The 226480-nt window shown below is 40.4% G+C and overlaps 2 protein-coding genes across 2 annotated transcripts; both read right to left on the bottom strand.

The window, feature by feature from the left end:
* Positions 1-6830: 6830 nt before the first annotated feature.
* Positions 6831-164547, bottom strand: LOC124711734 (clathrin heavy chain). Its single transcript, XM_047241945.1, has 32 exons — positions 164324-164547; positions 82794-83019; positions 66480-66629; positions 66245-66363; positions 66008-66169; positions 65775-65888; positions 65524-65697; positions 65152-65328; positions 64915-65040; positions 64443-64631; positions 63635-63817; positions 62827-62964; positions 62624-62735; positions 53753-53910; positions 40860-41006; positions 32059-32277; positions 31586-31851; positions 29169-29318; positions 27521-27605; positions 27297-27442; positions 27020-27203; positions 26750-26942; positions 26394-26551; positions 20072-20217; positions 19837-19963; positions 19583-19750; positions 19335-19484; positions 18825-18956; positions 17051-17332; positions 11656-11877; positions 11413-11488; positions 6831-8109 (listed from the first exon to the last, which is right to left on the bottom strand). The coding sequence occupies exons 1-32, from the start codon at positions 164363-164365 to the stop codon at positions 7997-7999; spliced, it is 5034 nt and encodes a 1677-aa protein (XP_047097901.1). The 5' UTR covers positions 164366-164547; the 3' UTR covers positions 6831-7996.
* Positions 164548-177287: 12740 nt separating this feature from the next.
* Positions 177288-183049, bottom strand: LOC124712037 (60S acidic ribosomal protein P2). Its single transcript, XM_047242328.1, has 5 exons — positions 182892-183049; positions 182426-182598; positions 177853-177957; positions 177590-177686; positions 177288-177411 (listed from the first exon to the last, which is right to left on the bottom strand). The coding sequence occupies exons 2-4, from the start codon at positions 182595-182597 to the stop codon at positions 177613-177615; spliced, it is 351 nt and encodes a 116-aa protein (XP_047098284.1). The 5' UTR covers position 182598; positions 182892-183049; the 3' UTR covers positions 177288-177411; positions 177590-177612.
* Positions 183050-226480: the final 43431 nt, after the last annotated feature.

The following is a 226480-nucleotide window of genomic DNA, read 5'->3' as shown; positions in this document are numbered from 1 at the left end:
ACAATCTTTAATCACTTCCCAACCCTCTTTGAAGTAGTAATAACATTCTTGAACACTGCTTCACTCCTAGTAGCTTCGCCAAAAGCCACAGCCAACATTTTCAATGCATTGCTGCTCTTTAATCCATTTTTCAAGCAAAATTTAATGCAAATTCTTTGATCCATCTTTTTCAAAAGCAAAAATTTACCTAGCACTGAAAACTATGTATCACCTTTTTGACTGTCAACAATAAACTAAATATTGAAAACACCTGAAAATGCCAACATACATTAGCAACATGTGTACCAACAAGATAAAAAAAAAATTAAATTATATGTATAAATCCTGCAAAATTAAAATTTCCTGTTATTTTTCATCACACATTTTATTATTGATTGACAATTCAGTATACTTCAAAACTCATGTGCAATGAGTAATGACTTCATTTATAGAAATTATACATTGTTGAAACGAATGTGTTTTTATTAAATTCATTGTTGAGATTGAATGTCTGAAATTCTGAAGAAAATACACTATGTGTATCCAAAACAATATCCAAGCACTTTGAGAGGTTGCAGAAAATGCCTTCAGGACCAAACTGAGTATAGGAACACTATCCACAAACTTCATCCAACAACATTACAATGTGCCCTAGTTACAGAGGTCAAAACCTGAAATTAAAGCTTCTGGCCAGTAAGGTCTCTCTCTCTCTCTCTCTCTCTCTCTCTCTCTCTCTCTCTCACACACACACACACACACACACACACACACACACACACACACACACACCACTGCAGTCTCAGGCAACTGAAGCCGCACTTCGAGGAGAGGGAGGGGGTTGGGTAGTGGAAAAGAAGAGAAGAAAAAAGACTGGGTGCAATGGTGGAATAAGGGATGTGTAGTGCTGGAATATGAACAGGAAAGAGGCTGGATGGGTGAGGACAATGACTAGCGAAGGTTGAGGCCAGGACTGTTACAGGAATGTAGGATATATTGCAGGGAAAGCTCCCACCTGCGCAGTTCAGAAAAGCTGGTGGTGGGAAGGATCCATATGGCACAGGCTGTGAAGCAGTCACTATTGAAGCCACCTCCCAATACACTAATGTCTCTAATGCCCATGGCCTTAGTGCTACTGAACACTACCTTTCCCAACGCCCAATGGATTCCAAACCAAGAACTTCTTTCCTAGTTCCCATGACCAACTACATCCTCACCCACAATTACTTCTCCTTTGAAGGCATTACCCATAAACAAATTTGAGGAATGGAAATTAGCACCCGCATGGTACCATCCTATGCCAACCTATTCATAGGCCGTCTAGAGGAATCCTTCCTAAACACCCTGAACTCTAAATCCCTCACCTGGTTGGGATTCACTGATGACATCTTTGCGATCTGTATCGAGGGTGAGGACACCCTATCCACATTCCTCCAAAACCTGAACAACTTTGCTTCACCTGACCCTACTCAACCCAACAAGTCACCTTCATAGATTTTGACCACCTTAAACATGGCTACACCAGACCTCCAGTCATATCGAACCTACTAAACACCTCCACTCCAACAGTTGCCACCTGTTCCATATCAGTAAATCTCTTCCATACAGCCTAGCCATACGTGGTCATTGCATCTGCAGTGGTGAGCAGTCCCTATCAAAATAGACTGAGGGTCTCACTGAAGCCTTCACTGACTGTAATTATCCTCCCAACCTTGTACAAAAACACACCTCCCGTGCCTTATCTTTCCAGTCTCCCAAAGTCCCACTACCTGGCTACAGAGGAGCATTCTCCTCCTAACTCACTACCACCCAGCACTGGAGTAATTGAATTATTTTCACTGCCAGGGTTTCGACTACCTCTTGTCGTGCCCTGAAATGAGAAATGTCTTGTCCACTATCCTTCCCACCCCTCCCATAGTGTTATTCCATCGTCCATTGAACCTACACAATATACTCGTCTATCCCTACACAACCCCTGCTTCCATCTCCTTACCTCATGGCTCATATCCCTGTAATAGACCTAGATGGAAGACCTGTCCCATACATACTCCCACCACCACCACCACCACCACCACCACCACCTACTCCAGCCCTGTCACAGTCATCACCTATCCCATCAAAGGCAGGGCTATCTGTGAAACCAGTCATGTGATCTACAAGCTAAGCTGCAACCACTGTGATGCATTCTATGTGAGCTTGACAGCCAACAAGCTGTCTGCATGAATGGCCACTGACAAACTGTGGCCAAGAAACAAGTGGACCACCCTGTTACTGGCACGCTGCTCAACACAACATCCTTCATTTCGAAGACAGCTTCACAGCCTGTGCCATATGGATCCTTCTCACCAACTCTAGCTTTTATGAAGTCTGCAGGTGGGAACTTTCCCTGCAATATATCCTACATTCCCGTAACCCTCCTGGCATCAACCTTCATTAGTCATTGTCCTCACCCATCCAGCCCCTTTCCTGTTTCTATTCCAGCACTCCTCATTCCACGATCACACCCAGTCTTTTTACTTCTACCCTTTCCTGGCAGCCTGACCCCCCCCTTTCCTAACTTGACAACTGCATATAGCTGCCCTACCCTCTCTCCACCTCATTCCTGTGCACTCCGCAGCAGCGATGCGCTGTCTGCCACCTCACCCTACTATCCCTCCCGCTCCCTGCCCTTCCTTTTCATATCGTTACATTTCATCCTGGATTTTCCATTGTTTGAACTTTATTAACTGACAGCTACAAGCAAAACACCTAGCACTGAAGGTGACAACATTCATAGTGTTGTGACAGGTGCGAACGTGGCATAAAAAACACCTGTCACAACACTAAACTGCTAAGAGCTCTGCCTACAGCATGCAAACTCACCTTTTTTGCTGAAGAGGTGGCCCACTCACACGCATTAAAGAGGCCAACTTTTACACACCGACATCTGATTTTTTCTGGGCATTAGCGCCCATTCTCAAAAACACCATCCACAACACACTTTTTGTCAGTATTGTTTTGTTACGTGCTGTATAGTAAAATACTGAATACACTGTATCGGCTGCTACTTAATGGATAATTCATAGTGCGAGCCCAAGATTTCCCTGTAAATTTTTTTTTAAATACTTTTTCATTGGTGTTGTTCTCTTTAGTTATACTCCAAGTTTCTCACTTAGACGTTAGGACTGGTCTGATTTGTAATATGCTTTCATAGTTTTCCTTGTCAGAAGTTTTTGTACAAAGCATTAGACTCCATTAGAATTTTGCCATCTCATTTTTGCTCCTATTTTGTTCATTTATCATTGCACTCAGATATTTGGACTGTTTAGCACATTCAAATTTTCATTTGCCGGTTAAATATGACTTGCCTTTGTTGATCTCTAGATCTTTGAATTATGTATTTTATTTTCTGATCCTTTACTTATGCTAATTTTGGATGCCGCTTCTATGAGCTCCCAAATAACGGCCTAATAGCGTGATTGTACCGAGCTTGTTATTATCGGTAACCTACATAAAGCAGTATCTTTACAGCATTCAATAGACTAGCTACAGTAAATGTGCAGAAAGATGGCTACCATTCCCTTAATACCGACTTGTGAGTTAGCACCACTCTAAACACTTCATGTCCATTGTTCTACATTTCATATTGCTGCCACCCTCAGTGACCCCAAAGTTGTAACAAAGGTGAACTGTTGTGCTGTCATGTATGATCAAACAATTGTTTAGTAACAGTTACTATATTTAGAAGCCTTATGCAACATGAGACTGCAAGTGATTACTATACTTTAGAATGCATTTTTCTTTTACTCCATGAACTGTCTAACAACAGTCTCAATTTAATTTCAAATTCACTAAAAATATATACTGCATTTGAAGATGACCATCTAATGCGCATTTACATATCCATGTTGAAGTTTATATCACAGCAGTTGACTGGTATGTTTGCACATGCTTGTGCATTGTCAATACTGGAAGAGAAATAACAAAACATTCCCCCTCACACCACCTCTCCTCACAGGAGCTGTGCTACTTATCCACCTATCCCGACTGAACTGTGTCTGCAACTGAATGAATCAATGTCAGTTAAACCTTATCACATCCCGAAATATTTCTCTCTTTTTAAGTATGTGTGTGTTACTGAGAATGGAAACTATGCTCTTAAGAAGATCTTTAGTTGATGTTTTGGATTTAGCTTTTCGTTGCTATATGCTGCTCATCATCCACAGCTGAGAACAACAGGCCACCCAAATACTGGATTCAGGCCGCATGTAGCCCACTGTTTGGTGACCACTGGTCTATGCTGAATGAACTATATTTCTATCAGTTTCCTTAAAACTCTGAGGCTACATTAAAGAGGATAAGGGACTGAGCAACTCATCTTATTGCAGCTTTTTTTTTTGACTGGTCAGATTTTACTCCATTTAGCAAAACACTTTCTTAAATCATCTATGCACGTTTACAAATTTAACAGGAAATCCTAAGTCTCATTACAATCCACAGGCTTTACCTGTAAAATGAGTTAATCTTTCAAATCAAATTAGTGTATTTTTGTTTTACATTCCCACCCTGTCACTCACTGCACTGATTACAAGTATGTCAGCAGGGGCTATTTACACAAAAGCCATTTTGGTAATACTGATTACATTTTCGATGTACTGTTTCATGGAGTTTAGCAAACAAAATCTCAGTGGCTGTGTTTACTGGCAATGTTCCCCTATAGTTTCTGAAGTCCTTTGTGTCTATGTTTCCGGACGTAATGATACCTTCCATTCTGTAGGTCTGGTCTCAGTTTTTGCCAATTACCTGTATCAGGGTGACAATGCAGTGCTTCTCCATATTAGTACCTCATCTGAAATTCCATCACATCCTGCTCTGTTTCTAATGTCCCTCATTTGCATGGAAGCTATGAAAGTTGTAGTGGAAGTGATTTTTAATGGTGTTTATTTTATTAAAGTTTAGGCAACTAATCATCACTGTATACCATACACAAATATGAATCTCTTATGGATATGTTGTAAAGTGATTTACAATCTTAGTCTGAAAGTTCCAGTCCCACACATTTTTAAAAATTACAAACCTAGAAACAAACACTTTAGAGCAGTGCAGTGAAATAAGTGTCTTCACTCACATCAAAGAGTATATTGCATTTAATATGTGAACATGCCCTACGGGGAAAATTATCTACAACACTGCTCCTTGTCCCATTTTATTGCAAGTCCCATTGAAAGAGTTTTTGGAATACAAACTGGTTTGCCACCAGTAACATCTATGAGCAAACCTGGTGAAGAGGAAAAAAATGGCAGCTACTGTTAAATAAGGAACATGATACCTATTTTCCTGTAGTATCCAAAGTTAAGGCAGAAAACTATAGATTAAGCGCCATGCAGAAAATATGGAGACAATCCCGTAGTTTCTTCTATTTAGCCCAACAGACATTTTATACAGCTAAGAAGTGACATGTATTTTTGTTTCACATTCTGGAAGAGAATGGCAGTAGCAGCCACTATGTAGTTAGCTATATACTACTAGTGGATGCAACAAAGGTAAGATTTACACGTTTGTACTGCCTAGTTACAAATTAGGACTGACAATGAAACTATACACAAATTTTGATTGGATATTACTTTTCTATCTAAAAATTTTACTGAGAGAAATAAAAGTTCTTTCCGGTTAGTAGAACATCAAGTATCTGTTACAATCATGAGAACAAAAAAGGTAGAACTGCAGAGACAATAGTTGCAAAATAGCTTTTTTACACTATTCAGTCGTTCTAAAAGGTATGTGTAAGGGCTACTGTAACCTCATGGGGCTGTCATTTGGTAAGTAATGTGGCACGAAATTTTCCAATATGGCTATTTTTTCCAATTGGAACTTCATTCTGATCATGTAAACATGCCACATACTATGAACACTGTCATTTTACTGAGGGCATAAAGCAACAGTACTTCAAAACAGGGCAAATCATTCATGTTTATAAGCAAGGGTGTGGTGCGAGTAGTGTAGGGAGGGGAACTTGCGCCACAGATTTGGGCTGGAGATCATGTGTGCATGAGGTGGGGTTCCCACAGCCATGTGTGCATGTGAAAAATGATTTAGCAGGGAGCTCATTCCTTTCATTGCACCTGTCTCCAACTCAACACACCTTTTTATAATATTGCTTTACCAGTATCAATCTCACTTTGCAATGGCTTGTGCACTGTTTTGACATAGAGAAACTGTGCCATAAGTGCTTTAACCCAAAATCCTGTCTTTTGAAGGCTATGTCCTAACCAACAACTCTCAACCCACACTCACAGCTTCACTTCTGCTGGTATCTAAATTATTGTGTGTGTGGTATTGGGAACCTCAAATATCCTGCAAACAGCCATACAACAAGAAGCATAGTAAAGCTTGGGAAAAATCAGTGAAGACAGCTGTAGATTAATAGTAGTGTGAAGGCTATACATATCTACTCAAACTAACATGTTCTGTTTTGTGATAACGCACAGCCAAATTCTGTTGCATTTGGAGATAGAATTATTACTCCGCGGAGTATGTGCTTTACTGATAGTGTATGACTAACTGTTCTGGACTGGGTTTAAACTAGGTGCCTGCCTCACAAATGTGATATGACTTATCATCCTCCCTGCAAGCTGGATATGACGATCAGTGACAAAGCTTCTCCCAGATGCATGTGGTTTGAAGTAGCAGTTTTAAGTGCACAACCACAGTGACAGGAAACACTCCCACGGATATTAGCAAGTGGCCTTCAACATAGGGAATGAGTGTAGTCAAAGTCTTTATTCTTGTTGTCAACTCAATTAAGATTTCATTTACTTGTGGTTACTACAAGGTAAAATTTCATTCTTATTTATGAAAAAAGAAAAAGAAACAAATGCCACAGTTAAATTATTTATTTATTATCTTTACAATGAACAGTCAGGAGTCGCTGCAGTAAATAAGTTCTTTTGCTGTTCCATATTATAACGACAATAAATGTAAATAGATGATCAACAAATACCAGTAATCAGAAAAATAAATACAGTATACAAAAGAGTTAAGTGAGTCAACATTTTTCTATATTGATTGCTCAATAATTTTTCACATCATCAACAATAAATAATTTTTTCATGCAACAATAGTCGTGAGGATGCAAAGCATACTGTAAAGAAACATTAAAACAGAGTTTCAACACAAAATACACCCTCTTAACTATTCACGCAGAGTAATGCGATATTCACCTCTTTATTCACACTGCTGAATGCGAAAGTAATGTATGAACACTGTATATGGAATGGACCACCACACCGAAGAATGGAATGAAGATGGAAAGGCACACCAACAAGCAGCATCACATGTAACACGCACACTCACCAGTTTAGTTTCACTTTCTTGCACACAACAACTTCACAGACAGCCACGGAATGAACTTTATACTTCAACTAATGTTTCTCACAATTTGAAATTAAATGAGATGGGAACACTATTGTCACTGGTCTACATTATTGCAGTACATTCACAAATATACAATACAGTATACCGTACAGTCAATGAACAAGGAAGAGATTAGAGAACAGTTTAACACAATTACGTGTGTCAACTCAATGTTATCTCTAGCATTCACTTCAATAACCCTCTGTCTATTTCTAACGCCTCACAGCAATACCAAAAATTCAAAATTTATCTATGATTTTTATACATTTGCACATTAATAAGCACAGGCAGATATAGTCCACAGAAAAATCTCAGCTATATCCACATCTTACACATTTCAGCTGATCACTCCATGTAAGCTATCTACAATAATTTGCTTCCATCTCTGTGATACTTCTAAAATGTTTTAACAGATGATTCAACACAGCTCATATTGCACCCACATCTGAACTTTCAGTCCCTATTCTAAATGGGACTCCTCACTGAAATAACAACAGATTAATCTCTTTACCAAAATCCTCTCTAAATGCTTTAACATTTAACAGTAACTAATCAGACATGGATGTTATAGACACCACTTTTTAAAATTCATTTCTTCTGATCTGTTTCATGGCAACACAGCAGCCATTTACATTCCATACCCTTGATAGGGCACTCCAGGCGCATAGGCATTGGTATACCCAGGAACATATCCAGGGCCAACCATTCCAGGACCAGCTGTCAGCATTAGCTGGGGTTCCGCTGTGAAGTAAACATATATTAGAATATTTATGCATTTAATAATATAGTGAGAAAGAGCTAAAATTAATTTTTCTATGACAGCCTAAACATATGAGGAAGAAACACACATTATTCAGCACTTCTGTTTAATCTTTGTGCTTTCATGGTAATATTTTTATTCACTGTGAGTGCATTTACCAAACATTTAAGTCAGTTACAAATAACTTTGAGGTTTCAACTTAGTATAAATTTATTAAGTTTAACAAGGTAAGCAGCTAAGCAGATCACGATTCATGTGCCACATTTCATTTTAAGAGCCACAAGGATCTTACTAACATTCATACTGTAGTGGAGGCACTCTGTGCAACAGAGAATTTGTTTGCTTCGAGACTATACCCACTCCAAAACCAATTTTAAGAATCAAGAACATTTTAAAATTTGTTAATGTAGGATTCTGTGGCCATTGTCACAGTCAAATGTTCTTCTGGGTTTGAGGTCACATTATCTGTGAAGTTCCGACGTTTTGGTGACTGTTGCAAGATGCCTTCCTCAGGGTGTATTGCAAACTGCTGAATGAGCACTAGTTTGGATACTTATATACCATGTAAGAGTGCTGTCATTGGATGTGAGAGTGAGGAGGAGGGGTATTAAAAGTTTATTTTACTGGTCTTTGCACTGCGTGTTGTCATTGGCAAAAATGGGCATTTTCCATTAGAGTTGGCTTTAATGCTTGCCATTTGTGGAAGTCGGCGAGTAGGAGACTTAGTGGCAACTACAATGTAGCGATGTTTACTAACTGCCTAGTGTCGACTAGGCCACATCAGCACTGTGTACCCTCCACCGCTGGGGCCTACCGCAAGCCTGTTGCTCTGCAAGAGCTGTCCTTCCGCAAAGCCGTCACAGCTGGCAGCTAAGACGCTGGAAGTCAGTACCCGTCTTCTCTGTTCATATTGTCAGGTCGCTTGGCTATTCCTATAGCATCTCTGATCTTCCCCCTCAAACTTAACGGCTATTTCGCCAGTACGCGGGCCTCTCAAAATTCAATCTTCATCCTGCACTGTTCCTGATGTTCAGCCACCGCTGATTTGTTGTATTGTTTGAAGCGGATATATCTCTCGTGTTCAGTTAAAACTTGTGCTTATTAAATGCCCAGTCTCACCTACACACACCAGTCCACATTCACACCCGATTTCACAAACTCCGGCAGCATGAAACTTGTTAATTTTATCTTTCGTTGAGCCCAGGATGTCTTATTTTGTTGTTGGTACAAAAAATGAGCTTAATGCTTGCCCGACGGAATTTTGCCCAGTTGTTCAGTAGCCCCTCGCACATATGGTAGCATGGCGGTGTTCTGTGCTTCGTTCTACATTTCCCTGTGGCCCCCCCTCCTTCGGCACCATGGTTTTGTGTATAATCCTTATGTTGTAACCATTAGCTCCAAAAATGGACCTAAGGTTTTTCAGTTCAGCTTGCAGGTTGTGTACATCACTGATCCTGTAGGCTCTCTTAGTTAAAGATGGCAGGGCTGAATTAATTTGTGTAGGATGGTGGTGGAAAGATGCATGCAGGTACCTGTCCGTGTTGGAGGGCTTCCTATAAACATCGTGTCCAAGAATCCTCTCTGGCTTACGGTAAACTTCCATATTGAGAAAAGGCAATACCCCGTTCTTTTCTATCTCCATGGTAAAGTGAGTTTTACTGTGCTGCTGGTTGAGATGTTTGTGGAAGTTCTGAATCTCTCTTCTCCGTGTGGCCAGATAAAGGTGCCAACATATTGTAGCCAGTATTCTGGGTGTAATGGTGCAGACTGGAGTCCTGTTTCTTCAAATGCTTTCATAAAAATGTCTGCTGCAGCCAGCAAAGATACAATTGACAAATTTCATGCCACTGGAATTTATGAAATCTGGTGTGAATGTGGACTGGTGTATGTAGGTGAGACTGTGTCCCATAAGTGCGAGGTTAACTGAACACGAGAGAGATATCCACCTCAAACAATACAACAAATCAGCGGTGGCTGAACATCAGGAACAGTGCAGGATGAAGACCTAATTTCGAGAGGCTCGCATACTGGCGAAACAGCCGTTTAGTTTGAGGAGGAAGATTTGAGAGGCTATAGAAATAGCCAAGTGACCCGACAATATGAATATATAAGATGGGTACCGACTTCCAGTGTCTTTACTGCCAGCTGTGACAGCTTTGCAGAAGGACAGCTCTTGCAGAGCAACAGGTGTGCGGTAGGTCACAGTGGTGGAGAGTACGCAGAGCAACAGGCGTGCGGTAGGTCACAGTGGTGGAGAGTACACAGAGCGCTGATGCGACCTAGTCGATACTAAGCAGTTAGTAAACAACGCTACACTGTAGTCTCCACTCAGTCTCCTATTCGCCGATTTCCACCAATGGCAAGCAGTATAGGAAAATGCCCATTTCCGCCAATGACAACACGCCTTACAAAGACCAATAAAATGAATCAATACCGTTCCTCCTCATCCTCACATCCAATGACAGCACTCTTCCATAGTATGGAAGTATCCAAACTGGTGCTCATTGAGCAGTTAGCTATGCACCCTGAGCAAGGCATCTTGCAACAGTCGCCAAAACGTCTGAATTTTATAGATGACAATGCGGCCTCAAACCCAGAAGGATTTTATTGATTTTGAAATTTCTTCAACACTATCTGCTCTTGCACTACATTTTAATTTTATTGCCAATTCTGATTTCTTTCATGTCTGAATTAAGTTTCTCATGCATGAGCCACTTCAAGCTACAAATGGAGAATCACATGAACTATCATTTGCACTTACTACACAGGTAAGTTTGTTACAATAAGCCTATTTTTTTATTTTTTATGCAATTACTTCTTTCCCATTTGGAATGTATCTCCTCAGCAGGACAAAAACTACTTTCAAGATAGCTGAATATTCATGCATAAAGGAAGACCAATTTATCTATTTAAGAACAACTCTTAAAAGCCAAAGTGAAAGCACTGTTATGTTCCTCTTATTAAATTGCAATGCTTTCTTTGATATTCATGCTACAGGCTTTATCCTTGTCTAATATGAATCAGGAGAAGAACGAATGAGGAATTTGGTAGCCATGAGACAAAATGTGACATTTTTGTTAAGCAGCAGAGGAAGGTCTTGCCTGGTAAGCAACCACAATTAAAACTGCTTTTTCCACTGTTTATTACAGTTTAATGCATTACGTATAAGATAGCAAATAGGTGTGGGCATATTTTTTTGTTTTTAAGCGAACGAGAGAGAGAACGTTTCGAAGTAGTTTAGTTATGTACTGACTGTCTTATTAAGTGACATTATGAAAACTCACGCATGATCATAGGTTTATGATCTTGCTGCGCAGTCTCTTCCAACCGCTGCGACTCTGCCTCTTCCAATTTATCGACCTGCAGAAAAATTAAGAATTGTAACTATAGTTCAGCATATGTATTTGGAAATTAATTTTAATTTTTCTAACCCCAACTTTATTTACAAAATCACACGACAACCAGACAAACTGATGTGGAAGGACAAAACAGAAGCAAAAGTGGTAGTCACTGTAATATGCATTCACCTTTGTTATATATTCTCTCACAACTTGAATCAGGTAAGGCATAGCAAAATCTAAAATGTTGTGCCTCCAAGCTAATTCCAGGATGACATCTGGATGAAGCAAGTCATAGCACTGGAATAAGCAAGCTGCAAAGCAATCATGATTTCCCTTTTCCAGAAACCACGCAAGTAACTCTTCCGCTACTTCTGCATTCTTCGATTCTGCTGCATACTCCATTGCGTCCTGAAAAAACAAATTTTATATAAATACTGCATTTGTTCGACACTAGTTTTTCATAAAAACTATTTTCTTCACCATAGTAGCACACCCAGTAACCCTGTCACGAACTCTATAATATTACGTGTCCAAGATTTTATATTACCTACAAATGCAGTATTTTGTGTGTCAATTATTGCACACATTTTTATTGAAAAAAGTAAGAAAAGACAGAAGAATTATCAAGAAATAGACAAACGATTTATGCAGCATTTAACTTCACACTATTTCTAATCGGAAAGGCTACTGATTTGCACTGTATCTAGAGTGTCTAAAAGTAATCTCTCTCTCACACACACACACACACACACACACACACACACACACACACGGGGAAGGGGGGGTGCTGGCAACTTTGTAATGAAGTATGAATTACAGGACAAAAATATGTGACCGAGCGAGGTGGCGCAGTGGTTAGACACTGGACTCGCATTCGGAAGGACGACGGTTCAATCCCGCGTCCGGCCATCCTGATTTAGGTTTTCCGTGATTTCCCTAAATCACTCCAGGCAAATGCCGGGATGGTTCCTCTGAAAGGGCACGGCCGACTTCCTTCCCCATCCTTCCCTAATCCGATGAGACCGATGACCACGCTGTCTGGTCTCCTTCCCCAAACCAACCAACCAACCAACCAACCAAAAATATGTACTGAACTTTGTAGTTTACTGCCTTCGTGGCAATACACTAACCATTCAGCAATTTCGACATCTGACACAATCAATACATCAACTGCAACATAGCAAGGTAATACTACCATCAGCAGTGCCATTAAACCAGAGTTATTAAACACAGTGTTCTGTAATTCTTTGAAAGGGGACAAGGTAAATACTCCCAAATTTGAACTGAAAACAGCTGTAAAGACTAACTTACAAGTAAAAATCCTTGATGCACCTGAGCGGTTTACATAACTTGAAAGCAAGCATTCCAGCCCACACTGTGTACCAATTAGGTTGCTTTTACAGTATGTTTTTTGAAGTAGCTCCCTTTTTAGATATTATATCCAATAACTCACTCAACAAAAAATCTGTACTCGAGGACTGGAAGGTCACGTGTCACCAGTATAGAACAAAGTAAATAGAAGTCTGCTGAATTAACAGACCCACATCAATGATTTGCAGTATGATTTAAGAGCACATTGAGTCTTAACAGAGGAAATACATCTAAATACACTCCTGGAAATTGAAATAACACCGTGAATTCATTGTCCCAGGAAGGGGAAACTTTATTGACACATTCCTGGGGTCAGATACATCACATGGTCACACTGACAGAACCACAGGCACATAGACACAGGCAACAGAGCATGCACAATGTCTGCACTAGTACAGTGTATATCCACCTTTCGCAGCAATGCAGGCTGCTGTTCTCCCATGGAGACGATCGTAGAGATGCTGGATGTAGTCCTGTGGAACGCAGACCGCGTGAGACGACGCTTCATCCAGTCCCAAACATGCTCAATGGGGGACAGATCCGGAGATCTTGCTGGCCAGGGTAGTTGACGTACACCTTCTAGAGCACGTTGGGTGGCACGGGATACATGCGGACGTGCTTTGTCCTGTTGGAACAGCAAGTTCCCTTGCCGGTCTAGGAATGGTAGAACGATGGGTTCGATGACGGTTTGGATGTACCGTGCACTATTCAGTGTCCCCTCGACAATCACCAGTGGTGTTCGGCCAGTGTAGGAGATCGCTCCCCACACCATGATGCCGGGTGTTGGCCCAGTGTGCCTCTGTCGTATGCAGTCCTGATTGTGGCGCTCACCTGCACGGCGCCAAACACGCATACGACCATCATTGGCACCAAGGCAGAAGCGACTCATCGCTGAAGACGACACGTCTCCATTCGTCCCTCCATTCACGCCTGTCGCGACACCACTGGAGGCAGGCTGCACGATGTTGGGGCGTAAGCGGAAGACGGCCTAATGGTGTGCGGAACCGTACCCCAGCTTCATGGAGACGGTTGCGAATGGTCCTCGCCGATACCCCAGGAGCAACAGTGTCCCTAATTTGCTGGGAAGTGGCGGTGCGGTCCCCTACGGCACTGCGTAGGATCCTACGGTCTTGGCGTGCATCCGTGCGTCGCTGCGGTCCGGTCCCAGGTCGACGGGCACGTGCACCTTCCGCTGACCACTGGCGACAACATCGATGTACTGTTGAGACCTCACGCCCCACGTGTTGAGCAATTCGGCGGTACGTCCACCCGGCCTCCCGCATGCCCACTATACGCCCTCGCTCAAAGTCCGTCAACTGCACGTACGGTTCACGTCCACACTGTCGCGGCATGCTACCAGTGTTAAAGACTGCGATGGAGCTCCGTATGCCACGGCAAACTGGCTGACACTGACGGCGGCGGTGCACAAATGCTGCGCAGCTAGCACCATTCGACGGCCAACACCGCGGTTCCTGGTGTGTCCGCTGTGCCGTGCGCGTGATCATTGCTTGTACAGCCCTCTCGCAGTGTCCGGAGCAAGTATGGTGGGTCTGACACACCGGTGTCAATGTGTTCTTTTTTCCATTTCCAGGAGTGTAGAAAAGCTAACTATTTACACAGTCGACACAGATTCAGAAAATACTGTTCTTGTGAAACAACTGGCACTTTATTCACATGAACAAATGGGTGATATCAACAGGCTATCTCAAATTTATACCTTGTTTCTAGATTTTTGGAAGCCTTTTGACACTGTTCCTCGCAAGTAGCTTCTAATCAAAGGCCTTTCTTTGAAACATCATCTCAGTTGCGTGAAAAGCCAGAGCTCATGTTAACCCACAGGAAGTGATCAACCAACAGAAGTGGTATCAGGGTTTTCCCAAGGAATTACTATAGCCCTCTACTGTTGTTAACCTACCCTACAAGTGTGCGGACTTATGTTTAAAATGTAACAACCACAAATAACATTGTCTTAGTATTCCACTGTTTTGAACTGCAAGCTCATATCTATTCCACCATTACTGTTTCAGCTAACACGGTAAGTTGTGTTGCTGTACCTCTAAGTGAGCAGCAGTATTATAAAATGAACAGTGAGCTAGGTGATAACTTTATGATCCTTGAAAGAAAATGACCCACATTTTAAACTAGCAGCACTATCTGTCACCTATGAGATAATTAGTAATCAAATAAGCGGCTGACAGGAACTGATGGAACTATGCTGTTTGATGCTTCAACTGGGTCATTAGTGTGGAGTAACTTTCACACGGCAATAGATTTGTCTGTGATTAGTCAGTCATTGTTTAATGAAACTAAGATTAAACTGTGATTTTGCTCAGGCATGTTTATCCTGGTAACAAAGACCGCTATGCTACACTTGGGTAAAAAGTTGCAGCATACCTGCTTGTGCTATGAAAAATGGCACACCCACTTGAGGGTTATTCTATAAACAATTTAGGAGCATCTGAGCCCCTCAAACTGTTAGCTGATAATGACACACAATATGTGCCGAACTGAATAAGTTAAATTTCAGTTACATGCCACATCACATGAATTTAAAGGTAGTAATTTTAAATAAATACTACAGGATTACAATTAGGAACAACAAATAGGAACAATCACACACAAAAAAAATGCTGTGGGGAAGGCAAACTAAAGCCTGTCTTAAAAGCAGAACACTTAGACACAACAACCCTGCCAAAGAGGCTGCTTGCACTACACTTCTCTCCTCTTCAGTAATATTCCTCCATGGTATGGGATCATTACCACATAGAACTGATGGAGAAACTCTAAACTGTTCAAAGAATGGCAGGATGCTTTGTATTACTGTTTATGTGGTAATCAAGTTTAGTTCACCTCGCCCCCCCCTCCCCCTTTTAACAAAGGCATTTTCCAATGTGACTATATCTTTTCACAGCATTTGAATCACTAACTTTCCCCTCTAAATATGAAAATGTTTTGACGGCTCACCTATGTAAGGAGAAATGGCCTCATAAAATAGGATAGAACAGCTAGCACATAAACATTTAGCTATTAACTTTCCCATGTGCTATTCAAGAGTGGGACAGAAGAGGAACAGTAAGTAGATAAATGACTTATGCCCAAGATGTCACTATTGAATGTTTGTTTAGATGTACATGCAGCTATAGCGATCCTCCTCATACTATTTCAGTCACAGAAGACTGGACTCTTCAGGAAAATAGTACCTTTTATTGTTATCAGACTAAAGGATCACCAACAACTGCCACAGATTCAACTTTAAAGTTATGCCCAAAGCTCAGTGAGGTGACAATACAATATTTAAAATCTGGACTAAGTGAAAAGTAACCATTACTACAACATTAGTTTCAAATCTGTGGTTTTTTGCATATTATTGCACAACTTAAGAACATTTCCAGTTTTGCCACAGAATGCTGTCCATCACACTGCCAGTCCGTCGATTTTGGATAATTTTTAGCTTGTCTTGTATGGAGTATTATCAAGTCACTGCAATGTTTCTTTGAGCTGATAGGAGAAACAGCACAAGAAGTCTCCAGTCATTTGCTACCTAATAACAGTAATGAGACATACTGTGGGGATAAAACTATATCTTTACGGATGTGCTTATGCCATCAGAATTTTTAATGCAATTAATGTTCCCAATATATTAGGCTGCACCTAAAGATTTAGCCTATGCTCTTTACTAGCATGTGCACACATATACCAAAGTTTTGCACTCAATGTATTGCAAGACATTTTTACATCTTATTACATGACTTAAAAATTTTTAAGCAGCCTACTGCACCATACACACACCAGCACCCAACTACTGTAGCATTCAACTGCACTGCGGGCCCACTGAACTGAGTGCCTGATGTCTACTGTAGTCAGGGAGTTTAACTAATTTTGTACAAATTGTGAAACAATGTTTAGATGTAACTGTAAAAATTACTTTTACCCCATTTTATAACACTACAAGACTTTCTGCTAGTTGCAAATGGCAGAAGTTTATTATGTAACTGAGAAATTGCTACACAAACCTGTGAAAATAATTCTGGTGCTTCTTTTTACCAAAGACTAGTTATTTTATATTTATGGAACAGCTATTGCAACAGTAATGTTACTGGCTAATTATTGCTACCAACACTAACTACAGCCATGATATCAAAATTCATATTACTGAGTGTAGAGATTTATAATTCTTAATAAGCTACAAATATTCATTGCGTGTTACTACCTTGAATAGTCTATCCTTTTTACATAGTTCCACAGACTGCTTCCAACGGTTGTTGCCCTTGTATAAGTATGCTGCTATGCGTCTGAATTCTATTAGTTCATGTTTTTCCAACTTCTGTGCAAGTGCAATATTATCAAAGTTATCAAATGCATCTATCGATGTCCGCAAACCCTGATAATCCTCCTCTTCTATTAGAAGATTATTTAGGGCTTCATTGATAGCTTTGTTGTTCAGACTCTGAACGGAACGAAGATATGGCTTCACTAATTGAAGGTGATTTACCTGCAACAACATTTTTACATTTTGGAAATAAGAGGGATAGTAAGCATAAAAGTGAAAGTGTTTCTCACATTTGTACTTTGTGAAACACTGTAGAGCATAAGCTGGAAGACTTATTACCACAATCTGTTACTTTTTGCCTAGTCATGGACAGTGCAAAATTATAAACACAACTCCATATGTGGGGCAAGGGGAGGGGAGGGGGGGGGGGGGGGGGGGGGAGGAGGAGGAGAAAGAAAATTTTAAATTTTTTAAATGCACACATTGAATTTTACTAGTAGTATACTGCATGAGTAACTATACTTCTGTTTTTAAGTTTTTCACAGTAGCTGGTTGGGCATTTCAATGATGCTCACACAATGGTCAAATACTGTAAAAATGAAATGCTCATGTAATCAAATTTTCTACCCCTCCCCAAGTGATACTGGTTGGTAAGGATCCCAAAGAATATTCCTTAGTGGGTGAATAACTGTTACAATTCTTTCGACTTTTCAGTTTGCCACTTGCTTTTGCTAGTAATTTTATATGGCTGTTCCATATGCCTACTGCTAAATATTTGAGATTTAGCTTTTCCCAGTGATCGGACTACCAATGACGTGCACAAACAGTAGTCATTTTGCTTATTTATTAGCAATGTATCATTCATAATCAAAATATCCACAGGTGTACTGCCGGTCTACAGTGTCCAACAACCTGGACACTGGACCGGCAGTACACCCGTGGATATTTGGATTATCAAATACGCTGGGAGAAACTCAAGAATCATATCATATATATTCATGTTTATCATCAGTTGCCAGTCCTACAGCAAAAATTTGTAGGTTGTACTGGAAGCTCTAAAAATTGTCTTGCATTGTAACTTTCATGTATGTGATATCTCCACCAACATAATGTAAGTTCACATGAATTATGGTGTTCTTTACAAGTATTTGGTGAGTATTTTTATTTAAACATAGTCAGAACCAAATTTAGCACCATCATCTGCTGTTGTGACCACCTGAAGCAGATTTTGTGCCATAGTAAAGTACTTTGTTTTATATCACATGCAGTGCAGTTCCCCATACTGTTCTAAGATTTACATGATTTCCAATATACTAGTGCAGTAAAGGCCATTTTTACTATTTATGTTGGCTCAATTAATCCACTTGTCTGGTCGAGTTATTTGTTTTTACCACTATCATTTAGCAATTTTTATCAAAAGGAAAATTCACTCTAGCAACCTCTAAAATTACGATAATTTCTAGCCAGTACTTTCCTTCATTGTGCAAGAAATTTAGTACATTTGACAGACACCAAAGTACACCACATTATTCTAGCTGTCAACATTTGTGGTTCTTTACTTGTGGGGGAGGGGGGGGGGAGGAGGGGGAGAGGGAGGAGTATAAGTTTGAAAAGGTTAAAAAGGAAGGGCCGGTCACTTAACCCAAGATGAGAGGACCAATCTATTTTCAATCTACTATATATGAAATGTGATATTATGAATGAACGTGTATACCTTTGTGAAGAAGTTGACTGAACGTGTGTGATCCATACGCGGCGCCAGCACCAACAACACATCATTCAGCAGAAGGGGTTTGTAATCTAGATAAAACTGAATGGCCTTGTAGTACAGCTCTATGTTTGCAACCTGCAACACAAAATGTAATCTAAACTATTTTAATAGATCTAGACAGTAGCAACACAGTTTATGAAAAAACATTTCCATCATATTTCTTTCTTTGTGAAACTACTATATTTGGTGCATACAGCAATGATTTTTTCATCCGTCTTGCTAGTCCTGATAAACTGAGCACAATCTTCCAAGTTTCTTGCAATCAACAGACCCTAATGGAATAATTACAGAAACAGCACACGTTACATAATTAATACATAGACTATATTTTACATTAATTTCTATGAGGTCTGTGACAATGCAATCATTTTGCATTAAATTTACGATGTTTATTTTCACATATTTTATTTTTACATATTCAGCAAACAAAGAATCAATGTCTACTATTATTACCTTTGTAATTATGTCTTTGAAATGTCCCTCACGCCAGGCCTCTGTTGGATGGTTCATCATTGCTATTACAGCATTATCATATTCCTCGTACTTATCATATAGGAACACTAGTTCCGCCCAAAGGTGAGCTTGCTCTGCTGCCCGCAAAACCTGAAAAGAAAGTGTACAATTGGGGTATACTGGTCTGCTTAGTTACACATTTATGCATCCAAAACCAGAACTTTTACAGTCTTTCCCAAATTTCTAACCTTTGGTATGTTTACACGAGACCAGAACAGTTCCAAGTGCTCACGCATTTTGGCAGGTTTGTACTTTGAATACAAAATTGCTAGTTCTGTAAACATTCCCATGTGTGCTCTTTCCAAGCCGAGAGCAGCTTCTAGCAAATTTATCAGTTCCTCAAAATAGCCTCTGTCCTGAAATGAAAACAGAAAAAAACTAATATTGGCATTCTTGCTACTGAAAATTTTTAACAAATTTCAGCATAATTTATGTAGCTTGCCTGGTAATAGTTTATGAGATCTTCCAATTCATCTGCATGAACAACAATGTGAAGCCCACACATCTGTGCTAATCTGAATTCTTCACTGTCCACACAGGCAAAACATACTTCTTTCCACGTTCTCGTGCTATTGAAAATTATTACCAAATTGTATAAGGAATGTACTTTTATGGACACACATTACTCAATAAATAGAGTACATACAGAAAAAATCCTTAAAAAAGAACAAAGATACCTGTTTGCTTTTCTTGCCCCATCGACAGCTCCTTGGAATTCTTTCAGATGTACTAAAGTAATGGCCAGCCGGGCAAAATTTGAAACATTGTTGTACAACAATTTTGCAGCTTCATACATCCCATCATCAAAACAACGATCACCAATCTGTGAAAATATGCATTTTTATATTTTACAGTGACTACTATTTAGAGTTGCTTATCACAAAAGTTGGTTTCCCAATAACAGGGTGGCTAGCACAGTCAGCTGAGGCACAAATTAAAATTAGAGGTTTTTCCAGGTTTTAAAGGTTCAATTTTACGTTTTTCAAGTTTCTTACTTTTGTTGTAGTATGTAAATGATACTACCTTCCAGTCTTATTATCTAAATGTGTTGATAAACATCCAAATTTTCTACAGTAAAAGGTGCCTGCGTCAATGTTTTATATCTAAACTGAAAATAAAGAGGACAATAATGCACTGTTTTCACCAAGTATCTGTAGCTTAACGCTCAGCATTTTTTGTTATACTGCACATGCAAAATTTTCATATGAGGTACTTAATACTCGTTTGATTTTGCTAAGCCGAGTCTCTCAATATATAGAAGTATTCTTACAAAACAGTTTGCCGAATCATTTCATGGCACTAAGATCACTCAAACAACTTCATCCAGTAAGACTCTTAAAATAGTAAAAGAAAGAAAGAAACATTTCTATCATGAAACATACTACTTGTTTTTTTAAAATTTTATTCCTGTTACGCATGCCAACAGAAGATTTTTAGGCCTACCAACAAATCAGCAGCAGAAATGCGTTGCAAAAGAAACTGAAAGTATTTTTCTAGATTCCAAAACCTTAAATTGATATCCCTCAGTGCTTTTTGTGGAACAGTGTTTAAACTTTCATCAAATTTACAACTATACCCTCAAAACACCTAAATAATGACCGTTATTCTTTGGTAAAATGGGGAGTAGTACCACTGATGTTTCAGCTTTCAATGACTTTGTAGATTTTAGATCTTTCGGACATTGAAGTATTTTCAGGGTCACATGCAATGATAAGTGCTTTCTGAAATAAAAGCTCTACATTAGCTTACTTCATGAAAGAAGCTTTGCATTTTAACAATTATAAAGATAGTAGCAGTGAGTGGTCAAGGAGTATGTTGCAGATGCTGAAGAGATTCCATAGTTGAAGTTATGCAACCAGAGAGAAAATTTTAGATTTCTTGCAATAAAAATTGTTTTCACTTTCTTAAACAATTGTGACATGCTCTTAATAGCCTATCAAGGCTATTTTCATGTCTTGCACGAAATACATTGTTTCTTTCATTACCTATATTGGTACCATTGAATTTGCTGAATCTATTGTTACGAGTGTTTGCATAGTACCTCATTTATTCAGTAAATTTTCATGAATTCAAAAGATTGCATCCCTACATTAGATGGAGAAACGCTGAATGAAATACGTTTGGCTGTCAAGAGAGAAATGCGTGAAGCCTTCCATGACCACTGCAGCAGAATATTGTCAAATGATCTTCCAAAAAACACAGACATTCTGGTGGTATGTAAAGGCTGTTAGTGGCACCAATGCTGGTGCTCAGTTATTTTCAAGTGAGACATTAACAAACTGAGGGTAGCAAAGCAAAAGCTGAAATGCATAACTCCATTTTTAATTGTTCCTTCACAAAGGAAAACACAGGAAAATTGCCCAAATTTAATCCTCATACCATGGAAAAAGTGAGCAAAAGAAGTATCATTAGTGCATAGAGTCTGCTGAAATCTTTAAAACAGAACAAAGCTCAAAGGCCCAATGGAATTCTTGTCAGATTCTATACTGAATTTGTGGCAGAGTTACCTCTCTTCTAACCATACTCTATCATGTATCCCTCAACAAAATGCCCAGTGGTTTGAAGAAAACAAGGTCACACCCATTTACAAGAACAGCAGTAGAAGTGATCCAAAAGACTGTCTTCTAATATCCTTGACATCAACAGGTTGTAGAATCTTAGAACATATTCCGAGTTCAAACATAATGAGGTAGTGCATGCCAACCAGCATGTATTCCAAAAACATCGATCACACAAAACTCTACTCTTTTCTCGGATGACACATTGGAAGCTTTGGATCAAGGCAGTCAGGTATATGCAATATTTCTTTATTTCTGAAAAGCAATTTGACTTAGTACCACGTTTACAATTATTGTCAGAAGTACAATCATATGGGATATCAAGTGAAATTTATGATTAGACTGAGGACATTTTGGTGGGGAGGACACATCGTATCTTGAAAGGAGAATTATCCTCAGATGTAGAAGACACTTTTGGTGTGGCTGTGCCCCAGGGAAGTGTATTGGGGCCCTTGCTGTTTATGTTGTTGTTGTTGTTGTTGTTGTTGTTTTCAGTCCTGAGACTGGTTTGCTGCAGCTCTCCATGCTACTCTATCCTGTGCAAGCTGCTTCATCTCCCACTACCTACTGCAACCTACATCCTTCTGAATCTGCTTGGTGTATTGATCTGTTTGTCTCCCTCTACGATTTCTATCCTCCACGCTGCCCTCCAATACTAAATTGGTGATCCCTTGATGCCTCAGAATATGTCCTATCAACCAATCCCTTCTTCTAGTCAAATTGTGCCACAAACTCCTCTTCTCCCCGATCCTGTTCAACACCTCCTCATTAGTTGTGTGATCTACCAATCTAATCTTTAGCATTCTTCTGTAGCACCACATTTCGAAAGCTTCTATTCTCTTCTTATCTAAACTATTTATCGTCCATGTTTCACTTCACTTCATACATGGCTACACTCCATACAAATACTTTCAGAAACGACTTCCTGACACTTAAACCTATACTCTACGTTAACAAATTTCTCTTCTTCGGAAACGCTTTCCTTCCCATTGCCAGTCTACATTTTGTATCCTCTCTACTTCGACCATCATCAGTTATTTTGCCTCCCAAATAGCAAAACTCCTTTGCTGTTCATGTTTTATGTTAATGGCATTGTGAACAATATTAGAAATAGCATCAGACTTTTAGCAGATGATACTGCTACCTAACATGAAGTACTGTCTGAAAGAAGCTGCGTAACTAGTCAGATCTTAAGATTTTAAAGTGATGCGAAGATTGGAAACTTGCTTTAAATGTTCATAAATGTAAAACTGTGCACTTGACAAAAAGAAAAAACTTGATAACCTGTGAGAATAATGTCAACAGGGATAAGAGGATGCCGAATGTGCACAGCAGGGCAAATGAATGGTCACAGACTTGTTTGATCTGTGGGAGGGTGTCGCAGAGATGCTTAAGGAACTGAACTAGGAAACTTTAAGACAGATTTAAACTATCCTGAGAAAGCCTATTCATGAAGTTTCAAGAACCAGCTTCAAGTGACAACTCAAGGAATATATTAACCTCCAATGTATTGCTCCCACAGAAATTTTAAGGGCAACATTAGGTTACAGCATGTACAGAGGCATTTAATCGATCATTCTTCTCATGCTCTACACGTGAATGGAATGGGAAGAAACCCTAATAACTGGTACAATGGGAAGTACCCCTTCACTGTGGTTTGTAGACTTGAGCCACAGCTAATTCTAGGATTTGTGTTTGTATAAATAAATGAATAAATAAAATGTTTCTACAATTGAAATAGACTGAAATAACAAAAATGATTTATATATTCAACAAATTACATTGTCTTAGGAACCTACATTTTTGGGCAATGGTTTTTTCCCTGTCACCTCCTATCTGCTTGAGTTTCTTTAAATGTGTGAGACTGGTAAGAGCTGCTTGCTCCATAAAAGAAATGTTTATTGTAGTACTGCAAAATGTACACATAGCATCTGTGTCAACATTTCCTCTCTTGACCCACAAAAACGTTCGTTCATTAGCAGCCCAATAGGCGGTTATGCCTTTTACTTTTCCCATGGTGGAATCACAAAAATTGTTCACATTTTATCAAATCTGAATGACGATGACGACGATGACAACTCTCATTGTATACCAACAATTTAACTTCACACTAACATTAAGTGGTACCAACGAGACAAACCCTGATGAAACAGCATAGAATGGAATAGCTTTTATACTCATTTCATTAGCTTACACAATGACAAAGCTTCTTTATAATATCTGTGTACATACAAATCAACAGCATGTATTGGGAGTGTGAAGACGCATGGGCAGTCAATTTACATGTGCCAGCCTTGCTGTATGCCCTGTTAACATCAGGGCCGGCCATATTTTGTCAACTTTCGAAGCCATGTTGGGAAGAGAAACAAAAACATGAAGGAAAACTTTTTCCTGCACACAATGTCAATTTTTGTCACTGTGACTTGTCTTTCTTGTACAGTCTTTGGGTATATATGGAGATATGCACATGTTATGACATCACAATCCGGTGACACTTTTCTGCCAACCCACGAATAAGCCCATAACAAGAATGTCATTGTATTGCTAGGATTTGATAGCCACACGTGGAGGATATCGCCACTTTCCGTGCATTCTCTACTCCCTATTTGGTTGCGTCAGCACAGTAGGTCATCTGAATAAAGTGAAGAATGCACTTTCTTCCGATTTTTTACAGAGCAAAAGAACATTAGAAAAATTAGTAACTGCTTGATCACAAACCCTGAGACCTGTTTCTCTGAACAAAACCACATAGGCGACAACTTTGTGAGGACTATGGCATGCCATATTTAACTGAAATCTCGTAATGGGAAACTAACAGTTGAGAAACTAAGTTTCTGTTCAGAGTAGATGAAAGTGTGATGGATTCTTAAGATTTCATTCACACTGGTTCACCTAACTTCAATATCGATAACGTTTCCTGCATGTCAGAAATTATGTAACATCAGAAAATGCATTTTCGTAAACTGTATATCATCTCAATAATTTATTGCTGCACATAAAACTAAAATCTAAACAGTTCAACTCTTCCAGAACACATGGATGCCAATTCAATAACTGTACATTGAGTTTGCCTTTTTGAGTGAATGAAATGTGTGTCAACAAGGTTAACATGTTAAGTAATTCATCAAAGCTTTCGACACTCATTCGAAAGTATGGAAAAAATTTCTTTGGATGCTGTCAAAATCCATGAAATGTTGTTTAACAGTTTCCGCTTATTAGCCTGCCACTCCAAAGAGTGCATCTAGTACATTTTTTACAATATTTTCTTTTCCATCTCACGAGTTCACAATAATGACTGTCTCTCCCTAATCCATACGCTGCTGGTTTCTTAGGTAGCTGCGGTTACCTGTGGACTTGCTGTAATATGTGATTTTTACGAATTTACAACTCGTGTATACATACGTGTTGTTGGAATTTCACATTTTTAGGTGTACTGAACTTTCTACTTTATAAATGTTTTGGTATCACTACTGTTAAACCTGACTACACAGACGGAACTTCAATTTAACAGTAATTATCACAAAAGTAGTTGAAAGCAAGTTTTAGTATTAAAATACATATGCAAACATACAATCTTTATGTTTCGTTTCCTTTACAGCACATTTACATCTACAGAATCATACAACACCCAAGACCAAAGCAAAATTTAGCATTTGTAGAGGAGTAGAGGGTTACACAAATTGAAACACAGACACACAGTCCAACTTCACATTCACTGGAATCATTCGCCAAGTCATTTCATGATTTACCTGCTGAGAATCTTTCAGAACAACACGATCTGTAAAAATAATTTAACAATGTATGCACTAACTCATCTTGAAGTCCAACTACTATTTTCAAATGACATGTAATATGAATCATCAAATGGTTTCCTTTCTATCATCAAATGGTTTCCTTTCTATCATCTGCAGACTAGTCAAGGACTTTGTAAATCATTTGCTCTCCACTTTTCTCCTCCGAACTGCACATTTTGAAACAAAATCAACTCAAAAACAGACGAACAGAATTTTAACATCAGCTAACACCCATGAAACAACATACTATAAGAAAGGTTTCAGAACAGCAGAGTTGTGTTGATATCGCTATTACCATCTAGCAATCACAGCGCAAACTATGAAGTGTGCAGACTTCACTGAAGTTTGTGAGAGCTGTAAATAAATGTTTTAAAACCACAGAAAATTGTAGTACCTGGCTGGATGTAACTATGTCCACATGCACATTCCCTTCTCCTGCAAGCACTGTAACAGTGCATCAGCCGCATGCTAAGTGTGCTTAAGAAAAGAAAATATTGACTTATTTATTATGTAACAGTAATAGTAGAAGAGTGTGTTTTAAATTCCACAACTTCATTTTAATTTCCCACATTTTTCCAGTTTTCAAGGATTGCTAGCCACCCTTTATCATAAATAACAGCAGAGTACTACAATTTGTGGTATTTTACCTTTTGAATGTCAGCATGGTTTGGTCCAGAAATAAACTCCTCCAAGTCAGCCAGTCTATTTGTGCGTGCATATGCATAAATTAGTTCAGATTCTATGTATGATTCTCTTGCCTTCTTACGAGCCATCTGTAGGTATCTTACAAGATCTTCCCAGCTTCCTGCAGCAAAGTTTCATTTTGTTTACTGATCTGTATGAAGAAGCTGAACACACATCAGTTATGCCAACATTTTTATACAGTTTTCTGTACTGAATCAAAAATCTAATGAGCAAGAAAGTTTTGAAATTCCTTCAATTAACCACTGACCTACTGAGTATTGTAAAAAACGCACACACACACCCCTCTTCATAGTCTTACCTGTTTTGTGAGCAGTTTCCACAACATCCATGTATGCCGATGGATCATCAGCTTTTATGAATGAGTCTATTGCTTCTTTAACCATTCCCTGCTGCAATTGAGCTTTTGCAAGCTGACTCCAAACAGCTGGTTCATTGCATCTTTCAGCAAATTCGTATGCCCGATCAAGATTTTGTACATTGTCAATCAATACCTACAAAGAAATTTAAATGAATGTATACAACTTTCACAATACTGACATTATACTGGATGCTTAGATGTGCACTCTACCTGGATTGCTGAAGTGTTCACATCAAATTTTTTGAAAATTGCAAATGCTTCTTCATACAACTGATTATTTATGGCAATATTTGCAATATCTGGTGCATCATAGTTATCCAAGCGGTTAATGTATTCCATTACACGGCTGCGATCAGCTTTTATGGCTGTCAGGATCAATAAATTTTGAAGGTTTCTGTAAAGAAGATAGTTTCACAGCACTAACAGTATATTCTCTGATCAGAATGGTGGTTATTTTCAATGTCACACTGGCAACACTAATACAAACCTATGGTCACTAAACACAGAATTGTCTAGGACAATTTTTTCTAGTAGCTCTATAAGTTCGTTCGGGAGATCAGCCGTCATGAAGGCCTTTACAGTTACTGATATATCCTCTGGATCCTGGGTCTCTGACAATGCAGTCTGCACCACCTAAAGACAAAAATAAATCAGTCTTACTTAAAGAATTCTTAAGAAATGGCCAATTGAAGTAATTGGTTTAATACGTACTTGGTCTATGAGAGGCCTTTTGTATGGGTTGTTTTCATTCAGCACTTCAGCCCAGAGTTCAGGATCCCTTCTTCGAACGAGATACCTGAAAATAAATTCATTGCGTTATGGAACTATGCTGTTTCATAGCCACACACACACACACACACACACACACACACACACACACACACACACACACACACACACACACACACCTTAATTAAATGCAATAATGATCATTAATTTCAAGACAACTAACAATCACCACAGCAATACTAAAAACAAAGTAATTTAAATAAAACTCATGTTTGTATCAATACTCCACTGATTATAGTGAAGTACTTCTGTACTACATTACTTGTTTCACACATTAACAAAGCTATCAAATTTTATGACCAATAGAAACGTGCCACAGTAAAATACCTTCCGAGACAGTATGCACTATTAACATGACAATTGCTTTCTGAAACATCTTAGACAGTGGCCGAACAAATTTATAACCATGCAATTAAGGTTTGATGTGGAACTTCTTTGTCTGCAACTCTGGTAAGTAATATATTGCTTTTACTATTCTTAACTATTATGAAGTAAAGATGTGACTGGTACAGTACAGGAAACCATCAACAGTAAGTCCAACAATTCTTCCCTTCAATGTCCACAAATTCTCTTAAGAATTTACACAATTTAAAGGGACTGCGGCATTGAATATCAGAATCTTTCTTTGTTGGGGAGGAGGAAACCACCACAGAGTTCTCAAAATTTTCCGAACTGCATCTGGAAGTTGATCACGTAGTAAAAAGCCATTTACTTTGCGAAGTACCTTTCAAGTGTTTTAATTTGCATGAAGTGACTTACACAATGCAATGCTTCTTTTAATTAAACACAAGCACTAATTTTAAGCTCGTGACCTGCAGTATGTTGCCAAATTCATGAGCTTTTAAGTCCCTTGCATCAAGCTACAGAATATAGTAATTTTGTTATGGAAAGGATAGTTGCTCCTCACCATATAGCAGAGATGCTGTGTCACAGATTGCACAACAAAAATACTGTCAGAAAATGAGCTTATCTGTGACTCAGCGTCTCCACTATATGGCGAGTCTTAAGAATCCTTTTCATAATATTGTGACAGCCCATCCTGCATTTTCCTTTGTAGAATATAATAATCCTCATCTGAAAACCTGCCTAGAAAAGTCATTGTGTATTTCGTGTAATAGTCTCTGCCCCTCTAAATTTCAAGTCAATGTACACATAATTTATGAGTTTCATAGGCACTTTTCATGAAATATTATGAAGGAACAGAGCTCAACCACATTAACAATAACAAGTAACATTAAGTTCCAAACCACATTGTGCAGAGTTTTTAAGAGTGTGTGTTTAATAATATTCAAGACAACAGATGCCTTTATTCCAAGTGTTCGGCTTCACAAAGCAGCTCATGCTCAGTATGCCGCCAAAGAAATTTACAAGAAGGGAATAAATAAGCAGCCAATCTGAACAAAGCAAAATAAAGTTTCATACACAATACACTAAAAACTGCAATAATGCACTACATAGCAAAAATCTTGACATTCCCAAGCATCATGAACAAAACCAACATGTAAACAACATTAAATCAAGAAAATTCTATGAAGTTTTCAAACTAATTACCTCTTTATTTGGTTCTTACCTGGCTTCTGACTTGAACAGAGAGTTCTCATTACAAACATTAATTAGCTCTCTGTCACACTGGCCCCGTTCGTATGCAACACAAGCTAGATGAGGATCTCTCTTCTCACAGTATTTTCCTACAACACGGCTATCATAGAACTGATTCTCCCTAGGAAAGAAAAAATTATAAAGTATGTACTAAATCCATTAAGTTAGCACTTTTGCATGCAAAGACAGTATTTTTGGCAGTTTTAGTGAAGAAAGTTTCATTCACTTGCATACTGGGCATTTACAAATATCTACCAAAAAATGTAGCAATCACTCAGGTGCAACAGCTCAAATGTTTAGTACAAAGGACAGCCAAACTTCTAACATTAATCTTTAAAACTAAAAAGGTACATAATTTTTTCATTTATTTGCACATATACTGCTGACAGTACACACAAATCTCTGCACCACAGTATTTCAGCTTGCCTCTAGAAATGCCAAACGAAAATACTGCCGTACCCCATTGAAGGAGTGTAGAGTGGCAATTCATTTTTAGTAGCAGCAGAAATGTTGCAGCTGTGTAGGACTAATCCAGATTACTTCTTTATTTGTTACAAATTTAAAAATATATGCCACTAGTGCAGTATCTGTCAACCCAACAATTTTATTGTGTGCTGCATTGTTCTTAGCCATTCAATAGTGAATGAAATATTCTGATGGACTGAACTTCAGTATTAGCCCAAACAGAAGAAAAGTTGGCATCAGTACCTAAGAGCTATGGTATCTTCCATTTCAGATACTACACACTCCAGCTGCAGAATATTTATGAACTACACAGGATTTGCCAGAATGTTATATAACAAAAAAATGCATTACCTTTAATTTGCCAGGAGAGAGCGAGTAATACAAAGTAATTTTCTTTTTTTAAAAAAAGAAAAAATCATTCATAGCCATTTCCAAGATGATTGTTAGGCCAAAAGTTAGTAGTACAGCTTAAATAGCTGCACATGAAACTGGTAGCAATGTTATTTTCAATAAACGTGTTTTCACTGGGCAGTTCTTTCCTAATGTGTCTCCAGTTCCGATATGCAGGATAGATTGGCATCGGACAGAACACCTAAAATTTAATTCCATATGCCCTCTACCATGCCCTATGAAGTTTTATTTCATTACACTTCCACATACATAATTTCAAGAAAATTACAGATGACTGAGGAATTGAAATTAAAGGTTAGTACAATTGGCAAAACTGCTTTTTGACATTTTGCAAAGAGAGTATATAACATTAATCTCACACAATTTGCAACATTTTTTAATTAACTTAAATTTCAGAAGAGGGGTTTGGCTCTATGGATCTGCGAAAGTTCACTACTCTTAAATTTATTGAAGTTCGTTAGTGTAAGCAAACTGCGTGAAATTCAAACTGCTTAGTGTTTATTTAAAACTTAGTATTTTTATCCTAGGTCAGCACAACTATTAAGTGTCAGAATATAGAGAAAGCAGTTCTAAGATGACCGAACAAATAACCAGACAGTTTTCTATTACAATATCATCTTGTGGGGTTAACAGAACTGTCAAAGTTGGTTGCCTGCTTTAATTTCACAGTATGTTCTTTTCTAATGTTTCACTAGTGTGAAGTACTATTTATAGGTACTTCTGACACTACAGGAACTTACACATGTTCTTTCTTTTGGTCTACTGCCATACACAATATTCTAAGGCACAGGTGGGCAAACAGCAGCCCACACCTGGCATAAAGAAAAACTTTCAGGTACACACAGAGTCAGTCTTCTCAAAAGATATGTTCTGAGGTATATTTTGTTGGCTTGGCATGCCACAGCAATGCAGTACCTATAAACATTAAGTCACACACACACTACAGCTTTGACTTCATGCACTATGAGAGTCACTGTCACACCTTGAGGCAGCTCACCAACTGAACTGTGTATCACACCTGTGGGTCCCCATGCCTGTTCTAAGGTTTCTCACCAAGATGTGAGGTCATGCACATTTATTACTTCTTACTCTTAATCTGCACCTGCATATTATGTTTTTAGTATAAAAAGGAATTTTATTTTAATACACAAATTTTCAAACTCTTGGCAACAATTGCACTCAACAAGCTTTCTATCATTTTAATTCATCACATGTTATGAAGCGTAAATACATGATGAAAATGAAAACATGTGACAGTGTGCACAATGCAGAACACAATTCAAAATGACAACTTATTTTTCTAATCTGACGTATCTGCAAAATAACCTGACCAAATTTCACGTAATTAAACTGAAATGTGACTCAATCTACATGGAATTGAAAATACTAAGCAAATGCTTCCAAAATGAAAAAGCTAATATGGCAAGATGGTGCTTTGACTGGGCCTGTAAAAATGCAAACCATTAAGCTCTGACAAGCTGTATTAGTGGTCTGACATCAAATGTATCTTACTTTAAGAATCTTTCAGGATTATTGTTGCTATCTATGTAGATCTTTGCCAGGGCATTGTGTGTAGCTGGTTCTACACAGCCCTCATGAACACGAGATTCAAGCCATGGCAGAAGCAATTTCAGTCTGTTCCGTTTTTCAACTTCTTCTACCAATTCATCTGTGGAAAACTGCCCACGGACAACCAATATCAAGTTCTTTATAATATCTTCTGAACAGTCCACATCTAAAAGCCCTCCAACAACAACTGGCAACCTTGATGGATTCACCTGGAAGTTTAAACATTGCCATAAAAAGCAAAATTTAATTTTGTCAGTGTATTGTAAGTTAAATACTGCCACTTTCCGTCTTTAAATATAGGTTATGAGAGAGACTTTACAACTGAACACATAAAATAATTAAGTAATTATAATAAGTACACTGAAACACTTTTGTACACTTTACACCACTATTAGAAAACAGATGTCTTTGTTTACCTTTTGCACATATATTTCGATGTACTTCTGTAAGTTGTTGCGATAAAGATATAGCACCAAATCGTGGACGAAATCAAATCTATCGCAAACAATGATCAATGGCAACTGGTCAGTAAGCTTTGCTTCTTTTAAGAAGTTTTTAACACGTTCTGCATTATAACAATTAGACTCTCTGCAGATGCGTTCCACTTCTTTTATTTGACCAGTCTTGCACGCAGCCTGCAAAACCAAGCAACAAATACAGTAATTACGTAATCTTTACATTTCTTGATAATTTTAGTCTTGACATCTTAATATTAACCTAACTATATATTTTACAGAGCACCATAAATCAAGGTATTTCAACCTGTAAAACTACACTGAGCTTTTCCTTCTTGCTTAATGCTTTACACGATGTTCTATAATTTTACTTTTATTAGATCAGTTTTAAAAACTGATGGAATTTGTATACTTTTCAATTTCCTCCTGGCTGATTTCTTTATTAATCCTATATTTACTAACTACTACTGAGTTGACAGCTGATAAGATTCTCTTACGAACATAGTTCTGCACATACTGTAATTCAGTACTTTGTGAATGACCAAATAAGCTTGGATGTTATATTACTGGCATAGCTGTTTTACAAAGTGATCAAAGATGTAAATCTGTGACGTCAAAGTACTTATAGATGGTAACCTTTTCAGGATCTGCTTTTATATATCTTGGTCCTTTTTGCCAGCAGTTATTTTAATTTTGTTCCTTTGAAGTTCCTCAGCTGTATATTATATGAAAATACATTCACATATTTGACCTCTTTCTATGAATAAGAAGACATGCTTCAGCTCTCTATGGTGTATACTAATTTTAGATAATTATACTGAAGAATTCTTTATGGATATTACACTCTGGCATTTATCAGAATCTAAATCATGTCGTAAAATCTAATGATTTATCTACTTCTCTGAAAGTCACCTTACAATGTGGAAGGTTATTTGTGTACCATCCTCACTCCCATCCCACATTCCCTGTTCATGTCACGAAACAGTTCATGGAAAGAATGAATGTTGGTATGCTTTCATGTGAACTTTAATACCTAATTTTATGTTCATGGTCTTTTCCCAAGATCTACATGGAGGAGAGAATATTATGAATTGTGTCCTATAGGAAGACAATCATGGGAGACATGTTTGGAGGCAACCCGGTCAGGTGTTATGTGGAGCCAAGACACAGACACAGAATTTTAACAGCAAACCACACCATTACATAGAATGCCTCTCTCAGCACCTGCACAACACTCTTGCATTTACTATATGAATTTTTATATAAAGGCATTGCTCTTGTTTAGATCCTCATTTTCTTTATCAGTCTTACCTAGCACAGATCCTGGACAGACAAGCAATATTTAAGTACTGAGTGAATGAGAATTTTTGTAAGCTACCTCTGTTTTAGTTTGACTACACTTCCTGAGCATTCTTCCAATGAATCTCCGTGTGGCATATGCTTTCCTGTTACTAGTTTTATTGGTCATTGCACTTTAAATTGCTCTGTACACATACTCATTAATATTTAATGGACGCGACTACTTCTAGTGGCTTCTGCAATCTTTTTATTATAGAACAATGGATCTTTCAGCTTGTTTATGTGCACTACTTTATATCTATTTCTGTTGAGATGTCAACTGCAAATTCTGGCACTAACAGTTCTAGATACAATCCTTGAAAAGTATCACGGAACTTCCACTGTAGTTAACTAGTTAATTTTTATGTATTGCAGAAACTAATTGCCTTTTAAACATTCCTTGTGGTACATTCAAGACATCTTAAGATTTCTCACCATTAAGAACATCATGGTGGTTTAATTTTCTTCATGTGGGGTACCACTGTTTCTGAACAGCAGGGATGGAAAACTTCAATTTGTCTCAACACTGTTGTGTTTGCTAGAAACTCTTCAGATGAATCACACAGCTTGTCTTATTCCATATGCTCATATTTTGTTCTTCGGCCGCAGTGTGGAGCTGTATCCAAGGCCTTAAGTCACAAAGCACAGCATATACCTGGGTGCTGCTATCTACTGCTTTCTGTGTCCCATGATTAAACAGCTGGGTTTCACATGATCAATTATGCTACCCATGTTGATGCCAAAAAAAAATGAAATTTTCGGTGTCCATAATTGTCTTAAGTGAGTGCGTATAGTTTTCGGCATCTGTTCTGACAGTTCTCGAGTATAGTTACAACACATTCCTTTTCAAATCACGACCAACAATTTGCTACAGTACACTGCTATTAGACATGGGCAGATTCTTTCACATGCTATATGTACAATCTTGGTATCCCATCTGGTCTACTGTCTGCACAAGGTTGACACTGTCCAACAGCTCACTAGAGACTCTAAAGACGTTTCCCATTTATGGTCACTCAAATCACTCACCGCACTGAGTGTCAAAAGTCTGTGGGGACAGTAATGGCTTTACCTCTTAAGAGATTATAGTTTCTTTTGATTCTGTGGTTACTTATATTGATGTTTTCGAGGAGGAACCACAGTACAATCTTCCTCTGTGAAACAGTTTTGGAAAACGGTTAGTAGTACTACAGCCTTCTCTGTGTTCATCCTATGTTTTGATACCATTATGATCACAGTGTGTGTACAGATGGCTTTGATCCATTTATTGATTTTGCTTTAGAACAAAACTTCTCAGGGGTTTTCTGTGGAGTCAGTAGATAGAACTTGCTTTCAAATTGCTTTAAAGCTTCAATGCATGGCTGGCTATATTTGTTTACATTTCTTTTTGGTTTTGTTCATGTATGTTACTATTTTGTTACATCTACATTGGCAGGGAAGCTCCAATTATGTACTAGCTTTCTCAAAATGGCTGACGAACAACGGCAGGTTTATTCCATTCCTTCCAACTCTGCTTGGCACATACCTGTCTAAGGCATATTGTGTAATGCTTTTAAGCTTTGTCCATTTATTCTTAACATTGGCAGTACTGGAGACAAAATTTTCATGTTGACCTCTCGAGTAATCTGTATTATATGCACATCAAAAAGAGTTTGGCATCACCCACGTACCCAGAACTCCTGAAGATAAACATTGACTGCAGATATTGTCTCATAGAGACAGCCCCTTTGACTGTTCTAAGGTGTCACTAAACTCACCTAAAGATGTAAACAACCATGCACAAGCAGCGTGTATTAAATGTGGGGGGGGGGGGGGGGGGGGGTCCAACAGCCGATCAGTTCCATTCATTTCATGAGGAAGGACGTATACTGCTTGTGTTGTCTGTAGTTCAACCAGGCCTGGATGGTCAATACCACGATTCGATCGCGGCCGCATTGGTACTTTGTGCCAGGAAGGGCTCTCAACAAGGGAAGTGTCCAGGCATCTCAGAGTGAACCAAAATGATGTTCGGACATGGAGGACATACAGAGAGACAGGAACTGTTGGTGACGTACTTCGCTCAGGCCGCCCAAGGATTACGACTGCAGTGGATGACCGCTACCTACGGATTGTGACTATGATGAACCCTGACAGCAACATCACCATGCTGAATAGTGATTTTCGCACAGCCACAGGACATCATGTTATGACTCAAACTGTGCACAATAGGCTGCATGATATGCAACTTCACTCCCGACATCCATCTTTGCAACCACGACACCATGCAGCATTTTACAGGGGGGACTCAACATGCTGAGTGGATCACTGAGGACTGCCATCACGTTCTCTTCAGCGATGAGTGTCACGTATATCTTGAACCAGACAATCATTGGAGACATGTTTGGAGGCAACCCGGTCAGGTGTTATGTGGAGCCAACACACACCATTAGTGTGCGATTAAGAAGTGAATAGCATCCCCCACCTATAGCGCAATCATATCAGCAGCATATTGGTGAGGCATTTGTGTTTATGGGCAACAATTTGCGCTCTAATTGTGCATATCTTGGTTGGCTGATTTAAAAGAGGGGGTGAGGGACCAAACTAGATTATCGGTCCCTTGTTCCTAAGGAAACAATGCCGCAAGTGTGAGAATAAAACAGACGAGACTTAACAAAACTGAAACAAAGGAAAGACAAGAACAAAGGAAAGACAAGAACAAAGGAAAGGCAACAAACACTAGAAGGAACAAAAGAGGAGAAGAAAACAGACACTACAAACACAAGAATAAAGAAGTAAGATTACAGTGGCTGGCTGACCACGAAAATGAGAAGGAAAAGCCAGCCAGCCAGCCAGCCAGCCAGCAACACAATAAAACCTCCACCCTAAAAGCACTCGGGTAGGGCACACAGAGGGACAAAGGACATGCACTAAAATTCAGATTGAATGATAAAACCGACCCTCACAGATGAGACGTGAAACCAAATCAGACAATTAGGCGTTGTCTGCTAAAATCAATGATAACGAGTGCGGCAACCGAAGATGAAGTTGCAGGGCAGCCAAACAAGGATAGAGCAGAATATGCCACTGTCAACCGGGCACCACACCGACACCGAGGTGGGTCTCCACGGAGCAGGAGGTAGCCGTGGGTCAGCCAAGCATGGCCAATGCAAAGCCGGCAGAGAACCAGAGTCCCTGCAAGAGGCCCTCGGCTTCCACACATTCGTGGTCCCTTAATGGCTAGCAGTTTGTTGTGTGCACTGAGATTTTGCCATTCAGTCTCCCAAAGCAGAAAAACCTTGAGGCGTAATAACTAACACAGGTCAGTTTCGGAGATGCTGATCTACGTAAGTGGTTTCCGTGTAGCCTGTTTCGCCAGCAAGTTCATTTCCTGTGATTCCAACATGACCAGGGGTCTATATGACCACGACTGAATGGCTGGATCATTCCAGGGCGCAGATGGGCTCCTGGATGGACACTACCAAAGGATGACGAGGGTAGCACTGGTCGATAATTTTTAGGCTGCTCAAGGAGTCAGAGCATAAAAGAAATGACACCCCACGGCATAACAGAGATACTGAAGTGCACAAGAAATGGCCACCACCTCTGCAGTGAATACACTGCAACCATCGGGTAATGAATGCTGTTCAATATGGCCACTGTTGAATGTAGACAAAGCCAACGTGACCATCAGCCATCAAGTCGGAGCCCCGGCACACATTAAGAATCTAGACGAAGTGACAGCAGAGAGCCGCAGGGTTAACAGAGTCCTTAGGACCATGTGAAAGGTTCGGACGAAGTAGCGGCTGAGGCGTACACTGTGGAGGTGTATGAACAGACCACAAGAAGAGGTGGTAAAGGGAAGGACTAGTTCGGAGAGAACTGACCGCATGCGAACCGCAATTGTTAGCCCTGATCTGGGCTGCCAATGGGGGAGATGGACTGCCACAGGCAGGAAAAGGAGACTGTAATTTGGATGCTCAGGAGAAGTACGAATGTGTGCAGCGTAACTGGCGAGCAGTTGTGCACATCTGATCTGGAATGGAGGAACCCTAGTCTCCAACAGTACGCTGGTCACCAGACTACTCCTAAAAGCCCCTGTCGCTAGTCTAACCCCACAGTGTTGCACAGGGCTGAGTAAATTCAATGCTGAGGGTGCTGCCGAACCATAAACCACACTTCCATAGTCAATTCAGGATTGGACAAGGGCTCTGTAGAGTCACAGCAATGTACAGCAATCTGCACCCCAACTGGTGTTGCTAGGCCGATGAAGGGCATTGAGATGATGCCAGTACTTTTGCTTAAGCTGACAGATGAAGCTCAGTCAATCGAGCGTCGGAAACCAGTCCTAATAATCAATATGTCTCCACTACAGTAAGTCAGTGGAGCGTAATGAAGGTAAAGTTACGAGTCCAGATGAATGGTACGACACTGACAGAAGTGCATAACACGCGACTTTGCGGCTGAAAACTGGAAACTGTGGGCTAGAGCCCATGATTGCGCCTTGTGGATGACTTCCTGTAGGTGCCGCTCAGCAACACCCGTACTGGAGCAGCAGTACAAAATGCAATAAAAGCGGGAAGACATATGGCTGAACTTCCAGCACTTAAAGCACCTAAGCGGGTTAGGGATATAGGGCTTTACATCACAGTGTTACATCATCAGCTTGACCTTCTCGGGCGATGTATCACCCTATAAGACCAAGATGAAGGCACCAGTGCTACCTGATTATCCGTCTGACCCAATGGACACGCTGGACAAAATTTACACATCGCCGCTCTAAATTGACGCACAGCTCATCGTCTGACTGAAAAAGAATGTCGCTGTGAAATATAATACCCTGGACCATATTTAAGCTCTCAGGGGGCGTGATGGTTACAGAAACATCCTCATCTTGTCTGAAGCAAGTAAAGTCTGTGACAAGGCAGATAATGCTGTTATGATCAAGACTGACCCAGATCTCATTTTGCACATGCTCTCCACCTCCCCAAATTTGCCCTCTAAGTGTTCGACTAAAAACAGAGGGTTCATCAGCGCTCTAACAAGGTACCGAGGCAAGTAAGAGCTGCTGCCATTCTTGGGCTGATGTTCCTCCCATGGTGTGGCCAGGAAAGGGAACGATTTTGGGTCTTACTTCTGCGTGTTGAATTGAGCTCTTGAATGCTTAGAGACTGCTGATGGTTCACCACCAGCAAGAGATGGACTGCTTCATCGCACATCATTCACCCTGATGTCACCCACTCCAACCAGGGCCCCTTCCCACAGGCGCCACCCAGCCACAGCAAAGGCCATCTGGCAGGACTGGCATTACGGGGAGTCCCAATGCCCCACGGGGATGGGCGTCTACTCCTTGGCATATGTGGGAAGTTAATAGCACAGGTATCAGCAGAGCGATCCGTGTGTGGTCAGGAGGCTACAACCAACAGGTACATGGTGCTATTCTGCTATTTTCTGTACAGGTTCTGGAACACACTGAACTGAGGTGATGCAAATCTTTTGATGTGTTTCTTGCCTCTCCTACTAAGCAGAACTATCTTCCTTTTATAATCTTGTTTGAAGTGATGTTTAGTGCTCTAATTTGGTCATAAGCCATAGCTCATGTACACTGATGTTTCTTTGAAGTATGTCCTAATTGTGTATTTGATGTATTATTACTAAGTTATGCTAAATGAAACTAAGATACTCAAATGTGTTAATAGCCATCAACATTTTTCTTAATCACGTGTTGGTTACGTAGTTTTTATTTCAAAAATCGTGTTTAGTCACAGCCTCTGCAGTGTTGGGCTGTTAATACGCAGTATGAAATTAGCTGAGGCTGCTTCCTGTTACAGAGAAACTAAATACTCTATTTGTAGTATGTCCATTGTTTTATACCACAGATGTAGATGTGCAGTAGAAACATGAAATCAATCTTTTTCACAGCACTATGCACGCCATACTAATACTGCAGTTTTACATCTGCCACTGTACCATTACAGTATCAACCCAACAGAACCAATCTGGAGCCAAGTTAAGGGATCTGGACCGTGAAATGAGACACTTAAGCTGCCACATGTACTGGAACTAACATACGCAGCTCTCTTCAAGTCACTGCCGCATATTTGTGGGATATAGAATGACGCTTCGTAAGAAAGAGGATAAAATGCGGTGCCTGGGTACATTCATGGATTCTATTGTCGATCAACTGGTTATCAATGCAGCAGATGACTGTTCCAGTACTGAAATTTATTTCCCGGATTCAGATATGGAAGTAGCCGAGAGATTACCAGACTGACTGCAATTAATACCTTCAGTGGCTTCAGTATTCAACAATACGGCGAAATCCCTGCAGTATGCTTTTCCGTCAGATATGGCTTGCTCAGAATAGTTACCGTGTAACTTAAGATCTTTTTATCGTTCTTGTCTAATCAGGATACTATGTTGGGCGAGAATATGATCATTTTATGCTTTCTATCTGGTCGCCTAAGAAGTGTGCGTTAGTGCTGGAGTTATTTGAAGCGGTATTGTTTCTTTGGCCATCTCTTTACGTACGAACTGCAACTGCTCACATCATTGCAGGCTAATTGGACCACTGGTTGGCCTGTGTTGTCCAAGCTTAAAGTGCCAGTAAAGCTGTTGTCCCACACATTATTGCTCAGTCTATGTGTGTGAAATGGCATGAAACATATCCTTATGATCATCCTTGATTGTAACAGTCACAACTTTGCTTCCGCTCCACATGAAACGAAATCTAGTGACATTCAAGCGAACGTGCAAGAATACAAGGTGTAAAATTTACATGAAGTTTATTCTTATGATGAACAGAATATATGTGCGCATTATTATTTGTAAGCAAGACAATGTAGGACTTTTCCATAGACACTACGTCAGTTAACTAATGTATCATCATCTATCTCTGATTATGAGGAATGCTACTCTAATGAGGGATAATAATATTCCGTCACCTAGTTTTGATTACATCTTATCAGGCCTGTGGAGGGATTTCTCTTACCAAAAAAACTGGCACTGCTACAGCAGACACTGCTTCCTGTGTAAAACACACCTGATGTAAGGGGGAGTCCTAGAATTCCTACTGATACTCAATATCCATTTATCATGTGTACAATGCAGCATTTTAAGTTTGCAAAATCAAATGCTTTTATGTTGATGTCCAATACATGCAGACTCAGGCAATCCCATGCCATGCTGTTAATACAATTATCAATGAGCTACTAACTCAAAATTAGTAGGAAATAGCCATGTCAGCAAAGGAAGCAATAAAAGTTAAAGATCATGATCTAGAGAAATATAAACAGAATAAGCAATGAAGGTCAGAAAAAAACAGCAGGTTTGTTATTAAAGCAAAGGTAGACTTCATCTCTGGTTAATTGCATCACAGACTGTTAGTCAAATATGCCATTTAATCATTAGTCAGTGAACAACAAGTAAGAGAACTGTAAAACAATTACCTGAATGTATTTGAAGTGCACTTCTTGGTCCTGGCTGAAGTTTACTATTGAGCCCAGGAAGTAAAAAAGACCTTCATAGCTCTTGAATGACTCAAACAAATCAATAAGAGCTTTTGTTGTTAGTTGTTCGTGGTATTTTGTGGCAATCTGGAAAAAAGCAATGAGCATGTAATGTGTATTCAATAATCATTAACTTTTCTTCTATGAGATAAAGGTTATATTTTAAACTTTGTACACAGTTTAACACTTGCCATGAGCTCCATATCATAACCAAAGCAGCAAATTCTTTAGATAAACTTAATTTGAAATAAAACACAAATGAGGTTCGGGATTCTAAGTTCAATTATCTTTTTCTAACTGTTTACATCAAAGGCAAAGACATTACAATAAATTTGAAGTTAAGCAAGTCTTTGCAACAGCTTATTATGCCAAATGTTACGCATAATATTTTTATATTTTATGTAAAAGTGGATGAGATGACAATTTTTCAATAATTAAATAATGGATCACCATCTATTAACCACTTAGTTATGGCCCACCCAGCCAAGAGCTACTTTGGCCACATTTCATAACTGACCTCTAACTATTGTTCTTTAAAGTGCAGATAGCTACTTTTATTTCAGATGTGAATACAGATGGGCTGAAAAACTTGTCAACGATCAAATATGAATATGTAAGTGAATGTGTGCTTTTCCAACCATTTTATAAAGCTATTGTTGGCTTAAGAATCGAAGATGTAAGACCATAGCAACAACTAGAGCACTATATCCACATGGCAAATCCATGCGAGTATCATTCCTTGATGTCAGTCATTTTAGGGATAGCAGTTATACTGGTTTCTTCCATGCACATTAAACTGGATTGTTTGAACAGATCAAATGTTTGGTTCTCTCTTATTTCCTGTAGGAATCTAATTAGGATTGGACAGTTTTGACTCAGTTTCCAGATACATAGAACCAAAATATTGAAGTTATTCTCCTACTGATTCTAATTCTCTGCAACTCTGTTCAAAAATTTTGTTGGGGATCACACCACTATTTTGTCACTATGAATAGCCAATACTGAAGGATGAAAACTGAAAATGAACTGTGTTTTCTACGTTAATTTTTCCATTTTCAAGCACTACAAGCAAATGTAGGCATATTATGTAGACAAAGTTACCAGATTAGCTACTTTATTTCAATACTGTGAACTGCTGTTAAGTTTTAACGTGTCACTGTTACCATAATTTACTCTCTCTTATTTCATAGAAATTAGAGACAAATTTGAAGCATTATACTTCATTGCTACTTCATAAAAATATTTCCGGACTGCAGTTGGTGCCAATATGTGAAACAACCGACATCCGGCAATGACCGCGAGAAACTACTGTACATATCAGGTGGGGCCAAGTCTTTCACACTGCACATTTACGTGCCTCTTATGGCGCCGCCAATGTTAACAACATTACATTGGCAACCCCTAATGAAATGGACGCATGACAATCGGCACTGGATGTTGGCACAGTGCCAGAAACTGTATGGTCTGATGCCTTCTTCGTGCCAATGGAGGACGTACTGTGGGACAAAGACAAGCTGGTGGCGACTCCCTTATGCTGTGTGGAACATTCACTTGGGCTTCCATGGCTCCCATTTAGCTCGTGCAAGGCACCATGATGCATGACACCCAAGAAGTATTTTACACTGGTTGCAGTCCATGTACACCACTTCAAGAAAATCACATTTCCCGATGGGAGTGGCATTTTTCAACAAGACAATGTGCCACACCACACGATCAGGAGAGTGATTGGAGTGGTTCAAGGAACAGTGGGAAGTTTTGATTGTTGTGCTGGTCTCCCATCTCACCAGATCTGAACCTGACTGAACACATCTGGTATGTGATTAAGCGTATCAGAAGTCATCGCCCCTCCTCGGAATTTATGGGATTTTGTGCATGTGCATGCAGATTTGGTACCAAGACTCCAGAAACCTACCAAGGCCTCACTGTTTATGCCACAATGCACTGCTGCTGTTATCCAAGCCAGAGGTGGACTACTGGCTATTAGGTAGGTAGTCATGTTCTAGCTGATCAGTGTACTTGCACTGTCTCATGTCTGTACCACTATAAAATGAGTGAACCAACAACTCTTGCCAGCAACTAAAAATGAACAAGCTTTAGATTTAAAGAACCCTGCAATAAGAGTTTTTTGATCCAACATCCAGTTACAGAGGAGCGAGAGAGCGAAGCAACTTATGGGCATTTAATGGCTAAGTTATCACCAACCTTACACTCAGAGCAAACCAATGTGACAAACCTAATTGTTTCACACTCTCACTCTGATCAACCACAAAATCAGTACCTCACACTAACACAGAGGAAAAGTAAAGGTAACTGTAGGTGAGATTAAAATGCAAGTAAAACAAGAAAGGAACAAAGAAATGCATAGTAAATGTCCCTGACTGATTACTTACAAAAATGTGTGAGAGCCTGTCATCCTGTTAACACATTAAGACATCTCCCTAAAAGCTTGTGAAAGATGTTTGACAATTCATGAAACTTAAACTCTGAACACATTCATTTGAACATTACTTAAAATAGATGACAAAAATCAGAAAATCCACCACAGCCCACTGGTTGGAAAATGAAAGTGAGCTGTACACCATAAGCACCACACACTGGAAGGTCCTGACGCCAGAGTCAGAAGCCATGAACCATATGACTGTGGCCTACGCAAAAACTCAGTAAAAAGGACCTCATCATTATGTGGCTGGAAGAAGGTACACCACAACCGAGTTGTCAGCTTTACTACACAGAGCTTACTGTGTCACTTCCCGCCACTCTTCTTCCCATCAACACACGACTTTGTACCTCAACAGCGAGGTAATGGCATGCAGGGGAAGGCACACTGAAATAACTGAGGAGCAGAATACACCACCCAGGCTGCTAGATCTACCATTTAGTTCCCCGCAAAACCCATGTGCCTCTCAGAAAAACACCTCCTTCCCCAGTTGTAGTCTGAGGGGAGCATCCTTTATTTTCAGGATTACTTGATCTGCTGGGTACCAATGGAGAGTGGGACAGCACTCATAGAATCTGAACAGACAATAAATTTAGCACTGGAAGGACGTCTTGTCAGGTCCAGTGCCCACAAGATTGCACACAATTCTGCACTGAAGACAGTAAATTCTTGAGGCAGTCTGACCTTGAGGACATGATCTGGGAAACTGTAGAACAGCCAAGAGTCCCCCTGCATTGACCTATCTGTAAAGACAGCTACACTACTGATGGAGTATTCAAACATTACGAGATTCTTTTTCCTATTCATGTATTATCTGCAATAATTTACTTTTATCTATATTTAGGGTTAGCTGCCATTCTTTACACCAATCACAAATCCTGTCCAAGTCATCTTGCATCCTCCCACAGTCACTCAACGACGACACCTTCCCATACACCACACCATCAGCAAACAGCCGCACATTGATACCCACCCTATCCAAAAGATCATTTATGTAGATGAAAACAACAGCGGACCTACCACACTTCCCTGGGGCACTCCAGTTGATACCCTCACCTCCGATGAACACACACCATCAAGGACAACATACTGGATTCTATTACTTAGGAAGTCTTCGAGCCACTCTCAAATTTGGGGACCAATCCCACATGCTCGTACCTTAGTTAGGAGTCTGCAGCGGGGCCTCAAGTCAAACACTTTCCGGCAGTCAAGGAATATGGCATCCGTCTGATACCCTTCATCATTGGTTCGCAAGATATCATGTAAAAAAAAGGGGGAGCTGCGTTTCGCAGGAGCGATGCTTTCTATAGCTGTGCTGATGCATGGACAGCAACTTCTGTCTCAAGGAAATTCATTACATTCGAACTGAGAATATGTTCAAGAATCCTGCAACAAACCAATAAGGATATTGGTCTGTATTTTTGAGGAGCCATCCTTCTACCCTTCTCATAAGTGGTGTCACCTGCACTTTTTTCCAGTCCCTCAGGACTTTACGTTGGGCAAGAGATTCGCAATCAATGCAAGCTAAGTAAGGAGCCAATGCAGTAGAGTACTCTCTGTAAAACCGAATTTGAATCCCATCAGGACCTGGCAATTTATTTATTTTCAACCCATTCAGCTGCTTCACAACCCCAGGGATGTCTATCACTATGTCCTCCATACAGGAATCTGTACGAGACTCAAACGGCAATACATTTGTACGATCCTCCTGCATGAAAGATTTCTCAAATGCTAAATTTCAAATTTCAGCTTTCATTTTGCATCTTCTGTTGCCAGGCCAGACTGATCAGTGAGTGACTGGATGGAAGCCTTCAACCCACTTACCGATTTTACGTAAGATCAGAATTTCCTTGGGTTTTCAGCAAGATCTTTTGCTAAGGTATGATGGTGGTAGTGGTTGAATGCTTCGCGCATCACTCTTTTTACAGCAGCACAAATCTCTACTAACTTTTGCCTGTCCTCATTCTTGCTATCTTTCTTGTAACGCAAGTGCAACTGCCTTTGCTTCCTGGGCATTCTCCGAATTGTGCTGTTAAACCACGGTGGGTCTTTTCCATCCGTAACCAACTTTTTCGGCACATACTAGACCAATGCGTGATTTACAATGTGTGTAAAATTTTCCCATAATTCTTCAACGACCATCATACCAGAAGTAAATGAGGTCGATTCATTTACTAAGTGGGATGCTGACAACCGCTGATCTGCTCTTTCTAGTAAGAATACTCTCGTAGCCTTCTTGACTAACTTTTTAACTTTCGTAACCATAGTCGTAATGACAACATCATGATCACTAATCCCTGTCTCAACAATGACACCGTCGATGAGGTCTGGTCTGTTCGTGGCTACCAGATCTAAAATATTTCCATTATGCGTTGGCTGTCGGTTTAGCTGCTCAGGACAGTTTTCAGATAATATGTTCAAAAGTAATTCACATGACGGCTTGTCTGTACCACCTGTAATGAATCCATAGACATCCCAGTCTATACTAGGTAGGTTGAAGTTGCCTCCGACTAATAAAGCACGATCCGGGTACTTCTGCGATACAGAATGTAGACTCCCTTTGAATGATTCTAGAACTGTCACGGTGGAACCTGGTGGCCAGCAGTAACACTGAACAATTAATTTTATTTCCCCTAGCCTTGTTAACCGTGTCCAGATAACTTCACAATCACACACTACTTCTACCTCAGCAGACAATATTTTTGTCAACTGCAATGAAGACACCATCTCCTACGGTGTCTAATCTGTCTTTCCAATACACGTTTCAAACCTCAAACCTCACTAAATGTTTCGTAACTTCCTAGCTCAGGTTTCACCCAGGTCTCAGTCCCGAGAATAATTTGTGCACCACACACTTCCTGGAGGGCAGTAAATTCAGGAACTTTATTCCGAACACTCTGAAAATTTACTGCTAGTATCTTGATAGCTGAAGTGTCTTTACACTGAGCGCGTCATGATTTCCCTGCCTGCACGTCGACTGGTGAGTGTTGATCAGGACACCTCGCACTACTGCCTAGCCTAAAAAAGGGCTATGCGAGAGGCGTTCAATGAATTCGAAAGTAAAGTTCTATGTACTGACTTGTCAGAAAATCCTAAGAAATTTTGGTCTTATGTCAAAGCGGTAGGTGGATCAAAACAAAATGTCCAGACACACTGTGACCAAAATGGTAATGAAAGAGGATGACAGACTAAAGGCCAAAATACTAAATGTCTTTTTCCAAAGCTGTTTCACAGAGTGCACTGTAGTTCCTTCTCTAGATAGTCGCACAGATGACAAAATGGTAGATATCGAAATAGACGACAGAGGGATAGAGAAACAATTAAAATCGCTCAAAAGAGGAAAGGCTGCTGGACCTGATGGGATACCAGTTCGATTTTACACAGAGTACGCGAAGGAACTTGCCCCCCTTCTTGCAGCGGTGTACCGTAGGTCTCTAGAAGAGCGTAGTGTTAAAAAAGGATTGGAGAAGGGCACAGGTCATCCCCGTTTTCAAGAAGGGACGTCTAACAGATGTGCAGAACTATAGACCTATACCTCTAACGTCGATCAGTTTTAGAATTTTGGAACACATATTATGTTCGAGTATAATGACTTTTCTGGAGACTAGAAACCTACTCTGTAGGAATCAGCATGGGTTTCGAAAAAGAGTCGTGTGAAACCCAGCTCGCGCTATTCGTCCACGAGACTCAGAGGGCCATAGACACGGGTTCACAGGTAGATGCCGCATTTCTTGAATTCCGCAAGGCGTTCGATACAGTTCCCCATAGTCGTTTGATGAACAAAGTAAGAGCATACGGACTATCGGACCAATTGTGTGATTGGATTGAAGAGTTTCTAGATAACAGAACGCAGCATGTCATTCTCAATGGAGAGAAGTTGTCCGAAGTAAGATTGATTTCAGGTGTGCTGCAGGGGAGTGTCATAGAACCGTTGCTATTCACAATATACATAAATGACCTGGTGGATGACATCGGAAGTTCACTGAGGCTTTTTGCGGCTGATGCTGTAGTATATCGAGAGGTTTTAACAATGGAAAATTGTACTGAAATGCAGGAGGATCTGCAGCAAATTGACGCATGGTGCAGGGAATGGCAATTGAATCTCAATGTAGACAAGTGTAATGTGCTGCGAACACGTAGAAAGAAAGATCCCTTATCATTTAGCTACAATATAGCAGGTCAGCAACTGGAAACAATTAATTCCATAAATTATCTGGAAGTGCGCATTGGGAGTGATTTAAAATGAACTAATCGTATAAAGTTGATTGTCGGTAAAGCAGATGCCAGACAGATTCATTGGAAGAATCCTAAGGAAATGCAATCCGAAAACAAAGGAAGTAGGTTACAGTATGCTTGTTCGCCCACTGCTTGAATACTGCTTAGCAGTGTGGGATCTGTTACAGATAGGGTTGACAGAAGAGATAGAGAAGATCCAACGGAGAGCAGTGCGCTTCATTACAGGATCATTTAGTAATCGCGAAAGCGTTATGGAGATGATAAAACTCCAGTGGAAGACTCTGCAGGAGAGATGCTCAGTAGCTCGGTACGGACTTTTGTTGAAGTTTCGAGAACATACCTTCACCGAAGAGTAAAGCAGTAAATCGCTCCCTCCTACGTATATCTCGCAAAGAGACCATGAGGATACAATCAGAGAGATTAGAGCCCACACAGAAGCATACTGACAATCCTCCTTTCCACGAACAATACGAGACTGGAATAGAAGGGAGAACCGATAGAGGTACTCCGGGTACCCTCCGCCACACACCGTCAGGTGGCTTGCGGAGTATGGATGTAGATGTAGATGGTGCCGACATGAGCAACTACTTGCAGACGACTGCAACCCGTATGCTCGATAGCCGCAGGCAAGGCTGCCTCCACATCTTGCATGACACCCCCCGCCCTGGCTTGCTGAATGGCATTCATCTGTCCAACAAGGTACAGGTCGCCTCCCAAGATGAGTTGAGGACTTTGGGATTTGCCAGAGTCGGTGGCCCCACAGGACATCGTTTGTGGAGGCTATCTTAGAGGATTTACGAACTTTTAATCATGACTAGTACACAGCCATTTTTTTGCCATGTGTCACCAATAAAAAAAAATCAGGAAATAATTGTCAGAATTGCTGGTCTTAATCATGGCAATGCCAGCTGTCTCATAGCATTTCAAACTACTGATTATGTGAAGGAGAAAAATCTTTCAGTCAATCTCACTTTGCACACATTCACCTGATTTATTACTTAATGACTGGTTTCTTATAAAGAAAAAATGTGTTGGTAGGATTTCATCACATCAAGAAGCTGCCAAATGTTGTCAAAATAATGTGAGATATCAACAGCTGAACAGAAAAAAATTCTATAATTAGTTTCAATGCATGCAACAATGTGTCCATAAAAAACTCAAAAATAAAAATGTTTATTAACTTTTAAGCCTAACCTCAGTTGCAAGGAGGGGAATTAGTGAAGCCCATAGCTGGAACACTACCAAACGTGCATAGTTTTAAGTATTACATAACACCAACAGAAGAAACTGCAGGTGCATCTGCCTTAACCACATAATGCAGTTCATTTAAGTTTCTATGGTAATGTGATAATGTCACCACAGTTTTAGGCTACCATAGCCTCCTGTAAATGTAGTGGCAACTTTCAGCACTGTGGTTCAAACATGTGTCACTGACGCCAGCTGTAGGTATCACATGATTTACCGGACAAAAAAGTTGTCTGACATCACTAGAATTCTTTATACTAATTCATTCTGTAGGCCTACATAATTTGTACGGCGAGTCAGTTCAAGCCATTGGACGTGCCCAGGAAAGTATACCGTATTTACTCGAATCTAAGCCGCACTTTTTTTCCGGTTTTTGTAATCCAAAAAACTGGCTGCGGCTTAGAATCGAGTGCAAAGTAAGCGGAAATTCTGAAAAATATTGGTAGGTGCCGCCACAACTAACTTCTGCGTCGAATATATGTAGCGCTACACAGGCACGCTTTGCAGCCACAAATCTCTGCGTCAGTAAATAAATTTTAAAAAATTAAGAAACGGTGGAAGACTAGCATTTTTCTCCACCCCGAGTTTCGACCACTGCATTTTCATACATTATCCAACGAAGTAAATACAAATTCCATATTGTTCATCTTTGAATGTAGCAGCATTTCGATGTATTACGAAAATCCAACTGGCAAGACTGTTTGGGATGTTCGTCAATATGGCCAACTCTACGTTCTGAATTTTTTCCTACCTTTGAGAAGAGATGGTTGCTAATAGGAACTTACGTGAATTGTGAATTATATGCAGTATTCTCTTCACCATAAGAATAATACGAATATAAACATTTTGCCACGTATTCTTTCGTGTTTGCTGCTATCTCATTTAAATCCTGTCTGCCTAATAAACTACAAAACTAGAGTGAGACAACAGCAAACGCGGAAGAATATACGTATCGTGTCATGAAACACTTATTCTTATGCCTAATAGTGATACAGTCAGAAATGAAGCACGGCAATTGACTAGATTTTAAATCTAAGATGACTAATTTCTGTGCAGAATGTAATGTACTAAAGAGGCGTCTGCAAAGATTTTCAAACGGAGAAAAATTTTCGCTAAGCTCTCATTCAGAGCATCTATCATACGCAGTTTATTATTTGGTTCATGTTGATCATTGTGAAAGAAGGCAGCAGTCTCTTGCCATTGTTTCGCTAATGAGACGATTCCTCTCTTTTTTTATTAATTGTAAGCGCGGTAGCATGCACAAAAGCAAGCCATGCCGCGAGCGGCGACAGGCCGTAAACACTCATCAGAATGCGACAAACAATGCATGACAGTACAGTAATGCATTTTCAGCTTAGAGTGTCGTTAACACACAACAAAGAGAACGGCACGTATCAGATCAAAGCAAAATAAGCAATCAATTCAAACCAGATGAACGTGAAAAAGGAAGGGTACCCGTATAAATACGGACAGAGCGCCTGACGCAAAGCAATGGCTACCTGGTAAAGCTTAACTGCTAAGCTTACGACTCGAACCAAACTACTATAGCTGTAACGGCATTCATTCGACCTAAAGTGTGTCTCATATTACAATGGACTAACTGTTTTGATTTGGAGGTGCAGCCTAAAACACCTCTCTCCCCTTGAATTTCGAGTCTCAAATTTCAGATGCGGCTTAGATTCGGGGAAACCTTTTTTTCCTTGATTTCGATTCATTTTTCAGGTGCGGCTTAGATTTGAGAAAATACGGTATTGCACATTTGGCTACTTCCATTTCTTTTTCAGGGTATATACATGGACAAGGAAAAAAATTCCCCAGATTTCCCGGTTAAAAGTACACTTTCTCCCGGGTGAAAACACACTTTTCTGTGTTAAGTGACACTATACTCTTACTTGGCACTGTAAAACTCAATCCTTTGAATGTTTATGGTTTTATATACCGGAGTAGAATTTCCCGGCACTTTAGAAAACGAAACTCAGGGGGGAAAAAAACATTTTGAAAGATCTTTGATGTGCAGCAACATGTACGCTGCATGTTTTCGTATTATGAAGGTATAAATTCGAATTCCACCAAACACTGCATGTCACTTTCCGAAGCATTGAAATCTAGATTGCGATGCGCATTTGTAAGCCAGCCATAGCTCATGTCACGTTATCTCGCCAGCTGATGACAGCATAGGACACATGATGTAGTCAGCCAATAGCAAGATCACGTAAGTAGCGCGAACACACAAATAAGAAAAGTTAATAGTTTAAATTAATATACATAGCATTGATATATAATATTGGTCTCTAAGATTAATAAGCTGGAAGAGAAGCTAAGCTTCCACATATAATGTTTATCTTTTTTGCGCTTGTTACACTTTAAGATACATCACACAAACGTGCCAGTAAAATTTTTAACAACAACGTAAATGTCTGATCTTCTGGGCTCGAAATTCTTCTAAATGGTCGTCCTCAAAGAGTCTATTTTTAAATAAGAGTCAAACGCTTTGTGATTTAAGAAATTCATCATACATTCTCACACACAGCTCATCTTATGTAAAAGGAAATCTGCTTTGAATGTAATGCTTTTCAAACAACCATTCGTAATGTTTTCCTCCGACCTGTTAGAAATAGGTTCGTTTCAACAGTTGCAAGAGAGTGCCAGATAACAAGCGTCACCGTGCTTGCGCAGCTACGATGATGCAGGAAGCCCATACCTTCGTACTTTTAAAACATTAAAAGATCTTACATTATGTCATAAAAGAAACAAGACATCAGAGGATACTTCAAGAGCGTCGGAATTTCATGAACCATACTAAAACGCATAATTCGGCTTAAAATGCACATTCGTATGGTAATTTTCTTGGAGTACCAGTACTGTATTATCTCATGTTTGGTTTTTTATTATGGCATAATGCTATACATGCACTTGAAATGCGGCGAACAGTTTAAACTAGCCAATAGTGTGAAACTAAATACTTCATTTCAAATAAATTGACTCCCTCAACAGAAAAGATAAAAGCCAAATCTCTTTAGCAAACTGGCAAAAATAGCTTCATTGTTCTGTAAGGTGATTAATGTTTGTCAGAAAGGTGGAAACAAATTCTAAAACTAATAACATATTTTAGCCTTCCGTAATTTTATTGTCATATACGGCGCATTTTGCTCTGTAACTAAAAGTTTTCTTTTCTTTTTTTCCTCTCGTTCATGTTTTGTTGCTGCAGTATTATTCTCCAGTAGCAGGATACAGTAATATCCTTTGTTAGAGTATTGGTTTTTACCGGTCAAAATCACAAAAATTTAATTGAAAACTAAAACATTGAAAAATTCCTGAAATTCTACACAATTCCTGGGTTTTTCCCAGTTTTCTCCCGGATGAAAAAATTCCCGGGTTTTTCCCGGATCTCCCGGGTGGTATACACCCTGTTTATCTTTAGTGCACCTCCCACAAATTTTTGGCTTCTTCACAAAATAAATTCACATGGGCTAATAGTTATCTATATATTAACAAGTGAACTATTTCTTAAATTTTTGTTCTTCCAGAACACAAAACAGCAATTTTTTCTGATTTAAGTTTTGTAACAATGTTCATATTTATGTGATACAGGATAAAGCGAAGGAATCTCTAGACCACACAAACTTTAATACAGTATGGACTAGTGCTGTCTGCATTCAGCAGAAATGTGGATATTGAACACAAACGTTTATATTGATTCAGGGAAGTGAATTACAAAATGAAAATTTGTATAAATTTTGCCATTGTCTATGGGAGTGGATCAAATGTGAACAAGACATTTTTAAATTCTTTATTTGCTGTTACAACATAACTAAGCCGCCTGTCATCCTAAAATCATTAGCCTCTTAGTACCTCCCTGGATGATCCAACAAGACTGAACTCAGAAAAATAGGTCTGCACTGTAAAGAGGCTGGGTGAGAGGTTTCTCCTTTCTTCCAGTTTCTGGCAAGGGAGCTGCAACATGGGGGCACAGATTGTCATGGTGGAGACAAACTTACTTGTCGACTGGGTTATTCGCTGTGGCAAGTAACCTCATTCTAAGGGTTCCAGTAACATGCTGCACTGATGGACCAACAGCACCATGGGGATGGGGGTGCGGAAGTGTGAAATACGCGAATTAAAGTTGGCAAGTCCACTTTCATTAAGATTGTCTCACCCTTCCTTTACCACCCTTTGCAGGTTAGTTTTGCTGTGTCAAGTAACCAAGCTTCACCGCAGGCAATAATGAGACAAAATACATCCCCTGTGACTGCCAACATAACTTTGTAAGACATCATTCTGGGTGTGTGGCTAAAACTCAGGGGGGAGGACTGAGAAGCAATAAGATATGATACGACAAATTAAAGAAACTATTAAAGGAATTTACTGGACTTTTCAGACAACATTGTCGTTCATATTCCTGAAGGAAAACTGCTGGGGAAGAAAAGGGGCAGTCTAGGAAAAGTATCAGGAAAACATTGATTAGACAATAGTATGTGGCATTTACATGGAACAATGTAATGGCCAATGAGAGGAGAGTGGTTGCATCAACAAGGCAGTAGCCTTTACAATACGAGAAGAGTATGGTTGAGCTGCCTGTTGTGAGTTCACAAATGGAAATGCTCTCACCCATAATGCTTCTCCATATACGACAATCTTAGCACATTTTTAATATGTTTATGGCCTCTTTTAGCCCCGTATACTTTTACATTTTGCAAACCTGATGATACATTGCATAGTGTTAAAATTATGTGCCTGTGAAGGCCAATCGCCCACTCTCACCACTCCTAACATTCCCACCCATACTGTGTAGAAGTTGGTGGTATCCCCTCCCCTTACCTTTTAGTCACGCACACAGAATGAAGTCTTACATTTGATGTTTGTTTGTGAATCCAAAATAATCTCATTTCTAATACTGTTGTGTTTAGCTACTAACCTGGACACATATCTGCAAATTCTGCCTAATGTTTGCAGTCAGCATAGCTTTTAAGCATTCAAGTGAATCCTCCACAGAAAGGGTACCAAAATATCCAACAAGCCACTCTGGGTTCAGCAAGTGTGTGTGGACAACAGCTCGTTTTATGTCGTACAGATCTGAAAAAAGAATATTAATTATAGGTATGACTTTCACATGAGCACATATTGACAAAGTTAAGAAAAACGCAGGAAAGTGGGTGTGCAAAATACACCTTCAAAAGGGCATATGAAATATACTATAGTCAAGATGTTTTAAGTCCCCAGACAGCTCACAGCAATGTTGCCAGTTTTAAACTTTCTTCACAGCAATGAAGTGTAGCCCTTCAGATATTTACAAAATTGTGTAATATTACTGGTCAAGGTAGGCATCCGGAGCTGCCATGTCCAGCCCACTTCAACTGTCGAGGATCTACTTACACCAACTCAACTATAAACCAAAGTCATTTTAAAATATATCTTTCACACCTGAATGTGCAGATTACCGTTTGCAACAAATCCACAAAACATGTGTAAAGCTTCATTAGAATGGTCATGGAATTTTTAGAAGTGAAAATTGTTAAACCTAGGGTTGTATGACATCCCTTTACAGCAAATTGTACCTTACAAAATATCAAAACTTCACTAACAGCAAGAAGTCACTTTGTAGCTATTAATGTAACTAGCTCAGATTTAAATGCATTTTGACAATATGCTAGTAGTATCAGCCCTCACACTTTCTTGGCCATTTAGTGGAGACACTGATGCAAAAGTGAGTAAATTAAGGAACAATTTTGTTATACATTAAATGAAAACATCTAGTGCCACTAAAATAAGCAGTGCACAGTTTAATAAATCTATAAAGAGTGCGATTACAAGACACTATTAAGGCAACAAGGAGGAAGCGAGGAAACTGACTCTTCCTGACATTTCATTTTTGTGACAGCATAGTCAGGAATTATTTTTCTGCCTGAGATTATGTTTATTGTTGGAGAAGATACTGTCAGAAGCACAGGCTATGGTTATGTCCACAATGTTCACCGTTTCAGAAAGTGAATATTTTCATGTTAATCACATACTGCCAGACAACTTGTCAAGCATAGCAGTTTTGTCTATGGGCTACTGCATAGTGTTATGATTAAAATACAGAGAAAATATACATCTACATTCTACAAACCACCTTGAAGTGGATGTCAGTGGCTACAACCCACTGTACCACACATTAGGGTTGCTTCCTGTTTTATTCACATACGGAACATGGGAAGGCTTACTGTTTAATATGCCACTGTCTACACTGATTAATCACCAACTTTAGGGTGTGCATTATGGAGGTAGTTGTATATTCCTCAAATCATCACTTAAAATCCCTTCTTTTAACATTACGTATGCTTTCTCAGTATAGTTTGTCTCTTATCTTAATTTGTGTGTAAGTGTCTGCCAGTTTAGTTTCTTCAGCATCTCTGACACACCCACTAATCAAACCACCCTGGGACTGGGGTGCTTGCTCTGTATCTGATCAATAATCCTTGTTAGTCTGATTTGGAACTTTTCCCACACACTAGCAATATTATAGGATGGAACACACAAGTGCTTTGTGGACAATCCTTTGTACGCTGACTGTATTTATTTATTTAGTGTTCTACAACTAAATCTAGGCCTGCCACCTGCTTTACCTACAACTGAACCTACGTGATTACTTTCCCATTCCTACAAAATTTTACACCCAGCTATGGGTTACCAGAGTCGATAACTGCATCATATGCTGAAAGTCTGACTGCAAGGTTATTGGTACATGACATGAAATATTGTCTATCACACTTCCCTAGGACACACCTGAAGTTATTTTGAACATCAGTCAATGACATGACATCTAAGGCAGCTTGCTGTATCCTCCTCACAAAGAAATTCTAAATCTAGTCACAAATTTCACTCGATACCCCATCCAACTGAACTTTTGATAACCATGTCATTTGAAGAAAGTAAGGTGATCATCATAAGAGCTGTGTTCTCTGAATCTTTACTGGTCAGCATGGAGGTAATTCTGTCCTAGACACTTCGTTACGTTGGAGTCCTGACTGTTGCTCGATTCTACAAAAAATGAATGTCAAGGATATTTGAGAGTAGTTCCGTGGATGTATCAGGTACTCTTCTCATACACAGGTGTGACTTGTCATTTCCTCTAACTTCTGTCAGTCCCCGTTAGCTGAGTGGTCAATGAGGCGGAATGCCACACCAATGGGCTCTGGTTAGATTCCCAGCTGGGACAGGTGATTTTCTCCACTCAGGGACTGGGTATTGTGTTATTTCATCTATAGCTCCGATGTGCAAGTCGCCAAATGTGGCATCTAATGCAAATAAGTACTTGGCCTCGGTGGCTCACTTCCTCGAATGAGGGGACTCCTGGCCCCACAATGACATATGCCCATTTCCATTTTTTTCCTTTAACTTCTGAACATAGTCTTGTTCAAGGGAGCTTCATAGATTGCAGTTAATGAAGAGAGAACTCAGTCGCCTATTTAGTGTAAAACCTGATCATGATTACTTCAGGCCCTGGAGCTTTGTTCAGTTTTAATGATTTCATTGTGTGTCAACACTGCTAACACACACTTCATCTTTACAGTGGTATGAACATTAAATTTGAGCAATACCCTGAGTCATCTTTTTTGAAAGGACATTTGAGAACTGAGTTAAGCTTTTCTGCTTTTGCTTTGCTACCCTAAATTTCACTTCCTGCCTCTTCCATTAGTGACTGGACACTCACTTGTGACCCACTAACAGCCTTTACAAACAAACAGAATTTCTCTGGGTTTTGTAGAAGATATCCTCACAAAATTTTGCTACAGCAGTCGTTTAATGATTCATGCATTGCTTTCTACAGCAAGGAGTGTTTCATTCACCACCTCCCTGAAGCCCAGTACTTTGTTTCATACCTATCATACACAGTAGCCCGTTTCTTTACAGCATTTGTGTATCATGGAGGGCTCTGATCATTAACAGTTTTATTTGGTATGTACTTATGCAGTGCAAGGTCAACTTTTTTTTTTAAACTAGCTACCATCCATCTATATGCTCCCTCCAGAGCTAAATATTTCTATTTCCTCACCGAGATGGCAAAGCTCTTTCATAAATAAGGGTGGTTTACTATGTCTGCTAAATTTCCATGAAAGTAAGGATAATTTTTGTTGCAGCTTTTGGTTGGTGAACTTTATTATTCCAAGCATCACAAAGAATTTCAACAATGTACAGCATACAGTTCATTGTTGACAGCTCTGAATTGGTCGGCGTATTGACTTATTGAAGATGTGAAGGGCTGGACTGCGACCCAAATCAGGACAGACCAGGATGAACATGTGGATACTGCAACATCAGTGACTACCACACTCAGTTAATGATTTTAAACGTGGTCCGACAACAATGAAGCACACTTCAGCAGTCCAACTGAGGTCACCACAAAGAAAACTATTGACAAAATCCATGCCAAAGTAATACATGACCACCGAATAATTTGTCCGACTGCCAAGACTAGGCATCTCAATTGAGCGAGTGCATAATACCATGCACAGAAAATTTGCTATGAAGAAGATGTGCGAGATGTGGGTGCCATGATTGCTCACCATCCACCAGAAGTGTATCCAGACCAGCATTTCAACACAATGCCTGGTGATATTTAATCACAGTCCGTGAGTGGCTGTTGCACTGATGTGCGACTTAGTGAAACCTGGTCCATCACTATACACCAGAGTCAAAACAACAGACAATGGCTGCTGATAGTGCACTGAAGATGGCAAAGATCATTTCATCACCTGTTAAAGTGATGGCCACTTTTGAAATTTCCATGGAATAATCTTCACATTATTGGAAAAGGTAAAACCAGAAAGCAACTACTATGCTTCATTACTGGATCATTTGGAACTTGCATTGGCTGAACAGACTGCTGCTGGCACATTAAAAATGTTTTCACCAGAATAATGCTCCATCCCACACAGCAGTGATGAGAATGTCAACACTGCATGGATTGGGATTTGAATTGGTTCCTTATCCACCCTATTCACCACACTTGGTCCCAAGTGAATTCCTCCTGTTCCCTAACTTTAAACTTTGGTTCACTGAGAAAAAATTTTAATCGTGCAGTTAATGTGTATTTCCCACAGTTTTTGACAGATTCATTTTTCCGGCAGAACATCTTCTAAGGAGACCGACGAGAAGTTATACGAGTTTTACGAAACATTTTTCCTTGCTTTTTACCAGACTTATCAAACCATCCTCTCAGTTTACTGAGCATGATACCAGTTTCAACGTAGAAATCCTCAAAGAATCAGGTCTATTTGTTGGTAACAGAAATAACAGACTTCCACAATTGGGGGAACTTCTGCACTACTGAACTTGGGACCTCTCAAACTTTTGGTTATAACATGGGACAGGTCTAACTGTTGACAGAAGGCCCCAATTTCAGCTTTATGCTTATCTTTGATAGTGCATCTTCCCCAAACAATTTCTCTCACAGTTCCAGTTTCTATTGCAGTGGATTTTTTTACTGTGACAAATGCACCATGCATTTCCCCACTAGCCATTCCTTTCGAAATATGCTGAATTTTTCCCCCAAAGAATCTCACTGTTGTCTGCTATGGGTTTACACCAGATCATTAGGTAAATGAATACCATTACTCTCACAAACGAAGGCCACACAAGTTAAGTGCTCAAGAGGCACTAATGTTTCTTGTGCTGTATTTAACTGGCACATGGAGTGACATCTCTTACCAGTGGTACCAGCTAGCTACCACACCACCCAATGTGTGGAACTGCAGCATGAGCTATGACACTTGCCACCTGCTTGACTGCAGCACCAATAAGGCATGCGGTACATTTTCTGCATGATCTTTTCCCACATTTCATCCCCCTTATGCAGTAACTATAATAAAAATGTCTATTAGCTTAATGTGTAATGCATCCTGCGTTGCAGGTTGTTTATGAGGTCTGCTTCATCTCAAACCAGCTGCCTCACAGCAGTAGCTCCTGCCAGTATGGCAGCCTTCTGCGTTATCTCCATGCCCAGAAACTTTCCTCCTGAAAGAGTTAGTGAAACCTGTATCAAAATCTGTAGAGTAGTTCTTGAGATCAGCACAAACATACGAACAGATACCACAGCTGGGGACTTTGTATGCGTATGGATGTAACCTAATATGGACATCATTTGGCACAGTCGATGCTCGTCTTTCGAACTAATACTTCGTTTATGGTGACATGCAGAAAATTGTTTTACCACAGTGACAATGATGAAAACCATTTATAATGTATTTCACACATTATTAGTCTGGTTTTTTTTGGGCACATCAAAGATGAGCCAACTCCAAACATATCAACACGTCAGTTTAATTTTGCATGGGCACAGTTCACTCATTCTTATTGTATTTATTTTTGTTGGAGTTTCATCTACATATGGTATTCTTTATCTGTAGTTTTTTATAAAAAACTATATGTAATGCAAGTACAATAAGTAAGTTCTGTTTAACAGCAGCATTTAAATGACTGGCCATAATTTGTCAAATTGTAGTCTATGATGCTGTACTTGCTCTATATAAAACCTTGAACTCATGATTAGCCACTACATTTTATTTTGTATTGACACCTCTTCACTGTGATAGGAAATTAAATTTTCCTTGAAAAGGAGAAGTATTAATGGCCGAGCTTATAATGACCAGTTACAGAAACTAATTCTTTGTAGATTTATATTACTACATGCTAATTTTCTAGTGAGCACAAAAGTGTCCAGAGAAGGTCTTCAGTCCCTCAATCTAAGAACGGTGCATGCCAAAGTACAGATGTCCACTGAGACCTAATTCTGACCTAGATGAGATATTCGTGACAGAAAAAGTGAGAAGGCTATCAACAAAATGGACTTTTGTATGGTCAATAATAAAAACCAGATGAGGCTTTTAAGGAAGTCAGCAGACTGCTCTACATGCAACAGGAAATTTACCACCCCTGATCCATTACTATCCTACAGAGTGCAACACCTAGAATAGAGAACTGGGTGCAGCAAAAAGGAGGCAAACCTAAGACGAAAGCGATTAAACAGAGCAAAATAAGGACGAGAGAATAGCCTGGTCATGCAGGTAGTGTCTGTGATCCCAGACAGTAAGAAATGTCGCATCCCCGTCACCCTACCACTGCTCTGCAAGTAAGTCAAAGCCTTATAACTGAAAACAAAATCCACCTTCACAAAGAAAACTGAGAACCAGGTAGACAATCCATGAATTGTCCACCAACATCAGAAGTCTGTACTCATCATGGAGGACTAACAGGACAGGGGCATTTCATCAAGGTATGAGCTACTGTCTTACAAGTGTCCACAATCAAAATGCGAGGATGGCTCATTACACAACAAAACTATGGAATAACCCAGTATGACAAATGTGGAGACAACATAGGACTGCTGATTCCTTCCAGAAGTGGAAGGGAGAGTGCCATGCTGCAGTAGTGTCCTTGATTATCTGTTATTAGAAGGGGCATTAACCCATCAGATGTCGTCCCACTTCTGAGTGATCAGAGCTCTCACGTGCACCAACAAATTGGTTACTGGTATCAGCAAGGTGAACAGGGAGTGGGTAAGTGCTCCTCTAGCTAGCCAGCCAGCCAGCCAGCCAGCCAGTTCATTCCCATGATACCCACATGACTTCACACAACATCTGAGCAGTCAGGACAACCAAGGTCTGCGAGGAGATTACGAATTTCCGACACTAAAATGTCGCAAGAAGGGCATCAGTCAATATTCTGGAAACAGCTCACCGAGCCAGTTGATACTCTCACACAGTCAATGGACTGCAGTTTAATAAAATGGAGGGCTCTGTTAAAGGCTGTCAGCTCTGCAGTAAATACACTACACATTACTGGCAGCAAATGGCACTCCTTACTGGCATGCAAGGTAAAAACATATCCAGTCATCCACAATTTTAAAGCCATTTGTGTGAAAGATGGCAGCACTCTGAAAATTTTTAACTGATGTAACAGATGCTAGGAGGTCACAAGGGCAGCCAAGACTTTCAAACCTTTGACGGAAATGTTCCTAATCCATGGCCTAGGCACTATCCATGGGCAAGTGCAGAAGAAAACTGAGGAAATACAATCCAGGGAGGGGAGATAGAGGTCTTGCCAGAAGGAACAAAGGCACATTCCAATTGCTAATCCCAGCCGAGGGCTAGAATCCTGAGTGACACCCCTCATGTGTAAAGAGAATGTGATACGTGGCTGGATTGGACAATAGTTTAATGGCAACTGCATAGGAAACCAAAAGCTGGTAAAGGAAACCAAGAGCTGGTAATGTGGAATCTGAAGAGGGGAAGATCCACTTGGGCAAGGAGATTCTACAGGAATAGTTTGAAAGACAGCAATGGACAGACACATCATGGGTTTAGCAGTTTCAAGGCTGAAGATGCCACTAGGTCATAAACCTGCAACCACAATCCCGTCTGGACAGTATCAGGACCTAGTGAACACAGATAAAAAGATACACAATCTACACTGCAAGTTGTGTGGAGTAGGAAGGAGAGAGCATTAAGTTTCCATATGCTGCTAGTCTTCAGCTGATGAAAATAGGCAGCTAGGTCAGCTTTCTTTCAAAAACAAGGCTACAACATCCAGATGCTAGGTATCTGAGTTCTAGGTCAGGCTGGACTGTGGCAGATAGTGCTAATGCATTACCATGTTTTGTAGGAGAGAACTGGAAACCATGGGAAGACCTTATGCAGATGCCTGCTGGATGGCACCTTCAAGCTGGCATCCAGGGGGGGGGGGGGGTAATACCACTGTGCACATGGTTTATTTTTGTCTAAAATTTATACCTGGTTGTCTACTTTTTAAGCCTGATGCAGTTTTTAAGCCTGATGCAGTTTTTACAGCAAGATGCATCTTTGGTGTATGTAGCTGAGATATTCATCACAGACCAAAATTGATTACCTGGTGTCAAATATTGTGGTCTGTTACTGGAACAAAAAGCCTTTCACACAACACTGAATTTTGATGCGACTTTCACATTTGGGCACGATTTAAGGTTCAGAGAAAGCCACAAAGACATTTAATGGAAGTAGTTGACAGTAATGTGGAAGGTATTAGCATTCACTTTTCTACTGAATGAGCTTTAACACCCACTTTTATGCTATCTCAGTTAACATGGAAAAATGTTTGCATAGCCATGATTAAATGGTTTACCTGTTTCAGCTATATCAGAAAGTGCACTACATTCATTTTTTAAGCACTGTCAGAATTCAACAAACTTTCTCCATGGAACCTGTTTATTGAACATTAAAACAGGATGATTTATCTCAAGGAAAAACATTAAGCTTGGAAGCCTGCACTGTATTTAATACTTTTGTTGACAGGAATTTTGAAATTTTTTACTTCTGGGACATTAAGTAATGCAGAAACTTGACAGTTTGGAAAATGTAGAAATTGTCACATAGAAGCACTGCAGCCAACAGCACTGTTATGTAATAATGGACATATATTTCGTATTGCAATATAGTATGAATAGCATGTTCAGATTACATGAAATGCCAGTGACAGTAGGTCAAAACTGCTCATCGGGCTATCTTGACAGTGGAGAAACTTTACCACAGAAAACTTTTTACATTTAAACGCAAGGAAAAACTTGCACTAGCAATGTATGGATCTTCCTACTCTGAGTGGTTATTTCTTGTAAAAACCTGTAATTACTAAATTAGACGCTGTACTTTTGGAGACATTTTTGTGTAATCTGACAATTTTTCAGTGTTATCAATGCACTGAACATAATTTACAGGAAAGAATTCGTCTGCCTTTTACTTGCACAAGTTATAGTAAAAAACTAAATGTTACATACCTGTATAATGCTCTAGTGCTCTTTGCAAAAGGCCAGCTTTCTCACAGAGCTGTGCTATATGGGCTCTGTCGTAATGCGTGAACATTTGATTGCTAAGTATTGCATCAGCAACCTGGGGAAGATTCCAATGCATACAACAACATTATTGTAAACTTTTATGCAACATATAATAGCATCTCTTATATACACCATGTTTCTTTTACCTGTGGTGCCGACATCAAATTCATTTCCAACAATCTTGTCTGTAATGGTCCTTCAGCAGGCCTATTATTTTTCAGAGCGTCCAATAAGAAGGCTGTGCACTGTGGTACCATGTTTTGCTCCATGAAGATGTCCACGATCTGTAAAATTCACATACTATACTATACTATCTTCCCTCTTATTCAGATTAGTGTTTCATACTTTATGCTGAATGAGTGCTCAACTGAAACCCAACCACAAAATAGTAAACACTGTTCATGTGGCTGGAAAAGTACATATTAACTGGTGGAGTAGGGATGAAATGCTTGTTTAGTTTAGTGTCCAGTAGTTAGAACAAGAAAATCCAATCTCATGCTAAATGAAGTCTGTGACTGAAGACTTCACATTCTCCAATTTGAAAAGCAAAATGCACACAATATTAAGTACATTTTAGATAAGCACAAAGTGAATGCATAGCCATGCATATCTTTTATCCTCTTATAAGGGAGCTCACAAATTTCCCCCTCACCCTACCACTAAATGTTAAAGATATTTAGTTTCTGAAAAAATTTTAAGTAGTAGGAAAAATAAACAATAACTAATGATCTTTTTCTTCCAATCTTAGTATTTATATTAAGATTGGTTCAACTATGCAAACTATGCAAACTATTTTAAGGTCTATTTTAAGCTGAAGCACAAGTGGTTTATACTCATACTGTTTAATTCATCACAACAATCAGTGTGTGAACAGCCAAATTATTAGTATAATCATTGCCAACACACTTGTTACTTCAAGATACATGCCACAGTACACAACAACAGGAGGTTTACCTGATTTATATCTGCAAGAGGTTCATCATCTTGGACTAACATTTGCGCAAAAGTAACTCCCTGGTCCGGATTTATGCGCATAACATTTCTCAGTAGGAATATGTAGTCTGGGGTGTAACCCACTTTTTTGGCATACAACACTATCTTCTGGAACTGTCCAGTCTCAGCAAAACATTGGATGACCTGCAAAAAATTTAAGGATAAATTATTATTTGCAAGCCAATCTCTGATAACTTTTGTTGACTGAAATTTATGCAATATCTTTGACAAATACAAGGCTGACTGGGGAAATGTAGAAAGCTATTAAACAAGGAATTACGCACACATTCGTAATCTTAATAGCTACCGAATGTGCAGTGAACCCTGGCAAATGCAACTAATTTTACTTGGATAAGGGTGACAATATTAAATAGTTTGACATTAATTTGAATGAAGTAACACAGGAAGTGCCAGGCAAGAGATCCCATTAGAATGGTGGTAATGTGTACAAATCAAGAAAATCTGTAAATTGCAACTATGAAATAAAACAATTGGGGGGGGGGGGGGGGGAGGTAGAGGAGGAGGAGGAAAGGGGTAGGGAGCAGAATTTTCTGTTTAGTGATTATGTTTTACTATTGAAATACTTTTAACACAGCAAAAGCTCAAACCACATTATGTATTAATCTTACAAGGTAGTTTAATTTGTTGTAATTCAATACAAATTTAACCACTTTTTATATTAAAGTTAAGTTACTGGGGAATTTATATTAGGAACAACTGTTGATGTGTAAGTACAATGTTTACTTAAGTAACTTTACTGGCTACATACCTTATTGGGAACGTTAGCTCTCAGATATACCGACAACGCTAACGTGGGATCCGCCTGCTTTACCAGATCTCCAAGCTCTTCTGAGCACTCTAGTTTGTCTTCTTTCAGCCACTTTTCCAATAATTGTTTACGGCCTTGCTGTAGGACAGGCCTACACAGTTCCAGACTTTCGTATTTATTTAGTTGCCCCTGAAAAACATAGCTTTTAACATTAGTTTGTTACAGCCACTACATCACACTTAATTCTACATAAAATCTAGTTCACTACTTAAAACCAACTGCATGAACAAGAAGTCTCACTGAATGACATGTGTCTTCTGCAACTAAGGACACACAAATGTACCCAGAATACCAACAAATCTCCGTTCAGTTTTTAGCAGAATATTTACTGCGCTGTTTTGAACTTTAATACACGTTCTTAGAAGTCTTTTCTCCTTATCTTTTAATTTAAAACTGTTTCTATGAATCTCACCTGGTCCAATAAAATACCAAAATACTGCAACAGAGGAGAAGTCTGGCCCTGCGGTGTAGGTACTTGCTGGAAACGCTGAATAGTCTGCGGTGTTCGCAAAATTCCTTTCGGTGCATTTGCAGCGACCTTAAAAATTTGGATTCATATATCAGTATTAATTTATGGATTGGGGTACAACTATAGATGATCATATTTTAAAATTCACCAACGAACTAGGTCCTTACTAATTAAATATACCTTGGCAGCCTCTGCATACTGCCCATTTTGGAACAGTAGATTGAATTTTCTGACAAACAAGTCCTCCGCACCAGCAAGATTATTACGTACAGCCATACGCAAGGCCAAATCTGGATTCTGCAGTACACTATTTATGTAAGGTATTATATTGTCTTCTTCAACACTCACAGACAGCACCTGTAACAGTAAGTTTTACTGTATCTTTTCTGAACTGTGTTATTGTGTGTACTAACATCTTTTCTTTGTCTACAACAAGGAGACAATTAACTGGCAGATCTGCTCCAGTCCATGAACTTTAGCACATCTCGCCTTACATCAAATTACCAAATTTATCTGTTACAGATTTTCATAAAAAATTTATTATGCACAAACCTGTCCTTTACGGTTGACTCCAATGATTCCCCCTGATGATTCATGTGGTGCAGTTACAAATATTGTATCACCACTTATTCTGTTCATGTATATGCATACTGCTGTTTCAATGTCGTATAAGTGAATGTACCCATATTTTGTAATTAGGTAGATAACATCATACTTTGCACTGACCTAGAAAGAAATACGCTCAAACTTCAGTACAGGTTTATAGGTGTATGGTGGCAGATACAAGGAAGGAGAAAACTAACCTGCATAGCTACAGGAAAATCATTCTGTGCTTCTGGTGGAAAGAAAACATCCACAGCTTTTTTTGGGAATGGCTGATTCCCTGCTGGTGGGTGGCCAACTTCAATTATATGCAGCTGCAAAGAGAAATTTGTTTTAGAATATGAGCTGTTTTATCTCACTTGTAAATTGTGCACTCACTGTGGACAACATACTCATTTTGTTAAGTTTAGGTGACTGGGAATACTCCACTAACCTTACCGCCCTGCAGTGTCCTAACTGCAAAACAGAAAAGAGTTGATGGTTCCGCATTACCTTCCATCTTGAATTGGGCAAAGGACGCAGCATGGCCTTCAATAGGTTGTGAACATTTACGTTCAACTGAATACAGTTGCATTGCACCAACTACTCTGCTTTGCTATAATATACAAAAAAGATTACTTAGTTGACGAATACATTTGTGACAATAGAAATGCTTGTTTGGATTACTCACCTGTGCAGATATTCCAATAAGTAGCAACCACGACTGCTTTGGATCAGTTCGATAATTAATAATTTGGCACCCATTTAAGCTTGAGTGTCTATCGAACATCTTCTGAGGAACAGAGTCGCCTGAAAACATTGTCTACAATTTTATTATGATCACTATATACAAAAGAGAACGCTAAGAAGTTTGTGACTAACTTATTAAGTTACAGTATTTTTCCATATATTTAAATTTGTATTACCCTCCATGCTCCAGTGGTACACAGACGTCTCAGTGACAAGAGCTAGCGTATTAAGTGAAATCCATTTCCAAAATATAACGTCTTCTGCCATTGTATGTGCTTTCATTTTGCTCTTCATTTCAATGTTGAAAATCTGAAGGGTTTTCTGAGCTGTAACAAAATAATTGTGTTAACAACATATCCTTTAACTACCCCCTAAATTCACCAAAATTAATTTACACTGCCTGACCAAATGACATCTGGACAAAGATGATGTGATTTACCAAACGAAAGTGCTGGCAGGTCGATAGAAAACACAAACATACACACAAAATTCAAGCTTTCGCAACCAACGGTTGCTTCATCAGGAAAGAGGGAAGGAGAGGAAAAGACTAAAGGGAGTGGGTTTTAAGGGAGAGGGTAAGGAGTCATTCCAATCCCGGGAGCGGAAAGACTTACCTACTTACCTTAGGGGGAAAAAAAGGACAGGCGCACACACAGGCGCACACACACACACACACACACACACACACACACACACACACACACACACACACACACACACACACACACACACACACTTGTAAAGGCATATATAAATATATATATATAAAATGATGGGGGGGGGTTGAAATTTTCTAGCAGGTAGAATGGCCAGAACACTATGTTAGTGTTAAAAGGTTTCATGGGGGTATATAAGCAGCTTAAACAATTATCGGATGAGTGATCACTGAAGTGGACAGATAGCGTTATCAGCACCCAACACTTTGAATGGGGCATTATAGTACGTCTCCAACAGGCCAGCTGGTCGAACTGTGGAATCCATAGATTTGTGGGGCAGTCTCGTCACAGTGCTCCAGATCGGACTGCATGGGAGCACAAGAGAAGATATAACTGCCAAGTTTACAGTTGACAACAGAAGAGGATCACTGTACAGTGATCCAATCTCCTCAATCCTGGACCACTGATGAATGGTGTTACAGTTTAAGCAATGAATTGCTGTTCTTTGTCCCCTGAAGGGCAATCAGCAAATATCAGGGTGACCTGGGTAGAGGCCCCATTCTTCCCATCTTTTGGAGACCCACAGTTTTATTACTCATGGCATTGTGGTGTGGCAAGCCATCCAAGACAACTTCCTGTTACAGCTGGTAGTGACAAGGAACTGACAGCAGAATGATGTCTCTGACATCCTGTGTCATCTGTTCCTTTCATGCAACATCATAGTATCATTTTTCCAATAAGGCGACATGACATTTCTCTATGAAACCTGTGCATGACGTACTACCATTGTCAGGAATATCCTCAGACCTTCCCCCCTGATAGGAGGTGTGGGACCAGCTCCAACATCAACTCTGTCCCAGTGTCAGCATATCAATGACCAGTTACACAGATTTGGGGCAGCCTGCCTTAGTAGAGGCTACAACAGCTTTAAGACACCCTTCACAACTGAATCCAGGGCATGGGAGGGGTTTCAAGGCCATACTAGCAAAAAGTTCTTACTGCCCTGTACTTTTAAAGTTCAAACACTTTGCAATAACAAACATCACATATCCTCAACCTCTGAAGTTTCACTGTCTCCTCATCCTCTTATCTGCACTTAAAAATTTCGACATGCACTGTATATTTTTGCAATGTACAGATATTTACAAGCAAATTGAAACATATGAAAAATATCACAATTTGATATTATGAAAGGAATCTCTCAGCACAGAAAATGGAAAAAGAATGAAATATACAGGGTGCTTTAAAAATGACATTACAACTTTGAAAATTTATATAAATTAATCCATAGCACCTACAGAGGTGATTTTGTGTCAATTTGTAGGGAAATACATGAAGTTTAGTCTCACACAGTTTGCTAGTGCTTAATCGCAATGTAAGGAGCACTAGTGGCAGTTGTGTTAAAGATGGCTGCCTCCAACACGAGTGTGATAGCTGTACACACACACACACACACACACACACACACACTATTTGAAGGTTCTCCAAGAAGCCAATGAGCCAACATTCAATAATGATTGGTGGGGGTGAAGTGGAGTGGAGAGAGGGTTTGGAGGGGGGGGGGGGGGGGGGCACGCGCAAGGGACCAAACAAGGTCCCCAGATCCTCAATTCAAGTGTGGCACATGCAGAAGTAGATACATCTGAGAATGTTTTCTGATCGCGTCGGGAAATTTCTAACAAGCGGAGACGAAGCAAATCAGGAAGTCAGGAGATGGGCAGCCCCATCGCTCGGTATGCAATAGGGAATGTCCCACCCGTATCAGTCCAACCACTAATCATTGCAGTCAAGAGCACCCAGCATTCAACAGAGTGCAACATCAGGAATAGAAAACTGAGTGAGGCAATCACATCTGAAAGATAAGAACATAGCAAAAGATGGATGAAAGAGTAGCGTGGTTAAGGAAGTGGAGTCTGGAAGCCCCCCAACCTAGCACAAAGCACGACACCCCATCCCCAACCACACTGCCCCTGCTCTGGAGTTAAATCAAGACCTTATAACTGTCAAAAATCACATTCATGGAGAAAACAGAACCAGGTAACCCACCCCTGAATTGTTTGCCAATAATAGACACAATGAGTCTGCAAATCCAGACTTAGCACTGAGGGCCAAAAGGAGGAGGCATTCCACCAAGAAATGAGCTACTGTCTACAGGGCTCCACTACGACAATTTGGGGGTGGCTTGTTAAACAGAAGAAAACAATGGATTGCCCCAGTATGACCAATGCAGAGACAACAAAGGACTGCCGATTCCTTCCAGGAGAAACGTACGGAAGAATGCCGTGCTGCAGTAATGTCCTTGATTGTGTGTTATATTAGAAGAGGCAGTAACCAACCAGATGATCCATTTCAAAGTAGCAGGTCTCATGTGCACCCACAACTGGCACCAACAAGCCAACACAGAGCAAGTAAGTGCCCCTCTAGCTAAATGGTCAGCCAGTTCATTCTCCATGACACCTAAGTGACTTTGGATGCAGATAAAGACAACTGAGCAGGCAGGACAACAAAGGTCAGCAAGAAGGTCACAAATAAGAGACTGAAGTACAGCAAGAATAGCATAGGTCAATATTCTGACTCATCGAGTCAGTTTATGTTGAAACACAGTCGGGACAGCAGTTCAATAAAATGGAGGCCTCTGCTAATGACCACCAGTTCTGCATTAAACGCTTAACACGTTCCTGGCAGCAAATGGCATTCCTTACCAGCATGAGATGTGAAAATATATCCCCATCATCCAGTTTTAGAGCTGCTGTTGAAGACTAGCACCCCAGAACACAAGGAAATGGACGTAACAGACACTAGACGGTCATGGGGGCAAACAAGACTTTAGGACCTTTGAAGAGAAGGTTTGTAATTCGCGGCCTGGGCAACATCCCAGGGGGAGTGTGCCAGGTGCAGAGGCCTGCCAGATGGCACCTTGGAGCTGGGATTCAGCAGAAGCTACCAAGTGGAAGCTGTGTGAGGTGACTGCAATAATGCAGTCAATTCAATGTAATTAAGTGGTCTGCTTGGAGGTAGGTGAACCTTGCAAACGGTAATTTATGAGGGGGTTTATGAGGTGGTTTGCATCTGCACCACTATTGCCTCCACTGAGGTATGAAGAGGAATCTCTTCACTGATATTTGTACAAACCAAAGCACAGATCCTCTAGATGACCTCTCAGGAGCAGCACAGTTCTGAAAAGCCTGATAACGGAGCACTGGAGAATAATTGTTGCCAGTGAAATGCATTTCTTTGGGAGAAACTGCAGAAGACTAACTAATGTTGTGTAGTTAAAGCAGGACACAGGAGCACCCATTAGAACTTGTCTGATAACAGGAATGATGGCCATGTTATGCATGATCATTACCTCTCATGTGTGGGAACAGAACCACAGCCAGACATCAGCTATGAATCCAACTATGTAGGCACAATGTCACACCTTCAGGGCCACCAGAGAAGCATTGTCTCTTATTTTACTCTCTGTCCTTTAGAAACTTTTGAGGACAAGGTTTGTTGAGTACACTCATCAGGACATTTAATTTAAAGACTGAGAAAGGCACCAGTATCCACAGAATTACCTTTGGATCCCACTTTGTATGCATTAGATTATATATGTAAGTCTCCGTGAAGACTTGTCTGGAGCTTATGTGTTCAACTAAGTTCACTGCGGAGGACGATTCCTGTAACTCTGCAGCGAACGTCTTAAAACTCGTTTTGTTGCTAGTCACCAGTGCGGGCCACTAACACTAGGCCAGGGCCGGCCAGAAATTTTGCACGCGTGGGGTGCTCCTGCACATGTGCAACTTCCGGGTCACAGCGTGCACACCGCAGCCGTCAGCGTTGATGTAGTGCAAGTTTCTACGCACAGATGTCGCTTTATCCACTTGCTGGGATACTCTGTAATGGCACATTCTAGAGCTCTTTCCACAGCTTGCAAGCCAACCATGGGAAGGTATTTCACATATTAAACATTTAAAATACTGTCACAGTCTACTTATTGAGATGTCTACCTTTATGCTAAAAGTTTAACCCAGTAAGAGAAGTAATACAGTTAACCGTGTGTTTTTATTAAGGCAGCTTGACTTACTGCACGTACTGATCTAGTATTTAGGAAGGAGAGCACTTAGCGACTTCCAATGAACCTTATTCATGATTTCAAATAACATTAAACTAATGCAAGGTTTCCTATAACTAATTCTCAGTGCCCTCAATTACACCCACAATTTCTGCCTCACTGACCTCTGAACAGAATGGTAACTGCAGACCTCTCAATCACCCGTTATTTCAATACCATTATTGCTGTATCTTTTATCAGTTCCGCCTGCAATCTGCATAATAACTGACAATTAGATGAATTTTATGTTTTATCGACTTCAGCTGAGCATAGCCCTTCACACATTAAAAAACCCTAAATGTAAGTATACATTGGAACAATCTGTTTAATGACCAGTTTTCCTGATAATGTAACATGGAGCAGAATGAGGCAATAATACACAGTAAACAATTTTTAATTATGTAAGGAATAAATCCAAACATTTATCACTGGTCATGAGAAAGGATATAGTTAATATCAGGTACAAAAGCACGGCTCATTTTTTTAAGCAGTTGCAAAAATTTTCATCACTTATGCTTGATCGAAACCTTGATTTATCCATTTTCATCACCGAGAAAAATCTTTCACAAACATATGTTGACCCGAACATGGACATAACTCTCGCAGCTTCTCGGTGCAGGTGAGGAAATTCTTGTTGTGAAAAATTTTCGTAGAATTGTTTTGTACCTCACACTGCAAAGAACTTTTCCTTCAGTCTTATCGCACTGTAGGTCGATCAGTTCCATCTGTAGATCATTCAGAGCATCTTCAACTGAGACGAGAACGGTTGAGCAAAGAAGCAAATGACAGTAGAAACTTAACATCTGCAAATCGTGTTAAGGACACGTATTTTTGAAACTTAGCACTTTCAGGGACCAGTCGAAGAGTTGGGAAATGTGCAGTGTTTTCTGTCAATAGCTGGCTCTCCCAAAGCGCAAGCTTCCTTTCATAGGCATTTACTTTTTCCAACATGTCAGAAATTATTTTCACCTTGCAAACTGACATTCATGCTGTTCATGTGAGACTTAATGGCCACGAGAAATGCAAGGTCTGATATCCAACAAGGGTCTTCCAACTTAGGTTCACTTTTTCCCTTCTCATGTAAGACTTACAATGACCAAACTTAAATCAAGAAATATTTTCATCATTTTACCTCGACTGAGCCAGTGTACTTTGGTATAGTAAGGTACGTCGCCATACTCCGCTTCTAATTCCTCCAAGAACTGCTGAAACTGGCGATTCCTAACCCATGTGTCTTCAGGTAGTTTACAGTATGCACAACGATGCAAAATGCAGTGAATTCCATACAACGTCTCATCCGTGCGCCCTAGCTTTTTGCGCATCCGTGCTCCGAGTCCTCTGATAGCCCTGCATTGATGGTGGTCCATCTGTTATCAAAACTAACTGATTCCAGTCCGTACTGACACCATCAATTGCTTGCTCGACAGCTTGGAGTATGTCTGCACCTGTAGTAGTCCCTTTCAAAGGTAGTAAGTCCAAAACGTCCTCTGTTACACAAAGTGCGTTATAGACACCTCGTATGTATATCACAACCTGAGCTATCTGTAAGATCTGTTGCTTTATCGAGCGCAACAGAGACAGCAACAAAGTCTTTAGCCTTATTTATTAGCTGCCTGTGCCCATCACCAACCATAGCACTGATACATCTCGTCACTGTTTGGATAGACATTTCTTGAAACCTGCAGCATCAATCAAGCAGCCTTTCACAAACTCCCTTTAGAAACAGGTTGCCCAGATTGTGCAATTCTTAACGCGATTTTAAAACTTGCTAGCAGTGAAGATTTAATGTGGTTGTCATTCTGGAAAACTGAAAACAGTACACTGTACAGTAAAATAGTTTCTTGTGTTACATTAATGTCTAATAGTTCAAGAAGTATCAGTTACTTTGACGTACAGTAAAATCGATATGTGTCTCATCCATTTTCTTAAGGACATTAATTTTGCTTTCCATTCTTCACTGTTGAGTACACTACACTCTTCTTTGTGGTATGTATTGTAGTGTCTTTCAATTGAAAACTTACACTGGCCGCCTATTACTCAGCGGCACAGCAAACACCGAGTATTTGCCAACGGCAACAAAAAAGAATTGCAGTTCCCAGTCATTTTTAAACGACTGAGAACATAGATCTCCCGTCCTTTGCTTTTTCACAGTACCTGCCATTTCCCAGTACTCTTAAGGTTACGGTCACCAGGGTGAACGATTGGTTGGTTGGTTGTTTGAGGTTAAAGGGACCAAACAGCAAGGTCATCAGTCCCTTGTTTCAAATAGACTCCATTCTGCTAACGGGACATCTCAGAAAAGTCAGAACAATAAAACGGAAAAAGGGGAAACGTAAAAGGGCAGTCACGTTGTCAATAGTAAAAACAAATGAGGGAAGTTGGCAAGAGAACGAACCCAACACTATGCTGAAGCAGCATAGGCAAGACCACCTGTGACTTAAAAGGTACAACCGCTATAATGCAGAAAGTACGTATGGGAATAGGAAAACTAACCAAGCCTTAAAAAGAAGGGGTAAAAACAGAGTAAAAGGGGAAGAAAAGAGGATTCCGGTCAGGGAGGTGAATCGGGAATCTCTGAACACTGCCTACAGTGGGAGACACCCAAACACTCACCGCCCTGCCCCAACACCAGAGGGAGATTAAAAACTTTAAAACTGAGAATAAAAACCACTCTCCCGAAGGAAACCTAGAACCAGAGAGACCATCCGGGAATCGTCAGCCAACATCAAAGGTAAAGTGTGGGGGAGTCTGTACTTAGCACGCAGAGCCAAAAGAAGGGGGGCATTCAACCAAAATGTGGGCCACTGACTGGAAGGCTCCACAACCACATAGCGGGGGTGGCTCATCACGCAAAAGGAAACCATGGGTCAGCCTGGTATGGCCAATGCGGAGACGACACAGTGTGGTCGCTTCCTTGCGGGAGAGGCGAAAGGAAGAACGCCATGGGCCTGGATTCACCTGAATGGCACGAAGTTTATTAGACAGTGGAGTAGCCTCCCAAGAATTGGCCCATGACTGTGCAAAGTGGGATTTGATGTGAAGCCGTAAATCCGCTGCAGGAGGGGTTACAGAAAACGGGGGGGTAAGTAACTGCTCCCCCAGCCAAACGATCAGCGAGCTCATTACCCGGGATACCCACATGGCCCGGGACCCATAGGAAGTCAATGGAACAAGCAGCACGGTGAAGATCAGCGAGATGGTCATGGATGGCAGAGACCAAGGGATGGCGCGAAAAACACCGGTCAATAGCAAGAAGGCCACTCATCGAGTCCGTACATAACAAAACGCGGTTGTGTTGGGATTGTTTAATAAAGGTAAGGGCCCGGGAAATTGCCATCAATTCCGCAGTAAACACCCCACATGAGGGTGGCAGTAGATGATTTTCCGTTTCAACAAAGGACGTGAAGGCATACCCAACATGATCAGCAGATTTAGAGCCATCACTGTAAAAAACAACAGCATCCCGAAACTCCCTTAAAATTTGGCGGAAAAAGGAACGGAACACCACCGGGGGGATGGAATCTTTCGGACCGCGGCGGAGATCCATCCGAATTCGAGGCCGAGGAACTAACCAAGGAGGGGTGGAGGGGAGGGAGCGAGGAAGACAGGACAAAGAAGGAAGCCGAAAATCACGGTTAAGAGACGCAAGGCGCAGCCCAACCGGTAAACCCGCCCGAGGGCGGGAGTCAGGCGGGCGACGTCCATGGTCTGGGAATAGGATAGAATAGGAAGGATGAGCGGGAGAAGAACGGATAGTAAGGGCATAAGACACCAGAAGCTGGGACCGCCGAACAGAAAGGGGGAGGGGATCCCAGCTTCAACCAGGAGACTATCAACAGGGCTAGTAGGGAAGGCACCGGTGGCCAAACGGATACCACGATGGTGGACCGGATCCAGCACGTGCAGCGTGGAAGGAGCAGCTGAACCATAAACTTGACAACCATAGTCCAAACGTGACAGAACTAGAGCACGATAAAGACGGAGGAGGAGGGAACGGTCCGCACCCCAAGAGGAGTGGGCAAGGAAGCGAAGGACATTGAGTTTACGGAAACATCCTACCTTCAGGAGTCTGATATGGGGCAGCCAAGTGAGCTTGTTGTCGAAAAGAAGACCTAGGAAACGAAACTGTGGAACCACAGGCAATCTTTGTGCAGCGAGATAGAGCTCTGGATCAGGGTGGACCGTAGGACGGCGACAGAAGTGGACCACCCGCGATTTTAAAGGAGAGAATTGAAACCCGTGTGAGAGGGTCCATGCAGAGGCACGCCGTATAGCCACCTGGAGCTGCCGTTCTGCAGATGGCATCGAGGAGGAACTAACCCAAATGCAGAAATCATCCACATACAGGGCAGGGGCGACCAAGGGACCGACAGAGGCCACAAGTCCATCGATAGCAATGAGGAAAAGAAGGACACTCAAGACAGAACCCTGTGGGATGCCCGTCTCCTGGGTCCGTGGAGAACTAAAAGCAGTACCAACTCGAACTCTGAATGACCGATGGATCAGGAACTGGCGGATAAAAATCGGGAGTGGGCCCCGAAGACCCCACTGATGAAGGGTAAGTAAGATGTGATGGCGCCAGGCCGTGTCATAGGCCTTGCGAAGGTCAAAAAACACTGCAACCAAATGGCGGCGCTGGGAAAAAGCCTGCCGAACTGCGGATTCCAAGCGAAGTAAATGATCAATTGGAGATCGTCCCTCTCGAAAGCCACACTGGTAAGGGGACAATAGATCCCGAGATTCGAGAACCCATGTGAGCCGACGGGCTACCAGCCGTTCAAGTAACTTACAACCAACATTGGTCAAACTAATTGGCCGATAGCTGTCAACAGATAGGGGGTTCTGACCAGGCTTAAGGACAGGAACCACAATGCTATCCCTCCACTGAGAAGGGAAGTCACCCTGGAGCCAGATACGGTTAAACACCCGAAGAAGATGGTGCCGTTGTGGAGCACTGAGATGTTGAAGCAGCTGGTTATGAATGGAATCTGGGCCAGGGGCCGTATCGTGAGAAGAAGATAGAGCAGAAAGAAATTCCCATTCAGTGAAGGGTTCGTTGTAAGATTCTGACTCACAAGTGGTGAAACATAAGGTGACAGCTTCAGCCTGCTGTTTTTGATGAAGGAAAGCAGCTGGATAGGAGGCCGACGCTGATGCCACTGCAAAATGGGTCGCAAGATGTTCTGCGAGAACTAATGGGTCCGTACAAATGCCATCTGGGAGGTGAAGGCCTGGGAGGGTGGACTGCCGATGGCAACCTTGGAGAGAGCGAAGTGTAGCCCATACCCGTGACAGAGGGACAGTGGAACCAAGGGAAGAAACAAATCGTTCCCAACATATCCGCTTGCTCTGTTTGATTAAATAACGGGCTTTAGCGCGAAGGCGCTTAAAGGTAGAAAGGCTGGCTACAGATGGGTGCCTCTTAAAGTGTTGCAAAGCTCGACGGCGATCACTGATGGCAATGGCAATGGCCGTACTCCACCACGGGACTTGCCGACGACGAAATTGCCCAGATGAGCGCGGGACAGCAAGGTTAGCAGCGCGAACAATCTCGTCAGACACGTCACGTAGGACGTCATCAATACAACCCGACAAAGAGGGAGAAAACTCGACCTGTGCAGTATATAGAGGCCAATCGGCGCGGTGGAAAGACCAACGAGGTAACCTCTCCATCGGGGAGCGGGAAGGGAGCGTGATAATCAACGGGAAATGGTCACTATCACAAAGGTCGTCGTGTGGCGACCAGTGTAATGAAGGGAGGAGAGAGGGAGAAGAAAGAGAAAGATCAATGGCAGAAAAGGTACCATGACCAGCACTGAAATGAGTAGGGGAGCCATCATTAAGAAGGCACAGGTCGTGGTCTGCAATAAATTGGTCTATAAGAAGACCTCGTCTAGATGGAAAGGCACTGCCCCACAAAGGATGATGAGCATTAAAATCCCCAAGGAGGAGGAAGGGAGGAGGAAGTTGCTGAAGAAGGGTGGTTAAGACAGCAGGTGTAAGAGTCCTGTCAGGAGGGAGATAAAGATTGCAAACTGTGACTGCAGAGTCTAAGTGGACCCTAACAGCAACCGCTTCCAATGTAGTTTGGAGAGGAATCCACGTGCTAGCAATGTCTGTACGGACCAACGTACAAACGCCACCAGAAGCCCGCAAGGGCCCGACCCGATTTCGACAGAAAACACGGAACCCACGGAGGGTCGGTGAGTGAGCATCAGTAAAATGAGATTCCTGGAGAACCACACAAGCTGCAGAGTAGGACGAAAGAAGGGATTTTAATTCTGGAAGGTGACGATAGTATCCATTACAGTTCCATTGGAGAACCACAGAACGATGGTTTAAAGGAGGGCTAAACATGCTAAATCCAGTCATACCGCCGGGTCACCACCCGTCACCGACAAGGAGGGGGCGACATCCATAAACGACAGGTCAGAATCCGGTTGTGAAGTCGGGGAAGGGACCTCCGGTGACACCAGAGGCTCTTTGTCCCGGGACTTACGTTTCTTCTTCTTTTCAGGCTGAGATCGAGGAGGGCTGTGTGGCATAATGGAGCCAGCTGCAGCAAGATCAGGAACAGAAAGAGACCGGGCGACCTGGGGGCCGATAGACCGCGGCTCTCGCGGTCGCCGCGCTGCAGCAGACCTTTGACCTGGAAGGTGCCGGGAAGGGGCATCCCGGGAGAGGCGCCCTTGACCGGCAGACGCCGAAGGAGTGGGACACTTCTCCGGCTGGGGAGGGGGAGCAGCGCCCAGAGGAGAAGGTGTGGGAGCCGCAGGGGAGGGGGGAAGGAGAGGGGTCCGGGATGGGGGTAAGGAAGGGGGAGGAAGGGATGAAGATGTAACCAAGGCGCAACTAGATGTCATGGACACAGGGTGCAATCGTGCATATTTCTTACGGGCCTCTGTGTAGCTTAAACGATCAAGGGACTTATACTCCTGTATCTTTTTTTCTTTCTTATAGACTGGGCAATCTGCTGAACGTGGAGAATGACTACCATGACAATTTACACATACAGGAGGGGGAACACAGGGACTCCCCTCATGGAGTGGACGTCCACAGTCACCACAGAGAGGGTCCTGAGAACAGCGAGAAGACATGTGGCCAAAACGCAAGCACTTAAAACACCGCATAGGAGGTGGGATGTACGGCTTCACATCACAGCGATAGACCATAATCTTAACTTTCTCAGGAAGGGTATCCCCTTCAAAGGCCAGGATAAAGGCACCAGTATCAATACGATTATCTTTAGGACCCTTCTCAACACGCCGAACAAAATGAACACCCCGCCGTCCGAGATTGTCCCGAAGTTCCTCATCAGTTTGAAGGATGAGGTCTCTGTGAAAAATCACACCTTGTACCATATTTAGAGACTGGTGAGGGGTAATGGACACGGGAATTGTGCCAAGATGGGTACAGGCACGAAGGGCCGCAGATTGGGCAGCCGAAGCAGTTTTTATCAGCAACGAACCCGACCGCATCTTGCTCAGGGAGTCCACTTCGCCGAACTTGTCTTCAATGTGTTCCACAAAGAATAAAGGTTTGACACTGGTGAAAGTATCTCCATCAGTCCTGGTGCAAACTAGATAACGGGGGAAAGGTTTTGCCCCTAGACGACGGGCCTGACCCTCCTCCCAGGGGGTAGCCACGGAAGGGAAGGCCGAAGGGGCAAGAGAAGAAGCACTTGAGGAATCAGTACCACGCAGAGAGACGGCCGCAGAAGAGCGGCCAGAGTTTTGGACCCGTATGCGTTTCATCTGCATAGCGTCCGCCCTGATACCACCCACTCCGATCAGGGGCTCTCCTCACAGGCGCCACCCAGCCACAGCAAGGGCCGTCTGGCACGGCGGCCATTGCCGGGAGTTCCGATGCTCCAGGATGACGAGCAACCACTCCAAGGCATGCATGAGGAGGTCACAGCTCAGGTATCAGAAGTGTGATCCCTGTGTGTTCAGGGGGCTCAACCAAAAGGGTACATAGCGACCCCACCACACGGGCTGGCTACCGTGCTGGCTATGCACCCTAGCATCAGACAACGACGTAAAAGAAAAGGTGGAATGGACTAGGAGGGCACACGTCGGAGACACTAGGTAAGGTGCTCTTCCCCAAATGGCTCACACTACGGAAGAGAAATTTTGGAATGGAGGTCAAACCCCAGAGGGGGACCAAGGAATGCCAAAAGGAGGAGATGATTACGCAACAAAGCCGGAGTGTAAAACCAACAGAACCAGGAGGATAGCGGGGGCCAACATAAGCAAGGTCACCAATAGAGGGAGAGGAGAGGGCGAGGGGAAAGGGGTATGGAGGGGAAAGGAGGGGAAGGGAAAGGAAATGCAGCCCGGGAGAGAAAGAAGGCTGCAATGGCACGGGGCCCCGTGCTCGCCACGCACGTATCCACAAAAGAGTTGTGGACCCCCTGGGGGGAGGGTGAACGAGACTGCGTTCTTGCTTGTACCACAAACAGGGAAGTGGAGCCACCGCCGTTCATTTAGGACACATGTCTGTAACAGATGTCGCTGTCGCACATGTGCAGCACTTCCGCACGTCTGCACACTGCAGTGTTTAGCCAGCCCTGCTCTAGGCAAACACTTAACAGCACGTGAGCTGAGAGCTGAAAGCTGAAATCATAATCCTGCGAAACCTGTAAGTCCATGTTGTGCATGTATGTAATATTGACAGCACATAACGTCTGCACAAGAGGTGGTACTAGATGTAGAAATGCAAGTACGCTTTAGCTGCATGCCAATTTTGTGATAAATTCTGCAAGCTGTGACATGTCATATGCATTTATTGCAAACAACTCTAACAATGCCTCTGCTTTATTGATTTTATTGCGAACAGGAAAGAAAATGCAATTCAAGCAAGCAATAAATCTGCCCCACTGAGAAAGATTTGAGCGTCTGAAAACACCAGAAGACTTATCAAACTGATAAAAAGAAACAGGATTCATCTACAATGTGGTGCTATGGAAACCCAATCTCGTATAACAAGTAAGTTTGCAAGGTGCAGAGGGGAAGTTTTTATAACAAACCACAAGTAAGTCCACATATGGCACAGAAAGCTCGTATTCTGAACAATCAATGTAACAACATTTTACTTGGCTATGAAATTAAACAAACTTTACGAATCAAACACTAACAGATCTTCCTCTGAAGATCTGACTTCCTATTACATTCCACATGTGTAATTGTGCAGCAGTTCAAATAGAATCCAGGTTTGTCTGGACACACCATGCAAACTTACGGTGTATCTGCACACTTTTCCCCATTCAGCACACATCCTACATACATGACCTGCTTCTTCCCTTCAGTTGCATCCCACTTTGGCACAATGTGTATGTCTATGTTATTTGTTACGAACACCTTTTGCAGCTCCCATTAGTGGAAGTACTTGTTTATTGTTTGTGTTGTATAATCATAGAACATTATATGCCCTGTGTATTTATTATGTACATAATGTGAATTTAACATTATGTATGTCAACTACATTTCCCCCCTATCAACACACATCCCTGTGTACACAGCGCATTTATTTACGAAACTGTCTGGATTCTTCTGCATTTAAAATTTAATGCCATATTTATTCCTTTTGTTCTTTAGATACTGTCTAAATGACAATTGTCCCCTCCAAATAATCACTGATCTAAAGATAGATCCCTACCTAGATAACACACCTGCCACATTATGCCATTAAAATAATTCAGTGTAGGGCAGACCTTCTATAATGTATTATCTTGTATTTCTCAATTTTCGAACAGTGGGTCTGTTCCAGTGGTCTTGCAATTGGGCATATTTGACATATTACCCATATGTGATGAAATACCCAGGAAGACAAGTATTTCTCCTATAATTATAGGTTTTCAATTAATAATCATAGAGTCCTCTCAAATTTTTGTTCACAAATACATTATGTACATTACCATTTGTTTCACCAACCACGAGCTGTAGTATGTCATCTGTAACCAGTAGCCTGAAGAAACCTATTGGCATATTGCCAGCAGGATTTATCTGCAAACATTCTGCTTTTGTTAACAGATGATACTGCACCCACATGGTTCTTCATGCCAGTTGCACCTGGTTTGCTTACTTCTGCGAGTGCAGGTTCTTTATCATCTGATTACCTCATCGTCGGCATCCGCATCATCCAATTCCAAACTATTGCAAAACATTCGGCAGTTCTGCTTCCACACTGTTGTCACTATGGTATGTTTCTGCATTCTCCAAATTCTAGCTCTTCTGGTTCATCCCCTCTGAACTCAACATCACTATCTTCCAAACACATTCAGTAACTCATGGTCAGCATATTGTTCACTCTTCCTACTCTTTCAGGTTAGAAGGCACCAGTGTCTTGATTCATCGCCATTGCGAACAATGCACAACACAGATGACGAAAGACAAAAAACACACAACTGCAGACAGGAAAATGTTGTGATATTTTGTTGGTTGCTTGTACTGACGAGTGCACAGCCAAAATAAACTGAGTACTCAGCTAGCGAACGTGCTGCTTATAAGCGTTACCCACACTGGCGTGTTTATCACCGAAACACTTAAGCGTCAGCTGCAGTGAATGTGTTAATGAAGAATGAACCTAATTAAGAATGAACCGTTTCATGTTTTACCCTGGGTCTTTACTTTGCCAAATTTGCCTTCCATTTATTCAACAAAAAAATTGTTTTGATGCACTGAAAGTATTCCAATTAGTCCAAGCACAAATCAAGTACTGGGGGAAGTATTTTGCTACCAGGGATATGGCTGCTCCCTCATCCCACAGCAAAGACAGGGAACTAAACTGTGGGGTCGTGTATCTCTGCATTATAATAATCTTTCCCATCTGAAAACACTGCTTGGGGTCTTGTTGCCACCAGTGGAAGAAAGTTTCATTCACTCCATGTGCAAATCTTCCGCCACAGTACCACTCATCTCAAATGTGGGCTCTACCAACAGGCACCACAGCGAAGGTTACCTGGCCAGTAAACCATTGCCTAGTGTCACCATGCCCTACTCATTACAGGCACATAGACTTTCGTATGCATGGGGAGTTTCCAGCTCAGGTACGAACAACACGATTCCTGCATGGTAGAGAGGCTACCACTAAACAGGTACCCGACTTGTGTCTTTAGCCCTTACAATTTTCTACAACATTATTTCGCACTTCCTACTATCTGAGGTGTTTTATTTTGTAGTGTTAAGCATGATCTGGTTCACAATTTTGGTATACATGTGCACATATTTTCTCAAAATACGAAGTATAGTCAATTAGTACGGTAAGTCAGCTGAAGTGTCCCAACTGTGATCGTTAAAAAATTCTAATATTTCCACGAATTAACACACCTTATTTTGTGAGAATAGTAAGTGTGGTATATTGAAACAAAAATTCTGTAAAGTAAACAAACTTATTCTGACATGAAACAGTCCTTCAAATAATTAAATGCGAAAATATTAGAGGAGACTTTAGTCATTACTTATCCCCCTTCTAAACCTTGAAAATTTTACCAATGACTAAATTCAGTGCCGTCCCTTATTTAAGGTTTTATCCAATAATTTCAAGCTCATACTCAAATGTTATGAAGCAGAACAGAATGATTAACAATGGCAGTCAGTAATCAGCTTAACCAGGAGGATTAAGTTTTTGTAGTACAGATAAGGATCAAGCAATGACTTTTCATGCACTAAGATATCAATTATTCTATTATAACTGTTCTGAAATATACAACAGTCTAAATAAATTTAAAAGAATCTTACCTTCAACACCGGCCTTTCCCTTAAGAGCTATAACTTTGCTTGCTGGATTCATTATAGCTGAGTCAGCAGATATGGGTCGTCTAATAGGGTTCGATGGATCTGCCATGTCTATTATAACTACCTGTGCTGTGTCACCAACCTTCTCCCTCACACATATGAATTTGTCCGATTCCATCGTGAGCGTGTTGAAGCTCACGCTTGCTTGGTTGATGCCCACACTGGTGAGCTGTGAAAGAAATTTCATATTACATTACACGAAATTCAGCATGATATTTTAAATGAATATCTTTTTAAATGCTTTCCATTAATTGTTAGTATCTTTGAAGTGAATTTACACTTCACAGAATTAACTTTACTGTTATACTATGAATCATATTTCACCACTAAAGAACATTTAAAGTTGTCCTGTAACCACATTCATATTAAAGCCATTAAAAATATAAAGTGTTTGAAGTAATTCTGTATCTTCTGTTAAAACTGACAGAAAATTTCCTACATTTTACAAGTACCAAGCAAAATTTTGCTTAAGGTCATTCAATCCAATTCATCTTCACCTACATGCACATTTCTACAATTGATTTCAAGGGAAATTAAATGTTAAGTCACTATACAAGAACGGAAGAACGGTGAATGAACCACTTGCTTGCACCTTACATTATACATCCACATGTTAAGTAATGTGATCCTCCAGCTCTCAACACTTGCTCTTGATTAATTACACCCCCCTGATTTTAGTACACATAAATTGACAAGTTTCACAGGTAATACATTCCATGACGAGCCTAATACATTCAATGACGAGCCTAATACATTCAATGACGAGCCTAATACATTCAATGACGAGCCTAATACATTCAATGACGAGCCTAATACATTCAATGACGAGCCTAATACATTCAATGACGAGCCTAATACATTCAATGACGAGCCTAATACATTCAATGACGAGCCTAATACATTCAATGACGAGCCTAATACATTCAATGACGAGCCTAATACATTCAATGACGAGCCTAATACATTCAATGACGAGCCTAATACATTCAATGACGAGCCTAATACATTCAATGACGAGCCTAATACATTCAATGACGAGCCTAATACATTCAATGACGAGCCTAATACATTCAATGACGAGCCTAATACATTCAATGACGAGCCTAATACATTCAATGACGAGCCTAATACATTCAATGACGAGCCTAATACATTCAATGACGAGCCTAATACATTCAATGACGAGCCTAATACATTCAATGACGAGCCTAATACATTCAATGACGAGCCTAATACATTCAATGACGAGCCTAATACATTCAATGACGAGCCTAATACATTCAATGACGAGCCTAATACATTCAATGACGAGCCTAATACATTCAATGACGAGCCTAATACATTCAATGACGAGCCTAATACATTCAATGACGAGCCTAATACATTCAATGACGAGCCTAATACATTCAATGACGAGCCTAATACATTCAATGACGAGCCTAATACATTCAATGACGAGCCTAATACATTCAATGACGAGCCTAATACATTCAATGACGAGCCTAATACATTCAATGACGAGCCTAATACATTCAATGACGAGCCTAATACATTCAATGACGAGCCTAATACATTCAATGACGAGCCTAATACATTCAATGACGAGCCTAATACATTCAATGACGAGCCTAATACATTCAATGACGAGCCTAATACATTCAATGACGAGCCTAATACATTCAATGACGAGCCTAATACATTCAATGACGAGCCTAATACATTCAATGACGAGCCTAATACATTCAATGACGAGCCTAATACATTCAATGACGAGCCTAATACATTCAATGACGAGCCTAATACATTCAATGACGAGCCTAATACATTCAATGACGAGCCTAATACATTCAATGACGAGCCTAATACATTCAATGACGAGCCTAATACATTCAATGACGAGCCTAATACATTCAATGACGAGCCTAATACATTCAATGACGAGCCTAATACATTCAATGACGAGCCTAATACATTCAATGACGAGCCTAATACATTCAATGACGAGCCTAATACATTCAATGACGAGCCTAATACATTCAATGACGAGCCTAATACATTCAATGACGAGCCTAATACATTCAATGACGAGCCTAATACATTCAATGACGAGCCTAATACATTCAATGACGAGCCTAATACATTCAATGACGAGCCTAATACATTCAATGACGAGCCTAATACATTCAATGACGAGCCTAATACATTCAATGACGAGCCTAATACATTCAATGACGAGCCTAATACATTCAATGACGAGCCTAATACATTCAATGACGAGCCTAATACATTCAATGACGAGCCTAATACATTCAATGACGAGCCTAATACATTCAATGACGAGCCTAATACATTCAATGACGAGCCTAATACATTCAATGACGAGCCTAATACATTCAATGACGAGCCTAATACATTCAATGACGAGCCTAATACATTCAATGACGAGCCTAATACATTCAATGACGAGCCTAATACATTCAATGACGAGCCTAATACATTCAATGACGAGCCTAATACATTCAATGACGAGCCTAATACATTCAATGACGAGCCTAATACATTCAATGACGAGCCTAATACATTCAATGACGAGCCTAATACATTCAATGACGAGCCTAATACATTCAATGACGAGCCTAATACATTCAATGACGAGCCTAATACATTCAATGACGAGCCTAATACATTCAATGACGAGCCTAATACATTCAATGACGAGCCTAATACATTCAATGACGAGCCTAATACATTCAATGACGAGCCTAATACATTCAATGACGAGCCTAATACATTCAATGACGAGCCTAATACATTCAATGACGAGCCTAATACATTCAATGACGAGCCTAATACATTCAATGACGAGCCTAATACATTCAATGACGAGCCTAATACATTCAATGACGAGCCTAATACATTCAATGACGAGCCTAATACATTCAATGACGAGCCTAATACATTCAATGACGAGCCTAATACATTCAATGACGAGCCTAATACATTCAATGACGAGCCTAATACATTCAATGACGAGCCTAATACATTCAATGACGAGCCTAATACATTCAATGACGAGCCTAATACATTCAATGACGAGCCTAATACATTCAATGACGAGCCTAATACATTCAATGACGAGCCTAATACATTCAATGACGAGCCTAATACATTCAATGACGAGCCTAATACATTCAATGACGAGCCTAATACATTCAATGACGAGCCTAATACATTCAATGACGAGCCTAATACATTCAATGACGAGCCTAATACATTCAATGACGAGCCTAATACATTCAATGACGAGCCTAATACATTCAATGACGAGCCTAATACATTCAATGACGAGCCTAATACATTCAATGACGAGCCTAATACATTCAATGACGAGCCTAATACATTCAATGACGAACCTAATACATTCAATGACGAGCCTAATACATTCAATGACGAGCCTAATACATTCAATGACGAACCTAATACATTCAATGACGAACCTAATACATTCAATGACGAACCTAATACATTCAATGACGAACCTAATACATTCAATGACGAACCTAATACATTCAATGACGAACCTAATACATTCAATGACGAACCTAATACATTCAATGACGAACCTAATACATTCAATGACGAACCTAATACATTCAATGACGAACCTAATACATTCAATGACGAACCTAATACATTCAATGACGAACCTAATACATTCAATGACGAACCTAATACATTCAATGACGAACCTAATACATTCAATGACGAACCTAATACATTCAATGACGAACCTAATACATTCAATGACGAACCTAATACATTCAATGACGAACCTAATACATTCAATGACGAACCTAATACATTCAATGACGAACCTAATACATTCAATGACGAACCTAATACATTCAATGACGAACCTAATACATTCAATGACGAACCTAATACATTCAATGACGAACCTAATACATTCAATGACGAACCTAATACATTCAATGACGAACCTAATACATTCAATGACGAACCTAATACATTCAATGACGAACCTAATACATTCAATGACGAACCTAATACATTCAATGACGAACCTAATACATTCAATGACGAACCTAATACATTCAATGACGAACCTAATACATTCAATGACGAACCTAATACATTCAATGACGAACCTAATACATTCAATGACGAACCTAATACATTCAATGACGAACCTAATACATTCAATGACGAACCTAATACATTCAATGACGAACCTAATACATTCAATGACGAACCTAATACATTCAATGACGAACCTAATACATTCAATGACGAACCTAATACATTCAATGACGAACCTAATACATTCAATGACGAACCTAATACATTCAATGACGAACCTAATACATTCAATGACGAACCTAATACATTCAATGACGAACCTAATACATTCAATGACGAACCTAATACATTCAATGACGAACCTAATACATTCAATGACGAACCTAATACATTCAATGACGAACCTAATACATTCAATGACGAACCTAATACATTCAATGACGAACCTAATACATTCAATGACGAACCTAATACATTCAATGACGAACCTAATACATTCAATGACGAACCTAATACATTCAATGACGAACCTAATACATTCAATGACGAACCTAATACATTCAATGACGAACCTAATACATTCAATGACGAACCTAATACATTCAATGACGAACCTAATACATTCAATGACGAACCTAATACATTCAATGACGAACCTAATACATTCAATGACGAACCTAATACATTCAATGACGAACCTAATACATTCAATGACGAACCTAATACATTCAATGACGAACCTAATACATTCAATGACGAACCTAATACATTCAATGACGAACCTAATACATTCAATGACGAACCTAATACATTCAATGACGAACCTAATACATTCAATGACGAACCTAATACATTCAATGACGAACCTAATACATTCAATGACGAACCTAATACATTCAATGACGAACCTAATACATTCAATGACGAACCTAATACATTCAATGACGAACCTAATACATTCAATGACGAACCTAATACATTCAATGACGAACCTAATACATTCAATGACGAACCTAATACATTCAATGACGAACCTAATACATTCAATGACGAACCTAATACATTCAATGACGAACCTAATACATTCAATGACGAACCTAATACATTCAATGACGAACCTAATACATTCAATGACGAACCTAATACATTCAATGACGAACCTAATACATTCAATGACGAACCTAATACATTCAATGACGAACCTAATACATTCAATGACGAACCTAATACATTCAATGACGAACCTAATACATTCAATGACGAACCTAATACATTCAATGACGAACCTAATACATTCAATGACGAACCTAATACATTCAATGACGAACCTAATACATTCAATGACGAACCTAATACATTCAATGACGAACCTAATACATTCAATGACGAACCTAATACATTCAATGACGAACCTAATACATTCAATGACGAACCTAATACATTCAATGACGAACCTAATACATTCAATGACGAACCTAATACATTCAATGACGAACCTAATACATTCAATGACGAACCTAATACATTCAATGACGAACCTAATACATTCAATGACGAACCTAATACATTCAATGACGAACCTAATACATTCAATGACGAACCTAATACATTCAATGACGAACCTAATACATTCAATGACGAACCTAATACATTCAATGACGAACCTAATACATTCAATGACGAACCTAATACATTCAATGACGAACCTAATACATTCAATGACGAACCTAATACATTCAATGACGAACCTAATACATTCAATGACGAACCTAATACATTCAATGACGAACCTAATACATTCAATGACGAACCTAATACATTCAATGACGAACCTAATACATTCAATGACGAACCTAATACATTCAATGACGAACCTAATACATTCAATGACGAACCTAATACATTCAATGACGAACCTAATACATTCAATGACGAACCTAATACATTCAATGACGAACCTAATACATTCAATGACGAACCTAATACATTCAATGACGAACCTAATACATTCAATGACGAACCTAATACATTCAATGACGAACCTAATACATTCAATGACGAACCTAATACATTCAATGACGAACCTAATACATTCAATGACGAACCTAATACATTCAATGACGAACCTAATACATTCAATGACGAACCTAATACATTCAATGACGAACCTAATACATTCAATGACGAACCTAATACATTCAATGACGAACCTAATACATTCAATGACGAACCTAATACATTCAATGACGAACCTAATACATTCAATGACGAACCTAATACATTCAATGACGAACCTAATACATTCAATGACGAACCTAATACATTCAATGACGAACCTAATACATTCAATGACGAACCTAATACATTCAATGACGAACCTAATACATTCAATGACGAACCTAATACATTCAATGACGAACCTAATACATTCAATGACGAACCTAATACATTCAATGACGAACCTAATACATTCAATGACGAACCTAATACATTCAATGACGAACCTAATACATTCAATGACGAACCTAATACATTCAATGACGAACCTAATACATTCAATGACGAACCTAATACATTCAATGACGAACCTAATACATTCAATGACGAACCTAATACATTCAATGACGAACCTAATACATTCAATGACGAACCTAATACATTCAATGACGAACCTAATACATTCAATGACGAACCTAATACATTCAATGACGAACCTAATACATTCAATGACGAACCTAATACATTCAATGACGAACCTAATACATTCAATGACGAACCTAATACATTCAATGACGAACCTAATACATTCAATGACGAACCTAATACATTCAATGACGAACCTAATACATTCAATGACGAACCTAATACATTCAATGACGAACCTAATACATTCAATGACGAACCTAATACATTCAATGACGAACCTAATACATTCAATGACGAACCTAATACATTCAATGACGAACCTAATACATTCAATGACGAACCTAATACATTCAATGACGAACCTAATACATTCAATGACGAACCTAATACATTCAATGACGAACCTAATACATTCAATGACGAACCTAATACATTCAATGACGAACCTAATACATTCAATGACGAACCTAATACATTCAATGACGAACCTAATACATTCAATGACGAACCTAATACATTCAATGACGAACCTAATACATTCAATGACGAACCTAATACATTCAATGACGAACCTAATACATTCAATGACGAACCTAATACATTCAATGACGAACCTAATACATTCAATGACGAACCTAATACATTCAATGACGAACCTAATACATTCAATGACGAACCTAATACATTCAATGACGAACCTAATACATTCAATGACGAACCTAATACATTCAATGACGAACCTAATACATTCAATGACGAACCTAATACATTCAATGACGAACCTAATACATTCAATGACGAACCTAATACATTCAATGACGAACCTAATACATTCAATGACGAACCTAATACATTCAATGACGAACCTAATACATTCAATGACGAACCTAATACATTCAATGACGAACCTAATACATTCAATGACGAACCTAATACATTCAATGACGAACCTAATACATTCAATGACGAACCTAATACATTCAATGACGAACCTAATACATTCAATGACGAACCTAATACATTCAATGACGAACCTAATACATTCAATGACGAACCTAATACATTCAATGACGAACCTAATACATTCAATGACGAACCTAATACATTCAATGACGAACCTAATACATTCAATGACGAACCTAATACATTCAATGACGAACCTAATACATTCAATGACGAACCTAATACATTCAATGACGAACCTAATACATTCAATGACGAACCTAATACATTCAATGACGAACCTAATACATTCAATGACGAACCTAATACATTCAATGACGAACCTAATACATTCAATGACGAACCTAATACATTCAATGACGAACCTAATACATTCAATGACGAACCTAATACATTCAATGACGAACCTAATACATTCAATGACGAACCTAATACATTCAATGACGAACCTAATACATTCAATGACGAACCTAATACATTCAATGACGAACCTAATACATTCAATGACGAACCTAATACATTCAATGACGAACCTAATACATTCAATGACGAACCTAATACATTCAATGACGAACCTAATACATTCAATGACGAACCTAATACATTCAATGACGAACCTAATACATTCAATGACGAACCTAATACATTCAATGACGAACCTAATACATTCAATGACGAACCTAATACATTCAATGACGAACCTAATACATTCAATGACGAACCTAATACATTCAATGACGAACCTAATACATTCAATGACGAACCTAATACATTCAATGACGAACCTAATACATTTAATGACGAACCTAATACATTTAATGACGAACCTAATACATTTAATGACGAACCTAATACATTTAATGACGAACCTAATACATTTAATGACGAACCTAATACATTTAATGACGAACCTAATACATTTAATGACGAACCTAATACATTTAATGACGAACCTAATACATTTAATGACGAACCTAATACATTTAATGACGAACCTAATACATTTAATGACGAACCTAATACATTTAATGACGAACCTAATACATTTAATGAAATCAGACACTTAAAATTTAGGTGTGGTTGTATTTAGTGTGTAAAGAATGGAGTCCTACTGAGTGCTGTTAACAGTGGAATCTCACAATGCACAACACTGAAATCACTGACGAGTGTTCAGCAGAACTACAGAAACATTTAGCTGAAATTTTAGGGCAGTGTAATAGTGGCAGCACTTTACTTAGGCAACAGCAATTATCAGATAAAAACCACAGCACCTTAAATTCTTTACTATGAATGTTTCACATGAATTTAAATATTATAGCTTTGCAGAATTTGTGCTGATCGGTATGAAGTTTTATGCATTACTATTTTCTCTTTATTATTCTATTATGTGTACAGTTACAGCTAAGAGCTGTAAATTTTTTATCTTTCCATAAACATTCTGGAAGATACAATGTTAACTGGCAGGGGAGCATATTTTCCAGCTCCATACTGATTTTTCTTTCTAATGGCAAAGCAGTAGCTGAAGTCCGATCCTGAGAAATTACTGTCTTCTAGTTTGTATATTTTATAAGTGACTGGCTAACCATGTGGCATGAACACTATATATCGCTTAATTCTCTAACTTCATGCTCAGTTTCTCTGACCTTGAGCCTTGTTTACCTAGTAGTATTCCAGTCTTAAGCTGATACGCCATAAATACAACTTTCCTGTTTTCTGTGAATACCAACTGAGAATGAAATTTGTGTTTACAGTTTTTGGTTGAAGATATATGCAAGGCTTAAAATGTCCTATGTTAATAATGTCGGCGAGAAAAAATAGAACTTCATGTTTTCACAGTACAGCATTTTGTTTTTCAACATCTTAACAAAAGCCTGCACATTATGGTTAAAAATTACATACATCCTCTGTCAGTACGTGTTATTCAGAGACTCCTGTAGACATGTGAAGCAAATCTGTCCGTAACTTCGTTAACATTATTACCACTAATGTCAAATTATATGGAGTTTAAGTTTCCTCTCACCTGTTAGATTGTTGAGTGAAGACATTTAAGACAATCTTTGGAAAAGGCAGAAGAAAATCAGCGTGGCTATTTTAATTATTTTGTACTGCAATTATGTGCAAAAAGTTCTTATGATCCCTATTTACTGTGAGGTTGTGGTTCAATTGCCCAACCTAATATGTCCATACAAGACAGCTCTGTCAAATTTAGTCTTTGGCACTGCCATACCTTGGATCTGAGGGTAAGAGTAGTGGCTAGCATCGGAGCAATTTATTTCATAGTAAATCGCAAAACAGTTCTGAAGTTTCTTGACAAATGGCTTTGGGTGCAGTTTTACTTCTCAGTAACTACTGAAACTTAAGTGGAATTGTAATGTCTTGTGCTGGTGCAGGACGTGTTCGGTTTACTAAGTTATTTTTTTCTAGGGGAGGTGGCAGCATCTGATCCCTTGACCCCTGCTGGCTGTACCAGTGTTACTGGAAGATACATTTTGTTAATACAATAACGAACTTTTAGGTACGTGTGAAGATAGAGAAATGGTAGACATCACGCCAGTGAGTATGGTCTGGTGATCTTTCGTAATGCGGTAGTCCCTTTTCATATACTCGCTAGCTCATTCAGTGTAACAGCTGACGCGTTTGAACATTAAATCGCAAACAGTAATTGGAGAGAGCTTGTTTAGCGCGAATGGTCGCCCTGCCCGCTGACGTCAGCGCGCCCGCCTCGTAGGTGGCAGTCGATGCCTCCGTGACGTCACACGGCGCGTGGCAGCAGTCCGCTCCCACCAGGTGATTCACCACGTGCGAAGAACTCTGTCACCGAGGTGCGGCGGGACTATCCAGAAGCACCCGCCCTTACTTGGCTGGTTATGGGTAGTTTGTCGCTCGAGGGCTAGTGGATTGTTACTCTAAAATTAATCACGAATAGCCACTGTTCTGTAAAGTTTTCTTTTTACTGTGCCATAAATTCTTTCGGTTTAGTATGCATTTAATCTGCGTTACATGGCGAACCAGTTTCGCGACGTCAACTCAGCGCCACTTTCGACCGATAAGAGTGAACGGCATGTTGTAAAGGGGAGTTTACTTATCAGTAAGCCAAATTCGGGTAGCATGTCGCGTCAACTTTTCGTGCCTGCCACTAAGTTTATTGGTGAATGGTACCAACGTGTTTTCCAGATTCTTTGTCTTCTCACACAGACGTCCATTATCCATTGAGCTAATGTTTGACCCCATTCCCCGCCCCCTCGGCATCTCGCCGGTGCAGCTGATACGCTTTGATGCAAAAGTTTTCCTCTTCAAGGTTTCTCTTAATCTGTACACACATTTTATACGATAGCTTCGCCGTTAAAATTACGAGATTTAATCCTTTTTTGCCAGATGAACGCAAACTGAAGTCGGGAAACGCACTTTGTTATACATCAACTTATATTGCCATGTGTAACACTGCATGAACGGTTAATTTCGATAAAAGTAGCACCTTGATAGCATACTATGAAAACCCTTGCGTTCTGGTAGAAACTAGAATCTTGACAGTGCACTTCGTCATCACAATGATGAGGATAGTGAATTTTGTGGTATAGAGATGACTTATCTGAAGCACTTTAAACAACAAGCTACAGAGTTCAAGTGAAAGCTGAGCAACCGAAGGGAGAGACCAATCTACTTTTACGCACTCCATTACGGCACTGATCGCTTTTCCCCACCGACCTGACCGAAGACAAATTCCGCAACTTTTCGCAAGTTCTGCACAGAAAGTTTTTCCTGTATTTTGTAAGGATTTAACTTCCAGACAAAATAAAACAAAAACCAGAAACATTATGTTTAAATCTACGTAATTCATCATGGCGGCAACGCTGATCAGGAAGGTTCATAACTACTTCGTTTTTCATACTCTGCTCACATGGTAGGACGACCGGTTTCGACTTTTTGCAAATCATATTCTGTTTAAAGTGACAATAGTTACTAAATTATGAATTTAACCCGAGCACACAATGGGCTGTTTCCTCTATTTCCAATTTTCTATTTATACGTTGAACATCTGATGGTCATACTATTAGCGATACGAAGTGAACAACAACGTAACAAAATTTGACACGGCGGTCAGTGTTCCATTGGATGTTTAGTCTGTGTATGTCCAAGAAGTTATTCGTTAATTTACCGTTAGACAGTCCTGTCTACGTTTGAACAGAGATAGGCAACAGTAAAATTGCATGTGGGACATTTACGGTGCGCGCGTGGGACTGCGGTGCTCACGAGTGGCAGAACCGGCTAGCCCAGAGCGGCGGCCGGTTGGCAGGCCTGGAACGAGGTCACAATCGATAGCAGCGTCAGCGGGACGCCCGCCCCCGCGAGCAAGAGGCTAGTACGTCAGCCTGACCCCGCACTATGGTGCGAGCATACCTCAACATCGGCGGCATTTTACGCCGTACACACCCTTAAAAGGGCAGTACTGACACTAAGCTTTTGAGCTCTTGCAGCTCAGGCCGAAAGACCAGCACAGTACTTTTACTGACTGGAACCCTTGGGTGGGCTGATAGCCCACGACTAATTTACACACATTTCTAAATTGAACAAATTTAGCTTCACGAATACACTTTTCTGAGACTAATCCATTGATTTACTATATGTTTCATTTTTCACTGTATATCACTTACTGCAAGAATAAATTTTCCTCTTCTAGAGCATAATTAAGATTTTTCTATTTTGGAAATTTAGCTAAGTGGACATCATCTTTCTAACTAACAAACTGTTCGGCTACACCAACCATTTTTATTTCTATACAACCTGTTTGTTCATTTTAAGTTAAAATGATGTTAACACACAGGGCATATGGAGTGTAAAACCTTTAATTCACGATGAGCGAATGTTTAGTGTGAAGACAGTATCGAAGCCAGACTAACAGGAATAAATGCTTTTCTCCTGAATTTTATTTCGCCTTTATTTCTGCAGAAGCCTCTTGACACGTTTTATGACACTCATTTCTGGAAGAAACTGACCACGTCTAAATGTGAAAAAGTGCACGAACCTTCAATGAAAAGACTGAGTAAACGAAGCTCATTCTTAGTCTTACCATATTCAATTGACTGCAATTACAAAATTAATACCTGGATACTTATACCAGAAATGAGAAAATTGAAGATTTCTTCTACACTTAACATTCTTCTACGCTTTCCCATTTCCAAATTAGTACCGCAATCTACTGGTCTACACAAGCCTCTCAGCTGGATGTAATTTCATTTCGTCAGAGGAAATTACCGTCATTTACAATTCTGTACAATAGTTTTACTATTCTCTTGTCCTCTTACCAATCTAGTTGTTGAATTCATACGCAACATGAAAATTCGACTTCAGTATTTTCACAGCATGACTATCTCTAGTTCGTACCATTTGATTCTATTTAGCGTTTTATTTTCACCGAGATTTCACATTACTTGAGTATCTACGAATTTAATTTCATTTCCAAAGTGAGATATCTATGTACTAGTCATCTGCAACATCCTGCAGACTGCGGGTTTTGAAAGATTTCCTCCACTTTTTTGCACAGCAAAGAGTGAAGAAGTTTTCAGATACCCTACATCCGTGAAATTACCTCATCTTCAATGCAGCGTCTGTGTCCACTTTTTACCGGCGTTTGATGGCCCACCTCGCGAGACATGGCGTGGTTATGCCTTTCTAAAGGTACAGGGTGATGCACGAAGAACCGGGTCCGAGTAGAGACTGCTCTCCAATTACGCACTAATTTTTGTCTGCCACGAGCACATACAACAAATGAGCATGTAATAATTAGATAACTAACGCAAATTTCTATATTTACTGAATTGATATTGTCTTTTACATTAGAGCTGAAAAAACTTTCCTTCATATGCACTTTTGTCCGAGACTTATGGTAATACATATTTTTGCAACTCTGACGTATAAATTCTAACAATTTTATTACGAATATTTTCCATGCCTTCAAACGCTATCAGTTATTTACGCACTGTTTTTCCTTTAGACAAAGAACGAAGGGGTTTAGATCGGCGAAAGCCATGGCCACAATCCTTTGCTGCCAGTACTTTGTTTAGTTCAACTGCGCAGTTATCAGCGCCAGTATAAATTCCTAACCTTTGCTCAGTCCAATCTCGCCACTTTCATGAATGATAAGGACGACACAAACACCCAGTCATCTTGAGGCAGGTGTAAAACCCCTGACCCCGCTGGGAATCAACCCGGGACCCCGTGTTCGGGAAGCCAGAACGCGACCGCGAGACCACGAGCTGCAGGCAATTCCATTTGGAAGCTCTAAGTCGAAACCAAGTTATGTGACAGCAGTCGTAGATTCCCCTGAGGGCTGTTGGGCACAAAAACATCAGTCCTTTCCCATATATCCTTTTAACTCTCCTCTGCCTCGTACCATGCATCCTGGCAGGCATGCTGCGTCGGAGCTTACCGATAGCTATTACACACTTCAACACTGGATTTGGTTGGTTGGTATGGGGGAACGGACCAAACAACTAAGTCATCGGTCTCCTAGGATTAGGGAAGGTTTGAAAGGCTGTCGGCCGTACCCTTTCGAAGGAACCATCCCGGCATCTGCCTGAAGCAACTCAGGGAAATCACGGAAACCTACACGAGGATGGCCGGACGCGGGTTTGAACCGTCGTCTTCCCGAATGAGAGTCCAGTGTGTTAACCACTGCACCACCTCGCTCGGCAACACTGGATTTCGGTTTGATTTTACCTAAAAACATATGAAACACTATTTACATTTACATACATACTCCGCAAGCCATTGCACAACATTGCAGAAGGTAATCTTTAAAAGTATTAGGTCCTGCCGCTGTGTTTGTACCTAGAGAAGCGACTGCCTAGGTAGGGGCCACAATCTCATTCCTGTTACTCCAATGCGAGATATAGTGTGGAGGTACAATGTCTTAACATCGTATCTCTGTTACAGGTTCTCTAAACTTAAAAGGGTTTCGAAATAATTACCCACTCAATCAAACTATTACCGCAAACGTTTTCAGTACTTCTGCTATACTTCGCGTGCAACAGGGACCTTTGTCCAGCAATACATACTTGCTGCGTTATCAGAGTTTCTTTTCACCAGGACTCCGAAAGGCGTGAGAAATTATCTTCTTTTATCCGCTTTCCGTGAGTGCTTAAAGGGCCCTTTCATGGAATTCACATTCTCTACTACTTTATTTGACGTGTTGATTTTATTTCATCACTTCGAACGTTGTGAGACATTGTACTAATGACAAAATGATACGGTGTTATATGTTCCGTGAACCAACTTTTACTTAAGTCGGTAACGACGTTAACTTCCGTCAATCCGTTTAACAAAACATCTTTCTGCTCTATAATAAACCGTGAAGATACTTGTTACTACAGTATTAGTAGTCTAATTCCATCATAGTTTATTGGTGAAAAATCAAAGACATGGGACTTTGGTATGGGTCGCTCTTCGATTAACTACCTACCTTCCTTATTCTCAACGTAGAGTGAACTGAGATTGAATGCCTCCAGTTTCCAAATCTCGCACCTAAGGTTGTGAACTAACAAGCGACGCAGGCAGGCGAGGTGTTAGAAGCAGTATACTAATTAACGACCCGTGGGTTAATCGGTGGCCCATTTTGATCATCACCGTCTAAATGCTTAAGTTTAATCGCCAGAACTGTTCATTGAAACGACACTTTAGTGCAATCGGGGTCTCTTCGGAATCGATATGTTACTGTCCGCCACTAGCTGGATGGCTCGCAAGCAGTCCTCTTTACGAGGCTCTTCGGCATGCAAGGTCTTCCTCGAGTACGGCTTCTGCCCAGACAGGAATCCCGCGCAGCGTTAAACTATTCGCATAGCAGGTCGGTCTAGTAGGCTAATCTAGCGTGCAGATGTGTGACGCAGCTCAGTGAAAAACATACCTTCCACAACAAATAAGGTAGTTTTTTAAAGTAGCTAATATTTGTAATGGTTTTAAACAAATCATTTTGAAAAATGCTGCTCTACTTGTTTAGATAACCGTCATACAGCTGCCACCTATCAGCAATATTGCCCTGGAGCCCATTTATCGCGGGCACCTAAATACTGATACAGCAATTAAGATTCCATGTGGAGAATGGTACTTTGTAAATACGACATAGTAGTCCGACATTTGCGTTGTTTGGTCATTCCTTGAACTGCAGACGAGCATTATCACAGCTTTGGGGAAAAAACTGCCTAAGTGGGAAGGAAGGAGCGGCAATCTGCCGTAGGTTTGAGAAACTAGCCCGTTAGTCATATACGAAAGAAACAACGCTTATGGGTGTGGCTGATTTGCAGGCCGGAGAACAGGCGAGGGCACCCACGAGTCAACTGCGGCAACAGCATTTCACGGCTGATTGGCGCCAATCCCTGTACAAGGCTGTACAGTAACAATAAATAATTCCTTCTAGTCGGGTGGAAAGGAGACCCGTAATGGTTAGAGCGAAAAGGCTACAACCGTAATCAAGACTAGTAAGGCCGATAATAGTAAAGGTCAGGTGATAACAGGTTGGTTCCTATGGACGCGCGCAGTAAAGCGTCCTCCGGGCCTCAGCATGCAGCCAAAGGCGTCCCTTCCACAATCTTCCCACTCATTCCGTTACAGTCAAAGCGTTACAAATGGGAACAGAATCCTCTGAGGAAATATGTTCAACCGTTTCTTCATCAACTGTTATAAAAGTCTTGCTTTCATAGGAGTGCTGTTTCTAATAAAATAAAACCAGGTGATGCAAGAACGAGTACTGACCCGATCTAAAAGAAATTAAGACACCAATACATGGATAACCAGGGCACCTGGAAATGGAGGTGGGGTTTGGGCTTCCCATCCATCCATCCATCCATCCATCCATCCATCCATCCATCCATCCATCCATCCATCCACCCATCCATCCACCCATCCATCCCTGGCGCCAGAAGCAGTTTAAAACTTAACTAAGAACAAAAACCACTATCATGCTGGAAACTATGGACCAGTTACACTGTCCTTATGCCGTCCGCTAACAGATACAAAGAATCAGGACGACCATACTTTGCGTGGAGAGCCAGAAGCCACGGCCATTTCACCGGGGTGTGAGCTACTAATGCTTCGCAACAGCTTGGGATACGATAAAACAATGGATTCATCTTGCTTGACCGATGAGGACGCAACGTTAGACTACTACTGGGAAGAACGGAGGAGAAAATCAATGCAGCCGCGGTCTCCTTGACAGAGCGGAGTTCATGAAAGGGGCAGTAGTTCTCCAGATGCTCCGTGAGAGAGAGAGTTCTCAGCTGCCATCTCAAATCGGCGTCTGGGATCGCCAAAGCGAATTTTGGGCGAGTAATCTATAATCCAGCAAGATGGCCGGCAGTAAGTTCCCCGGAGACCCAAATGACTTGTCCCCTGACGAAGACAATGAAGCAGGTAGCATGATCAAGGTCAGATAGAAGATCGTGAACAGTAGATTTCAGAGTATCACGAGTAACACAAATTAGGAACCTGGAAGCTGCAGTCAAAAGAGGTATGTTTAGTAAAGAACAGGCCTCAATGGCTTTCAGCTCCACTGTGAAAACTGAACATTTTCGAGAACTAGTGCTGTTTCTGATCGCCGAGACATGTAAAATCATATCCTGATCTACCCATGGTTTTAGAGCCTTATGTACAAATGACTGTAACAGCCTTACACCTAAAGAACCAAGAAACTGCCGCCTCTCAGGATATTTAGTACACATCTGTAGCTGAGCTTTTTTATAAAAAATTACCTACAAATAATGGCTAAGAGGGGCTGATTTTTGTGATGCCGTCAGTGACCTATTTCGTGTCTGTGGGAAAGGGGTTGGATTTGTAGATGTGACATCTTGATGCTGTCTATCGTTGGCAGCACTTTGTAAAGTCATGTAACCTTGTTTGACTCACTTGGTGAATTTATGACCATTCCGAAAGAGCTGGCACTTTTAGATGGGCTGTACTGAGAGTCTTTTCCCACACATCCACTGTGTATTTCCGAAGGTGCGTGTGAATTTGAGAGATGGAACAGGAACTATGTTTAAATTTAGAACAGTACAGTAATCTGCTGTACTGCATTGACTGACTTGTGTTGAAATGTGTTAAATGATCTACTTCCCTTAAGGAGGGCGCCAATGTAAGCCTCCGAGCCTCTTCAGATGTTGGGAGAGCTTAAGATGGGGTGATATTCGACACTATGAAGCTGCTTAAACGTATTCCAGGCATTGATAGTGGAGAAAAGTAATAGACACCGTTGAAAACACACACACACACACACACACACACACACACACACACACACACACACACACACACACACACACAGAGTGCGTGTGTTACTTGACAGCTCCAGCTGTTTAACTTTTTACATTATAGATAATTTAACAACTGTAAAATACGCACTTTAAACAAAGTAATTCCAATCTTAGGTTTAAGTTTGTGGAATACCCTTGTAGCGGCTTCTTGTGACAGTGCCGTAGAGATGATGGAGAGCTGCCTGCTATCTCTCTATTTTACATGAAGGAAGTACGTGCGTGACCACCGTCTGGCGACCTACCTTCTCGTACTCTAACCACCCCTTTCCACCCTGTTAACCCCAGAATACAATGTATCCTCAAATATGATTCTACTGCACTTATGTGGTAGAAAAATTTAGTATTCGTTCTTATTCTATGTTATTTAATACTATACATTTTTATACCGTTGAAACACTATCAATAACCTGCGATTTTCCATAGCGTGCAACGAGGAAATTTAGTCTTACAGAGAAAATGAATAGAACGTTTTCGACCCAACCACTGTACAAGAATTTTCGCTTGCACGAAATTTTCCCTAAGTTTTCTAATTTGACTGGACTAATTACGATTTCTGAATATTTTGAGAAGTTAATAGTAAAACGGGTAAGTAGCGTTAATATTTGTCCTATCTTGGTGGAGAGTGCAGCCACCTCTCCTCCAAGGGGCAGAATTAGGGGGCGGCAGGAGAACGGAGACCACCGCCCACTAGCACTTTCCTTTGAAATCAAGTTTAATTTCAGTTCTTTGTGAGCGCTCCCTTTGTGGCGTCTGCCCCCGGCACTGCCAAATTTACTTGTGAACAACCGAAATTTCACAGTTTCTTTTATTCATGTCACAGTAAGACTACGAATAAGATTATCTGATCTTTAAAGGCGATCCCTTCTCTTTTCTTACAGCTGTTTTCCGATGCCACTTCTAGAATGCTGCTGCACTGCTACATAACAGAAGCCTCGATCCTGACTAGTCAGCTCCTGATTATATGGCAAACATTTCCAAACCACGAATGTTAAGAATTAAATTCTATTTGGCCCCACATGCTTTCTTTTAATGTATCAACAATAATTTGACTACAAGTGTGAGACAAAACAAGGGGTCATTGAAGTTACCCACCTGCCGTTTAGGCCACGTAAGATCAAAGTTTCACGGTATGAGTTATTGGTTTTCGGACCGCTTTTGCTTCACATGTGAATAGAACCGAGTGCAGAAATTTCCTACAGGCTTTATACAGCATTCCAAGCTAACTAGATTACTTTCGTTACTATCGCGGTCTATTTTAGAAACAGTGATTGTCATGAGCGTAGTAAATCCCATAAATATTTTAATAAATTTTGAAAAATCCTTAACGAAGTTCGAATGATATAGTGAGCAGTTAGCAGGTGTCTATATCAGTTATGGTAAGTAAGAAGGATGCTGCAAATGTAATTTAACTGTGAAACATAATGCAATGTGCTATGGCCAAAGCACCACCGCGGAAGTTTATCTGCCTAGCTTCTGGGAAATAAGTCAATAGGCCTACATTGTATGAGGTGCCGATTGGTCTGCTGTAGATTGCGGCGCCGTAGAAGGCACTAAGCTCCTGAGACCACTTCCAACATGACCATGTTGAGAAGATACAAACGTCAAATCCCAACAAAACTTTTGTCTACATATACACTCACAACTACACTCAAATGCATGGCAGAGGGTACTTCCTATTGGATAGCATATTGTGAATTCTTCCAGTTCCGTTCGCGTTCGGAGTGCGAGAAGAATGTTTGCTTAAATACCTTAGTGAGGCTACAATCAATCTTGTCTTCACAGCACTTACGGGACCGATGGACAGGTAATTTTATTAGTTTATTAATGTCTAATTTTCAGCAACTTTAGTATGTATTTTTTAGGATAAAATTCAGTCATCAGTTGCAAATGAATTTTTATTATGGTTTACCGGTTTCGACATGTTATCTTTATAAATAGTATTGGTTTAGCAGATGCCAGTATCTTCAAAGAAGCGTAATGTCATATGTCCAGAAAAGTATATATTGTATGTATTTTAAACATAGACTGACAATTTACAGCAACCGAATCGCATCTATGTCTGCTGTGACAACAGATACATAGATGTGATTCAGTTACCATAAATTGTTAATCTGCCATTATCCTCCTATGAAGAAGATACTGACCTCTGCTAAACAAATACTAGTCTTCTGAAGAAGAATTTGTCGAAACTGGTGAAGCATAATAAAAATTTGCGACTGAATTTTATCCTGAACAACCACTTTTGGTCCTTCCTGGATTCCTCAATGTTGTTTCGAAGATGTCTACTTAGGCTTTCGTAGGGCATGAAATACTGTCAAACATTTTCAGCATTTGCATTAGGCTCTCCACCGGTCAAATAACCTGTTACTATTTGTGCTGCGCGCTGTGGACGATCAATATCCGTTAGACTTATTCTACAGGATGTATGGCATGTATGTACGGCCCAAAGTTGCAGGACACATTCCTCACATGTAGACGAAGTAATTATATGAACATGGGCCTGGAAACGTTTTGTTTCGTTGTTACAAGTCTTTCACTAGCCCAATCATAGGAAAATATACAAGATCATAATGTTAGAATCGTGGGGAACATGCATTCTTTGTTACGTCTGGTTACGTTGCGCAAGGCCAGTGTTTTAGATGTCCCTCCTGCCTGTTGCCATGCAACGCACATCATTGTTTGTTTAAAAGTAATAAAGGGTGTCCATAAAGTCCCTTTACAACTTCAAAAGCAGTTGCTGAAATATTTTAACAAAATTTCTTTTATTGTGAACACTGTTTACTAAAGGTTTTATATGTACTAAAATTGAGTTGCAGATACTCTGTTGATGGAAGAAACTTAACCTCTATAAAATGGCATCTCCTAAAGACAAGGCACAATGTGTGTTCTGGTTTAGTGAGACAAAATTGGATGTTCAGACTCAACGAAACTTCAGAACTATGTATGGAAGAGATCCACCATCGCGCCCTTCAATCTGTGCGTAGCACAAAATTTATGGAGACAGGGGCAGTGTTGGATGAAGGGAGGAGCGGGCGACCAAGAACATCCGAGGAAAACACCTATTGCGTTTTAAACGTCTTCACTCTCACCTACGAAGTCCATCCGGACTGCTGCCAGACAGTTTGAACTACCATGTTCAACTGTGCGTAAGGTCCTCCACAAGAACTTACGGTTGTACGCTTAAGAAGTGCAACTGTTACAGACACTTGAGCCAAATGACAAGCCAAAACGGACTGAGTGCACTCAACATGCTGGAAAGCCTTTGGGAGGATGAAACATTCCTCAAGCGAGTTTGTTTCTGGGACATTAAGCAGACATTGTGAGAATCTGGGGATGGGAACATTCCCATGTTACCAGGGAGCTTCACTGGTAAAGATCAAAAGTAAATGTGTGAAATGTGCAACCGAATGATTGTTCCATTTTTCTTCGAGTCAACGATTACTGCAGATTTTTACCTCGACCTCCTGACCGAATATGTAGCACCACAACTGACTTACAACAACTATTGTTTTCCAGCAAGATGGTGCACCACCACATTAGGGACTGCATGTTCATCGGTTCCTCAATGAAACATTTACAGGCAGATGGACTGGGAGGGATGGGCCGATTCCTTGGCCACCGCGTTCGCTAGGTATCACTCCCTTGGACTTTATGGGGATATGTAAAAAATATAGTGTATAAAAAAGATACGAGACATTGCCGACTAAGTAAAGGATTCGTAATGCCACTGCCACCATTGATGACGCTATGCTACAGCGAACATGGCAAGAAATCTAGTACCGTCTTTATGTTTTTCGTGGAACTAAAGGCGCCCATATAGAGGTCTATTACACACTGTCAAAAAATCTTTTGTAAACACTGATTACAATAAAAGAAATGTTGAAATATTTTAACAACTGCCGTTTTAACTAAATTTTGAAGTTGTAAAGGGACTTTATGGAAACCCTGTGTATCTGTTCCAGAGATCGTTTCAAGCACACGGTTTATCATATAGTGTTAAACACTTGGTTCGTGCAATTGCAGTGTGTATAAATGCAAGTATGGCAGATGCCAATTTGATGTATGAATTAGTTTACGGCAGTGGCGCTAGCGCTAAGCAACAGATTCGCTGACGGATAGGTACAGACGGACCAATTGGCTGACGTCCACGCCCTCCGTACCTAAGCCAACTTTACTCATTTGTGGGGAGGCGGCATTTGAAAGCTCTTGTGTATGGAATCTCAGTATAAGATGTTCAGTGTCTCCTTGCCCGTATTATGGAAGGCTACGAAACCATACTCAATGCACCAGGAGGACATCAGCACATCCGAGAGTCACTACGACGGCGGGTTGATGCATGTATTGATGTAGGGCACATTGAAGATCTGTGAGAAAAAGTTGCATTGTGATACGCTGGCGCGTTCTGTTCGTATGTATTTCCCGTAATGAATGAGTTGGAGAAAATGAACATGGAAACACGTTTCCAGACCCTTGTTCATGTAACAATTTTTTCACCTACGTGTGAGGAATATGTCCATCAAATTCTGCCGTACGTTTTTGTTACACCCTTATATTGATCCCACAGGCTTTAAAAATATTCTAAGTGAGACTCCAGTTGTTTAAGTTTTCTACTTTGTAGCCTGATTCATTGGTGGGGTACTGGGAAAGTGCAACGTCTACCACCTGCTTTACCCACGATTGGGCCTAAGTAATCACTGTTTCACACGACGTGCATCCAGAAGGCAGTTTTGGGATAAAATGGCTGATCTGATACTATATCTCGCCAACAGCGGTTCGCGCGGTTCTCCAGTAGACGTCCATCACAAATTGTGCCACGCGTATGGACACCAATTTAAGAGCGACAGTATGGTCGGTCAGACGATTGTGCAGGCAATCGCTGAAGGACATACCAATATTCACGTCTAAGGCAGTAGGAGCCGACCGTGTCTGTTGACACGAAGTGATGAAAAGTAAGCGGCAAGCAATTTGGCAGAACCAGAACACAGATGTGTAATGTTGAAAAAAGGCCCCATACTGCCAACGCCACGCGAAATGAGTTAAATCTGCTTGGATGGGAGATAATCGACCATCCACACCACAGCCTCGACTTTGCGCAAAGTGAATCATCTCTTCTGCTCTATGAAACGTTTACTAGTACGAAAGTTTCCTGAGAGCTGATGAGACTGAATGGACTTTATGGCTCCGGACATTGGCGGAGGACTCTCATGACATGGGTATACAACTGATTGTGATACCTCAGTGATGGCGATTATGAGGAGAAGTAGCCAATTAATCTAAGTAAATACCCCAATAAATATTTCTTGCTAATATTTGTTTCCTTTATCCGTCATCGACACTGTCTGGATGCATCTCGCACTCTTCGAAATATGAACACGCTGGTATCCGTACAAATTCACAGATTCCCATTGTGACTATGTTTTAGTCGCAGGTTACTATTCTGGGGTCTGTGAAGCATGAAGTATTATATTTCTGTACATTTAAAGCAGCAAGTTGCCAATTTTTACGCCATACTCAAGAAAGCACAAGTAGTCACACCTTTGTAATGGTTCCGACAGTCTGAAATTTGTGCATATAAGAACATCGATACTTTAAGCACACAACTTGCTCCGTTACACGTTAGGAAACTATATTACCGAGAACCCTAGAAAATTTTGATCCTACGTAAACTCACTAAGCGAACGAAGGAGTTGGAAAAACGCAGAGGCCCAAACGTCTGGAAGAAAGCGCACCTGAATTCTGTATATGAAGCGTAGAATGGCGACCTGCAAACGTACAGACCAGTATCCGTAACATCAGTTTTCTGGCATATTGGACATAATTTCCTTCAGACAATCGTTTCTGGTCACAAGTCGGCACGGATTTTGGAAGTATCACTCGTGAAAAATTCAGCTTGCTCTCTCAGAACCATGGCAGAGTGCTTAAACGTCCAACAAACGGAATTCGTTCTCATACATGTGAATGGCTCTAAGAACCCAGTACCATGTCCTTAACTGCGAGTATTCCTCAGAGACAAGGTTGTCGGCACGATGATTAATGGTTTGTGGGGCGCTCAACTGCGCGGTTAACAGCGCCCGTTCAAATTTCCAACCTTTGCTCAGCCAAATCTCGCCACTTTCATGGATGAAGATGAAATGATGAGGACAACACGAACACTCAGTCATCTCGAGGCAGGTGAAAATCCTAGCCCCGCCGGGAATCGGATCCAGGACCCCGTGCTCGGGAAGCGAGAACGCGATCGCGAGACCACGAGCTGCAGACTGTCGGCACGAGTGCCCAAGTGAGGTTGGACAGGGCCACTCAAAACGAGTTACTGATAGGTATGTGGAGCAATCTGCAACTGTTTTCTGATGACGCTGTAGTGCATGGGAAAGTACTGTATTTGGCGTGATACGTGGCAGTCTGGTTATACACAAAAACTATGTTAAAGCAGATGGGTAAGAACAATCTGCGACAATTTTCGAAAACCGGATCATATGTGCGCGGCTCAACAACATGTCCAGCGAACATCTAGACAAAACATTGCAAGCGGAATGAAATGGAAGGAGCACATCTGGACGGCAGTAGGAATAGTGAATGGTGACTAGTTTACAGGAAAATTTCCACTATTAAGGAGACCGCGTATAGAACAATGTCGTCCATTCTTAAATACTGCTGCAATGTTTAGTATCCCCACCTGCTGTATTAAAGGAAAGTCATCGAAGCAATTGAGAGGTGATCTGCTAGATTTGTTACCGACGGATTCGATCAACAAGCGGTTATCACGAAAAAGCTGCGTGAACACAAATGGGCATCCCTGGAATGAAGTTTTTCCACGAAAGTTAAGAAAATTTAGGGAACAGGTATTTGCGACAATGCTGAAGAAGCCCACTGCCACCAACTTATTTCGCGTAATGACCGCAAAGACGAGAGAAATCGGGTGTCTTACGGAAGCGTATGGACAGCGCTTCTCCCTCGCCCCCTTTGCGAGTGGGCCGGGAAACCGATTTAACGGTACAACGTACCGTCCTCCGTCCGCCAAGTTATCAGAATACAAAGAGACACCCAAAGGAAATATCAAATTACCTAATAGTTCCTACAGCAGACTTTATGTGACTTTTACACATTTTTACTCGCCAACCAGGGTAAAGTGCTGTGCCCACTGTGCCAAGATACCTTCTACATTCAAGGTATCTTGGCACAGTGCAACAATTTTAGTTTGTTACCCCATATTATCGTACTTTCGCTAATGAGCCGTGTGGTACAGAGTCAGAAGCTTTTAAAGTGTGAATACTGCACCCACCTGATCGCCTGTAGCTGGAACTGGCCGACTACAGTAAGTTGAGTAAGTGAAGGCAAAATATAAACATCGTAAACTACAGGAAAAAATTGAAACTGACTTCCCGAACGCATACAATGATTGACAAACAGCATTCTAATTTACACGCTCGTATAGCCACTGCAAGCAAATCTGTGTTCCTAATGGCAACACTTTTGGACTGATAATATGATGTCACACTTAGATTTCAGATTGTGTAAAATAAGGAAGTTATAGTTTTTAATTGCAGTGTATTAAAATCTTGTGCGTCTGTGGAACGTTACACGTTGTCATTACAGTGAACAATACAGGACGATTCGAAACTCCTATTACAGACTTAAGTGTTGTAGAGGGAACTTAGAGGAAGTTTCGGTAAGGAACCAATGTCCAAAAATGTACCGTTTGGCTGTAAAATCAGTTTGAGGATCTGATTACTTTCCATTCCCCGCACACAATGGAGACAATTAGCTCCAACCTCGACCTGTGTGCTGTAGGACTTTTCCTCGAATTATTCTACTTGACGAAATCGACGCCATTGTCTAAAGGTACGTGGGGCACCACAGCCAACCCCCTTAGTTGCAAACGTACTAATTTCTCGCAGCCGTTGTTGTAGTCTGAAGATGCCACGTGATGTGAGAATTACAACGGGGGAACTTAGAATGGCTACCTCATCTCAGTTCGTGCGCGTACCGTGAAATGGGAGATTTTGAACAATTCAATCTTCGAATTTTTATTTTTTTAAATCCGAACGGTACATTCCCGGGCATGGATTCCTTATCAAAACTATGTCACCATATAAACCCCTGAAAGCCAGCGATGGGAAACTTTAAGCACCCGGTTTTGTAGTGATGTTCTGATCCTCCCAGAACCGAAGCCTGGATCCGCGGCTAGATTTTAACACGTCATGTAAAGAGCTCACACGTTATGTTTCGCATGACGCATGTTCTTCGAATCTACAACAGTTGATTAAGGCCGATATTACACTATCAAATTTCTTTGTCAAAGTTGATGTCAATTTTTTTGTCAAAGTAGTTTGTGTAATAGAGCACTTTGTCAAATCTCGTCTGTCGACAAATTTGATCAAATCTAGGGCCTTGCTACAGATTTAATAATAAGTCTTTTGTTCTATTCACTGCAATGTGGCATGTTACCACGTGGAGCGTTAGCACCGCTGCAGCGTTATGTCATCTGTAGTGTGTTTATAAACACGGCTGGTAAATACAATTGGTGTGTACAGACAACTACAAAAGTAATAGATATGTATGAAGCTGATGAGGCGCTTTACAACGTGAGACACCCTGAATACAAAAATAGATTAAGAAGATTGGAGACCTAAGCTAACCCTCTCCTGTAGCAAGGAATCAGTGTTACAGTGAGCCTGTCTTCTGCAGATATAGCAGTTCTTCAGTGAGTATTGTGCTTTGTGATTATAGACGTCACTGAGCAAATATTAAAGTGTATGCTCATCCATTCTTAAGTAATTTATGCAAGACTTTACGTCCTCCACTACAAGCTCACATAACAAGTTTTGTTGAATGCCTTTATCGTCTCTGCGTATAAAACCCACGGTTTCACCCAGGTACGTTTCCTTTTTTCCACTTCTCTCCCACATACGCACACAGTGCAATTGTGGTACATGCAACTGCTGCAGTTAATAACAAGTAGTTGTCAGTAGTCTTTAACTTTGACGAAATATATGACAGTGTAATACCCCTTTTTAGGGTCACGAGGAAGATCTTTGTCAAATTTGACTAATATTTCATCCTAAAGAATTAAATCACTTTTTAGTGATCAATTGTGTTTTGTAATCTCATTACAATAGTTTTGATCTGAAAACATAAATGTATGCCCTAAACAGTATGCATGACGAAGGAAAATATGTTACCTCGTTATGTGTGTCAGTACATTTATCTGTGAATGCTAAGAAGTTTGTATGCTAGGAGCCAATAAAAAATAAAGAATATTTCATCGTATCTTTGATCAAATTTGTCAAATTTTATAGTGTAATACCGGCCTAACGGACAATTTGCGCCATCGCCTGAGGGCAATCCAGCATGTCAGAGGAACAACCTTCATGTTTAACCCGGACACACTGCGAGCAAGGAATGTTCAAGAGATACGCTTCAGCACCTGTACTGGCAGCGCTGTGTCCGGCGCACGCACAGCCGGCTAGGGCAGGCGAGGCGTCTCGCCGCCATTGTCTGCGACGCGCTGGGCCGCGCACGCTAGCGCGCTCACTTCCGGCAGCGCCAACGACCGCCAGCCGTCTGCTGCGCTGCCAGCCACGCCAACAAAGACTTCCCCTCCGCTGCCGCCGACCGAACTTAGGCTACACCTACAAAACCCCCTTACCCGTCTTAACAACTAAAGAACGTATTCGAGTCCACTTCAGTGTCCACATAACATTCAACGTAGGCTTTATTTACTGCCCCTCATTCGGCTCACGTTGTCAGTTTACATCCCTTTGAGGGCCTTTGCCCTCTGTGAAAGACTGCCACTGTTCATGAGCTTTTCACTTAGAGTCATCTTGGCAAGATGATTTCAACATTAAAATAGTTTCACCAGCATTTTTATAGAGTAGAAAACAAAATTTCAAAGCTGCACTTTCACTTAAATTTACCATAAAAATAACGTTCACAAAAAATGACTGCAGATTGACAGACGAGCCTGGTCGACAACACAGCCGGCACTGAAATAGCAATCAGTTGCTCTATACACGCCTAGCGGCAGAAATGTGTACTACACAAGATCCGCCCAGGGCGTTATTCCTTTTTTGGTATCTCGTACAATACATTCTTTAATCTCCTCCAGACACTACTAATTGCCCAAGAATTCGTCTAAGACCTATTTTCCGAATATGCCAAGTTGCTCTGCAACCAATTTCGTTAGTGTCAGTTTTCAGTACCATATGTTAGCATCGACATCACAAACTTCATACGGCATACACGGGTTCAGTCAATGTGGGCACCGTCTATGTTCGACATCAACATAGATTAACCACTTACAGACGGCAGGTGGCCGCACTACCAGCGGAGGAAATATGAAGCATGTCGGGGGACGCAGGAAAAAAAAAAAAAGGTTCAAATGGCTCTGAGCAATACGGGACTTCCATCAGACAGACGGCATGTACGATATGAAAATCGCTCAGCAATAATCTGACACGTCTAGGACAGAGGAGCGAGCTTTGTAGTCTGAGAAATGTTTTTGTGGCATTCCCTTGGTGACCTATTCGTTTGAGAAGGCACCGTGGATCAACGCAACTATATATCCACCCTTGAGCACCACGTCCACTCCTACATGCAGTTCCTCTTTCCTCCCCAAAATGAGGTCTACCAGCACAACTCCAAGTGTCACAGCTCGCAGTGTACCTACATGGTAGGAAGAGCACCAGGATGAGTTTCTCCTACTCACCTGGAAAATAAACACCCCAGATTCAAACTCAATCGAGAATTGTTTAACCACCTCGATTGAGCTGTTCACGCAATGGGTCCTCAACAGAGAAACGTAGCACATCGGGTCACAGCACGAGTCCACATGGCTGCACATTCCCGTCTGAACCTTCCAGCCCTCACTAACGTTTCATGTCTCAGTTGTCTGTATTGTGAAATGTCATTCAGGCTTTACACGGCAGTGTAGTTCTCCTGAACAGCAGCCTGTATCTCAAATGTTTTCTGAAGCCACATCAGCACCTGAGGACAATATTCATTTTTTATTTAAGGGTTGACGTTTTTGTTTTAGGTCCATGGTACGTGAAACTACACATAAAAACCAGTTTCTACGAATGGGGCTCGTCTGCATGTTCTAAGTTACAGACATATACTTAGTTTTCCCTTTTTCTGTCAGTTCCTCTTTAAAAACTTAAGATATTGTTGTATCACGTATCGTTATCACTCTACGAGCATCAAAGATGGCAAAAGAATTTTAAGTTTCCGTCAGACGCCAGTAGCAGTCATACAGGATCTGGCAGACTCAGTGGGGCACACACCCACTGAGCCACTTCTGTAGCAGCTCTGTACCACGAGCGCTCTCTGCCGCTGCAGTATGGGACAGCCAAAGGCAGCCCCAGGGCCCAATCGCATTCTGAGGAACTTCGGTACACGGACACCGCCCACTCGCGGCTCAGACATCTGCTCTTTGACAGATTGCTAGACTATTTTTTGCTTAATTATTTTGTATCTAGTCTTCGTACAATGAGAAATACAAGTTAAATAAATCTTCTGTTGTGTTAACTTGTTCGCTAAACATTTCTGCTCCTGCCCAGCTTTTCCACAACGACAGTTGCTGCACCATTCTGGTCCACCTCCCCTTACCGTTCTGTACGACGTATACACAACACTTATAAAGGCTCCTTTTATTGCTATTTGCGTTCTTACGGTAATATCGGTATCTGCATATGCCAGAACGATTTGTACACGACAGGACCCCTTGTACTGATGACCCAATGTAATCTTTCCCAAGGCAATATTAAACAGACAGCAGGATGGTTCATCTCCCAGTCTCCAGTTTTTGTGGCTACAATACCGGATAACATTCTGTATCAGAATTTGACTCCGTGATGAATCTCTTAAGTCTTAGGAAGTGACATGTTCAATCCATTAATGTCGTGTATAAGCAGCTATGTTTGCCTCAGCTGCTGGGCAACCACGTCAAACTGACGACCCAAGGTCCGAGTTTCTTGGCAAACTTACTGGAGCAGTGTGCATTCACAATGAGAAGATATAGTTCATGTAGCAGCATCCATGAACTTTGAAACTTAATCATCAATCGTCTAAATTCATCTAGTAACGTTTTACTGTTTTATGCGCCCGTAGTGGAAAAACCAACAACGAAAGGAAGTAGTTCATATATAGTAACAAAGAATAACAAAATTATCTGCAATGTGACAATGTGTAGCACATATCAGAAAGAAGTACTGTAAGTTAACGAAGTCAAAGAACCACTTGTGTTTTATATTCAGGGCAACTTACGACAGACGGGAAGAAGTAAAGAACTCAAACTATTTTACCTGAGTGGGTCATTGCTTTCAGAACAGCCTCCGATGTAAGGAAAAGCAAAACGCTAATGTCCATTAGTAGTTCTGACTGATGTCAATGACAGGATTATTGCGAAAAAGTATCACTGCAAGCTGCTCAGCGTGCAATGGATATATCTATGTTGGAAATTACTAGGGGAGACTGGAGAAGAAAATGGACCCGTGAACGGAATTTAGATGACTCCAATTAATAAAATGAAATGGATCTGGGCGGCTTATCTAGTCTGGCGAATGGATGATAACCGGCTAAACAAGGAGGGGCGTCGTCGGATCCTGCGAAATCAGGGAAGACCGAGGCGACGACCTCATAGATGTAGCCGCCGCAGTGGAAGTGCATGCATGTCCAAAGAAACTTTGCATCGTAATTAGAACACAGGCACTGCAATATCGTAATGGGGCGTGCGTTGGAGAGAGTACCTCCCACGCACATAGTTGGTCATACACAGTTAAGTCTAAGGGGGGGCCTTTATACAGCATGTCGAATGACAGCAGTTGTTCGTCGCAGAGCATTGACTCATCGTAGTTTGAAAACTTCCCTAACCAAGCCTCCGACGTGGTAGTTTTCAGAAAGCCGATTTAGAATCTACGTGAAGTACGAGACTGTTGGTAATCAGGACTTCAGAGTGAGTTGCCTTTTACAGGTAGTGTGAATAAAGTCAGACAAATTCCCAGAGAAACTGCCCATCGGTTTACTTTATGTGGCACTGCTTAAGGGGCAACTTACATTCAAGTGAGATCATAAGTTTCTATTCTACAACGTCAAGTGCTGTCTCAAGGATATTAGTCTAACCATTGTAAGGGATGCTTTAGTTAGACACACGAACGCTGGCGGTCGAGTTTAGGCTCGTTCTGCGCACCTACGTACGCATTCTCCGACAGCTAATAAGCGTCCAGTAAACACCAGAGCACTCTGCTGTAAATGTCTGTCAGTGCGAGCATTCAACGTGATCATAGAGAGTTAGTGAATTTTTATTCAATTTGTTGCGAGTTGTTGCTGATGGTGATGGTGATAAGCGACAAATTTTAAATAAGCAGGCGAGATAATTTGCAGGATACATGCCTTTTTTCAAGCGCAAAGGACGCGTATGGCCGTATCACAACTGTCGTCTGGAACCGGCAACAATCCAATCCCAGTCCGTGCCTAGACCTGCGCGAGCCGTCATCGCTCGTGAATCAGGAAATACCGCTGTGGAATTTTGAAGGTGCGGAAGAGGAAATAACTGCAAATTAAGTCCTACTGTGTAGCCCTGTAGGATTTTAGTCCAATAGCCGCGAAATTAGGTATCCACATTGAGAGTCCCAGCTAAGCACACAACTGACGTGTTTCACACCCAATTTGCTTGTGACTACGAATGAACAATACGATGGGTGTCTAAAGGTCTCACTTTAGGAAATATGACCAATTATCTCTTCGCACAGTAGCATGCATATATCCTACGTGCATCATTAGTCTAAGTTCCTCAATGTTTTTGCTTTTTGTTGTATCTTCAACTGATTGTTAGATGTTTAATACTGTCTGTCTACGTTTTTTAATTTCGAAAGGCACAGCATGGCTGTAACAGCCTCAAGCCGCATCAACGAGAAACTTGATGCACTGAAGCCGAGAAAGTCAATCAACTTCATGGGAAACCACTCAGTGACGTTCATGGAGCCTGGAAAGCAATGCTTTCCATGCTATTGTGGCATTCAACAGTGGCTACTTGCAAACCTAAAGATTAGGATTTCCACAATGCAAAATATAGCACAGTCTCGCACTCCCTTGCCTTGAAGATTCGAACTTACTTATGGGTTTTTGTAACAACAGTACAGCGCTTTTTCCGGTGCAATTACCTTAAATCTATGTTTTTAACAAAGTTAAGAAAGTTTCCACTTCTGTGTTATCAGGAATCACAGAAAATTCTGTGTATGTAGTAACAGAAGAGCTTTGATAGCACGAAGTAATGATTAAGCAAAATGTATGTGTATATGATTTGTAATTTGCGTCCATTATGACATTTTCTAACCAAATGGCCTCGTCAGAGAACCCTACTTGTGTTCGTAGCCTCATACTATCGTTAGCAATGTACACGAATCATTCCACTGAACGACAGATTTGATACTGTAATGTGTAATTTGACGTCCGCTCTACAAGCAAGAAAGATTGAGCTACGATTCATGTCTTCGGCTACTTCACTAGCCAGCCATTCAGGACCCACTAATAGCGCAAAACGAACTATTTTCTGTAGCTTTAAAATGCTGAACCTAACACCAGCAGTTTGACAAGTAAGGGTAGCAGAACCGACGATGTAAAGCCACACTCAAAACGGCCGGACGACTGTGTGAAACTTGTTATTGGTGACAGACCGTTATTATACCTTTTAACTTCGCTATATTAAGTTTTGCCTATCGCACAATTTAAGGCTGACTATTGGGATGCTCTGAATCTTTTGAACATTATCTTTACAATGAAGTAAGTTTGCGATGTTAACTAGCTGGACTTCACCGTGACCAGTTTTTCCTCTACGCTTGCTCAATGGATAACTAGGGTAACCCATTCGCTCTTTACACTGGCGGCAAACGAGACGTTCCGAGCATTACGAAGATACTGTGTGTTAAGCTTGAGTATAACATCGAGGTCTTTAGATATTAGTAAGTAGCACAGCCAGAATATGACTGACATGGGACTACTACCCTCTGTAAGAAATCTTTACCTTCTCGCTGCGAGATTATGGAAAACTTACGAGTCGATAAACAGTTCCGACATACCCCGAGAAACTTAGTTATGAAGATGTTTATGGATAATTCTCTTTCCTCAGTGCTATCTGCGAACTTTGCGAAGGAGGAAGGGATGGGTTGTGTACTTCTGGTACATTAGGTGCTCTCTGGCACCCATCTTACAGTGGATAATAGCACAGCTTTAGATCGAAATTAGATAAAGCGATGGTTTTACGAAATTAATACACAACCTAATATGCTGACAAATTATATTCACTGTATCTTAGTGACAAACGGTGTGTTTCTTACAACAAATTAAAAAAATTGCCTTTGCTGTTAACTAAAGCGATGAGTAACGTAGCCGCTAAGCATACGTAAACAGTCGTGTGCGTGGGCGCTGCTGGTGTGGGTAGACGTTCGTGGCAGGAAACTGGGTGCAGCTTTCGCGGCGAAACGCTGTACAAGCTACTGCAGACAGTACCTTTTCACAGTCGCCACAAGATAATTCTAATTATAACTGGCAAAAGCTTCGAAGTATGAAGATCAGTAACAGACAGTTATATGCTCAGTTACTGTTTCTCACCGACACAGCTTGCAGAACATTAACTTCAATCTGCTTCTATTATCATATACCCCATTCCTTGGTCAGACTTTTCTTCCAAGTACCAATCAACTGAGGAATTAAAGAGTTTAGGATTCCATTCTGTCGCACATTATTTGAGTGACATGTGGAGATCCACGATAATCATTCTTGGTGCTTGGATTGTGAATGAAACTGCTGACAACGCACCGCTATTTATACCAGAATCCAAATCCGGTAGTCGGCCACGCCCCCTACGTGTGACCGTCAGTTTCATACCGCTGACACCTCCCGTAAGACATCGGTCTCTCAGCGCTTTTCGTCTGACTTACAAGTTACTATATGGTGCGATCCTAATCGTGCGCCGAATCTTAATGTTTAATTGAAGCCTCTCTCAGTATTGCGTCCCTGACTTTTTTGCGTAGTCTGCTTCTGTACAATTACCCCCAGACACTTCCGTAGATAACTCAGGTGGTCAGAAAATTTGTAGGCCGTTTAGTGCAAGTTATTACTACATTATAACTAGCTCATATTAACGCCAGTTTCTAGTCTGGAAACAAAGAAAACTAGGGGTTTGTTTACAGATTCAGATATACTGAATTGCTTAGCCGAGTGTGTGTAGCATTAGTCCAGCAAGAACGGCAAGCTAATGTCTTATTTTTAGTTTTCATCCTGACTTAGGTCCTGTATTACTGATAAGCTATTTTGAATCTGTAAACATTAAAATCAGCAACAATTACATTCCACTATTTTTCTAAATGCACATATGTATTTGTAAATGTACACGGAAACGATATTTCTGTTCATAAAAATGAACAATTAGATAAGTCATGCATGCCGCAAAATGTAACTTCAGATATCTCCTGGGTTAACATTTGGCGTCCATAAAGGACAGTGCAAACTTTCAGGGCATGGAGAACCAATTGTTTTAACTTCCCATTTAACTTTTGCCGAAAATTAACGCCCAGTCCAAAAAATCAGTTCGACAGGTTACGAGAAAATCTGATTGTTCTAAGCAAATGTGTATAATGTCTCCAGAACGTGACATGGTGTATGCCAACAAGCTTCGTAGGTTCGTACTAAGAGAAACACACCGCAAACCTTCCGTGTGTAGAGCTGAACCACAGCGCGTTCACTTTTCTCGTTGCTGGTAGCATGTTACTTTATTGAACTGTGATTGAAATAATGGATGATTAAGTAGTTGCCCATACAAGATTGGGGCAGCCAAAACTGGCAGTGTGTGTCCAAACACGTATTTAAACAAAGTGTAAACAAACTATAGTTCACTGTGTAAGGTTTATCTCCATTTTTATAAAGCTAATAATACTCTGGTTACTAAAACAAGACAAACTTAACCCTGTTCTTTAAGCCGGGTCTGATCACTGAAAACATTCAACTGCCGACATCAGAGCGGAAAACACGCCCTACTAATTACGTTTATTAACGACAAAATATCCATTAAGCAGAAACTAGTTCTGCTGCAACGTTTAACTAGATTCCATTTATTACGTAAGTACTCCGCTGCATTCCATTCTCAGTATTTCTGAAAGTTGCAACCGCGCTACGAAGTCTTTGAATTGTACGCCATGTTTTCCCCTAACAATATTTGATCTTTAATACGTCCAGAGTTCACTGGAGTTTCGCCAGATTGTTACGGATACGATTCACATACAACATTTCTACCCATAGCCAACGTCGTCCTCTTCCGGACTGATTTGCTATTACAGCAGAAGAGAAATTACAGTAATTTTCTTTGTCTCGTGTGTATTGGCGTCACTGCCGCAGTAAAAATGCTGCGCCAATAAATACGACTGATGTATGAAACTAAATTCAAACTCATCTCAGCACACGATCCTACTAAATGCCAGTTCTCACAGCAGTATGCCCGCACCAAGGCAACACACGCCTGGTCTAGGACAGTCCGGTATGCCCTTTCTCCTGTTGTGCCCATTTAATTTCTGCGGTCATGGTTTACCTACTAATGATACAGTCAAACTGATTGAACAACCTTGGCAACACGAGCACTATTTACCCATACTGTCAGATACTAAGACAGCCAAATGAATGAATCATTGCTGCTGTGAAACTTTCATTAGTGTGCGAAACTTCACGCTCCAACCCAGCCTCGCCGCTATCAAATTGTATCGTCTCAAAATGTCATTTGTGAGAGCGACGTGAGATATTTGTTTCCTTGTAGCCTCTTAAAACGACCTAGTTGCTCGACTGAGGCATACACTGTTCGGAAGCCTTTGTAATAAATTATATGACTATCAGATTAACGAAGTCAAATCTGAAGAAATGTTAACGTATATCTTTTGTTGATATTATCAACAATCATGCAAGTGTACCACGTACCACCAAACAAGGGAAATCTTAACTATCCTGTAAATTCTTTTAAAAGTTTTTCCTTTCCGTGCCCTGTACTTTTACCGTAGGAACACATTAATACAAAGCGTGTTTCATAGTTCAGTACGGAAACTATGCCACCTTACAACTCGTCATCGAGCAGCAAATATACTAACACTGCTCACCGATGGATGAATATGAGGTTTCTACCACTACACATAGTGACAGCTATCTCAGTCCATATGGGCATATCCAATTAACAATGTAACTTCGAACAACTTATGCTTAAGCCACGAATGCATTTCAATCTGAACAGACAACTCGAGGTCTTTTTCACTATACTGAGTCATAATCTAAGTTCGAAGCCTGGTACATACATAGTCCATGTTAGTTCCGCATCACACGCTATGTTAACACACAAGAATGAACTCTTAAGGAGCTTAGATTCCTGTCACGCTGTTCGCTTTCCTGAATCACGTACAACAGTATTTCAGGAGGAAAGGCCAATATTCGGGGATATGACAAGAACGTTAATTTGGAGCGATAAACATGGGCATATGTCCTATTCCGAATGGTTTCCAGAATAGAACAAATTTAATGCACACATTTATGGAAATGACCGCTTTCCATAAAACTGGTTTGAATCATAATAAAACAGTGTAAATAGTTGTGATCAATTAGAACAATGCTAAAAAGGTCGATGACGAATCACAAAGGGAGCCCTATGGATCCAGTTTCAGGCCCACTAATTCCTATGGCAGGAAGTTATCCTATTTTTGCTTCCAACAATATAGTTGGGATGGAGAACGGAATCTCATTTCATATTCTCAGTTAGCAGAAATTACCGTTAAGTACACAAGCTGCGCTAGTAATCACATTTGTGATTACCTGCAGCACAAGGGAACCGCACAAATGCGATATAGACCTTCGCATCCAATTTACAGACCAGATTAATCCTGCTGTTTTTCCAGGAACCAAACTCAAGTGAGGTCCTGGGGGGGGGGGGGGGGGTGTCTGCTAGAAATGTGTTCATTGAGAGTACGGTGAAGCCTTTGGCTTTGGAACGCACTAGTGCATACTGAAAGCATTTGTGGAGACATTTCTGAGAATCTGGAGCTTGCATTTCTTCCTAAAATGTTCGCAGTAAACCTATCTAGATAAGCTGCTACGTAAATTCCAGAACCCTACAGCCGACTTAAGCTTTCTTCTCGATGGTCCAAGGGAAGCCGACGCAGCCCAACTATATTGGCGAAGCATAAACAGGCAGCAGCCGGAGACGTCGGGCGCTCTTTACGGCGCCGAACTGGCACATTACCAATATCAGCACTGCGCCACCGCCACCGGAACATCGCCAAGTACAGTGTACGCCGAGACCGTAAATTATCACAAGCAGTCACTAATTGCGTATACGGCAGTAAAACCGATTCTTTGAAGAAGCCAACTCCCACGTACAAAACTGCTTTAAACTTCTGATTGAAAACGCGTTCATTAAATAATCGACGTTGCGCATGTGAGTGAGTTTAGGAAAGTTTGAAATTACGCTTGAAGCTTGTTGGAAGTCGCTAGGTGCTTCCAATCTCAAATACTGGGTGAATAAAGTCCGTGTATTTGTGCGGCGTCAGTTACGCTGCCTCAAGACAATATGTCACTAATACTAGCCTTACTGTGTTAAACACTGAGCATAAGATTATGCCTCTTAATGAGTAGGGAAGAAAGCAGTAGGGAAAACAAAGTTGGAAGAAGTATATAGATGCTCTATACAAGGGCGATGTACTTAAGGACAATATTATGGAAATGGAAGAGGATGAAGATGAGATGGGAGATATGATAGTGCGCGAAGCGTTTGACAGAACTCTGAAAAACCGAAGTCGAACCAAGGCCCCAGGAGTAGACAACATCCCATTAGAACTGACAGCCTTGGGACAGCCAGTCCTGACAAAACTCTACCATCTGGTGAGCAAGATGTATGAGACAGGCGAAATACCCTCAGACTTCAAGAAGAATATAATAATTGCAATCCCAAAGAAAGCAGGTGTTGACAGATGCGAAAATTACCCAACTATCAGTTTAATAAGTCACAGCTGCAAAATACTAACGCGAATTATTTACAGACGAATGGAAGAACTAGTAGAAGCCGACCTCGGCGAAGATCAGTTTGGATTCCGTAGAAATATTGGAACACATGAGGCAATACTGACCTTACGACTTATCTTAGAAGAAAGGTTAAGGAAAGGCAAACCAACGTTTCTAGCATTTGTAGACTTAGAGAAAGCTTTTGACAATGTTGACTGGAATACTCTCTTACAAATTCTTAAGGTGGCAGGGGAAAATACAGGGAGCGAAAGGCTATTTACAATTTGTACAGAAACCAGATGGCAGTTACAAGAGTCGAAGGACATGAAAGGGAAGCAGTGGTTGGGAAGGGAGTGAGACAGGGTTGTAGCCTCTCCCCAATGTTATTCAATCTGTATATTGAGCAAGCAGTAAAGGAAATAGAAGAAAAATTCGGAGTAGGTATTAAATTCCATGGAGAAGAAATAAAAACTTCGAGGTTCGCCGATGCCATTGTAATTCTGTCAGAGACAGCAAAGGACTTGGAAGAGCAGTTGAACGGAATGGACAATGTCTTGTAAGGAGGATATAAGATGATCAACAAAAGCAAAACGAGGATAATGGAATGTAGTCGAATTAAGTCGGGTGATGCTGAGGGAATTAGATTAGGAAATGAGACACTTAAAGTAGTAAAGGAGTTTTGCTATTTGGGGAGCAAAATAACTGATGATGGTCGAAGTAGAGAGGATATAAAATGTAGGCTGGCAATGGCAAGGAAAGCGTTTCTGAAGAAGAGAAATGCTTTAACATGGAGTACAAATTTAAGTGTAAGAAAGTCGTTTCTGAAAGTATTTGTATGGAGTTTAGCCATGTATGAAAGTGGAAGTGAAATGTGGACGATAAACAGTTTGGACAAGAAGAGAATAGAAGCTTTCGAAATGTGGTGCTACAGAAGAATGCTGAAGATTGGATGGGCAGATCACGTAACTAACGAGTTATTGAATAGAATCGGGGAGGAGTTTGTAGCACAACTTGACAAGAAGGGACCGGTTGGAAGGACATATTCTGAGGCATGTGGGGATCACTAATTTAGCATTGGAGGGCAGCGTGAGGGTAAAAATCGTAGAGGGAGACCAAGAGATGAATACACTAAGCAGATTCAGAAGGATGTAGGTAGAAGTACTGGGATATGATTAAGCTTGCACAGGATGGAGTAGCGTGGAGAGCTGCATCAAACCAGTCTCAGGACTGAAGACCACAACATGAGTAGGTGACAGCATTTTTAATTTTTAAACACAGCCAATACTTAAGCGAAATACTGAAAATCAAATATTTGTTGGCCTGGAAGCAGTTAGGTAGGCAATCTGCGACTGCTAAGCATTCCGGGATTATCGCTTAGTAGTACATGGTGGTCATACTTAAACTGCGTTCCGAGTGCTGTAGTGCAGGCTGTATAAATCGCAGGACGCTGAAATATTAGTTAATCTGTGCGCTCGCGGTATATGCTGAGAAATGTAGTTCACTTTCTGCCACCACGTGAAAATGCGGCGCAGTTTAAGCAGTGTGTGGTGTGGGTGCAGGGAAAGGAAGGAACAATCTGACATGGTAACTGTGATCCTGGCACGTCTGATAGGATATAGTCCCAAGTTACGTGTTCAATATGGCTTCCCGACTTGGCAACATGCTGAATGTGCAACACGGTATGGCCGACAGTGCCTCGTATCACATCCGGTGTAGTAAGAGCGATATGTTGTTATATGACCACCTTCATGCCAAGGACGCTCCTTGATACATGCTGATAAACACAATCCTTCAGATATTCCCACAACCAGAAGCCAGGCAGATTTAAGTAGGGGGACATAGTAGCGATGATTACGTTATTACCGAAGTTCTCAAAACAAATCTTTCAGCTGGCAAGCCACATGTAGTGACGCCCCATCTTTGGTGAAATTGGTGTGGACACAGTTGCGTTCTTGCAGAGCTAGAATGTGTGACAAGGGGGTCGTTATAACGTACAGATTTCATTTCAGAGGCCTACGAGGTGTCATCTCTAAGTAAAACGGGTCCAGCAGAATGTGAGTTTGAAGCCACACCACTACATAAGCTATGCGTACTGGATCTTCAACATGTGGCGGAGTACACTCACGGCACCGCGCAGAGTAAAATGGGCCTCGCTCGTCCAAAGAATATTTCCCCCAGATGTCATCAATTTCCACGAATGTAAAAAAAATGAAGGGCGAAGTCTGGGAGTTTTAGCCTATCTTAGATCTGGTAGACAGTCTTAGGCATATTAGTGTAAAATAAGCTGCAAAATTTTTCAACTGTTAATGAGGAGGCGGCCAGAGAATTCCCCCGACAGCTCGAGCATTGGCTGAAGAATTTGAGGCAATGCTGCACGGTCGGCTACAGCTGCAGCAACTTCAAAAACTGCCACGGGAATGAGCTGCCTCCCTCTCCCTGCTGCCCCGCCTAATTCACGTTTCTTCGAAGTTTTTTATATTGTTTATCCCATTTATTGACAGGGGGTTTCTTCGCAGCTGATTCTGTCTACGATGTTTCCGCAACGTAGCGTTGCTATTGCTGCCGTTCCGATAAAACAACTTCACCAGCACTGCACGATCTTCCCAATAGCCATTTCGTTTTGTACGGGGAACTTCGATGTTCTTAATTCCACACGAACATTCACTTCAGAATATCAACACGCGTTGCCAAGTGATGAACATACTGACGTCAAAACAGGAAACATTTCACATTCTGACTGCTTGCAGCGCTATTTTTCACCTGGTAGCAAGTAACGTTTTTTTTACCATACTCCTCGAGCACACCGATTAATGATCTTACCGACGATGTTCCATCCCGCATTGCAGTATTCTGAAAACCGCCCGTTTCATTACAACCAACTAGTACAAAATATACTGGTGGGGGAAGGTAGCACGCGAGACCCAACCACAGTTCACTTCTCCAATAATTACGTTGTACTTCCGACAATAGTTGAAAAATAGCCAAGCCTTTCCTCTACAGTATGGTTTCCAAACTATGTTCCAGGGAACACTAGTGTGTCACACGAAATGACTAAGTGTTTAGTGAAACACTACTTCTAACATGGCGGGTTTTTCCCCACTTTTGACGATACTAATTACGTTCCAAAAATTGGATGATTCTGTGTTAATTATGATTTAAAATCTAAGTAATCACTGAATAAAAATTTCGTTCAAAATTTAATTTTCAACCTCAACAAGGTGTTCCATCAAAGTATCGGTTTCTATAAGTGTTCCGCCAGAGGAAAAGTTTGGAAATCCCCTACAATGCAGAGATCAGGATTGTCCTAGGAGCGGCACGACATTCAGTCTAATGATTATTTCAATCATGGTTAAACAGAGACCCATCTGAACTGAATTGTCACGATTTTAACGTAGGTATTCCATTGATAAAGTTGTCTCAACTGGACATACAATTTGTAGCCCATTTGTTAGTGGTATTCGAGCGTAGTACCACATTTACAGTCTTACCTTTAGTGATCAACCATTTCCCCATTACATGTGGGATAACGATGCATGCGATGGGCGACAGACCTTGTTGCAATGTACATTTACTTAAAGACTCAGCCTCACTCTCATACTCATTTGCCTGATAGCCCATTCCAATATAATCTCTATTGTAAAATCCTTCCCATGGTGTTCATGTGCATACGTCCTTATGTAGGAAACATTGTGAGATGATCCGCATGTTTTCATTGGCCTATTGGGAGACCATCTATTCCCAATTTGACATCTAGAAATAGCAACGCTACCAAGGACGTTTATCTCTTCACGTCCCTAACACTTTTACACTAACATTGAGCTCAACAATCACTTTTTCGCCAGTACGATTACTTTTCTGCCATTTCCTTAGAATTAATGCTAATGGCCTATAGCTTTTAGTTTGTTTAAGTTGCCCTTAGGTACTTCGCTACCCTTAGCCACTTCCTCTTAACGCATTTGTAGTAACACTGGATACAACAGCTCTAAGGACCATCAGTGTATTTGCAAATGTTACACTGAACGCATCAATATCCCTAGCTGGACGTCCAAGGCCAGAGAAAGTGGAAAAGCACAGTACTGGCGGAGAAGTGAACTTGCAGATATGAGAAATCAGAATGAGAAAGCACACCGGCGAATCAGTCAGTCTAACATTAGCTAGCAAACTTTTTATACCAAGATGTTCATTTTTTACGTCGCCTATTACATGAGGGTCTACAGGTATTTACGAAAAAGGAGCCGAGATTCTAAAACTGACTCGATATAAACTAATTCTTGTTCATTTTTAACAATATTAACCAGTAAAAACTCCACTAATACTCCTCAGTTAAAAAGGTAATTAAAACTTAGAGTTATGCCATCTATAACTTTTCTTGTAAAACTATTATGATAATGGATTTTTTGTTTTCATGTCTTCATTTTTTAAATTGAATTAAAAATGTTTTCAAAGCCACTTTTTTAAGTTTGAAGTATAGCCCACGCCACTATTCTACTAGATGAATGTGGGAGACTTCCCATAACAATCAAACTGCACAGTACAATTTACTCTTAACAACCTAGGGTTGAACCAAGATTAGTTCTCTCCCCTCCCCAGTTTGGCAAATTATTGTACCACCACGCCAATTACATTGCTAAATTCGTAGCTCCTGCTGCAACTCTGTTGCACTACAATTTTAGAGTTCCATTTCTTGAAAAATCTTTTCTACAGATTTTCGATTGATATCCGAGTTCACAGATGCGGTACACATGAGCACACGACGTAGCAAAGTTGTCTTCTGAGTCTGCTAAAATAGCTCTGTGATTGAGAAATAATGTCTCAACAAGCCTTGAGTGACAATAGAAATGGTAAACTACAAGTGAAGTGAAAAACAACTTTACAACTATGGAATGATAGGGACACAACTTACGGAATCTGTAGATGTCTAAGAGAAAACGTTTGAGCCACGTAGTGCAACAGAACCCCAATCCGCCACCAGCAGCATCAGCTCAGTGCACAATTAAAAACTGGTTACTATGGTGCAGAGCGCGTTGTATGTTTTGGTTTTATTAAACGAGCTGGATATGCTTGAAAACTTCAAATTCTACACACCGATGAAGATGACAGACATGGAATGTTTTACTACTATTAAGACCGTGCAACACCCTAGTGTGGCGTGACGAATCACGGTACATAATGTGGCGACCCGATGGCAGGGTGTGGGTATGGCGAATGCCCGGTGAACGTCATCTGCCAGCGTGTGTAGTGCCAACAGTAAAATTCGGAGGCTGTGGTGGTGCTGGTGGTATCGTGTGGTCGCGTTTTTCATGGAGGGGGCTTGCACCCCTTGTTTTGCGTGGCACTGTCGCAGCAAGGCCTACATGGATGTTTTATGCACTTTCTTGTTTAAGAGCAATTCGGGGATAGCGATTGCATCTTTCAACATGATCGAGCACCTGTGGCGGAGTGGTTAAACAACAGTATCATCCCTGTAATGGACTGGCTTGCACAGAGTCTTGACCTGAATCTTATATCACACCTCTGGGATGTTTTGGAACGCCGACTTCGTGCCAGGCCTCATCGATCGAAATCAGTACCTCTCCTCAGCGCAGCACTCCATGAAGAATGGGCTGCCATTCCGTACGAAACCTTCCAGCACCTGACTGAACGTATGCCTAATCACACCATGTTGAATTCCAGCATTACCGATGAATGACGCCACGAACTTTTAAGTCTTTTTAGCCAGGTGTCCGGATACTTTTTATCACAGTGCACATGGTCCTCACATCCAACCAAAACGACAATCGACACTTACGTGAAACTTGAGGTCGTTTGCTACAAATGATGTCTACGGATTCTTTAAGTTCTCAATTTTTTTTTCATTCCAAAGAAGTGAAGTCCTTTTGGCTCACCATGTATTGTTGCACAGGGACAGGCATAATTTCATTATGGGAATTAGGAACTGAAGGTGGGCGGGTATACTGCATCCCTGTTTACTTTACGCCGAGAATAGACGACAGGATTTCGCCCGCCAGCGTGTTCGAATTGTCTTCGGGAGCTCGATAACGGCTGGGGGAGTAGACTGGCAGTGTTTTTAAGTCTTCTCATGTATCTTTAATGCAGGAGAACGCTGTAACCATCACAGCGCAGAAGGAAAGGCATAATTTCCCGAGAAGTGAGTTAGAATTCTGTACCGCCAATTCCAGGAGTAATAAGTATCCCCTCGTGTCACCGCTCCCCTGCCCCCTCCCTCCTAAGCGGACGCGTATGCCTTCTGAGTATCAAACACTGACAATTTCGATTTAGTTTCAGTGCAACACTGACAACCTACAAATCCTTTTTCCATTTCACGTCAGAAATAAGAATTTTGACCTCTTTTACAGGTAATTTGCAGACTCCCAAATTAAACTTTTTATCAACAGCTGTCTTTATGGGAAACTTCTTTCCAATTCAGTACTAACCACATCGCTTGAACAACCACCTGTTTAATGAAGATGAAAGTAAACAATTCTCATTGCTGTTTAGCGGAGAGCACCAGTTCCAGCCGCAAACGGGAAGATGTGGTTCGTGTACCTGTCACTCCGTCAGCATGTCTCGTAGGGCCATTTAAAGCTTATACACGATATGTGATCAAAAATATCCGGACAATTGGCTAAAAATGACATGTTCGTGGCGCCCTCCATCGGTAATGTTGGAATTCAATATGGTGTTGACCCACCCTTAGCCTTGATGACAGCTTCCACTCTCGCATGCATACATTCAGTCAGGTGCTGGTAGGTTTATTGGAGAATGGCAACCCCTTTCTTCACGGAGTGCTGCACTGAGGAGAGGTATCGATGTCGGTCGGTGAGGCCTGGAACGAAGTCGGCATTCGAAAACATCCCACAGGTGTTCCATAGGATTCAGGTCAGGACTCCATGCAGGCCAGTCCATTACAAGGAAGTTATTGTCGTGTAAAAACTCCGCCACAGGCCGTGCATTTTGAACAAGTGATCGATCGTGCTGAAAGATCGAATCGCCATCCCCAATTGCTCTTCAACAGTGGGAACCAAGAAAGTGCATAGAACAGCAATGTAGGCCTGTGCTGCGATAGTGCCACGGGAAACAAGGGGTGCAAGCCCCTCCATGAGAAACACTACCACACCGTAACACCACCGCCTCCGAATTTTACTGTTGGCACTACACACGCTGGCAGATGACGTTCACCGGGCATTCACCATACCCACACCCTACCATAGGATCGCCACATTATGTACCGTGATTAGTCACTCCACACGTTTTTCCACTGTTCAACCGTCCAATGTTTACGTTCCTTACACCAAGCGAGGCGTCGTTTGGCACTTACCGGCGTGATGTGTGGGTTATGAGCAGCCACTCGACCATGAAATCAAAATTTTCTCACCTTCCGCCTAACTGACATCGTACTTGCAGTGGATCCTGGCAGTTTGGAATTCCTGTGTGATGGTCTGGATAGGTGTCTGCCTATTACGAACCTCTTCCACTGTCTGCGGTCTTTGTCAGTCAACAGACGAGGTCGGCCTGTGCGCTTTTGTGCTGTACGTGTCCCTTCACATTTCCACTTCACTATCACATCGGAACAGTGGACCTAGGGATGTTTAGGTGTGTGGAAACTCGCGTGCTGACATAAGTGACACCCGATCACGTGACCATGTTCGAAGTTCGTGAGCTCTGCAGAGCGCCCCCATTCTGCTCTCACGATGTCTAATGACTAGTGAGGTCGCTGGTATGGAGTACCTGGAAGTAGGTGGCAGTACAATGCACCTAATATGAGAAACATGTTTTTGGGGGTGTCCAGATACTTCTGATCACTTATTGTAGCTCAATAACTGTGCTATCGACAGGCTACAATAATGGGACAGGGGGTTGCCCAGTTTTAATAAATTCACTACGGTACACATTCAGGCGCTATCTTGACACACGATACCTTTGAGATGACAGTGGTAGCCTGCAGGCAATACCGGCTTGGTAAATGGTGTTTACAAATAATTATCCCCATGATGCAACGTAACTGCATTTTTGGAGGAAACTAAGGACTGCGTAGTTCCAACAATGCCACTTTCTCTTCCTGATATTTTATCCTTGGGTATCCATTGTGACTACAAATCCACTCCCACACTCTTCCAGCGTTATGGTTCACGAAGAAGCTGGGGAGGAAAAACTCCTGGAACAATAGCGTCAGTTTCCCTTCACCACTCAGCGCACAAGTTGTCCAACTCCTGATGGTTGTCCAACAAGGGAAAGGAGCACACATGTACAAAATCAGCCCCAGCAATCGATCCCACGTGAAAAATTTGACCATTATTCTGATAATACGCATTTATGACCTTCTGAAAGTACTGCTTTTAAACACGCATGCGCGTCACTATTGTGAATGCCACTGAGGAGCACTGTACAGCTGAGTGTTAGAAGGTTTGTATTTATGTCTGAAACAATTCGCTATAGTGCAGCACCGGCAGGAGGGGTACATGGCGGCCCAACTGCAACGTTTAAAAACGTTGCAAAAGTGACTAATGTACATTATGTCATTATTCGACTAATTTTAATACAATGCAAACGACAACTTATGCGACTTTTGTATTTATACCTTATATTTCCAATGCAGGAACGGACTACTTCACGAAGGAAAATCTAAATTTTGGGAAAAATAGTGAACTGCGCGAGGGGAATGAAATTTTATCAGATCATCAACTTCAAATTATGAAAACGAAGTGAGATCCTTACATCTGGATTAGACACTGGAAGCAGGTGTAAACTGTATCACAGTTTTACAAAGCCACCCATCCATCCAGATAAATTTAATAACGCATTCAGGAAAAAAGACTACCATCAACGATGCTAACATACAGCAGTGGGGCATCCTAGCCGCAAAGGTGGTGTGGTGGCATTAAAAGTTTACAGCATCGGCTGGGTGGGTGTACGCTTTCAGTTGTGTTCTTTTAACAAAAGGCTCTGTAATGAAAAAGCGATCTTATTGGCTAAGAAGGGTTCGTCGCCAACACCACAGCTATTACCAAAATCATCGGTAGACTAGGTCTGCGTTGCCAAAAAAGGGGCAAAATACGTTGACAAAGCCGTGCAGTTCATCAACCCGACGTACAGCTACACAACCATGCCTACAGATGGACACTTTCTTGCTGTCGTAGCCGATCAGGACGTTTGGGCCCAAAGTGAAAGTGTTTCATGCGGACAACATTGTGGCAGTCCTCTCACTTTCTGGAAAAGTGAACACCGAACGTTTATCGATGTGATGACAAGATCTCTTCTAAAATCGTACAAGATAGCAGCAGAACAAATTTAATCGTAGATTCATTTTCCGGCCACAAAAGCTTGTCAATCCACGAAGATTACGGAGAAGACACTGCCCTTGCTGTATTGATGATAGCATCAGGTGGAACAAAAGATTAATGTAGTTGGTTTTCAGCGTATTCAACGGCTTTGTCCGTAGCTTTACCAACTCCACCCGTCTTCTGAGCGCAGATGTGAACTTTGGCCAGCTTAAGAACATTCTTACTATGTTAAGTGCACCAGTACTTCGGGGAGTTTTCCAGTACGCTCGGTATCTAAGCAGCTAGCTACACCAATGACCGGACAGATCACTACGAGCAACCAAGTGTAATTCTGTTTTCGTGCTTTGCACGTTGTGTCAAAGTGAACGGTTTCCAACACGTAGCTGGTGCCCGAGATCTTTGTTCTGAACATTATGTTGCGATTCATAAATGCCGTGTAAATGAATGAAACTAATGGATGCCATTAAAGCAGCAGCGTCGCGCTATTTAATTATTGACATCGCTGTTGTGTATTTTTTCTTTGGACTGCAGAACCGACACAGGTGTATATTTGCAGCAGTTTCTCTGTTCTTTTATAGGTGAGCATTGGTTGTCACTCCGCTGTACACTACTTCGCGCTCTGGTATTAAGCGGGCGCAGTGGGGCGGAGCGAATGACAACCAGGCTATTGGCACGCTTGTTTAAGAGCTGTAGTACTTTCAGAAGGACGTAACAGCGTACAATCACAATAATGGACAAAATTTTCGCTCGGGATGGATAAACGGTGCTGTATGTTCCACCGCGTTTTTATTCTTGAAATACAAGCTCGAGTTGGTGATGTTTCCTTCCAAGAAGAGTACATTTGTGGCCATGTAACAATTCATGTCTCAAACGTGCAGATCCATAGATTCGGCAGGTAGATAGGTCGGCCATATACTGTGACCGACACATACCGAGCAAAATTTGAGGGCTGTACCACATCTGTAGTGCATCCTCCAAACGTAAAGCGAGTTTCAATGGGTAAAATGATATTTCACGAGCTCGCCGCGGCCACCTCCAAAATGCAAGAACACTTAATGGAATGACTTTCGGTACCTGTTTACGAACCGAATTAAGCACTGGAAGCATTTGAAATTTGCAGTCCGTCGTCGCAGACACCCTCCCCTCAGATTGGGCGACCTCAGTAGGGCCACCATCGGAAAGTGGGGCAGGCTTCTATAGCAACGTCTTGATGGGCTTGAGGGCAGCCCCTTAAGAAATTTTCTTGAATTACGAAGCACAGCGTTGAGCAACACTGTATTTGATGTTACCCAACTGCGATTTTAACTTCGTACATGTGGTCTGTAGGCAAGCAGCCTTTAATTACTGTTCCGTATTTCTTTCAGGGTAAAGTTATTTTATAGTTTCGTAAAGCTTGTGCTTTCATTCTCAGAGTTAAGAGCCCGCACAGGGTCGCAGGTATGTGAACTGTACGCAATATCGGTACATACAAACTGTAATTCTAATGAAACATATCCATGCGGCACGCAGTAGCAAACATTCATCTAACGGTATTTTTCTTTTCGTGCTAATAGCTTGCACTACGCTGCAATTAGTGGATCACGCCGACGCTGTTCAATGGCTACTGTGTGACGCTACGCAGAGAAATTACGTTTGTTCGTAGGTGGATTTTCTGTTAAGACAATTTAACAGTAAAGGTACGAACTGTGTCTCAATACACGTGAACTGTCGTGTCCTAGGATGAAGTTCACTAAAATGTGTAATGGAAGAGTACGCCACGACTGACATTTTGGTTTTCTTGTATTATTCCAATCATCACATATATAAAACGATCCTACCCCTATACATATTGTTTCAAGGAAGTGTTTGCAAAAGAACCATGTGAGCACTGAAAAAAGCAATGTTAACATTTGTCAAGTCACTACAGGGTGTAAACTGAATTTCTAAATGATACCCACGGTATACATCATTCCAGTTTGGAAATTCATGCGCACTGACGACCAACCAACATAAGCGGTAATTAGATCAGTCGTGAGCGCTCACATGTGGTTTGAAACATTAATGCGCTATTTCATCTTACTCTGGAACGACATGATATTACAGTAGCCCTTAGCGAAGGAAGTCCGTAGATGGAACGTTACGTCCTTTCAACAGAAGGCGTGTCTCCAAAATGTCCAGCAACAGCGCCCAAAGCTGACGTGCGTGACTTAACGAAGTTAAGTGTCTTCAGGCTTAAGTACACATAAAAGGAAGCCTGATATCAGGGCATGACAACTGATGTCTAACAGACTGAGTATTTCATTTGACTGACCTATTTACATACATATACATTGAATTGCAAAGCCTCGTCGATCGTGAACAGCCCAGGAGGTTCAGATTCTTTCACCAAACTAAACTAGTCACTGACCAACATTTTTATAATGAAAATGTGTCTTTCGGCATGGTTAAATCTTTGATTCGCCGAGCTTTGAGCATTGGGGACTAGGCAACATGTCATCTCAACTTAAGACACCGTAATATATTCATTATTCTGCTCAACATTTTATGTATTGTGTGCTTGCACTTACTTGCTAATGATGGATATGGTTTTCAAAGGCAGCGAGGTACTTTTTGGTAGTATGTCTCCGAAACTTTTCTTCTTTTAGGTTTGCCAGCCGCTAGTATACTCACGTACCGGAAATACAATTACAAATCTTGAGGGAATCTACACCATGTCCACGTGTCTAAAGCATAGTGTGTCCAGCTTTTTCTTAAATTCTCAGCCTTTTGCCTTTATGTACAACTGTTTCAACCCCTTGTTTAATGACCACAGTGCTTCACGGGGCCCGATTATATCTGATATACGCAACAGTCTTCTGTCAGTTTCTGAACTGGTTGGTATGGCCCATAAGGCCGACTGCGAACTTTTGTGCACCTTTTTATTGTTCATTCATATTTCATTTATTTAACCTTTTCTGATTAGCGCCATCACGCCACCTCTTGCATCTGACCAGGTTTCACGCCTACATTAACTTCATACATCACTGTTGCCCAAAAAACAATTTTAATATGACGAATAGCATTAAAATGATTTTAGTGTATACAGAATGAGTAAATTCTATTGACTATGAGCAAACAAAGGTAACACTGGCAGTACTACTATTGTTGCTGCTGCCACCAACAATCATATTAGCGGCAGCATTAAAAATGTGTAAGTGTACATAGCAGATGTCTTTCTGATATAGTAAGTTCTAGGGAAGTTTGAGAAGCTTGCACCATTTAAGAATACCGGAAAAGAAAGATCTGGTTGTAAAGAGAGACGTAAAAGGATAGAGAGTGCGCACAGGAAAATGGTTGTGTTGTTTCAGTAGATCTATCATAAATCATTGTCAGTTATGAGATTGGCATAAAAATTCTAGGGCCAACTGACTGCCTTTTAAGCGACATCTTTTTGCTCTCCTTTACGCATCTGACTTTGGTTCAGACACCGTTGGCAGCGAGTTAAAGCTTTCTGGGTAGGGGTGAGATGGTAACTTCAGTCTTCACCCAAAAACAATCCATACCATAAGGAACAAGGTACATAAACGTATGTACTTTAACGTAATGGTTCCGGCTGAGTCACAAAAAGAGCTCTGTTTTATTTGCAAAATCAGTTTCGAATAGATCCATAACAGTCGTTCGACTAAAACGAATATCTTGATAATGTTTACTAAATACCATGTGCACGATCTTCAGTGCTTCTGAAACTATTTCAATCCTTACTTTCTGAATCATCACAGCTCTCCAAAATAAATTTTCCACCGTGTTGTATCAGTAAAAGAAACTTAGCCGAAGATACAAATGTTGATGCCATCTGAAGGATGGGAACATGCCATGACGGTGTAGACTACATAGCTCTGTTAGTACTGCACAAACACCTCCGCGACTAATGTGTAATTCATCGCACCAATGCAACTTTTGCTACTTAGTGAGACCTAATTTTATCCTCTAGTGTTCGAAACTCGATAAGCAGGGAGCCGTATCCGGCAGTAATAAACGCAGTAGCGTGCATGTGCTGGAATTGGCGGATTGTGCGAAGGACCTTGTCTCCGTAACGGTCTAGGGTCCTAAAGGGCTCAGGTTTCTTTCCAAAGTTTCACTAATAGGAATCAGCTAGGCTGTGTTACAGAAATTTTGTCGTCTACCAATCAAAGTATGAAGCAAGATTTTATGTCTTATATGGATATTCACGAATCACTGAGCAAACATTGTAATCGTTTTACGGGACTGCAGCATCAAGCACATAGCAGAAAACCGTTTCAGTTAAGAATGTAATTCGTACGCATGTGCGATGTTTACCCGACACTGATAGGAATAAGTGTTTCTGCTGTTTTATACGCACTATGGAGGTGCGCCGCGCTGTGGAAGCCCAGCTTCGAAGCTAAACGGCGCAGTTGTTTTGTTCGCTCTTTATTACAGCGCTATCTTTCAGAGGTTACTGTGTCAGTGACTCTTCAACTATCAGCCAGCTCTAGCGAGTGTCATATGCCAGTTCGGAAAAGTATGGTTCTAACTACAATGTTCAACCAGAAAGCACAATTACCTACACGACATTACGAATTTACACAGACGTCATGTCCACGCCGCCGCTTCGATGATTCTGCAGATGACACTATTTCAAAGAATTCATATACAACAATGTTCTTATATCTATACTTTTATAGTTTATCTAGTTACTGACAACATTTCCACAACGAAATTAGCGTAATTAGGACTGAACGCTATGTACACTTCCTAACCCTTTCCTCAACGCCACACTACCATGAAACCTAGAATTTTGATAACATTTTTTACTACTACTACTACTACTACTACTACTAGTCCTCAAGTACGTAATCGAAAACAGAAAATGAAACCTTTTGCAAAGAAGTCTTCCTGTTCTTTAAGTTACAAGAACAGTTAGGCTTCTGTTGATTTAGGAATAAATCATAATATGTGAAGCGACTATAAAAACCATGAACGAAGCCAACAAGATAATGACACTCCTAATAAAACATACCATCAAATCAGAAAACAAGGCCCCTAATGGAAGCCTCACGGAAAAAAACGTTGCCCGGCTCATAAAACAAGCTTCTCGCGCTAAAGTCACGCGTTCCTTGTCTCTCATTACTTCACATTCGGTGACGCGACATATTTGTAGCACTTTCAGAATACACATGCAATGATACACGGACGTATGCTGATATATGACATGCTACGAAGTTGTGCATGGGTCGTACCTATGACTGCTATAGTTTTTCACTATTTTGTCCTTTAGTTTCTTGAAGGCTTGTTTCAACCAAAGCTGAAATTGCTCGGAACTGGGGAACTCCGAGTGAATCTTAATTGACAATGCTCTTCCAATACGCTAGCAGTAAATCATGAAATATCTTCGTGAAGTCTCATTACGTCACAAGGTGGACCGTACGTTATGTTTCCAGAAGTTCGCATTATTTCAACAACGTTCATTTCGTTTCCACTAATTCTGGTATGCACTGTTAGGCGACGATATAGAGTGCCGCGGTGGTAAGTAGCTTACGTAGAGCGACGTAGGAAAAACGACGCCAACCATTAGTACACTATTTCCCCTATTTTCCCCGAATCACATAAATGAAGCGTGGTTTAAAACGAGAGCATTGTCATGTCACCCAGTGAAGACGGAAAGATTTAAAGTTTGCATTATTTATAGGAAAGTAAGAAAGTTTAACAAGATCTGCAGCCAGGTTTTTTAATGGCTAGATTTCCTGTCACATTATTGGTCGTGCCAGGGTACTTTCAAAGTGGATAAGCCCACGCGCTAGTGACTGTTCACGGGACAGAGTTTGAGTTTATATTGTACAAACTGGCATGGTGCTATATGAGCAACACTTATCAGTCAATATATCCGGCACTTAATCCCAGAATCTTACTAATATTTGCACTACTAAGTTTGTGGATTCTATAAGGTTTGTTAAGTAATCTTATTTTTCTACGGCATGAAGCCTGTAGCTATCAATACTTTAAAGAAAGCAAAATGGCCACAAATAAACTCAATATCCCAGAGGCTAACGATAATATAGAGCACTGAATTTCTTAAGTCAAAGTGCTTTAAAAAGCAAATCCCGATGCCGCAGGTGATAGTTACAGTAACCGGAAAGACAATGGACACTATTTCTGGCGTTGTGTTGGACCACCTGGTTTGCAGTTTTAATTTACTGCAAATTGCTTAATCTTATATTTGTGCAAAAATCTTCGAAATGCCGCTTAATGTTTTCTCAGCTGCGAAATGAACGTGTATCTCAACGAAAACATCACGAACGCTCGACCATCTTTAAGTCTGTTGCCGAATAACGCTAAGTCTACCTTCAAGCCCGTCATTAGAACGTGACAGCACTGAATTAAATCGTCAGGAAGCATCTGTATGAATTCGTCTTTAGTGAACAATGAAACACTAATCTGCGACAACACCATTCCAATAAATGTAATGAGTAATTCCTGGCATAAACAATTTTGGCCTACGATACTCAAAACGAGACACTGAACTAGCTGGCAGGTGACTTCCGCGCCAGCACTTTCCGTTTTCACTGGTTGTATCTGTGGTATCTGCGATATGCATCGTCATAGCGCCTTTCTAATCAGACGTTTGGCGACTGCTTCCCCCCCGACGCAGGCGCCAGATCACTACTACCGCCTGCACAACATCACGCAATAGGTGACACCATTTCTATCGCATTAGTTCCGCTGTTTTATCAGACAATTTAATGCGATGTATGGCGATTCGAACCATTTTATTTCCATTTACTGGAAGTCTTTACTGCCCTAAGTTGCTCGTATAGGTCTCGACAAAATTGTTCGGAATACTGTCCAAGATTCCATCTTAGTAATCCTGTCTCTGAAATCTGAGACTATTGTCTTAATATTATTGCTGTCTTTTGTGTGCTGAACACGGCCAAGAAGCCTGCAACTGGGCGCTATCTGACTTGCTACATGATTTGCCCAATACTTCGCTTGCTCGCTCATTAAGTTTGAGAGTTATTTTCGGCTAGAGGTAAAAAAACTTTGATAATATTCCACTAATATATCAAGTTATGTACCGGATTTCTATTTTGACTGGGCAGAGGTGCGAGGAAGGAGGAGGGTGAAGGAGGGAGGTTGTTCACAGGCATTGTTTGAGGCGGCTACTGTTCCACTGCATTTTTATGTTTATTCAGAAACTCAACAGGAAGTATCGTTTAAGGTCTCTACGCTTTGTTAGAGCCTGCTGATTTTCTACTAGTTAGACACGCATGTGACTCCCTTCACACTTTCGCAGTAAATTTCTAGAAAAATTGAGGAAGCCATTTCTACAGTACCTGAACACTAGATGGAAGCTCCTGCAAAAGCTAATAACAGAATGCTCCGCAAAGTAAAGTTTAAATTTGTGCTGTCTGCAGTCTATACCAACCTGCGACATAGCTTTGGATGAACATGAAACATTGCCCGAGCTCCTAAACAGTTAAGAAGCGTCCTTTGGGGAAGTTAATGAGCCAACACAGGGCTTGAAACAGTAGCTGTAATTTATGAAATTTTCAGCATGAAATCGTGGAACTGGTCCACAGAAAGCAGCAGTCATTTCTTTTATGATGTAGCAAACCCGCACAGTGTTTCGTTTCGCGAATTTCTTACTCAGAAAATAAACTTACGATACCGTTTTGTCCCCCAAATTAGAGAACGGACCGATTAAGTAGTTACACGCACACGTCCTGATCCTTTCCTACCCAGTCACCAGTCTGCACATTTCAGAACCAGTCAAATCTGTTGGTTGTGGGATTAAGGTACTAAACTGCAAGGTCATCTGTCCCTTGGCCACGAGCTAGTTCATCTGGAGTTTTAGCGTCCACCAGAAATAAAATCAGGCACTGAATGCCCTCTAGTCTGGAGATTCAGAACAGTAACAGTGAGAAGGGTAAACATCTGTTGGACCAACGACAACACGAGAAAAATAAGTAAGACAGCAGTGGGTGTGCTCGGGACTCCGCATGCAACAGGAAACGTCCCAACAGCAATTGTCCATTAAAGCAAGAGCGCATACTATTAAACAGGGTGCAACACCTAGAATGGAAAACTGGGTGCAGCAGAAAGGCAAACCGATTAAAACTGAGCAAAAGAGGGCTGAAAGAGTAGCTTTGTGAAGGAGATAGGCTCACACACAATGCCCAAACCTAGCTTAGAGCAGACACACCCTATCACCAACACCCTGCCCCAGCTCCAGAGATAAACCTTATAACTGGGAATAAAAAATTTTGCGAAGAAAACAGAACCTGATCAGCCATCCGTGAATCGTCCTCTAATTAGAGGCAATGAGCCCGGAAGTTCAAACTTAGCACGGAGGGCCAAAAGAAGGAGGTATTTAACAAGGTATGAGCTACTGACTAAGGCTCCACAACCACAATATGCGGAGCTTGTCGAAGGGGCAATGCCTCTCTGAGTAGATACTTTATTTACACCAGCAAATCCGCAAATGTAATTTTTATATAACTGGGACAGATCACTGAGCAGGTAAACAACTACGGCCAGAAGTTATCCTTACAAGATTACAATGACGAATGGCCTGAAGATTATTCGCTGAATCACTGCAAACTACATTACGGTCAAGGAAGGTTTGTTTAATAAAATGCAAGGCTCTTAACGGCTATCGGCTCCACCGTTAAAACACTAGATGTTCCCAAAAACTACACAGATCCGAGAACCCAGCAGGCAATCATTCTTTCAAGAAGGTTGCAGAACATACTGGAGATGCAATCGGTTTCTAAGGACGTTGGCTTTTTGCCCGCTTTAAGAATTGAGACTATGCTACTATCTTGCCAACACGAAGTGAAGGCACATTCGAGCCAAACATGTTAGAAGACCCAGCATAGACTTAGCCTCTGAGCAACATTAAGATGTTTTATCACTTTTCAGCCCAGAGACTGGTTTGAGGCAGCTCTCCATGCTACTCTATCTTGTGTAAGCCTCGATCACTGATTATAAACTGAATTAGGGCTTGAGGCCATATAGTGAGATGAGGCGAGAGCCTGTAACAGTTTCCTAGCCAATATAGGCTGGTTGATTTGGGGGAGGGGACCAAACAGCGAGGTCACTGATCCAATCAGATTAGGGAAGGATGTCGGGCATGCCTTTTCAAAGGAACCATGCCGGCATTTGCGTGAAGCTATTTACTGACATCACAGAAAACCCAAATGAGGATGGCCAGACGTGCCGATTCAACCGTCGTCCTCCAGAATGTGAATCCAGTGTGTTAACCACTGTGCCACATCACTTAGTAGCCAATGCACGGGAAAGCCTATGCAGGAAGAGGACGCCAATGTTGTTGCAAAGTAGGTAGCAAGATGTTCTGCAGGAGCCAACGCAATGGAACAAAGACCACACTGAAGAATGCGACCCAGCACATTCATTGAATTTTAGCAGCCTAGGGGGCAGTGGACCTTTGACCACACTTGCTAAAGAGGCATACATTCCCTAGGATAAGTCTTAGTGCTCCCAGAAGTCTTTATTATGTATAATTAGACAGCAAGTCTTTGCACACAGGCACTTTAAACTGAAGAGGATGGTCTGTGAATGATGCCGTCAGACATTACGGGGCCCATCCCCCAATATTGCAACATCTTTGGTGCTCTGTGGCACTAGCCAGTGGCAGAGGTGCCTATGAAAGGTGAACAGCACAGACGATAGCCTCAGAAATGTGTCAACTTTGTTAATGTAATAGTAATAACAGCTGGGTTTTCGAAAAGCCTAACATGGTTAGAGGTCTAGGGTAGTGACATCACCAGTACAGTGTTCACTGCCACCGAGACGTTCGTTTAGCAACTATTTTAGTTCCCTTTTACAACATTTTGGTGGCAAACATTTTTATGAGGGCTTATCCCCAAAAGTCTGGTGACAAATTAAGAGCTGGCAGCCCTAGGATCCACAAACTGCACCTACTTCAGCTACTGCTTGAAATCAGGCCAGATGTGGCAAGTGATTCCTGAAGACTGTTGGAGGAACTCTTAAGTGGATAGCAAATCTGGTTTGGAAAAAATTGAGGTCAGGTGGGGGTGACAGCAAAGACTTAGCCATACAGACGTGATTCAGGGGTTCCTATTTTCTTGATCCAGTACGTGCGAAGTGGGGAACTGACGTTCTTGTATTTTTCTAACAGAAAGGATTAACTTTAAGCTCCCTCATTTTGGGTCTGCTGTGCAGTGGGAATGACATGACCAAAAGGGTGGCAAAATGTTAAGTTTAAACTTCACACCAGTATACTGTAACTACTCTTTCTGGGAGGACATTCCCTTCAAACGCTAAGATTGAAGCATCTGTACATGTCCGGCTATCCTTGGGACCTTTTTGATGAGTGTCAAAATGTACACATTCTAGATTAGCTCTGAGCTCTTCATCACTTTGAAGTATAAGGTCCATGAAAGTTAACTCTATACCATATTCGAAATTTTATGTGAAGGCAAGGGTCAATGGTTTGTCACTCAGGTATTCACATGCCTGAACAGAACGTGCAGCAGAGGCAGCCTCAACAGCGAAACCCTATGCAATCTTCCATATGGGTCCACTTCAAATGTGTTCTGTGCATTCAGCAAAGAAATGGTTTTGTCGCCATAAAAGTATTCGTTGACGCTGTGTTGAGCAAGCTGTTTCACTTATCTGACTTGTCCCTCTTCCCATGAGGTAGCCAAGGTAGGGAAAGCAGTAGGATTTTAACTAACTGTTGAAATATCTAGACCTGGCTGATGAGACTGATTCGAGCGGCTACTGTGTTGGCTCAATTTGGGAATTTTCACGTGCGATTCGTCCGCCCTGTTGCCACCTATCCCGATCAGAGACTCCCGATAGGCGCCATCCAGATGGAACGAAGCAAAAATAAATCACGCGGTTTAAAGGGTACAGAACGACACGACGTCGGATTGTCTACCACATGTACTTCTAAGCGCATCTAGTAGTCTATTCAGTTATTGTGTGCAGGGGGTAGCAACCGTGTAGGTATAAGACATATTTAAGGTGTTCTTCCCGAGTCGGTCGAACGCTACCGAATTAATTTTGAAAATGGAGGTCAAATCAAGAAGGGGACTAAAATTATTTCAGCTGAAAAGTGAGAGTAATGAAGATATCGAAGAAAGAACCTAGATAAGTAACCAGGTCAACGAAAGATGTCACCGTGAAAAGTGGTAGGGGAGACCGCAGCGGAAGAAGTAAAGTACGTGCTGCAATAGTCTGGGCTTTGTGCCGCTATGCACGTAATGAAAAATGTCAGTAGATCCCTGAGAGGTCACTCACAGGACGCCATCTGTCATTCCAGCAACACCTAAGCTGAAGTTTTCGACACTTGCTTCTTCAAAATAATATAAACGTTGAAAAATTAATGAACTCTAGTGTAAGAATAGTTGATACTGAGTAGATTGACAGGACTGGAAAGCTAGGCCAATCAAAATTTCTGTACAGTATTTAAGTTTACGTACGAAGTCTGCAATCAAGGTTATTCGAAACGAATTTTTCCACATCGTCAGTTGTTGTCGAGTGTCTAAGCTTCCGATGTGTGACAATACAAACCAGATGCTTATGTTTTAGTTCCTCGAAATCCACTAATAGCTCACTTGGTGCAAAAATGCAGTTGTCAAATACGCCAATCTTAAGCAGTTGCTCAAAGCAGTGAAACAAAGCTGGACGTCTTGAATGTCCCAAACACAGCACAGCAGCAAATGAAGCGTTCCGTGTGAGCCGACAAGGGGCGACTTTATCTCTTTCGAAGACGCAAGGCGTCGAGTGCATCGCCGAGCGATGAGGTGTGTAACCTGCAGCATGTGATGGGTTCTCTTCAGACCAGTGGGGGAGGAGCGCTCTAATGCGTTGGTGGTCATTCCGTGATTTAGGCCCGCTCATTCAAATTACCGTCATCATGAACTAGAACGTGTATTTCAACGCTTTCGACGACTAAGTGTTGCCCCGTTTTCTACTACTTCACGTTTACTCTGTGGATGCTTCCCTCCAATGAAACACCCGTGTTCAGGGGTCTGCATGATACAGTCCTGGTTTGACTAACACACTTGCACCCCATCGTGCCTCGAGTGCCCTAATCATCAGATCTTAATCTCCCTGAAAATCTGACCTGACAACCGCAGGTTTAAGATAGCAATCAAGAACCCTCCAGTTTGGTGGCTCTACAGGTTCTTAACATCTGAATGAAGATACTTTTAAGCCATCGCCAAATAGAGGCCATTATCGAAGCTATAGGCGGTGTCATGGTACCAACGTGATTTCTCCGGGGAGCCATCATCATGTATGCTTATTGCGCCAGGCAAAGAGGGCGGTGCATTGGGTGCTTTAACCGAGATACCTGTACTTAAAGCGAAGAAAATTCTCCCTAATTATGTTACACTAAACGATTTGAACTATGTGTAGTCCCTTTGTTCTCTGAAATACGGCTGTTGCTGACGCCACCCGCAGAATGTAAAGTGCAGTTCGTGACCAGGGGCAACCTATCTCCGTCGACGCGGCCTTTGTCGCAGTGAGGCAGGAGACAGCGCCAGTGGAAGCGAAGCGATGTCCCTCTTCCGCCCTGGCTATCACAGCAGCGGGCGGGCCTGCTGCTATCACCAGACGGGGCGTGCCCGCAGATATTGTATAACAGGCGGCGACTGCAACCAGCGGCGCGACCATTAACACTGCTCTGCTAAACGCAGTCCGCATCTTTTCAGCGTTGATTAGCAAGAGTTGAAATCAATATATTAATGGTCCTACTGTCTACGTTAGACTTAACAGGTTGAACCACCGCTACCACGACCCACTAGCGCGCTTCTGAAGACTGGCGAGACGTCAGGTTGGTGACGTGTTTGTCTCTGCTTTAACAGCCACAGAATATGTGAGGAGTGGAACTGTCTGACACGTGAAAATTTAAATCCGAGCTTATATTGCAATAACACTTATCGCCTGAAGCCAAATTGAAAAGGCAGCTAAAGAACTGAAGCTCCCTGCGAGCTATAACAAACTTTTAACTACCTTAACGCACGAGCGCAACATGGAAGTTTATTAAGCTAAGGTGTGATGGTGCCATGAACGAATAGGATGCCTAAAGCCAGTACTAGGATACTTAAATCATTAATTCTCCCCCTTAACTCTGAGGGGCAGGTAAACGCCACTAAAATTTACCCTAGTGGGGCAAGAAAAATTTGCAAATTTCAAATTTCTTTTACTTGTAACAGTTGTTTTATTGTTTTGACATGTTTTATACGTTGAGTTTGTAAAAATTCACTAACAAAATATTAACAATAAATGTGGTCACTGCAGGTAACCACCGCCCCATTACAGTACACAAATTCGATATTTAGTGGTTGAACTTTGAAATAACTAGTTTTTAATTTTCGTGGTATCTCTAAACAGTTCTTGTCTGCTATCTGACACAAAGGTACTTTGCACACTGAACTGGATTTTTCTTTGAACTGCAGACTGTGCTGCTTCTAGATGAGTGAATTGGTTGATGTTTACTGCTTTCGTGGCGAATACTTTCGTCTACTTATGGTTTGTGTGATTTGACCTGGGTTGCTATACTACTTTGGGATACAGGAGCAAAATTAGCTGCCACTGAAACTATTTTTGGAGCCAAAAAGATATTGTCGAGTGAAGTCTTTATTGGAGAACTGCTCCATTTCGATTTCTTTGTGCATAATGTACGCGTTTGTCACACTGCAGTCTAGAAAGTGAAAAATCTCATCCACCATTTCTTGCTTTTTCTGTCAATAGCATAGTTTGACTTCAGTCGATCAAAATTATCCAGAGTTCATACTGGAATTGTCTTTCCATACAATTGGACAAGTGATATTGGTTATTGTTCCATCTTTCAAGTTACTGTGGACACATCTGATAGCGAATGACATGTTGAAATCAAGTTGACTGCCCTGTTACCTTTCCATCTATAGATTATTATGCCATCATTGCTTATTTCGTAATCTAATTCCCTCTTTCCAATTCCTTTTCCTCCTCGAATTTTGGCATGTTTTCCTTCTGGGATTTATTGTTCCACAAGCGCACACACCATTGGATTTTAGGTCCTTGAACAGATCATATGATGTAAAATAATTGTCCATGAAAATGATTCTTTCCATGAAGACAACTGGTTGAATTTAGAACCACTTTCGATCCTAGCACCACTACTGGGGAATGTGAAGCTATTCTTGTATAAACATCAAATTTAAGGTTGTATGACGACTGATCACATAACATCCACACTTTGTACCATATTGCTTGGTAGATTATCTGCCTCTGAATTTAACCACTGCTTCGTCAGCAGCAAGGTTTTGATGTGGTTTATAGCAATCCTGGAATTTCCTGTTAAAATGGTCTAAAAATGGACTGTCGGGAGCGACCGAATTATCATTGAAGTGCAAGTTACTCAGTAGTCAACTAAACAGTTACTGGAAACAGCTTTGATATGCAACTTTCACCAAGATCTGTATCAGTGCTCCAGTAATCTCTGTAGCTAGGCTTTTTAGTGATACCCATATAAAGATTTATTCCAATAAAAGTCTTAATTTCAATTTCTTTGGTGGGTACGAAAGTTTTGCCTTTCTGTGTAGCATAAAAATTAGTTTGGGACACTTATAAGTGTTTCATCGAAAAATTCACATAACAAGTCAATTGGATTTAGGTTCATTTTGTTCTTTATTTCTGCAATCACACCACCTTCTCCAGTAAATAATGGCACTTAGTCAACACTTTCTTGGCTCCAGTTTACCGTGACTGTTGATGGAACAGCAGATGGTAAAACATTTTCACTGGCATCAATTTCACTGTCATCCCAAGAATCACTACTGTTCGACACAAGGCTAGAACTTGCACAGCCTGTCGTGAATGTGGGGGTCATTTCCATCACTGCCATCACTCAACACTGCTGTCACTAGAAGGTATTTTTTCAAATAAAATTCGGTAACATTCGTCCTCAGTTATTCCTTTTCGGCTAGACATATTCGATGGAGACGAAGAAAATATACTGGGTGGAGCAGAAGGGCGGTGGTTAGCAGCACTAACCACACAAATTTGTAAAACATGGAAAACTATTTCAATTTAAAGTTACATTACACGTAGACATGTTCAACACACAAATATAAGGAATTACTTACCAAAAATAGTCGTATAAAGAAGAGCTACAGAGAATACTGCACGCCGCTTCCAAGAACAGTGCTAACAATGAAGTATGAACTAGTGTTCTGAATACGCGGCAAAAATTCGTGCAGAAGACCTGCACTGCCATCTGGCGGCATTTTAGGCAACAATTAGGTGGTTGGCAGGGAGACAACTGGCCCCTGAGCGGTAAAGGGAGAAAATGTGGTCAGCCAGTGACCACCGCCCATTGAAACCGTCTACGTATGTGGTTAGTTACAGTTTTGCCTGCCCTTCAAAGAGTTTCACAAAAAGAAAGCTGGGCAGTGGGTGCACAAGGAATTTTATTCTTAGATAAACTCACTCCACGTTTAACAAGAACACAGAATCTCCATGCAAAAATTTTCTTCATTTGCCATGTCATGACTTACGTGGAGTGAGGTATGGTACAAGTCGACTGGAACTTAGGTAAACAGTGATCAGGGTACAGTGATGTGGTCGACAGATCTTTACAGGAAAGAATGGACTAGTCTGATCCATCAAATATTTACTTGCAACAGCACATTACATTGATATTTTTGGCTTGGAAACCAAGTTTACTGAATCCCGTTCTACTGGTATGGAGAAAACGTATCCAAGCTGTGGAAACTTCTCTGCCTAAAAAAGTGTATAGGTTGAAAGAAACCGCACTCGCATGTAGCATACTCTTACCTCTTCACGGGAGCCAGGTGTGGCAGTGGGTTCACAGAACAGAGAGAAAGAAAATTTATCACAACCCCCTACTACTACACCGTACTTGCAGACTGATGACAACCTGAACCTATAGACCAATCACGCCTTTAGTCCAATTACCGTCTATCAAATAACCTAAAGTGGCTTTGTAAGTAACTGTACACGAAAGTTTACTGGTCTGAAATTAAGAACTGCCTTTCGTGGACCAAATTTCGACCTGCTATATTCCCGAACATGTCTTCAGTTATAAAGCAAGCTCAGTTTTTTTCTACGTGATATCTAAGTTGCTAAAATTTAGTAGCTATAACCCAAAGAAAGTGAAAAGTCAGGCGTACATCATGATTTGATTCGTCACGAATTCTGGGCGCTCTGTTGATCTGGCCCTTAGCCAAGTGCAGCAATATCCCCGGTAAGTGTTTTAATCCGCCATAAAAGCTCGCTCAGTACACACACCGCTGCGGAGTTTCAGAGTACAACCTGCGCTCTAGGAGTTTCGTAACCTATGCTCCAGATGGTGCGGCAGTTTCGGAACCATTAAAACATTTTGGATGATTTCAGTCTGTCGTGACTTCAGTCTCACCCATATCTGACCCAATTTTTTTACTAGCGATATCCAGACATGTTTCCGAGTGTTCGGAGTTCCTTATGATAGTGATATTAATGGAATGGCTAGTAGCTCTGTATTAATAGGGATATAATTGCCATAATTTTAACGTTTCACTGCCCTGACAATATCTGTTTCAGGTTAAATTGTTCCATTTTACCACAGATACAAAACGGCAATGTGTACAAAGCATTCTAGTGTAAGAACGCATAAGCACTTTTAATATGAAAAACAAAAACAATCTGTTCAAGATTTCAAAGTGCCACTTTATTCGACCATGCACAAGCTACATTAAATACTTTTTCACTCCACAAAATGCTTTTGATATCTTGATACATCTCACGAACCATTGGCATGTTACTGGCGAAGCAAATATTTCTTAGTTCACTTTCCATGACTGCAGACATTCTTTGGCACACTAATATTGTAGTAAGCTATTAGAAATTGCAGATCATTAATATTTGTAACATTTTCATTAAAAGAACAGCAGATATGTGGAGGTAATCAGCAAGTACAGGAAAGAACGTCGAAAATTATATAGCGATTGAAAGTCATCCAGTGTGCTCCAAGCAACATCAGTCTGATCTCATGCTGGACACTCTCGGCAGGCAAATTTCATAAGCTCTTTCGCTAGGAGGCTGCAGCATCGCACACTGCGGAGTTTATCCGAGTATCTTAGCACTGCTCCTTACCTTGTCTTGTCCAGATGTAGACCTTGGCAGCTTCTTTTACTTCACATTAGATTCAGGAAAGATAATACAGCTTATCCTACGTGTTTCAGTTCTGCTTAACTGGCTTTTTCAGTAACTTGAGCTACCTTGTCTAGTTTTATACTTTAAATTTCATTAACGAGTTTTCTGAAGTGTTCGTACCTCTGCTCGAGCGTGCGAAGCTTCAATTGGAGATTCTCAGTCCATTCCGTCTGAATTAGGTAGTCGCAACACAATTTAACTGTATTAGTGCTTCTTGCAAATATTTTCAACTTACCTCTGAACCATTTTCGTTGTAGTCAGTGCCCCCTTACCACAAGCACACTGCTCTTTTACGAAAAATTGGCGTAAATTAATAAGTATGATGCACACTTGCCTCCAGCAGCTAAAAGGTTGCTATCCCAATGAGTTATGGGCAAACCTGGGGCTTAACGTGGAACCAGATCTTTCTTGTTCATTTGCAAATTTGAAACGAAAGTTGCAGTAAACAAGGGAGAATACTATGATCATCCACGAATGAAAGTGGCTGAACGCTGAATTTGTAATCCGACACCATTTCACATGTTTCATTCCCTAACGACAACTTCAAAGATAATACATCGCTGCAATTCTGTTGGAATATGCAAACTACTAAGGCGAATTCTTTACAGACGAATGGAAAAACTGGTAGAAGCCGACCTCGGGGAAGATCTGTTTGGATTCCGTAGAAATATTGGAACACGTGAGGCAATACTGACGACTTATCTTAGAAGAAAAGCGAAGCAGTGGTTGGGAAGGGAGTGAGTCAGGGTTGTAGACTCTCCCCGATGTTATTCAATCTGTATATTGAGCAAGCAGTAAAGGAAACAAAAGAAAAATTCAAAGTAGGTATTAAAATCTATGGAGAAGTAAAAAACTGAGGTTCGTCGATGACATTGTACTTCTGTCAGACAGCAAAGGACTTGGAAGAGCAGTTGAACGGAATGGCCAGCGTCTTGAAAGGAGGATGTAAGATGATTAACAAAAGCAAAACTAGGATAATGGAATGTAGTCGAATTAAGTCGAGTGATGCTGAGGGAATTAGATTAGGAAATGAGACACTTAAAGTAGTAAAGGAGTTTTGCTATTTGGGGAGCAAAATAATTGGTGATGGTCGAAGTAGACAGGATATAAAATTTAGACTGGCGATGGCAAGGACAGTTTCTGAAGGAGAAATTTGTTAACATCGAGTATAGGTCTAAGTGTCAGGAAGTCGTTTCTGAGAGTATTTGTATGGAGTGCAGCCATGTATGGGAGTGAAACATGGACGATAAACAATTTGGACAAGAGAATAGAAGCTTTCGAAATGTGGTGCTACAGAAGAATGCTGAAGATTAGATGGGTGGATCACATAACTAATGAGGTATTCAATAGAATTGGGGAGAAGAGGAGTTTGTGGCACAACATGACCAAAAGAAGTGACCGGTTGGTAGGACATGTTCTGAGGCCTCAAGGGATCACAAATTTAGCACTGGAGGGCAGCGTGGAGGGAAAAAATCGTAGGGGGAGACAAAGATGAATACACTAAGCAGATTCAGAAGGATGTAGGTTGCAGTAAGTACTTGGAGATGAAGCTTGCACAGGATAGAGTAGCATGAAGACCTGCATCAAACCAGTCTCAGGACTGAAGACAACAACAAGTAGAACCTTAACTATGATTCCGACGTTCCGTACAGCGCGAACCACCACAAACGGCCTTCACTGCCACCAGATGTAGTCAAATGTTCTCGGCGAATGAAGTACGTACCAAGGCTAAGAATACTGTTAAGACGCGATTCCTGGATAACATACTATCACGACACAAACTGAGCGAGCTGTTCCACTAACGAACATGTTTCTTAAACACAAACTGAATGGTAGTGGACTATATTTCCTGTGTTCAACAGACAGGTCCTTGCACGAGGTACAGGGCGGTGCAAAATACGTGTTAGTATTTTTCTACTGAGGTTTAACTTTATGCCGCACATTATTATTCTTGTGACACTGCTGCATTGTGGCTCAAATTACGGAGCTCACTCATCGCTGTCTCTCTTCACATTTCAAAACGTAAGCAGTCACGCTGGAACAGCGTTTGCTGATCGTAAACAAATTTTACGCAAATTATGGACGTATCGTTCAATAGTACATTCGGGCTAAGGACCATACATCCTTAATTACTTCCTCTGTGAGATTACAGAACAACACAGCACTGAAGTGTAATTGTGGTGACAATTTAAGCATCCTCTAATACAGATTGTGTGTAATGTTTTCCTGTTTTTCACAGGTTGGTGAAATGTTCTGAAAAGGCCAGGTCCCTAGACAATTCCAGGAATGGCCAGCTAGGACGACCAGGCTCAGTTGTAACCCAGGAGTGAGAAGCTTATTCAGTTAGAAGCCTACTACATCAACAAGGCATTCAGCACACCAACTCAGGATATCCTGATCCATTCAGAGAATTAAAAAATGTAATCTCCCCTCACAAAGTTCAACGGTGCCACCTTTGAATGCTGGGATGTGGAACAGCGAAGTTATTTTGGAAATGAGATGATTGGAGCCTACGTGGATGGGCAGTCTATGATTATCAGATCTGGTTTAGTCATGAAGTGCACTTTTATCTCCATAGGTACGTCTACAAACAAGACTGGCGCCACTGGACTACAGAGAAACCCCATTTCTAACTGCTGCTACACTTCAACAAAAAGTCACTATCTGGTGTGCTATCAGTGCACAATGCGTTATCGGGCCAATTTTTACGGAGGGACCTGTCACAGCAGACAGGTACTGAAACATGAATTTGCACCGTCTGCGCCACGCGGCCGAATGCTTCGAAATTGCTGGTTCATGCAGTATGGCACACGTCTACAAAATACTGCGGTCGTCTTAGATTTCTTTCGCGAGGCATTCACAGACCACATTGTTGCCCTAGACATCTTAGCATTCACGTGACATGTGAAATGGCCCCCTTACAGTTCCGTTCACGCGTGTGATTATTTCTTATGGTTTTATCTGAAGAACCGACTTCAAAGCACCTGCAACACTCCATGTTGGTACTGCAGTTTCCAGAGACTCGTGCACTATGTTTAGCAGAAAAACAATTCAGTTCAAGGCTCTGCAAACTCAATGCTGCAAAAGGAAAGCACTTTGGCTCTCAGCAACAAAATCCTTAGATAATAACGAGCATTTAAACGGATACAGGGATTAGTGAACACCTTGTAGCGAGACAATACCGTAACTCTCAAATCCACACACAAACTAAAAATATACCTATTCAAAAAACAGATCGAATTTGCTTGACGCTTCCTCATAATTTCCACTCCTTCCAAATTAACAATACCAGTGTGGACCAGATGCGTTGAACTCAGATGTATCGACAACAAAAACGAACGCAAAATCTCAGATTGGCAATCTTTTAAAGAAGATCTAAATTTATCGCGGACTTCAAAGTGAGATGCTTCTAGTTTCCACAACGAAACTGTCCCGAAATTAAGCAGAAAATTCAAAGAGATTCTGGTTGTACGTGAAGCATGGTAGCGGCAAGATACAATCAACGCCTTCTCTGCGCGATAGCAACGAACAGAAAATCTATGACAGCGCTGCTAAAGCAGAGTCACTAAAGACAGCCTTGTGACCTTTCACCAAAGAAGACTAAATATTCCAGAATTAGAATCAAGAACAGCTGTCAACATGAGTAATTTAGAAGCAGATCCTCTAAATAGGAAGCAATTTAAATCACTTAATAAAAGCAAGCCTTTGGTCCAGACTGTAGACCAATTAGGTTCCTTTCAGAGTATGCTGATCCAATATCTCCATACTTAACCACATACAACCGCTCTTTCGACAAAAGATCCGTAACGAAAGACTGGACAGGTCACACCAATATTCAAGAAAGGAAATAGGAGTAATCAACTAAATTACAGGCCCATATCATTAACGTCCGCATGCAGCGATATTCTGGAACATATATTGTGTACGAACATTGACAATTACCGCGAAGAAAACGATCTAGTGACAAACACTGATTTAGGAAACAGTTCTTGTTAAACAACCAGCTCTACTCCCACAGTATCGAGTGCTATCGACAAGGGATTTCAAATTGATTCCTCATTTCTAGATTTCCAGCAGGCTTTTGACACGGTAACTCTCAATCGGCTTTGAATTAACTTTGAATATCGTCTCGGTTATGAGACTGGATACGTGATTTGCTGTAAGAGCGCTCACAGTTCGTAGCAACTGACGGAAAGTCATCGAGTAAAACTCGAGTGATTTCTGGTGTTCGCCAAGGTAGTGTTGTAGGTATTCTGCTGTTTCTTACTTACATAAACGATTTAGGAGACAATCTGAGCAATCGTATTAGGTTGTTCGCAGACGATGCTGTCGTTTAGTGTCTAGTGAGGTCAGAAGATGAAAAATTGCAAAACTATTTAGAAAAGGTATCGGCGAAAATTGGCAATTGCCCTTCAATGGAAAGTGTGACGTCATTCCACATGAGAACTAAAAAATACCAGTTGAACTTTTCGGTTAGAAGATAAATCGGCCAAATCCGAAGCCCGTAAATTCAACTAAATACCTAGGAATTACAACTACGAACAGCTTAAATTGGAAAGAACACACAAACTGTTGTGCCAATAAATAAGGCTTCGGTTCGCCTTCCCCACAACACTCAGAAGATGCAGAATATCTACTGAAGAAACTGCCTACACTACGCTTTTTATCCTCTTTTGGAGTTCTGTTGCGTGGTATGGGATCCTTACCAGATAGAATTAACTCAGTACATCGAGAAAGTTCAAAGAGCAGCACGTTTTGTATTATTGAGAAATGGAATGTTACGGACGTGATACTGGTTGGGGTGGACATTAGAACAATTGCGTTTTTCGCTACTGCAAGATATCCTTACTTAAACATCGAGTGTAGAATTAAATGTCAGGAAGTCATTTCTGAAAGTATTTGTATGGAGTGTAGCAATGTATGGAAGTGAAACGTGGACGATAAATAGCTTAGACAAGGAGAATAGAAGCTTTCGAAATGTGGTGCTACAGAAGAATGCTAAAGATTAGATGGGTTGATCACATAACTAATGAGGTATTTAATAGAATTGGGGAGAAGAGGAGCTTGCGGCACAATTTGACTAGAAGGGATCGGTTGGTAGGACATGTTCTGAGACATCGAGGGATCACCAATTTAGTATTGGAGGGCAGCGTGGAGGGTAAAAATCAGAGGGAGACCAAGAGATGAATACACTAAGCAGATTCAGAAGGATGTAGGATGCAGTAGGTACTGGGAGATAAAGCTTGCACAGGATAGAGTAGCATGGAGAGCTGCATCAAACCAGTCTCAGGACTGAAGACCACAACAAAAGGTATCCTCACGAAATTTCAATCACCAACTTTCTCCTCCTAATGAGAAAATATTTTTCTTACGACGAATAACATAGGGATAAACAATCATCGTAGTAAGATAGCTCAGAGCTAGCACGGAATGACGTAGGTGTTTATTTTCCGACAAGCTGTTCGAGAGTGGAATAGAGAATTTTTGTGAAGGTGGTTCAATGAACCCTCTGTCAGGCACTTGTGTCATCTGCAGAGGATCGATGTAGATGCTGTATTAAATTTCATTTTGTCTATGGGATAAATGTGATAAGATTGTCACCCCATATGTTTTAGATGAAACTTTCTGATACATATTTTGCTTCTCCTTCGGTAACATGTGAAACTATATTGGTCTTGCGGATCTGTGTAAGCAGCAAATTATTCAGAAGGTGGAAGTCGCCTTCAAAGAAGGATGAACTCTTCACACGTCTATATCCGTTCCTTCCACTGTCAAACTGGCCATGTGGTTTTCCTGGAGTATGCTTACTGACTTATTTCCGCCTTCTGGCGGGGCACTTCTCGTCCACCACCACCACCACCACCACCGTATGCGGGACGATTGTCTATTGCAAACGGTGCCACTGCGTTCTTTCGACTCAGCTATAGTGGAAGAAAAAAGTATAATCACCAAATTAGAGAAAACAAGTCTGTCAGCTCAATAACGAACCGGTAATATAGCGCTTAGGAAAATAAAGAAAGGCTGTTGACTTCAAAGCGACATCTTTAGCGAAGATTAAGGAAGGCAAGTCGGTCCAAGAAACTTAGTTTTATAAGTTGCGTACATGTGATTCTTATTCAAACCGTTTGTATCTTTGTTAATTTATATTCTAGAATCTAGATCGTGCGTCCTTTACACGTGGGCGGAGAAAGGTTGCACTTTTCGATCCCTTATCGGCTCTTATCTAGGCAGTCGCTGATATAAAGCAGTGCTCTGCCATTCCATTTCCTCGTGAATGAGTCTGCTGCCTTGTTCCTCTGGTTTAAGAGACTCCTTGGACGGCGCAGAGAGGAGAAGGTAGGCAAGCTGCCTCGCGCACGCGTGTCTGGGCGGGTAGGCGAGGCATCACGTGGCAGGCAGGCCAGCCCATTACGTGATTCACCGCTTCCCGCGCCCAGCCGAACAGCTAACAGCTAGCTACTAGCCGAGCCTCTAAGCCGCCACTTACTCTCGATAAAGGAGGTCGCTGTACGTTCTCCATTTTCCGACATTTCTTTCTACGCTGCGATATACGGAGCGGGTCACTACATACCAGCAGGGCCGGTTTAAGGTGCAGGCGACAAGCGCCGCTTGGGGGAGGGGGGGGGGGGGGGGCGCGCGACAATCTGAGAAGGGCGTTAGCGCCGCCCACTGATGTGACGGAAGTCCTGGGATAGTTCCTAATATCGCGTCTAACCTTTTGCCTGACGTAGTTCAGCAACTTCGTAGAATGGACTCAAGTCGTTAGAACTCCCCTGCAGAAATAATGAACCACCTGTACAGCCTGCCATAATTGCTGAAGTGCTGCCGGTGCAGGATGCTGCGCACTAACTGAGCCCTCCATCACGTCCCATAAACGTTCCATGATAATGTCGAGCGACCTGGATGGCTAAAACATTCTACTGGATGATCTTTAAAGCAATCATGAACAGTTTTGGCCCAGTGACATGACATCGTTTGGCAACATTAAGTCCACTCAAGGCTGCAAATGGTCTCCAAGTAGCCTAACAACCATTTCCAGTCAATGAGCTGTTCACTTGGACCAGAGGACCCAGTGCATTCCACGTTAAGCACAATCCACATCATATAGCCGCCACCATCTTGCACAATGCCTTGTTGACAACCCGAGTCAACGGCTTCGTGGGGTCTGCGCCACACTAACCCTACTATCAACTACCAACAAACTGGGACTGATCTGACCATGCCCGTCATCTATGCTCTAACCGACATGGCCACGAGCCCAGGAGAGGCGTTGCAGGCGATATTCTGTCAGCAAAGGCAATCGCGTCGGTCGACTGCTGCCACAGTCCAGTAACATCAAATTTCGCGGCACTGCCCCAACGAGTACGTTCGTCGTACGTCCCACATTGATTTCTCCGGATATTGCACGCATTCTTGTTTGTCTATTAGCAATGACACTACGCAAACGCCGCTACTAAGTCGTTAAGTGAAGGGTGTCTGCCATTGCGTTGTCATAAGCGAGGTAATGCCTGAAATTTGGTATTCTGTGTACACTCTTCATGGTGTGGACTTCTGAATGTAATTTCCAAACGATTTCCTAAATGGAGTGTCCCATGCGTCTAGCTCCAACTATCCTGCAACATTCACTCTGAAGTTCAGTCATGCGGCCGAGTACAAGTGAGCTCCGTCAATGCACTGCTCTGAACGAAGCAGTCACACAGCAAATTGGTGTCATCTATTTAGTATACGCTGTGCAGCCCGAAAGTAGGTCTGAAGATCTTAGTGCTTCACTAGGATGGCCCTACTGGATGTGGTATGCCGTCGCCTTCCTCCGACATCTGAGCTGACTTACACGGTCACTTACAGGGAAACCTACAGTTAAACGTTTACTCCTCACCAGGGTGCAAATACACTTTTTCACTTCAATAAACATTGCCGGAGGCGGACCAAGTGATAGGTGAAAATCGTATGTCTGAACGGAGATTGAACCCAGGGCCTTTCGTTCTGTAGCCTAACACTATCACACCATCTGCTAGACACAGCTAAAATGTATCAGAGACTGGATTTGGCAGCCATTTCAGGAAGTTCTGATACATGGTTTTTGCGGAGACGGAAAACAGCAATATCGATCGGTGTTATGTTTCCCCTCCCAAAAGCAGACTGTCTAAGCGAAATTGGATGCTTCTTACGGTTGTCCTTCGCCGTCAAAGAGAACTTATTTCTCGAACGAATGTAAACGTGATCCATTACTCTGTTCTGATAAGAATCGTCCACCAGAATTGATTACCGAAAGAATCACGACATGACGGACTGTTGGCCGAAATTGCAAAGTAGTGCATGGCAACAGCACTTAATATTTTACGCACGTTGGAGACAAAAACCTATCAGCAAGATCGATACCACAATTGCTGACAGTGGAAAAACACGAGGGTGGCGTATTTGAAGCAATTCAAGCAAGAGCCGAAGGACTTGCGTCAAGTTGCCACGGCCGAGACAGTCTATCACCACATTCCTGAAGCGAAGCGCGACAATCTGATCAATTAATTTCTTCAAGTGAATCAGCTTAACAGGTCGGTAACTAAGCCTTTTTTGTATGTGAAGATTGTCATACGTAGTTTTTGGAGAAACGAAAACCGATCACCGGGCGGTACTACAGTACCGCTTTGACAAAACCTTACGTCAATTTCCGCGATTTTCACCACCGTTATGTGACAGGCTATACATCTGTAGATAATACCGCGAAACCACACAAAATAAGTTATGCACTTATACCACACCTCAATCTTCCGAATTGACTCCTACGCTTTCTCTTGTTAAATATATAGGTGGCTCTTAAGTAAAAATATTAGTCTTTAGCGAGACAGTGGCGCCTTTCAGACATTTTTCTTGGCGGTTATAAAATGGCCGGGACGTTGGGGGTAGAAACCCCTACAAGGGGACGATGTTGAAAATTTTGTTTTTCGAAAAAGGGTGCCCTTCACTCTTACACTGGTAGTTATGATAGGGGTTTTGTCTCACTATAAGCCAACAGACAAGTTATAAAAAGCTAGGTGTGTCGAATGGTCGACATTGCGTACAATCATTTCAATCTCAACCGTACCACGTAAAACATGTAAAACTTTACTGAAAAACGATTAAAATTTCAGTTTCGCACGTTAACGCTAAAAGCTTCGTTGATGCAGTTCACTGCTTAGTAACTGATGTTTTCATTTCCGCACAACTACGCGCTTATTTCCTTTAACTGCAGATTTCACTAACAACTGATTTAATTTGCTCTCAAGTACTGTAACTCATCACATTTATGAGGATTGTTTTTCCTCTAACTCGTTGCACAACTTTATTCCTAATTCCGCTACGTTAGTCACATACTAATAGCCTCATGTAACACCACATTTCAAATGCTTCTAATCATTTCATTTCTTTCTCCCCTATTGTCCACTTTTCACATTCAAACAAAGCTGTACCGCAAAAAGCTTATAAAATCATTTTCTGGTACGAAGAATCATATTTTCAAATATTAGCGGAATCTTTTCAAACCTCGCCTTCTGAAATTCTTTTTTTCATGTCTCCTTTATCCTCCGTGGGAACTTCCGATGTAGAAAAATTCATCTATCATCGTACCCCAAATTCAACATTTAACCAACCAGTATGTTCATTGGCTGTGCGCATTTGCTTTGCTTTATGTGCTTATTGTAGCTGTCAGCTGGGACACTTCCTTTCAAGACTCAATTCCCGTCAGTTTTTGACAACAGTAAAAAACAGACGGGAATTGAGCAGCGTCACGATTTTCTGTTCATGAAGAAACATCCAAATAGTTTTTCACTTCCCACATCTCTACATTATATAGTTTGTAACTACCAGACGATGAACTCTGGCTTTATCACTGATGTAAAGCGTCCGCTCATTGTTAAGAGCAGAACAAATCATATGCACGAGCATCAGAGACCATAGTTTGGAACCCTATGACCGCATGGTCTCTAAATATGATGATTATGAATTGATTATGTATATAGTAACATTTATAGTGTAATTAAACACTGACATGGAAACAAGCAAGGCATTTTATGCCACTACTTACTATCATTCTACGAGCAAAGAATAATGGGGCTGTACGTGGAAAGCTGATAAAAACACTAGAATTAGCAACAGCTGTAAACAATAAGGCCAAAAGTATGGGAAAGACAGGCTTCATTAACAACACGATATTAGAGTACACAGGGACGTAGTGCTGGAATAAGAGTGGCTGCAAGCCTGGAGAACCAAAACATGCAATTTAAGCACATTTAACTATTCAACCTTCAACACTAACCCCAACTTGGGAAAATACTGATCGAGCAAACTAAAACAACGTTTTTCTATGCATGGTTGTGAAATGACATCTTTTCCCTACTTTTTAAAAATTGTGTTAACTAGTTAATATACAAACACCAATCACTGTTTAGTGCCACGGCTTTCATAATACCAGAGGTAAAGCATCAACCAAGTTAAAATAAATCATTCATATAAAAAATTATGATCCTGCGATCTTACCACTAAATTTGGCATTCAAGTCTTTACACAACCTACAATCTTGGTATAAGAAAATGTAAAGTTAGTTTAAATACAGCACCGATTCATTTTTACCCTGGAAGAAATACGATATTTGAAAGAATTACAAGTTAAAGCTGATTAGCCCTGATGTAATTACAATGCCCTTTCAATGAAATCTTACAGCCGGCCGAGCGTCGTTCCCTACGCTTCTGATCAATATCAGACCGCCGATAAGCTGTTGTAGCGTCCTGCACGTTTGCTGATGACGTGTCGCCGCCGCTACCGTAATCTTTTGTCTCTTGACAGCTGCGTGTCTCAGCATGTCAAATAGACATCAGCATTTTCAAGTGATGTTACAGTGAGTTTACTCGTCAACACACTGCAGGCTTTTATGTTCAAAGCGTAATCTAATATCTTCGCTCACATTTCATATTCACAAACGCTTTGCTTCTTTGGACGTAAACTTAAAGCAAATCATGTCTCAGGCGGCTGTGAGGGGAAAAAGAGCCACTGACTACATCCACGCTACAATTTTACTGTTGGCTTACGAGTAAGATTGTAGAGCGCAAAAATAGTCACCGGGTCTGTCAGCGTCAAACATGCTGCAGCCAGAAAAACCATCACAACGCGCCTAAAAAACAAAAGTTATTACGAAATGTGATTATCATAAAAATTGTAACAATCAATTAAGCCCATAGTTATTTTACGACGGAACCGTTTCCGACGAGATGTTGTTGTGGTCTTCAGTCCTGAGACTGGTTTGATGTAGCTCTCCATGCTAATTATCTTGTGCAATCTGCTTCATCTCCCAGTACCTACTGCAACCTACATCCTTCTGAATCTGGTTAGTGTATTCATCTCTCGGTCTCCCTCTACGACTTTTACCCTCCACGCTGCCCTCCAATGCTAACTTTGTGGTCCCTTGATGCCTCAGGACATGTCCTACCAATCGGTCCCTTCTTCTAGTCAAGTTGTGCCACACTTTTCTCCTCCCAAATCCTATTCAATACCTCATTAGTTACGAGATCTACCCACCTAATCTTCAACATTCTTCTGTAGCACCACATTTCGAAAGCTTCTGTTCTCTTCTTGTCCAAACTATTTATTGTCTATGTTTCACTTCCATACATGGCTACACTCCATACAAATACTTCCAGAAACGACTTCCGGACACTTAAATCTATACTCGATGTTAAATTTCTCTTCAGAAAGGCTATCCTTCCCATTGCCAGTCTACATTTTATATCCTCTACTTCGACCATCAGTTATTTTGCTCCCCAAATAGCAAAACTCCTTTACTACTTCAAGTGTCATTTCCTAATCTAATTCCCTCAGCATAACCCGACTTAATTCGATTACATCCATTATCCTCGTTTTGCTTTTGTTGATGTTCATCTTATATCCTCCTTTCAAGACTGTCCATTCCATTCAACTGTTCTTCCAAGCCCTTTGCTGTCTCTGACAATTACAATGTCATCGGCGAACCTCAAAGTTTTTATTTCTTCTCCAGTGAGTTTAATACCTACTCCGAACTTTTCTTTTGTTTCCTTCACTGCTTGCTCAATATACAGATTGAATAACACTGGGGAGAGGCTACAACCTTGTCTCACTCCCTTCCCAACCACTGCTTCCCTTTCATGTCCCTCGACTCTTATAACTGCCATCTGGTTTCTGTACAAATTGTAAATAGCCTTTCGCTCCCTGTATTTTACCCCTGCCACCTTTAGAATTTGAAAGAGGGTATTCCAGTCAACATTGTCAAAAGCTTTCTCTAAGTCAACAAATGCTAGAAACGTAGGTTTGCCTTTCCTTAATCTTTCTTCTAAGGTAAGTCGTAAGGTCATTATTGCCTCACGTGTTCCAACATTTCTACGGAATCCAAACTGATCTTCCACGAGGTAGGCTTCTACCAGTTTTTCCATTCGTTTGTAAATAATTCGTGTTAGTATTTTGCAACTGTCACTTATTAAACTGATAGTTTGGTAATTTTCACATCTGCCAACACCTGCTTTCTTTGGGATTGGAATTATTATATTCTTCTTGAAGTCTGAGGGTATTTCGCCTGTCTCGTACATCTCGCTCAGCAGATGGTAGAGTTTTGTCAGGACTGGCTTTCCCAAGGCCGTCAGTAGGGGCCTTGTTTCGACTCAGGTCTTTCAGTGCTCTGTCAAACTCTTCACGCAGTATCGTATCTCCCATTTCATCTTCATTTACATCCTCTTCCATTTCCATAATGTTGTCCTGAAGTACATCGCCCTTGTATAGACCCTCTATATACTCCTTCCACCTTTCTGCTTTCCCCTCTTTGCTTAGAACTGGGTTTCCATCTGAGCTCTTGATATTCATACAAGTGGCTCTCTTTCCTCCGAAGGTCTCTAATTTTCCTGTAGGCAGTATCTAACTTACCCCTAGTGAGATAAGCCTCTACATCCTTACATTTGTCCTCTACCCATCCCTGCTTAGCCATTTTGCACTCCGACGAGGTAAGGGCCACGAAAGGTCGATGACTGCTGTTTTCAGCTCTCCACTCCCTGCACCTGCCGTTGTGGTAGGCTCCTAGAGCGCAGGGCGTTAAAAGAGTTGACGCAGTAATCCAAGAATAGGATCCACAGCTGATGTTCTGGCAGTTCGCCTACATCGGCGGTACGTCACAGTGGGCCAGCAAAATTTCGCGGCCAAGTCACCAATATCAATGACAACTCTCCCCACAACTTTCTCTGATGCTTTTTCATTGGTTGGCCGAGTAATAAGCTCCAACGACCGCATATCCTAATCACTTCACTTCAAGGTTACTAGTTACCAGACACGTATATTTGGTTTTACACGCTAAGGCATGCAGATAGCGTTACATTAGTTGCTCAGTGTACGGTTTGAAACCATTACTTCATCGACAAAATTTCTCAGGGACTATTCAGTATCTAGGTGGTATCCAACAACACTGCAATACTTTTTTTGAGGCTTTCTAGGATTCGACAAGTTATCCATACAAATACGAGCAGTTAGTCCAATCTTGTCTGGAATACATTTTGAGGGATGGAACGAGTTCAGTAGCGACAGAAAGACAACATCTGCTTTACGCTTCATTCATGAAAATGTGGGAGCGTTTAGTGAGCAGAAGGCCACGAGGGAACCACGTTGCAACGTACATATTTAACCGTTCTTCACGTACACGCGAATCTCCCATTGGCTCCGTTACAGCACCCTAGCGTAGAGAATGGCATGCTTTACTTGCTGACGTACAATCTGTGTGGAAACTAATTACATTGCTGTGTTAACTGACATTTTCCCACGTGGTCAAACATGCTCTATTTCAAACCAGCTAGGAAATTCGAAGACATTTTAATGCAGTCATTTCACCTATTTCACTGTAACGCTTTGCTTTCGGCAAATCCAGGTATCATCGCAGAAGTCCATTCCATTTTACTCCTTAATAAACCTGGAACTGAATTACAGTGAAATTGCTCGTTCTGAATTTTTAAGTGCGGCAACCGCCAAACAACGTGGGTTTCGCCAACAGTTCTTTATTAAACTTGATCGTGTTGAGATACTTCAACAATCTCTCCACTCGAACAGTTCTATGACTAGGTCAGAAACAATTCCGAAGAGGAGTGAATGCTTGAGGCTAACGCCACACAATATCTCATCTCATGGGGGGGTGGGGGGAGGGGGGGGGAATGAGTTCGTCAAGGTTCGAAATTTTTCGTCTAACACCAGCTGAATTATCAAGGTCTTCATAGGACGTAATAGTTTCAATTTATACCCCATTCTGGCTAATATCGCCCCAGTTTTAATAGTATTTTCTGAAATTTCAAGTATTTTGGAACGATGACTATCTCCCTGAGCAAGCTTAATTTGGATCTATTGTCCAATTAAGCAGTGTTATATTCAATACTGTGTGAACGCTGATCAGTGCATAATTTTTTAAGGCCTTATCTATTTTATATCTATTTAAACTATGTTACATCCAGATTTTTTTCAGCAGCCTATCTATTTCGCCACAAATATTTTACGTAATGGATTTTACTACGCATTCCCTAGAACACTTACTGCTAAAGCACGTTATCAGCAACGGCCGGATCAATTCTGCTGACGTTCATACCGGTAACGTTAGGCCTAACTGACACTGATGTTTCGTGGTACAATACACTTCTTGATTATTTTTGTTCTTGATACCAATACAATTTTGCAATGAAACATTAACAAGAAGTTATTCCCAGACGGCAGCAGAACATCTGAAAGGCTGAGTTCTAAATCCTACGACTGGGGCTAAGCTCTGAAAAAAACTTGAAAAATTGTCAAAACGCTACGACAAACTAACGTTCACAAAATGTATGATTCAATACTGTACTTCATTCCAGGTTCACAAGATGAAGCCTGCGCAATTAACATGGAATCATACTGCCAAACTGAAAACGTGTTCAACCAGAGCTTAGGACCTTCAGTTAAAATAACAGCTAGCCCATTACAATGCACCAGATGCTCAAGGATTGTGTATCATTAGGCTCTCTACGGCATAAGCATTTGTCAATGATAAAATTTTCATGTTCTATGGACATGAACTTTCAGTTATTTGACTACATGAGAAACAAGGCTCTCATTCTGTCACTAACAAATGCAGAAAAAAAATTGGTACTTTTGAGAGCTATTTGAAAAGCATTTTACACCACATCAAGACATTTGAAAATCTGGGAGTGGTGTAAGAACAGACATTTACACAGAACTGGTATCATGGACATTCAAATATATTACAGTGGAGAAAAGTGTTTTGTCGTATAGGAGATTTATACAGTGGGTAGAAGCGTTGCTTGCTGACTCGCAAATGACTTCAGATGGAAGAAGAGCCAGCAGACTTAACTTTTCCAACTATTGAAAGAAGATTCAAATGTTCGCGGAACAAACATTAGTACACAACCGAATAGCAAGCAGACAAAACGTTAAGAGCTTGAAAGAACAGTGCTTTCCAAAAAGAATCTTCAGACAAAGGGGTCAAAGGAAGGAGTGCAGGAACATTACAGATGGTAGGAACCGGTGCAAGGTGCTATTTCTTAAGACCTAAAGTGATCCACCAGGTTTGATTATTATGAGAACAGTGGAAGAACGAGAAAGGGCTTACGTAAACATTGTTGAGGACATGGGATAAAAGTGATTTTTATCAAAGTAGGCCATGGATTTAAAAACTGCAGCCACCATTGTTTAAATCAGTCCTAAAATGTTTGACTAAATATACTTAAGCCACAAGCTACATCAGCGCTTTTACGCTGATCTTAACAATTAAGGTTTTGCCGTGGTAACTGTAACCCCCATTTCAAAACTACTACTACTTCGTATTAAAAATACGAGTGAACTTTTTTGGAAAGACCTGCAATACAAAGCTACTAATATCAAGTGAAGAACTTAAATCATTTGTCAGAGTATGAACGTATTGCAAATTGACATACGGCTGAACACTTCGTCCACTTAGTATGTGATCAATATTGGTTTTGATTTCCGTTTGAGAATCAAAGCAGATGCTTAATAAGACTGAGTGGGTTTTTAATCTCCATTTATTCAGAGAAAGCAATCCTCTGTACTGACAATTCATTGCTCGGCAGCATACATACTCTCGATAACTGCTGGATTAGTACATGTCATTTCAAAGATCTGGCTTAACACTGCACATGTTTCGGAACATGTTCTGGCAGAAAATATTAGAAGATATACCGTGAGTGTTTCGCAACAACTAACTCCTACTTTATACTGCGCAAAACTTTGAAAGGGCTGTTACGTTTAGCACGAGCTCATTTGCTCATAGCGATATAACAAGTGGAATTGGCATACACTTACAAATACGAGAGCTCTGAGAGCTAAGTGGCATGCCTCCTGCACTTGAGACGTCAATTGGCGCTAGATTACTGTATGAGACTTAAAAATTCAAAATGACATCTGCTAAAGGGCAATCTACAATAAAGTTAAAAGTTTCTTTCCAAGATTTGGAGCCACAGTTTGGTTTGCGTAACACTCGCTTCATTACGCAATTCGGCATCGGAAATGTCACGACTGGGCGCAGTACAGCTTTTATTTCTTCAACAGTCTGGACTGGAAGTCGCATACTGCGAAATTTCAAATCCTCAGAAAGCAATTCGATTTTGATAGTACTAACCCTTCCTTGCGGACGTCTTCCATGGCGTATTACTATTCTCATCTCCGACTTTTTGTAACCATTACTTAGTATCAAAGTAAAGGAAAACAGTCTAAAATTTTACTGGAACACCAGGTTAAAAACTCAAGTGTAAGCTATTGCGTGTACAGCACTACTACACTTTATGTCACAACTGCTCTCTTCACTAAAAAGCATCTTTCGCCCAAACCAACAGTCAATTGCAATATATTTTAGCACACAGTTTAATCTAGTAAGGGGTTCTCTTCAGCAATTTAACTTTCGAGCTGCAATTTCTTCATGAATCTGCGGCACCTTGCTACTTGGCGTCTTTTAAATAACGCTATGTCTCACCTGTAGGTGCTCTTGAAACCGTATCGGTAACATCTGCGTCATGGTGGTTACAGCTGCATAGAGTCCACGGCGATATTATTGTGTTAGTAATAATAGCTCCTTTCCGAATGTCCACCTTACAACTAATCGCACTCACGACTGAAACTGCCACTCACTGCCACCCAACATGGCTTCCCACTGCCACACTGGAAATAGTCCTGCAGTGTATCACTGCGCACAATCCAAAGCACTCATCTCGATTCTTAAAAAGTAAGTGATGTTACTGTGCGCTAAATACTGCAGAAATAAATATAACTGTACAAAAGCGTTATCCTGTAAATATAGTTTCTCTATCAAAGACATCTGTCTCAGAAATGATTGCGGAAGCACACCCTTCTTAGAAACATGCCACATGAACACCTTGCGCAGCACGACAGGCATTTATTGATGCGAGGTGTTAACGAGTGACATGTGTTAGGGAGTTGGTAGTAAGAATTGCCGGTGGAAGTAGACATTTAGTAGTAATAGATTATTCTTTCTATGTGATGTGTGGTGCTTCACTTGCGAACTGTTGCATACTTCGATTTTTAATACTTTTTGTGTCTACTTCGAGCAATTAAAATACAGTAATAACTTAAACTTGAATTAATTTTAACAAGTAAGCTGTACACTCAAACCAACAGGCGATACTTGTCAAATTAATATATGGCACGGTAAAGTGAATCTGCTGCGTCTATCATTGCATAACGTACTTGATCATGCGGGACAAGATTACGTTAACACGGTAGTGCCAGAGTTTTTTGTGCATTTATGTCTTTCTCATCTTGAAAAAGAAGCGTTCAGAGTGGAAAAAGCAATTTTTATCTTTCTACTTCTGGGTCATTCCATGCCAAACTGAGCCTGAGGCTTATTTTTTGAAAAAATGCCAAATTTAACAATGTTGTAGTTTTTCGAATCTACAAAAGTTGAATTTTACTGTCCTGAAAAAATTATAAAAATTACATAATTAGCTGAGGAAATATAGTTAAACAAAGTTGGCAATTCTACAGATGAGGATGGAAAACAAAAGGTTTGCTTTTTGTGTTGGCAGCTGTTTAAATTTGGGTTGCAGCGATTGTTGATGTTTTAATTGTTGAGTTTCAAGAGCAGAATCTTATCTTTCTGACAAACTTCAGTTTTTAAAGAAAGGTAAGTTATTAAGTATGCAGCTAATTCACAAAAGTTACTATGTATTTAGTGTCCCACCCGTGACAAAAAACATGAAAAAGTTTACTTTATAACCTAGCAATTATAGTAATTCTATATATTTTAGGTTAGAAGTAAGAAAAACAAATAAAAACATCCAATGAACCATAAGGCACCTTCTAAGTCGTAAATGATCATTTATAAATGTTAAAAGAAATTGTGTTCCACCCGTGACAGTTTTTTGAATGTTACTCAAATCTCAACCATGTAACACTTCTTGTTATTGTTAAGTTAAATTGGTTGATATAACAAGTGCTTTGATGGTTTACACTAAATAAAAACTATCTGGTTATTCAGAAAATGGGGAAAACGACATCAGCAGAGCAGAGCATATGAGAAAACTTCGAGAAAAACTGAAGAAAGATACCAGCAAGTACAATGTCCATAAAGAAAAAGAAAGAGAGTGGGATAAAAGAAGGGAAAATATGAAGATGAACGTATCCTCCAGTGAAAAATCTTTATTGGAATATCGAAAGAAGGAAGCTGAAAGAAAAAGGAAGTGCAGACTTAAACTAAAATCCGTATTAATTGAAGATCAGTCTGAGACCTGTATTTCCCTGTTAGGATCATATAAATGTCCTCAGTCCCTTGGCAAAGCTGTTTCTCGGGTAAAGAAGTTGCTTCCTTCAAGCCCCTCAAAAAAATCAGCAGTAATAAAAAAGCTTGTAAGTGAAAGCTTACCTAAAAAGGTAGTAAAGCACATTTTCCCAGTAGTGAAGAAAACATTTCGTAAACTTACAGGTGATAATCTGCTCAAAATACAAAATTTTTTCACAAATGATGAAATTACCAGGCAGACACCTGGTATAAAGGATGTAAAGTCTATTGTAGACCATGAAACTGGGAAAAGAGTTAGCTTGCAGAAGCGTCACATGAATATGACAGTTAAGGAAGCATTTTTTCTTTTTAAGCAAGACAATCCAGATATTGATATCAAGATTTCAAAATTCTACGAGTTGCAGCCTAAAAATGTTATTCTAACGTCTCAAATGCCTCACAATGTATGTGTGTGTGTGTGTGTGTGCGCGCAGATATCATGCTAACTTCAACTTCATCATTGAAGCCATTCACAAAGAAATAGCTAGTTTCCCTGCTACTCACTCACCTTATGAATCTTGTTTGCTGTGATGTAGAAAGTGAAATATGCATGACAAGTCAATGCAAGAAATGCATCAGGAATTTACACACATTAATAGATGGAAAGTTTGATTTGTGTGACATGATATCTTGGAGAAAATGGACCGAACATGAGTGTCACCCTAAACAGATTACTACCAGTGGAACACTTTGTGAAGCTCTCTCTGAACTTCAGTCTCAACTAAAAACATTCAAGGAGCACTTCTTTGTCAAAAGGATGCAATCTGGAGCTTTCAAGACTGTGAAAGCATCAGTTAGTGATGATGAAGTGATATTGCAAATAGATTTTGCAGAAAACTATGTAGCACTGGCACAAGATGAGATACAAAGTGCCCACTGGAGTCATAAACAGATTACAGTAGTCACTATTTGTGTTTGGATGAAAACAGGGCTAGCGACATTTACAATTGTGAGCGATGAACTGTGTCATGACAAGTACTCAATTTATGAATGTTTGAAGAGTATAATAAGTAAGCTGTAACAATACCTTCCCAATTTGACCTCGATACGAATTTTTTCTGATGGTTGCGCAGGTCAATTTAAGAACAAATTCACCATTTCTAACCTCTGCTACATGATGCAAGACTTTGGAGTGTCTGGAGAATGGTTTTTCTTTGCAACATCACATGGGAAAGGTGCAGTGGATGACATTGGAGCTGTAACAAAAAGGGCTGTTTGGAATAAAGTGAAGCAAAGAAAAGTCATCATCAGCAATGCACAGGAATTTTTAGACTGTGCCAAATCATCTGTTTCTGGGATAAATTTTCTTCTTCTGACAAAAGATCATATTGATGAAAACAGACACATTCTGGATGGCCGCTGGAAAGCTGTTAAAAAAATAAGAGATATTCGCAGCAAGCATTACTTCAATGGTTACAATACCTGTAACCTAGTATGTGGTAGAACTTTCCTAAAATCAGATTTAGAGAAAGTGGAGGTTTTCCCACTTGCACCCAACATATATTCACTAATCTACACAGATTCTGAGATGAGTGATGAGGAATCATATCCTGATGTCCTGTTGACACCCAACTCCCAAGAAGTTACAGGTTCAGAACCAGCTGTGGAACACATCATGCCAGGAACATTTATTTTAGTTGAGTTCCAAACTACAAGAAAGAAATGCTGCAATTGCACAGAGAAGTGTAGAAGACAATGGGGAAATACAGATTATGTGTATGCGATCTGTTGGGGACTCAGCAAAGGTATTTAAAGCTGACGAGCAGGATGTATCCTACATAGAGTTTAAACAAGTTCTTGCTATTCTCCCGAATCCAAATGTCAAACATGTTAGGGACACCTTATATTATGAGTTTCCCGGCAATTTAGACATTTTCGAAAGTGGGTGAGAGGTCAAGTGTATTTTTTCAAAGTGGTACATTCGTCAAGTGAAATAATTAAGTACTCAGAACTGTAAACTAATAACTATACCAAAATTTATATTATTTATAAGCAACAAAAATGTTCTACAAAGTTATTAAAACTTAAAGTGCCCTCTAAGTATATGTTACCTACTGATTCATAGCTAACTGGCATAATAAAATCAGTTAAAAAAACAGATTGTACTTCACACGAGTCCCACCCGTGACAATTCCTTGTCCCACCCGTGACAGTCTTTGATTGCAATTATTGTCAGTAAGTATTACTAATCTAATATTTATTGATATTATGTCATGGAGAGAATTGTTTTATTAATGTGAATTCAATATTTTCAAAAGAAAATAAGTGCATAAATCACAGAATTCTTCTAAAATGTTGGTGGTTATTCAATGCTATGTCTATTTACTGTCCCACCCTTGACAAAGTTTTAAAGATGAATAACAGCTCAATTTGAAAATTTCTCACATTCAGATTTAAAGGAAAGGTAAAACAATTATTTGTAAGGCAACCAGTCAATCTTTACTTTATTTCTATTTATACTTTGTTATATCAGCATCTGATTGTTGAAAAACGTAGTGCAACTGTCCCACCCGTGACAATGGAATCCCCCTTCTACAATATACGGTACCATTCGTGCAATGCTAAGCTGTTGAGAACAAAACGTACATTCATATGAAAAGGTTACACACGTTTCACTGATATAAATGAATCAAGAGTACAAATAACCATACCAATGAATTATTTGGTGTGATAAGCAGCGAAACGTCCAACACAGCCCCAAATTAAATTTCTTGCATTCTGTACAGGCAGTCTTACAGATTATTCCAACACATTTTTTCTGTGTATTTTACTAATCAGATGCTTTATTCCATCACACTGCAGCTCACCTGCTGTAGCAATGGAGTCAAGGGGTCGTTTAGTCCCTTTCAGGAGTGTCACATACGTCAAATTAAAAAAGGAGCCTAGGGTTTGTTCAGTCCCTTTCAGTGGTGTCAAATTAAGTTTACGATAGAAGGTGTATTTATTTTTGGGTTAGAGTATCAAGACATTGTATACAGTGACATGCAATAAACAACTGCAAAGAGCCCAGTATATTTTACTGTTATGGATATTTATTGTGTACTGATTTACACTTTGGTCCATTCAATCAACTCCACCCACATTCTTGTTGTAGTGTCAGGATGGTCAGGTCTCTTAAACTGTTAAATCTTTTATATTAGTTACTGGGTTTGCACCTGTTGTATTTGATGCTGTAGAAATAGTGGAGTTGTCATGCCACATACACACAAACCATTTTTGTTTCTTATGGCAAAATGGATAGTACCTCCTTCATCTCAGTTTCCTGCTTCCTTGGAAGTGAACCAATTGTGAGGAACAAAATTTTCTCTCTGTCCCCGTGCCGCCGCCCCCCCCCCCCCCTCCAACGTTCTCAAAAAAGTTTGCAAGTAGTAAAAATAGCAGTAAAAAACTGTTCAAATGCTTTCATTAATAAGGTGCAGAAAAATTTCCACTACCAGTCACAATAGAAGATTATTTATTCATTACAAGATCAGTTTCAGCCTTGTCCGACTGGTAGTGGAATATTTTCTACACCCTATAAAGGAACAGTCACATGGGGTTCAACAGCATCCAATATGGATAAAATTCGCTCTCAGTAGTGCTTAGTGTTTTTTTTCTATGCAACACAGGAATGCAGCCTGTCTCATTGCAATACAAATAATGTTGCATCACTTTCGAAACATGATGTTAATGTTGGATTATTAAGGAACGATTTACAGTTTGTAAACCTGAAAGATAAAAATATGCTAATAATTAATTTTAAATTCATGTATGATGAGATACTGGCAGTAGGAAAAATGTTCCCAGTAGTGGACTACTTCTCATAAGCATTAACCCAAGACTGAAATAAGCATAACAAGATTACACTTCATTGTTGTCCAAAAAATAAATATAAGTCCAGTCCTGTCATTGAGTTAAGGAGTGCATTATTCACTAAATGGTTTTTTGTGACTACTATATTTTTTCAGCAGTACTGGTAATTTACTGCAGATGTGATTTATTTCTTAACATTCAAGATGATTTGAGGGTCACAGAACCAACATAAATGCTATAATTCCAGGATATTACACACACCTAAGGGTTGAGGAAGAGTTCCATGATGGGATTAAAAGCAACAGCCTTGCCATTCTACAGGAACAAAGTATAGCTTATTTATTGAATGATATTTAAATGTGAAAAAAATTCAACTTTTTGATTAATGCAGAGGAGGAAGGGTTCGGGATTCTATGACTATAATAGTCTGATGTAAAACTTTGATACAGGGGTGGGGGGGGGGGGGGGGGGGGAGGAGAAATCAGAAGCTGCCAATCACCCAAATGAATGTCAAAATAATTCATTCATTCAGAATCACTAAATTATCACCTTACTAGTGGTACCTCCAGTCATTACCTGAAAGTAATTGCCACTTAGGTGCAAACAATTTACAACTGAAACATCAAATAATACTTCAACTGGCTAAAATTTTAATTTACGAATGCTGCCATTGTCACAAATGTTTTAGGTAATGACAGATGTGACACACATCCCACAAACGATTGGAATCTTAATTTACTGCAAAACCAATGGGGTTTAGTTTAACAGTAGCAAAATCTGATGTTGATGTCGATTCATATCAAGTTAATGTACATTGGGTCAAGTCGGAGCAAGAATGAGAGTCGAATAACATTTGATAAAGTAACAGCAAAGGATGTAGAAAAAACTATGTTAAGTCTAAAAAATAAAAATTCTTTGGGATGGGATGAAAAACCATCAAAGCAGCTTCAGGTATAATTGCACACGCACTGTCTGAAATAATCAATCGTGAAGGAGGCGACTTTTCAGGAAATGAAACCATTATTCCAGTTTCCTTCTGGGTATCTTCTAAAATATTTGAAATGATTGTTGCAATCCAAATTCAAATTTGTCACTTATTTAACATAATCTCAAAAAATCAATTTGGCTTCCAAAAAGGCAAAACCACAATTTATGCAATTAATAAATTCTATTAAGTTAGTTTTTCTATTAAGTTAGTTCCACCTTAGATAAATCACAAAAAAGACCAGTATCCTCTGTGACCTATTCAAAGCATTTGATTGTGTAAACCACTCACAATTATATAAAGTGCAAAAATACGGAATTATATGCACTGCCTCACAGATGTAAATCATTTCTGACAGACAGCAAAGGATAGTCATAACATCAGATAGGGGAAAATACTCCTTGAAATGGAGAACTACCACACGAGGGAGTATCACAAGTATCAATTGAGGCTTGATATTTCTTATTCATTTACATGAATGACTTAGCCATAAATATGTCCTCATTCAGTTTTATGCACTTATGACACACAATACTGATGGAAAATTAAAATGCAGAAGAAATTCCTGGAAATGTTATAAAAAGTCTAGAAAATCCAGACTTGTGGTTCCATCTAAATGGCCTAAAACTAAATATTTCGAAAACGCAGCTTATGCCGTTTAAGACTAAACAGTATAAAATAAATGATATTCAAATCGTACATGGAATTCTGGAACTATATGCAGCAAAATGTGTTAAATTCATAGGAATGCAGATGGACAGAAATAGACTGAGAAATAAACTGAACAGCCTGGCATTTGCTAGGTCACTGCCAAAGACATGGAGAAGGTAGTGAAATGTAGCTACGTTGAAGCAGTAGTGAGATACGACACTGTCTTTTGGGGAAATGCTAGCAATTTGAGAGGAGAAAATTATTAGGAACATGTAGTGCTAAGCATAGACAACCTTGTCAGGCACTATTAAAGAAACTTAAACATACTAAGTGTTCCCTCACTGTATTTATATGAAAATTCTTTTTACAAATAATAATCCAGAATTGTTTGCTCCAAGTAACTTCTGGCACGGATATGAAACTAGAAAAAAATTTCATGGTTCTTACATATAAACTCAATCTTTTTGTGCAGGCCCCACAGTATATGGGGATGAAAATATACAAAATTAAAAAAGTCAAATTTTTGAAAGATTGAAATTGCTTCAGAAAAAAGAAAATTATATAGCACTATTGTACAAAAATGCAATTACATTATTGATGCATTTTTAATGATCTATTTAGTAGGATATATATACTTTATAGTTATGGTAAATGTTGTATTCCATGTACAATCTATTGTAGTTACAAGCTTGATGAGTCTCCTGTACACTAAATCAAATGATTTACCATGTAGATTATGAGACAATAAAATTCTGATCATGATTACAACTTTCCTAGTGTGCTTACCATCCACAAGACTTAAACACCATATGTTTTTTTTAAAATTTTTTTTATGCATACCATAATTTGTGCAGAAGCCTTCCAGCCAGCAATATATTACATTAATAATACATGCTGAACACACAGTAGGTCAGAACCTCTTACATCTTCAGCTTTGATAATATGAATGGAAATTTTATATCTGTGGCCAGTAAATTGTCCTGGGACAAAATAAAAAGCTAAGATTTAGTGTCTTAAATAGTAAGCAAGTAGAAAACTCAATTCAAGCACCTAAAAATTCTGAAAACAATGCCATTGGAATGTGAAGTATGTCATTGCTAAATGTACGCCCAGTGCTCCACTAAAAAATATATTGCTGTTTCCTTGTGATGAAATAAACATTTATAGAGTAGGGTGCATTAGCTTACTCTAAACACATAGTCCAAAATTCCTAAAACAAAGAAATTAACCTTCTCTAACACATGCTGACACTGCAAAAGACAGCTTACTTCAAGTAGATGCTACCAACTAGTGGGAATGTTGAGAAACAAAAACAAGTGATGTACAATCCCAGTGGAGTAGTGTCGAGGTCCGGTGTGCTGGCCAGCCTGTCTATGGTTTTTAAGGCGGTTTTCCATCTGCCTGAGTGAATGCGGGCTGGTTCCCTTTATTCTGCCACAGTTACACTGTCAGTGATTGCTGCACAAACGCTGTCTCCATGTATGCGTGCACTATAAGTACACCATAATGACTCTACCATGCAAACATTGGGGTTACACACATCTGGAATGATTTAAACCAACATCCAATGTTCTTGCATGAAGATGGGTGGCCTTTGATACCCACTCTGGAAAAGTTTGATGGAATTGCATTACCAGTCATTTACTTACTGCCAGCTTCATGTCAAATCTATGAATCAGGATCTGGAGTGGAGTGTTCCACCATTACATTACTCACAGTCCCTTCGCCATCATGTTTCTATGCATTATATGCTCTCAATCTATCAATAGTGGCAGAGCCCTGAAGCTGTTGACTGAACCAGTGTGAGAAGGTGAAAGCAATACGCACCAGACAGCTAATTTTTATTTACAATACTATGTTTTTTCAACTTCATTTGAATATTGGAGCTGCCTTTAGTTCTGCAACTGGTATATTCTTTTTTGCTTTTACATAATGGCACCAAGCCTTTTTGTTCTGAGTGAAACTTTACCAAAACACATTCTCCTGCTGCTACTCTTTCAGCTGTGCACTCTGTCTTGTATTGGTACACTCAGTTCCCTGTTCTCCATTAAGTCATTTCTTCTGACAGTGTTGCAGCTCTTTGCCTGCCTATATTAGATGCAAAATTCTGCTACATGGTTGATGAGGATAAAAGGACTAATAACTAAGTTGTTGAAGCCCTTGGAAATCCCATTCACGACTCACTTCGTTTAGTTACACTGCTGCAGTATAGCATGTTATGTGGCAGACTTGGTAAGTGGTGCATTCCATTCAAGAAACTGTTCATGCTATGCCTATAAATGTGAAAAATGGGGCTTAAACACAGCTTGACATAAAGCTAAGTTCAAAGTAGCTGGGTAGTGTACTTCAATAATTGTGTCCAAATTTCAAGTTTAGGACCTCTGCAAGATTTTGGTGCTGCAAAATACAGAGGAAACTCACAGAACTTCCATACTGCCACAGCTCAACCACATTCTGCCCTATATTCATAAAATGAATGTTGGCTACTGTACATTTATACTGCTGGGTCAGAACAATCATTGAGCAATCCAGGCAACCTGAATGTGCACAATGACCACTGAATTTGCAATAAGCAGTATGTTCCAAGGGAAGGGAGCAGAACAAACAAGGTTCAAATTATTTTAACATTTTTTGCTTAAGTACCCACCTCAAATTTGTCAAAAGCAGAGGATATAATGTTTATTCAAATTGCACAACAGAGTTTCCTATTACTCAAATTGTTAAGGATGATAGGTAAGCACAAAATTTGGAGTTTAGGTCCATGTTTCAAGAAGCAACTAACAATGAAGCTGAATTCATGTGTAAAATTGATTACTGAATCATTCGGTGCAAATCTGCCCAAATGTTTTCATAATTGTTTCTAAGCAATTCAATCTCCCATGCTGAACTCTCTCACTGCCTGCAAGTAATTTTGTGCTACTTCCTGCAAATAGTTTACACCCAGCCTGAGGTATATTGTTTTAATTTCATTTACCATGTGTTCCCAAATAATCAAACTCACTACTACAAAGTAACTGGAAATTTTCACTGTTTGTCAGTCATATCAAACAAAAGAAAACTTGCAAGGATTGGCAGTAACTAGTGAAGTTTCAAGCCTTTAGATGTATTGTATTGCATTTTCTCACTTCTCATGTGTGTATGTAAATTGTATATTAAAGTCAACCAATGCACTTCCAAACTGAATAAATTTTACATAAGTTAATTTCCAGTTTCTGTTATTCACTGCATTGTGTTAAATTTTGCATACTATTAAATCCAATGAGAAGTCTTGACACTGCCAAAAAGAAAAACACTACCAAAAATTCCTGTTCACATTTGATTACCTTGTGTGAAAAATCAGTAGCTAGTACACAGTAAGCAATATTTGTCAACCCATACATTTTAATGTTTTTAATAGTAAACTAAATAGCTTTTATAACAGTACTAAGTACTGTGCATGAAGCATCCTTTACAATTCATTGGTGTTCACCTGCCACTTGTGTATGAGAACAAGTACATACACCAGAGAAACAGAAGAGTATGCTACATTGTTTTTTGTGTTTACAGGCACACAGGAAGGAATATTAGAGCTGTACATTCCAACGAGGTCAGATGGGCACCTAAGATACCCCATTAGGTCCATGATGTTAAACCACCGAAGGGATTAGTTTGCTTTTGAACAAAAGTGTGAAGATAGTGCACTGGACACAACTGCCACTCCAGCTTTCATTTGCATTAGCCCAAAATGTTGTACAAGTCAGCTGACTCTTCACTGACGTCTTACAATTGAGAAAAAATTAAAAGCAGGACACTGATTACAAATGACATTACCTTGGAAAAATCTAGCATTTACACTGTATTAGCAATCTGATACTTGTTAGTGATGGTTCTGCATTTGTTTCTGATGCCTGTAGTGACAAGTGAAGCACTTTAAAGGATCTTATGATCACATACTATGTTTGTTACAGGAAAGATTGCATGATCTTTGGTAGGATTCATCAAAAACCTAAATGATATCAACCACGTAATTTGTCACCATAATCATAAGCAATATGAAGTAATACATTTTTAATAAGAAATAATTGCACCTGTTTACCAGTAAGCACACTGCTTTTTGTTCTTAAAGCATTTAAACATCTTTTTCACTACATTGCTGTGTAAGCCAAGCATCTAATGAATTTCTCACATCCACAGTAACACCTGCCAGTGCTTCACCATTTGTGCTAATGCAGTTTGCTCACTTGTACCTACGATTTATACCACAAATAGCATTTGCTGTTGCCTCCATTTCAATTTTTGACTGTCATATGGCCACAGCAGAATCGCATGACTAATGCAACAGCAAGTGCTTGGATTACATGCCTGGTCTGGCAAAAAACATCACTACATTTATTGCAATGAGAATTTTAATGAAGAGCTTCAAAGTTGACACTGGTATACTTTGCCCTCTAATAAAAAATAAGTAATGGAATTGTGCATATTGTGGAATAGGAGGCTGAAAGTTTGGCCAGGCTGGCATCACTAATCACAATCAAGGCAGTGCCCTGCTGTATTTTTGAATTGTGTGTTCAGGGAGGGGACAGCTAGAGGTTTATACTGGATTGGATATCAAATGCAGAGGCAACAGCTTTAACAACTCAGATTTAACAGCCAATTTAATTTTGTAAATATTAAAGTTTTTCCTTTCAACAACTACCTACACAACAGCCTCAGTGTAGAAACTCCATGCCCATTTACACTTACACCATATAGAAACAAGTGAATTCAAACAGCTCCATCCTGCCAAATACTTAGGTCGACGAGTATACGCACATTGTCAAAACTTGACACTAAGTTTGTGTACAAGCCTTCCCAAACAAATACTTAAGCATAGCTCATGGTAAGTTTAAGGACTGACAATACTGCACTGTGAATTAAGTGTGTCATATCTATTTCAGTTTTCAAGATGCACATACCATGTCAGCCCTATGTGCAGTGTTTTTAAGTTTCTTACCACAAAAATTAATCAGTGCAAGTAAAAGAACTGTCATATGGTGAAACTGCAAATAAGTACTTTTAAAGACATAGCTTGCCTTCGGATTTACTGTTGTACACTACTCACTTTAAACTTCCCAAACAGGTTTTACCTGATCAGTGATTTTAAGATTTAACACCACTAAGGGGAAGGGGGGTTGAATGTCAGTCTCTTGTGAATGCACACACGTGTGAGATGCATATGTAGCTTACAGATTCAAAGCTATTGGTTACCTAGCCACTAAACCAAAAGAATAAAAATTGACAAACCTTTCAAATTTAAAATTTATGAAAAACAGCCTACTGGAATGTTAGCAAGCAAAATTGTTCCAAGACTGAACATTTTCTACTGATTAAAACTAATTTTTCACACACAACAAACTAGTTCAGAGGTCTACTACAAACCTAAAAAACCATGTCAATGATTAACCACACATTTAAAACATTTAATTTGGCAAATCATTGATAGACAAAAATTCAGTATCCTGGACATAATGCTGTGGAAATCTATGGATTTAAAAAGCTTGCTAAAAGTTGATGGCTACAACCTTAACACCACCCCCTCCCCCCCCAAAAAATAGTTGAAAACCATATGGAGACCTGAAAACAGTACTTCTTGCTGAAGATTTACCTTTAAGGGTGAAAGTTTCACCCTTCTCAGATGAAAGATTTTCCACCAACAAGGTACCATTGTTAACTACACAATTATGAAAGTACAAAAGGTTTATGTAAAATATTTATTATCAATTCAACTTTACATAGCAATTATACATTCAGGTATGCATGAAGTTACAAACTTAGTCAAAGACTTAAGTCCATTCCAATTCACATTCTTCCCGTTTCTTCTCTGCAACAAAGAGAAAGCATTATTAGAACAGATGAGCTTATCTTCCTTAAAAACCGAATGTAACATGCAGTATCAGATTACTGATTTACATCAAATTCTTTCAGGCGAAAGATGGTGATTTTCATGAATCATCACTGACCTACAAACATATAAACATGCCATTATGCTTTGAACTAACCTTTCCCTGTTCAGTTTCCGAACTTAGTCAAATAATCCAAAGCCCATGTCATCATCATCAGATTCAGACTCTTCTTTCTTTTCCGGTTTCTTCTCCTCTGTAAGAAAAAAGGGCATCATCAGAACCACACAAGACATATCAATTCACAGCTATTGACAAAGAACATCAGATCAAAGATTTTCATCTCAGTTTCAGACGAAAGATGGTGATTTATGAGATTCATCATTTTGTGTACAAAAACAAAATACAGACACTTCACTAACCCTTCTCTGGAGCAGCAGCTGCAGCAGCACCGCCACCTCCAGCCGCAGCTGCAGCAGCAGGAGCAGCAGCACCACCAACTGGCATTGATGCCAACTTCTCACGACCTAAAACAAAACAAATGTCCAAATCCTGTGCAAGTGAAAATAAAGAAGTTTACACAAACCACCCATAACTTACGCAAAGTAGAAGAGCTTCAAAGCTGACACTGGTATACTTTGCCCTCTAATAAAAAATAAGTGAACTCATTAAAAAAAATGAAGTGAACCTATCATTACCACATGAAAATTGTTTACAATACAAAGGAGCCAGGCAACCAAATGAACTGTGCAATGTAAATGAACAGTCACAGCCCTTTCCTTGTCACCCTACTTCCTAACCCATGTCAGAACTACTCAGCCTACACGTAACCCTGGACAACGCGTTACCATTTCAAAGCCACCCATTATGCACAAGCTATCTTAACTTTTGTCATTCCAAAGCAAACTTGCTGAAAACCATAACCACCACCAACTACTATTTGCCACATAAAGTTTGTTCTTATCTGCCACTACAATTACATTAACACTGATTAAAATATACCAATTCGAGATGACAAATCAGGAGAATACCTTAAGATATCCGCATATAAGGTTACGAAGATATTTACTCTACAAGAATTTACAAAATTTATCGTGTTGTATCAAGGAAACGCGTGGGTCATTCCATGTAAACTAGGAATGATAAAAAAAATTAATTTTTCTTTGGAACTATTTTCCCCTGTTACGTATGTAGGTTGGGCATTGAATTTTGCTGGCAAGATCGATTTTCCCCTCCAAAACCTATTGTTTACTTGTGGGAGCCATTGTTTTGGAAACTATTGTTGAGTTTGTTCATGCAGAAGATTTGATCAATTTCAAGGTCAGGAAGAAAAATCATGAAATTTTTAAAACTTTTTGGTATATTTTTGTATACGAACAATTTATGAATGATAAATACAAAAACACTTATATAACCTAACCCAAAAGCATAACCAGTTACCAATTGCCATTTTTAAAAAAATTTCACAAAATACATTAAAGTGTAGAAACTTGTATGATATGCTGTCCTTCACGTAAGTGTACCTGATAATTTGGCGTCTCAAATTTCCTCCTGGAAGCCTTCTCCTGGTAAAGGATATTTAATTCACATAATATGAGTTACCTTTATTTATGTAACATGAGTTACCATAATTTTTGTAGGATCAGTTATAATTTTGATAAGATTGGTTCTGAATTACCTACAACACAACTAACAATGTTTCACCATATTTAATGTATATCTCCATATGCCACAAAATCCCATAGGGAATAGCTATTTCTACTTTACAACAATTTGCAATTTTTGCCGAATGCCTTTAAGTGCAGCTGAAAAGATGAGAGGGAGAAGACTAAGAAGAAGGCAGGAATTGAAAAATGAAGGCAGCTATGAAGAATTAAAAATCAAACAAGGAAACTATGAAAAAATTCAGGAAAAAGAAGGAACAGGAAAATGTGAGACATGGAACAAGAAAACATCGCTGCAGACAGGAAACAATGTTAGAGAAAGAGTTGCGAAGTACAGGAAGGAGCTAAAGGAAGCATCTTCAGCTACACCAAGTAGTTCTGCCTCTCCACCATATAAAAACATGGTCTTCACTGGGGAAAGGCGTATCTAAAGAGAAAAAGTGTACTTCCAGCATCACCCAGAAACCAATATATGTTATTAGAAGCTTGTATCATACATTTGTTGAACCTTTAGAAGTAGAAAGAATCTCAAAAAATGGTCATTTCAAAAATGATTGCCTATCAAAGTTAGAGCACCCCGAACGATATATATCAACATTGCGACAGTAAATCAATTATGGAAGTCTTATGGCGCGCGTTATGAGTATCTTTGAAGGTGTCACTACAGAACTGGAAAAAAGCACTAGAGAAGCACTCAAATTGAAAGGAGACGACTTACCTTAGTCGTCGTCATCTGTGTTATCGTCTTGACAGTCCGCGAGCTATATAAGCTGCACGGACAAGTCCTTTTTTCCCATACCCAGGGTAAACACTGCCAATATCGTGTAGGAATATCAGCGGAGTGTCGCATGCATCGACTTTCCCCTGCAAACGCAAGTCGTGAAAGTATAGGTACTAGAACAAATACAGTTCGCCCCTGTCCTGGAAGTCCTCTTAATGGTTGACTTCCACAGGCGTTCTATGTTCTGGGTATGGACACTGGCATCATCTGAAGAGAAACTAGACAGAGTGGTAAATTTGTGCTCAAACCCTTCACCTTTGAGACTTATGACAAACCCGTCTGATTTTTGTTCCAGGCAGTATGAAATGGTTTATAAGACCCACTAAAGTCACCTTGTCTCGCGACAATACCCTGACAACGAAACACTTGCATGACTCCCTTTCTATCCCACGAAAAACCCAAATATGATCTTCACTTTTAGGTCATCCTTTCTGATTCTTTCGTCTAACAATGTGAGACTCTTCTACTTCCACCATTTTATTCGGTCCACCAATTGCCACACTCATTTGTCACTATGACTTAGCACACTTCTCGGCAAAACCCGAAGTAATCACAGACAGTATACCCCAATAGCTCAGTTTCTGATGCTGTGGCTTGCCGAGTATAATCACGAATCCAGCACGACACAAGAACTAAGTTTGTCTGAATCAATAATTTAGAGGACTAACCATGTATTTTTCCTGATGCTGGTTCGCTTTTCACAAAGTCCACAACAGAATCTGTGTGTCCACACTCCACTTACGTAGTTTCACAGACTTCGCAACACCACTCAATACAGTCTCTCCTGTCGTTACCTGGCAGAAGTCCATATTTCCGGGAAAAAGTCAAACATTTGTCTACACTGCATATGCATGGAATTGAAAGTTTCCCATGTGAGGCAATCCGCAGAAGAAACTTGAGAAGCAGCACACATTACACTTGCTATGAAGAGAAACTGTCAAACAATTATGGCAGGAACATAATGTACTCAAACTGAAGAAACAACGAAAAACTGATACAAATTTCGATCACAAGTAATTTATCACAACGTGCACCACGAGACTTCCATAATTTACTATCGCAACTTCGATATGTATTGTTTGGAGCACTCCAATTCTGATAGGCAATCATTCTTGGAAATTACCCAAAATACAAATGATGAAATAAATGCAGTGAGTAAATTCTACAAAAGGGATGACACTAGCAGACAGGCCCCTGGGCACAAAGACGTTGTGACTAAAAGATGAGAAAGGTTAAGAGTAATTTGCAAGTACGACACTTGCCTTCTTTGAAAGCAGCCCAAGCAATGTTTCGTGAAGAAAACAGTAAAGTGATTGATAAAAGCAAATTCGCAGAATTAAGACCCAAACATGTCATGCTTGCCAATAAACACACACAACGTGTTTGTCTGCAGGTATCATGAGAATTTCACCTGTGCTATTAACACTCTTCATAGCATAGTACCTCAAATACCGAAGTACACCAGTAACTGGCCAGAATTTTTCTGTGTACATAGCCTACAACCGATTGTTGGTTGGAAAAGTGCACGAAATTTAAATGTTTACTGGCAGCTAAACTTCTTGATTTACATACTGTTGTACAAGAGTACGACGTGAAATGGTATGGGCAAATACATCTCTCGGCTTTAATCAAGAACTGCAAGCCTTTCTTGAACATTTCTAAAATTTATCACTTGGAATTCTATAATAATGAAGTTGTAGGACACCACTATCAACCACAGAGGAAAACATTAATTGAACAGAAAAATCACTAGATATACAAGTAGATGAGTGGGTGGTGGCCAAATATCACAATTCGTATTTTCCTGGTAATGTTACTACAATTGAAAATGGGGAGTTTGAAGTTGATGTTAGGATGAAAGATTGGAAGTGGCCTGAAATTAAAGATAAGATATACTACACTAAAGAGAAGCTTGTCAGAAAAGTGAAGCCTCCAAGTGTTGTAAATTACAGTTTTTTTTTCAAGTTTGATCTATGAAAAGTAACTTGAGTTACCCTATGTTGTAATGCGAGTTGTGTTTTCATTATGTTTTAATAGTTGTTTTATTGAGTATTAAATGTTTGGAACTTTGTTAAAAAAACTTAAGATCTTCTGGAATTGTGTGTAAAACTTACAAGAAATGTTCACAAAAAACTTTCGTATTTTTTTTATCACATGCAAAAGCCATTTCTTGCTAATGTAAAGCGAGTTACCGAGAATAATTATAAGATCTGTTTTTATAAATATAGTAATGTAACAATCATTGTGATATAGGTTTATAGAGCATCCTGTATAAAGTATGTTTTGAGGTATAAACAATACTTAATAGAAACATATCCTTCTGTTAACGGTCCAAAACTTATAATATAAAAATCACTTAGTAACTTGAGTTGACATGGAATGACCTGCCTATTGAAAAAGATTTACCACTCAGTCACCGCAATATAAGTTTTATACTAGCAATACTACTAGGAAATGCCTGTTTTGATATCTGTAATATACAACACTCTCCGAAAGGCTGAAATGAAACTTTAAGCTCATAAGAAAACTGTACTACAAACTAGAAGTTACCTGCTGCAATCAGACTTTCAATATTCTTCCCATTCAATTCACTGATAACTTTCTTCAGCCTCTCACTATCAGCTTCGATACCGACAGAACTGAGAATCTTTTCAATGTCTGCAGAAGTTGGATTTTCTTTCCCACCAAGGGCGGCAAGCAGGTAAGCGGCCACGTAACGCATTCTGAAAGAGCACGTGGGCAAAGTTTCAGTAATAAAGTAAAAACTAAATTACAATCTAACGTACGTAGCCTTGACACTCTCCGCCATTTCAGTTAAAATGAAAACAGTAATATGGAGAGTCAAACACAGTACATCTACTAATCTACGTACATCAATCAGAATAGTGTATGTTCGTAATTACTTCTAAATCCGTACAACACATTTTTGCAACATGCATAATGCCTCAACAACATGCTTATAATTACTATAGTAGAAGATACTTCGTACACATATATAACAAAAATATTAACTCACTTTTAAGTCCTTTCGACGCGAAACGTGTATCCACTTCCTCGCACTTACTATGGCGTCATGCGTATGAGGGTAAGTTGCATGTAGAGGAACAGGATATCAGAGATTTCGCCAAAGTTTATACAACCAAAGGCGTGTTTCCAGAGACAAAAACCTAGCCAAATCAACTAACCTGTGGAAACATATCGCTTTCACATCAGCTGGAATTACAGTCAGGCAAGTTATAAAGCGTTTAACTTACTGCTTTCATGCACCTCCCCCCCGTCATCGTCCAAAAACATCAGCAACTGTTACTAGGCGAAAATGCCCTTATTATGCTTTCATTCGTTCGACAGCACCGACCATGAATCGTTTGCCTGTGCATGAAAATGGGTACAGCCAAATCCAGAGTTTTGCGTTGAGCTATGCAAATAAATACTCTTTAAAACTGCAAAATGTTTTTTAGTCTTGAGATAGCAATTTCAGCCTGGTCTTCAGTAATTCCGTTTAAACACCAAATGCGATTAAAGAAACATAGTACCGGTATCATTTGCACATTTGAAGTGTTTGTAATTTACAGTATGGAATTCTGTGTGTTCACAGTACAAGTACTGAGAAAATATCATTATTTTAAAGGTATTTTTATCTAAACTGTTAAAAGAAAAGAAAAAATTCCTTGACGTCTATATTTATGTGCTGCTCCATGACTCTGCTGTCAACATCTTTATTCTTGGCTTGTATGTAACTTCTGTGTTTTTTTCGTATCCAGGGTGTAATTACAAAGTTAATAAAATGTTTTCTTGCCTTTAAAATAATATTTTCCATCAGGTTATGGGCCAGTACATGTGTAAAGGCTAACAATATAGTTTAATTAAAACAATATTTGAAATGAGCCTATGTATGTAAAGAAACATGACTGCTAGCGGCGATTATAAGGTCAGCATTGATAAGCTTGAAGGACCTGACGACTGGGCCAAATGGAAATGGCATATTTCTATGGTGCTGCGTTCATATGGACTAGAAGATATTATTAATGGTACACGTGAACGTGTAGAGTTGCCGCAAGATGCAACAAGTGCGCAAAAAGAAGAGTATGTGGAATGGCCCCCACATGAACCATGGACCTTGCCGTTGGTGGGGAGGCTTGCGTGCCTCAGCGATACAGATAGCCATACCGTAGGTACAACCACAACGGAGGGCTATCTGTTGAGAGGCAAGACAAACGTGTGGTTCCTGAAGAGGGGCAGCAGCCTTTTCAGTAGTTGCAAGGGCAACAGTCTGGGTGATCTGGCCTTGTAACAATAACCAAAACGAACTTGCTGTGCTGGTACTGCGAACGGCTGAAAGCAAAGGGAAATTACGTCCGTAATTTTTCCCGAGGGCATGCTGCTTTACTGTATGGATAAATGATGATGGCGTCCTCTTGGGTAAAATATTCCGCAGGTAAAATAGTCCCCCATTCGGATCTCCGGGTGAGGACTACTCAAGAGGATGTTGTTATCAGGAGAAAGAAAACTGGCGTTCTACGGATCGAAGCGTGGAATGTCAGATCCCTTAATCGGGCAGGTAGGTTAGAAAATTTAAAAAGGGAAATGGATAGGTTAAAGTTAGATATAGTGGGAATTAGTGAAGTTCGGTGGCAGGAGGAACAAGACTTCTGGTCAGGTGACTACAGGGTTATAAACACAAAATCAAATAGGGGTAATGCAGGAGTAGGTTTAATAATGAATAGGAAAAAAAGGAATGCGGGTAAGCTACTACAAACAGCATAGTGAACGCATTATTGTGGCCAAGTTAGATACGAAGCCCACACCTACTACAGTAGTACAAGTTTATATGCCAACTAGCTCTGCAGATGACGAAGAAATTGAAGAAATGTATGATGAAATAAAAGAAATTATTCAGATAGTGAAGGGAGATGAAAATTTAATAGTCATGGGTGACTGGAATTCGAGTGTAGGAAAAGGGAGAGAAGGAAACGTAGTAGGTGGATATGGATTGGGGCTAAGAAATGAAAGAGGAAACCGCCTGGTAGAATTTTGCACAGACCACAACTTAATCATAGCTAACACTTGGTTTAAGAATCATGAAAGAAGGTTGTATACGTGGAAAAACCCTGGAGAGATTAAATGGTATCAGATACATTATATAAGATATACAGAGATTTAGGAACCAGGTTTTAAATTGTAAGACATTTCCAGGGGCAGATGTGGACTCTGACCACAATCTATTGGTTATGAACTGTAGATTAAAACTGAAGAAACTGCAAAAAGGTGGGAATTTAAGGAGATGGGACCTGGATAAACTGAAAGAACCAGAGGTTGTACAGAGTTTTAGGGAGAGCATAAGGGAACAATTGACAGGAATGGGGGAAAGAAGTACAGTAGAAGAAGAATGGGTAGCTTTGAGGGATGAAGTAGTGAAGGCAGCAGAGGATCAAGCAGGTAAAAAGACGAGGGCTAGTAGAAATCCTTGGGCAACAGAAGAAATATTGAATTTAATTGATGAAAGGAGAAAATATAAAAATGCAATAAATGAAGCTGGCAAAAAGGAATACAAACGTCTCAAAAATGAGATCGACAGGAAGTGCAAAATGGCTAAGCAGGGATGACTAGAGGGCAAATGTAAGGATGTAGAGGCTTATCTCACTAGGAGTCAGATAGATACTGCCTACAGGAAAATTAAAAGAGACCTTTGGAGAGAGGAGAACCACTTGTATGAACATCAAGAGCTCAGATGGAAACCCAGTTCTAAGCAAAGAAGGGAAAGCAGTAAGATTGAAGGAGTATATAGAGGGTCTATACCAGGGCGATGTACTTGAGGACAACATTATGGAAATGGAAGAGGATGTAGATGAAGATGAAATGGGAGATACGATACTTCGTGAAGAGTTTGACAGAGCACTGAAAGACCTGAATCGAAAGAAGGCCCCCGGAGTAGACAACATTCCATTGGAACTACTGACGGCCTTGGGAGAGCCAGTCCTGACAAAACTCTACCATCTGGTGGGCAAGATGTATACCCTCAGACTTCAAGAAGAATATAATAATTCCAATCCCAAAGAAAGCAGGTGTTGACAGATGTGAAAATTACCGAACAACCAGTTTAATAAGTCACAGCTGCAAAATACTAACACGTATTCTTTACAGACGAATGGAAAAACTAGTAGAAGCCAACCTCGGGGAAGATCAGTTTGGATTCCGTAGAAACACTGGAACACGTGAGGCAATACTGACCTTACGACTTATCTTAGAAGAAAGATTAAGGAAAGGCAAACCTACGTTTCTAGTATTTGCAGACTTAGAGAAAGCTTTTGACAATGTTGACTGGAATACTCTCTTTCAAATTCTAAAGGTGGCAGGGATAAAATATAGGGAGCGAAAGGCTATTTACAATTTGTACAGAAACCAAATGGCAGTTATAAGAGTCGAGGGACATGAAAGGGAAGCAGTGGTTGGGAAGGGAGTAAGACAGGATTGTAGCCTCTCCCCGATGTTATTCAATCTGTATATTGAGCAAGCAGTAAAGGAAACAAAAGAAAAATTCGGAGTAGGTATTAAAATCCATGGAGAAGAAATAAAAACTTTGAGGTTCGCCAATGACATTGTAATTCTGTCAGAGACAGCAAAGGACTTGGAAGAGCAGTTGAATGGAATGGACAGTGTCTTGAGAGGAGTATATAAGATGAACATCAACAAAAGCAAAACGAGGATAATGGAATGTAGTCGAATTAAGTTGGGTGATGCTGAGGGTATTAGATTAGGAAATGAGACACTTAAAGTAGTAAAGGAGTTTTGCTATTTGGGGAGCAAAATAACTGATGACAGTCGAAGTAGAGAGGATATAAAATGTAGACTGGCAATAGCAAGGAAAGCGTTCCTGAAGAAGAGAAATTTGTTAACATCGAGTATAGATTTAAGTGTCAGGAAGTCTTTTCTGAATGTATTTGTATGGAGTGTAGCCATGTATGGAAGTGAAACATGGACGACAAATAGTTTAGACAAGAAGGGAATAGAAGCTTTCGAAATGTGGTGCTACAGAAGAATGCTGAAGATTAGATGGGTAGATCACATAACTAATGAGGAAGTATTGAGTAGGATTGGGGAGAAGAGAAGTTTGTGGCACAACTTGACCAGAAGAAGGGATCGGTTGGTAGGACATGTTCTGAGGCATCAAGGGATCACCAATTTAGTATTGGAGGGCAGCGTGGAGGGTAAAAATTGTAGAGGGAGACCAAGAGATGAATACACTAAGCAGATTCAGAAGGATGTAGGTTGCAGTAGGTACTGGGAGATGAAGAAGCTTGCACAGGATAGAGTAGCATGGAGAGCTGCATCAAACCAGTCTCAGGACTGAAGACCACAACAACATGTGGAATGGTACAAGGACGACGCAAAGGCAGCAAGTCTTATAGCAAGTGCACTAAGTAAACCTGTTGCAGAACTCGTCTTAACGTGCAAGAATGCTAAGGAAATCTGGGACAAATTACGCGCCCCATTTGAACGTAGCAGTACTCAGCGTTTGAATATGTTGATTGAAACATTTTTCCGTTTTAAACGTGATGAAACGGAAGATATTAGTGCACATGTGACGAAACTGCAAAATTTATTTATGGACCTGAACAATGAATTAACAAAACATGAAGAAAATACGCTATCTGAAAGAATCTTAAACGGTCGAATTTTGTCTACACTGGGAAAAGACTACGACAATTTTAAGGATCTCTGGGATACGATACCGACAGAAAAGCTAAGCTTGAATTTATTGATTGAAAAACTCTGTACTATTGAACTGCGTGAGCAAGATATTAATGGAAGTGCAGCTTTTGTCGTTTCTAAAACAAGAAAACGGCAAACAAGTAATCAGCAAGTAAAGATGACAAAGTCACAATTAAAACAGAAGTTTCCATGTAATATATGCAAACAATTAGGTCACTGGGCAGCAGAGTGTCCACGTAACACTCGTGACAGCAATAAAAGAAAAGAGAAGAAGCGAGAAAGTGAACACACTGCATTTACTTCATACGATATGGGTGTGTGTACCAGTAATCACAGTGACCCAAATAAATGGTATTGCGACAGTGGCGCTACAAATCATATCACTCACAACAAACAGTATTTTTTTTAGGCAGAACACTGCCTAAATGTGGGACACAAAATGAAATTTGAGGAAACTGTTGTGATTGCCAACATTTCCGGTTTTTGGAATAGTGTCTATAAAGAGGCGATTGAAATTAGGTTGGCTGATAATTTAATCAACAGACACAATGGGTTTCCTCTTAGCAAAACGTGGAATCCTGTATTATCTCGCATCAAAACTGAACGTTCTTCGGTGCGGCCTTGATTGCGATATATCGTTGCCAGCAGTGTTTCACTAAGGGCGGCACCACCTCCCTGTTTTGTAAGGCAGAAACCGTGATGGGCGGCGCATGCGCCGTGTACTGAACGGTGGCCTATATAGGACTTCGAATTGCAATCTTGCGTCAGTTCTCAGCGGGACTCATCAACAGAAGCAATATTTCCTGAAGATGGCGAACAGTTGGATCGCCGAAATATCGAGTCAAGTTGATTTTAGGATCCGGCAGCAAACCCTAAGAGACTTTCAAGACTTATTACGCCGTGAAAGCCTACATAATCACAAACAGTATTTTGTTTCGTATAGTGAATTTGATGCTCCTCAAGTAATTTCATTGCGAAAACAAAATGTCAAAATGTGTTCGCACGGTCAAGGAACAGTTTACATCCAAATTCGACGAAATAATAAAGAGTACAATGCTAGAATGGACTATGCTTTGTATGTCCCTGACGCAAGTGCTAATCTCTCTGTGAGAGCCATTGTCTGCAGAGGCTACAGTACTAATTTTAGTTATAATAATGTCTGTGTTCGAAAACAAGTCAGTGGCAATATTGTTATGACAGGTTATGTGAAAAATGGGCTTTATGTGTTGAACATGCGTGTTGTTAGAAATGTAAAAATGAATTGTGTGAACTTGATGACTTCATCCGAAACATTGCAAGTGTACCATGAAAGGTTTGGTCATCAAAATAAACATGTGAAGAATATTTTAAAAGGAATGAACATTAATGTGGAAGATGCCAAGAGTGAATTTTGTGACGGCTGTGCGGTTGGAGAGATTCATAGGTTGCCATCCAAAACATGAACAATACGCTCTACCAGTACTGGTGAATTAATCCACACGGATGTCAGTGGACCAATGAGCACAAAATCTTTTGGAGGTAAGCATTATTATGTATGTTTAAAAGACGATTTTAGTAAATTTCGTCGAATTTTCTTTCTAAGACACAAAAGTGAAGTGTTCTGTGCTTAAGCAGTTTTTAAATGAAGCACGAACTAATGGACATGTTGTCAAACAATTTAGATGCGATGGTGGCAAAGAATTTAACAATAAGAATGTCAGTGAACTGCTTGCAGATAGGGGAACAGAGCTACTGATTCCTCCTCCTTACACTCCTGAACAAAATGGTGTGGCTGAACAGGAAAATAGGACCATTGTTGAAGCTGCACAGTCAATGCTAAATCCGAGTAAATTACCTAGAGGGTTGTGGGCAGAGGCATGTAACACAGCAGTCTACCTAATAAATCGTACTGGAAAATCTTCAGTTAAAAATAAAACCCCTTATTAAACTATGGTTTAATCGACCAGTAGGACGACTTGATCATCTCAGAATTTTTGGCACAGGCTGCTATGTTCACATTAACAAACAATTCCATTCCAAGTTTGATGATAAGGCAGTTTTTGGACGACTTTTTGGATATGTTAATGACAAGGATGGGTTTAGAGTTTGGATTCCATCTAAAAGAAAAGTGATGTTGAGTCACGATGTGAAATTTAAGCCAGAAATTGTTTGTGATTTACATAGTGATCATGTTGAATTTGAAGTCCCTCAGGAAGAATTTAATGATCCGAATTCGTCTAAAGACGATCAACGTAAATCTCCTAGACTGTACACTTCTGGAGGAAGTCAAACTCAAGAAAAAAATTGGCATTCTCGATTCTAGAGAACGTCGGGAGTCGAGTGAATCTGATGAAAATAAACAAAATTAACAGAATTTCTAAAAGTAGAAGCTGCTGAATCTTCTAATGAAGAGAAACAGAAGAATAAGTCAATGAAGAAAACCATCCTGAATGGAAAGTGGTGAATTTTGTATGGCAACAAAAGTTGATGCACTTGAATACAAAGATACAAACTGTTTTTCAGAAATATTGCAGTGAAATGAGAAGGAAGAATGGATGCAAGCTATCAGTGAAGAACTTCAATCACTAAAGAAAAACAATACCTGGGTGCTGGTTGACTGTCCGAAGAATGCCAAAGTATTGCAAAACTGCTGGGTTCTACAGCGAAAGGTCGCAGTCAATGGAGGAACTCGCTTTAAAGCCAGATTGCTTGCGAAAGGCTGTATTCAGAAAGCAGGAATTGATTATCACGACGCCTTTAGTCCTGTGGCACGTTATGACACCATACGAACTCTGTTGGCTGTAGCTGCTTCAAAGAAAATGCTGCTAGAACAATTCGATGTAAAGACAGCTGTTTTGAATGGAATACTTGAAGATGAAGTATATATGGAACAACCAGAAGGTTTCTAAGATGGTACAGGTAGTGTGTTTCTTAAAAGAGTCTTTATGGGTTGAAGCAAGCACCACGCTGCTGGAACAAACGTTTTGCTGAGTTCATGAAGAAAGCTGGTTTTTCAAACATTGATGCAGATCCATGTCTTTTTTTATCGTAGACAAAATGGAAATAGCCTTTATGTGGCAATCTACGTTGATGATGGCCTGATTGTTGGCAGTAACAAGAAAGAAATTGCTGTTTTTATGGATGTTTTACAACATGAATTCGAAATAACAACTGGCAGTCTTGACAATTTTCTTGGCATAAAAATAAAGGAAAATAGAGATGGAGCAATAATGATAAGTCAAGAGAAATACACAGAAGAAATTCTGCAAAGATTTCGAATGGCAGAATGCAATACAATCTCAACTCCTATTGGACGTGAGGACAATAATCAAAACGAAGAAGTTTCGACATCTGTACCCTACCGTGAAGCAATTGGTTGTCTCATGTATCTTTCAACAGTAACTCGTCCAGCCATCACTTTTGCAGTCAATAAAGCTGCTCGATCAATGGAGAAACCAACCACAGAACACTGGAATAGAGTAAAGCGCATTTTCCGGTATTTGAAAGGGACCTTAAATTCTGGAATTGTATATAATAAAAAAGAAGAGTTAAAGATTTACGCTGATGCAGATTTCGCAGGTGATAACCGGACAAGGTGCTCAACAACTGGAATTCTTGCAAAGTACTCAGGTGGTGCAGTGTCATGGACAAGTCAGCTGCAGAAAGTAGTGGTCACATCCACAACCGAGGCGGAAATAATTGCAGCTAGTGAAGGAGCGAAAGAGTTAGTTTGGTTACGTCGTCTGCTATCAGAATTAGTGGAAATGTCGGGGCAGCCTCCAGTTCTTTACATTGACAATGCTAGTGCATTGAAGTTAGCAAAAAATCCAGAATATCATTGACGTTCTAAACATATAGAGGTCCGACGTTTCTATGTTCATGAAAGACATCTGAACGGTGAGATTTTCTTGGAACATATTGATGGACACAACCAGTGGGCAGATATTTTGACGAAACCCCTTGAACGAGTTCGACTTAATGTTCTATGTTCAGAAATTGGCATGCAAGAGACAAAGCAATAATTTCATGATTTTTTCTCTTTTGGAGAAAGTGTTAAAAGAAATTCCTTGGCGTCTATATTTATGTGCTGCTCCATGACTCTGCTGACAATATCTTTATTCTTGGCTTGTATGTAACCTCTGTGTTTTTTTACAGTAAATGTGTTTTTTTCGTATCCAGGGTGTAATTATAAAGTTAATGTTTTCTTGCCTTTAAAATAATATTTTTCATCATAAACTATTAATTTTTATCTTAGTCACTGAGTGTAAACATTAGAATCAAGTGACAATTGTAAATTTATTTGAGCTTTCATCTATTCTTGACTTGAAGTAAAGTCAGTAAAATCCCATGTAAACACAATAATGTTCTTATTGGCGCAGTCACTTGTTTATATTTACAGCACCAGCGAACTCTCAGTATCCTGGCCAACAACAAAAAGAAAGTAGAACTGTTTATATAAGAGCCCAAATTTCCGATGTAACTTACGTACTGAGAATAAGACATCACTTTGCATAGAAATTGGGCTTTTAGGAACTCAGCAAGTACGTAACTGAGAGATTTTTTCATAAGTGTGACTCCTCAGTTGCGAGCTACCGCAATGTTACTTGTAATCTACCGCAAGCTGGTAATAAATCTTGCATACATGTGTCTATTTTGTATGAAGGAACAACACAGTTCAGAAAAAATTACAAAGAGGAGAGAGGGGGTGTGGTGACACAGAGTCCCTGGTCACCAATCTTTGCGCCAATGTCCTGGATTCAATTCCAAACCTGACCACTGTGCGTCATGAGGTGAGGGCATGCACCACTGTTGATGGTGATCCGTCTGTTGGATGACGATGTTTTCAGCAGCCCCCTTGATGTTCATTGAGAGGAGTAGGCTATGTGCCGATAATAGTTATTCCCTCTTCCTTCCCTCATCATCTCCAACATAGACATTACACTACACTACATATACACCTATTGCAGTCATCTTCATACAGCTCCCAAGTTATTTTACTTTACTAACGTTGGATAGTTGAGAAGAGGTGTGGAGGAGTGGTCCTGCGATACACCAAGGTGCCAGGAAAGCGTCATTCAATTAACAGTCTTTAATTTCTGAAAGTTTTACAATCTCTGTCTCCTGCACAATGCAGCCTAGCAGCAACTGTGCTGTCCCTTGTTGCATGGAGGCTCATGATAGCCCATCAGCCTCTGGTAAATAATCTGGTGGCACAGCCGCTGCTATAGCATGAGGTAAGCCCTGTGCCCCATCACAGGAGGGTGCGCTGGCCGTGGTGGCCGAGCGGTTCTAGGTGCTTCAGTCTGGAACTGAACGACTTCTGCAGTCGCAGGTTCGAATCCTGCCTCGGATATGGATATGTGTGATGTCCTTAGGTTAGTTAGGTTTAAGTAGTTCTAAGTTCTAGGGGACTGATGACCTCACATGTTAAGTCTCATAGTGCTCAGAGCAATTTGAACCATTTTTTGAACAGGAGGGTGCGGCGCCAAGTGCATCTCTGTAGCCTGACATGACCATAGACATCTGTTAGTATTGAGGGTAGGTGTGCTTAGGCTCAGCTCCATAAATCTGCTTGCCTGTGTTGTTGTTTGTCATGATGGCATGTAGGCAGAGGACCCAACAGCGACATGGAAGACGGTGCAAGAGGCAGTCCCAGTACACAGCCAGTAAGGCAGGAGTTGCATTGCTCAGGATTGGTGGCATAGGCGCCCTGCTCCCAAGTCGAGCAATTCACAGATGGGCAGGATAGTTCCTCATTCATGGGAGATCAGCGTGGCCCTCATTTTCGGATAGTCACGGGTTTGACCAATAGGAATGCACCTTGCAGAGTTGAAGTTCCCTCCACAGCCAGACAGCTGTGGACATTTAGCAGTAGACTCCAAACTGGTGGTAACTGGTAACACTTTTTTGTATTCACCAGATCATCCTGCAACTGCTACAGCTGGCCTTCCACCAATACCAGTGATGCAGAGGTGTCACCAGTCTCTGAGAATGAGTGCAAGAGAGGTGAGGTTGGTATAGCAGTCGATGATGTGATGTCCCATACTGATGATAGAATATTCTGTGAATAAGTAAAAGCAACTGTAACTGGGTATGGTATACATTTGTGTGTATTACCTGGTAATGTACATTATGGGAACAGGTTTGCTATGGATACCTCAATACAGTACACTCACCCACTACAACATCTAGCTACACTTGGTCCAGGATACGATGTTCCTAAAACACCTCCATATGATGCAGAGCCTGCAGCGGATCGAAAACTAGTTAATGGTGTAATAAATCGTATCAAAAATCCAAGAAAGCTACTAATTGTACATTTATACCCAAAAAATCTCACGCATTGTGTCCACTCTGCACCATTGTCAACGTGCTGGGTCAGGTGTTCTGACACTCTCTCTCCCACAGTCTGAGGCCATGAGCTCCTTGCTTGTTTGTACTCTGGCTCTTGCAAGTTTCGACACTGGTTATACCATCATTGTGTATTTGATTGGAGTGCTCCACTTAGTGGCGTCTGAGTTGATTTCAACAGAATTTTATTCCTCACTTAATTACTGATCTGCTGTGGAAAATTCCCCTGTTCTCTTCAAAATTCGTCCTGAATTTTTGCAATTTACTAACGAGTGTACATGTTCTATAAATTCATCCTTCATGAGAAATCTCTGATTTTAAATTTCATAAGGCATAATCCCCTTAAACTATTATGCAAACCCTTAGTCATTTATTTATTCCTACTTGCTAGTGCTTAGCTGTACAAATCGACTGGGTTATTTTGTAATACTTCCTGTCATTCTGCTAAACCAGGCAACAGGTAATTGATACAAAGGGAATTCTGTGTGTTGTACAGTTCTTCGCTTGTATGAACGTAAATTACACAAATGGCGACCAGAATTGTTGCAGTACTGGTAGCTGAAATGTTTGTATCCATGACCTGGTTACACCGTTTCTCATGGTACCAATCGATATTAGTGGGTCTAACGAGGAAAGGACATTCTGGTTTAAGGTAACATTTAGAAATGTTAGGTTTTGGCTTGCCAGTATCTCTAATGGCATCTCTGTCGTGGCCCTCTTCTTCAGGTAGCAACGGATGTGACTAGCAGGAATGCAGTTGAAGTTCCTCCACAGCTGGACAGCTGCCGACTCGTAGTAGTAGATCCCAAGCTGGTGGTAGCTAGTAACACTTTGTCTTAATCATCATGTCTTCCTGCAATTAACAGAGTTGTCTTTCTGTCGATATCAGTGATGCAGACTGAATGGCCAGACTCTGAGAATGAGTGGAATGAAGGTGAGGGTTCTATAGCAATCAGTGTCGAGATGACCCTGTACTGGACACCGAAGTTATACCCCTTTTCCGAGCCTGTCAGCGTTCCTGGGTGGTCTAGAGTTTAGTTTTAGAGTTTCGGAGCGTCCTTTTATGCAAAGTTTGCAGCCTGAAAGAAGTTCTTGCGTCTTCCTAGGTGTAGTTATTGCACGTAGCACCATTGACAGAACATCGTTGTGTTTACTGTGCACTGTTCTCAAGGTGCAGAATCAACTGCTCCTGACACTCTCTCCCACACGCTCATACAATGAGGTCGCTTCTTTTTTGTAATTCGGCTCTTCCGAGAGCTGGCATTGGTTACACCATCTCTGTGTACTCGATGTGTGTGCTCCACTTAGTGTTGTCCCGACGATTTCAACAAGACTTTATTCCTCACTTAATTACTATTCTGCTGTGCAGCACTAGCTACAATATCACTCCCATACAAATTATTTCATGTGACGCAGTCTTAAAATGTGTGCCAGTAAAAATTCCGATCGCGTGTGTAGAAAGAAAAAGCGGTGATGGGTGAATGCCTAATTTTTCGCTGCCTGTGGAAACGTGGCTCAACTTGTAGGCTCGATATAAGAAAGATTTCACAAATATTTGCTTACGTGAAGCCGATTTTCAATAGACAACAAAACTTTCACTTGCATCACATCCACAACAGCGCCAGTCAGTCAACTGGCCTGTGGTGCAAATTACTGGCTCACAGTCATTCCACCTTACATGAAAGTCAGAAAAGTTCAAGGATTTTTTAACTTACTGACGGCATGCGCTTTCCCCACTATCATCCAAGAATTTCAGTGACTGCTGATAAGTGGGTCTGCTTCCATCGTGTTTTCGTTCTTTAGACAAGAAAGTCATTTGTTTGTGTGTGTGAACAGTTAGCATTATAGCAAGTATGTGAGCTTTGTCTTCAACTGAATAAATTAACACTTTATAAAGTGATAAAATGTTCATAAACCTTCAGATGGGAATCTTATTGTAATAGAAATCTGTTGTAATCACATATTTGTATTAAAGTAACACGATATCAGTTGCACTAACACAATGTATTTCAAAATAATTGTAACTGAGTCTGTGGTGTCATTTGCAGAGCAAGGTCTCATGCAAGAGGTTGCACCTCACGACAGCACCGTAGGTAAAGATAGTCGTCGCCCAACGCATCATCAAACTGGAGATGTCGGTGTAGACACGTTCCTGAGTGTTTCCTTAAGCCGCCACAGCCAGATAGTTACTTTTGGAGTATATACGTCCCTATGTGTTTTCGTAAGCCGTCACACCCATGTAGTTACTTATGTCAAAGTGCAGTGCCACTCATCCCGATCTCTGTACAATAGCCCAGTCACCATGTAATCAGCGATCACTTGTAACATTCACTGACGATGGCAGTATCGTCTTAGCATAGATCTAACTGCGTGTGGATAGAACAGTTCGTCTCAACTTATATCCAGTTACAGCTTATTGAGCTCTGATGTAAAACCATCATTCTGAAATGGGCAAAGAGCTAATGTTAGAAGTGACATCGACAGCATCAAAGACATGACATCTGTGTTGAATCAATTTGTTTCTACAGTTAAGTGTTTGCTACGCTCAAGTTTTAATAAATTACTTATAATTTGTGTGCATGTGTTGTAGAGTCTGCTCGACCTCCTGAAGTAATCTAGTTGCTACAATACTGTACATCACAATAGCGACTATGACGGCCCTTCAAAGTCTTTCGTCGGCCACATAAAAGAGACGCCGAAGGCTGCATGTTTCTTCAATGCCAAGACTTCCACGCTTACCTTGCAGCTCATCATGAGCCGCTAGGTAAGGCGGTAATCATATTTGCGCATTTGTCTCTTTCTGTCTAACATAGTGTTCAACCATGTCTGAGTCCCCACAGGAAGTGGATGTAAACGAAGTTGTTCAGTTTCGTGCGCAGCAGATTACGCTACTGCTGCTTAGTGTCCAACGGATAATCACACTGATATCGCAGAAAGCAGTACCACAATCGGTTGGTGTTCCCAAGTTTCGCCAGTTTAACAGTAAAGAAGCTGACTGGCCATAATATCGTGTACAACTGGAAGCCCAGTTTGCAACTTACAACATTCACGGTATGGCATACATTTCTGTCTCTTGTCGACATCAGTATCTCACTTGCACCCTTTACATGGGGCTCCTAAAACCGGATTTCGTAATCTACTTTCACAATACTGATTCTGAGTGGTTGGGTAAAGACTTCAAAATCTATTCTGGAAATCCGCTTCTTGTTGCCGGTTTCCCAATTCTGCAATCGATTTTCGGTTTCATGTAAACGCAACCGGTTTCGAAACGTGCTTGGACTGTCAGCTTTCGTCTTGGTTTTATAAACTTTCGGCTAATATGGGCAGAGAAGTAGAAATATTGGACCGGAAGTGTTTACACTTCGTCTAATTGAAGAGACTAAATCAGCTATTCTCCAGGCGCCATATTTAACTGGGCTTGTAAACCCGCTTCAGATATTAACCCGTAAACACGACAGCGAAAAACAGTTTCCGAAATTTGGTTTTCGTATTACCGAAGATGTGTCGCCTATAAACGTAATGAATGTCCTCAGTTGTGCGCTGACTCTCGACCCACTAGTTATGACGACCTTGTCATTAAGTTCGATGAACATTTTGATGCAAAGATTCCTATAGCTGCTGCGACATTTCAATTCTTTCATTTTAAGAGGTATCCAGAACAGTCTTCAAAATAGTGGACTGCCGAACTTAAAGGCTAAAACAACATTGCAGGTTCAAGTGTTCTTGTGTATTAAGTTACAGTGATGTCATGTTATGTATCACAATCACGTGTAATGGTTCAGACGCACTATTCGAGCTGCTATTCTGAAATTACCAGATCCAGATCTGGAAGCAGTCCTGTCTATTGTAGAATCTCAAGGTACTGTGGACACAACTGAAATTGATTGTTAGTCTACATCTATTTCTCTTGTTCAAAGTGCACAAGGCCCCAAGTCTAAAGGAAATGTAAAAGTGGGCAAAAGCAGAGCTTAGATTAATTGCAAAAATCTGTCTTGTATTGTACATGTTGTACTTGAGAATAACGTGAGGAAATCTTTTCCTCAGTGTTTTTCTAGACATGATAGACAAGCTTGCCCTTGTCATAATTAAGTGTTTCTAGTGTAGTAAGCGACGTCATATGCAAACCATATGTTTACAGCGCTGCAATTCACTGTACCAGTCTATAATGTGAGCCTATTACAGTTTTCAGCGAGTACATGTTACCGCGTCCAGGCAGATACTCCCTTTGCCTGTTAGGACAGGCTGTCCCGCTTTATGGAAGACTTCTGCTGTAGTCCACAGACAGAAGAATAAACTTTCTGTCCAGCCACAAGTGACCCACAGGACAATAAAGTTTCAATTGGACACAGGTTTATCTGTATCTCTCGTCAATAAAGACACCTATGAAACGAACGACAGCCTGCAGCTACAGAAGCCTACTTCTGTTTTGGGTCTATATAACGGATTCAAATATCAGTACTTGGCGTGTGTGGTTCGCCAGCAACTTTTTGTGGAGTTATGAAACACCTATTCTAGAAACAGTGCAGACATTTTCGGTATATGGTTCAAATGGCTCTGAGCACTATGCGACTTAACTTCTGAGGTCATCAGTCGCCTAGAACTTAGAACTAATTAAACGTAACTAAACTAAGGACATCACACACATCCATGCCCGAGCCAGGATTCGAACCTGCGACCATAGTGGTCGCTCGGTGCCAGAGTGTAGCGCCTAGAACCGCATGACCACTCTGGCCGGCCATCAGTATATACTTGTTTCATTTCTTCAACCTGTGCAATCAAGACAGTGTGTTACAGTGCCACCCAGTAATGTTTCTGTCTTGTGTAATAAGTACAAGGAACCGTTTGAACCAGGTTTATGAAGGGCTACAGAAGGGCTCGCAATGCCGTTAAAAGTAATGCGCAACCTTTATATTTTCGTGCAAGGCCTGTCCCTATGCAGTAAATGAGCAGGTTGCACAGGAATTGCAACAATGGAAATACAATAAGGCGATACAGACTGTTTCTGCATGTCATTGGGAATCTCCTTTGGTCATTCTCAAAAAGCTGCTAAGAGGTTTACATCTGTGTGTCGATTACAAACCAACAGTAAACCCACAAGCTGTCATGAGTAATTTCCTTTCACACGAGCAGAAGAATTAATGGACAGATTGGACAGGCAAGATTCTTTTCCAAAACTGATTTATGTGAGGAACAATTTCACTGACCACTGGACGAGCAGTCCAAGCAATGTTTTGTGATCAACACTCGCCTTGATTTGTTTCAGTTTCAAAGACCAATGTTTGGAAGTGCTTTGACTACTTACCTGGGTCTGTTCCAGTTTCAAAGACTACCAATTGGAAGTGCTTCAGCCACTGCTACATTTCAACAATTCTTGGAACAATTAACAGCCAAAGTCCCTTCATGTATAAACTATCCGGATGAGACTGTTGTTGTGGCTCGTAGGCCTGCTGAATATTTGACAAATTTAGATTGTTTGTTCCAAATTTTTTCTGCGTTTGGCTTAAAGTGTAACAAGGAATAGTGCTTCTTCATCCACATAGAACTTGAGTATTTAGGACATTTTATGATTGTGCAGGTTATTCATCCTAATAATTCGCACTTGTCTGTGATTAAAGATCTGCTGATGCTGCATAACATTCAGGATCTCCAAGCTGATATGGTGAAGCTTACATATTTCATTATATTTACTGGAAACGATGTGCAAACTGCTGCTCAACTGACCCGACTGTAGTGGAAAGGTATTCTCTTTGTGTGGCCCAAGGAATGGGAGAACGCATTTCAGCTGTTAAAGAATGTATTGTTAAATCGTTGTTGTCTGATTTATTTTGATCCAGCTGAGCCTGTTGTCTTACCTATGGCTGCAACGTCTTACAGGATTGGAGCTATGTTCTCTCATAATTCATCTGATAGGCTCATTGCTTTGGCCTAAAAAACTCTCAACAAATAGCATTGCAATTGCAGTCAACTTGAAAAAGGGATTCTCATCAATATCCGTGGTGTTAACCATGTTGCAACAATATTTATATGATCAGAAGTTCTATTTGACTGCAGATCATTGGCCTTTAACGGCTTTTTTCAATCCGTGTAAGCTTGACCCACCATAAACAATGCAAAAATTGCAATGTTGACCTCTGTAGTCTAATTATCAATATGAGTTGTTGTACATGCCCACTCCAAAACGTTCAAACACTGACTTGTTGCCTCAGTTACTGGTCTTTACTTATATCTGAGGAATTGTGATATCGAACTGAGACAAAGGTTTTTGAAATTCTTCAGAATTTGCCTCTTGACTTTTGGCATATTGCTGGAGCAATTGCTTCTTATCCAACACTTTTATTAGTGGCTGCATAGTTTGAAAGAAATTCCCTGCCCAGTGGTAGGTCGCTACTTTTTGCATCATCATGCTCTGCCCTTATAGTCAGATGTTCTGCTGTTGCATACAGATAATGATGATGCACAGATCTTGATTCCTCACTCCCTCCAGTGGGAAATTTTGTCTTTTTTGCATTATTGTCACTGGGCATAGTTCACACAAAGCAGTGCACTTGGAATCATTTCACTTGGCACAGTATGGACGTCCAAATTCATCCCATGACCTCTCTCACTGTAAAGTGTGTGTACCGCAACACGTTTTTTGAGTGATCACTCCGTTCAGACTATGGCATTGCATCCATCTGGAATACGTGCTGCTTCTTGGCGGTAGAGGCATACGGTAAATATCCTTTTGTTGATCCCATGACATCGACCAGTACTGCTGGTATTGGCTTTGTCTTCTGTTTTGTATCTTGAAGGTCTTCCTGAAGTCCTTATCTCCGACAACAGTCCCGCAATTCAAGTCATTTTCAACAACACTGTGCTGACAATTCCGCACAGCATGTAACTCCTGCCACTTTTCACCATCAGTCTATCAGTGAAGCTGAAAAGTTCCTTCAAACATTCAAGAGTCACATCCTCAAATATTTTTCTTTCCTCCTACTGTCCCTTGCCACATGAAGGGAAGTCGCCGGCAAAGATGTTACACAGTTGTCATCACTGTACCCTGTTGCATCTCGTGTGACCACCAAGGAAATAATTCATTCTACTTGGCCAGACAAGTTTCAGCCACAGGATGAAGTCTTGTTTGAAGATTTTGGAATGGCGTCGCCAGAACCATCTGTAGCTATCTTAGCTCAGTGATTTTTCAGCAGAATTGTTGCCCGCAGACCTAAAATAGTGCTACGTCCACGGATGTGCCATCCCTGGACAGCCAGCATGACGCCCCATGAGTTCCACTTGCAACCAAGCCAACCACACAGTCTGCATCACTAGATGTGCATGTGCACCCTGTGGCCTGTTGGGAAGGGCATACAACAGAAATCCTTAAGCGCCTAAACAAGTCTGTATTTTCAATGACAGTGGTTTCAGATGTAAGAGATATCAATACAAAAAATGTGAAAACTTTGCTTGCTTTCATTCTATTATGTCATCATCCATATTCTGGGGTAACTCATCAAACCGAGGAAATGTTTTTAGCTTGCAAAAGCGTGTTATAAGATTCATTTGTGGTGTAAATTCAAGCACACCATGCAGAAACCTGTACAAGGAACTTCGTATTCTAACCACCACTTCTCAGTAGATTTATTCCTTAATGAAATTTGTTACAAGTACTATATCTCTATTACCAACCAATAGCTCAGTATGCAGTATCAATACTAGGAATAAGAACAATGTACATAAACCATTAAAATCACTTACCTTGGACAAACAAGGGTCCAATATGTAACCTCCCTGCAAAATTTTGAAAATGAAAAGAATTGAATAAGAATTGCAAATAGTGCCAAATGTTAGCTTCCCACAGTAAAAAAAGTCAATGATAATAAAAATGTGCAAAAATGTTAAGTCCCCACAAAATTAACGTTAAGATCAACCTGATAAATTTTATAAGGTCGTCTGCGCTGACCTTAGGCCTTGTGCAATAATCAACCTGATAAATTAAATCTGGGAGGAAAAGCAAAGGAAATATTGTTTCAATTGTAATGATTATTTTCTTAAAAGATTGCTTTGAGAACAAAATTATTATTGGAGCAATTCTTGAACAAATTAATTACTGTTAACATACATTACATTATCAGATGTGTGCAATGCTGCTTCATTACCTTATTTTAAAAAATATACCTCGTCCTGAACCTTGAGCAGAGACCCATGTCGACGCCCGCCGACTCCTCACACACAACTCCGACTGTCTCGTGCGCGCTACTACCACAGACTATGTCATCTCGCATGCGCTACTACTCTCGAACTGAACACTCGCGCGGTCAAGCGCAGACTAGCAACGATAAATAACTCTCTGGTCAGAGATTCTGACATGCCTCGCCATCGCTGCTACTGAATACATACGTGTTTCAAATATTCAGGAAAACACATTTTCAATAAATTGTCAGCAACCATTATAAACTTGGTTTCAGATAAAGCATGGATTAAACAGAGTTTGAAAGACTTTTTGATAGGCAACTTTACAGACGAATACCTTAACAATGACTATTAGACAAGCTTAAGTAAAAAATGTGTTAGATTTCAGTTTTGGGAGTACTTGGTCACAACAGTAAGATTAGGTATTTATTAAAAGTACATAACAATGTTTCATTCTAACAGCATATTAATTCTGTAAATATCAGCAGTTTCAGTTTACTGTAATGTAATCACCTATTTTGACAATCTCCTTACAAATGACCAGGGTAGTACATATTATATTCAAGTGGTATATGTTTTTTTATGTTATATCTTTTGATATAACATAACGAGAATTGTCTCAATTTACACTTGGCGACACCCGTTCCAGGATCGTATGTCTTTGAGAATCTTCTGAAAAGTAGTCAGATATTTGCTCTTATTTACTTAATATAATTAGCATTTGGCGCAACGCTTTTACTAATTTTATGACCTTCTTTCCCCAGATCATCGGCAATTCGTTGCTCTGTTGTATTTGTGTTTGTTGCTTTTTGCATTGTGCTTATTTCATTTGTGAATAATTGTGACTATTGTAAAAATGCCACGAAAGACTGTGAATAGTGTATCGCGAAGTATAGTGAATGAAACTACCGATTTAAACAACTTCACCGATAGTACTTGTGACACGCAGTTTAATGATGACAATCCTGCGTTCACTGACAATCAGTGCGTTCCAATCACTCATGATGATTTTTATCTTACTGATGAACAAACGAACTCAATTGTCTCGTCTGTTAATTTGACGGCAATTGATGACGTGGGGCGCCCTATTGTAATGAGTGCTGCCCAGCTTAACACACCCGGTTTGGAAAATTCAAATAACGTACACACAAAATTTTCTAATGAAAATGGACAGTGTACTGAAAGTACGACGGATACATTTAATTCCGAAATAGCGACGCACAGTGCACATCCGATAAGCAAACCCTTTTGTGAGTCACAGAACGACCAAATGGTCACACAAAATGTGACAATTGCATGTACACCACTAAACAGCACGGAGAATAGAAATGCTAATATTGACTTTGAACAAATTATGGCAAGGTTGCTACAACAATTTAGTGAAAATAACAAACAATTTAAATAAGATTTCAAACAACTTAGTGAACAGGTAAAACAACAGAACGAAAAACAAGACAACCTTAATGAAAAATTAGACAACAATTCCAAACAGTGTAATGAAAAATTAGACAACAATTCCAGGCAGCTTAATGAAAAAAGTACTGACGTTGATGACAGAGAGAAGATGGTGGTGAAGTCTGATAACATCGACAGTAAAAATATTCATGCCACACACCCTCAAAGTTATAATACTGCTATGCTTTTATGTCTTGCTAGCCTTTATTTTATGCACTTACATCCGTGGATATATATACTGTCCTCTTGCTCTATGCAACATTCAGCAGCAGGGAAGGTATACGTTTAGACACTCTGCACAACTTAACAGACTCTTGTCCACTAAAAGAGTCATGCAAATGGACGCTTGGCGCCTCTGTTATCAAACCACTTCTGTTATCAAACAGCACTCCTAAGTCCATGAGGGGCAATGCCAATAGGCCCACCGGGAAATACGCACCAAAGGAGGTGTAACTAACGTGAGGTGGTGAAAAGCGAGTCCCTGGCTCCTTAAAACGGAGACAGTTCGGCTAAGGGAGCCAAAATTGGCAGGTGTTGAGGCCTGAAACCAGCAGCCCTGCCAAAAGACTCACCCTGACCAGCACCCGTGATGTGATCAAGGAACATGTTTTAACTACAAACAAGTCTCAAATTCGACTAGACCCATATAGTACGACAACAGCTGCAAAAAAGGACAAGCGAAAGTGGATGTTAACGTCACTGAAAGTGGCTACATGGAAAGTTAGACGATTGAGAAGCAAATAGGAAGAAATAGCAAATACGTCTCAAACAAAGCAGAAATTGCAATGCATTGAACACAATGTCATTATTAGTTATTGATGAGATTTCCCAGATTTGCTGTAGCTATATTACTATTTGAAATTTTGCCTGGAGCAACATATAGAAGCATGTGCATGTGAGCTTAAACTAAATAATGGTACTTTTATAATTGTAGTCATGTATCAGTCCCTGTTGGGGAATTTTCAACCATTTTTGAAAAACTTGGATTCTTTGTTGTGCTATCTGTCAGTCAGAGGAAAGCAAATTGTTGTTTGTTGGGATTTCAATGTAGAGTTTTTGAAAGAGTCCAATAGAAAGCCTGACTTTGAAGTATTACTTGATTCTTTCAATTTGACATTAGTTATTGATTTTCCTACATGGGTGGTAAAGGAAAGCAGCACTCTGATAGATAATGTTTTCATAGACCAAGATAAATTTAATTAAATAAAAACTCTTCCTATTAAGAATGGTCTGTCTCATCATGAGGCACAGCTAGTTACAGTATATGATATAGCTCCATACAGTGATGCAAAACAGTCCTCCGAAATAGTGCATTCAATTAACGATTTAACAATTCAAAATTTTAGGGAAATCTTGCAACAGTTAGACTGGGATGAGATGTACAGTGAACATGATGCTAATTTAAAATTGAACCTATTTCATGATACCTTTGCGAATACACTCCTGGAAATGGAAAAAAGAACACATTGACATCGGTGTGTCAGACCCACCATACTTGCTCCGGACACTGCGAGAGGGCTGTACAAGCAATGATCACACGCACGGCACAGCGGACACACCAGGAACCGCGGTGTTGGCCGTCGAATGGCGCTAGCGGCGCAGCATTTGTGCACCGCCGCCGTCAGTGTCAGCCAGTTTGCCGTGGCATACGGAGCTCCATCGCAGTCTTTAACACTGGTAGCATGCCGCGACAGCGTGGACGTGAACCGTATGTGCAGTTGACGGACTTTGAGCGAGGGCGTATAGTGGGCATGCGGGAGGCCGGGTGGACGTACCGCCGAATTGCTCAACACGTGGGGCGTGAGGTCTCCACAGTACATCGATGTTGTCGCCAGTGGTCGGCGGAAGGTGCACGTGCCCGTCGACCTGGGACCGGACCGCAGCGACGCACGGATGCACGCCAAGACCGTAGGATCCTACGCAGTGCCGTAGGGGACCGCTCCGCCACTTCCCAGCAAATTAGGGACACTGTTGCTCCTGGGGTATCGGCGAGGACCATTCGCAACCGTCTCCATGAAGCTGGGCTACGGTCCCGCACACCGTTAGGCCGTCTTCCGCTCACGCCCCAACATCGCGCAGCCCGCCTCCAGTGGTGTCGCGACAGGCGTGAATGGAGGGACGAATGGAGACGTGTCGTCTTCAGCGATGAGAGTCGCTTCTGCCTTGGTGCCAATGATGGTCGTATGCGTGTTTGGCGCCGTGCAGGTGAGCGCCACAATCAGGACTGCATACGACCGAGGCACACAGAGCCAACACCCGGCATCATGGTGTGGGGAGCGATCTCCTACACTGGCCGTACACCACTGGTGATCGTCGAGGGGACACTGAATAGTGCACGGTACATCCAAACCGTCATCGAACCCATCGTTCTACCATTCCTAGACCGGCAAGGGAACTTGCTGTTCCAACAGGACAATGCACGTCCGCATGTATCCCGTGCCACCCAACGTGCTCTAGAAGGTGTAAGTCAACTACCCTGGCCAGCAAGATCTCCGGATCTGTCCCCCATTGAGCGTGTTTGGGACTGGATGAAGCGTCGTCTCACGCGGTCTGCACGTCCAGCACGAACGCTGGTCCAACTGAGGCGCCAGGTGGAAATGGCATGGCAAGCCGTTCCACAGGACTACATCCAGCATCTCTACGATCGTCTCCATGGGAGAATAGCAGCCTGCATTGCTGCGAAAGGTGGATATACACTGTACTAGTGCCGACATTGTGCATGCTCTGTTGCCTGTGTCTATGTGCCTGTGGTTCTGTCAGTGTGATCATGTGATGTATCTGACCCCAGGAATGTGTCAATAAAGTTTCCCCTTCCTGGGACAATGAATTCACGGTGTTCTTATTTCAATTTCCAGGAGTGTATATTTGGCTCTGAGCAGTATGGGACTTAACTTCTAAGGTCATAAGTCCCCTAGAACTTAGAACTACTTAAACCTAACTAACCTAAGGACATCACACACATCCATGCCCGAGGCAGGATTCGAACCTGCGACCGTAGCGGTCGCGCGGTTCCAGACTGTAGCACCTATAGCCGCTCGGCTACCCCGGCTGGCGCGAATATATTTCAAAACAGTCTCCCTAAGAACACATCGCAATATAATTGTAAGAAATTATGTAAAAAGCCATTGCTTAGTAAAGGGATAAAAATACCTTGTAAACAGAAAAAGGAAATGTATATTATAGCTAGGAGAAGTAATGATCCCAAAACAGCGAAACTACTGCACTGTATTAAGAAAAGTTATTAAAAGGTCCAGAAGTATGTGCATTATGTCTGAGATTGGCACATTTGATAATAAAATTAAAACAATTTGGAATATTGTTAAAAGGGAAGTAGAGCAACTGAGAACATGAAAAGACTGTATTTTTATCAAACACAACTAAAAGTTTGTTAACAAGAAGTCAGAAGTAGAAAACATTTTAATAACCTTTTTTTATGTGTTGTGGAGAAAATAGGGTCCATCTATTCATTAGAAAATGCAAGGCAGTATATGGAAGAGGCAGTACCTGTGCAATTTGATAAAACCGAAATTCAACCCACCTCTCCTACTGAAATTAGGAAAATAATAAATTCACTCAAAAGTAAAAGCTCACATGGAACTGATGGCATTTCCAATGGAGTACTAAAAGCTTGTTCCCATCAAATAAGTAGGATTCTCAGCCACATATGTAGTAGCTCACTGAAACAGGGTATTTTTTCAAATAGGCTGAAATATGCTATTGGTAAACCATTGCATAAAAAGGGGAATAGGTCTGATGCTAACAACTACTGCTCAATCTCACTTCTGACGGCTTTATACAAAATTCTTGAAAAAGTAATGCATTCAAGAGTAGCATCACATATTTGTAAAAATGAAGTTCTAACAAAATGTCAATTTAGTTTTCAGAAAGCCTTTTCAACAGCAAATGCTATATATGCTTTCACTGATCAAATATTAAATGTATTGAATAACCAAACATCACCCATTGGGATATTCTGTGATCTATCAAAGGCTTTTCATTGTGTGAATCATGAACTTCTTCTAGATAAGCTTAAGTATTGTGGTATGAGTGGGACAGTGCACAAATATTTTAATACATACTTAACTGGAAGATTGCAGAAGGTTGAAATTAACAGTACAGATAGTCTGAATAAATCAGCAGAGTCCTTTTACTGGGGAGGTATCATGAACGGTGTCCCACAGGGTTCAGTCTTGGGTCCCTTATTGTTGTTAATATATATTAACGACTTGCCACTTTATATTCATGAAGATGCAAAGCTAGTTCTTCTTGCTGATGATACAAGTATAGTAATCACACCCAACAAGCAAGAATCAGCTGAGGAAATTTTCAGGAATGTCTTTCAGAAAATTAAGTGGTTCTCTGCAAATGGACCCTCACTAAATTTTGAGAAAAAAGAGTTTATACAATTCTGTACAGTAAGTGCATAACCCCATTGATAAATATGGACTATGAACAAAAGGCTGTTGCTAAGACAGAAGACTCAAAATTTCTGGGTGTTTGCACTGATGAGAAATTGAATTGGAAGAAACACATTGATGATCTGCTGAAAAGGTTAGGTTCAACTACGTCTGCTCTTAGGGTTATTGCATCAGTTGGAATTAAGTTAGCAAGTAACCTTATAAACAGAGATGGTGGTTTTTATTCAAATTCTGCATGGAATTCTGCTCTCGCCCTTATCAAACACAGAGGGACAGAGTTAATTCTATCTCACCTGTTGATTATTAAATTCACTATCGATAACGTCTATTGTCAGTCATCTTAGGTTTGTGATGGTGCTAGTGTTTATAGTGTGTGTGTATTTTTTTATCGTTCAGGAGTTTCTCTGCAAACCGAGATTTTAAATTCCTTTGCACGACTCTTACTTGCTGCAGTTCTGCCTTGGAAACAGTAGGGTGTGCTCCTGTCGAAATATCGGCAGTTGCCGACGACACCACCCAGTTGCCCTTAAGTTATTTGAACAATGTGCATATTGATTAGGTTAACAAGCCAACAGAAGAAAATCATTAGATTTACATACAGAGGAGGAACATTGCTAAAAAAATCTGTAAAATATACCCCACACTCCCCGAAAAAGAACCTTGGGAACAGGTTGTAAGTACATTGAAGATTATGTCCTGAGAAAACAAGCACTAGCCTATACCAGTGAAAATGCTAAACAGTGCATGCAGAGAAACACTACAGTATGATGGGTCAAACACTATAAATCTCTTTGGTATGCAGACAGGCAACAGAAAGTCAGGAAATAGAATGCATAGACATTAAAAGTAAAATCATAGTATATATTAAGTAAAGAACAAATGGCTTTCGATAGAGAAAGATCAACAGCAGACACAATGTTTAACACAAAATAGCTCTTTATAAAACGCACAGAATTTAATCGAGAAACCCACTCATTATTTGTTGAACTGGAAAAAATCTCTGCTAAAGTTTACAGAGAAAAGCTGTGTTGCATAATGTGGCATATTGTATTGGTAGTATCAGCATACATTGCAGGCCTATATGTACAGATATGAACGACTGATCAAAGAGAGGGGAGAGGAGAATATGGGTAGCGGGAGGGGGGAGATGGACAGAGTAGGAGGGCAGGTGCAAATGGACAGATAGAGAGATAGGAGTAGGAGATGGGCATAGAGAGAGGGGAGGAGGATATGGACAGAAAATGGTTCAAATGGCTCTGAGCACTATGGGACTTAACATCTCAGGTCATCAGTTCCCTAGACTTAGAACTAGTTAAACCTAACTAACCTAAGGGCATCACACACATCCATGCAGGATGTGCAAGAACTGACATGTGAGAGAATTATAGCACAATCAGCTTAACAGCTCATGCATCCAAGTTGCTGACAACAATAATCCACAGAAGAATGGAAAAGAATTGACAATGTGTTAGGTGACAATTAGTTTGGATTTAGCGAAAGTAAAGGCACCAAAGAGGCAGCTATGATCTGGCGACTGATAATGGAAGCAAGACTAAAGAAAACTCAAGACACGTTCACAGCATCTGTCGACCTGGAAAAAGCATTTGAAAGGTCAAATGATGCAAGATGCTCGAAATTCTGAGGAAAATATGGTAAGCTACAGGGAGAAATGGGTAATATACAACATGTACAAGAGACAAGAAGGGATAACAAGAGTGGAAGACCAAGAACAAAGTGCTCGGATTAAAAAGGTGTCAGACAGCAATATAGTCTTTCGCCCTAACTGTTCAATCTATACATCGAAGAAGCAACGCTGGGAAAAAAGAAAGGTTCACGTGAAAGGATATCAATGGTAAGACTCGCTGATGACATTGCTATCCTCAGTGACAATGAAGAAGAATTACATGATGTGCTGAATGAAATGAACAGTCTAATGAGTTCAGAATATGGATCGAGAGTAGATCGATGAAAGACGGATGTGATGAGGAGTAGCAGAAATGAGGACAGCGAGAAATTCAGCATCAGGACTGATAGTCACGAAGTAGATGAATTCTGTTACCTAGGCAGCAAAATAATCCTTGAGAGACAAAGCACTGGGAAAAATGGCATTTCTGGCCAAGAGGAGTCTAGTAGTTTCAAACATAGACCTTAATTTGAGGAAGAAATATCTGAGAATTTCTGGGAATGGAGCACAGCATTGTACAACAGTAAAATATGGACTGTGAGAAAACTAGAACAAAAGAGACTCGAAGTATGTGAGATGCGGTGCTACAGACGAATATTGTAAATTAGGTGGACAGATAAGGTAAGGAATGAAGAGATTCTTCACAGAGTCGGAGAGGAAAGGAATACATGGAAAACACTGGCAAGAACAAGGGACAAGATGATAGAACATGTCTTAAGACATCAGGAAATAACTTCCATGGTACTAGAGGTAGCCATAGAGGGTAAAAACTGAAGAGGAAGACAGAGACAGGAATACCTCCAGCAAATAATTGAGGATGTAGGTTGCAAGTGCTACTGTGAGATGAAGAGACTGGCATGGGAGTCGAATTCATGGCGGGCTGCACCAAATCGTTGAGAAGACTGACTTAAGGAAAAAGACACAGGTTTCAAATCCATAAATTAAAATGGAAAACATTTTCAGATGTGCACTCTGAGCATAATTTATTACCTTCGAACTGGAGATTAAAACTGAAGAAATTTCAGAAAGGTAGGAAGTTACAGAGAAGGGGCATGGTAAACTGAAAAAAACTAGAAGTTGTTGAGATCTTCAAAGGGAGCATTAAGTAACGGTTGACAGATACAGGGGGACGCAATACAATCGAAGACGAATGGATAACTTCAAGAGATGAAATAGAGAATGCAGCATCAGATAAAGTACGAAAAAATGCAAGACCTTGTAGAAATCCTCAGATTACACACGAGCTAATTTAATTCATGAAAGAAGAAAATATAAAAACGCGGTAACAGAAATAGTTGAAAGGGAATAAAAAGTCTACAACATGAAATTGACCAGAAACGCTAAATGGCAGAGCAGGAATGGCTCGTTGAGTAGTGAAATATTGTAGAAGCATTCTTCACTGGAGTAAAGATAAACGCCGTCTCTAGGATAATTAAACCTTTGGAGAAAGGAGCTCTGATGGCAGCCCCATCCTCAGCACTCTTGGGAAAGATGAAGGTTGGAAGGAGTTTATACAACCACTATAGAAGAGAAATTAACTTGAAAACAATGTTATGGAAAGGAAATGGCAAAAGTAGTGAATGAACCAAAAGAGGGACAGAAAAACAAATTAAATGAAGATAAGATGGGAGATATGATATTTGTGAGAACAATTTGACAGAACACTCAAAGGTCCTAGTCGAAACAAGTCCCCAGTAGTAGACAACATTCCTTCTGAATTTCTGAGACGTTGGGGAGATCAAGCCATGACAAAACTATTCCATCTGGTATGCGATATACATATGACAGGATAAATATTCTCTTAAACTTAATGAAGAATTTAATACTTTCTATTATAAATAACACAGTTGCCGACAGGCATAAATATTACCGAATTAACACTTCAATAATTCATGGTGTTACTCAGGAACGACCGATTTAAATTGAAGAGAAATGTAGGGACAGGTGAAGCAATACTAACACTATGAATTACTTTAGAAAATGAGTTAGAGAAAGACAAACTTTCCTTTATGCATTTGTAGATTTAGGGGAATCTTTGACAATGATGACTTGAATACAGCAGGGATAAAGTGCAGGAAGTGAAAGGTTATTACAAGTCATATACAAACCAGACGACAATCGAAAGACCTGAAAAGGAAACATTGCTTGAGAGAGGACTGTAGCCGTTCCCTGATGTTATTTAATCTGTATCTTTAATTATTTTATTTATTTACTTATTGTCAATCTTTAAGCATTAAAATGCAATCATTGTCGTCTTTTGTCTAAATGCACACTGAGCTGTGCTATTACATAAATAATATACGTGATGGAAAAGGCATTTTAGATCATTTATATATACCAGGATACAAAACTGTCCATCATTCTGCACATGATATATTCAACATGTTCACAAAGCATATATAAAATCAATTTAACTGAAACTACTTTAGTGCTTAAGACCATCTTTAATCGAAGTGACTCTATATTAGTACTTAACATCATCTTTAGTGCATTTTTTGAACTATTCTATTGCACTATTGCACAAAATGCTTTTTCTGTAAGACATTTCTGCGTGGTATTTTTAAACATACTATTGACATATTGTGTGTCTGCACTGGCAATATTTTAAATAATTTTACCAAACGCATTTTTAATTTTTTTCAGTTTTCTTCAGTCTAACAACTGTGATGTCAGTCTGCTGTCTTAGGCATGTGTTATTTTGAGGGACAGATTGTCAGTTTGTGAATGGCTGGTTTTCTTATGAATATATTAGACAACATAGTATAAAGAGGGACCCAAGTGTAAGTATTTTTATTTTTTGAAATATGGTCTACAAGAATCATTATCTCTCACTCCACAGATGTATCTGATTGTCTTTTTTGCTAAATGAGAACTTTTTTGCTTTATAGGAATGCTCCCATAACAAAATGGCATATGTCAAGTTAATGAGAATAAAGGCATAGCACTAATCGAGCAGTAGCTTATCACTAATGAAAGCCCTTACTTTATCTAAGAAATATGTAACACATGCTAACTTAGTACAGATATAATTGATATGACTCTTTCATGTTAATTTCGAGTCAAGATGGATCCCAGAAAATTTAGCTGAAGCACAGTCGTTGCCATCATGTTTAATACATGAGCTAAAGATAATATCTGTAGTTTTTTCATAATAAATATTCAATACATAAATTTGGAAACACGTACTGGCTGCTCTGAGTTGATCCCTGCTTTCCTGCCTTAATGCTCTCAAGTGTTTCACAGCTGTAACAAAATTAAAATGTGGATTTCCACAACATAATATTGGGCAAGTCATTTACACATATAATGAAGAGAAAAGGTAAAAAAAAGAACCCAGTGGCACATCCTGCATAATATTCAAGATATTTGACCTCACCTTTATTGAACTGCACAATTTGTTTTCTGTCACTCAGATAGTGATTTCACCAGTGCTACCCATAAAAAATTACTGCTACTCTCTGGAACTTTTGTGGTTCTAGAATGCTCACATAAGGTAGCTTGTTTGTGTTCACACATGTGCTGTGTAGACCTACTTTTCTAACTGTTACCACTTGATTATTTTTACACATTTACCAAGCACTTACTAACAGTGCTTTTGCATCCCAACTGTTTTTACATGCTGACTGGAAACTTGATTTTAACAAATACACTTGGGCTAGGGATGACAAATTGTCATTCAAATGGGTATGTGCGTTTCTGACAGTTCCTGATGACTTTCTGATTTGCTGAAAAGTGGAATGGGTAATGCTTTCACATCCATTTATCATTTATTTATTATTAGTCGTGTAGAACATACATTTTGTACTGGAAAGCATATCATGATACAGGACAAGTCAATTAAAAATTATAGTAGGATGGTGGTGGTGGAGGTACATATTCTGTACAGCACAATGCATATAAAATATACAGGCAAAAACATGAAGCTATAAAATGCAATAGTTTAAATTATTTTATTAAGTAGAATTACATATTAGTGAATAACAAATGAAAATTTACATTACTAAAACATAACCCACATGTTTACATACTTAACATTGTCAAGAATATTCCATACTGATGGATCTCTACTGGAAATTTTTCTTGTAATATCAAAATTTGTCGGCATAGTGCACAAGCATAAAAACTACATGCCATACATTATAGCTAATACAGATAGAATCTTATTACAAGTAATTAAATTTTTGTTGCAAGAAATTCATGTACAGAATAGAAACAGTCACATAGTAATAATTCATTTAATTTAATTCTCATTATTTGTGGAGTTTTGCTTGCCTTCATTTTTGATGGGAGGTGGTTGCATCTTTTAATGCCCATAGACTTAACATCATTAGCATATATTTTCATTCTGTGAGCTGTAATTTGTCATTGGGTTTAGTTTCTGATGTCATGTATTTGGCGGTCTACATTCCTGTGGAGGGATTCCAAGTGCTGTACTGTAAACAAGCTAATTCAATAAAACAGAGGTAGGATTTTGAAACGTTTAAACAATGGTTTACAGTGCTCAGTTCTTTTTTTAATGTTATTATTCTAACCACTTGTTTTTGTAGTTTGAGAATCACGAGAGATTCGGAGCTATTCTCCCAGAAGAACAGGCCATATCTCAAGACAGAATCAAACAGGGCATCGTGCACCAGGTCAAAGTACACTGGCTGTGTCTTTTAATGATCGTAATAAATAACGGATTTTATTAAGCTTTTGTGACAATGCCTCAGTGTGTGGTTTTCAATTTAGGGTGTTGTTGATGATAACTCTGAGAAACTTGGTGTCCTGGCTGTTTGTAATGTCATATGTATAACTGTATGGAAAGGGCTATGATTTTGTCTTGTGTGGAAGCTAATACTTACAGTTTTCTGTGTATCTAAGAGTAGTCGATTTGTTTCAGATTAAGATTGTAAATGACAAGTAGTTTCATAGACTTTGTCTTCAATAAGTCATTTATTCTTGTTATCAAAATATGTGTCATCGGCGTACAGAGAGGAGCTGGCATCTTATATGTGTTTTGGAGGTCATTAATGAACAATACGAAAAGGACAGCGCCAAGAACAGATCCCTGAGGGCACTGTTTTTGTATGTAGTGTATTTGACTTTTAATAAGCGGATGTCTTAGAATTTCTTATTTGTACATATTACCTTCTTTCACTGAGACAGCTGCAGAACCAATAATGGAGTACACCTCTAGTCCCATACTTCTGGAGTTTCGCAAGGAGCTCAGCCATGTCAAATAGCACAGACTGATCAAGAAATATACCTATAGCAGGTTGTTTATGGTCAACAGGGCTTGAGCAGTTTTACAAAAATATGCACAAAGTGTGGGAGGGTGACCTATTTTTCCAAAATCCAGATTGAGAAGATGAGACTACATTATTAGAATTTAAAAATATTTTTAATCTTATTGGCATACAGTATTCAAATATTTTTAAGAAAGCAGATCATACAGCGATTGACCTATAGTTTGTTATGTAAGTTTTCTCTCCCTTTTTGTAGAAAGGTATAATATTAGTAAGTTTTACTGGCTCAGAAACATTTCCTCTCCAAATGAGGTATTTATCATCTGAGCAGCATGTCCCAAAGCTGGTTTCGCCACATGATTCCATTTACTGATGAAGTAGCTACTTTTGTCAACGTTTGTCTCTTCCGTGTTTGTTTTTCCCTTGTGTTTTGACGCATCTTGTGTTTTGTGCAGTCTTCTCTTTCTGATAATTGGACACATGCATACGCTAAAATCATTGTAATAATTATAGTTGAGGTTGTATAACATACAGTTGTTTTCTGCTTTCTATCTGTGTGAAATTGTACACAGTAGTATCCTTGTATGATTCGTTCTTGAAATTAATCTTTGTAAACTGGATATGAAATCTGTTTTGCGTCTGTCACAATCATTAAAACCTGCAGTTACTACCACTAACTCAAAGATGAGTCGATGGAGAGTTCGACTGCTGATGTGCTGTAGTTAGAAGATGCATCATTTAAGAATGATGCACGTCCAGACCCTTGGATATGTAGGGCTATGTTTATGTTCATAACCTACACTTCTGTAAATAATTGCCGGCCGGGGTGGCCGAGCGGTTCTAGGCGCTATAGTCTGGAACCATGCGACCGCCACAGTCGCAGGTTCGAATCCTGCCTCGGGCATGGATGTGTGTGATGTCAAAGGGTTAGGTAGGTTTAAGTAGTTCTAAGTTCTAGGGGACTGATGACCTTAGAAGTTAAGTCCCATAGTGCTCAGAGCCATTTTTTGTAAATAATTGTTCTTTGTGTTAACTTTATTTTTCTTTTCAAAACAAATGATATTTTGAAATGCACAGATTAAGCGATCTGGAGATCATTTGTTTTGTTATTGGAGTGTGATACTGGTCATGTAACAAAAAGGAAGTTTACAAATCATAATTTTAAATCCAAAATACTGTGTTTTTGTTATTAATTTTCCAAAAAGACCAACAACTGGTGGCCCTAACGTGATCTAAACATGAAATATATGTAATAGCAGACAGAGGGAAGAATAATATATCAGGCAGTGAGACGAAAATTGAAGTGGACAAGGTTTGTGTGAAACTTCCTGCGTTCTGAACTGAAAATCGTGAGATATGGTTTTGTCATGCTGAAGCACTGTTTACAGTCACAGGAATAAAGACTGAAGCAACCAATTTCATTTATTTGTTAGCACAGTTAGAGCCCTGATCTGTCGAAAATATATGGGATCTCATGAACAGCAATGAATACAACAAATATTTTTTATCTAAAGAATGACTGTTAATGACGTTTAGGGAAGGGAAGAATGTCGAATTAAGAAATTAGTTAGTGAATTAAAAACTGTTGATATCAAACCCAATAAATTACATTGTAAAATGAAAAGCTATGAAAGAACGAATGTATCAGATAAAATTTTAAAGACTCTCTGGGTAGAGAAACTTCTTGGTAGTACCTGGAATATTTTAATAATCTCTAAACAAAAAGATGTGGACAAACTAGCGCAGATGGCTGATAGGACGATGGAAATGTGAGGCACTCATTAACTTCAATCATCCTCAATTTACATTTCTCTGTGACATGTGATTCTTCTGTATAAGCGAAAGATCTTCTGGTAAGGATAGAAGAGCTGGAAACTGAGATCCAAAAATCCAGATCGAGGGAGCGACAGTATCGACCGCGACGACTATATTGTAGCAGAGGCCGCAGCCAGCTGAGATACAATAGTTCAAGCAAATACTGCTATTTCCATTTAGTTACAGTTCAAAATACTGGCCTGAGAAGGGTGTACAATCTTGCCAATGGCAGAATGAGATAAACTCCAATCAGCAGATACACACTACATTTATATGCTACACATCTTACGAAAGACGAAAACAGATTTTCAGAAACTGTATTTCGCTGTCGGGTTGACATGTTAATGTCTTAAGCGGATTTGATAGCCTAGGTAACTATGGCACCTGGAAAATAGCTGTTACAGTTTATGATTTAGTCAACACAATCGCTAATTCCCTTCCATTAAACTAGGTGTAAACAACTTCAGTCCAATATTTCTACTTTTCTTCACTGTACAAAAAGCCAATCCGTCCATATTAGCTGAAAATTTTCAAAAACAAGACGAAACGTGAGCACGTTTCGATACCAGTTGCGTTTACATAAGAGCGAAAATCGATCGCTGAATTGGAAAACGGGCAACCAGAAGCGGATTTCCAGAATCGGTTTGAAGTGTTTACATGACCATCCAAAAGCGGTATTGGGAAATCGGTTTATGAAATCCAGATTTGGGAGCCCCATGTAAACTCGTAGCAGTAGCGGCCACAGTCTAACATAATAATCACGACATTCCATCTCTTTTCTTTTACTCACTGCGATTGCAGCACACCAAGCGGCCAGGAAGATACACTGTTGAGATTGGTGGTATCTCGGGAAAGTGAAAGCGAATCCTCATCGTTTATATTGGTCTGCAGAATGGTTTTTACAAACTGGAGCGTCTGCAGCGCAATAAATTGCAGCAACAACGAGAAGAGAACACCACATTTGCCATTTTTTAGGTTACCTAACGACCCACCGAAGTTGATCTGCTATGTTACAGAACAGTTTTTTGACGATTTCTTGTAACCTATAGATATTTACTGGAGAATGTTGTGTTCTTTAACAACAGAAAAATTAGTAGTAAATAGCAAAAGACCTTTTGCAGAAAGGTGGTGTATATCTACTCAAAAACGTGAAGTTTTCTACACTACACTTCAGTCAAATTAGTGAATGTGGAGCATAGGAAACTCGTATGGAGTACAATACCTACATTATTTAACGGAGCAGATAAACTACCATAACTGTAGCTGAACGAAAACCCAGACTAGCGTAATGATAAAAGAAGGAAAGCAATAAAACTGTTTCCCAACACAGGAAAAAAATCAAACAGCAAGAATCTTCGACACATTCGATTTTTAAGCAAAAGTTATTACATTTAAAAAATATTTAATTATTAGGAAGTCGAGTGAAGTGTAAGAGTATACGAAACATTAGGCTCTCTGCAAAGTTGTTACTTGTCAGGAAAAGTACCTGTCATATTAAGAACAGACAACAACAGAAATATATTCTTCTCATGCATGAAATACATGTTTATATTTTCTTGTTTCCAGTGGAGTAAGCTGCAATTATCCACATATTCGAAAGTATTTCTTCATCGTTAAGTTGTAGCTTTTGACAATGAATCACAGAGATTCAGCTGTTTCTACATTTATTTCAGGGTGGTTCATGTTTCTTGATAGTTTACTAATGCTCTGAACGCAAAAATGTATTAAGTATTTCTGTAATTAACTAGGAAAACAATTAAAAACAAAATTTAATCTTACAGCTGCTTTCTCGCCACTTGGGGCGCTAGTGTCTCACCGACTGGCATATGGTAACGATTTTCACTTCAGTGAGAATCGCGGCTGTATATGTTAGACTGTGGTAATGGTTGAGTGTTATGCTGCAACCATTATACCAGGCCACCAATATCGATTCTCTGCTAGAGATAAAACTTCAGGATTGCGTTTTCTGGTTAACAACAGTGCAATATTTCCGTTTACTGGCGTGCCCCAAGGATAATGTTAAAGAAGTTGACTACGAACTTTAAGCTGCAAATGGATCTGAGATTAAAACTTATGGATTAAAGTTACCGAACCTTGATTTAGGTCTACACTGCAGTTTTCAGTGGCATTTCATTGTAGCTAATGCAACGAAATGTGTAACTGGCACAGACTTTCATAATCAGTTTGGCTTGTTGATAGACCTGAAAAGAAAATCATCAGTTGACGCAATCCTTAGTTACAAGTCACTGCACAGAAATGTGCAGTTGATTTGTCTGACTCCATCAGTGCATTCCAAGCTAACTGTAAATACTCTGAACAATTTAAAAAATTTCCTGGTCTGTGAAAACTCATTCTTATGCCAGGAAAAATTAAGCACGATGTTAAAGATTGTATTGCAAGCAGCAGTGATCTGCCAGAATACTCAATAGCCTGCAAGTTAGATTCACAAAAACTGAAGTTCGCTAATCAAAAAGTCCAGTTCCTAATGACTCTTAATATAATTTGCCCATCTAAATTCCAGTGGGCTAGTCCACTGCATATGGTAGAAAATCCACCTGGTCAATGGTATGTTTGTGGAGACTGCTGAGATCTCAATGACCATATCCTTCCTGTCTGGTGTCCAATTCCTCATATAAATTATGTAAATTCCATTCTCGTGGACAAGAAAATAGTTAATGAAGTCGATCTCCTAAAAGCATATTACAAATCCCACCAGCTGCAACTGATGAGGAAAAGATTGTTGTGATCACACCTTTTGGATTTCATGAATTCAGTTTCATGCCATTTGGCCCCAGGAAAGCACCACTACCTTTCGGGGAATTATTAATGATGTTTTGAGAAATTTAGATTTCTGTTTTGTATATTTAGATGACATACTGATAGCTTCTAGATCTATAGAAGAACATTTAACTATCCTGTTTGAACAATTGAACAAATTTGACCTGAGGATTAATATTGGAATATCCGTATTTGTAGTTCAAGAAATTAATGTTTTCAGGTCAGGTTATTACTGCAGAAGGTATCAAACCAGATCCAAAACGAGTACAAGTTAAAACTAATTTCAAATTTCCAGGAACTGTCAGAATTACGTCGGTTCTTGGTATACTGAATTTTTACCGATTAAACAACGAAACGATAAAGCAATTCCTATGCAGTTGCGTCCCCCCCCCCCCCCCCATGAACCATGGACCTTGCCGTTGGTGGGGAGGCTTGCGTGCCTCAGCGATACAGATAGCCGTACCGTAGGTGCAACCACAACGGAGGGATATCTGTTGAGAGGCCAGACAAACGTGTGGTTCCTGAAGAGGGGCAGCAGCCTTTTCAGTAGTTGCAAGGGCAACAGTCTGGATGATTGACTGATCTGGCCTTGTAACAATAACCAAAACGGCCTTGCTGTGCTGGTACTGCGAACGGCTGAAAGCAAGGGGAAACTACAGCCGTAATTTTTCCCGAGGGCATGCAGCTTTACTGTATGATTACATGATGATGGCGTCCTCTTGGGTAAAATATTCCGGAGGTAAAATAGTCCCCCATTCGGATCTCCAGGCGGGGACTACTCAAGAGGATGTCGTTATCAGGAGAAAGAAAACTGGCGTTCTACGGATCGGAGCGTGGAATGTCAGATCCCTTAATCGGGCAGGTAGGTTAGAAAATATAAAAAGGGAAATGGATAGGTTGAAGTTAGATATAGTGGGAATTAGTGAAGTTCGGTGGCAGGAGGAACAAGACTTCTGGTCAGGTGACTACAGGGTTATAAACACAAAATCAAATAGGGGTAATGCAGGAGTAGGTTTAATAATGAATAGGAAAATAGGAATGCGGGTAAGCTACTACAAACAGCATAGTGAACGCATTATTGTGGCCAAGATAGATACGAAGCCCACGCCTACTACAGTAGTACAAGTTTATATGCCAACTAGCTCTGCAGATGACGAAGAAATTGAAGAAATGTATGATGAAATAAAAGAAATTATTCAGATTGTGAAGGGAGACGAAAATTTAATAGTCATGGGTGACTGGAATTCGAGTGTAGGAAAAGGGAGAGAAGGAAACATAGTAGGTGAATATGGATTGGGGGACAGAAATGAAAGAGGAAGCCGCCTCGTCGAATTTTGCACAGAGCACAACATAATCATAACTAACACTTGGTTTAAGAATCATGAAAGAAGGTTGTATACATGGAAGAACCCTGGAGATACTAAAAGGTATCAGATAGATTATATAATGGTAAGACAGAGATTTAGGAACCAGGTTTTAAATTGTAAGACATTTCCAGGGGCAGATGTGGACTCTGACCACAATCTATTGGTTATGACCTGTAGATTAAAACTGAAGAAACTGCAAAAAGGTGGGAATTTAAGGAGATGGGACCTGGATAAACTAAAAGAACCAGAGGTTGTACAGAGATTCAGGGAGAGCATAAGGGAGCAATTGACAGGAATGGGGGAAATAAATACAGTAGAAGAAGAATGGGTAGCTTTGAGGGATGAAGTAGTGAAGGCAGCAGAGGATCAAGTAGGTAAAAAGACGAGGGCTAGTAGAAATCCTTGGGTAACAGAAGAAATATTGAATTTAATTGATGAAAGGAGAAAATATAAAAATGCAGTAAGTGAAACAGGCAAAAAGGAATACAAACGTCTCAAAAATGAGATCGTCAGGAAGTGCAAAATGGCTAAGCAGGGATGGCTAGAGGACAAATGTAAGGATGTAGAGGCCTATCTCAATAGGGGTAAGATAGATACCGCCTACAGGAAAATTAAAGAGACCTTTGGAGATAAGAGAACGACTTGTATGAATATCAAGAGCTCAGATGGAAACCCAGTTCTAAGCAAAGAAGGGAAAGCAGAAAGGTGGAAGGAGTATATAGAGGGTCTATACAAGGGCAATGTACTTGAGGACAATATTATGGAAATGGAAGAGGATGTAGATGAAGATGAAATGGGAGATATGGTACTGCGTGAAGAGTTTGACAGAGCACTGAAAGACCTGAGTCGAAACAAGGCCCCCGGAGTAGACAATATTCCATTGGAACTACTGACGGCCGTGGGAGAGCCAGTCCTGACAAAACTCTACCATCTGGTGAGCAAGATGTATGAAACAGGCGAAATACCCTCAGACTTCAAGAAGAATATAATAATTCCAATCCCAAAGAAAGCAGGTGTTGACAGATGTGAAAATTACCGAACTATCAGCTTAATAAGTCACAGCTGCAAAATACTAACACGAATTCTTTACAGACGAATGGAAAAACTAGTAGAAGCCAACCTCGGGGAAGATCAGTTTGGATTCCGTAGAAACATTGGAACACGTGAGGCAATACTGACCTTACGACTTATCTTAGAAGAAAGATTAAGGAAAGGCAAACCTACGTTTCTAGCATTTGTAGACTTAGAGAAAGCTTTTGACAATGTTGACTGGAATACTCTCTTTCAAATTCTAAAGGTGGCAGGGGTAAAATACAGGGAGCGAGAAGCTATTTACAATTTGTACAGAAACCAGATGGCAGTTATAAGAGTCGAGGGACATGAAAGGGAAGCAGTGGTTGGGAAGGGAGTAAGACAGGGTTGTAGCCTCTCCCCGATGTTGTTCAATCTGTATATTGAGCAAGCAGTAAAGGAAACAAAAGAAAAATTCGGAGTAGGTATTAAAATTCATGGAGAAGAAATATAAACTTTGAGGTTCGCCGATGACATTGTAATTCTGTCAGAGACAGCAAAGGACTTGGAAGAGCAGTTGAATGGAATGGACAGTGTCTTGAAAGGAGGATATAAGATGAACATCAACAAAAGCAAAACAAGGATAATGGAATGTAGTCTAATTAAGTCGGGTGATGCTGAGGGAATTAGATTAGGAAATGAGGCACTTAAAGTAGTAAAGGAGTTTTGCTATTTGGGGAGCAAAATAACTGATGATGGTCGAAGTAGAGAGGATATAAAATGTAGGCTGGCAATGGCAAGGAAAGCGTTTCTGAAGAAGAGAAATTTGTTAACATCCAGTATTGATTTAAGTGTCAGGAAGTCATTTCTGAAAGTATTCGAATGGAGTGTAGCCATGTATGGAAGTGAAACATGGACGATAAATAGTTTGGACAAGAAGAGAATAGAAGCTTTCGAAATGTGGTGCTACAGAAGAATGCTGAAGATTAGATGGGTAGATCACATAACTAATGAGGAAGTATTGAATAGGATTGGGGAGAAGAGAAGTTTGTGGCACAACTTGACCAGAAGAAGGGATCGGTTGGTAGGACATGTTCTGAGGCATCAAGGGATCACCAATTTAGTATTGGAGGGCAGCGTGGAGGGTAAAAATCGTAGAGGGAGACCAAGAGATGAATACACTAAGCAGATTCAGAAGGATGTAGGTTGCAGTAGGTACTGGGAGATGAAAAAGCTTGCACAGGATAGAGTAGCATGGAGAGCTGCATCAAACCAGTCTCAGGACTGAAGACCACAACAACAACATGCAGTTGCGTCACCTATAATTCATATCGCAATTTATGACAGATGTCCCACATATTCCTGGAAAAGAAACTAGTGTGGCTGACGATCTGTCCAGACTGACAGAAGTAGTACCAATTGATTACATGAAGATAGCATATTCTAAAGTTGGTGATGAAAAACTCAAGAAACTTCGCCCTAGTCCGCATATATCTTTGAAATTTAAGCAGAATCAAACCCCTGGAGGAGGATTATCATGGTGTGATGTATCATTAAGTATCATTCGCCCTTATATTCTTCAATAATTTAGATATTCCGTCTTCCAGCATTACAACAGTATGGCACATCCTGGTATGAAGTCTTCTGTGAAATTACTCACATGCAGATTTATTTCATTAAATATAAAACGAGGTATCCAAGACTGGGTGAAATCGTACATAACATACCAAAAGAAGAAAGTGACTAGACATAGTGAATCTGCTATTGGACAGTTTCCAAGCACAGATGGACCATTGAAGATGGTGCAAATCGACTTAACTGGCTCCCTGCCTCCCTAATTCGTGTACTGGTTAACATGCATCAATCGGTTCAGTAACTGGACAGAAGTCATTGCACTATGTGATATCCGAGCAGAAACCATGGCATGAGTACTTTATAACTTCTGGATCACTATATTTGGAGCACCTAACCAAATAGTGACTGACCATGGAGCACAGTTCCAATCAGAGCTGCTCAATGCGTTAGCTCAGATTTGTGGCACTAAATTAACTCAGACTATGGCATATCATCCACAATCAAATGGGAAAATCGAGAGATTCCACTGAATATTGAAAGATGCCATCTGAGCATATTGTAAAAATAAATGGAATGACAATATTTCAACAATTCTCCTAGGACTTCGTTGCTGTATGAGAGAGGGAAATAACTCAACAGTTGTGGAGATGCTGTATGCCACAACTCAAACATTGCCTGGTGATTTCATTACACGGTCGGAAAACGAACTAGAAGTATATCTATTAGCATTCACTTCTCAGTTAGCCAAACATATTGGATAACAACATCCTTGTGAATGATTCCATAGGGTAAAATTTGCTTGTAGAGATATGGATAATACAAATTACGTATTTGTGATGAATGACAAAGCGAAAGCCCAACTAGTGCTTCCCTATGAAGGCCCGTAGGAAGTCCTATAACGACAAATAAAATATTTCACTCTAATAATTAAGGGTGTGCCAACGTACATCTCCTTTGACAGATTGAAACCCATCTTCATCCTTGTAAACTAAAACACCAGTGGTCTACAGCATAACCTACAAAGCAATTCACCAGTGAATGAGTTGCCTATAGCTCCAACAGTGTTACCAAAGAAAGTTACCCTATTTGTTTGAGTTGTGAAATTCCCCAAAAAATTCAAGTAATGGACTTACAATCTGAGGGAGGGGACAATGTAGTGTTATGTATATGTTTATAACCTGCAGATCTGTAAGTAATTGTTCTTAGTGTTTATTTTTCTTTTCAAAGCAAGTGACATTTTGAAATGAACAGAAAAAGAGACCTAGAGTTAAATTGTTTTGTTGGCAGAATGTGATATTGATCTGTGACAAAAAGGAAGTTTCCAAAAAATAGTGTTGAGTCTAAAATGCTGTGCTTTTATGATTAATTGTGAAAGGGGACCAACAACTATCAAATAATAGCAATACATTATTTTCTGTTCTTATGCTTAATCATTTCACTGCCAATAACCATTTTTGCGCAGTTAAAGATTTTTCCAATCTGTTATGCTGTGCCTCTTTTAGCAATAGAATTGTTGTTCGTTTGAATACAAACACGAACGGTCGCTGTTTCAAATTGGATGCAGTAGGCCTACTGATTATTGCAATTTGTTTTGGATTAGAATAAATAATGCGATTGTCACATATTTCAGGTTCACTTTGTTGGCTGTTATCCAGTAGTACATCGTACTGATGTTTTATAAGTTGAATTTCATCAAGTAACATCGAGGTAACATCGCCTTTAATGTTAAATGCTTGACCCACTCCTTGTGTACAACATTTTCGACACAGTCAGATTTTTTGCTTTTCAGTAGCGTTATTTGAACAACTTTAATGATAAACATTCCTGCATCTGATACACGAAACACCTTTCATAACACAGTTTTTGCAACAGCAATGTTTAGCATTTCAAATGGCAGGATCCACACTCACCACCCCGTCACATAACATCAATGGCACCATCAAGGATTCTCAGGAAAAATGTTTTGACAGCTGATGTCATCTGTCCAGTGTATGATCATATTACCCCCAAGCTCATTTCCTCCTGACACATAAGCATGCTCAGATCTTCATATTCCGTTTCATTGTGGTTTTTGTGGTTGATATCAGTTGTCTGTTGTTCATTACTTGTTACAAATTCTTTCGTTTCATTATCTCTTTTGTCAAAATTTATAATGAATGACAAAAGATCAACTGAAGCAGTGAAGCAGCATTCTGAATTGTATGACATGCAGGAGATGAGTGTGCTAAAATTAATTGCGCTTTACTACATTTATAAAGTTGATTTTTATACGATCTGACACTGTATTTAATATTTTGCAATGAAATGAATTGTAATATGGCTGCAACTTGAAGTGAAACACGTGCTGCAGGTAGAATCAGATTGATTAGTAAGGGAAATTTATTTGCATGATGTCAGGCATTTTTAGTGGCTCATAAAGAAATTGACTGAAATCTTTAGACACTGCAGCAGTGGCAAAATACTTTTTTTTGGTGAGGTATACATCATTTACTGTATTTGAGTTGTTCCTTCAAGTATATTTTTGTGGCAGGCTTATTTACTGTTAGGTGGCTCTCTGGGTTGGGTGTGAAACATTTTTGAAAGCAATAGTGGTCAGTATTTATGTGTTTTCAATAGCTGACCCTAGTACAGATAAGACACTTAAACTACTAAAAACCAAATACAAGGTGTAAAGAAAATCTATAAATCTTAAAGTGAAAAGTATTAAGGAAGATACACTAATGCAAAAAAATTTGCACTGGTGTGACAACTGAACTTAATCATGAACAAAACAATTTTTCAGAGGATGTTATGGCAGCTCATAGCACTGTATCCATTTTAGTAATTTTGGGTGCAATTTGGTGCAACAAATGAAAATCTGATGCTCTTACCTTCTAAAATATAAAGTGCATATTCCTTGTTCTATACTGTGTGAGATTCTACTTCTGCACCACGTAATGACATTTTTCGGACTCATTTTTTGTGTGTTGTTTTGCACTTCTTCTTCCATCTCTAATATATAAGGTATCCATGAAAACTGCAAACCATTTCAGTCCAAAAAAGTCATTTTCGTACAAATGCTAACT

This window comes from Schistocerca piceifrons, chromosome 8, assembly GCF_021461385.2.
Source record: "Schistocerca piceifrons isolate TAMUIC-IGC-003096 chromosome 8, iqSchPice1.1, whole genome shotgun sequence".
NCBI lineage: Eukaryota > Metazoa > Arthropoda > Insecta > Orthoptera > Acrididae > Schistocerca > Schistocerca piceifrons.
This window is presented reverse-complemented; position numbering and strand designations above follow the sequence as displayed.

Coding starts and splice junctions, on each gene's coding strand:
- LOC124711734 (XM_047241945.1), bottom strand. CDS start 164,365: ATGACGCAGATGTTACCGATACGGTTTCAAGAGCACCTACAG. Junction 27,204..27,296: donor TCTGTGTTTAGTGACCATAG/GTTTGTATTAGT, acceptor TCTTCTTTACAG/AAACCTTCAAAATTTATTGA. Junction 26,552..26,749: donor GGAAACTGCTCACAAAACAG/GTAAGACTATGA, acceptor ACTTTGCTGCAG/GAAGCTGGGAAGATCTTGTA.
- LOC124712037 (XM_047242328.1), bottom strand. CDS start 182,597: ATGCGTTACGTGGCCGCTTACCTGCTTGCCGCCCTTGGTGGGAAAGAA. Junction 177,958..182,425: donor TGAAAGTCTGATTGCAGCAG/GTAACTTCTAGT, acceptor GTTTTGTTTTAG/GTCGTGAGAAGTTGGCATCA. Junction 177,687..177,852: donor AGCTGCTGCTCCAGAGAAGG/GTTAGTGAAGTG, acceptor TTTTTCTTACAG/AGGAGAAGAAACCGGAAAAG.